The sequence below is a fragment of the Sitophilus oryzae genome, unplaced genomic scaffold, assembly GCF_002938485.1.
Source record: "Sitophilus oryzae breed Bouriz unplaced genomic scaffold, Soryzae_2.0 scaffold_1111_pilon_pilon, whole genome shotgun sequence".
Taxonomy (NCBI): domain Eukaryota; kingdom Metazoa; phylum Arthropoda; class Insecta; order Coleoptera; family Curculionidae; genus Sitophilus; species Sitophilus oryzae.
In genome coordinates, this window is record NW_022145740.1 from 3,554,091 (window position 1) to 3,842,448 (window position 288,358).

A 288,358-nucleotide genomic window follows, 5' to 3' on the forward strand; every position below is an offset into this window, starting at 1 on the left:
AGCACTCATTTTTCATTCTCTCACAAATACAAATCGTCAGACGCAGCTCTCCAAAACGATACAGCAACCCCTAAAATAAACGTTCCCTATGCGTTTATCATTCCCCAGGGAATCTGCTTGCTAGAGAAACCAATTCCGTGGACCCTTCCCCCACACCCTCTAATGATTCCGACATAAAACGGTATCGCGTTGCTTGGTCCACGATGGACGCGCGTCCTTTTCACGACATGACGCATCCCCCATAAAACATATTTAGTTGTCAACTTTTATCGCCGGCCTATTTGCCGGCCAAATTTCGTTCATAATAGAAACCATAAATATTGTCCTTGTAAAAGGTCGACGTGTGTACACTGGGGTGGGAAAGTAAATGACTGCGAACTTGCGAATGAGAAAACGTTAGGGTTGGTTGTATCTGAGTGGGTGGTGACGAAGCAGAGACTGGGTAGATAATACTGTATGATCGAAAAAAAAACGGCGCCCGCTTGGCTTGGAAACGTCGATCGATGATATTCCCCATATAATTTAATATATAAAATGACAGCGATCTTTATTTCATAGCCATCGCTGACGGCGTTCGTTTTTTTTCGATCATATTGTATTAATGTAAAACTACCTTTTTCTCGCGACTGTCCGCCTTACACCTCGAAGTGTCTATGCATTTCCTTCATGTTTTTTTTTATTTACATTTTTTAAATGATCATGGATAGAGCTAGTGAGCCTTACAATTGCACTATTTAATTTATGTTTCTAAAAATAATAGCTTTAGAGCTATTTTAATAATCCTTATTATGTAACAGGTATAGAGAAGCTAATAACAAGACAATTTGAAAAATAAACAGTACGTACTAAAGCTTAGTATACCGGATGCGTCTCAAAAATGGCTCACCAATAATAACTTTTTTATTTTTTCAGATAAAAAACCGAAATTTGGCTCACGTATTCAATGTTTTCCGTCACTTCCTGTTTCACCGACAATGACTACAACTTTTGATTTTTAAGTGACACCCTCGGTATTTTGTTACTTTATTCGATAGAAAATGACACTCTAAATAGTGTGACATATCATATGTCAACTTTTGACATTTTCCAATATGGTTTATTTGAAATTGCAACATGTGATTCATAACGACAATTTGACTCGAGATACCAAGTGTGTGGTACCAAATTATTTGTAAAAAAATGCTTTTTCTAAATATGGTGGCTAATGAGCCTCCCCGGTTCCATTTGAAAAAATTGAGATATGACATTAAGTAACGCAGTAAAACATTAGACGATCAAATCTATTTTTCCAAGGCTCCTTGATTAATAATTAGAGTTTTTAACACAGCCATGGCACTCCAGATTGAAATTTAAATTACAATTTTGTTTTAATTGAAAATATCAAAAGTTGATAGATACATTTCTTTGATATGTCATTCTATTCAGAGTGTCATTGAATAAAGTAAAAAAAATACCGAGGGTGCAAGTTAAAAATCAAAAGTTATAGTCATTTCCGGTGAAACAGGAGGTGGCCGAAATACTTTAATACGTAAGTCAATCCTAATCGTTTTTTTTCTGAAAAAAATAAAAAGTTATAGGAGTGAGCCACTTTTTGAGACGCACCCGCTATAACAATTAAAAAAAACAAGAAAATAGTTAATAATAGTTAAATAATAATTATTAAAATTAACAAAATTTGCTCCTAATTGCAAAAAATACTAATATTTAAAAAAGGTATTATAGTGCATACACATATGAAAATTTTAGTACCTACATACAATACATGACATTTACTACATAATACATTTATGATTTTATGATGAAAGTTTTCTATTGTCGATTTTCTTGATATACCCCTTTAATTTTTTTTAAATTTTTTACCTGAAATGAAATTAAAAGACAAGAATATAACAATTTTAAGATCACTAATACTCTTTAAGATTATTTTTATCCCTATAGGGATGATTTGAAGAAGAAATATGTCGTGCATATTATTGATGTCATTAAAAAAATAAAATTTTATTCCCGTACTTCTGGTTGTTACAATAATGAATTTTCATAGAATAAACTTTTATACCCTCTTCTACTCCCTTTAGATATACATTTCCTAAATTCGGTTGGTCCAACTACTAATTCAATCATGTTTTTTAAATGAACCTAATGTGCCAATTATTCTGTATAAGCCGGTGGTCACGAAGTTTTATGTAAATTTTTACTAACTTTACCCATTTATTCGATAAATTTCAAAGATCCTTTCTGCAGAATATCATACTTCTAGAGCAGATAGTAAGGAATGTCATACAACAAACTTTTCGATATAATTTTAGTCTCTAAGTCTAAGAAAATGAATTTCCTATAATAATTTTGCCTAGCTAAAGTTTAAAAGAACCTTTATGCTAATATTTTTGTATCTAAAGCCTGCGGTATGAGCTACCCCCTTAAACAACTAACACACTACTGCTAATAACTAATAAGACAGATATTTCTTTTCTACGTATTCGTTTTATATAAAGATATAACGATTGTCCTAACTAAAATTTATTATCTTATATAAAGCTAAGCCATTATAGCTTTTCCTCACTACAATTGCAAGACTACAACAACGATAGTAAAAATCTAGTAAACTAGTGGAGACGTTCAAATGTCCATTTGAAGTGACTGAAGTGCTCCAACCAATACAAGGTGAAAGAGGATATCCATGCTACAAGATCGATAATTCCTTATTCGGTAGTGTATCTTGGACATGGACTGCACATGTACTTGCATTTGCCAACAAAAGAAATATCTATCTGAATATATGTTTAGGTACAGAGTTCTTCAAAAACTTTTATACGAGAAAACTACACCAGCTATTAATAGGAAGAGAAATGCATTTTTTTAATTGAATGTAACGATTAGCATGAAGTTATCTTAGCGGATTGCGATAAATTGAAACGTAATTTTAATTTAGGTAACACATTAACTTTTCAAAATTTGAACATTGTGTCATTCGATTTCCGTTTTTATTTATATATTCCAACTTTCTCATAGCCTAAAAAGTTGTGAAAAATGTAATAATATTGTTTTCCGTCCAATTTTATTTAAATGCTAAACAGAAGAAAAAAAAAGAAACAAGAAAAAGAAGAAACAAAAAACCTATTTTGACGAAAATACATTTCATGATTATGTCAAACGTGTAAAGCTATTTTTTGCGCCGAAGAAAGGAGCAAGGAAACTTTTTCCTTTTTTTTCATTTGGCTTCGGCATCTGTCACTTTATACAAATTTAATCCTGTATGTGTCGCATGCGTTTTGTTTCGGTATCGGTATTTCCCTATTTTCCTGTTCGGCTTATCCCTTCCGGTTTATGACGGCATAACTTTTGGAATAACGCATTTCCATAAGCAATTTTTCGGTCCTTTTCGTTTTTGTAATATATTTCGTCAATTTCAATACCGTATTTATGAGGTCGCGGTAATGAGATGCCATCCATTTCTACCGAATGCAGAATTTCCATTTTTTTTGCCTAGATTTCTATATTAACGGCGCTAGTTTAGATTTTGTATCTTTTTATTTCAAGGACAGTTTTTTAGTATTTATTTTTTGTATATGCAAATCTAAATTTAAACATTTTCAATCCAGATATATAGGGTGGCCCATCCTAATGTGCACATCCTAAAAATAGTTTGGTTTGGTACAGGTTATACCAAAAAAAGTAATTCAAATCAAAGCCAAAAAAATTCTCAACCAAAACTCGCCTATTAAAATGACGAAGGATCTCAATGAATTAATCTATTTAGATGTGAAAAAATATAATATACCGCTTATATGAAAACATAAATTTGATGCTGGTAGTAAAAAGATGAAAGGTCGGATGACAAATCTGAAAACAAATTTTCAATCGTCAATTTTCTCTGAAACTATTATTATCGGAATTATAAATGTTTCTAACCGGCATATTAATGCACAACTACTAGTGGCTCATTAATGCATAACTTTCTTCTAATTTAGCCATCCTCATATCTCCTATAATTTTTGAGATCCGAGATGATAGTCGAATTTGAAGTACCCTGAAATACAATTAATATTTTGATAACTAATAAAAATTGAAGTTCATTCTTATACTCTCTAAGAAGGTTTTATAAAGGATATTTAGACAACAAATATAAATAACATACCGCGTGTTGCATCCTCGACATGAACATGGGAAATTTCATGCAAGTTTTAAAAATCATGAATAATTTTTTTCCATTTTATTTTACAGAAAAAATTATTTGAAATTTTTTAAAGAACTCCTTAAAATGAAGCAAATTGTTTGTTTGGAATAATTTATACGAACTCGTTTTTGAGTTATGAGAGATACAAAAATATTAAATTAGGCAAAATTTTAAAATAACCCGGTCCTGGCCAAACAAATATAACAATCACAAGTTATGTCACGATATGATAATGATTTTCTTCTACAGAGATCTATAAAAAAATTCTTTCTTTACAAGTAGTATATTTTTTTCCATGAGAGATTACAAAAATTACACTGCACCCTTTATAGAATCTTTAAAAAATCAAATATATTTCGTAGATAAGTAAACACACGGCTTCAAAAGAAGATTTATTAATTAAATACTAAACAATTCACATAATTAAGCATTTGTTAATTATTAAATTGAGAAAATTAATCCTTCATTCTTCACCACCGTCCAATAATGCTTAGCGTTCGGAATATTTAAATGACGCTTAAAAAATTAACTTTTTCAAAAGTCGCTAAACCATAGTACGATGATTTTCGACTATTTTTCCAAGTATTATGGTACTTTTTATTCATCTTTGTCTTATAACAGAATATTTAATTCATTTTCATTTATTATTTCTCGATGATCTTTATCAATACTCTTCTTTTATATTAAGTGTCTTTAATAACTGTTGGCCGGCCGTAGCGCAAGCAGTAGTGTGTCAATCTGCGGTACGAGAGGTTGTAATGTAGAGGTGCTTATTTATTTAAATAAAAAAAATTGGCGCCGGGAGGCACGTATAACCGCGCATACTAAAATATTTTAATAAAAAGTTGGTAGGCAGTTCTTTTAGTTTCAAAGTAAAGGAATTTTTACAATTTTTTTTATCTCAAAAACTGCGACTTTGACTGATTTTGATGTTATTACAAATTTTGTTGCAAATATTATTCGTAATCTTAAATTGAAAACCGCGTTTCGCTAGCTACTGTAATTTTGGAGTTACGATTTTTTAAAATGTTTAACCCCCTTAAACTTATTCATCAATTTTAAAAATTACATGGCGTTTCCTATGTTCAGGTCGGCAATGCAACAGACTGTATATCAAAACAATGCGTATTTTACAAAAGAGAATCCGTTGAAATTTGTTACGGCGCAATCGAATATGGCGCGATTTGCGGGCTTCTCCAATTATTATTCCGATGCCGTCGTCTCGTTTAATTTATTTAATTGTAACAATTTCTGTAACTAAGCCACGAGAAACATTTTATGTGCATTACGTGAGACGACGTGGGCAAAACCAACCGGCTCTTATTATTTTCGTTTGCATCTTGTTTAGTTCTGTTTTTTTTTCAGTTTCTTGAATTGTTTGTTCGATAGCGAAAAAGAAATATTGAACATTTCAAAATAAAATCGAGGAAAATATAATGGTTTTAACTTTTGAATTGGGTATTTTCGAGAGGAAAATATATGATTTTAGTTCTTCATAAAGGAATAAGATTTGCCTTACCTATTATTTGTTTCGAACAATGACCAACAATTTTTTGCAGAGAAAATAAATATATCTTACCCCATTCTTCCATTACCCCATTTACCCCATTCTTCCATTACTTCTCATTACATATACAGGGTGGTCCGAATTGTATTATTTATTGCCGATAAAAATAAGTAAAAAAGTTAGTATATACTTTTGTCCTATAATGTTTCGTTTTAGAGATTCAAAGTGTCGAAGTTATTCATTTTTTCAGTTTCATATTTATTTCGATTGTTTTTTGATATGACAAATTTGATATTAGGTGTAGTTTTGTTATTTGAGACAAAATATTTGGACATTAAATCCATCATTTACAGAGAACCTAGAACTTACTTTTTACTCATGCATATGTATAAAGATTATTTTCAATAGCCAGTTTGGTTTGGTTTGGGTTAGGATCGGGATATTTTTTTAAATGGAACCCCCTGCATATTATTGCATTTTTGGCTTCCTGTTATATCACTTTACCATAATCCTAAGATATGAGCAAATATATTTATATAATTTGAGACATATTAATAAATAAACAAAAAATATATATCTTTAGCCTTTCTTAAAACATTTAAAAAAAACTGAAAATATATATTTTTTATTTGTTTATTAATATCTATGGTACTATCGAAATGTATTTACTCATATTTTAGAATTATCTAAAGTAGCATAAAAGGCAGCCAAAAATATAATATACAAAGCGTTCCATTTAAAAAAAATCATCCCGATCCACTCCCATTTTTTTAAGCCACCCTGTAGAAGTAAAAATATTTTCCTGAAATACATCCTAGTACATAAAGGGAAATTAAAACAACTTTAGTTGCACGTCATCAATGACACCATGCGTCGCCTTATGGAGTTTGCTGGTGGTCGTATTATGATATGCAACCAAAGTTATTTTAATTTCCCTAATTCTAGAAGCTACAGATGCCCAACGCAGTATTGCCGAGCACTGTATATGATGGCTTTAAATTTAAAATGGATATTCTTAGGGGAAAATTACATAATTTTTTAGTTTTTGATATTTTACTTACTTCAACATTATTTCGCTTGTATAGGATACCAAATTCGAGGCTCATTATTTTGATCACGGAGACTAGGCAATATGAAGCTGATGCAAGTTGATTTTTTTTTTGAACAAAAATCCAAGTTGATTTTTTTTGAAGAAACAAATATTCACCATTTCATGTAATTTTTTATGACTACTTGAATAGATCTAGCAAAATAAATTTCACATTGCCATTGCTCCTCATTTGGTTCTACAAGGTACTACAATTCATCTTTGTAAGCTGCCATCAAAAACTTTCTTTATTCAATATTAATACGACTTTTTTCCAATACATACGTATAGATTATATTTATATTAAACATTTAGGAACAAATTTTGATTATTTTTAACATTCAATTGGATAAATTTATATAGAAAAATAGGTAATTTCCACTGCGTCTGTTATTTTATAAAAATATTTATGTTTACTTTGCTATTATTTCTTTTGTACAATCACAGTTTTTTGCATATAAAATGGAAAAATCCTGTTTATGTACTCCGTCCCCTTTATAAAACTTCCTTCAATCTTGTTTTCTTCGATTTATTTATTTTTTCAATCCAGCGTATTGTTTGTTTGGTGGTAAAAAAATTAAACGGAGGAAAATATACGGGTTATAACTTAGAATTGAAAATTTTAAAGAGAAAAATGTTATTTTTCTGTATATATTTTGCTAAAGAAATTTTATTTTCTCTTACTATACCAGGTGATGCATCGTCGCGTCGTTTGAAATATAGGAAATCCCATGCATAACTGTTCAAACATTGGCTCTCCTATGAATTTTACAGTGAAGTGGTAAATATATTTTTTAAAGGTTTCTGTATGGTAAATACACATGCCAAATTTGAACAACTTTGGACCAGCCGATTTTGATAATTGATTGCAACTATTTTTAAATTAAAACAGTAACAGGTAACAATCCAACACCAGTCAATGGTCAGGTAGGTTTACAAACTATGATTTTGTCATTGTTAAAAGTACCTAATTTAATTTTAATATTCAAGGGAAATTAACCCAAACATGTCAGATACACTGCCTAGGTGTAAAACTTGGAAAATAAGTTGGTTATAATAATGGATTTATAATTCGAAAACTCTCTATTTATTTATCTAGTAATGCTAAAACACTCTATTTGAATTGAATTGATTCATTGACAAGTAATGTAAATATTTACGATCCGGTAAAATTGTGATGGAAGAGGAGGCTTAGCTTGCCTGCGGCAGGTCAGTAGTAGATAGGCCGGCCGGCTGTTGTGTTGTGTTTTGTCATAGAGCTGATATTAGATTTGTCATAGAGCTGATATTTGGGGGTTGAAAGTCTTTTGACTATAAACGTTGCATGTACTGTAAGGCAACGGGTCGTTTGACCAGAAGAAAACCTCTTGTGACGTTTTGCTTGTGACGTTTTGGGCTTAAGAGTTTGAGGTCTCCCTTGTCTTCTCGATTGAGGTAGGGGTAGAGAGACTAGTGAGGTACCCCAATTAGCTTATTCGATTGGGATGCAAATCTGTTTAGCGACAGAATTGCGCCCGGGGGAAGCCCCTATACTATTTCAGGTGACACTAGCTAGTTGTTGAAGATGATTAACCAATATATAACCGAATGATATTTGAATTAGATGGAAAATATGGAATGGGATATATTGAATAGAATATATCAGTGGCTAGGGGGCGGAGTACCCCCGAGTGAGTCTTACTATTTAACTATCAATTTTATCCAGATCAGTAAATGTTTGTTTTGCTATTTTCATGTACAATGAGAGAGTGCTTCCCAATGACCAACTAAATGGATATTTGAGGTGAATTTGCATTGTGAGACCCGGTTCAGTAAGCCCCAAAAATAGCGATTTTACATAAGCTATTTCCCGCATAGTACCATTTTATCATGCTCACTTTTTCTTTGTGTGTATAACAATAAATAATTACTAGTACTGAATATTAAAATTTTATTAAAATTAAGTTACGTTTGAAAATGACACTAACAACTTAAGTTATGTCGGTTTTTGACTGGTGTTTGATTGTTACCTATTCAGTTTTAATTAAAAAATCTATTCAGTTTTTCTCAAATTACTCCAAATTTCCAAAATTGTTTAAACTTGGCATGTGTGTTTACCAAACGTAGAGCTTAAAAAAAATCTATTTACGACTTCGCTATAAAATCAATAGGGGAGCCAATATCTGAAGTTCACAATTTGTATGGGATAACCTATGTTTCCAACGACGATGCACCACTCGGTACCTACAGATGCTATCTAAGATTTTTTTTTCTAAAATAAATATAAACATCCATTTCAGTACTTTGGTTTCTTCTATCTTTTTTGCACTTTGTTTTGCTGTCATTGCAAAACTGCATTACTAAACGATGGAAAAGAAAATTAAGAGGAACAAAATAAAGTTTTTTGTCTTTTGCAATAGCTGGTGTCGATCGGGTCTGACAGTGGCGGATATAAAAAAAAACAACAACGCCTTATTGTACAAAAAGCCAAAACAGCTTCATCGACAAAGCATTCACAAAACAAAAAAGCACAAAAACAAATATACAAGTAATAAAAAAAACATGCTTGCTTCATCCACGTTACCGTAGATGGAGCTAAGAAGGCTTAAATGGAGAAAAATCTCCGAAACCGGTCATCGAATGGCTGTTCCCGTCAGTCTGATGAACTTGATAATAAGCATATATGTAGGGTTTTTTGCCCCCTTTTTCCGCTACTTGTATTTTTGTTCATTTATTATATATACCCTACCTAAGCCTTCTTAGCTCCATCTACGGTAACGTGGATGAAGCAAGCATGTTTGTCCAGTAGGCCGCTGGTTTTGAATTTTGGCGGTACGATCTGCGGTTGTCACGGCTACCGCTAGATGGCGTAGAGCGTCTAGCACTCTCACCATAGTAGTACTTATTGTACTCAAATGCTATTCTCTGCTTTTCGTTGGCCAGATCGAGGGTTACGGCAAAGTCGGCCTGACGATGGAGAAAAATCTCCGAAACCGGTCGTCGAATGGCTGTTCCCTTCGGTCTGATGAACTTAATGCTGAGAATAAGCATATATGTAGGGTTTTTTGGGCCCTTTTTCCGCTACTTGTATTTTTGTTCATTTAATAAAAAAAATGTCATACAATACTAATCAATTCAAAAAAATTTACGTCATATAATTACAAATAAAACATATATGGACATTGCAGAACACAGGCGTATCTAGAAAATTTTACAAAAGGAAAACTGTAAATGGATAAAATCATGTTATATATCACAAAATCAAGAGTTATAAAATATTGAATATTAAATACTAGACCTTTAACCAGTGTGTGAGATGATCAAAATTTTAAAATTCAAAATTGTTCATGATTAAACATCAACAAAAAAGTCGTTTACGTACCGCATATTGGGCTCTCTCCAGTAAGTATGATTTCAGAGCTTTGCGAAATGCGGGAAAGAATGAAAGTGACTTGGTATTCGAAGGCAAATGATTGTACATTTTCTTGGCATTGTACAGTATTGAGCCCTTAACTAGTTCTGAGCTCGGGTTTGGCAGATAAATATCGTGCTCCGCATTCCTAAGCGGATAGTTGTGAGCGGGCCTTTCCGGCATAGAGAATATATGCTTGCGGATTAAGCAAACGGATTCAAAAATGAATAAGGAAAGAAGAGTCAGTATTTTGAAATATTTAAAGAAATTCTGGCAGTGAGGTCTACTGTTTAGTCCCAATAAGTATCGAACTGCTCTCTTTTGAAGTTTGAAAATACGATCAAATTTTGTCGCGCAGCAAGTACCCCAGAAAATGGAAGGGCATAACGAAGATGCAACTCAAAAAGGGCATAATAGACCATAATAGACCATTCTAGAGATTGATGAGTTAAGTTCCTTAGAAACTGATCTTAGCGCAAAACAGGCAGAGCTTAGTTTCTTTGATAAGTCTTTCTTTGAGTTGTCTACAACAAGTCCTAAGAATCTCACAGAGTCCACGACGTCAATAATAGTGGTGTTATTAAGTACAAAAGGTTGTATAGTACTTTTATATGACAAAACATTAGTTTTTGAAAGGTTGAGGCATAGGAGATTAGAATCGCACCAAGATTTAATTGTGCATAAGTCACTGGATATAGTATAATACTATACGGCACTATATAATATAGTGCCGTAACATCTGGGCCGCTCCAAGTGAAACTAGTATCGTCCGCAAAGAGGCAGATTTTACCACTAATGTCTAGATTTACAATGTCGTTGATAAACACCAGAAATAAAATAGGGCCAAGTACTGAACCCTGAGGGACACCACATTCTATAGGCTTACAAGAAGACATAGACGTATCAATCCTCACAAGCTGCCTTCTGTTGCCAAGATACGACTTTGCCATTCGAGCTGCACTCCCCTGAATCTCCCATAGAGTGATGGTTATTCAGGCTATACATTATTAAAAAGGTCGAACATAGCATCATTTGTGCAACTGTTACATAGAAATCCAAATTGATGGGTAGAAAGTACTTTATATTTAAGGAGAAAAGATAGAAGCAATTGGGCGATAGTTCGAGGCTTGATCTTTATCTCCTCCTTTATGCAGAGGAATAATTATTGCTGTCAACCAAACCAAACCAAACCAAAAACTCCTTTTTGGAATGACTCATTAATTAAAGTAGTAAGATAGATTAATGTGCATTCCATAGAGGGGGCCAAGACACCCCTTAAAAGCCATAAATTGGGTTAAATATTCGGCTTTTCGGTTAAAAATGGCGCTGTTAAAAGCATATTATACATTACTTTTTATTTGTCTCCCCCCCTAAAAAAAATTCCTGTGTCCGCCTATGGGCTTTGATCATAAGATACGGTTACGCTTTTCGTATTATAATTTCGATTATTATTATTAGTTTGATGATTAAAAGGCTTACCTATTTATTAACTGGTATTAATTTGAAATATATCTTGCCGGAATTATCGAACAAAAGAGATATGATATATAGTCAAAAATATAAAATATGTAGAAGCAGTGGCGCATCCAGAGATTGAGTCTGGGAGGGGTAGTAGCAATGGCAATATTTAAATAAAGTAATTGATTTAAATTATTTTCGCCCAAAAGTATTGTGACTATGAAAAAAAAATAAATTTAGATTGTTGTGGATTTCTATTTTGATTGATATTAATTTAGTTTGTGACAATTTTTATCTTATATCAGATTTTCTTATTTATAAATTTCTTCCTGGGAGGGGTAATTACCCCTCCCGTATATGCGCCCCTGTGTAGAAGCCAGATTTTACATAGGATCTCACATCTTTTTGTGGGAGAACTGCTTTGGGACACTAAGGTCCATACTCATTATTCGCCCATTCGCTTTGTCGATACGATTTGTTTGGAAATTCGTCCATTCTGTTCGTGATGTTTATTTTGATGGTTCGCCCAAAACCGACATTTCGCCGAGCCGCCGGCCGCACTGACGAGCCAATTTGACGAACCTAACCAGCGAATGGTGGGGCTTTATACTTTTTACATTTTTTGTTTTTGATATGATATAAACTATCTTTTTATCCTTTATTTCAAGAACACTTTTGCTACAAATTCAAAAAAGCAATATTTTTTTTGATAATTTGTCAATCCATTTTTAAAGATGAATAATTTATCCATTCAATTTTCTATTAATTTCCCTTGAATCGTGATTCGCGACTTTTCTATTTAATATTTTCCAGTTTCGTATATCTATTGTTAGTTAGAATGCAAAAATGGAATATTGAACATTTACAAATAAAATTGTGGAAAATATACCGGTTTTAACGTTGAATTGAGTATTTTACAGAGAAAAATGTGTTTTGTATGCTTTGCTAAAGACGTTTCATTTACATTACTTTTACTTTATATATTTTATCATATAAGGTTTCCTTTACATTTTGTTACTTTTATTCTATTTTATATACTTCTCTTCTTTCTTCTTTGTTCTTTATTTATCCCATAGAGGAGTTTTTGAACATTTAAAAATAAGTAGAACGTAAAATTAAACGGGATAGATACACTGCCTAATATTCCCTTAAATAGGCCCCTCCTTCTTGTCCGGAAATACTGCGACCTGTAATAATATTGTGCTTGTATCCTTTCTATGTCTGCACCAAATGTCCTATCTCTGTGCCCTGTACTACCTTGGGTAGGTCCTCTTGGTAGGTCCTTGCTTTTTCAAATAGAAATTTTGGTTTAAGCAGTGACATAAGCCTGGCAGTGATATATTATCAGGTTTCAGGATCTTTATCGCAGTATCTGCAGTAAAGATTTTCTTGATATAGATTGAGCTTGTTCAGGTAGCCACTTCATTGCTCTATATGTCCTGTCAAGAGATTTGTCGTAATTCGCACTTTATTCCTACTGAGCATTAGATGCTCCTTTTCGGTTTTAGAATTAGGTAATTGAATGAAGGCCTTGCTATGTCTTTGTCTGTTACTCCAGTGCACGGTCTCTTTTTCCCTAGTCCAGAGTTTTTCTCTACTATGATTTATACATTTGTGTATTCCCAGTACTGGTTCTGGACTAACATAGTATTCCGAGTATCCTTGCCTTGCTAGTTCGTCGGCTTTTTTGTTGCTATAGACCGGCCAGAACAATTTAATTCCTAGTATTCCCAGACTAGTTTTGACCATACCTTTAAAGTCATGAGTGCCTTATGTGCTTCCTGACTGTCTGAGCAATAGTATATTGTTTTATTAGGAGTAAAGACGATATTTTTTGTAGCGGGGCTGTACGTTTGATATTACAGGCGAGCCACAAAAAGTCATTTTTACTCCGAATGCTATTCCTTACTATTACATGCTATTTTTGTCAAACGTTCATAAATAATATTTTAAACAATTTTACACGTGGCAAATAATATAAACATATTCAAATATAATATCTGGTAAGCAATTATATATATCGAGAAACTCCACTCTTAGAATTTGAGTCTTTATGTCAGTTTACTAATATATTTTCGTACTTTTGTGTTTAGGTGTAAATTCACTTTTATGCCTAGGCGTTAAAATTACGTTTTTTATATTGTCAATCACGTCGGAAGAATGCTTTACTTTATGCCTAAAATTCGGCGTAAAATTACTTTTATGCCTAAAAAATTAAAATGAATTTTTTATATTGCCAATTACGTCGCAGAAATTAATACTTTTGTGACGATTGAAAAAAAGGCTTTTATACGTACGTAGGTACAATAGAATTTTAATGTTTTTTTTTCTAGGTATTGCTTTGTCATTAAATAATTATATTTAGTCCGTTATTACTTTAAGTTACTGTATAATTTTTTAAATACAAAATAAAACAGTATAATTAATATTTTTTGTCATTTTCTTTATTTTAGGCATATCAAAACATCTAAAATTACCTCATGTAGGCATCACAATGCCAATTACGAAAAAGGTGTAATGAGATTCAGTAAACATTTTTTTTTAAACTACACATTATTTTATTTTTTTATTTTATTTCAAACTTTACAATGTCTAATTTAAGATCTAAAACAATCTTTTAATTAATCCGATATTTTTTACGATACTAAGAGATACTCTAAAAAGAAAACGGTATAATATTTCAGACGAAAATCTCCATATTAGGATCTCGTAAAAATCTGAATGAACGATGAGAGACTTCTTCAAAGAATATCTTTTCTTTTGTTCTTGTTAGACGAAGACATAAAATCTAACAAGCCACCTACATTTCCGTAATTGCCTCGATATATTTTCTCTCTTTTGTTTCATTTTATCTGTTTGCGACATTCTTTACCAAGAAAATATTTCCCATAGAATACCATTTTTTTCTTCAATGGTTGTCCTAATATAGAATAAGCATTATTAACATTAAGTCTTATGGATCGTTTGATCTGATTGTGAAATAAATAACTGTCAATTAATATTTGAAAATATCGGAAATTAATGTTTATTAGCAATGACTTAAATTTATAAATTTTAAAAATGTCTATCAACTAATCAACAAAGTATTGAAACTGTCATACTTTACTATGATACTTAACTCTAATATTTTATTTTATGGGATTCGATGACAAAATATTGATCATAGCAAATATTCAAAAATAGTAAGACACATTCTTTATTTTTTATCTTGTGACGGCAAGTATTTAGCCTTGGAAAGAACAGAAGATATACAGGGTGAATATTAAATAAGTAAATATATTTTCAGGGCTGGTTTAGATCTCGATTGTAAAATCGCTATTTTTGGGGCTTACTCAACCGGGTCTCACAATGCAAATTCACCTCAAATATCCATTTAGTTGGTCATTAGCAAGCACTCTCTCATTGTATATGAAAATAAGAAAACACACATTTACTGATCTGGATAAAATTGATAGTTAAATAGTAAGACTCACCCAGGGGTACTCCGCCCCCTAGCCACTAACATCACTGACATTCTATTCAATATATCACATTCCATATCTTCCATCTAATAATAAGTATTATTCGGATCTACTGGTTAATAATCTTCAACAACTAGCTAGTGTCACCTGAAATAGTATAGGGGCTTCCCTCGGACGCAACTCTGCCGCTAAATAGATTCGCATCCCAATCGAATAGGCTAATTGGGATACCTCGCTACCCCAACGCCGCATCGTGTCAATCGAGAAGACAAGGGAGAGCTCAAACTCTCAAGACCAACCTCGAAGGCAAGACGTCATAAGAGGTTTTCTTCTGGTCAAACGACCCGTTGCCTTACTGTACATGCAACGTTTATAGTCAAAAGACTCACAACCCCCAAATGTCAGCTCTATGACAAAAAACAACACAACAGCCGGCCGGTCCGTCTACTACTGATCTGCCGCCGACAAGCTAAACCTGTCCTCTTACAGCACTTACCTTGCCAATGAATCATACTATTTTCTCTAATCGACTTTCAAATAGAGTGTTTTAGCATTACTAGATAAATAAATAGAGAGTTTCCGAAGGAATGCATATTGTTTATTAGAATAGTGAATAAATAAAAGCATTATTATCACGAACTTATTTTCTGAGTTTTACACGATAAAGGAAACTTATTTCATCTTTACGGTTTTTCAAATTCAAATAAGTCCAAAATAACATACTTTGTTATTTAGTTAGTTGTTGTTGAAGTACCCAAAGCAAAAAAAAAATTGTGTAGCAAAATATGTGTAGCATGTCATGTCATTGTACTCAGAAGACTGAATTGTATCTCTTTATGTGTATCTCACAAATTATCAGCTAATTTGAAAATCTAAAAAAAGCAGATATCAAAAAATCTAAAAAAAGCAGATAGCCCTGATAAAGTGGCTATGAGAATGTGCAATTAGTTTTTTGATTTTCTAAAAAGTAACCACAGGAAAGAAATAAAATTTATTTTATTTTTTTGGCAAATTTATTTGGCATCTTGATGAACGTCCCAAGGCGCAACTCTCCCCCAATTTAACCATGTTCGTATCATTACGTTTACCGGGATACCAATGCTCGTACAACTAATTTGTAGCACCCTGTATAAAGTTCTGTTAATGGAACATGCTAATAATAATAATACTTAAGGCTCTAGTTCTGGATAGAGAAAATAGTCAGAAATTCCTGAATAATAAGTAGTTTAGTAAAAAATAAGATTGTATAAAAAGCGAATTAGATATTCAATTACCATATTATGCAGAAGAATTAATACCATTGTTATATTTTCTTTCATAATTATGTTTGATTTTTATTAACTCAGTAATATTTCACTTGTCATTCAAAGAGATAGTGTTTTTCAGAATATTTGTTTTGGTTAGTCTTTTGCAAATATTGCCACTATATATTTTCAAGGCAATTGACTTCGCTGACCAGCGTATTGCCTGTCATGTTAGAAAATCTAGTCGGAACCTTTATACAGCCAGATTGATTGATTGCATTTTTCGGATAAAACTCAATTTTCTCGTAAATATTGAGTCTTTGGTATGAGACAAAATAAGCAAACTTCGCAACTTTATTATTTTCTTTAGAACTAAAATATCTTATTGATTTACAGTAGATCCTTTCTATGGTGTGTTAAAAATTCGTTAAATTCAGGAGAGTTAAAACATTAACCATCTTTAACGTACCTAATCAATTTTCAGTATCATTACATTTTATTGTATGTATTTCCCTTTGGAAGGAACAGTTACATAGCACAGAGCCTATACGGGCCGAGGTTCAATAAATTAGAGACAAGCTGAAATTTGACACGAAGCTTCATGTTGTAGATCTTTAAACATCCTGAAACCCCAGCGATGAACCGTTGAGCCCGTCACCCAAAAACTACCCCTACAAGGGGTAACAAAATTTTTAGAATTTCAGTGGCGCAGGTGCGAATTCTTTAATTTAGGAAGATTGTTTTAATAACCCACCATTCTGTGTTTAACTTCAAATGAAAGCATTTTTGAGATAAATCTCGAGACCAGTGGTTAGTTACCAGTGGCAGAGATAATTTTTTTAAAAGTGCGTTTTTTTTACATTTTAAAAACATTGAATAAGAAAAATTGCAGTTTTACAAATAATTTCCCATGAAATAGGTATACTGAAAAATTTACACGTTTAATAACAAAATAAGAAAAACCTTAGCTCAAAACTAGGATAGCTTATCTTAAGGATAGTCCTCATTCACTTCCACATTTGTTGGGTTCATACATGTAATGCCATTGCATTGACCACATGCCATAGTGCAGGTGAGTCCCATTCGCTTACATGTAAATGCTTTTTTACAGCCTCCCGAAGAGCAATTGCAATTTTTCTGTGGTAGGAAATTTATTATCTTCAATTTTTTACTCGTGACTTTTTTTCCTAAAATTCGTAGTTTTAGAGTTATTGAAGAAAAAGTAAAAAAAGGGCCATTTTTACCCCTTGTAGGGGTGGTTTTGGGGTGACAGGCTCAACGGTTCAACGGGCTCAACGGTTTCAGGATGTTTAAAGATCTACAAAATGAACTTCCAGTCAAAACTGCAGCTAGTCTCTAATTTGTTGAAGGTCACCCATGTAAAACGATGTATCGGCCTTGAGCTAACATGTTAAAGTATGAAACCGTACAATTGCATAATAAAGAACATAACAAAGTTAACAAATAATATAATGAAATGAGAATAAAGTCTCGAACATTTTATCACAATTAAATCTATTACCATTCAATCACCATGTTTAAATCCTGATAAAACAGTAATATTCGCCTATTCTCACCAGACTTAATATTAAATTATGTCGGGGATTATGTCCCTGAACATCATATCATTAAAACCACTGATAAGTGAATGGTGGAATGTCAACACAAAAAAAACTAAATGCACTCATTCTTAAAATAATCTTTGGTATCCTAAATAAACCATTAGGAATGTTATTATAAAAATCACTGCTTCAATATTTCCCTCTCAAGCCAGAGAAAATACTTAATAATAAGTTTTTTATAGTTTTCTAGCATTGTTTCTAGCATTTTTTTGTAAGTGTAACAATTTGGAGACTAGATGTTTATGTCTTAGAATAGAGGTGTAAAGTCTTATAGTAGATTGTATACGTAGATGCTATTACGCATATCAAAACCAAGAACTTTATATGTCCTATTAATCAGGTAATTGGAATGATTATTACATTTAAACTTTTCTTTATCATATTATTAAAATCAACTCCCATATCTTTAACCTCCTTATACCTTACAATTTGCAACGTCCTTACCACAACCCTATAGTTTGCAACGTAGTTGTCTTTAATGGCTGCATTGATCTTCCGGGAAAAATAATCCACGCCACACTTTCTGTATTAACAAACATTTTGCTCTACAAAAACCAATCCAAAGCTAAGCCCTTGTTTCAAATCATTCCGAAGTATTTTACCATCATTAATATTAATAGGTTTAAAAATCATTATCAAACAACAGCCCCAAGCACACCATTAGACTCTCAAATAAGTTAAGTAGAAATAATAATTTAAAAAAATAATATTACTATCAATAACCAAGAGTACTCTAAAGAACAGAATATTACACATTCCAAAGAAGAACAAGATATATTACTTTCAAACATTTCTATTAGAATATAAAGTCAGCGGCACGATATATACTATAACGGAGGTATGTAAAAACAATATTACACGCATGCCTACCTGAAAAGATTCAGCAAAGAATTTAATAAAGTTCGTATAAAACTACTGCTGCATATATACCTCATCTCTATTTGAACGCAAGAAAACAAGAGAAATATGTTCCTTCGCCATGTACTATACCAAAGGAAATACACGTTTCGTAATTTCTTCATTGTTTTTCTCTTTATTCTTAATTTTGATATTATTATGCAAATATGAGATTTTATATTTTCTGAAATAAAGTGGATAAAATTATTATATTCAGGGTTTGTAAGTATTGAGCCACGGGTAGCGATTGTAAGCGCACCCTACCTTTAACTACATATACTCTACTTATAAATATTATGTTGACGAAAACACTTTAATACTTCAGTACCTAATTACTATTTGATCGTTGACATTCTGATAGAATTAAGAAAAAATAAATGGAAACCGTTAAAAAGTTGTTATAGAAGCGATTTATTATCATGAGGAAATATTAAAAATGTACATATATTCTATAATTTCTAAATAAATCAGTTATAAGAACTAAAAAAATCCTTATTACACATAACATGTTAATATCTCAGAGCAATTGTAATAATAATTCACATATTCTGTCGAAAGGAAAAAATAATTATTACGTGTGCACACGCTACGAAAATATGCATTTGTTATTATAGAAACGTATCCGTTTAATTACGATATGTAGCAAGAACTAATGCGTTCTAAGCAAGCAGCAGAGGTAATAAAGAAAAATCGTCAGAAAGCAAAATCTCCATAACCAATAAAATTCATTGTGCTAATTGCCATTACTATTAAAAAGATCATTTAATAGATAAATTCGGAATTTATATCTAGGAACGGTAAAAATGGTCATAAATACCGAACTAACTATATCAGTCAGTTTGCCATTTTGCGCTATTACAAAATGGAAAAAAGCGGATAATAATTTATCGAAGGATACGCTAAATTACAACTCGATAACGGGTGGAAACGATTTAATTGTCACCCGGACAATATTTTCCCTATTTCGACGTAAAATATTGCACGGAACCATATTCTGAAAGTGACAATGGTCGCAGTAATTAGAACAGTTTATATTTTTATCTGATCGAAGTATTGAAATATCTGTTCATTATTCGCAGAGATATTATTTTATATAAAATCTAGATATACAGGGTGAGTTTTTACTTAACATTTTCATAAAGTAAACCTTAAAACACTAATTAACATATTTATATTGAAACACAGTGACGGTTCATCAAGAAGTGCATATGTGTGTTAAATGTTGTCATTTTTTCATTAATTCTATTTGTTTCAAAAAGATTCGTCATAGACTTGAGCATAATGCACAAAAAATTGGGCGAATTTCTTTACGGCGTTTGCTCTTAAAAAAACTTTCAAAACTCTCATTTGATATATTTACATAACGTGCCAATTCGTCTTGTATTTCATAAGATGTATTCTAACTAAAGATAAGCAAAACTGCGATTGTTCAATCGCAATTAAAACTGCTATTGCGATTTTTAAATCGCAGCGACTGTAACATCGCAAAAAAGTCGCAAATCAAAGCTATAGAAATACTGGTTCCCTGAATTGAAACTCGCAAATAGAAGAAATCGCAATCGCAGATTCCTGTGAGATCCAATCGCAGTTTCCTATGAGAGCCAATCGCAGGTTGCGACTGCGATTGAATTGCTCATTGTTGAGTTGCACTTTGCGAGTCTTTGCTCATCTCTAATTATAACGCGTCCCCTATCGCTTCGTTCACTGTTCATCGAATTGTTAGATGTATTTGGTTAAACATTTGCCGTCCGCACCCTTTGTTCCCCTCAACACTGAAGCGAGTGAAACTTCTATCACAGTTTAAAGAATATAAATATATCAGTTGACCCACTCTTCGCCCGTATCAAAATTCCTCCCGCCGCTCCCCGCCTGTCTTGTAGACTTGGGTCAGTCTACATCCGTTGCTCGACGTGTACACAGCGTTCCAAATTTATGTTAGTTTTGTTTTCGGTCCTACGCATAGGGTAAACCAAAAATAGTGTTTTAGTTGTTTTGTTCGAATTGTGAATAAAATGTCTACTAGAAATATTTGTGCAGTGGATGGTTGTGAAAGTAGAATGACAGACAATATATAGTTCTTTAGGTGCCCAAAAGATGAAGGAAGGTATGTGTTTATATAGTATAGGATATTAAGTATATAATAATTGAAGTATTAGACATATTAAGTATATTATAATTATGGAAACCTAACTATGAATTAATTGTTTTAAAAATATACATATAAATTAAGAAAAGATTTTACTCGAAATATGCACAAAATATTTACTTTTAACAATTAGTTTATTATTTCAGTAGATATTTTAGAGTAGTAGTAGATACTTTACTATTATGTTTTGGATTTTGCAGTATTTACCGGTTTGCAAAGTATGCATATTAAATTATTTTTTAAGATATTTGCATTTTTTTAAATAGCATGTTTTACTTTTTAGATGTTTGTATTTAACTTTAACTACCTACTTGGAAAGAAAATACGTGCATATAACTCGTTCTGCTATTGACAAGTATTTTAGAGTTTTTACTAAATTTTATGTAACAGTAAATATAACAATTGACGAGCACATGGGAAAAACAATGAGTATCCAGAAAACCTGTTTAGGAAACCGTTTTTTTTTTAATTCAAATTACGCATGGACTTTTATATCCGAGTTTATATCGTTTTTCCCATTTTTAAATGCCTGTTTCTATGTGGCCGTTATCGATATTCCCGTTTATTTAGGTACCAAAAGGTGTAGTCCCCCTCCTTTGGTCATTATTTTTCCCGTGTACTCTTCAATTAGTTATAAATACTGTAATAAATTATATTTGCATATTTCTTAAGTTATAGCATGTTTTGCTTTTTAGCTGTTTGCATTTAACTTTTATTATCTACCTTTTTATCATAAAAAGTACTTGGATACAACTTGTCTTGTCATTGTCATTTTTTTTCAGTTTTTACTAAATTTTATCGAACAGTAAAATTTATTACACAATTACTACTAACAATCATAATTACTATTCATGATAATCATAAAATTTAGAAAAAAAATCAAAAAAATTGACAATGGCAACACAAGTTGTATGCAAAGGTACTTAAAACCTTACGATAAAATTTGGGCTTTCCGGGTAGGTAATTAAAGTAAAATGCAAACATCTATAAAGCAAAACATGCTATAATTTAAGAAATATGCAAATTATTATTATATATATTAAAAAAATTAACTTATTATATTTATTTAGTATACATTTTTCATATAGGGGGTTTCCATAATAATTATTAATAATAATTACCCTATTGACAATTCCATATTTCAAAGAATTGGGATAGAATAATATATCTAATATTTTAATATTAATGTATTCACCATAATATGTATAAGTAGAGTCTGAGTGGGTGCATCCACACTATCCTAAAAACGGCGTATCGGCGTAACGGCGTAACGACCTTGAATCGATTTCCAGTAATTCTATTAGCTGAAATTTTTGACAAATGAATTTGACAGATAAAATTTCTGACAGATGAATTTTTCAGCCAATAGAATTACTGGAAATTTATTCAAGGTCGTTACGCCGTTATGCCGATACGCCGTTTTTAGGATAGTGTCGATGCACCCTGATAAGGAAAATAACTTGTAGGTGTGGAGCCTGGAAAAGTGTTAGTATTTTTAGTTGATCCCTCGTATACGGCCAGCGTTCTGACTGATAAAATGGCACTTCCGCTGCACCCGGTAAACGTACAAATTTTTTGTCACCTCGAAGGGTCACGGGCCGCCTTTGAAGTCAAAATAACCATAGAATTTCTTAGAGTGAGCCAACTGGTATGTATTCTTTAAACTGTGCTTCTATTTAGGAACAATATTTAAAAAACACTAAATTTTAGTAGGTATAGGGCTTTTTTATGTTTTTAATAACATAAGTTCCTTCAAGTTGCACTCTTAGATCACCGATGAAATATAGCCCAAAACGAGTTTGCAGGGCGTAGAGGCGTGAAAAGTTTTTTCCAAGTTGTCCACGACCACAGAGTGGTGAACTTGTTGGCACAATACCTTTGTTGGCACAATATATTCCTTTGTTGGCACAATATATTCCTAATCGACAGTCATCTGTAAAACTGATTTGTGTGCATTTCTGTTAAATCAATCATTTTTCTAATATACAGTAATGGAAATGCAAGTTATAAAAAAAAAACTGACAGCTACAGTCCTGCAGTGAAACTACATTTTGTTAAAGTCACTTAGTATTTCCGAATAACTTATAGATAAGTATAAAACATTATACATGAAATATAATTGGAATTTTGTAGTTAATAATTTAAAGATGAAATAAAGATATAACAATTTACAAACATTGCATTGTAGCCAGCCTTATCTCTTAATAAGGAGATTAATGTCAACGCGACACACAGATCTATTATGTGTCTCTTTCTTGAGTCGTAACTCATCATACAGTCTCAAAGCTTTGACAAAAGCCAGTATCCGAGACGGTCTTAATGAGGTTAGTTGTGCATCTCCGATACTAGTGGTACCAAACTTCATCGCACAATTATTTGTCGTCTCAACGCACTCAGTGCTGAGGTGTTCTGTTGTTCCCTATTTTCCCCACAGAATGTGCATTCGCTGTTGTTTTTTAGATTCAGATTACTAAGGTGTTCGTTGGGGAGACAGTGTCGTGTTAAAAACCCCGTGACAGTCCCAATATTGTTCTTACTTAAATCAAGGAAATCTTTGATTTTTCTCGGTAGAAAGTTCCGAGAAATTTCTTCGAATTCCTTTGACCGTTGGAGGATTCCCATTCCCAGGTTACGGATGGATTCTTCCAGGTTCTTGAGTTCCTCTTTAAGTTGGTTTGCCCTTGGGAAGCAGAACGGGTCTGGTCCTCTTAGTGCAGTGATCCTTGCCTTCTATCCCTTGGTGGGCTGACACCTAGAGTAGGAGGACTTTATTATCTTTGCCTAATTTGTTCAGCTTCTCTAGGCATTCTTTGACCAACTTCGAATTAATGGTTACTCTGTTGATCGCTTTTAATGCTACTGGAATCTCGGATAAGATGGCTATTTTTTGTTTCCCTTATTTTCTTATCTGAGATAAGTTTTACACATATTTTGATAGCGTAGATTTCTCCCTGAAGGATGCTGGGGTAAGTGTGATACGCTTGAGTAAGTGTGAATGTGTTCGGAGTATTTAGTTTTCGGCCCAAATATTCCAATCCCTGTTCCTGTTTTATTTTTGGAAGACCATACCACGTTATGGTATGGTCTTTTACCTACCGACCTAACGTTTTTCTCTTTTAACCCTTCTTATTGCTCAATACTACCGTGAGGTGTTTCTCAAAGTGTACATTCTTGGTGTGTCATCTACTGGGAGTTGTAGGAATGGAATATTATTTTTTTCACAAGAAACTAGTGTTGCGTGTTAGCTCCCCAATAAAATGGAAATCAAAATTCGTGTTGTGACTTTTTTTTTGGTTCGTACAAGGAAATAAATTCGAGATTACTTACTTAGCATTGTGCGAATTGTTCATTTTTATTTTAAGACGCACTTTTTTAGCAATCAGCCTCTCTAACTTTTGTAAAGAATGTAAATCCCCGACAATAAGCCAGACTGCACCTAGAATAGACTCTAATGATTGTTAATGATAGGGCCGGGTAATATCATAGTATTTGTTGAACGGACCTGCAAAATAGTGTATCTATCACTTGGTTCTTTGTAGGAATTTGTCTATTGAACTGGCAATGTCCGGTTAGTATTTCCGTTGCAACCATTTATCCCAGTACTTTCTAAAGTAGGCTGGTATCTATCATTATTCCTTTCATCTCTGAGATAAAAACAATTGAGAAGTTGGGATGTGTATAGAAAATACCTCCATTTATTCGTTGAGATATTTGTTATACACGTGTTCGTATTGAAAACTGGATTTCTCCTGTCGATATCCCACTCCAGCTTCTAACCAATCCTTTATTCCAATTTTCTCGCAGATTAAACAAAGCGTTATCGGCGGAGCCGCTTTTCGGAAATCGCCAAACACGCAAATATTGCTGGCGCGGGCGCGCGAAAAGAAAAATGGCAGTTAATTAATAATTTAATTAAAACTCGAAATTAAACTCTTGTTTGTGTTTACTCTATCGTACGTACACACGTGCACGTCGCCGTTAGACGAACGGCGAGCTATCGACGTCGCTGCGCTACCGAACAAATATTTGTTTCTTTACGAAAAGTTGAATTAATTGAAATTTGATTCGCTCTCACATGGCATAACGAAAATAAATTAATATGCTAGATATGGCGATGAATATATTGAATATAGGCTCTAAGAAGTACTCTTGGAGAAAACGGGTGAACTATCTTGCTACCAGTTTATACAATTTCGATTTGAATTTCTCTTAGAGATTTTCAGGATAATGTCGTGACCTAGCTTTTGGGATTTCCCGCTAGGGACTCTACAGATACTAAGTACCCTTTTCAACCAATAAGTATTAGGCAAGTATTAGAAAGGAGTATATTAATTGAAAAATATTATCAACACCCAATAAGTTAAACTTGAAAATGTCAACTATTTTGTTTATGTGTACACAGCTTATACTTACATAGATATACAAGATAGAGCTTATATTTACATGGCAATACTACGTTAGCCTGGGTAGTAGGGTACGAGGATCAAAAGGGTAATGAATAGGCATAGGCATTAGATGAAATGGTCAAACAAGGCTCATCAATGTCATTCAAAGACCCAAAACCCTTCCGAAAATGGCCACAAGAAAGTGGTTGGCCAATAAATCTCTTGAATGGTAGATAAATTCACCAGGGCAGAGTCATAGTAGAACATTCTTCAAAATTAATGGCAGACCTAATAAGCAAAGACAGAAAAACATTCAAAGCTGTCTACTAGCCAGTACATTGTATGCACGTTGCACGATGAACTTAACCGTCAGTTACAGGCATCCGATTACGTCAACCCAATTGATATTTTTAGTTGTTTTAATTAATAATATTTATTTTATAGCATACCTAGTTCCTCGCCATGCATGTAACGTTGTCTCTTTGGTATACATCAAAATGGCTTACTGAAATTATATATCACATGATTTTTCCCGACTTGATATAAACCGTTGGCTTAAATTTTGGTCTTGATAATACTTCACCACTAAAATCTAAATGGATCTATATTCATTTGGTCAAAAATATTTAAACATTAATTACAGTACAAACTGTATAAAAGCTGTTTAAACAGTGTTTTGCTATTAAAAAATGTGTGCTAAATATTATCATTTTTATTTTTGTAAATATTTGTAAATATTCATTTAAATTAGTTATTATACACAAATTGGCTATTTACCTGCATAATCAACTATATCAATTTCATCGAGTCGTTTACGGAATAAAAAACAGTTAGATTTCGATGACTCACCGGTCATTTCCTGCAACCGTCTGGTCTGTTTTCTTCGTTTTTCTTCGGGCAGACAGACGCTTCTGATGACACACTTCTTGGTCGCCAGAGTGGTTCCGCTGGTCGGTCACATTATACGTTTGATTGTCTTAATCCGATCATTGAGTTAAAAAAATGCAAAAAACTAAAAACAGATAACATAATTATTGGCATAAGAAAAAAAAAACATTCTGTGATTAGTGCAATAGAAATAAAAACATTTTATACATAAGTATCAAATAAATCAAATTTAATGAACAAAAAGTGATGTAACGGGAACAGCTGTAAAGATTTTGTAGTTACCCGGTAGAGTCACTAGGTACAACGTCACTTAATTATCTTTCTACCATTTTCCAATCTCTCCAATTGAAAATAATCATTTCAATCAAATTCACTTTTAATTTACCTTAAGTTAAAACTGTATAAAAAAATATATGAAAATTATTCCCTCGATAAACCGACATTGTTTGAAGGTACCCATATCTATCTGGTCAATTTTTTTTGTTTTCGATGCACTCGAATTCTTTTATCTTTATTTTTATATAATTACGTGTTGTTTATGTATAGAAATTTGTCCGATTCATAACAGTGAAAGTTGTGCCTCTCATTTTAATTCATAAGAAAATTGTATTTTCTGACATTTTTTGAATGTCACTTGTCGAAATCTTTCCTGACTCGTTGGACAGACTGTAGTTCATGCTAGTTGTTTATGCAACCGGTATATTGGTTTGGAAGTTGTATAATAGGATGAAATATTTAATTTTACCAATAAAATTAAGCATTTACTAATTGATTTTTTTTATTAGTTATTAATAAAATGCTCAAAATTGTTTCTTCTATTAAAAAAAGATAATATCAAACAATCTTTGTACCTACTATTGACAAAGACCAAAGTGCCAACTGCCTTCAATTTTCCCTATAAAGTCTGTTCAAAGATTCAGGGAAGAATATCGTCAGACGACATCAAAATAAAGACAGAAAAGATGATTTCTTTCTTTGTTTCAGTGATATATAGAAGATATATCTTCTTCTTTGTTCTGCACAGAGCGTTGGCGACTCTGGCATGTACTTGTGATGTGTGTCATCAATGTTTCAAAAGTACACCTACCTACTGTATTGCCGAATCCCATCGGCACTATTTGAGAGGCTGTACTAGGCAAATGGTGGTTTGTCATTGTGTTCCTTGTAGTGGCGGCTCGCTGGTCGCTCTATTTAGATAAATAAATAGTTTTATTTATAAATAAATAAAGCGACCAGTACCTCTCGCACAGCAGGCGACACACTACAGCTGGAGCTATGGCGGGCCAAAGAAAAATACGATTTACCTGTGAATAAACATGACAGAGAGCAACTCTCGCTACCAGGTATTCCCTTGTTAGACAAACTTTATATTAACAAATTCATAATTTATTTTTTGACGTCCAGATTTTGTACGGATATCATAGCTCACTTGTCTGGAATTTCCAAAAACTTTAAGGAAACCCTAGTTATATATAAAAAGCAGCATGTGTTTATATATGTAGATTGCTTTATATGAATTTCTTGTCTGACCCAAAAATATACTTATCAAAATACAATGTATCGCAGCCCCTCTTACGAAACTTTATTAAAATCTTGTCTCAAAATTCATGACATACAACTCGACAATATATCTGCTCTTTATCTTTAACATAGCGTAAACTGTATTCACTGAAACGTTTAGACTTGTCTTTTGTACTGGTTCTATGTCGAACAATAAACAAATATGAAGTCAAGCCGTATTATTTATGACGCTTGATTTGAAATTAATGAAATCCGACAAATTGTCTTTCCTCGAGCTTTTGTATAACTACATATATTACAAATACGAACAGTTGGCTAATGTAATATCAAATCTTAAACAGAACCTGTTGCCAGATGTTTCCAACGTTATCGGTTTGTTACATTAACAGATTACAAGTTTGAATACTAATGAACCCGACAAACAACTATAATCTATAATGTAATAAAGTTTTTCAAGCAACAAAATGCTATATTAGGTACTTAATTAAAATTAATTTAGTATAAAGTTGTGAATCTCCGTAATTTCCTATAGGCATGTGTTGTACAGTCGTACAACATACCCAGGTTCGTTTAACAATGATGGTGTCAGAGTAGTTGGTGCCTATATAATACAGTTCGGAGTTGGAACCATAGAAGCTAGAACTTTTGGTCAAGGTTTACATTTTTAATTCTGCATATTTTGCTTTGGTGTTACAATAGCAAAACAAGATTTATTTGCTTTTGCTCTATGAGCAACACAAGATTGATGATAGAGAATACCATATATTAATTGAGCCCTATTATGTTCTTTAAATCTAGTTATTACTATTCTTCTAGTTTGACCAACATATTTTTGATTACAATCCTTACATGACGACGCATCCAGTGGAAGTGATTTAACTTTAGAATTGTCAAATATTTGCTGTAATTTACAATTAGTCCTATGTATGTATGTATGTATGTAAATATATCAAAAACATTCCAGGTAATTATTATTACAACTACTATATCTAGAAATTGCAATCTATACTTGTCCTCAATATCAAATTGAGGCGAATATAAGTACAATTAATGGAAGGAAAATTACAATTAACGGAAGGAAAACATTATGTAATATTGAAATTGAAATAAAGTCCTCTACGGTGTCAGACTGTGTGTCAGAATATAGATCACCCACATTCCACATACGACATACCTAAACTATCTTTTTAAAAATACAGAAACTTTTTATGCTCTACTTCTAACCTGGTCATGAATAAATTGACCAAAAATGGAATCAATAGATAACCCATGGCCGTATCTTGAATGGAATTCACGGAGGTTAAGAATACGGTAGAAAATCCATCTCAATTCAGAAGAAAAAAACATGCTGTTCCGAATTTAATAAACGAGTAGTATTAAAATGTAAATAGTGTCTTCATACTCCTAGTTCTACAGTTATCACACTCCAAACTTATGAGGTCAGTTAGCAGGCAATCACCCGCTGAGTTTTCTATTATTCGTGAGGCTATTCAGCTATTAGTTGAATTCTTTGAGCCAAATCTTCAAACTGTTCTTTACTATTTAGGCTGTTGTTTTCTAAAATATTCGCCAGGCCAGGGGAGAAAGATATTAGAACGGCGACCAAGACCTTATGTTTATATGATCCGTTAGAACGATCATCTATTATCAACGTTTATCCTTTCCGCTAGTGTCAGATTTTCCTCTCGTGTTCGCTCGGCATGAATGAGAATTAAAAACATATTATGGATAACTAATATATAGGGTGGTGGCATCGGCGTTAGGAACATACGAAATCCCATGCAAATTTTGAACTGTCCAAATATTGGATTTCCTTTTGATTTTACAACGAAGTTGTAATAATTTGTTTGGTTTTGAATTGTTACCTGTTCAATTTTAATTTTTAAAAAAATAGATTCAGTTTTTGTTAAATTAGTTAAAATTGGTCCAAAATTGTCCAAATTTGCTATCTGTATTCAATATACACAAACCTTTAAAAAAACTATTTATGACTTAGCTTTAAAATCAATAGGGGAGCCAATATTGTCCAAATTTGCATGGGATGTTTTCAACTCCCATGCACTACTTGTACTGGTATATAGTAGTTGTTAGTTATTTACGATTAGTGTTTTATAGCTGAATATTTTGGATCTAAAGAAATATATATTTTTTTAAATAAGTGGATCTCCTCAGTCTGAACATTTTTTTTTATCCCTGTAGAAAAATGAAACCATTCAAAGACTTTATGTCCTATCCAAATCAACTTTTTTTGTTAGTGTCAAACAGATACAGGGTCTAAATCCAGCACTTTGCTTTTCGAATCGATTTTAAAATTTTACATAACGAAGTAGTGTCTACTTACAAAGAGACAGGGAGAGAGAAAAAAAGTTTTAACTGCCTTAATAGGGTTGGAAGCCTTCGAGAAGGAGTTTTTGTTTAGGACCAGTTCGGTAATTTAGAGAAATTGGATTCTTTGAAATCGAAAACTTTGCTCTAGACAGACGAAAAGGCAAAGAGAGGCGAAAGCAGCCCCGACGAAATTAGGTTTGATTCAAATTTTTTACGACTATTTGATATGTCTGGTCGTCGTTTTTTTTCTCTCTTGATATTCGATCTCATTTTCTACCATTTTAGAAAAATTAAGATTAATTAATCATCTTGACGGTGTAAATTATTAATAGAGTTAAAAATTTAAATTTTAACCATTTTTGTTATATATTCTTCGTAATCGTACTTAGTAAAATATTTAAAATGGTGTTTACTGAAAGGCAAAAAAACGAATTATTGTTATTAACAACAGAAGCATAAAAAAATGTGTTGACCGAGACCTTAAATGATAGAAACTTTACAGAATGTTAGCTGTTAAAGTGACTGTCTCCTCAATGAACACCTCAGCAGATTGAAGCTAAGGAAAAGCGGCAAACAAAAATTCTATAGGGAAAATGGGGAAACAAACACCTCATCACTGAGTGCGCCGAGACGACAACCATGCCTGTCATAAACTTTGGTACGATTGATATTGGAGATGGAGAATTACCCTCTATAAAACCGTCCCAGATACTGGCTTCTGTCAAAGCCCTGGGACTCTATGATGAGTTATAACTCAAGATAGGAGGACACAATATATATGTAGGTCGCAGTGATTAACCCCCCTCCCACTCGTTCTTCATTCTACAACATATTCATTGTGTATATTCTTCTAAACCACAGAATTTTTGAGTTTAACATTATATATTTCTTACAAAATGAACGACTTGGCATGGTTGCCGACAACAGAACTGTCTAGGGCGGTTAAATTTTTGATGATTCTAACTTATATTTTATTCTTGGTAAGCTTTTAAAAATACGTATTTTTATGAATTGTCTTTTCTAAGCTTTTGCCATCTATCTTTGTTTTCTCAGTGAAAAAAGATTATCACTTTACATTTAATACTTACTAAACCTTTTATTTATATAACTCTAACTGATATTTGGAAAATAAACAACAAAAGACCCTCTAGAAAATTACAAACAAATTTCTAATAAATTATACCGTATTTATCAACATCACACAAGATTATCCCTACAGATTATTCCTGACATATATATCTCTTTTGGATATCATCCCCTTTTTTTTAACCCCCGGGATCAACTCCCAGAAATTAATTTTTACCATTATTTCCAACTCCCATTGCTCACGCGATCACTCATGTATCATGTATAATAAGAACATATCAATTATTTTCAAAGTTCGGAGAAAAAATCGACAGGGGGGTTAAAAAAACAAACAAAAGATAAAACCGTTATTGGTACCGTTATTTACCAATCAATAACATGACGATTGGCGTTTTTTAGCTGGTGACAAAGATAATGCATACTTTTACAATAAAATATGGTTTCTGAAAAGTTTTAAGGACTGGCGAAGGCAACACATAAAATATGGCCTGAAGACAGATGTTTCAGTGAAGTTCTTGAAAGCTTAACAATAGTCTTTATTAATATCTGTGAGATGTATATAAAATTGTATGTTATTACGAGGTCTAAAGGGTGTATGCCTGTAATTTGTGTCTTTAACTGACTTTTTTTTTGAAAATGGCTACATTCATATAAAATGAAACAGATGATACTAAAACTGACTTCTCCAAAAAATCCTATATGGGTATTTCGCCACTGCAAGAAAATCTACAAAATAAAATAGTTATTTTTTGTAAACACTTCTGCGTTAATCCAAACAGAAACAACTTGTCAGAAGTTAGGTTTACAGATATACAAATTTGCCTAACGAAAAAAAAAACTGCTTAACGGATTAGCTTTCGAAAAGCTTATCTCTTTCCGTCGTTCGCAAAAAAATACAAAGAAAAAAACTATTTAAAATATTTAAATTCAACTATTTGAAACACTTTAGTTTTTTAAAACAGATACGTCTACAAAAATTACAGACACGCGAGAGCAATAATTAATATAATATGTAGGTAATGTCTATTTCACAGCAAAAACTAACGCCGAAATATAATTTTATCTAAATTAGTAAAAAAATTCTCTTCTGAATTACTTCAGCTGTAAAACTGTAGGTATATTTTTAGAACATAAAATTCTTATCAATATAAAAATCACAAACAATACCAATAAACAAAATGTATTTTTAGAAAACTCTTTCCAATTTTTTTCTGAAAAATTTCTCTTTTCAATTTATTCAGCTTTAATATTTTCCTTCAAGTATATCATCATCATCATTTTCAGCTTACTCAACTATTTCCAATTAGGGCATAGCCTCGCGTGTTTAGGTAATCTATTTGTAGATGGGCCCATTGTTGTCTATTGTTAGCTGTGCGGGCCCAAGATATCGCTGCTAATTCTCTAATATTATGGTTCCATCGCAAGTTTGGTCTTCATCTAAATCTCTTAATTCCTCGTGGGTACCATGCTGTCATTTTTGTGGTCCATCTGCCGTTCGTCCTTCTTGCATTGCCACTTGAGGTATTTAATTCTAATTCTGATAATATCTTTTGCGTGAGTCTTTTGTCGTATCCACTCTATTCTTTTACGACCCTTCTTGGTTATTCCCAGCATATTTTTGTTCCATGGAGCGTTGTGCTGCCTGCACTTTTCTTATAATGTGCGCTTTGAGTGACCACGTTTCGCATGCATCGGACAAGACTGGTAGACATAGGACAAGATCGGTAGGCTCAAAAAAAGAAATTCTAAATTCTAGATTTGAATATGATTTAGTTTCTTTCATAATTACTTCATGCTAAATTGATTTTTCTGTTGATTTCTGGTAGTACATATCCTAAGGTGTGTATTAATTGTTCCAAATATATATATTCTTCTAGTATTTCCAGTGTTGTGTTATATATTAGATGTCGTTTCTATCTACTACTTTATTGTACATTACTTTAGTTTTTCTATAAATTCATTTTGAGACCTACATTACTGCTGGCTGTATTTAGTTCGTTAAATTGTGTTTGTAGCTCGTCAGGACTATTGGCGATTTGGACTATGTCATCAGCAAATCTTAGATGGTTAAGATATTTTCTATCTTTTTTTAATCCTTTATTGGTCCAGTTCAATTGACGGAAGATTTCTCATAGTGTTGCTATAAACATGTTCAAGTACATTCCTATCATACAGGGTGAGTTTCATACGATGTTCTCTATGGGTATCTCGGAAACTACTGGAGATAGAGACTCGGTTAAATGGGGAAAGAACGTTCATGGCTTACCAGATATTTCGAAAAAAACAAATTTCGGCTATTTTAAAAATTGTCCCTAATTCCATTATGAGATATTTTAGACAAAAAGTTTTCAGATAAAAGTTGTAGATAATTACATCCTTAATGAGATTGTGTCCTCCGTTTTTTTCTAAAGCCTGTCATTTTTGACATATAACACAAACATATGTTTTTTAAATGGAAACCATAGTTGGCTATGACTTCATAAAAAGCGCCGTTTTTAAGCTTTTTAGCGATATAAGCTATAATATGTTTTTTTTTTCAAAAAATTACAGAGTTATAGCCAATTCTTATCATTTTTAAACAATTTCACTTAGTTAGCAATGGGAACAAGTTCAATCGCCGTTGCTTTCAGAAATGTGAAGCTGTCACATCCAAACTATGTATATTAAAATAAACAAAAATTGTAAATATGAAATTTTCAAATGAGGAAATGAAGAAAAGCGTGTAGATACTCGGACATCAATACAGTGGTTCCAACATGACTTTTATTATGTCCCCCACATAATGAAAGAAATGTTAAAAATTATTTATATCATAATTATGCGAACTCAGGGATAGGAAGAGGTGGACCAATTGCATGGACCTCCTCGATCACCTGATCTATCCATTTTTTAGATTTTTTTATGCGGTATGGTTAACAAGGTTTACAAAAAAAATATGAATTAAGAAAGGCACTCGAAGTGGCGGTACGAAAGAAGTTTAATCATGTCGACCGATCCTTCTGTGAGAATAGGTAGTAATTTAATTTTAAAAAGATGCAACTCAAAACAATGACGGATTTTTTGAACATTTTCTAAAATAACTTAAATGTGTGTATGTAATGATATTATATTTTTAAGTTTTAGTTTATGTAATGTAAATTGTAAAGACCCGTTTAATAATATATTCTGACTTTTTATAAGTTATAGATCATAACAGAATAAGAATACCATGCAATCTAAGTGAAATTAGTCAAGAAAGATAAGAATTGGCTATAACTAAATTTATTTTTTCTAACATGTTTTGAAAATCGTTCTCTAAAAAACGTAACATTCACCGGTCAACGTATCCTCGAAAATATATGGCAAAGAAAAGTTGAACCGATAATCCTACACGCTTTTCTTCATTTAAAAAATTTATGTTTCAGATTTTTCTTGATTTTAATTTACAAAGTTTAGATGTGACACCTTCACATTTCTGAGAACAAAGACGATTAGACTTGTTTCCATGGCTACCTAAGTGAAATTGTTTAAAAATTATAAAAGTTGGCTATAACTCAATAATTTTTCGAAGAAGACATATTATAGCTTATATCGCTAAAAAGCTTAAAACTATGGTTTCCATTTAAAAAAACATGTATTTGTATCATATGTCAAAAATGACAGGCTTTAGAAAAAAACGGCAATCTCATTAAGGATGTAATTATCTACAACTTTTATCTGAAAACTTTTTGTCTAGAATAGCTTATAACGGAATTAGGGACAATTTTTAAAATAGCCGAAATTTGTTTTTTCGAAATATATAGTAAGCCATGAACTTTTCCAAAAATTTGAAAAGCGCGTATTTATGACCCCACAAAACTGCAATTCTTTCCCCATTTAACCGACTCTCTATCTCTAGTAGTTTCCGAGATACCCATAGAGAACATCGTAGGAAACTCACCCTGTATAAATAAATTTTACAATTTTCAGATACATAATTAATTGAATTAAAATACCGGATCACCACGTACTTTAAAAAAAGCAAAATTATTTCGATAACATATTTCTGTGTCAGCGCAAAAAAAACAGAAAAGACGGCTAAAGGAGAGACCACTTGACAGATATCTCAAAATCGAACCATGCATCGACTTCAAAAGGATTTCAACAAAAGGGCTGCTTTTTAAATGTATGTATGTATATAGGTGAAGGTTAAATGTTAAGTGAGCCTATATGCATTTACATTGCCGAGTATAAAATATTATCCCTTCAAATTCAAACAGTGTGGCACTAAAATTATACTGAAAATAAATTTAGTTTATAAACCTTCTTGTTAACAGAGACACACACGATTTATGTTCTACATATAAATTACATTAAGAAAATATATTATCGTTAACAATGTCATGTCAACTTTCATTTGGCTGCTATGAATAAATGTCAAAATAAATTGGTAGAATTTAATTTAAATACAAACTAATTTTAACTGCGCCGAAAAAATGTAAGAACATGATACCTAAATAATTTTCAATATAATTGGAAATTAGTCGTATTGAGGACAGTAATATTTTAATTAATTCTATCCCATTTACTGATAATATTTTGAATTGATTTCTGAAATGTCGTTATTTTACTTAAGTGTATCAATTTGTATTAACAAACTACACTCACCAGCACGAAAAACGGGCACCTTAAAATTTTCATGTATTTTAATGTTTTAAATATTGTGTTCTAGTGTGTTCTAATCGATTTTGATGATTTTTAAGCAATTTGTAGCTAAATTATTTGACTTTTTAGCATTTCTTTCTAAATTAAAAATGAAAGTTGTCATCTGTCAATCTTACGAAGGAAAACAAAATGTTGATATTTTGACGAATGTTCGAAATACCCTGTAGAGTATATTAAGAAAGCAAGGAATTTGAAAATAATTTTATTGTATAGGTGTATCTTTTCTCGATAGTTTGTTTTTTGATTCATCTCAATAGCTTAATTTTTTTTTAGATATTCGCTTTTGAAGAAGACACTAATATTTTTTCGTATTTTTTACATTAAGACCATGCCTTTGCTTTTGGTCCTATTCGACACACCTATAAAATAGTGTTTATGATTTATGTAATGTCACTGTATATGAAAAATCATATTATTATTGTTTAATGGGCAGTTACTCTAGCAGATATGGTTTTAAGTCCAAACGTTGATATATACCATGATCAATTGAAGCAGCAATAGCCGTTACTTCAGAACTTAAAATAATCTCTACTAAAGTACACGTCAATAAAAAATAATAATATGACTTTTCAATGACAGTTACATTACAAAAACACTAAACACTATTTTAGAGGACCCAAAATCAATGCTAAAATTTCTGTAAATTGTTTCTATCTTATTCAAAAGCAAAGATCTCCAATAAAAATAAAAATATTGAGATGGATAAAAAGGTTTTCTATTTTAATTTTTTGAATAAGCATCTCAAAATAAATAAAAAAATATAGATTATTTTACGTCCTCATGATGAATAAGCGACACAAGCTACCGCTTTGTCTACCCGCCCTGGGTCAACCAGGAGGGCTAGACGATCCTCTGAGAGTTGGTCTTAGCGGAGCAGAAGCACGGAGATACCTCCGACTGCTCCACGAAGGATTTGCTTCAGAGGAAGCAAAAGCGAAAACACTTCTCCGTAAAGGGTAGAGTAAAGAAACCAAGAAACAACCTGACTAATCTCCATCAAAGGGCAAGAGAGGGAGCGAGAACCTCTCGCCTCTTCTCCGGCAGGGAGAGAAAAAAGCCAGGATGGAAAGCCGTCCAACACCGGGAGGCAAGCATGGACGTATACCAGCTTTGCCGCTATTGCTGGACAAGTGAAAATGGCAGTGCTGCTAAAGGATTTCCCAGAGGTTGCTCTGACCACCGACCAGCAAACATCTCTAGAAGAGGCTATACTGGACGAAGTAATGGTGATAGAATCGCAACAAAACGATCTACAAAATGTGGGTCAGCTGCATTTTGCGGGGATACACTTTCGGGTGGGCATGATCCTCATAGATTGTGAATCTCAAGAATTGGCGAATTGGTTGGTAGAAATCGCACCTAAGCTTAAAAATTGACAGGGGCCGGAACTGGTTGCAGTGAAGGGAGAAAACATCCCTAAAGGAGCGACCATCATGGTCTTTCTGCCGAGGAGCAAGGGGAAAGACTCCACCTTTCCAGGGTCAGAACTTCAATGTAAGGACATCGAGTTGGCGAGTCATCAACTCGAGGGAGGAGGGTCAAAGTCAGATCCTCACAATAAAACACAAAGTGCATCAGGTATCTTTAGATTATCAACCTTTATCGGATTGTTTCATCTTCATCTACAAAAAGTCCGAAGAGATCACACCCACCCTCCCCGCGTACCACTACAGCGAAAGAAATTCTCGATCCGGGGAAATCGAAAAACATAATGAAAAGGTTGTGTTACACTGGCGAGGACCAAGGGAATAAATCTTTTTAATTTTGTCAACATTACGCCGAAAAAGCTGAATAGCATAAACTACAGGATCTCTTCGGACGGGGCTATCTCGTATAATTGAGGATTGAACTTCCTTACAGGTAAGTCGTTTAACCTCTAATAATATAATAATAAATATGAAACTATTTTACATGTAGGTCCTAACACAAGGGGACCCGCGAAGGCTACGATTCGGTTCGCAATCGCTATCCTGACTATATGGCTAGTCCGACCCTGGGTTACGTCAAACTGTACTGTACAATACTGTCACTAATTAACACATCTCCTGTAACTAAAAATCTCTTTCCTATTTCTATTTTACTCCATTCTAGTAAAAAAATCAGTTTTCAAAAACTAATTCAAAACTGCAGGTACCATTTTCCATCTGTCGCGACTACGTACGCCTTTGAATCGTTTAAGTTTCCTTAGTCTTTAAATTAATAATGGCGCAACGAGAGCATTCTGCTCGCTGGCTCTCTTCATTTCTCCTCTTTCTCTCGCTCACTCCCTTGAAGAAAAAATCACTCAACTTTTGCTTGTCCGGCTATTTCTTTTACGGAGATCGCTTAAGCGTCACTTAGTTATAATTAACTTCGTCGAAATTCGAAACTGCAACCGGGGAAAATGAGGAAAAAAGCTTAATGAATTGTTCTCCAGGCGCGTTCTCTAAATCTAGTTTCTATTTTCTGCTGAAATTAGTTCGTCAAACGACACTTAATTTAATTGAGCTATGTCACGTCTATTTATCATCAATGGCAAATCGTTTATGATAATTAATTTAACCTTTTTTGTTGCTAAACTACAAATTAAAACAATTATGTTTATAAAATAGTGTATGATCGAAAAAAAGACGACTTCAAAGTCAACTGTAGAATGATAAAATCGATCATAATTTTGTCGAGGTCAATTTCTAGGGATCATATATTAAAAATTGACATAATATTTCTCAAGAATTAACAGTAATTATGGATTGATTAAAAAAATAGAACGTTTCCAGATACAATAAACACCCAGATGCAAAAAAACGCAACGGAGAAAATTTTGGTCAAATTTAAAGTGTTATATTTTTGTTTTTAGCACTATTTTAGTGAATTTTTTAGCAAGCTGTATATAATTATATCAACTTTAATTCGTAAACTCAGTTTTTATGAACTTTAGTATTTGGCATATTATACAGGCATATTATACACATTATTATAACCGAGGGGTTGGTTTTTAACCTTTAGTTTAAAACACCCTAGGCAATAATTTCGTGTGTAAATTTTCATAAAATATAATTTCGCGGTCAGAACCATGTCTCCTGAGTATTTTGTTATTTGGATCATGCCAATACATGCCTTGATTAATTTTTGCAAAATGAACTTACCACCAACAATTTGCATGTTTTTCAATTATCCTTTCTCTTTGAAGTTATTTCTCAATATTACAAGGCGGCTTGGTGATTATTGTGAACTATATGCTAGTATGAACTGCCCATCATGTTCGACGTTTGGGAAATGCTTGGCAGGAGGGTTAGAAGTCGCGAAGCTGTAGCAGCTTCAATAAACGAACCTCTATTGGTTCTTATAGAAGAATGGGAAAGCGTAACGCAATATGATATTTGCAGCAGAGTATGAACGGATGTATACAGGCAGTTATAGCAGACAAGGGAGGCAATACAAAGTATTTTTTTAATTATCTTTTAATTTGTTTTTAATATCATTAGTTCTGTTATCGTTATTAATGTTTATTAAAACCAGGACTGTATCATTAGTCTTTAACGTTTTTTTTTTAAATTTAGTATAGATTATCTAATGCAGCGTAATAGTCACAAAAACCATCTCGTCGTATTACACTGAACCAAAAGTCGACATAAATATAATGAAAAAGTTCATTAATATAATGAATTAAATCATTAATTTTGAGCCGATGAACGATTTCATTGGCACAATGAAAAGTAATTCATTAACTCTATGAACTTTAAGTTCATTAAATCAATGAACAGTGTTCATTAATTTGAAGAACACATTCATTGGTACAATGAACAGATTTCATTAATATAATGTACCTAAATCCTTATATTAATGAACCGTATCATTAATACAATGAAATAATTTCATTGTATTAATGAACCGTTATCATAAATACAATGAAATCATTTCATAACCTATTTAGTTATACATTTAAAATTCGACACTATTAGTAACTCTTGTTACACCGTATAATCGATGATGAAGATCGCTGTCATTGATATGAAATGTCATTGATAGTCATTTCCAAGCCAACTACCTGAAATAATTCTACTATAAATAGATTTCCATTTGAACAAGCCCTTAGCTACAAAGGTAACAAAATTACTAATAGTGCCGACTTACGAGCACAGTAAATTTTTCCATTAGGGATTATTAATAAAAAACCAGTGCAATAAACTAATAATAATTTATTAAACTCGATATAGCATATACAAATTAAAAATTAAAAAAATCGAATTGACGAAGGGAATATTAATGTTATTATTAATTTTAGGGTAAATTATAATAAGAAAATTAATTTACCAGTCGATATCCTGAGGGATTTCTATAAAAAGACCATTTCTTCATTATATTAGCTGTATCCTGAGACTTGATAATGTCTAGACGAATTTGCAATAGGCTTTCCAAGTCGCATCAAGTGGGTCCGATGTTAAATTGTCGAATTTGAGGGCTTGAAGGCAGGTCTCAACATCTTCTTCCGGTTCTAAAAAACGTATATCAAAATAATTAAAATGCCAAATATTAAAAGAACATTCGAATTTACCATAATCAGTTCCATGCCTCGACTTGTTACTATGTTTTTCTTCTTTTTGTTTTTTATCTTCTGAAACATATTTGGAAACCGCTGTTTTAATGAATATCCACACCAGAGATCTCACACAGTGAAATTTGATTTGACAACACAACAAATTAACTACAATGCGATAGGACTTTTATTTAAAATATTTAAAATATTGGAGAGAACACTTACCGCTCTAATGAAACCTCAACCACACAGACGTTATTAAAGTGCCAAAGTAATCGATCAACATGGCGGACATTTAAGCCCTAATATTTTATTCATGATATTAATAACCGCGCACATTAATACAATGTAGTGTGTTCCTTGTATTAATAAAATTGTTCATTGTCACAATGTACAGCTCATTAATCAATGATTTAGTACATTAATATAATGAATATGTGTTTATTAAAGTTTCAGCACTAAAATAAAGAACGCGTTCATTGGGACAATAAACGCGTTCATTATATTAATGAAAATCTTACATTAGTTTAATAACCAGATTTTCATTATATTGATGAAATTAGATTCATAGTATTAATAAATCGGACATCGATCTATGATTAACAAATTATTATATTAATGAAAAAAATCATTGTCCCAATGAAACAAGAGTTAATAATCAATGTTCATTAATATTATGAACAATATTTTTTTCAGTGTAAAATATCAAAATCATCACATCAAAAAGTAATGATAATTGAAAAAATTGCAAATTGATCATGATCAGTTCATTTCGCTTTTAAAAACTTTTAAAAATTAACCAAAGCATGTATTGACATGAATAAAAAAATACTTTACTGTTTCGGCTTTGGAGCTTGGGACATTCCTTTTTAGTATCTATATATATAGTAAATTATCTGTGCATAATACTGTTACCTCCTGTAAAACTTTTAACAATTACTGTATTATTTTATTATGTAACTAGCCTCAAGTTGTACTTGGTAAAAAAAATAAAAAAAGTTAGGTTCCACCGAGATTTGAACTCGGATCGCTGGATTCAAAGTCCAGAGTGCTAACCATTACACCATGGAACCGTGTTGAAGAACTTTCCTTTCACCGGTATTTGAACACGAAGCATGTTAAATATTCTTCTAAATGCAAATTTCAGTTTAGATATTAAACATAAGTTTATTTAAATCATATCAAAATTAAATTATTTTAAATATCCGTAATATATCGTATATATAGCCTGCAATATTTCATTATTTCAGTTCGCAGTGGGCAGTCTGAATGGATAATAAACAGCATATCAAATTACCTTTATTTTGTCGTTAAAATACTATCGATATTAAAGTCATTTTTACGATTATTCAATATTTTGTTTACGGTCATGTGGGCACAAATATTCTAAATATGGAAACGGTGAAATTTTAGACAGGAAAACGTGCACTGCCCACAGTTTATAGCCAAACTTTACGCAATAGAGGAAAATAGAAATTCGGATTTACATTTTAGGTATACACCAGCGTTTTCATCCATGTAGGCTGGAAATTATTTAAATGTGGTAGGTATTTAATTATTATGATTGCATCGAAGTTTCTTATTGATATACAAAAGTTTTTTGAAATGGAAGTACCTAGGCATATTATTGTTATTTTAATCGAAAAGCCTTCTGTCTTTGTGCATAATTTTGTCATTAAGTTTAAGTAAGTAATTGTAGGTATCTACTTGCCAAAAATCTTTAGGTTAATACTTTCTCTATTAGTCTATTCTTTATTAATAATAAAATCGACACCTTGACATCTTTTAGATTTATTAATAGGTGTAAAATAATTGTACAATTTCAATTAGATACTACGTTTTCATATTCGTATTGAAATTAATTTGAATAACCCATTCTCCATTTTCATGGAAAGTTTTCAATCGATTTGAATTCGTTTTGAGATTTGACGTTTCATCTGTCATTTTTGACAATTTTTAACTGTCATGCTATCAGCTGATTGTTGTAGCTAATTTTTATTTTGTTCTTGATTTAAAAGAAACTTAAATTAATATCAACTATATCACGTTTATTAAATAACTTTTTTGTATACTGTTAGTGATTTTTTAGTTTTTTGATAGTATTTTTGAAATCATTTTTTATGTTTTTGCAAAGAAAATACAGAAAACAAACATGCTTTGCACATGTCTCAATTCGATCCCATTAAAATCCGAAGTTTAATGCTATTTTCTTTATCCAAAAAAATCCTATGGGTATTTCGCCACTGGAAGAAATTCTACAAAATAAAATAGTTATTTTTTTGTAAACATTTCTGCGTTAATCCAACGGAAACTAATTAACAGCAGTGGCTTACTAATAAACAAATTTACCTAACGGACACAAAATGCTTAACGTTTCGGAAAGTCTCTCTTTATGGTGAAATACCCATAGGATTTTTTTGGATACATGGATCCGCCACATAGGTATAGACATTTTTTGCTATTTTCTTTATCTCCGATCCTAGAAAAAGGCCAATCGATCTTGAAACTGAAAACGTGTCTGCACTTATACGCGTGTTATAGGTTCGCCAACATTGATTTAGGAGCTAGTATAGGCGACATTCCCCTAAAAGAAAAAATCAGCTAAAATATGAAACACTTAAATTTTAATCACTTTCGTATTGAGGGGCAAATAAATATTTATATTATTTATTTTTTGTTAAACTTATTTAGATATTTTAATTATGGTTTTCGAAAATTTAAAATATCTTTTGATCACATAATTTCCTATTGTTTGGCTAGCAGGTAGTTTGAAAGACACGCAGAAAGAGCTGGATCAATTCCACCTTTAATGTTATGATACCCTATTAAATATTTAGGGCGGTTTAGCTGGGTAGAGGTAGGCAGGTAGATAGATCTCAAAATAAACCTAATTGAGAAATCTATAAGTTTTAAAGCATTTAAGTAAGTACCTACAATCAAATAGACTATTCTCTGCTACAATGCTTACGTGAATGTGCACTAAATACTGCAGACTTAAAAAAAAAATTAAGTCTATGAAATGGTGCAATTTATATTTTAGCACCTACTGTAATAGTAGACCATAGTTGCTTTTCTGTAGATTCTTTAGATAAAATTACGTTAGAATTATTTTATCTGATAGTAACAACTTTTAGGTTATATTAAATATAAAATATTTTTCTCTTGCTAAAATAATAGTCTTTTCAGTAGATCGAAAATAACTCTTTAATTGGCAATAATTAACCATGACGGCCAATGGCCTGCTAAAAAAATAAAAGAATATATTTTTCTTAAACAAAAAAGTATAATAATATTTCCTTTATAAATAATCAGTCTTTGTTTCCATTAATCTAATTGTTTAAGCTTAGTTGTTTATGGCTTGTAGATTAGTAACGCTTTTATAGTGGCTGGTTTTATAATATCTTTCGTCATGGCTTGTTTTATATTCACAAAATTTACATCTAGTTATTTAGCCAATAGCACAGTAAATAATATATACAATTGCAAATGATAATGATGATAAACAAGAAGAAAAAGAAGCTTTAGAAGAAAATATTTATACCGGGTGCTTTTCAAGAGTAACTCACCTCTATAACTTTTTATTTTTTCAGCTAAAAAACGACATATAGTAGGCAGAGCTGCAACAAGTCGGTCTCAATAAGACTCATCAGACTCATCATCCTCATTTTCAGCTTATTCAACCATTTCCAATTATGGTGTAGCCTCCCTCACATACTCTCTTTGTAGTTGGGCCCATTGTTGTCCATACGGGCCCAAGATATCACTGCTAATTTCCTAAAATCATGGTCCCATCTCAGGTTCGGTCTTCTAGTTCTCTTAATTCCTCGTGGATACCATGCTGTAATTTTTGTGATCGATCTGTTGTCTGTTCTTCTTGCCAGATGTCCTACCCATTTCCATTTGAGGGATTTGACTCTGTGGATCACATCTATTACCTGGGTCTTTTATATCGTATCCACTATATTCTTTTACTGTCTCTCTCTGCCACCTAGTAGTTTAAAAATTAAGGCTGATGTTAAAACTTTATCATAAAAATATATAAAATTCTTACTAGAATCTAAGCCTTTTGTAAAAAGACTTAAATCTATTTAATGATTATAAGTCTTTTCTATAGAGATCAAAGTTTTAAGATTTAGAAATTAAAGATTTTTTAAAATTTAACTCTTTTTTAATAACGTTATTCTTTTTCGATTTTGACAAAAAAATTAAATCACAAATCATTTTGAATTTTTTTTTTCTGCGAGTGTGTAGCTCTGATGGTAGGTTAATGTATATGACATAAATCAGGACTACATAATCAGTATTAATTCACACATTTTCTGAGCCTGTTATTAAATTAATATTTATTTTATATAAAACAGTACACAAAAGTAAACAAAAACACGCATAAAATAAATTACGTTCTTATTATACTAACATATTATCATTTTATATAATTTAAAAGATAAATATGTATTTATTATACGTTATGAATTATAAAACAAAACATAGAGGATATAATGCCACATAACATGCTTTATATTCATCTATGTATCCATAAAACATTACGCGGTGGTATTATCAGGTTTCACTACAAACGATTTGAAATTAACTAAACAGGGCCCATCTGGTCTATTATATGAAAATATTAAATTTCCGGCATATTTAGCTTTATAATTTGGTATTTAAAGGTAGCGCTAGTTTTCATTGAGTTTGTTAAACATTATTAACTTTCATTCGAATATTCTATTATAATTCGGAACAAATATAGAATTTCTATGATACAATGGGTGATTTTATCATAATACAAAAATAAATTCACAAACAATTTTTTCATTAATATATTAGAGTTTTGGTTTTTTTTGAGGTTATCACAAAACAAAGAACACTAGTAGGTTCTCATCGGAAGATGTATTTTTTTTAGGAAAAATTGTTAAGAAGTGAAATTACTTTTATGTTTCAATGGGGTGGTAATCATACGCATGTATTTATGGTAGGCCTACTAATTATTATGATAGACTAACCATAGAGTTGTACACTGATTTGTTTGGATCTAGAATATACAAGAGAAATATAGACAAAGTCTTTGTTTATATACCGTTTTATTTGATTTATTAAATTAATATATACAAAATCCAGACACAAAATACCGATGAACTGGCTACTGTTCAAAATAGTAACTAGTAAAAGGCTTCCCAAACAATGAACATTAGACGTTCCATCTCGCACTGGATGCGCGTTTCATAACCATGTTAGGACATGATTGAAAATACGTCTTTATTCTTTAGAGTTTTTAATTATCTGCTGACGATGCTAACATGGTTAGAGAAACACATGTCTAGTGCTAAAAGAAAAGTGTTTTGGTGTGTTGTTGTGAATTAGTGTTTTATTTTCTTTTTAATGTCGCATTTCGATCAACATCAAATTGCGCATCTTCGCAACAAGTTTCCAATCCTTTTTTTACAATCCTTAGAGATTCCAATGATGAGGCTCGAATTTGGGATACCCTGTACATAAGATTTGTCTATTTAGATAATTATTTATCCAAAATAAATATAATGTCGTAAAACATTTTAATTTTAAAGCCCTTAACTTTTTTCGCTGGATGTATATCACGATAGTAAGATCCATGATCACTTATGGAGCAGTTTTCGTACACAAAACTCAAACAACGTACAGCAAGGCAAAATTTGGCGAGACTGAAATACGTACTCACAGGAGCCATAAGAACCTGCCGAACAGCAGCAATGGAGGTCATTCTAGGCACACTAATTGCACATTGTCACTGGCAGCTGGCAGTGATATGGTTATCGAAGGAAACAGTACTAAGAGAATTATCAGATCAGGAGCTTGGTTCTTTCTCAAACTTTGAGAAACATCTCACTGTTCAGCAATAAAAAGAAATAAGGAAAAGAGAAATGTTTGCTCAACTGTTAAAAGGCCATACCACGATACACATAAACACGGTATGTCCGCGCGCAGGCAGGCTGGCTCGACATCGAATTCGTGACGTCACCTGCGCTGCAAAACGAGTCGCGCTTATGAAGAATCCGCATAAATAACGCGCACTTCTTTAGAAAATACCGTTTTACATATGCAATTTTGAATATTTCTAAAATTTGTTATGACTTATTGAGAACATTATTTAAGTGACAAATCAAACATGATTCAAATAACTTAGCTACTACAAGCATGTCTGTACAATAATAATTACAATATAATTATTCAGGTGAATATAATTATAATAAAGGTGTAACCGATTTTCTTTCTACTGATTACCGATAAAATAACAAAATGTTTACAAGTAAATTATTATATTATCATAATACTTTTTTTGACACCGATTGCCTTTATTAGGTGTATTAGGTGTTTTTTACTAATTAAAATTTAAAATAAACAACAGGAAATTATAAAAAATTTATTTCAATTATTTTTTTAGAAGTGACATACTTAACACATAAATAGAGTATGAACGATACATGATTGTTTTTTTTATTATATATTGTGAAAATGATACAGTTTATTTTTTAGAGTTTAAAAATTTTCAAAACTAATTCTTCGGTTCAAGTCACTAACGTAAGTCACTCTAATGTAAGTTCGTGTCCTTGCTAAGCATAAAATTACTTCTTGTGGTATTGTTGCTTTTAAATCATTGGTTAGTTTTGCAATCGTTCTGTTGCATAAATTTGTAAACAAATGTTTGTCATCTGCCAAGGAAGTACCATGCATTTCTTTACACTCACACTCAAGTACACACGTGACACATTCACAATGTGTCACACGTAACACATTTTCGTTTGGGTACAGTAGATTTCCGCGAGAATTAAAATTCAGCCAACAATGTGATGCTCTTTTAACTTCTATATTTTTAGTTGCCACTCCCAAATCGTCGTATTTGCCTCTAAATTTATGAGCTACATATCCCGCAATGTATATTAAAGCGTCCTTGTTAACTCTGTCTTGAATTTCATTCCGAAAATATTTAATATCGGATCCTTTTCTGTCATAGTTTTTACATCCGGTCACAGCACAGTTTACCATTTTTAAATAAAGTCTGGGGTATACTTGTTATTAATAACAACAGCACAATAAATCCCTAATATTTTACAAACACGCGTCTCTTAAAGATAACACAAAATAATTCGATGTTAAATGCAAATATCGTTTGAACAAGCAACCAGACGCAGCGTTTAAAAAGATTATGTGTCGTATCTAGAGGTGGGTTGTGAAATCGCAGTCCGCTACTTTGTCACAGCTCCACCAACGTCGCAGTATGTGACTGCTCCAGTTCCAAGAAAATCGCAGTGACATTTCGGAGCAGTTTACAAGTTTAGGACATCTGCGCTCGTGAGTAGCAATAGGAGCAATAGCAGGCAATAGTGTAAATTCTGAAAATGCTCCTAGCCCCGTCGCCCGGTCAGACTGTTCCAGTCACAGTCGTCGCAGGTCGCAGTCGACTGGAGCATAGTATATTGAGTATATTCTGTGTACTGGAGCTGTTGGGAGTTTGGGAACGGGAAACGTAGCAGCGTTCGCTTTTTCTTTCATGAATCTAAATAAGATATTTATGTATTATATATTAATCACAAACAGATGTTTTTGACAAAGGTAATTTTTAACTTGTTAGTATGTTTATTTGTTAGTTAATTTTGTATCTGTGTTTTGTTGTATATCCTAAATCTTTTATTTGATCTTATACATTCATATAAGTTTTATTATTTATATCTATTTTTAAGGTCTGATGATGGCTAAATAGCCGAAACCGGTCACTAATAAAGATTTTTTTGACAGTTTCGACTTTGAATTGAATATAACATTAAGTTTTTACCATGGGCCACCACTCTGTGAAAATGAACAGACTCTTTAAGATATTTATAGCAAAGTGCTTGGTACTTAGAAACACTCAAATTCTTCTGAATAGACTAAAAAAATATAGCAACATCTATCAAACTAAGACATCAGTATAGTACCGTACAGCCGCGATTTTAAGAGCTCTAGGGGCCCGTAGTTCGGAAAAGTTCGAATCTTGTTCGCAAGGGCCCGGGAGGCTTGGGGCCCGTCGGTGACTTACCCCGATTGCACAGACGTTAAAATCGCCACTACTGATCGAAATAAAAAACGGCGTCCAGTTGGCTTGGAAATGACAATCGATAACATTCCCCATAAATTTTACATATAAAATGCCAGCAATCTTCATTTCATAGCTATCGCTGACGCCGTTTTTTTTCGATCATACGATATAAATAAATAAAAACTAGACGATGATGTTGCCTATCATAATCACACCTATAGTCCTGTACTTTTTTAGTAAATGCAACGAACGGTGCCGAACACCGAGTGCGATTTTTCGGAGCAATTAACCTATAAAACTACATTTTTAATTTATAGGTTAATTGCTCCGAAAAATCGCTGCTACTTGTCACAGTGCTTTTATTGGAGCAGTCGCAGAGCGTAGCAGCTCCACAAAAATCGCAGACTGGCCCACCTCTAGTCGTATCGGCCATCTGTATCGGCTTGCAGCGCAGATGACGTACGTGCGCGGAGTTGACTAAAGCCGGGTCCACATATGTAGCACCCTATTCTATCAGGATCATGTATCACGTATCAAGAGCTTGTATCGTAAGTATGGACGTTTATTTGGGCTCTGTCGACTGAATATGCATATCGTGCCAAAGTAAGCGTCCATACTTATAAAATTCATACGTATCAGCGTACAAGCGTGCGTATCAGTGTATGTGGACGGTACAACAAATCACCTTGTATCGTCGTATCATGTTCAAGTCTTGTCAGCGAACCCTCGATGCCCCTTTGATGATCGGAGAAAAACCGCCTCAAGAGGGGTCACGGCGTATCAAGTCAATTGTATCGTTATACTGTATCAAAACACGTCCAAATGACAGATCGTGATACGTGTATCCGATATGCAGTGTTAAGATACGCGCCAAAATTCGGATTGGCATGTATCAGATACGGTATCACAAAGGTGTACCATATGATCGCATTAATTCGGCGTCCAAACTAGCGATCATGATACATGTTGGTGCAACGCGGCGGAGATATGATACACCAAGAAGCTACATATGTGGACCCGGCCTAAAATGCGTCTTACTATCGGACATACCGTGTTTACGTGTATCGTGGGCCATACCATAATGTGGTAGACTGATGCTAAAACTAACCGAAAACTAACTAACTACTCCGAACCAATCGGTACCTACCCTATCATCCTTCGAGCAGAAACCTACGCTATCGAAAGATGCGTACAGCTTATCTTATATAGGAACTATAGGGAACTACTATAACATGAAATACCCATCTTATCTGACAGTCATGCAGCCTTAAAGCGGGCCTCTCACGATACTACGCCGCAGTACGATTATGTTGAGTACGACAAAATCGGACGACAATTGACAATATTGTATCGTGTGTGTGCACAACCGACCGAGTTGAATTGTATTGGATCGCAGTTCGAAATTTTTAGCTGCAGCAGTAAAGTCGTGTCGATTTTTGTAAAGATGTCTAAATGTTCTAAATATGTATGTAAAAGATGTCTAAATATTCCCAGCAATTTTTAACTAAGTTTTTTGAAATCTACCGAAGTTTTACGTGTCTTTCGAAAGTTAAAGCCCCAGAGTATCATGATCGTGTAGCAAGAAAACGGGCAATGTGTACTCTAGTTGCAAAATTCAAAGAAGTAGAGCCCATATTCGTATCTTTTCTTCTAATGAAGGGTGCAACTAAATTAAGTAACTCTAAATATGAGTCTTCGTCCATTCGTAGATAATTACGCCATTCATCTGGGTACAGCCGTAATTCTTCGAGTAAATTAATATGTGAATATGTGGATCTTTTTAGTAACCATTCCTTACACCACCACCTTCGATTATAATATCGTTTCTTACGTTTTTCAATTATTTGCACTGCACATACTGCAGCTGTTGCTAACAAAATATCTTCTTCGCTTTCCGACATTTTTGCTTGAACAACACTTTTAAACATTTTCCCCTATCTGCTAAAATAAAGTGGTGGGGGAAGGTTAGATCTGTTTTTATTTAAATGTTAATAACTCCGGACTGGATGATCAGAATCCAACAAACAAGGGCTCGTTTAAAAGAGCGTTTCTTACTCTATATTATACCAACAATTTCAACTGCTTCAAATAATAAAGGCATTTTGAAAAAGCAATTAAAATATAAAAAACGCTGCTAAGACTATCAAAATGTTTATCTAATAACAATTTGACGTTTATACTATTACGTCAAAAGCAACTTTTTTCCAAAGCCTGCCATGACTTCCCTGAATCATCGTTTCTTGTTCACTGTTATTAATATCTTAATTATTAGATATTAATACATCTGGTATTTCGTCGATTTTAAAATAAAGTGACTGTTTCTATCTTATTTTTTTGTTAGAATGGGCATAATCAAGAGGGCTACTGATATCATGTTGTAAAAATAAGGTAATTAAGGGCTTATTTTTTGGTATTTACTATAATTTTGTTAATATCTTCGATTTGAAAGAAGATATCAAGATGCGGTTTCACTGACTTTTTAAGCTTTTACTGCTCTTTACTATCAGCTAAAATTGCATATACTATCGTATTTAATTTTTAAAAAAAAACGGGCTATGTTTGTTATGTTGTAAAAGCGCCCCCTAGCGTCTACGTTCAAAACCTTATTATTATTATTTCTATGGTATAATATAGAGTAAGAAACGCTCTTTTAAACGAGCCCCTGTTTGTTGGATTCTCATCATCCAGTCCGCAGTTATTTACATTTAAATAAAAACAGATCTAACCTTCCCCCACCACTTTATTTTAGCAGATAGGGGAAAATGGTTCTAACAAAAAAAATCCAAAATTTACTGGAGATTATGAAGCTATTATTTATAGTACCCATTATCTAGGCAAAATTCTGTAAAAATTCTATTTTCTTATTTTCCATAGCAGTTGCGCCCTCTAGCGGCCGTTTTACAAACTTGAAAATAATTTCCAGCAATTTCTCATAGCCCCTTTAGTCATAAATATTTTTTTCCGTTTGCCCTACGGCTAATACTTTCCGAGATACAGCCGAGAGCTAGTTCTTAGTGGGACACCCGGTATATATATATATATATATATATATATATATATATATATATATATATATATATATATATATATATATATATATATATAAATGAACAGGTACTGTCGTAAAAAATTTAATCTTAATAGTGTTTAAGAATCTCACATTCACACACATTGAAAATTCCCGTATTATAGGTATTTAATACTTTTACCTACAGATCCTTACAGATATCCACTAATATAATTCAATTTATATCCTTTTCTTTGCACTGGATTCACCGTGAAAGCGATTCCGATAGAGCGTTGCGGGATTAAAGGCAGATTAAAAGTGGAAGTAGAAAAATACACGCCGGAACAAATTGCTTCTTTTCTTATTAAGAGGAATTAAATCGGTTTAGAGGCTCCCTTTTTACCATCGAACGACGTCGATTTTCGCACGGCTTTAGTTTTATGCCGGAATTAAAACAGTTTTTCGTCGGTATTTCAGCTTTATAGGCATAGTTTAATTTGGGAATGCTATTAAGCCGGATCATCCCTTCTCCATTGGGACGAACGAATTGATTTTAATCGAAGGCTATTTTTATTCCCTCTTATTATAAGATAGGAATTTTATGTTTTTAATGCATCTTAGTTTACAACACTTTACTGACTTCTTCTTATTCAAGGGATGTATAGTAGCAACGCACAGTGTCACATATAGAAACAAATCGCCAAAAGATGAGCCTCATGATAGAATTATCAAAAACTTTAATTGAAAAAGTTGTATATTTGTTAAAGATTGCATTAATAGTAATTTAATATTTTTCAATGAAAGTTAAGATTTATTATACGAAAACTGACTTTAGTGATGCCAAACCATGAATAAATTTTCCATTTATCGAGAAGATTAGAGTTGGGGGTTGGAACATTTGGTGTTACTAATAAAACACTAAATCACCAGAATACACCAAAACACTTTTACTTTTACACAGGACGCGCGTTTCGCTAACTAATATTAGCATCATCAGCACTTAGTCTTAGTCATCTGCTGATGATGCTAACATGGTTAGCGAAACGCGCATCATGTTAAAGTAAAAGTGTTTTGCGTATTAATGATGATTTAGTGTTTTATTTTGCTATCGAGAAGATATCATTCCTATACAATTTTTTATAATTAATTAAATTTAGTTATTAATTAACTTTAGTTATTTTCATTTTTTGAAATATTTTTTTTTTTTTTAATTTGATCAGAAATTGTAGAAAAGCAATGTCGAAACAATTTTATAAGTAGGATATAAAAAATACATTTTGATATCTAATATTTAGCAAACAAGTGTCCATGGTATACAGGAGTCACTGTACGAAGCCACGATGGCCGATTTACGTTATCAAAATAATATTACGATGCAACCTCAACAGATTCAAACAAACGAAGCTGTTGGAACACCATTGGTTTCGCCTTCTTATTCTTCAGACACAAACCACTCTTATACAAATATGTAAATGAAGTAATAAACTAAGCAAAAAAACATAATAATTAGGTAACAGGGTAAATGGTTAATTCAGGTAACAAATGGTGAAATTCGCCATATATCACCCAATCTCCATTAATTTCATGTATCCATTGCCTTTTTTGTTATTCTTTAAAAAACGTATATTAAAAGCGAATTCTCTAATAATATCAAGTTGTTCCAAACAAGCATCCATGGTGCTTGTTGCATATCAAACTACTAACTAAATCGTTTTCCATTGCCTTCTGTTTGAACACGATGAAAATATATAGCAAGCGATAAAGGCATAGCATTGCATAGCATAGCATCGCCCAACGCTTAATCGCTTTCTGTGTGAACGTACACTTACCTGAAAACAAGTTATTATGTAATTTTTTATCTATTTCACAGCAAAAATTAATGGCTAAACTCAAGTTAGATTATTGTTAAGATCAAAATAAGACACTAATTTACCACAATACACCAAAACAATTTATATTTATACACTAAACCAGCGTTTTGCTAACCCTTTAGTATCATCAGGAGATGATTAAATCTAAACTAAAAGTTAAAAAAAAAAGTTTAGTTTTAGTCATCTGCTGCTGACATGATGGTAACATAATTAGAGAAACACGCGTCTAGTGTATAAAATTGAAGTTTTTGGTATATTGTGGTGTTTTATTGCTGTTGTAACACCAAATATTTCAATCCCTAACTGTAATATTATTAAGATGTTCCTACATTATGTTTCGGCTTTTTTATGCAGGAGAAAACTTTTTTTAGTGTTAATATTTTGAGAAACATACATTAAAAATATTTACATTAAAATATGAAAACGCGTCTCTGTGATAATAATCATATGGTTTTCATACTTTGAGATGATGATGATGATTCATTTTCAATCGCTGTTTACTATTTGAAACTCGCAAATACAAGAAATCGCAATCGCAGATTCCTATGAGAGCCAATGGCAGGTTGTGATTGCGATTTTAAATTCGCTGCGATTGAATCGCAGTTCGCCATTTTATGCTCATTTCTAAGTTATAGTAATCAACGTAATCGTGTGGTTTTAAATTCGTTAAGTAATAATATAAGTAACGAGTACTCGAGTAACGAATAGTTACTTTTTGAACACCTCTAGTGGCTGTGTATGTAACGATCCAAAATTCGGATTATTGAGTTATGCGATCCAGATTACAAGGTACATAATGAGCTTGACGTCAATCCGGGAGAGTACGATATCCGGATTATCGAGTCTCTATTGGAATAACAATTTGTGCCTCTTGAAATGAAAATTCGGAAACATACTGTATACGTAGCTATTTATTTTATTTGACACATTTTTTATAGCAAAACTTCATCAGAAATATATGAAAAGAACTATTAGTTATAAACGACGCTCTATAACACTAGAAACGAAACAAGGAGAATAAAGGCTTCCACTCTCGTTCGATTTTATGAAATTTAATAAATGAGATTAATAAAAAATCCAATTTTCGGTTCTTAGAGCGCGCCATTAGGCGTCGCCGCTCCTACAAAAACCGACCTCCCTTTTGTTATAAACGTGGCGTTATGATACATTAGGGCCGAGATAAAATTATAAGATTAAACGAACTTACCTAAGTGAAGTTTGATCATAATTATATGACCGCCTCTTCCGAATAGATCACTATGTAGTTCACTCTCTCGCCGTAAGGTGGAGCCACGCATTTTAAAGCCAAACAAAAAATGTGTCGATCCAGACGCTCTCCCGGAATATATCACGCCGGACCGTCCTCAATTCATTACTTCAAAGTCGAAACTGTTGCGATAGAATAGATCACGGGTTCCGGGAGGGAGGGAGTGATCTATTCGGAAGAGGCGGTCATATAATTATGATCAAACTTCACTTAGGTAAGTTCGTTTAATCTTATAATTATATTTCCCGCCTCTTCCTCTTAGATCACTATGTAGATGTTCAAAGTAGAGCAACAGTTTTAGGTAGAATAAATAAAACCTATCACTAGAGCACTTTATTTATTCTGCAAACAAACAAACAAAAAAAATATATAATTTTTTAAAAACTTCCCTAGATTATACTTTTCTAGGCCAACTTACGCACTAAATGATTATACTTAATAACAAATTGTCCTGAATAGTAAATTTAAAAATTAAAATTGAAATTAAAAAAAAATATATATACATATATATATATTTATATTTAGCGATTGTAAATACTATATCTAGGAATTTATAAGGTTGTATTGCTTATAGCATAACAATTGCTTGCGCAAAATTATCAGGGGTCATTAGAGGCCTGTTATAAAATTTTGCAAACACTTGAGATGACTCGGACCACCCTGCTGTATTACGTATCGTATCGATGTTAATACCCCTGTTAATAGCTGCCGATGTGGAGGCGTGTCTGGTACTATGCGCCGTAAAAACAGATGTATCAATTCCACTCTTATTTAAGACCCAACGAATCCACCGACTGATAGACTGAGCGGTTGCTTCTTTATGGGGTTTTTTGTAAGTGAGGAAAAGCCGTGAAAGTTTACCCGTTTGCCTTAAAGCAGCGGTTCTGTTTAAGTAACACTTAAGGGTATTTGCGGCACATATTTTGGGTTTATTATGAAAAAAGGGCAAAATTAATAAAGGTTGGTATTTATTGGGAGCTGTTGTCTTAATTCTGGCTGGAACTTTTATTTCTATTTTTTCCTCCGATATTTGGATGTTTTGAACTTCTATTAGTGAAAATGTTTGTACTCTGTGTGCCGTTATCAGGGCCAATAACATCGATAATTTACGTGTCAACATTTCTAAACTAATTTTCTCATTAGGGTAACAAGTCTCTAAATAACCTAAAACTAATGTCGGATTCCATGTTACATGGTATTTGGGTAAAGGTGGTCGAAGTTTGGAAACACCCTTAAAAAATCTTTTAATTTGATAATCTTCACCGACTTGTGGTGATATTAGTAATGCAAGAGAAGAGCGTACAGTGTTTAATGAACTATAGGACATGCCCCGATTGAACAAAGTCGATAAAAACTGTAAAATGTCACTTATATTTAACGTAAAACAATTCACTTTTTTATGATTGCAAAAATCCCACCATAATTTTAACCCATTTCCATATTGTTTTATCGATGACTCTGTCAAAGATGATATTAACACCTCAATAGCCTCTTCTGGAACCTTTCTGACGATCATGCCCTGCCGGATAAGAGTCCTGCTTCCAGGGAAAGGTTGGTGTGTAGAGCATGGGGTGTCCTATCAATGGATAGTAATAATTGAGCATTAGGAGCGAAAATTAATGACTTTTTGATAAGTAGAGACTTAAATAACGGATACCAGGGTTGACTTGGCCAGCAGGGAACCACTACGATACCCTCAGCTTTATCTGTAATTATTTTTTGCAGCACTTTGGCAACGAGGGAAAAAGGTGGAAAAGCATAAAAATTATAATTTTCCCATGATACTGTAAATGCATCAATAATTTCAGCCTCGGGATCTTTAAGCCAAGAAGCAAATCTCCTACACTTTGCATTAATTCTGGAAGCAAATAAGTCAACTTCCGGCGTTCGGAAATTACGGCAAATATTTTTGAATGCATAATTTGCAATCGTAAATTCAGTTTCAGTATCTAGGCAACGAGATTCTTTATCAGCAATAAAATTTTCTTTTGACTTTATATAAGAAGCAAAGATAATTAAGTTGCGCTGTTCACACCAATCCCATATTTTTCTAGCAAGACTGTTAAGATGTGGGAACTGAATGCCACCCATTCTGTTTATGTACGAGATAGCCGTAGTATTGTCTATCCGCAATAAAATTTCACAATTAACAAGATCATTCGCAAAACATTTTAGCCCAAAAAATGCCGCTAAAAGCTCCAAATAATTTATATGATTACTTTTATCTTTTTTAGACCAAAAACCCCGAGACTTATCCCCATTACAATAAACGCCCCACCCCGTAAGGGAACTATCACTAAAAATTTCTAGTTTAAAGGTAAAACTATGAAAAGTATTTTTGCTAGAAAGGTGATCTTTCCACCACATAAGGTCAGTTAAAACACCAGAAGTAATTTTTATTCCATGGTTATAAGACCCATATGTCTTTTTTAGAGCTAAAAATTTTTCTCTTTCGCTATTTTTGGTATAAAGCCAACCATATTTGATAGCTGGGCAAGCCGCAATAAGTTTCCCGATCAATTTCGCAAACTCTCGAATGGTAAGTTTAACACTATTTTCTTCAACTCTATGAATCTGTTTCAGAATACTATTTTGTTTTCCTAAAGGCAACTTGACCGACATATCAACAGTATTATATAAAAAACCTAAGTATTTAATATTAGTACATGGAACAAAAACGCTCTTCTCCGAATTAATTATAAATCCTAAATCTAACAAAAATTGCTTTGTAACAGTTATATTTAATATACATTCTTCATAAGTACGGCCCATTAATAGAAAGTCATCAATATATAACACCGATAAAAAACCTCGTTCCCGTAAGTAACATAATACGGGTTTCAGCAGTTTGGTAAATAGATAAGGCGCTGTATTAAGGCCGAAAGGTAAACAAGTGTATTCATAAAGTTGCCCAGCAAACACAAATCTCAGATATTTACGATGTCGTTGATGTATAGGGATCAAGTGGTATGCATCCTTGAGGTCTAAAGATGCAAGAAACATATTTTTAGTTAAGAGTTTTGTGACCATTTTATGATCCTCTAGTTTAAAATGTTCGGTTTTAATAAACTTGTTTAAGTTTTTTAGATTTAAAATTAATCTAAATGATCCGTTGGGCTTGGGTGTTAAAAAAATATTTGAAACAAACTGATTGCTTTTGGCAATACATTTCTTTATGGCACCTAATAAAAGAAGGCGTTGAATTTCAGCATTTAGAAATTTTTCTTCTGTTAATGACCATTTTAATTCTTTGGGGGTAGATTTTTGGTAAGGTTTCTTATAAAAGGGGATTAAATAACCTTGAATCCATGACAGTAAAAGCTTATCTGAAGTGAGTGATTGCCAGGAATGTAAAAAATATTTAAGTCTGCCACATTTATAACGTACCTCTATGTCTGACCCCCCCTGGCTTGATTGCGTCGATAAAATGGAGGGTTCTCTCTCGGTGGGTGAACCATTTTCCGAACTGGCTTGTTGTTGTATGTCTGCCGTTTTTGGGTATATTTCGACCTGCCCCGATATCCCCTGAAATTTCCTCGAGGCAGGCTTTTCAAGTTTAAATGGTTGGTGGATTTGTTTGCAGTTGACCTGAACTTGAGATCGGATGAGAGTTTCTCCATTTCCCGCGCAGCTTTCACTCGTTCCCCCAAATTTTTGCCAAATAGCCAGCCGTCGACGGAGACATTGGTGAGCGTCGCTCTTAATTGTTTGTCTACATCTACTGACACTAGAGTTCTTCTGCAGGAAGATTCGTTATGGTGGATGTCTGATATCAAACGCCCAGCATCGCTAAGCCACTCAATTAGCATCTTGGTGGGTGCCCCCTCCCCCCCTTTTAGTAGCGCTGTTATTGCCTTTCCAATAGCTACCAATGCAGAGCCCACTTGATTTTGACGCTTAGCCATTCTTTCATCTCGCTGTTTATGTTGTTCCGTGAGAACAGAAAACACTTCCAGATTGAGCTTGGGGGCAGTAACAAGGCTCAAGTTATTGGGAGGGGAGTATTTTTTGGAAATGGTTCCTAGGACCTCGGGATCTAGTCCCTCTTGTAAAATATTTGACCAAACCTGAGCAAGCTCGTTGTTTAGGTTTTCAGAATCAGGTTGATTTGTTGAGCTATTTTTCCCAAGGAGAGCAAGGAGCTCCTCTGGTATCGAATCTTGGGGCTCGACACTATTGTTGTCCTCTGCAAGAAGAGAGGAAGGTGTCAAAAGTAGCCAAAAAAAAAATAACATTTTCTTATTTGTTCTGAAAGGGACAAAATTTGCCAACTCGTGACAATATCTATAAAACAGTGTCGTAATAAATTATGTATATTTTTATTGTTAATGCCAAAACTTGTTGACAATATCATCTTTTACTAGACTTTTTGGTTTACACATTGCCCTGTCACACTCGTGACAATATTCATAACGACGGTAATAATAATAGGGGCTCTAGTGTGTGTGGCAAAACTCGTTGCCGCTAGTCGAGAAAAAAAAAATATATGGCCCTGCGAACAAGAAAACTCAAAACTTAAACCACTGAAATGCCAAACTCGTGGCATTATTAGTCTATATTTATAAACTCTTGACATGGGTCAAGAGGACATGGGTAAAAAGAAAAAATAAAATACTTACGTTCTGTGTCAGACGGCTCATAATTTACAAGCCCAAAAGTATTTTGTTGAATATTCACTTGCTGGGAATCTTCATTATCTGAGGGATTTTCGGAAGTAACTGACACTGAAGGAGAACGCTCGCGAACTTTGCGTTTTTTCTGAAGGCACGAAACTTTATTTGATAGTTTTTTTAATTGTTTCAAAATTTCGGACATTTCTGACGAACTCGAATCCGAGTCATCGTCCGAGATAACTCGTTTTCGCGAATTATGCGCGCGTCTACTCATAGTACCGAAATCGACGTGGTTCCACCTACACGCAAAAGAATAATGAATTGAGGACGGTCCGGCGTGATATATTCCGGGAGAGCGTCTGGATCGACACATTTTTTGTTTGGCTTTAAAATGCGTGGCTCCACCTTACGGCGAGAGAGTGAACTACATAGTGATCTAAGAGGAAGAGGTGGGAAATTTATCTGCTTTTCCGAATATAGATAATATTTTGTTTCATACCGGGTGCGTCTCAAAAGTGGCTCACCCCTATAACTTTTTTATTTTTCCAGATAAAAACGAGATTTGATATGTTAGTATATGGTATAAATTAGGATTGATTGATGTATTCAATTGTTTTCGGTCACTTCATGTTTCACCGAAAATGACTACAACTTTTGATTGTTAAATGGTACCCTCTGTTATTTTTTCTACTTTAATCGATAGAAAATAACCTTTGAAAATAACACTCTGAATAGAATGACATGTCATATGTCAACTTTTGACATTTTTGCATATGGGTTATTTGAAATTTTAACATGCGGTTCATAAGTAAAATTTAACTCGAAATATACCAAGTGTGTTCTATCAAATTATTCGCAAAAAAATGCTTATTAAAAATATGCTAATGAGCCACCCTCGTTCCATTTGAAAAAATTGAGATATGATTAAAAATACGATTTGGTCTTGTTTTAACCGAACAGAACAAGACACTAAAAACATTAGACGATTAAATCTATTTTTCCAAGGCTCCTTGATTAAAACTTAGTGTTTTTAACATAGCCATGGTACTCTAGATTGAAATTTAAAATACGATTTTTTATTAAGCGAGAATGTCAAAAGTTGACATATGATACGTCATTCTATCCAGAATATCATTTTCTATCGAATAAAGTAAAAATATACTGGGGGTGCCATATAAAAATCAAATGTAGTAGTCATTTCCGGTGAAACAGGAAGTGATAAAAAACAACTGAATACGTCAATCAATCCCAATTTATGTCATATACTAACATACCAAATCTCGTTATATTATCTGGAAAAATAAAAAAGTTATAAGGGTGAGCCACTTTTGAGATGCACCTGGTATAACTCTAAAGAGCTTATGTACAAGTCGTCACTGTTCTCAATATAATCTGATTTTGATTGTATTATATTGATAAACAGACATTATTTTGTTACAGTTTGCAAGCACAACAATATGAACCATACTGCAACAAGGTCCTTAGTGGTTTGCTCAAGTAGTTGACCCAGTTTAGACCGAAGCAATTGGTAGGATGTCGACGGACGACGAAAGACAATTCCTCTGCCCCCGTCTAATTGACTATCTGGCAATAGTGGGAGCGAGAAACACACCCGCTTCTATTAAGCAGAGTGCGAGTCCCCACATACAGGTAAGCAATTAGCTGCAGCCGACCAGGGATAATTGTCCGGTATTTATTTAGAAAACATGCACCGGGAAATTAAATTTTCATCGCTCTACCCACATCTCGATGGGTCAAATAGCATATAATATTATTTCATTAGCTTATGCCATTAGGAGATATAAATGTATTGATATAAATATACTCACTAATATTTACCTCGTCAAAACAAAAGTATGAAAAATACTTAAAATCAGGTTTCAGTAAACATACATTTCTAATTCTCGTTTTTTAAATGCCTGTTCGATGTTCGAAAGTTTGTATTTTACCATAATTCCAAATATACTTTTGAACAAAAAGCGTTTTTATTTTGAATAAAAAGCAAGTCAAACATTAACTCATTAACACATTTAACATGAAAATACACAAAGAGACAAATAATGACAATTATAGCATTTGGGAATTATCACTTATCTCTAATGGAATGATAAAATCCAGCGTTATTACTATAAATTTAAAAATATAAATATTATAAAAATTGTGTTTTTACAGTGGTCCATTACAAGACATGGATGAAACATAGTGTTGTTCAAAATACAAAAAAAAATTCTGTTATAAACGCAAGAGCAAAGGAATTCTAGGCATAAATTTATAATATACTAGCTTACCGGGCAAACGTTGTTTTGCCATATAAATTATTCCTAGGATTATTCCTATTTTCCTATTTTATATTCCTATTTGCATGCTTCATAGACTATCGTAAGGCGTTCGACTGTGTTAATCATCAGAACATGATCAAAATTCTAAGAACAACCGGAGTTCAGTGTTCCCAACTCTCAAAAATTTATCTCCCTAAAAATCTAAAACGCTCGCATCAAAAATCCCCAAAATATCCCTAAAAACCTAAAAAAATATCCCGAAAAACCCTAAAAATATAAATAATAATAAATAAACAATTTGTTGTGTTTTAAGTGGTTGATCTTGAAACGTTTGATCACAGAAATATAGCCAACTGTTCGAAACTTTCCATTAAAGCAATCTCAAAACTTCTTAAATCCAAACAACTAAAATCCCCACAACTGTTATCCAAGATTCGGTGATTAAAATAAATAAATTATTTTGTTTTATCTATACTTTCCTATTAATTTTGAAAAATAGCAGTAGCGGTCTTATCTCCTCTTTGGTAGCGGTAAAATTCCATTGAAATTTTATCCTTAAAAATATCCCCAAAAAATTTTACTCCCTAAATAAATCCCCATATAGATTTTTTCTCCCCACATTTAGGAATAAAATCTCGGAGTTGGTAACACTGCCGGAGTTGACGAACAAGACCTACGTTTCATATCAGAACTTTATTGGCATCAAACGGCGGTAGTTGAGATGAAGCAGTCAACAGCGGAAGATAAAAAGCTGTACGCACACTGGAGCGATCACGGCCGCGCTCACGATCTCCAATGCGGCCGCGGCCAAACGTTGCTAAAGAATACATATGAGCCGTTTCACATTGGCGCGATCGAGTTTTGGAGACGAAGCGGCCTGGCGGTGTTCTATTCTGCGGTGGCAATCAGACCCAACTTGTCGAGTTTGATTGCGTGATCGCGACCTAAAACTGATAGGAGCTTTCCGTTATTTTGTGTGTTTTTTCTTGTTGCAATTTAGAAATGGAGTTAACAGAGCAGCTAATTAAGGCTGTAAAAATACACAAAATTCTATATGATTTATCCGATCCAAGTTACAAAAATAATAGAATTAAAAATAAAAAGTTTAAGACAAAATTGGAGTTGCAATTGGATTGGATAGTACATATGTATACATTTTTATTGTTTAAGTTTAAATATTGTAGGTAAATATTTAATTTCGGTATACATAATTCACATTTTTAATTTGTACCTATGTATACCTACAGGATAGCTCAGTACATATAGGTACGGCGGTGAACGTGAACGCGTTGGTGTGTGCTAGAATGATCGCTTATGTTATCGCTGCCCTGGGCCCGTATTCTGTAACTTTGAAAACGCTAAGCGCTTTTAGACGCTCAGCGTATATGATGTTAATTTTCGCTGAGCGCACACTTAATTAACGATTTCGGTATTCTCGTCTGACGCGCTTAGCGTCTTTACTGATTGCGCAGAGCGCTTTGAAAACGGTTGTCTTAAAGGATCGAACTGTCAGTGAAAATCGAAAAAATTGTGATTTTGTGCGTTATCTTGCTCTTTAGTGAAAATTACTACTTCTATAAATTTCTCAATAAGTAATTGATAATTTACGACTTGGCAGCTATAAATATTGTTCAAAACATCGAAAATACTGTGAAGAGTCTTTAACACTTCCCTCGTATAATAAGAATAATGACATATCCATAGAAAAGTAGCTTGACATAACTCAACAATAGGTTATGAAATTTACGTAACATTGATATTTTTCATTGTTGCATCCGTCAGTTATCAACTTTTGACTATTAGCTACTTAGAAATTGTGATGTTGCCAATATGTGCTCAACGCGTATCCAGAACACGATTCGCATGGCAACGAGAATACCAAAATCGACTGCCTTGCGTTTCGCTGATCGAATACCTACGCTCACCGCTTTGAAAGCGTAACGTTTTTATGTCAAAGTTACAGAATACGGGCCCTGATCGTGATCGTGATCGCGGCCGTGATCGCACCAGTGTGCGTGTAGCTTAAATCAGACGGGGTGTTCGGCAGGGTTGCGTCTTGTCTCCGCTCTTGTTTAACCTGTACTTGGAGACTATATTTAGAGAAGCACTGGCTCGAATCCAGGGCGGAATCAAGTTCAATGGAATCCCAATAAACAATATCAGATATGCCGATGATACGGTTATAATAGCCAACGATATACAAGAACTGCAAAGCATTATAGATTCCGTAGTCCACTATAGTGAGATGTTTGGATTGCATCTCAATGTCTCCAAGACCAAACTATTGGTCTTTTCTCCAATAAAGACTCCAATAAATGCACACCTGCGTGTCAAGGGACAAACAATCGAATAAGTGACCTCAATAAAGTATTTAGGAGGTAACATCAATAGTCAGTGCGACCCGAATAGAGAAATATATTCAAGAATTGAGCAAGCGAGAAAAATCTTCGTGAGAATGAAATCATTTTTTACAAGACGAGACCTCAGGCCTGACTCAGAACTTGAATGGCCAGATGCTACGTCTTCTCTGTGTTACTCTATGGATGTGAGAGCTGGACACTGGATTCACAGACCGAAAAGGGAATAGAAGCCTTCAAAATGTATGTATACAGACGGATGCGGCGAATCTCATGGGTACAAACGATCACCAACGATGAAGTACTCATCAGCAGAAACAAAAGCATGCAGAAACAAAAAGAGATACTGAACACCATCAAGGAAAGAAAAATGCAATACCTGGGTCATGTGATGAGAGGTGGTAGATACTACTGCGCGTAGGTTCTACTGCACCTCATAATAGAGGGCAAAGTGCAAGGGAAAAGATCAGTAGGAAGATGCCAGAACTCATGGCTAAACGATTTTATGAGATGGTTTGAACGCTCGTCTGCGGAAATCTTCCAGGCTGCAGTTTCCAGAGTCACAATTGCCATTTGGATCGCTAACCTTCGGCAGGAGAGGGCATGATAAGAAGAAGAAGGATTATTCCTAGTTACTTCATGCTGTTGACCGGGTCGGAAGTGACACAGGGATCAAGTCGAGGGGTAAACCGCTGCTCGAATCGTGTACACCAAATGGATTTTTTTCTCAAAAAATCCCAAATAATTCCAAAAAATTCAGAAAAATTCCAAAAAATTCCAAGTCCGTGTATACCAAATTCCATAGCGAATTACCCCTCGGATCAAGTGATAGTTGATCAGTTATCGACCGGGATTGCAAATTATTGAATTACTAATATCACTATTAAAAAATAGGGGTTGATGGTAGAAGGGTGAAAAATTAGGGTTGTATACAGGGTGGCGCCTCTCATAAGACGCGGAGGCACCAAAGAGAACGAACAAGAGAAAGTAGTTTATATCGAAATTAAATTTTGGCAGGATGTGTAGATTCATTGAAAGCATTTTATAAAAATATATGGAGTTATACAGGTTGTCCCCAAAAAAGTTCCACAACCCTATATATTAATTGATGTTTAGATTCTAGGAAAAAATAAAGGTGAGTTTTATTAAAGAAGCATATACCTAAAATTTAAGTATTTTGACATATTTCACATTTTGTGAAAATGAACAGTAAATTTTAAATTTCAATAACAGCTACCTAAATTTTAGTTGACCTGGTATAGCCTGATATTTAATTACGGTAACCATTGTGTGTTAAATCAAATTGAAATTTGACCCGAAAAGTTATACAGCGTGAGACAAAATTAATATGGAATATTAGTCACTTTTAAAAGCAAGTTACTCCTTTATTTTAAATGGAACACTCAGTATATTATTCCGGTTTTCAATGGGGAATTCATATATCATCAAAATACTATTAAGGTTGCCTACCACTCAGACAAAGGTTTTCTTAGATATTTTAATTTTTATGATTTTGCGTCAGTAGATCTTTATTATTCCAAAAAATCTAGGTGGCTGTGATATACCTTTTGTTAATTTAACAAAAATTAAAGGATGTATAGTAAAATACTCAACGGTAATAAAAAGATACACATTTAAAACATATTATGTTAATTATTACAGTATTAAAACAAGATAAAAACCTATAATTATGTGACAAAAATTAGCTAGATAAAATAAAATGCTCAAAATTCTTCCTTTCCTGATAACTGCAGAAAATGATTGTCTTTTTAAAAGACCTTTTCATTTTGAAAGGCATATTTGGAGTTCTACTTCGAAAAGCAGCTACAATAATTTCTCTAATGTTGTCGACAATAATTGGTCGAGTTTTGTAAACACTCTCTTTAACATATCCCAATAAAAAAACGGACTAGATAAAATCAGGAGCATTTAAGTATTCTATTAATTGGTGAATGCCCACTGAATTCACCAACTAGTAAAATCATATCAATTCTCTCTGATGTAGGATAAGTTTGCATTTTTGGCAAATTTCTGAGAATTTTATTTGTTTAAACTGACACAAAGTGATAACTAGTTGTTAAAGTTGGACTAATTCTAATTAGACAGCTATGTTGTGTGTGTGAAGCAACCATAGACATTATCAATGATCTACTACATTAAATCATATAAATGAAAATATCTAGGAAAATATTTGTTTGAGGGCTAGGCAACCTTAATAGTATTTTGAAGAGACATGAATTCCCCATTGAATAACGGAATAATATACTGGGTGTTCCATTTAAAATAAAAGGGTAATTTGCTTTTAAATCTGACCAATGTTTAGTATTAATTTTGTTTCACCCTATATAGCCTTTTGGATCAAGTTTTAATTTGATTTAAAGTACAATAGTTAATTTAACTACATATTAGGCTATACTGGGTAAATTTCGATTTACGTAGCTTTTATTGTAATTAAAAATTGTTCTTTATTTTTAGAAAATGTTAAATATGTCAAAAACCTTATATTTCAGTCATATACTGCTCTTATAAAACTTACCTTTGTTTTTATCCCACAATCCGAAAATCAATTAATATATAGTGTTTTGTGATTGTGGAATGAAACTACCCTTGATAATTTTAGCGGTCTGTATTTACTGAAATTACTAATATAAATAAGAAAAAACTAATCAAATTCAAAAATGGTCTTTCACGTTGCGCGTTTTCAAAGTTACTACACTTGTGGCTGCAATCTTCGCACGGTTGCCACTCGCTCGCTGGTTTCAATTGAAAGATCTGACATGTAGGGTGTTCCATTACAATAAATACAACTTTGAAATGTAACTTTTTGTGGGGACACCATGTAGAACTCTCTATATTTTTAAAAAGTGCTCTAAATTAACCTACATACGCTCACAAAATTTCATTTCAACTATCGTTCTCCTTGGAGCTTCCGTGTCGTATGAGAGGCGCCACCCTGTACAGGGTGTGTACAAGCCTTCTCTCGTGGGTATATTGCACACGTCAAAATAAGATTTATTAGAGAGTAAAAATTACTATAAATCCAAAATATTTTTAAACTAAAAGAGTGTCACCATCTTCACCATGGACGTGTATATGGGTTATCACTGGTTTCTTTTCCTAAAAATAGCATGTACGTCACTGACTTTTTTCTCTTGTCAGCGAAATAGCTTGTGGAAATAGTGTGAGCAGTTTAATTGGGATTAAAAGTTGGTCTCTTGATATTTTGTCGATTTCGTCTTCCATTGATGAGATAAACGCAATTTTATTAATTTGCCTTGATATAATCTAATAGCAACCTTTAAATTGTTTAAAGTTATTACGAAAGTTTTAAGCAAGTACTCATTGATTCCTCTTCAAAAAATATAAAAAAAATCTATAAATATTGGTATGCAGAAGCATAGTTCAGAGTTACAGGGTGTTTTGTTTTTTTAATGCCACATCATAAAAAAATGAAAATAAAAAAAATTGGATAAAAGGGTTGGACCATTTCAAAAAACCACAACAAAAAATACCATAACAAAAAATAGATTACAACCGATTCTCAGACCTACTGAATATAGATATAAAATTTCCTCAAAATCGGTGAAGACGTTTCGAAGGAGCATGGCAACTACAACTTAGACACGATAATTTTATATATTACAGAAAATTTACGGTTAATTCTTAACCTTTCGGCGGCTGCGCGGTATTTTTTACAAGAAAGGTCGCGCGCGGACTCCGCATGCTAAATTCCAGAGATCTTAAGCGATACTAGTAGTGTAAAGACATAAATTAATATGATAATCAAAATAAAAACTAATTAATAACTTGCTTCATTACAAATAGAAAACATAAACATAAAATAACATAAAACATGCAAAACACAAACTAATAAATATTATTCAGAAACAAAATAAATAATAACAATGAAAAAATAAATCTGTATAACAGATTATAGAACATTTGTATGTGCTCAAAACATACGAAATTGTGACACTGTACACAAGAGTAACGAATTGGCCTGTTTTTCCGCCATCATCACATTTCTGTGCCTATCTTCTGGTAATACTGTATTCAGTGCTTCAGAATCTGAAATTTATTTTTCTGTATCAGAATTTATTTCGGGCCCTTGCCTTTCTATAATATCCACTTCTCCTTCTTTCATGTCATCGTCATGTTCAGTAGGTAATTCGTGATCTTCGTTTCTATATTTGTAATATTACGGTATTACGTATTACTTGTCAAATTTCAGAGTTCTAAATGAACGGAAAATACTTACCATATAAAGTTTTGGTTTCCTTGAAAGTGTAGAAATCTCGGTAGAAATATACGTTTCTTTGTGGCATAAATGGCCGCATCTTTTTACGTTAACCTAGAAGTTTGATTTTTTCCCAGTTCCGATGGACTGATCTTAGTATATGGTTTTAATTTCAACTCAATATCTACCCGCATTCCCGGGATACAGGGTCTTATCTGGCAGACGGACACACGCACAACAACCGGGCGTCTCCTATATCAGGTATGTCTCAAAAGTGGCTCACCCATATAACTTTTGAATTTTTTTAGATAAAAAAACTGGATTTGGTATGTTAGTATATGACTTAAATTAGGATTGATTTGGCGTATTAAATTATTTTTGGTCACTTTCTTTTTCACCGGAAATGACTACAACTTTTGATTTTAAATAACACCCTCGGTATTTTTTTCCTTATTCGATAGAATATGACACTTTGAATAGAATGACATACCACATGTCAACTTTTGACATTTTCGCATATGGTTTATTTGAAATTGTAACATGCGGTTCATAACTTATCGATCGAGATATGATTAAAAATACGATTTGGATATCTTCTAACCGGCCAGGACCAGACACGAAAATCATTAAAGCGGCATCCCACGGCGCGTGTATCGGCAAGCAAAACTCGCCGATACACGAGTCGTGGGACCGGGCAGCTATGGGGCAGCTCGTCATTTTTGGCGCGGCTTGGACGTACCCGCTTTCTGTCGGTAAACTTGACGATACTCAAAAGAAGGCGAGCCTCTTTGAGCTCGGCTCGTGTTGTGTTCAATCCGATCCAACGATCCTCGAAACGAGTACGGAGGTTCGGTTCATATCAGTATCGTCTTGACTTTTGGTGCGAACGGTTGGCGGTATGACGGTAAAAAATAATCATTGAGTGGTCCAACGACATGGTGCTCGAGTTTTTATCTTTCTACAAAGGTGAACCGGCGATATGGAACCCACGGAACCCAGACCACAAATATAGGAACCTGGTCCATGATGCGTGGAAACGAATTGAAGAACAAATGTCCAACAAGTTTACGATGACGGAATTAAAAAAAGGGATAGCCTAATGGCTTCTTTTCGAAAGCTTTTACAGAAAGTGAAAGACACAACAAAAACTGGGTCTGGATCCCAGAATGTATTCAAACCTGATTGGTTTGCCTTTGAATTCATGTACCGGTTTTTGCATGGTGTTTATATGCCATATTATCTTTATTTTCAATAAAACCGTTTAACTTTTAAAAACATACCAACCAAATAGGTAATTTGTAACTACAAGTTAATAAGAACTGTTGTAAATTTTGCATACGTAAAATTCCAAAAACTCTTCACTTTTTTACATACAGAAGAATGACAGATACAAAAAATAAATAGAACTAGTTTTCGCCCCTCCCCTCAGTATGCTATATCAAATTGTATTGAATTTAAAGGTACAACCTATAAAAGTACTTACATATTGCGGCTTTTATACAAAGACACTCTCCACCAACGCCTTTTTTTTGCCGTTGTTGCTGGTTCAAAAAATTATCCAACATGATGTAATAAGCGGCTGCAACACAAACTGCATTTCGTCTTCGTCGATTATTCATGTTCATGTTGCAACACCACTGGTACGACTAAAAACTAAATTTGCCAAACCAACAGGAGCCTTCTTCACGACCTTTCACGCGTCGTGGGATCGCATCCACTTGCCAAGCCCAGATTAGCCAGCCAAGCCTAAACGAACTCAAGCCACGAGCCAGGATCGCCAATACACATGCCGTGGGATGCCGCTTTTAGACAGTCAAATCTATTTTCCAAGGCTCCTTGATTAAAAATTAGTATTTTTAACACAGCCTTGGCATCCTAGATTGAAATTTAAAATATACATTTATATAATTATACTCAAGGTGATCCCTTTTTGTCTTCCTTGAGCTGGCGGCTCGCTGCTGGTGGCTCTGTTAAGATAAATAAATATTTTAAATTAAATAAATAAAGCGACCGTACTCTGGCTGGGGATTAAACCTAATACCTCTACTGGGATCAATCCCCAGCCAGCACTGTCGCCTTTATTTATTTAAACTAAAATATATAGTGTGTCGACTGGTGTGCGAGAAGTCGCACACCAGTTAACAATCAAAAACTGCTGTAAAAAGTACCTTCTAAAAAAGCTTAAACCATCTTTACCAATAAGTGAAAAAAGCTACAACTCTTTTCTGTTTTAATTATTATAAATTATATAAAAAAAGCTGTTTCAAACCAAACCAAATAGATCATTTTTTATTTTGAATTGGAAAAATGTCAGTTAAGACTTTTTCTTTTTTTTTCAGATACACTTGATAAATAGTAATTACTACTGAACTACCAGCCGTGAAAATATTTGCATTTATTTAAGATCCACCATGTATAAGAGTTGTGATTCTTTGCCTATGATCTATGTCCTCTCTGAAGCTGACACGCTTATATATCGTCGGCTTTATGACGTAAAGGCGTATCTCGATTTTTGCTACTTTTCAGGAGAGCAATTTAAAGAAAATCACTTACTTTATTTGGTCAATAAATGTAAATTATTTAATTTTTTAATAGTGTTTTTGTATTAACACTTAAACGAAGACCTTGAAGAAACGTTCTGAAGATAAATTGAGCGTAAATTCTAATAAATAATTTATTTTTAGTTGTTTAATAGAGATAGGCCTTTTTGTCATAATAATAATAAATTTATTTCCGAACCAATAGTACAGAGATACGCCCATGTAAAATAAATTTTAAAATGATGGTAAAGTGTTCTTAATAAGAAAAAAATACAAAATTCTCATTATGGAATACATACAAGAAAATACAATACATACATACAAGAAAAAATGTGGAAATCACCAAAAAATCAGAAACAAATATTTTAAATGCTTTGATTCGCGTTGGATTAGATCAACTGAAAACAGAGACAATTTTCATTCCAGAAGCAAAGACAATAATAAATTAATATACTCTATCTGTCTTATTCTAATAATATTGTTTTTATATAAAATATTTTTTTAATTAATATATTTTTAGTAATTCTCTAATTTATGTATGTATGTATGTTTTAGTAATTATTTAGTTAATTGAGTTCAATGACAGGTTTATCACCAGTGCAAAAGAAGATATAGATATTGATATATTTTCGTAATATTATAGTTTTGGCCCTGAGTTTTGTTTAGAAATGTGATGTTGAAAAAATTAGCTAATCTGTAAACTTTCATGAATTATTATTACCGGTAACAGCTGGTTGGGCATAAATATCTGGCCTGTTTTTTTTATTGCATGAGCAATATAACGGATTTAGTAAAATTGCCCGAAAACAATTCACCAAAGGCGAATTGCCCGAGAACAATTGATCGAAAAGAATTAACCAAAAAGATATTTGCCCGATAGAAAAATCATCGAATTACAATTAACAGAAATAAAAATTACCCAAAATGTCGATTTTTTGTAAAATATTATTCTAATACAGGGCATTTAAACACACGGTCCATTTAATAAAATCCAAACTAAGCAAAAACAAAACATGATTCTTCATCCTTGCCTTTTTGATACAAATAACTGTGGAGTAACTGATAACAAATTCGACTTCCATTCTACGTGTTTATGCTGGACGATGATAGGCACAATAAATAAAATTTTCCAAAAATTGGCAGGGATGACAATGACAATGGCCTGACAATGATAATGGGATGAAAATTATTGTATTTCTCGGGCAACTTTTTAGTTCGCTAAAATGTTGTTAGGGAAATTATGATTTCGGGAAATTTTCCGTTAGGACAATTTTCGTTTCGTTGTTTTGCTTTCGGTCAATTTTCCTTCGGCCATTTATTCTCGGACAATTTTTTGGATACCCAATACAGCTATGTGGAGTCTAACTCATTCTAACAATGGTTTTTGGCAATAAAAAACAGACTCAAAATCACACTGTAAAAGAGAGCTGCTGCCATGATAGAAGTTTTATTTTGTCCCAAGCGACCATCAGAAAATAAATAGGCAGAATAGTGAAATTTTCTCTCGCATGCATTTTCGTAACTTAAAACAAAAGGACCTATCTTAAATTCCATCTTTCTTGTAGGTAGTAACAATTGGTATAACAATTGATATAACAAAGAACCCTATCTCAACATACGTGTCTTCGTCATAACGAAGAATTGTAGTATTTGAGATAGGGCAAATTTTTAAACGAATATAAAATGAAAAAGGTATAATATTGAGGTGCGCAAATTCGCTATGTTAAAATATGAACCAATCGGCATGTCATGACGTTGATGTCTCAAAATGGCTAAGAATCCAGATACGCCTTTTCATGTTATCAATATGTTAAAAAAAGGAAATGTTAGTGGTCAGTTAATGCTTGCACGTTTTTACTTTCAGTCTTCTCTCCTTAACACATTTCAATTTTTCTCGGTATACTTTATGGTCCATGTGTAATATATCTAATTTATGAAGAAAAGCTTTCTTGTCCGCCCTTTTATTTCTGCCAGAGAAATGTACAATGACTGATGGCCACGTATATTTATTTTCTTTTTCTGTCGTCTCGTCGGGAAGATATACGTGACAAGTAAAATATGTATGTTTAAATAATAACAAAATTTATTAGGCGTAATAGAAATCGTAAACGCTAAATGCAGTGACATATAAAGATGTTTAATCCAAAGGTTTAATCTACGACAATGTCATTATGACACATTTAACATTGTTATTTGGATGTCATTATGGCTTTCATAACAGCACGCAAATTTTAAAATAAGAAACAAGCAAGAAAAGTATATCAGTACAATTGATTTGGTTTGGAAATTTTTCTGATTTCTTTTTAGAAATGCAATTAAATGAACGTACTTACTAATATCTGTATTTTTCTTCACTGATACAACTGGACGTAGCATGGAATAATATACCCAAAGTGATGAAGCCTTCCTATGTTTTGAAAGATGTTCAAAATATGCCAGGAGAACCTTTTCGTTACTACTATTTTTGATTTCTTTCCCTTTACACCAATCTTCAAGTTTTACATAGGCTTGCTCGTACGTTTGTCTTGATTTTTCGGGAAGTAGGGAACCGACAACGTTTTGCGCAATGCCTTCAATATCCGAAGGGACACTTTCAGAATCAGAATCACCCATATTAATATTATTTTTTGCTTTTTGCTAAAACTGAACGTTTAACACAAAATTGAACATCAATAATTGAGTTGTCAAAGTCAAAATGGAAACAATCAACAGGCACGGTTACCACGGCGCGGCGCCGGCGTCGACTAATATGGGCACCTGATAATTTTGAATTTTAATTTTTATGAGGATATCTCTGATATTTTAAATTAAATCAAATCTCTTTGGATCGTCCCTCGTGTCGCGTCGTAGATTTAGTTTTGAATGATACACGTTCGATACGAACTCTTTAGTTATGATGTTCGTATCGAACATGTATCATTAATAACTATTAGTTAATTTATTTTTATTAAACCGAAAAAAACATAATTCCTTAAAAAATTCACAAATCAAATAGCTTTTCAATTAAATTATTTTTAAGTTTATCTGTTTTCAAGTTTTTATAATTACCAAATATTGAGATTAAGGGAGTGGTTAGACTGTAAAAAATGTAAAAAATATTCAATCAATATTTATTATGCAGAAGTATTGAATTCACACGAATGTGTGTTAATTTATACAAATTTGTTCCAATAAACTTACGAGAGAAGCAATCGAGATCTGTCTTACTGCATTTACAATTGCGTGACAGTCTTTTACTGGAATCGAAACCGGTGCCGAATTAAAAGTGGTTGGCAGTAGAATGAGATCCTTCCCTGGGTTTATCTCGTTTGGATTTCGTCTATGCTCATTGTATGTAGTTTGGTTGTATAACTCTGATAACTCAACTCTGCATTATTAAGTAAACTCGTATTGAGATATGTGAAGTTCATTTCGCTCTTAAAAAAATAACCAAGGCATGTATTGACATAATCCAAAAAACAAAATGCTCAGGAAATATCGTTCTATCCGTAAAATTATATTACTACACAAATTGGAAGTTTAATTTTAAAAGTTTGATACATTGCAGGATTGCAGTGTGCAATAAATGTACATAATCCGGTCTTTTATCTATCTTTTTACTTGATTTTCCTCGAAAAGGCATTATTATATGTCGATAATATTAACAACAGAGCTGCTGATGTCACGTAATCGGTATCTCTTACATCTATATACGAAATTTTATCCGTTTGCGAGTTCAAAAGGTTTTTCTCAAAAATTATATAACGTCTAGAAATCCGAAATCTTGCAATGTGAGACCCTTAGCATCCACAAATAGCATTAACAGCGTGTACGATGAGATTATACACGTAATGTACTGAACAAAAACAGGAGCAACACTGATTGTTGCTAACTGCATGAAAATAAAGCATTGTATTATACAGGGAGAGTCTTAAATAAGTGCAAATATTTTTAGGGGTAAAATATTTCGACCTCGGAAACATATATGTCTGTGTGTTTTATTTTGTGAAAATTTGGAAAGCAAAATAAAAACACTAAACCACCACAATACACCAAAACACTTTTACTTTTACACTGGATTATAAACTAAAATACAATCTACAATTGGAGCGTTTATATACTCGCTCAGTGGGTACAGAGTGGGCGTGGCAAGATATAGCCAACCGAGTCAGAACCCACCGAGCGTAACAGTTAGATCTCCACTACTAGAGTAGTAGGAACAAAGAACTTGAAGGAATTGGATCGTTGTCTCTGTTCATACTATCTTTACATTTATTAATTCTGATGCTTTCATATGCATCTAATTGCCTGTAATTTGAGACTTGTTTAAGTAATTTTAAGTTATTAAGATCTATGCAATGTTCTTTATCAACAATGTTCGGCAACGCAAGATTTATCAGGTCTACCATATCTAAATCTTGCGTTGCCGAACATATTGTTGATAAAGAACATTGCATAGATCCTAATAACTTAAAATTACCTAAACAGGTCTCAAATTACAGGCAATTAGTTGCATATGAAAGCATCAGAATTAATAAATGTAAAGATAGTATGAACAGAGACAACGGTCCAATTCCTTCAAGTTCTTTGTTCCTAGTACTCTAGTGGCGGAAATCTAACTGTTATGCTCGGTTGGCTAGATCTTGCCACGCCCACTCTGTGTCCACTGAGCGAGTATATAAACGCTCCAATTGTAGATTATATTTTAGTTTGTAATCATCTGCTAATGATGCTAACATGGTTAGCGAAACACGCGTCCAGTGTAAAAGTAAAAGTGTTTTGCTGTATTGTGGTGGTTTAGTGTTTTTATTTTGCTGTGTAACACCAAAGGTTCCAACCCTCAACTGTAAAATTTGGAATTCAAAAAATTGACTTTTTTTTAGTTTTAGTTAAAACATATAATTTCTTGATAATATGGAAAAATTACATTTAATTTGCAAGACAGAAAACCCTGAAAAGATTAAGTGGTCAAATTTTAAACAAAAAAAATATATTTTCTGAACTTATTTGAAACGGTAAAGAGAAAACATGATTCTTTTCTGGAGATCTACTAGTTCTGATAATATTTTCACTTATTTAAGACTCACCCTGTATAATTATTTTATAAACACAATTACATTTCTCTCTTTCTCGGGCTCTGTAACTTAACAAGATCTCACAGTGATTCTAAGAACTCTGATCTGTAAATATCGATTTAGACTCACTTTTGCCAATTGTTTGTAAATACTACTAAGATACATAAAAAATAAGAGACATAGAAAATAGAACATTCTAAGAGACATAGAAAATAGAACACTCACTAAAAACGATTTATTTTTAATAATTCCTTAATAGGAATTTTGATTGAGAAATGCTTAAAATTTAAATGCCATGAACAAAATATATTTTATTCCCTTTTAGGATTTTGATTATTGCCGTATGACGAGCATCTATATCTCAGCTGCCCGGGCAACCAACTATGTTGCCAAGTACTAGATGTTAATTGTCACTACATTTTATTCAAAGTGCAAAAACGTCAAATCATCTAGAATCATTTTTACTATTTTTTTTTTAATTCCAATATTATATTTTGTTTATAAAAATATAAAATATATTAGCAATAAATACTTTGATATAGTACAATAAGATCGAGAAAAAACAGCGTCAGCGATGGCTATGAAATGAAAATCGCTGTCATTTTATATGTAAAATTATATGGGGAATGTCATCGATGACTTTTTTCGATCATACAGTATTAGATTTTCATTTCCACTGAATTTTATTCAGAATGACTTAAACAAACCATCTAAAAATGAAAATCTCAAAGAATGCAAAAATGTTGATGAATTATCATGTATGAAAATGCGTTAATACTAACTCGTATCTAATAAATAATAAAAGTCAATGTATAAACAATGTTTAATCTTTTTATAATAATTTTTATTTGGGTTCAGATTGTTTAATAAGTCTTCTGGAATTTATCAAAGGGGTTTATCTAAGCGCCTTTTTTGTGCTAAAAACTTTTCTTTTTGAAAAATACTGTATGATCGAAAAAAAACGGCGTCTAGTTTGGCTTTCTAATTTGTAAATTCTTCTATTAATAAACGTCTAAGATAATATTCTATTAGATCTCCGAGATCTCAAAATCTGTCGCCAATCAAACACGTGTGGAATAGTGCTTGATGTAAATATTACGTGTGCGATTATATTTCAAATGCATAGAAAAAAATAAAAAAATGCCTAAATTAGTGGAGATATCTCTAAATAATTAAATAAAATATATTTACAAATTACCTACACTCTGTTTAATGTGTTGTGTCATATGCTAAATCTAAATCTGCGTCTATATAATTCTTTGACTAATTGAATTCTTGAAAAGGGGTTATACGTATATCTAAGGACAAATTTGATGTTTCAATTTACTCTTCCATACTGAGTAATTAAGGGATGAAAAATTAATTGCAGCTGAATTCAAATGTAATATCTGCGTATAGTATATCACCCCCATCGTACGAGATTATGGATATTAATCTATTTGAAAAAAACATTTCAGAGATTTTAGAATATCTCTTAATGTTAGATACCTTTGAGAATACCTATACTGTTTACATTAGATAGTTATATTTTTTTCTTAGTTTAGAGGGAGTCGCTCGAGGATAAGGAAATTGGAATTTGAGTCAATGAAGGATGAGAGACAATGGGATAAATAACATACGATATGCCGATGATACAGTTCTGGTTGCGTATAACATGCATGATAGTTGGTTAGTGTTGTAGAAGAATGTAGTCAAAATATGGAGGTTGAAAAAAAGAGAAAGAAAAAAGTTGAAAGAAAAAGAAAACAAAATTCATGGTTGTCACGAGAGAGGTGGATAAATTTAGAAACGCCACAGCTTAACGTATAAAGGAAAACTATTAGAATGAGTAAAAAAATGAAGTATCTGGGAGTTTGGCTTCACGAGGAATGGTCATCTGACAGGGAAATTAAGTGCAGAATTGAGCAAGCCCGAGACGCATTTGTAAAATTTAAAAAAGTCTTTGCCTGTAGCGATTTCGACCTTGATGTTCGATCGAGCTTTGTGGAATGCTACGTCTAGTCGGTACTCCTATACGGTGTGGAGAGTTGGACACGAAAAGCAAGTACTGTAAAGAAATTGGAAGCTTACGAAGTGTGGATATACAGTAGATTACTCAAGATACCATGAATGGCCAAGATAAGAAACGAGGATGTGCTCAGGCGTATCGTGATCGTGAACTTTTCAACACCATATAAAAAAGAAAGACTACATACCTAGATCACATCAGGCGTAACCATAAATACTAGTTTTTTCAGTTGATTATCGAGGGAAAGATTGAGGGCACAAGGAATATAAGACAGAGGACGGGCGTCCGTGATATAGAGACGTTGATTCCCACAGCCAGAGATAGGGTTAAGATGAGCAGAGAAAGAAGAAGAGAGTCATCGAGTGTTTGAGTGTCCCATTTGAAATTTATGCTCAAAACATGCTTGACAAACATACCGGAAATGTCACCATGTATATGCAAAATCTCTCGATATACCCGGTGCGTCTCAAAAGTGGCTCACCTCTATAACTTTTTTATTTTTGGCCGAGAGACCATACTAACAGGTATGATATAGGCTATTAGATCGGCAAAAAAACATTTTTTTTAATTTCATTCAAAATGAGTCATTTGGGTCATAAATGACCTAAATACAAAATATTTTCATGGTATCTGTCTGTCTGTCCGTCTGTAACACGATAACTCAAAAACCGCTAAACCGATTTTAACCAAATTTGCCACAAAAATACTGTGGCAGCCGAGAATCTCGTCATTAGTTTTTGGTGGGGGGGGGGGTATGGGAGGGGGTTAAAGCTTTAAAAAAATCGTAACTCCAAAATTACAGTAGCTAGCGAAACGCGGTTTTCAATTTAAGATTAGGAATAATATTTGCAGAGGTGCTCGGTGGCGATGGCGTAGAGGTACAGGCTCTCGTCTACCAATCTGAAGGTAGTATTCCCACACCCGGCATTTCATCAGCCGACTATTTTTATTAAAATAAAAATAGTTTGGGTACCTAGGTCGACTCAGCCTTAAATGAGTACTTCGGATTCACAATCCTGAGGTAATAACAGGCGGTTGAAGCGTAGTGCTAGTCACATTACCTTCCTTGTATACCGAACGGCTCTAGTATGGCAAGCTGTACCTTGCTACTCCCAAGGCGTTAACCGCTATATACGGGAGCTATTATTATAATAATATTTGCAACAAAATTTGTAATAACATCAAAATCAGTCAAAGTCGCAGTTTTTGAGATATTCCGTGTTTCCGTAGTCCGTTTTTGAGAAAATCCGTGTGGAGAACTCCCATCGGACGCGACCCTAGGTGGCGGATATGGGAAATAGCCGCGGACCAAAATTGGAAAGATTCCTTTACTTTGAAACTAAAAGAACTGCCTACCAACTTTTTATTAACATATTTTAGTATGGGCGGCTATACATGCCTCCCGGCGCCAATTTTTTTCAGATAAAAAACGAGATTTGGTGTATATGATATAAAATATTTTCATGTAATTGTATATGATATAAATAGGATTGATTGTCATATTCAATTGTTTTTGATAACTTCCTGTTAAGCTTCATTCAGAACCTCCCAATTAGTGGAATAAATTAGTGGTTTCAATTACACTTTATACTTTTAACATTGAAAATGTTTCTGTTATCCTATATAAGGGAGCCCAAATCGAATTAAAATGCTACATTTGCCACACCATGACGTCATATATACAAGGGTATAGGAAATCTCGGCGCAGCGGCGGCAGTCGGCCAGCGCGCGCAAGAACCATTACATCGCTAATTGTTTATTGATATATCTTTATTAGTTTAAAAGCAAAAAATATGGGGTTTGCTTTGATACCTTGTCAAGACATAAGCGAAACTTTTAAATTGTTTCTTTTTTTTATTTAGGCCTTCGTTTTTCGTTAAATGAAAGTTATATTAAAAAAAATATATTTTTAAACCAAATTTTGGCATGATTGATATGATTATTCATGTTTAAAGTTTTTTTTGGTCATAAGCGCTAATGGAAATGTTTTTTCGTAAATAATTATAAAAAATTACTCCCTACGAAGACTTTATTGTGTACTGGATCAAAAAATAAGTATTTGTTTTCTCTATACGGTGGTATTAATATATCGATTTTTGATGATAGTGCCCTTTTACCCGGTCTAATTTTGTACTACTTCTTTGGTCCCCATATCATGTACCCCATATCAGGGTCCCCATCTTTGGTCCCCATATCATGTACTGTACTTCCATCCCTGAAAAATTCAGCTTGTGACACCGAAGTGAGAGGTAACGTCAAAATAAGCTTTAATCTACCTACATCATAGGTAGGTGTAGGTACTTTAGGTATATTCTACCTAGACAGTAGCTGAACTAGCTGACAGTAGTAATTAATTTGTTATCCGATAAGTAGTTGTCATTATATAAGTTTAATCATCTTTTACCTCCTATAACGGTAGGTTTTGGATTTTTCCTGATTGGTTTCTTAAACAAAAATATACTGGGCATATAAATGTCTGTTACAGGTTAATTCCTTAAAGAAATATGTTACACACATATTATTTTAATAATAATAGTATAATAGTAATGGCTATATTATGTTTATATTATTATAACACATACATATGTATTGAATGTACTTATTTTAACCAATGCATTGTTTTGTTTTTTTAATCTCACAAATAAGAAATGTTTTATAGTTTTTATTATAAAAAACAGTGATTATACAATTTATTTACACCCCTTACACTGTTTTCTGTAAGGGGTGTAACCAGGAGTATATTTCGTAACCTCTTACGATATAAGAGGGCCACAAAGTGTTTTATTACTTAATGCTTAAAATTTAATAATATATTTGTACATAAAATTAAAATAGACTAGAAAGTTAATAATAATATATAATATTAAATATTATAATTAATATTGACGTAATTACTAAATAAGTACGAGATTTTTTTTCTAATTATTTTAGTGTATTTTTAGTCACCTAATTATAAAGGAGAGATATCCAACCATTGCATTATTTTACTCACAAATAAATGTTTTATGGTTTTTATTATAAAACAACAATTAATTTATTATACAACCCTTAACCCAAACACTCCAAGGAGGATATTTCGTGACCCCTTATTTAAAGTGGACAAGCTTTATTAGTCAATGTTTTATATATATATATATATATATATATATATATATATATATATATATATATATATATATATATATATATATATATATATATATATATATATATATATATATATATATATATATATATATATATATATATTTTATTTAATTTTTTCTTGGCTTTAGGTCAGGTAAAAATGAGTAAAACGGTTTTTTTATATTAAATATTTCATGACGTTTCGACCTGGTAGGGTCTTTATCAAAATTTATTACTTGAACGTAGATTGTTTACTTATTACAACTTATCATTTTCTTTCTGAAATCTTAGCGAAGAAAATATATCCAAATTGGTTTCCACACACATAACACAAAACTATCAATAAAGTCGTCACAATTTTTGCACAGAGACATACACATTTAATGGATTTTACAACACTGTGTTATATATATATATATATATATATATATATATATATATATATATATATATATATATATATATATATATATATATATAACATATGTTATATATATATATATATATATATATATATATATATATATATATATATATATATATATATATATATATATATATATATATATATATATATATATATATATAATTACCCAGCGTCTTTAATAAAAATCTAATGTAATTTTTCATAGAAATGATCTGACATAAAATGCAAATTTTATCAAAAAACTTTTTGATTATCTACAAGGAGTAAACCGCTGACCGTCTGTATACTAATGCCAAAGTAATGCCAAAAATACAAATTAAATACCAAAATTTCTCATATAATGCCCCACTAATGCCAAGCTGATTCCAATATAATACCACTAATACTACGAATAATATATAACACATTTGTTTCACGCATTAACCTGTAACAATGCTGGTAGGTACGTGCACAGATTTTTTCCTAGGTAACTTAAAAGTCGTTAAAAAGTCTAATTATATTTAAAGAAGATATAATTCCAACAAATTACATTATAAGGCCAATAATGCACAAGTAATACCATTAAAATTTTAGCGTTTTTAACTTGTGTAACATATTTCTTTAACGAATTAACCTGTAACAATAGTGGTAGGTACGCGCACAGATTTTTTCGCTAGGTAACTTATTAAGTCGTTAAACAGGCCTATAAAAGCTATAACAACATAGGTAACTAATATTTATAATTTAATTCGAGTTTTAATCTCAAATAATAAATGTTTTTACTGGTGTATTTCTGAAGTGTTCATTATTAAAAGTAGATATTCTTCAAGTTATGCGAAGTAATAAGTAATGTTTCCGGTGAGACCGCGTATATGTCACCGGTTTCTGGTTAGTATAAAGACTTTTTCTATAGAAATAGTTTTTTCTATATTGTCCTTTCAAAATAAGACTAATTTCTTCTTATTCTTTTAAATATTACAGTGTTTCTTTTTCCTAAAATGTTATACTTAATTTTCGCTTAAAATTAAAAAATCACAAATGGAGGAAAATATACGTTATTGAATAAAGTTTATACAAATCACTTTACCATAACAAAAAAGTAAAAACATGTCATGGCGGAAGATATTCAGGTGGCATTTCATTAAAATCGAGATTAAAATAATAAACTTGCGTAACATGTTATACACGAGATAGAAAGTTTCAGAATCGATTAATACGCAATACGCTACGCAGTCAACTTTTTTTTCAATATAGGAATAAGTCAAACTTATTCCTATGCGCGGATGAGCGTCTTCAAGACTCTTCCTTCGGCCAGGGTCATGACGCCGCCGAAGAGGAATCGGCCTACGTTTGGCTAAACAGGCTGGATACGGTGAAGTACGATATTGGCGAGTCTGAATATTTATAAAAATTTGCAAAGTAAAATATGTTGAAAAAATAATTAATCCATACGTATATAAAAGCTGAAAGGGTTTTTTGTTCCATCCATCCCGCCGAAACCGCTTTACCAATCTTGATGATTCTTTTTTTTAATGAAAAGTATGTGTAGATTTGTTATGAAGTATTTTTATAGTGCTTAATGGCTATTTCTTTGTGTAAAACGACTAAATACTAAAACATACCTGAAAAACACCTACACACAATACCTCCAGAAATAAATTATTTGTCATTGTCAGTGGTGTGTCAGTTAGATTATATATTACGTTTTTAGATATTTTAGAGTGAGTTCATGCCGCCAGCTTTACATACATAAATATTAGCACAAAGGTTCGTTTAAACGACATTAGTGAATTAGCTACACAAAGCGATTTTAGGAAATTCATCCTCTTAGAGAGTAAAATTATCTCGGAACAGTTTGTTGTATAAAAATTCCTTATTATTTGGTCTAGAAGAATGAAATCCTACAAAAAATTAGAAGAAATTTTGAAATTCATCAACCAAATGGGTAAAGTTAGTAAAAATTTATATAAAACTTGGTGACCTCTGGATTATACACATAAAAATGGGCACAAAGGTAAAGCGAATTTATGAAATTTATACCCTTAGGGAATAGAATAGGGAATGAAAGTTTGCTGTACGAAAATGCAATATTATAACATTACAAACCAGACAGTATAAAATTTTATACAAGGGTTTATTTAGTGACATCATAACGAAATATATCTTCCTCAATTATCCTTAAAGAATAAAAATAACCTATAAAGAGAGTATTAGTGCTCTTAATAAATTAAAAAAAGATGAAAAATAAAAAACATCTATGCTCACTAGCTCTCTATAAAGAAGTAAAAAATCATTTAAATCAATGCATGAACGATTCGAGGTGTAACGCGAACGTAGTCGCGAGAAAAAACTAGTAATTTATTAAATTATTTTATTTAACTCATTAATTTTCATTGAAAAGGAATTTTTGTAATTCGCCACTATATTAGTTAAAAACTAAGAAATTCATATCAAATTTAAGTTTTGCGATTTTGACTTATACTTTTTACAAAATCTGAACACATTTTAAAAGAAAAAAAGTTTTTGATAATATTTGTGTAGATTGACTACAAGTTGTATAACATAAATTTGTACGACCGGTCTACCTAGTGGTCTGCAGCATCGCCTTGTGGTGCAAACGTGGGCCTGTTAATCTGTGACGTGACGCACAACAGCCAAGAAAAACAGAAGCGTGGCTAAGAATTTAGTAATTTAAAAAAAAGTCTTTTAGATACAGTAATAGGTATTAAAAAGTTTTGTGTTTAAATGGGGTTTGCCTTTAACAGTTAAAAAATTATATCGTAAAGTGTAACTTTCCGTAAGAATTCTTTTTTTTGCTTGCTTGTTTTACGGATAGGTGCCATCGCATAATTATTATTGATAATGTTTTATTTAATTTTAACATTACTACTTTTTCAGTGAATCTTTAAATCTGTTGTTTTTTGTTAAGTTCGTTATTTAAACATATGTATGTAATACACTCATATTAACACTAATCATATTTTTACGTTTTTATTCATCATTTTCAATGCCCCCCCGGTTGCATCTTTGTAAAGGACTGTGAATTTTTAGTTTAAGATCATCCACAATGTCTAAAAAACACAATTAAAATTAACAAAATATCCTAGCAACAGCTTGCGGTAGTCTATTGTATCTATAGAGAAAGCATAATATTTAGATTATAAAACAATAAACTTTTGATTTTTAACTAAAATTTTTCTTGACGGGTGACAATCAAAAGCCAAAATGACATTCCTCGGAAATTTTGAAGTCTAATTAGTAAAAAAGTTAAAAGTTTGTTAACTAATTGAAGATTACTACTACTAATTATGACGTTCTGAATGCTTACATTAAAAATAGATAAACAAATTTCTATGCTAATTGAAACTACTAATTTATTCCACTGATTTCGAGGTTCTGAATGAAGCTTTAGGGTTATACAAATACAGTGAAGCTGTAGATTTTGGAATCCAAGACAATTTATAATAACTAAAAAACACTGAATTTACCAAGTTGTTTAAGTAGTGCGAAACATGCTTTAAAGAAAGACATTATTTGTGGAAAAAAGCAATAAAGAATGTATAACGCATTGGGGTGGTTTTTCTTGTGTCGTCAACATAGTATGATGAATTATATTTATTAGTTAACATATATCTTCTTGAACTCCCATAAACTTTAGAATTCGAATCTTACAAAACGTTTCAGTCAGATATATCAATGAGTATGAGTGTTATCAAATGTATATCAGGCCTGTAATCAAATCTGAGATTATTTACTAAGGATACTAGCATTGATGCATTTTATAATTAGTTGTTGCCAAAGTACCTAGTAGTTGTAAGTTGTCATATTGTGGTACTTTTCTTACTTGGATTGCTAAACAGCTTATTGCTTGATACAAAAACGGCTTCTTTAGATTGTTACACACCTATTATTTCTGTACTGTTTTTTTATATGTAGATGTTTTAATGGCAATCCGATGACAGTTTCTATAGAAAGAGAGCTTTTACAACTTATAGGTGCTCACATTCGACTTTATTTTTTTATGGCAGAAGGACGAACTTTCAAAATAAAAAATACTTTCTTTTATTATGATTGGTTTAAAAATATTCACTCTAATCTGATGACGTGTCTAACTATTGCGATTGTAAATTTTCACACTAAAATAACTAACTATATAGCCGCTCTTGATAAATTTCAACAGCTGAACACGGAGTATCCTATCAATTTATACCCTAATGTTAATTTATTGAGAACCTATGCGTATTTAAATTTTAGTAATATATTGTAAATGCACACGAACAGAAATTTATTTTGTTCATAATGAAAATAAATATTAGATCTTTATTTTTGTAGATGAGTACGGAACCTAAAGGCTTATAAAATTTCTTCCAATTGAGGCTCATAAAAACGCCATAATTTCTTTAAAGCTAAATTTTATTGATTTCTCTAGGTCACTGACACTCCGATATTAACCTTGGCGATGGCTTTACAGCATTATCTCCACATCTTGTTCTAAATGTTCCCTTGAATTCTCTTAGCCAATTTGCCATCCAAAATCTATTTAATCTCTGAACAATATGTTTTTCTTTGTGCAATATTTATTAATTTTAGGAGATTATATATTATACATATATTTCTTTTAAATTTGTATTCAACATATCGGGAACTATTAATCTAATGATTTATCTTTTGTCTATATACAAGTTTGCATTTTAAAGCAAACAGAGAGGGATGTGCAATTTTTCTTTAATATTAATATATAATATTTAATATTAATTAATTATTTTGGAATACTAGATATCAGAATTTTTTTTTGGTATACTAGCAAATTTGTTATATTTATATAAATAGAAAATCTAGGAACTAGTGGTGTTGCAGTCGGAAGGGTTTGACAAAGAAAAAAAATTCTTTGTCAAACCCTTCCGACTGCAACCCCACTAGTTCCTAGATTTTCTTTCTCACTAGTCAGTCGAGACTATTTTCTGCTTTATGTAAATATATAAATTCGTGTATAAAATTAGTCGTAAGTTAAATAAAATTGAAAAAATATATTATCCAGTAAACGCTTTTTGTAGCAGTTTCTATTTCGATGGCGCTGTTATTTACCTATATAGTCGTTATATCCTAAATGCAACAGCTACAACAACTTTAACATAACTCTACCAGGAAGGAAAGACTGGACAAAAGGTGTATCCATTTAATCTGAGGCAACCTGGAATATAGAGAGGGATCAAAAACATCGGAAGGCATAGGATTTGGAAAAGTAGGGCAGAAACAAGGAATATCTTTTCACGGTAAGCTTGTTTGAGAAAGTAACAATTTTCCAGGCAGAAATACCAGCAATCCACTATTATGTAGAAGACATAATAAGCAAAGCGACATAATGAGCACCCGAGCAAAGAACACACCATTTCTTGGCCATCTTTGCAGACAACTAAGCAGTGCTAAAGGCACTCAGTTCCACGGAGGTCAATTCTAGGTGAATGTAGGATTGTTTGGTTGCTCTATACGGTACTATTATATATTAGAGATAGCAATGCCCTTCAGCCAAATATCTAATATAAAACCACAAAGAAACTGCTAATGTTAAGGAATAAAGTACGGATTACAACATGTCTATTGACAGGACATATGGTTGTCAAGTGTTACATGAACAAGCTCAAACTCTTTTAAGAAAATATTTATTGCGGACTCTGCGATATAAAGGAGAGCACATAATATGTCACTGCAAGGCACTGGTTTGCAAGCGACATAGGGTTGCAGGGATTTGATAAATTATGATTTCCCATCTTTTTATGACCTGCAAAAATTGGTGCGGGCAAATTCCCATCTTTTTATGACCTGCAAAATTGGTACAAGGGCTATTATTTAATAGCCCTTGTAGAATGTAGAATGTTTAGGAGGGGAGTTAATCACCGCGATATATATAGATCTATTGTGTGTTCCCCTTTCTTGAGTTATAACGAGTTATAACTAATCATACAGTCTCAGGGCTTTAAGAAAAGCCAGTATCTGAGACGGCTCCACAGAGGCCAGCTCTCCATCCTCTACATCAGACATACCAAGGTTCATGGCACGAATGGTCGTCGTCTCGGCGCACTCAGTGATAAGGTGTTCTGGTGTTTCCCCATTTTCCCCACAAAATCTGCATTCGCCGTTGTTTCTCAGTTTCAGCCTACTGAGGTGTTCGTTGAGGAGACAGTGTCCTGTTAGAAACCCCGTGACAATCCGAAGATTGTTTTTACTTAAATCAAGGAAAACCTTTGATTTTTCTCGGTCATAAGTTCTAAGGAACTTTTTCGAGTGTCTTAGACCGTTGGAGGACACCCATTCTAAGTTACGGATGGAGTCTTTCAGATTCTTCAGTTCCGCTTTCAGTTGGTTTCCGTTTGGAAAACAGAACGGTTCTGGTCCAGTTAGTGGAGTGTTCGCTCCTTTTTCGTTGCCTTCTATCCCTTGGTGAGCAGGCACCCAGAGTAGGAGGACTTTATTCTCTTTGCCTAATTTGTTGAGCTTGTCTAGGCATTCTTTGACCAACTTCGAATTGATGGTTACTGAGTTGATCGCGTTAAGTGCTGCTTGACTATCGGATAGAATGGCAATTTCCTGTTTTCTATAGTTCCTATCTAAGATAAATTGTACGCATCTTTCGATAGCGCAAATTTCTGCCTGAACGATACTGGGGTAGGTGCCCATTGGTTCGGAGTATTCAGTTTTCGGCCCAAATACTCCTATCCCTGTCCCTGCTTTGGTTTTGGAAGCATCAGTATACCACGTGATGGTATGGTCTTTTATATGCTGAGTAAGCGTTCCTTCCTTCCAATCCTTTTTATTACCCAATACTACAGTGAGGTGTTTCTCAAAGTTGTAAATTCTTGGTATGTCAATAATAGCCCTTACATGTTGCAGCGTTTCCGGCATAGAGTAGCGCCGTAGAATTTTTGAATCTATATTATGTTAACCTATAATACGTTTTTTTATAAATTTTGTTTTATTTTATGAACTGCATTAAGTCTATTGACCTCAAATAGGGCCAAATAACGTTATATGCTTCTATGCTTATAATGCATTCTAGCGTCGTACATTTTGGAAATACATCAGGAATACTAATATAGTTGCGTGCTAATACAAGGTATTAAATACATACTGTAACATTTGATTAAAATGTATAGATGAATTTTTTCTGCAAACTTGTATATTACAAGTAAATTGTACCGTATGATCGAAAAAAGTCCACTTGGCGTGGAAGTGACGATCGTTGATATTCCCCATATCATCTATACTAATATATAAAATCCTTAAGTGACTGAGATACTGATTAATCACGATCCTGCTCAAACCACTCAACGTAAGAAACTTAATTTTGGAATACAGGTTGATTCTAGGGTGTAGTGGTTCGATAAGAAGGGATTTTTCGAAATTCCAGTTCCAAGAGGGTGAAACCACCCCTCAAATATTACAATATTTTTTATTTAAAAAACGGTCAAGTTTCCCAAAAAACGCTTACACACATACATTTTATTTTGTTTTTTTACATATTTTAAGATTTTTTAAAAATGTATACAGGGTGTTTCGAAAAATCTGGTCATTGATTAATCACTGCAGATTATAATTGATCCTGCTTAAAACGCTTGACGTAAAAAGCTGATTTTTGGAAAACAGATTGACTTTAGGGTGTAGAGGTTCGATAAGAAGGGATTTTTCGAAACTCGAATTCTCAGGGGGTGAAATAAGGGCCCTCAAATATTAAAATATTTGTTATTTAAAAACCGGTGAGTTTTTAGGAAAAAACTCTTAAACACGTATATTTTATTTTGTTGTTTTACATATTTTAAGATTTTTTTATAAATTTATACAGGGTGTTTCATAAAATATGACCATTGAGTAATCACGATTCTGCTTAAACTGCTTGACGTTTAAAGCTGATTTTTGGCAAACGGATTGACTGTGGGGTGTAGAGGTTCGATAAGGAGGGGTTTCTCGAACCTCAAATTCCAAGAGGGTGAAAACGCCCCTCAAATATTACAATATTTGTTATTTAAAAAACGGTTAGTCTTTCGGGAAAACGCTTGGACAAGCATAATTTATTTGTTTTTTTACATATTTTGAATTTTTTAAAAAATCATACAGGGTGTTCCAAAAAGTTAGGTAATTTCTTAACCACGATTCCGCTTAAACTGCTTGACGTAAAAACCTTATTTTTGGCAAACGGATTTTTCGAAAGTCAAATTCCAACGAGATGAAACTACCCCTCAAATATTACCAAGTTATATAATAATATCTCCATATTGTTTTTTCCCATGCTGACATAAATGTGAGAAAATTTTATCCAGTTTGTATGTTAATGGAAATTCTTGCTTTGCTTCATCATAACCATTACAAATGATTAATTCGACGCGAACGAAGTCGCTGGTACACGCTAGTTCTACATATAAAATGACAGCGATCTTCATTTCATAGCCATCGCTGACGCCATTTTTTTTTCGATCATATTGGATCTATTAAGACCTTTTCACCAACTATCTCAGTTTCACCAACTTTACAATATTTAAAACATCAAGAAAACTGAAAAGAATAAGATTTTCTTTATAGGCTTCGTGCATTTCAGTTAATTTTAAAAATTTTGACAGCAGTGCTCGTTGCGGTAGAAATCAGAACTTTCGGGCTCTGTACTTCACGCAGTCCCCGATACTGTTTAAGTTGATCGCAATGAAATAATCGTATTATGCGGGACTCTATTTGATCCAAGTTCACTTTGACCGTGTAACCAAACCAACCAAGCTTTAGTAAAGTTCTGTAAAAGAGTAATGAGGTAAATATTACGCCTCTTTAAGCCGGGATGACACGGTCCAAGTGTACTTGGATCAAATACAGTTGGACGCTGCGCATGTCTTACTTTTTTGCGTCACGCTGTTTGGATTGTGTCAACTGATTAAAAATCGGTTGATATGATTCAAGGGTCAACTAGGATTTAGTCTATATTCCTTAAATATTTTACTACTAGTTCTGTGACCAAAATTGTGCATACTTTATCTGTAATCTTTAGTATTTTTAACAGGCGCTGCAAATCAAACATTCTATCTATTTTATTTCGTCTGAATAAGGCGAACAAACTCACTCAGTAATAACGAGATATTTCTTATACTTTACTAAAATTACTTTCTATTTTGAGGTGAGACAAAAACAGAATTTACTGAAGTGGCAAAACGAATGTTGTGGAATAAAGACGCAAAAACATTCCCGCAACAAAAACAAGATGACTGAACTTTTAAGGTTTGACCTTTGCTTTGGAGGTGAACAGTTTTGTAAGACCGTATTCAATAATTTTTTTTTCAAAGAGAAAGTAAAATCTTTTTCTTTATAAAATTGATTTATTACTTTTTGTGACTTTTTTTTTATGCGTTTTTATAGCTTAACATATAGAGCTTAAATTACACATATAGTTGGGATTCTGTTTTCTATTTTCTTTTTGGGCAAATATTTATCGTATACTCTTAATCCATATTAGGACAGTTTTTGTGTGGACAATTTTTGATGACGAATATTCATTTTCTTTGGGGTCTTTATATACCTATAGGCCCCGCATGCTCGTTGTTTGTGGACAAATAATGCATAATTAAAAGAAATAATTGAAAAAATGTAAATTTGAAAAAAATGTTAATATAACATGTGAACAAAAATGTGTATTTCGTGGCAAATATTTAGCTTGTTTACCATAACAAATAATTTCTATTTCTATGTCCTTATATCTGCTCTGATTATATTCTTGAATCATTTATCAAATTTACAAATTAGAAGCATACGAAATGTTAATTTCTAAATAAATTTAGTTAGTTTATCACAATTTGCTTGGTATATTTGCATCTTCCATTTACGTTTGCATCTCCGTAAGTTTAATTCTCGCTTTAATATAAGTAATAAAGAGAATATTTTCTATGTTGACGCTTTCGACGCTTCCTAATTGTCTTTTGAGACGTATTTTGTTAATTTTAAGTTATTATTATCGTTAGTTGTCGTTTGTCGGTTGCTTTGCGCCTTCACGCCTTAGATTGAGACGCAATTAAATTTTACTCGAAGATCTCTCAATTATTCCAATGTTTTAAATAATAATCAGGCGACTTAAGGTTGTCGCCCACTAGACCGCTGCGCGACGCGGCGCTGGGAAGAGAATTTTTTCCGGCTGCGAAGGAACTGCGCCCACTATAGCGCGCTTTTGAAACGCGGCAACGCTATTTAGTTATAGTCGAAGTGTTTTTTACTTACTGTAGTTTAGTTTTTAAAGCAATGAGTTCAAGTACGGACGAAAGCGTATTTTTTGTGCTCTTCTAACAGAGGAAGAGGAAGAGGGGTGAGGAAAAGTTTGGACTCATACGATTAACAAAAAAAGAAGGAAGTTTGGAGAATTTTACCATCTTTTTCCAGATGTAATAAAAGACAAGATCATTTTTTTCAGTATTACAAAATATAAAGGAAACATTTTACGCACCCCTCAATTGAGGGTTTTAGAAGCAAAACACCGAGTATCTCTACTCATCATATTTTTTCAGAAGAGACATATTACTAATACTTATTTATTCTGATGTGTATATTAGTTATGAGGTGAAAAAACCCTGATCTTTTTTATATATTTAGGTAATTAGAATTTAAAAATTGGAGATTGTCACTTTTGTTAAAAAGTGGAGATTGCCGGTTTTACCTCTACACCCCTCAATTATATTAAATCTTTGATAGAACGGCATTTCGTCCATCTGTCTCTAGTGAGGGAAGACTTAAAAAAATATCATATTCCTTTATGAAAATCGATTTGCCTAATTTACCTTTAAAAATACAATTCTACCATTGATACGTATCACTAGTTCCTAGTCAAAAAGCCAACTAAAAAGACTCGAATGCAAAATTATTTCCCTTGTGAGTACGCACACTGCAACGCGCCAAAACGCGGGAGACGGAAAAAAGTTGCTAGAGAAGTCTTCCGACTTCTTGACGGAAATCCCGCGGCGCGCTTCTCCGCTGCGCGCTCTAATGTGCGTTGGTCCATTTAAGTACATGGCAAGCAGACAAAAGAAATTTCCACATGGCGCCGCGCCGCGTCGCGCTGCGGTCTAGTGGGCGACAACCTTTAACCGCCCCAAGATAGCCAATATTGTGGTTGAGTGGTCAGCGATATTTTTACTGTGGAGTTTTCAATGCATCCCTCAAGCCTATTTTTTAATGTAGTTTTTATGAAGGTCTTTTTTACCACGTTGATGTCCTGAGGAAGGAATAAATAAATTCCGAAAGATTGACAATTGTCAGTCGACACTACGGTCTGGTTATTATTATCTATACAATGATCTTTGTCAAAAATATGTTGAATGACAGTTGTGAATGACAGATAAATTGATTTATCTGCTCCTCCATATTTTAATTGAGCCAAATATTCTTCATCATCGAATTATTATTGATCTTCTAGTTTTTTAGTTTGCCCAACATATTTTTGATTACTATCCTTATTATTCTTATAGTCCGCTCGAGCTACCAAAATCCATGCGATTTTAGAAGGGGGCCTATTTTGTAATAATAATAATATCTCCCGTATATAGCGTTTAACGTCTTGGGAGTAGCAAGGTACAGCTTGTTATACTAGAGCCGTAAGGTATACAAAAAAGGTAATGTGGCTAGCACTACGCTTCAATCGCCTATATTACCTCAGGATTGTGAATCCCAAGTACTCATTTAAGGCCGAGTCGACTTAGGTACACAAAGTATTTTTAATTTAATAAAGATAGTCGGCTAATGAAATGCCGGCTGTGGGATTCGAACCCACGACCTTTGAATTGGTGGACGAGAGCTGTATCTATACGCTATCGGGTACCGGGTATATTTTTTATGATTCTAAATAATTTTTAAGGTGTTAACGTTGAAATTAAACGCGCAGGTCACTTCAAAAATGTTGGCATTTGATCGCTACATTAAATTATACCAGCAGAAAAAAAAACTAACTAACTCACTGGTCGTTTAGCTACTTACCGTTTCCGAGATACTTGTTTTTTTTTTTATTTTGGCAAAATTTCAACTTTAAATCGTTTTTACGGGTCCTTATAAAAATCCAGGAAACGAAAAATAGACCATGGGAGGCCGCCATCAGTCCTCTATCCGATGGTGCAAAAATAGCTTTTTAGAATTAAAGGGTTTGGTAGATACCTTAAGAAAAGTTGAAACAAAAAAAATTTCCGAAAATTATCTGGACCGAAATCGAGCTTTTTTCACTTATTCCGATATGAAAGACCCCTGGATCTGCATAGATCCACGCCCAAAAGAGCGTGTGTATCGATGAATATTAATTTTTAGGGGCCGGGCCTCTGAAACTAACAAATCATATTTAATAATATCTTAGGATTATATAACGTGATCAGAAAGGAAGCCAAAAATGCAGATATTCTGTAGGGCGTCCGAGTTAAACTCATTTTTGTTGTTTATAATATTTTATAAAAAAACTATTCAGGATGAGTTTACAAAACTGAAATTTAAGGTTAGTTTCTAAACTTCGTCTTATTATTATTTTTTAACTAATTAAAAGCCTGAGATACTAGGACCTTGCTAGAACTATCCGGCCTGCAAATAGGACACTCCTCTCGGCAAGATGAATATCAATGCTGAAACCGGATCCGCCTAAGCAGATTTGAGTCCGTTGTCCGAGTCTGAGTAAAGCTGCTAAAGGCTTGCTTAATCCCTGGCTTAACACGAGGACTACTTTGTTTACGCGGTACCCGAACCGCGGCCATATCATCACTGATATCAATAGATATGTCTTTCATCCTAGAGCCGTGCTAGAGCTTTGAAGAAAAAGATCCAGAGATATAAGATAATAAATAGATAATTATATACAGGGTGTCCCAATATTCCGTCGACATTGAATTACTACGTATTTTTGGAACCAAAATAAGTTATTTGCCCATAATTTACCTCTATACAAAAGTGCCCCAGTTCAGTATACTGGGTCCGGCATACATTCATTCGCCAACTAACAGAATCATATCAATTCTTTCTGATGTAGGATAAGTTTGCATTTTCGGCTAATTTCTGAGAATTTTTTTTGTTTTAACTGACACAAATTGATAACAAGTTGTTAAAGTTGGACTAATTAGACAGCTAAGTTGAAGTAACGTTAGACATATCACAGCCACCTAGATTTTATCAAATAATAAAGATCTTCTCAGATCAAATCATGTAAATGAAAATATCTAGGAAAATCTTTGTTTGAGGGGTACATGAAATCTCCATTGAATTGAAGACTCTATTTAAAATAAAAAATAATATGCTTTTAAAGGTGACCAATGTTCAATATTAATTTTGTCTCACCCTGTATAACTTTTTGGATGAAATTTTATTTTTTTAAAGTACAATAGTTAATTTAACTACATATTAGGCTATACTGGGTAAATTCCAATTTAGGTAGCTTTTATTGTAATTTAAAAATTGTTCTTTATTTCTAGAAAATGTTAAATATATGTCTAAAACCTTACATTTTAGTCATATACCTACTCTTATAAAATTCACCTTTATTTTTCTCCCAGAATCCAAAAATCAATTAATATATAGGGTGTTCCATTACAAAAAACACAACTTTGATATGTAACTTTTTTTGGGACTCCCGGAAGAACTCTCTATATTTTTAAAGAGTGTTCTGAATTAACCTACATATTCTCACAAAATTTCATTTCAATACAAACTATCGTTCTCCTTGGAGCCTCCGCGGTGTATGAGAGGCGCCACCCTGTACAAATAGCAGTTTTTAACGCAGTATTTGCAACACAAAAATATGTAATAATATATAATTTATATTATCATTTTTTATTGTTACAGCCTCCTGAGCTTCTTCGTCGATATCCGATACAGGACCACAAAGATTTTCCGATGCCGCTGGACATGGTCTACTTCTGCCAACCGGAAGGCTGTTCGTCCGTGGGACCGAAACGAACAGCTTTACGTGAGGCTTCATCTTTCGTTTTCACTCTCACCGATAAGGATTCGGGAAAGACGCGGTATGGCGTATGCGTCAACTTTTATCGATCGGTCGAGAAATCGACTGGATTGATTGGACTGACGAAAGCGCGGGCCAACACCGGCATGCGAAGGGATAGCTGGAGGAAAAGCATGGAGAAAAGCTCCGATTCGGCGTTTTCCAGGTAAATTAAGTTAACATTGAAAAAATGCAGCTTCCCACATTAAATTCCGGAAAATCAGCCCTCAATTTAAATTGTCCTTCATTTTTACTTATTTGCAATTAAGATATGTTTTACTAAGCTTGCTTATGATTAAATATGCAAATTCGTTCTTTTTATGCGATTTAATTACGATCTGATTAAATGGTATTTATAGTCCCGAAAAGGAAAGTAAATATTTAAATAAACTCTTTTATTTATGTCAGAAAGACTTCGAATGAGAAAACTGAGGTAAACAAAAGTATACAAAAAACTAAAGAAAATTTACTAGATCGCGAAGGGATTCAATATGACTGATTTAAATTTCAGTTTATTTAGTTGCGTTCTATTTTATTAATATGGTAAATTATCTCAATATCTGTGTTGGTGTTGTTTTACGTTCGTAAAATATGTAAGATGAAAAAATATAAATTAAAAATTTTGTCAGGTCAAATTACACCAAAAAATAAGAGTAAAGGTACATAAATTTACAAGCTGAAAATACGTGTAATTGTTCAAAACATAATTAAAAATAACATTTTAAAATTCCGAATCATTCCGGTGGAAAAAAAAAAATGCGAGGTCAAAGGTCAAAAATCTCGAAAAAAATTGTTTTTTTCGCGATTTTTAGGAAAACGGCAAGTTTTATCATAAAATTCTCTATAAAAATATATCAATACTTTTTTTCCTTAGAGCCACTGTTTCTGAGATATAACGAGTCGAGTTGTAATCGTCATAATATGCACACGTTTCCACGTTACCTATAAGCCTTTAAACAAGGCTATGAGGTAGTGTACTTAGCGCGTTTTAACGTGGTTTCTCCAGTAGGCCTATTCCACATGTCTATTGTGATTCTGTTTAATTGAAAACTATTGCAGAATAAAAGATATTAGTAAGGATTGGAAATTATAAAAGCGATGGAAATAAAAAAAATAAAAATTTACTAGTCCAATTCATAACCTTCAAATACATCTTGTTGTTCTTCGTGAATTTCTTTTCCTTCTTGATCTTCGTCTTGTTCGTTTACTTCATCCTGGATGAAAGTAAATTGGGTCAATAGTGATGCACCGCATATGTTTCTTCGTTGGTATCAAACGAATCCTCTACTATTGGTGATTCAATATCAGAACATAACCGGCCTTGACAATTTGTACATGCCAGAGAACAAAACAGTCCAGCCAGTTTTGCAAAGAGCCAAAATCATGTACTATTTTTACACGCAATAACTGGTTGTGCTACGACGACGTCTGCATTTTACAGGAGGGGTAAAACAACAGTCTTTAAAATGTTTGAAAAACAAGACTTAGTTCAATGTACTCAAAGATATTTAAACTCGGGAGATACAATGATCCATTCATAAAACGCTCTAAAGCTTCATCACACATTGGTTTGCGAAAATCAACGAGTGCAAGAGAGAATGGATAGAGAAGAGAGAAAACAAGACGAAGATCAATAAGAAGAAGAAGAAGAAGAAGATCAAAAAGAACAATAAGAATTATTTGAAGGCTATGAATCAGACTAGTAAATTTCTATTTTTCTTTATTTCCATCGCTTTTATAATTTCCAATCCATACTAATATCTTTTATTCTGCAATAGTTTTCAATTAAACAGAATCACAATAGACATGTGGAATAGGCCTACTGGAGAAACCACGTAAAAAAACGCGAAAGTACACTAACTCATAGGTGGCGTGGAAACGTGTGCATATTATGACGATTACAACTCTTTGACTCGTTATATCGCAGTAACTCCTTATAGCGGCTCTAAGGAAAAAAGTATTGGTATTACTGATACCAAAAATAACTAAGCTATGAAGATATAACCAGAAACTATGAAGATATAAAATGTCGTTTCGGGAGAGTTGAATATCCGGGAAAGTCGAGTTATTGAATGTTATTGCACCCAACAACGCCCTAATTACGCTCTCCTATATGCGTTAACATTTTTCCAGCAATTTTATTAACATTTGAAATTATCACAACACAACACGACGCGCGACGCCTAGTTCGAATTATTTTTCACTTATTTTTTACTACCCGAAACAGCGTTACATCACACAAACCTGGTACCTGAGTGTTTTAGTCTCAATAACTGCATTAACAAAAAACTAAAATACTTAAATATTATGACAAAACCATGATTTCAGTATTATTTTTTGTGATCAACATGAACTGTAACCGGGACGGCCATGGCCTAAAATAAAAGCAAAAATTTCTGATTTCTGCCGTATACAGCGGCGCGGTTGGAATCTTTTGAAATCAATTGAAATGTACCAAGCCTATATGGTTTCAACTTTAGTTTCAACAATTTAATGTCCTTCTTGGGATCTTAGCCGAACTGATTGTGTTTGGCCACGTCTCCGGTCATTCAAAACTGCTTCTGTTTGGAATAATTCATGTAGCAGGGTTTTAATCTTGAATATTTAAAACCTATAATGTTAATTTACCTCTCATAATATTTTCATATATACAGGGTGGCGCACCTCATTCGCCTCGGTTGATTATATGAAAACGGAAAGATGTAGAAACAAAATATATTATATGTGGGAAGGCAATGTGCATAGTTTAAAATTATTTTGAAATGTACAGGGTATGTCAGAAGTAAGATCCACACCAAAGTTATATTTTTTCTTATGGAACACCCAGTATTTTATGTCATATTTGGATCCTTGGACACAAAATAAGGCATTTATTGTAAGGGTTAAATATGTTTACAAGCTTTGGTTTGTGAGATATTTAAAGATATTTAAATATGCATGCTACAATAGAATAGATTATTAATACCCTGTACATTACTTTTCAGAATTAATTCTTGTGCTGAGTTTAAAGGTAGAGAAATAAACTTTACTGAAAAATGTTACTAGTTCCTTAAATTTATACAGGGGTACCAAAAACTGCTGATCAATTTTAAGGATTTATTTTATATAAAAACTTCGTTATTTCAAATAAAACACCTTGTATTTTTTTAAATAAATCGAAGCAGATTCAAATGCTCTTTTAAACTATATTAGGGTTGCCTGTACCTATCTAGCTTAGAATTTGAATAAAGAGCAATTTTTCAATAAAATGCCAACCAAGAGGGTTAGTATCGTCATGGCAAGTTTATAGTAAATAGTCAATACAATACTAGCTATTTTCAAAATCGAAATTGGTTTATAGACGTATTTAAATTTATACAAGTTTACTTTTATTTAAACGTCTGCTTCGATTTATTTAAAAAAATACAGGGTGTTTTTGGTTTGGACACTAAAAATTTGAAATAACGAAGTTTTTATATAAAATAAATCCTTAAAATAGATCAACAACTTTTGGTATCCCTGTATAAATTTAAGGAAGTTATAACATTTTTCAGTAATGTTAATTTCTCTACCGTTAAACTCAGCACAAGAATTAATTCTGAAAAGTAATGTACGGGTGTTAGTAATATAATTCTACAGTTAGTGTAATAATCTATTCTTTTGTAGCATGCATATTTAAATATCTTTAAATATCTCAAAAACCAAAGATTTTAAACATATTTAACCCTTATAATAAATGCCTTTTTTGGGCCCAAGAATCCCAAAATAAAATAAAATAGCGGGTGTTCCATAATAAAAAATATAACTTTGGTATGGATCGTAGTTCTGAAACACCCTGTATATTTCAAAGTAATTTTAAATTGTACACATTGCCTCCCCACATATACCCATAAAATATTTTGTTTCTTCATCTTTCCGTTTTCGTATAATCAACCGAAGCGAATGAGGTGCGCCATCCTGTATATACGAAAGCACATTTAAATCCTTTTTAGTGATTACAGGAGCAGTAATATCGGGCCAAGCGATTCGGAAAAAGATTATCCTCCGAGCAGAAGAGATTCGGAATCGACGGGACCCAATAATCTGCCACCTTCGAGACTTGCTGTCACCGGCAACGACTCTGAAAGCGGAGGAAGTCACTCGCCATCTCCTCGAGCGAGCAGAAGAAGACAGGTATTTAAAAATATTGTTTTAGTTTAAGGATTAATATACAATGGTGGCCCAATATTGCATGGACATAAAACTACTACGTATTTTTGGAATAAAAATAAGCTCATTGGACGCAATTTACCTCTACAAAAGTGCTTCCTTTGTTCGTTCTTCTTCTTGCGGTGCCGTGCCTGTCTTCAGGCGTTGGCGATCTCCATGACTATTTCGTGGAAGAGTTCTCTATCTTCTGCTGCATGAAACAGCCTCTCCACCCCCAGACCGGTCCAGTTCCGTATTTTTCTGAGCCATGCCAATTTCTTTCGACCTACCCATCTTCTACATTCGACTTTTTCTTGAATAATCAAACGAGGAATATAATATTTGGTGCCACGCATTATGTGTCTGAATTAGCTCACCTTTCTGGCCTTGATGGTGGTTAACAGTTCCCGATCTTTGTTTAGCTGTCCAAGAACTTCCTCGTTGCTTATATGTTCGGTCGAAGAAATTTTTAGAATTCTCCGGTAGCACCACATTTCAAAGGCTTTGTTCGTTAGGGGATATCAAACTTTAAAAAAATAAACACATTTTCTCATATATTTTATAACTGTTATTCCGAATTGAATAATATTTCGGGTGTCTATGTTTTGCTAAGTGCTTTAACATATGAATTTCACAAAAATCAGTACGGCAATGGTAAAAACTACCCCTACAGAAATTTTAGTATAAATATTTTTTAACTCGACGACCGATTTTTTCGAAAAATGGTTCTTCTAATATACATACCACATTTTTTGTCCCAGGCACTTATAGTAACTTTTACCCTCAAAATTTTATTCGAATCTAAAAGTTCGAATCGCTAAAAATGCTTGGAAGAAATTTATAATAAATCGAAAAAAAAAGAATTTAACCACCTGTAGCTACGAAGCAAAGCAGAATCGGACCCCCCTCTCTCTCTCTCTCTCTCTCTTTCAAGTTTTACTACGTTTTACAATAATAAAAAATATAACGAATTATTCACTTCCTAGATTTAAATATGTTACTGCAAAATCATTTATTTGATTTAATTATTTATTTGACAGTAGTTTTTTAAGTAAACTTTTAGACGGAGAGCTGGCTACATAAAAAACTTTATCATCGTTACATGGCTAATTTTTTGTGTGAAGTATCCTTTTATGCAGCCATTATGAAATGTCTGCCAGGGCGATCCCGGGGCTTAAAGCGGGGGCGGCCAATCGAAAGGGTGAAATTTTGACACTAAAAATATTATAAGGTGTTATAATATTATACACGTGTTATAATTGCGAAAATAGCTTTTATTTATTGTTAAGAAACGTGTAAAACTGTTGACAGATATTTTTTTCGTGGTTAAAATGCCGGCAGACAACCCGAAAGACGCATGAAATTTGACAAAAAAAAAATCATGGCATACATGCATGTCGATTGGTGGAATGTCATGTTTATTTATTTAAAAAGCCGTATGCAAAAGGACAACCAAAAAAATCTTGGCTCAATCAGCGGTATACAGTTATAAAAACGCGATATTACTCTATATGATGAATCTTGAGTAAGTGCAAATATTTTCAGACCTGGTAGATTTCGATAATAGAAACATATTTTCTTTTTACCGTTTTCCAAATATGTAAGTCCAAAATAACCGAGTTATTCAAATTTAAAAATTTAAAAAGAAATTGATTTATTTTTAAATAATTCTGTTTTTTTCTGTACTTGCATCAATTATTTTAGTGTTGTAGCCATAGAGTAAAGCCGTAAGCATGATAGGTTAAGAAATAATTATACCGTTGGCAAATTTGCGGTGAACAGGCAGTTCTAAAAAGTTTTCTAAGATATACAGGAAAATTTAAAAGTAATGCACGATTTTCTACATCTTTTTTTGCAAAAAAACTCATAGACGTGTTCCAGGGGTCGAAATATGTCACCCTTAAAAGTATTTTCACGTATTTAAGACTCACCCTGTATAAGCGTTTTCAGGAAACGCTGGCCACGTTATCAATTGAATCATAATACCTGTAAGTCTATATAAAAATTTTACGGTGCAGATATCGACTCAGAGGAAGACTCGTTTGTGAGGGCGGGGATCTGCAGTACGATGAGTCAGATACAAATAGTGAGACAGAATAGTAAATGTATGATATCTGTTTTGAAATAATAAAAAAATATATTTATAATATAATCGTGATGATTTATCTATACTTAAATGCAGAAGACAGCGAGCGTTCCCTGAAAGCGCTAGAGTAATATCGCGCTTTTTGTCTGCAGCTGATTTAGCCACGATATTTTTGTCTGCTCTTTTGCATACGGCTTTTAAAATAAATAAATACGACATTCCACCAATCGGCATGCATGTGTGACATTTTTTTTTCATTCTTCAAATTTCATTTTTTAATAATTTTTGAGATAATTTTTAAAATTTCATGCCTCTTTAGCGTTGTCTGTCGTTAACTTAATAATAAATAGAAGCTATTTTCGCAATTATTACAACTCGTGTACCTTATAATATTTTTAGTGTCCAAATTTCACCCTTTCGATTGGCCGCCCCCGCTTTAAGCACCGGGATCGCGCTGGCAGACATGATTTCATAATGGCTACACAAAAGGATACTTCACACAAAAAATTAGCCATGTAACGATGCTAAGGTTTTTTTATGTAGCCAGCTCTCTTAGACTATTTCACGAATAAGTGTTAACAATATTACTATTTGATTTTCTTGTTAAATGAACTATTTACAGAAAATATGTTATATATTTTACAAATATGCAATCGGTAGCATTTAATATCTCAAAAAAGCTATATTTGTACATATTTTTTTTAAACTTAAATCTAGATTATCACCAGACAACTTTTACAGTGACTTATTATTGAGCCAGGACTTTAATTGAAAAAGTTTAAACTACTTTTAGAGAGACAAGTTTTATCGTAGTCTCTCCTCTAAGGGATTCCAAGAATTTATTATTTGTAATCTGCTATATAGTTTAATCTCATTATCCAATTTAATTATATTCTTAAATGTTTATTCTGAAATTAATTAAATTAAAATCATGTTTTATTTTCTTAATTATTTCTTTTGGCTATTTAGTTTAAGAAAAAATAGATGTGCAGATATTATCTGTGATATTATATTGACATTATTATACATTCTACAGGTTTTAATATAATTATTGATGTATATTATAACAGTGTATTTTTATAACTCTGCTTGAAGACGTTTTTAATTTTCTAGAGTTTAATGTTTTTAAGTTTCTAGAAATAGAAAATATAAAGATTGGTTATTTTGGCTTGTTAATCTATTACAGCGGGATTTTTCGTTTAAAAATAAATAATAATTAATATTATAGTATCGCCCAGTGATTAGAAAATACTCCAATCAGGTTTTCTCTTTGAGGCTTTTGCTTTGGTCTTTTTTACAATTTTGTAAGCTTATTTAAGCCGGAAATATTTAAAAAATGGACATACTCAGACAGTGTGATTCAAGTACCTATTTCTGCTGTTTTCTATTCACGATGATTTTTAAAGAATGTCCATTAAAAAAATACTATGAAGCCCTTTTGAATATGACCATTTTTAGATTAGTTCTTGTGCATTTAAAACAAGCTTAATATAAAAAAAATATAAAACAGTCAAAACTTAATTTTAGTCAAAATTAGATGTTGGATATTTTGAAACTATTTCAAATATCAACGCCTTTATTTTATAATATAAGTAGATATAGTTTTTACAATATTCTTTTTGAGTAATATATATTTCCAGGTCGATATTTATACAGGTTGTTAATTTGTTTATTACTTGCGGCAAGAGCTTTATGGTTGAAATATGGCAACCTCGGCCCGCTCGTCGCTGACGACGCGACGCGACGGGACGGGTCGGCAGAAAAATCAATAATGCATGCGTTCCCAATAAGCAGTGTTGCCATTCTGTTCCTCTATAAGTAACTGTCGAGTTAACAACCTGTATATCGATTTTCTGTTTTAAAATGATTGTGTTTTCAGCTGCACCACAAATTTTATTCCATAAATTTATTAAAATAGTTAGACCAATTTTTATTGTAGATAGGCTGTCACGTTAATTGGCTGATAAAAAAAGATTGACAAATCATGTATGCTGATATCAAAAAACTAAAAATTATTTGATAAATATCCATTTTAGATATAAGAAATGTTTAACAAAACAGAGATAAAAACGGTGTTGACTTATGATATAATATACAGGAATAAGATATTAAGTATACAGGACACAGATATTAATTCAAAATTGTGAAATAGGTAGATATATAAATCTTAAAGCCGTGTTTCAGCTAGCCGCGTTTAGCAGAATGCTTGCTAATGCACGTGAACGCTGCTGCACGCTGCGAACACGTAGCTTATGACTAAATGCGTGTTTGTCTGCTCTCGAGCGTTCGCGATCTTTTTCCATCAAGTGTTGGTACCTCAAAGGGAACGCACGACGTGCATAGTTTGGTCGGGTCTCATTTACATTTGGGCGCTCGTCTGCGATTCTTATTTTTTACTGATCATTTTGACAATAAACGACGTGGTAATTGATTGGAATCGTGAAAAATATTTACAACTAATTGTTTACACAAAGAAAATATTTTATAATTTTAATTTTATTGTGGGTTCAGTGTGAATGACTATGTAGCTAGATTTAATATAATTCTTTTTTATTAATAAAGATTTTTTTAAAGATCGGAATTACAGGACTCTGCAATTAAAAATTACTACTTGTTATAATAATTATACCAAGTGTTTCTCAAAAGTGGCTCAACTCTATAACTTTTTTATTTTTTCAGATAAAAAACGGGTGGTAGGTATATGACAACTTTTGACATTTTTGCTTAAAAAATATTGTATTTTAAATCTCAATTCTAGAGTGCTCCCTGTATTAAAAACACTAATTTTTAATCAAGAAACCTTCGACAAATAGATTTGATGGTTTAATTGTTTTCATGTCTTGTCGTGGCAGGTAATATAGGCAAATAAATGTCAAAAGTTCACATAATATGATATGGCTTTCTATTCAGTGTTATTTTCTATCAAATAAAGTAAAAAAATACAATATAATAAAAAGTGGTAGTTATTTCCGGTTAAACAGGAAGTGACCGAAAACAACTGAATACGTCAATCAATACTGATTTATGTTATAATATATACTAACACACCAAATCTCGTTTTTTTATCTGAAAAAAATAAAAAAAGTTATAGGGGTGAGCCAATTTTGAGAAATACCCAGTATTTAGTATCATAAGTCATCACGTGGTAGGTTCTATTTAGAAATATTGTCAGTTGCCGGTTTATTAGAAATGCAACAAAAAATACAATTTTGACTTTTTTTGATTTTTTTTATTGTAGGATTAGTGGACTTGTTGAATATTTTATGAACACCTCAACTTATATACTCAATCTTTAATACTTAGTGTTAAAGTTTATGCAAATTGTTGCAAATTACAATGTGGTGATGAAATATACGTGAGCAAATAGGAATTCCACATAAAGGAGAACAGAGGCGATATTGTTTTAATATTATACATATTATATTCGCCAGTATTCTGTTCAGCGCTCAGTGCTGTCCGGCTAGCTTGGATGCAGCTTTATGTAAAAGCGACAGAGCGCAAGAAACCTACAGCATTCCTTTTAAGAAACAATAATACATTAGGGTAAAAATCACCCTTGTAGAACTATAGAAATATTAAGGGCTGGCAAAGGTTAGTCTTGGGTCGAGATTTCCGTATGTGAGAAGAGTACAATGCGTTTATAATGTACTGAACAAAGAGAGGACAGTAAACACGTTGCCAAACGTTTGAAATAAACCGAGAAACTGTGCCCATCGCTAAGAGACGTGGAAGGAAATATAGCAGATTTGTTGCAGTTGACCGGTCGACCCAATCAATACCTCTGTCAGTACTTAGAGTTCTAGGGAAATGTGTACGTCATGCGTTCAACTTCACCATTTAATTATGTCTCGTGATACTTAATTTGTTTATTTCTTAACGAGTCGTTGGAATTTTCCCTATAGCTTGAATTTTTTTAAGTGCAAGCTAGAAACACTTGCATTTTTGGTAAAAATAAGTGGAATTGAGTGGGTGTTCGATAGTGGTCGCGCTGTTAGAACTCTCAATTAAAAATCGATATCTCGAAATCTATTAGAAATAATAGATTGTAGTTTTTTCAAGAACTTTGTTAATATTTCTGCTGTATTTTCTTTGTTGCAGACAGTAGGTGAAAATCTTTATCAATAAAAAAATTACACGATTGCTGAAAATTGCTATGCTCTAAAAGTAAATGGATGGATTGTTTACAATTTTTGAATGGATAAAAACAACCTTATCGAATTTTTCTTATGTAAACATATTGTAAAATATCCGATCTTGAAAATAAAAAAAAGTTTCAATATCTAAAGTGGTTCTTGAGTTATGGCCTGTTATGTGTTAGAAAGTTGAGTTTTTAAATTATCGCGATTACTGACGTTTTCGCGTTATAAAAAAAATACACCATAGCGATATCCTTATAATTCCATTTTAGATGGTCAAAAACATGTCTAATGATTTTATCTAGTTATCTCTTGAAAAAAAAAGTTTTTTAAAAATAAGCGGTTTGCGATCGTGATTTTACTTTACTTGATGGGAAAGGCGTATCGGCAACGCCGCAACAGCACACCGTCGCGTGTCGCGTCGGTCGGTCGCATTTCTCTCACTCCGACTTAGTAAGATCCCTATGCGATTTACTTCCACACATGTAAATGCCGACCCAAAAGTAACAGTTGCCAGCACGGTATATATATATATATATATATATATATATATATATATATATATATATATATATATATATATATATATGTATACTATGCTATATATATATATATATATATATATATATATATATATATATATATATATATATATATATATATGTGTATGTGCTGACATTTTTCGCATATTTTATCAAACAATGGATTATTCTATATAGTATTATTTTTTTATTAAAAGTTATAAGTAGAAATAGTTAACATATTCATGAAGTCTATTCAAAGCGTTCTTATTTTCAGTTGTACCTCTAATGTTTTTGACTGATTTTTTTATTAATTTTCAGAGAATACGAAATCACTCTTTGACTTCGCTCTGCATCTTATCTCATCACCCATTTTTCACGATGTTCAGAGAGTGCCTCTACATTTTAAAGAAACTAATTGACGCTTGCAATGAGTCGTCAAACCCTAGGCGAGTAGGCGGATCGAAGCTGACTTGCAGGTAATTAATTAAGTTTATTTAAAGCGTATCGAATAAATTGCTAAGTGAACTGTGTTGACGAAGTTCTTATTTTTTATACCTTTTAACGATTTTAATAATTTAATTTAAGATTTTGTATCACATAGCAAGACTTTGTCCCCTTTTACCTTTAGTCACAAGTAAATTATGTTTTTTGACATTTTTTGTTGTCTATTGACATCTTTTCCTACTTCGAGATCAGTGGTGCAACTAGGGGGGGGGCTTAGCCCCCCTCCAGATGATTTATGCGGGTTGTATAAAATTGGTTTTAACCTCAAATCAATATTACCTTATAGTGACCTAAGCCATCCCAAGGCTCTAAAAGCCTGTGTCTAGTTGCGCCCCTGTTCGAGATAAAGCCAGATTGATTTTTATTTATAAAACTTCATCAAATGTAAAATGATAATTTCGTTTTGGTTAGAATCGAATAAAATTCCATTAAATTAATTTACTTAATGGATATACTGCAATCCCTAAAGACCACGAGATGGTTTAATTGGCCGATATAATCGTAAAAAGTTAGTGCGCATTTAGAATTAATATATCTATTTTTTTTATTATGATGTTAGTATTATTATGCAAACTAAAAAAGAAAATTGAAAGTTTTTTACATTATACATTAAGTTTTTTATTATATATTACTTTATCAGTCTACATTACACTGGAACTAGAATAGTTTTCAAAGTATATTAAAACTTCTTACTCATTTATTTCAGCATAACAGTCTAACAGATAGAACTACCCATTTATTAGACATATAATAAACAAAGTAACAATTGATAAGCTAAGATAATAGCTAACAATTAAATATACTACAGTCACACTTACATAACAGAAACTCGAAATTAAAGTTTTAAAATATTCTAAGAGAATCTAAAGAATAATATAAGAATAGAAAATAAAGTTATAGAAAATAAAAAAAAAAAAAATAAAGCCGGTTTGCGATCTACGAGCGGTACCTACTGCACAAGTGTCATATGAAAAAATGTTCAAATCAGTGGACAATTTATGTAGGTAGCTAGAAATTTCTTTATAGCTGGTTAGCAGTATTGTCTCGCAATTATTAAAATTCCTAACTAGTTTAAATAAAAACAGTAAACACAGGTAACATCGTCTTTGTGTTAAAATTTGACACTGGAACCTTTGTAATAATAAGTTGTTATAGTAGCCACGAGCAGGTTAAGTGCCATCGATTTAAAAAAAATAAAGATATTTTTTATTTAAGATATCTTCGTTCAACACCTTCGAGTGCACTGAAATATTCAGTATAGAAGGGGTTTCCGATTATACATCCGTACTGGAGCCTAAATCGTACATAAGCAAAATACCAAGTATTGAGAGAATGGATGGTATACAAATGCTTGCATGTTCTAAAAATAAATCCTAGCACGGACAGTGAAGATTTCTTGATAGTGCGCATATGTATGTTAAAACTTAGTTTACCATTGAAGTACACACCCAGGTCTTTAAATAAATCAATACGATTCAATGGTATAGACTGCAATGTGTACTGAAATACAATCTGATTTTTTTTTAGCGTGAAAGATAGAGCTTTATATTTATTTATGTTTACCGACAATTTATTTGTCAGACATCACTTTTACTGCATTCAGATCCTTTTACAACTCTATACAATCATTTGTTGTATCAACAGTCGTCAGCGTAAAGTAAAGCATTACTGCTCAGTTGAAGTGTGATATCGTTAATAAATAATAAAAACAATAAGGGGGCTACGTTGCTGTTTTGACGCACTACACTAGTAGCTTCGAATGAAGGAGATACATGTCCTCTATGCACTACAAAAAGAAAGCGATTAGAAATATAAAACTGGAAAAATAATCATTAAGGTTCTGAATTGTCAGAATCCAATAGTGGATAGCTTGTTGGGGAGGAACTGATGATCAATGCGATCAAAAACCTTGGAGAAATCTGTATATATGGTGTCACTCCGCTTACGGCTGTTTAGTGCCTTACTCGTGTGTTGTATAAAGCTTGCTAAATTAGTGATGGTAACTCTGGCGAAAAAAAACCGTGTTAGATATAATAAAATAATAATTAATATTATATTTATTAAAAAAGTTTGTAGTATATGGTAATTTCGTAATTCTCAATTAAATTTGCTCTACCGTTGTTGAATATTTGTATAGTTTTGTATAATATATTTTCGTATTTTTTTTATATTTCGTTTTTTTTTGTAATGAGTATATGAATTTTTTACTTAACATTATTTGTTCAGTATTTCTCTCTTCAGAAATTAAAATATAAAAATCAGTTATTTCCATGGGTCTACAGCAATCTGAATAGTGGACAACCAAAAACTAAAAATTATTGTCTGCTATTTATATATAATTTATGTTTATTTTTTTTTAATTGTTGAATATCAAAATTCAATTAATTACTTTCCTTATAATATTGTTATCTTTTACACATGATTACTATAGTAGAAGAAGAAGAGCAGTTTCACTCTCCCAAATATTTTCTGCTAGCCGACAAATATTGGCAGATTGTTGGAAGCATGCAGAGCGATTCAGCTTCAGTTGAGGCAGGGCTACTCTACAACTGAGGGGGTGCCTACTCGAGCGTATCATCGGAGAAACAAAAAACATCAATATTTCACGTTTGCGGCATGGAACGTCCGTACTCTAATGGACAAGATAAATTCAAATCGACCAGAGAGACGAACAGCACTGGTCTCACAGGAACTCCACCGACTAAATATAGATGTTGCCGCTCTTAGCGAAACTCGCTTCGCGGATGAGGGTAGTATCACTGGGGAGCATTACACCTTCTTTTGGAAAGGTCACCCCGCAACACACAGGAGAATTCATGGCGTTGGCATTGCAATCAAAAACGAAATCGCCACCAAATTAACAGAAGTGCCTATTGGTGTCTCCAAATGTCTTATGACCCTAAGGTACACCATATCAGATAAATCTTACGTCAACATTATTAGTGCCTACGCTCTAGTGATGTAAACTTTAGTTACTTATATAGACTCGTAACTACTAGTTACTTTTGGTAATAGGACTCGTTACTTTGGACTCGTTACTTTAGTTACTTTAGTTACTTGTTACTTTGGTACCTAGTATCGTTACTTTATAATCGTTGTTTTGTGTACAGGTTGGAAGACTTGGTCTTGACTTGGAACTTCGTTACTTATTGTGAGCGGCGATCTTCGTTGCGTGTTCGGTTTTACCTATGAGGGGCTTCTACTTACTTCTAGTGTAAGGGCTTAATAAAATAATTTCAATACTCGGTATTCAAGTACTGAATAATATGTTTTTAATAATACGTATAATATTTTTATAATGATATGTTATGACTATGTATTAATAAAATTAAAAATAAAAGAAAACCAAATCAAACAAAGAAAATATGTGTATAATATAAAGTATTTTTTTTCTCTGTCTCTTTGTATTTTATATTAATAATTATGCAAAAATTAAAGAGTAAAAATAAAAAAATGATATATTTTTGATAAAATTTAAAAATATTAAAAAAATGCCTATTCCCCTGTGACGGATTCATCTCTTCAAAACAGTCCTTTGGATTAACGCCCCAGCAGTGTTTACTAAAAATTACTATTTTTATTTTGTAGATTTTCTTACAGTGTAAGTGGCGAAATTATAACGTGAGTTTATTTTCCCAATAATATTTCTTTTAATTTCTTTTATTTTTCTTTTTTTTAATATCTATTCTTTTGAAGAGGAAAAATATTTGCTCTCCTTTTTCAGATGTTAACATTTTTTGTGAGTAACGTGAATCCATTTTTAATTAATAGGTATCTAAGACATATTAATCTAAATAAACAATTCTATTCTTCGCCCACCGATAAATCAAAAAATAAAATACACTCTACCCCTAAATAATATCTTATATTACTTATTTCAACTAAAATTGAAAAAACGTGCGGAATTACCTAAATAAAAAGCGACAACAAACGGCAAAGGGACAGACCGCCGCTACGTCGGCATGAGCCAATCATAATAATTGTAATAAAAATATCACACATTTGCCATCCAAAACACCGGCCGGCGTCAAATCAACACTTTAAACATAAACATATTGACAACAACTAGACCTACGTCGTAGCAAGGAATACTTCAGTATCAAATTTCGAGTCCTCGGTTCGTTCATTTCCAGGAATTACGATTACTGCTAGCGCAAAAGTAACGAATTAGTTTAGTAACGAGTAACTAAATTCAAACGGTAAGCGTTACTTCGAGTCCTCGTAAAGTAACTGTTACTTTGTAACGATTACTTAGAATTTTTACATCACTACTACGCTCCCACCCTAGACGCTAAAATTGAGGATAAGGATAAATTTTACCAAGCTCTACAAAATGCTCTCCAACGAATTCCAAAGCACGAACGAATCATTTTGCTAGGTGACTTTAATGCTCGTGTCGGTAGACAACAGGAAATATGGCCTGACGTATTGGAAAAACATGGAATAGGAAACGTAAATAGCAATGGTGAACGTTTATTAACAACATGCATAGAGTATAATCTATGCATCACCAATACGTGGTTCATGTTGAAGGACAAGTTTAAAGGTACCTGGAAACATCCCAAATCAGGTCACTGGCATCAATTGGACCACGTAATCGTTCGAAGGACGCATCTAAAAGATGTCAGACTTACAAAAGCCAGAAAGATGCCGAATGCGGCACTGACCATCGACTTTTAATTTCAAAAATGAAAATCCAGTTAAAACCCAAACATCCACACTGTAGAAAGCAAAACAACATAACCAGATTGAACGTACGGGGTCTAGAGACCAAAAATACCGCCGACGCCCTCCGGGAAGCCATCAAAGAATCACTTCCACCGCTAACTTCAGTCTTAATCTTGGAAGCTGAACAAGGCTGGACATAATTAAGGGATGCGATTCATAAAACTAGCGAAGCAGTACTGGGAAAGTCCACCAAAAAGAAACAACCAGACTGGTTTAATACAACGCGAATATAGTGTATATATTTAAGAACAAAGGAAGTGCATCAGACTGTGGAAATTACCGGGGAATTTCACTATTGGCTATCGGAGGAAAAATTCTTGCAAAAATTATGTCAAATCGCCTGCAACCACATATAGAAAAAATCCTTCCAGAATCGCAAACGGGTTTTCGCACCAACCGTGGCACCGTCGATTCCATATTTTCCATCCGCCAACTACAAGAAAAAGTAAAAGAGCAGCAGTCTAAACTTTATGTTGCATTCATCGATCTAACAAAAGCCTTCGACTCTGTGAACAGAGATGCACTTTGGGCAATTATGAAAAAGTTCGGTGTACCCAACAAATTTCTTACAGTCTGTAAAACCCTCCATCATAACAACCAGTCAAGAGTGTCACATCATGGATCACTGAGCGATCCCTTCCTGATAAGTACAGGAGTTAGGCAGGGATGTGTCTTAGCGCCTCTCCTATTCAACATATTCAGGGCAGCGCTCTCCATTATAGCGGACAGCAAACTGCAGGAGAGAGGATTGGGCATTAGATACAGATATGACGGCGGTCTGTTCAACATAAAAAGACTCAGGGCAAAAACACGTACAAAATTCATCAGAGAACTTCAGCACGCTGATGACTGCGCTCTAGTTGCAAACACGTTACAACAATTACAAGAAATGTTGAACACATATACCTGGGCATACGAGGCTCTGGGTCTTAAGCTAAACATCGACAAAACCAAAATCATGTGCACTCCCCCAGAAGATCATAACAATGCTATAAAAATCGGAGAAGAACTATTGGAATATGTAGCGGAATTTAATTACCTCGGCAGTCTGATTTCGGAAAGGCCAATATCGACTCTGAAATTCAGCACAGGATTAGCAGCGCCTCAAGAGCATTCTGGAAATTAAAAGACAGGGTTTTCTACAGACCGGGTTTCTCTTGAGTACAAAAACAAAACTTGCAGTGTACCGAGCAATTATAATCTCCACCATGTTATATGGGAGCGAAACCTGGATGCCGCGCCGTACCGCCGACACATGAACGCATTAAACAAGTTGCAACAGAGACACCTTAGACAACTCTTAAGAATCCGGTGGTTCCATCATGTCTCAAACGTATCGGTCCTTGAAAAAGCTAACTGCGAGAGTATTGGAGTCATGGTTACAAAATCCCGATTAAGATGGGCTGGTCACGTATGCAGAATGCAAGAAAACCGCATACCAAAATCTCTCCTTTACGGTGAGCTTGTAGACGGTAAGAGGAGACGGGTTGGACAACTCAAAAGGTACAAGGACATTTTCCACAAAAACTTAAAGGGGATTAACATGCAGAATCATTGGGAGGAAACAGTTCACAATGGAACTCAATGGAGAAGAATTGTAAACTCAGTTAACAGCGACAACCAAAAAGTAAAGAGGCAACAGAGCAATGAGATTTTTGAATGTCCGGAGTGCGGTAGGCAAATAACATCACGTATCGGGCTTTTCAGTCACAGAAAAGCTCATGAAAGAAAACGCCTTGCGTGACCATCTTTTGATGCGTGTCGAATACTGGTCAGCGAGTAATGGCAGTATGTATGTATTATTATTAAAAACTCATACCTACATCGAAAATATTAGCCATGAATTACACTACCGAAAAGAAAGTATTGATGACTAAATGGTATTATCAAGGAAATAGTTATCAAAAGGTGTCGGACATGTTTGCTGCTCTGTATCCGAATAGATCGATACCTGGAAAATCTATAATCGCAAGGAATATCCAGAGATTTGAGACTAAAGGTTCCCTATCCGTGTTTGCTCTTTCCATCATATCAAAATAAAACGCCTGCCGCCGTATTTCGTCCCCATCTCGTAGCTCTTGGTGCTTTTCATATTTGAAGGAATAGTATTTATGTCGTTTCAAAATTCGAAATGCTGTAGTGTGATCTATTCCTATTTCATCCTCAAGTTTCCTCGTGCTGATCTTTCCATCATTCTCTTCCACGCACAACAAAACTTCCAAGTCGGTATAATTCAAGCATCTTCTCTTTGTTCCTGCCTTGCAGTTATTTATTAGGGTACCTTTGGTCTCAAATCTATATATATTGTATTTATTTATTTTAACCGTTTTTTATATAATACCTACCTTTATTGATTATTGCTTTGTTCCTAGAATAGTTACGAACCAGTCAGCGAAAATAAGTTTTTATACTGATGTCTGAAAATCTGATTGTTTTGTATCTACATTTTGAACAACTTCCAAAAAAAAAATATATGGTTTATTCAAATTTTCCGCCAGGTTTAGTTCATGGTTCTGGTGCCCCCTTGGTTTGTGAAAAACAGGACGAATTTGAAAATTTTGCATTTTTCGACTCCTATCGATCTCAGTTATCTTATAACTTACCGAAAAGGCGAAAACTGAGTCCGATAGAGTTTTCATGTAGAACTCAGTGGCGTAACTAGGTTTTCGGAACAGTTATTCTTGAAATATGACCTAAACTTATGTTTTTTTATAATGGAATACGCTGTAAATTAATACAGCGTATTCCAATAAACATACTTTCGCACCAACCGCGGTACCGTTGATTCAATTTTCTCCGTCCGCCAACTACAGGAGAAAGTACAAGAGCAGCAGAGTAAACTTTATGTTGCATTTACACACACACACGCTTCGACCTAATAAAATCCTTCGATAACATAATTTAACTTCGTGTAAACAGGGATGCATTTTGGGTAATAATGCAAAAGTTCGGAGTACCCAACAAATTTATTACAGCGTGTAAAATCCTCTATAATAACAACAAGTCGAGAGTGTCACAGCATGGATCACTGACCGAACCCTTCCTGACAAACACAGGAGTTAGGCAAGGATGTGTCTTAGCTCCTCCCCTATTGAACATATTCATGGCAGCGCTCTCTATTATAGTGAACAGCAAACTGCAGGAAAGAGGAATGGATGTTAGATACAGGTATCACGGCGGTCTGTTCAACATTAAAAGACTTAGGGCAAAAACACGTATAAAATTCATCACAGAAATTCAATACGCTGATGACTGCGCTCTTGTTGCAAAAACATTACAGCAATTACAAGAAATGCTGAACACATACACCTGGGCATACGAGGCTTTGGGCCTTAAGCTGACCATCGAAAAAACTAAAATTACCAGGAAAATCATAACAGCGCTATAAAAATCAGAGAAGAACTACTGGAATATGTAGCGGAATTCAATTACCTTGGCAGTTTGATTTCGGAAAAAAATCAGCACAGAATTAGCAACGCCTCAAGAGCATTCTGGAAATTAAAAGACAATCATGACTTGAGCATAAAAACGACTTAGACGATTTGCAGTGTACCGAGCAATAATAATCCAAATCTATGTTATATGGAAGCGAAACCTGGGTGCCGTACCGCTGCGCCCGCACACGAATGCTTTAAACAAGTTGCAACAAAGACACCTTAGACAACTGTTAAGAATCAAATGGTACCACCATGTCTCAGACGTATCAGTCCTTGAAAAAGCTAGCTGTGAAAGCGCTGAAGTTATGATTAGTAAATCCCGTTTTAGATCGCTTAGTGGACAATTCAAAATATACAAGGATATTTTCCATGAAAATTGAAAGGAGATAAGCTTCAGTCAGTGGGAGGAAGCAGCGCACAATAGAACACAATGGGGAGCAATTGTACACGCAACGTAAAAAACTGCAACAAAGTAATGAGATTTTTGAATGTCTCGAGTGCGGAAGGGAGATAACATCACGTATCGGGTTCTTCTTCCAAGTATGCAGGATGCCAGAAAACCGCCTACCGAAATCTCTTCTTTACGGTGAGCTTGTAGAGGGTAAGAGGAAACCAGGTATACAATTCAAAATATACAAGGATATTTTCCATGAAAACTGAAAGGAGATAAGCATCAATCAGTGGGAGGAAGCAGCGCACAATAGAACACAATGGGGAACAATTGTAAACGCAACGTAAAAACGCAAAGATGCAAGTAATGAGATTTTTGAATGTCTCGAGTGCGGAAGAGAGATAACATCACGTATCGGGCTTTTCAGTCACAGAAAAGTACATGAAAGAAAACACCTTGCGTGATCATCTTCTGATGCGTGTCAAATACTCGTCAGCGTGTAATGACAGTAAGTAAGTAAGTAAGGGGGGGGTATGAGGTTTCTAAAAACATAATATTTCATCAATATTTTCATAAACCAGGTAAAATATGCATTATTTAACTGTTTAACATAGACGGCACGTTTAAATTTGGTATCCACTTATTATCCGATTTTGTTAAATAGAAAAATAAAAATTTAATATATTTTCTCAACTTGAAATCAAACCAATTATCTAACTTCGAAAATTTACTAATTTACAATTCGTTACAGAACTTTACTTACTATAAATTTTATTGATATTTGAAGTCTTCCAGACCCTATTTAATATTGAATAAGATGTCTAACGCCGATGACAACAAACCTCTTTTTTTCCAACTCAAATCCCGTTCACTAACCTTTGTTGACCCGAGCTTAAAGGGATCCAGCTGAAATTTGATTGATTAAGCGTGACCTCTGACATTTTGAATCTGCCCCTGTCACAACTCAAATTGATTTTTAATTATTCAAACGGATATAAATATAGTTAGGAAAAGTCTTGAAATGGAACCCCTTAAGCTTATACAGGATGAGTCTTAAATAAGGGTAAATATTTTCAGGGCTGGTCGATCTCGATAAAAGAAACATATTTTCTCTTTACCGTTTTTCAAATAAGTCTAAAATAATCGAGATATTATACTTTCAAAATTTAAAAACATTGATTTTTCACTTAAATTTTGAAAACCACTGGATTTCTGGGTTTTCTTTCTTGTGAATGAATCTGCTATCTATGTTGCCGTATTATAAAGATATTATGTTTCTTTAACAAAAATTAAAAAAAAAATCTAAATCCTTTTTAAAAAAAATGCAAATTAAAAAAAGGGATGCGAAAGAAACCTCATAGTCTTGTATCTGGGGTCGAAATACAGGGTGCTACAAATTCGAGGTACGAGCATTGGTATCTCGGTAACCGTAATAGATACGAAGATGGTTAAATTGGGGCAAAGTTGCGCTTTGGGATGTTCACCAAGATGCCATCAAAAAAGTTTTAAAAATTTCATGGATTGCTGAGTTTTTTCGAAAAAGCGGATTTTTTTGAAAACCAATTTTATTTTTTTCTGTCGTTGCTTTTTAGAAAATCAAAAAACTAATTGCACATTCTCATTGCCACTTTATTAGAGCTATCTGATAGTATTTTTATATTTTCAAATTAGCTGATAATTTGTGAGATACAGAGGCCAACTTAATTTTTATAATTCCGGACCTGCATTTTTTATTTCAGGTTATGAAAGAACTCGGTCTCCTGAGTACAATGATATGCCACACTTAATACTTTTTTTTTATTTTGGACATTTGAGCACAACTTATTTAAACTAATTTCAAGTCCGGCTCTGTTTTTTTTTTAAATATTTAATATTCATCGTTCCAATATTGATAAGCTTTCAAACTTAACAATGACGTGGGGAAAACATTGAATACGGAAAATCAAATGCAATCAAATAATAAAAAATAATATAAAATAAATAATATGTGTGTGGTGAAATCAATACATCTCAGCATTTACAATAAAGAGTACAAAATGCATTCGGAAGTATAAAAAGATCTGTTCCAAGAGCTATAAATAAAATCGAACGAAAAATAAATTTGTGCAATAGTTATATTGAATTATTAATTAGTGCTGACCAATATTGTTGCGATGAATATAATATAAGCAGATTAAATAATTTCAAAAACCAGAGTTGGTCTTGAAATTATTTGAAATAATAATTAAATAGTTTTGTTGTTGTTAAGGTACCCAAAACAAAAAAAAAAAACTATAAGTGTGGCATATCATTGTACTCAGGAGAACGAGTTCTTTCAGAACTTGATATAAAAAATGCAGGTCCGAATTTAAAAAATATAAGTAGGCCTCTGTATCTCACAAATTATCAGCCAATTTAAAACTCTAAAACTACTATCAGATAGCCTTAATAAAGTGGCTATGAGAATGTGGAATTAGTTTTTTGATTTTCTAAAATTAACGACAGGAAAAAATATAATTGATTTTCAAAAAATTCAGTTTTTTCGAAAAAACTCAGCAATCCTTGAAATTTTTATAACTTTTTTGATGGCATCTTGGTAAACACCCTAAAAGGCGCAACTTTGCCCCAATTTAATCATGTGCGTATTTATTACGGTTACCGAGATATCAATGCTCGTACCTCGAATTTGTAGCACCCTGTGTACTACCCCTAAAAATATTTGATACTTACTTAAGACTCACCCTTATAAGACCGTTTATATTATTAACTAAAACCTATTATTGCACTACACAGTACGACTAATCTGCGGTTTAATGATTTCAGTTCATAATAAAATAGTATTAATATAAATTAATAATTTTTTGTCATACGCTCCCAAAAACAGCTATTTTACGGACTCATTTCAGTCCGTAAAATGTTTCTTTTTCGGCCTAGGCCGTAAAGGTCGTCATGGCAACCTTTATGGACTAAAATGTCTAAATTCGTTATTTGGTTGTTTTATTTTGTCATTCGAAATTTGTCACAAAATCACATAAAATTATACATATATTTATAATTAAATTATTAAATACTAACAATATCAAAAGCTAAGTTATTTGTTTAAAGTAAGTACCTAGGTACCTATTTAAAAGAGGCTTTTAAATTAAAATATTCTTAAATTACAGTCACAAACATTCAAACCATCGTCAATTTGGTCGAAATATTCCATGCTGAGAGCAGTGTTAAGTGTTAAAGAAGATATTTATATTGACAAATTTCCAAAACTTATTGCTTTTTTGAAGAGGAATTCGGTTGGTTACGAGCCTAAAAAGTCTAAGGTTTTGTCCATAAAAGAGATCGGTGATTTTTTGGCCACGGCTAGTGATGAAAGTTATTTACTTACTAAGGTAAGTTTGCGATAATGATTTTTAAAATATATAGATGGTTTCTTATTCCATTGTATTTGATTTTTAAATTATTAAATACTAACAATATCAAAAGCTAAGTTATTTGGAAAAATAAAAATGAAATGAACAATTTTGTGCATTTTGAAAACTTGCATCTGCAATCGAAACGACTCCTCCATTGGCAGGTAAATTTACTTTCTGATGAGGTGGAGTAAATGCGAACGATGATGTACTTGGTAATACATCCGTGGAAGTGGTCGCGATTTTCTTTTCCCCCATTAGCAGTTTGCAAACTTTCTTCTTTTTCTCAATAGATTCTTCTATGTAACCTTCGGCCACTGTGGACGACCTAAATAATTATTGTTGTTTAGAACAAGATCGGAAAATATTAAAATTTTTACCTCCAACCTCCTAGGCGTTTCAGCGATGTAAAATCCACATCTGCATCTGCAGCAAGAGTAGCAGAACTACGTCGGAAACAATGACCTGTATATTCGTTTGGGTTCGACAACTTTAAAAATGCTGCTACAATCGATGGCATCTTCCCAAATGAATGAATGCCGACTCGTTGCACGGTGCATTTTCCTTTACGATAAGAGATGAAGACATAATCATGTGGTACATTTTTTGGCCTAAGACAAGCATATTTTCTATACAACTCAACTGGATTGACAACGTTCCCTTCGTTCACCACCGGAAACACTCTTTTGATATTAGTTTTTGTATCCGCAAGGGTAACTAAAAGGCAGCTGTTGTCTTTTTCTATGATGTCTTGCACTCGTAGGAGTACAATTCTTCTCTTCTACATGCTCCACAAAGGCCAATGACAAGAGCTACCTAAAAATCAAATACAATGGAATAAGAAACCATCTATATATTTTTAAAAATCATTATCGCAAACTTACCTTAGTAAGTAAATAAGTTTCATCACTAGCCGTGGCCAAAAATCACCGATCTCTTTTATGGACAAAACCTTAGACTTTTTAGGCTCGTAACCAACCGAATTCCTCTTCAAAAAAAGCAATAAGTTTTGGAAATTTGTCAATATAAATATCTTCTTTAACACTTAACACTGCTCTCAGCATGGAATATTTCGACCAAATTGACGATGGTTTGAATGTTTGTGACTGTAATTTAAGAATATTTTAATTTAAAAGCCTCTTTTAAATAGGTACCTAGGTACTTACTTTTTCGTGGAAATAATTTAGCAATACATCTTCATTTACAACGAATACGCCATTTTTGTCTTTCCATTCATTAAAAACATCATATTCTTTCTGGTAAATGGCACGAGACTTCACAGGAAGTAAATCCAACACGATTTCTTTGGCCTTATTAGCAATATGTTCGGGATTTTGGAACATTTTAAAATTGTTGATGAATTTGTGTGATTTTGTGACAAATTTCGAATGACATGTCAAAATGCGATGAAATAAACAAACTCGTTACTAAGATATGAATTTATAAGCCAACTTTTTCAAACATTATAATTTCAAATATGGAAAATTTGCAAATATGCGTTCTAAAAAACTGTAAAAAGCGTATGACAAAAAATAGTGTATGTAACACGTACCTAAATTATGTTTTTTAGGACTCATCTACTATTTCGGACTCGGCTAACGCCTCGTCCGCAAACAGTAATGATTCGTCCTAAAAAACATCATTTTAGGTACTAGTTACATAAATAGCTATTAAGAAAAAATCTTTTAATAAATAATATGAGATTATGTGTTATATATTATTAGATTTTTTTTAATAAAATATCCTGTATAATAATTTTGTTTTATAATATTTCTCTTGTTATGAGTTTTCTAAAAATATAGTATGATCTATACCGACTTTCATAAATACGGTAAAAATGCATTACTTAACTTTTTAACATAGGCGGCCGGCTTAGATTGTGAGAATTGGAAAGTATTATCAGTACAAATGACATTGAGAAACATTGGCTGGACATTAAGCAAGCCTTTAAAAACACTAATGAAAACCTTCTCACAGCTAATCGAATAAAAGCGAAAAACGAGTAGATGACTGAAGATATTTTAAAAATGATGGAACCACGAAGACAATTTAAAATCCAGAATAATATCAACGAATATAAATATATGCAAAAAAATGCAAATCGTAATGTGATAAGAACTGCAAAAGAGACTTGGTTGAAGGTGAGATGTATAAAGGCCGAATATCTCAGTTACCTCGGAGACAGTTTCTATCTTCACGAGAAAGTGAAAGAGATAGCTGGATTACACCATAATAAATCAATAAGCCTAATTAAAACTGAGGAAAATAAAATAATAACGGAAACTGAAGAACTATTGCAAACTTGGAGAAATTATACCATTAATTTTTTCAACGACGAAAGACCAGAAAACCCTGCAACTGAGTTTGCCATGCCATCAGGACCAAGCATATTGGAAAGTGAAATTATTCGTGCCATTAGATGAATGAAAAAAGACAAAACTCCAGGGCCTGATGATATGTATTCGGAAACGTTCCACTTAATTACTGAACAAAACTTAAGAACTATAGTACATCTTTTCAATAACATCCCTGAAGACTGGCTTCGTTCTACGTTTATCATGTTATCCAAGTCAAGTAACGCAATTTCGTGTAAAGAGTATCATCTTATTAGTCTCATGAGCCACTTCCTTAAGGTCTTTCTCCGGGTGCAGCACAGAAGACTACAAAAAATGTGAGGAAGTAAGTGATGATAGTCAATTTGGATTTAAGAACGGCTTAGGTACTAGAGAAGCCATATTCAGTCTTCAGATCAGAGAAAAGATCATGTGCTTATAGGCTATGAAAAGGCGTCCGATAATGTTAAATATAACCTCCTGATATCATACCTCAGAGACTTGGGACTTGATGGAAAAAATATAAGGCTGATCAGTAATTTGTATTGCAAGTAAAAATCTGAAATTCGTATACATAACGTGGGAGTAACATAAGGTTAACAATGAAGAAAGCCAAAGACTGGGTTTAAATATTAATACTAGAAAAACTAAATTGATGGTTGTTAGCAGAAACAACATTCCGAATACCAGAATTTACTTAAATGGAGAGGCCATTACACATGTCATAGGTCACTCAATTTAAATACTTGGGATGCATGGTTAACCAAACGTGGGATCGCGATCAGGAGATCAAATGCAGGATCGAACAAGCAATAACAACTTTTCTAAAAATTTGAAGGTTTCTCACAGATAGGAATGGAGAACAGAACCTAAAAAAATATTATTAATTTTGATAGACAATGGAAAATAGAGACACTTATTTCTTCTTCTTTTTTTTCTTCTTATTTCTTCTTTTTTTCGTACTTTGAATATTGCCGGAAATATAACGTTTTGAAAAAAATGGCCAAGCGTGCTGTATGATGTCACGCCACGCTCAGTATATTTACAGGGTTGTTCACCACATACGACATGGTGTATTGTAGCTAGAAGATTAGATTTTTACAAATTGTAAGTTTTGGGTTCGCTGAAGGACTATGAGAGCTACAATTTAAAAATATTTTTGCATGATACAGAGTGTCCCAAATAAATAAAAAATATGAAAGTTGTATTTTTTTAAGTGGAACACCCTGTGTATTATTACATTTTTAGTTCCTACGATTAAAATAAAGGTAAGTTTGATTAAGGTTTACCGCATTTTAATCTTACCGTTTTTGGAATATTTAGATTTTTGTCAAAATGCAGTAATAACTTTAATGCTTTATTTCTCTCGGCATATTTAAGTTTTTAAAACCAAGTATTGTACTGAAGTATTTCTATTTACTAAATTTTGTGTTAGAATAACTAAAAAATTATTTTAAATAATTACTTGCTTTAAACGGCAATAACTTGTTTAATTTAAATTGAACACCCTGTATATTTCATGAGAATCAGATACACAATTGAATTGTCTATCAAATTATATTATTCAATTTTTTACCGATCTCTTCAAGTTTTCGTAGAAAATGTATTTTCTTATAATTTAGACCTTAATTATCAATATACCCATGGAATATTTAACCACTGGATTCTACGTAAATGGCTCTAGAGAACTCAGTTTTCTCCTTTTCGATAAGTTAGAGGATAACCAAGGGAATGAAAAAAATCAAAATTTTCAAATTCGCCCTGTATTTCAGGAAATAGGAGGGCTAGAACAAAACTCTGTGTAGCATCTTTAGTTGCATAAAAAATTAGCAAAGTGATGTGATAACCTTATCTTTTTATTTCTACTCATAAACGAGAAAATGGACCACCCTGTACTCCTGTACTCTATACTATCTAAGAAAACACTAAACTTTGGTTCTATTATTCCCAACATATTAATTTAGGGTATACAACTTTTAATTTTAGACTGTGGCGACTGTGTTTATTAAGACGATCTAACAGTTTTAAGACGAACCAACATTAAAAAATGGTCTGTGTAATTCAGAACAGTCTGTATTATTAAAGAGAATTAAATTAATAAAAAATGCAATTACAAGTAGCAAAAATATTAATTTCCTGGAAATATATTGTAGATATTTTACGAAAATACAAAATTACCCTTTTATGATGGGAAAGTTTCAACAAAATAAATAACGAACTTCAGACGTACCTTAATAATTCAGTAAATTATTTGTTACGCAGAAAAAAGAGAAGGGTGAAATTTGATACGAACGATAAGAAATTAAATATTTATTTGAAGGCAGATTAATTTTATTAATACTCATTTTGTAAACTTTGCCCATACTTAGTAAAAGTTTGCCATTTTGTGGGTTTGTTTGGTTTGGTTGTTGTGGGAAGGTTAAAATTTTAATTTAAAGATAATAGACTTTCAAAACCTTTTAATTAAACTATTCCATAAATTATAGAATTTTTATATGTTACTCTCTAACCAGTGGGGCTGGTGAGTTAACGATATTTACAACCACCCATTTTGGCTCAGACCACTTCTTGTTCACCATTACTGGCGTTACTCTGATTTGGTTCAGCCCAAAGTTATTATATTAAACAGGTTGCTTCGTAACTTTGGACAAATCACAGTAATTATTAACAGCGCGATCACGTTAACTGCTGGGGCATTTAAAATAACTATTAAAAAAATGTTTAATAATATTAACAATTAAAAAAGTTAAATTGTTCTTCTATAAAATATTTATTTTATTTTTAACTAATTTTGCTGACATTTATCATTTTTAAGCAATATTTGTATTCGAAAAAAATAGTTTTAGCTTTTTACCATGTTAAAATATCGCAACCTAGTCGAAATAATTTGGACAGGACAAATGCGAGTAACAAAGTGGATAAGGAGGCAAAACCTTCAACTTGCACCTGATAAAACTGAAGCAGTTCTACTAACGACGAAGCGAAAAATAGCGAGACTATATTTTAATGTAGAGCAAACATTAGTTGATCCAAGAAGTGCCATTAAGTATCTTGGTGTATGGCTGGACTCAAAACTGACGTTCGGGGTACATATTGACAAAACTGTTGTTAAAGCGCAGAAGACGATATCGGCATTGACTAGTCTCATGCCGAATATCAGGGGTCCCAAACCCTCCAAAAGGCGTATTCTGGCAAGTGTGGTACATTCGCAATTACTGTATGCAGTACCGGCATGGCATACTATAACGCAGAATAAAAAACAACTGATCAGAGTTTGCTGTGCATACAGAACAATATCTGGTGAAGGTGCTTGCGTTGTAGCTGGAATTCCTCCAATAGAGCTTCTAATAAAAGAAAGACATGCAACTTACTGCGGGTTGCTAAGGCAAGAAGCTCGAAGTAAAGTGATTACTGAGTGGCAAAATAAATGGGAAAATGGAAAACATGGCAGATGGACATATAAACTTATCCCGAACATTGAAAGGTGGATTACTAGAGGCTACGGAGAAGTAGACTACTATATAACGCAAGCGTTGTCGGGTCATGGGTGCTTTGGTAAATATCTGTTTGTTCGAAAAAAAAAGACCACACCTCAGTGTATATATTGTCATGCCGAAGATGACGCAGAACATACTTTATTTGAATGCCTTAGATGGGATCAAATTAGAGGTCAATATTTGCAAGATACAAAAAAAGTAAAAACAAAAGTTTTCAACATAGGAAATGTAGCAAATAGCTTAGTTGGCGGGGAATATGCCTGGGACAAAGTTACAATGATTATAAGACATATTATGGAAAATAAATAGAAGTAGTCCCAGATGATGCAGTCTGATAGAAGATGATTAAGGACAACGGCCGGATTGAAGAAATGCGAAAGCGGATTCCAATGCGGTTCTGTGGCAGGGCAGAGGAGGTTTTTTTTAGCCGATAGGAATCCGGCACTACCCTTTCGGGGTGTCTTATGCAAGATTTTTTCCCTCCCCAACAAAAAAAAGTCGAAATAATTTATTATACATATACATCACTTAGCAAAAACAATACTGAACATTATGCGGGCTGCTATAGGTCGGAATGATCTCTATTGCTAAGGATAAATAATTTTAAAAAACTATCTAGTTCATCAATTATTACGTTAAGTACACTAAAACTTAAAAAAAAATATATTATCTCCACTAAAACTGTTCCATAATGCACTCAAATGCCAAAACAATGTAAAATTATTTGTAAACAAGCTGAAAACTGCCGAGTACCACACGATGACGCGCAATATGGCGGCTAATATCAAGTTACGAGGCAACCTGTTTAATTTAGTAATCTTCGGTTCAGCCTGTGGGTAAAATTATTGTATCGTAGTTTTGTGCTTGGAGCCAAGAAGTAAAAGTTGGGTGTCTAGGAGGACCAATTATTTTTAAACCTTCAAAAGTCTGCGATACTTGGTTTATCCGCTAAGAACAATGCAAATGTAACAATATACATGTTGTATAATGTTTGATATACTATAGGTGCTTCTTGCATGAAGTGGCAACCCCGCAATACTAAGAATAATTTAGACCAATAAAACAGGGCTAACGTAAAACTCACACAAAATTCGATGAAAATCTTTTCTGATTTCCTTAAAGGTCTCGCTTTCCATCGAAAGGGAATTACCCTCTATATAAAGAGATAATAATTACTACTCAGAAACTTAGTTCGTCCCTTTTTGCGTTCAATATTAATTATAAATACAGTTTTTTAGAATAAAATTTCAGCTAATTGATGTATAGCTAATTGATGTATATACTAAATTTATTTCAGAGATAGCGTATGGAGTGTTCTAACAGGCCAGGCTGGGGATGCAGCATCGTCAATAGTGCTTCATGACGTTAGAGAAATTGAGACGTGGATTTTGAAGCTTTTATCTGCCCCAGTTCCTATCCCTGGAAAAACTAAGTATTTATTATTATAGTCATTGCTCTAAGGAACAGAGATAAATAATATATTTTTAGGATTGAGGTAGAAGTTCTATCTCCTAGCGTATACGAGCCTCTTATTTTTGCCTTACCCAGTCACACTAGATTTAGTTTAGTCGACTTCCCGTTACATTTACCTTTAGAATTATTAGGTAAGTAATAGAATAGGTGTTTTTGAGTATTAAAAAAATATTAATTATCTGAAATAGAATATCTTCTTGAACAATGTTTAATATCTTACACACTGACTATGTAGTGGTGTAAAATTTCACATTAGACTGCTAGGTCTGCTAATAAAGTAAAAGTAAACATTTTCAAGCTTAAAGAATCACAACAGTATTTATTTAAAACAAAATCTCGTAATACAAAACTAAAGTGTCAAGACGAATCAATGTTAGGAAATAAATAAATAAATGCCGCAACTTGACATTTTTTACAGCAGAGCTACCACTTGAATCCCCAGCGCGAAATTTAAATTCCAGTTACGGCGGCAGCGAATATATCCATGGTTGGCAACAATGAATTTAAAAATCGCGCCCTTGTGCATTAATGGGTTATAAAATAAAAAAATAACTATAATTTAAATATTAATTTGTTACATTTTTTTATTAATGAAATATACCGGGTCTCTTTCATAAGGGGCTCACCTCTGTAATTTTGTTATTTTTTCAGACACAAAAACGAGATTTAGTATGTTAGTATATGACATAAATCAGGACTTCCTGTTTTAACAAAAATTATAACAACTTTTGACTTTTAAATGGTACTCACGGCATTTGTTTTACTATATTCTATAGAAAAGAATGACATCTCTTATCAACTTTTGTCATTTTCGCATAAGAAAAAAGTACTTTAATTTAAATCTAGTTAGAGTGCCCTGTTCATATCTACAATTTCACTCAAAATACCAAGTATGTGGAACCAAATTATACATAAGAAAACGTAACCTTTCTTGCATTTTAAAAATTAAGTTTTGATTAAAAATACGATTTGGGCATCTTTTAATCGGCTTGGAACAGACATCAAAAATATTAGGCAATCAAATCTATTTTTTCAAGGCTCCTTGATTAAAAATGAGTAGTTTGAACATAGCCATGGCACTCTAAATTGAAATTTAAATTATATTTTAAGCGAAAATGTCAAAAGTTGACATACGATATGTCATTCAATACAGAAAGTCATTTTCTATAAAATTAAGTAAAAAACTACAGGGAAACCATTTAAAAATCAAAAGTTCTTGTCATTTTCGGTGAAATAAGTGATCGAAACGAGTTGAGTACGTCAATCAATGCTGATTTATGTCGTATACTAATACAAGATCTCGGTTTTTTAACTAAAAAAATATAACAATTATAAGGGTGAGCCTGAATGAATGAATATCTATAAATAAAATAAATAATATAAAGATATTACAAAAATATATTATTATCCTAAAGTTTGATTTTCTTAGGTTTTAGGTTCAGGAAACGCTGACTAGGTTTTCATTTGATTTAAGTATCTTTATTTGGTTTTAAAGAAACAAACATTTCGGCTAACATTATAACCTTCATCAGTGTTATGTCATAACAAAAACAGTGTCGAATATTAATATCCAAAAAATTATATTTAATCACAGCACACATAATGTTCACTACGATTAATCGAACAATATAAATTTCTCAAATTATTAAACCACATAATATTTTATAAAGTTATTATTCTCAACACTAAATTTATTTACATTGTCTATGACCGAAATAGTCCTGACAGATAAAATAATACATTATTATCTCTAAGTCAAATACCCCCGGTATATTGTGCTCTAGTAGACCGATTTTAAAAAATTTGAAGCTATATTATTTGACTTCTTAATGTCTGTTTCTAAATTAAAAATGAAAGTTACCATCTGTCAATTATACGAGGGAAAAAAATATTGATATTTTGGAACACCCTGTGGAGTACGTTAACTAAGCAAGGAACTTAAAAATATACACTTTACCATCTAGGTGTATCTTTCCTCAATAGTTTGTTTTTTGATTCATCTTAATAGCTTTATTTTTTTTTGGAGATATTCGCTTTTGAAGAAGACACTAATGTTTTTTCGTATATAACTTTGTTAAAATATTCCACAGGGTGTTTTACACTTTGACCAAAATATCAACATTTTGTTTTCCCTCGTATAATTGACAGATCGAACTTCCATTTTTAATTTAGAAAGAGATACTAAAGAATTAAATAATTTAGCTACAAAATGCTTAAAAAATTGTCACAATCTGCCCACTAGAACACAATATATTAAACTTTAAAATACATAAAAAATTTAAGGTTTCCGTTTTTCGTACCGGTCGCGGTGATTGCATGCCAAATAAAATAAATTATTATTTTATATGACATAATGAACCTTATATTTTATATAAATATTATATATTTATATTTTTCAGGTGTTGAAACTTGTTTAAAAGTGCTGACGATAATACTTCTGGAAAATAAGGTTGTATTCCAATCGCGAGACTACAACGCCCTTTCCATGTCTGTGATGGCTTTTGTAACAATGATATATCCTTTAGAGTATATGTTTCCCGTCATTCCTTTGTTACCGACCTGTATGAGTTGTGCTGAGCAGGTAATTTAATTTACTTTGGTTTCAGAATAAAATAGATATTTGATTTTAATTTATGATTTTAATTTATGCTGTTAGGTTGTCCTGCAAAAATTATATATTTATATACGAATCTGAAAATATAGCGTATTTAAAAAACATGTACCATTTCTCGTGGGGAGAGTCCTTGCTTAAAAATCAGAATTAATTTATATCAATATATGTCCGATTATACTTTGTTTACTACGTATATGGAGTTAAAGACTTAATTTTTTTCCGATTTATTTATATTTTTCTTCCAAGTGCTTTTAGCGATTCCAATAAACTTTTAAGTGTAAAAATTACTATAAATTGTAAAATTACTCTAACTTATTTTAACGCTAAAAAATTATCGACAAATTTACCAGGCACGTGCATATGGGTTAACACTAGAATATTTTTCTAAATGAAACATGAGGCGCTACTGATTTTTTTTTCTCGTTACCAAAATTGTGTAGACCGTTTAATGCCGATTAAAAGCCGTCTCTTGATATTTTGTCGATTTCGATCTCCTTGATGAGACAAAAGCAACTTTATTAATCTGCCCTAAATCAAATCTAAAAAGATTAAAAAAAATAATGCCGTTAACTGGCCGTTAAGTGTTAAATAAGTACTTATATATCCCTCATAAAATATATTAAAACAAGGGCCCATTAGCATAGGTGCGGATAACGCATGGTCTTTTGTAATTATCTTTAATACTATTTTTTTCCATTTGCTGTATTAGCACTGAACATCGGTGTTAAAATGGTTGATTTCTGGTAGTAAAGTTCCCGAGCTGTGTATTAGTTGTCAAAAATATATGTATTCTTCTACTATTTCCAGTTTTGTGTTATTTATTAGAATGCCTTTGCTATCTACTAGTAGTATTATTTTAAGTACCATTTTTTTTTTCAATTTGCTGTAGTAGTACTAAACATCAGTGTTATAAATTTTCGAAAAATTTATTAATTATTATCATTCATCATTCATCATTCATCATTCATCATTCTCAGCTTATTCAACCATTTCCAATTATGGTGTAGCCTCCCTCATATATTTAGATACTCTCTTTGTAGATGGGTTCATTGTTGTCTATTGTTGGTTATGCGGTTATGCAAAAATTATCCCTGCTAATTTCCTAATATCATGGTCCCATCTCAGGTTTGGTGTTCTTATAGGTCTCTTAATTCCTCGTGGGTACCATGCTGTAATTTTTGTGGTCCATCTGCTGTCCATCCTTCTTGCCAGGTGTCCTGCCCATTGCCACTTGAGGTATTTGATTCTGTAAATGACATCTGTCTTTTGTGGTATTCACTCTATTCTTTTACGGTCTTTCTTGGTTATTCTCAGCATATTTCGTTCCATTGAGTGTTGTGCGACCTGCATTTTTTTATAATGTCCGTTTTAAGAGTTCAGGTTTTGCATGCATAGGTCAGGACTTGTAGTACACATTGGTAATAACAAAATAAATTAAACATCTCTCGAATGGTTTAAGTCAACTTGTGAGGGTGGATACCACGTTGTCTTCTAGCAAGCCGATAGAATGTGGAGTACCACGAGGCTCAGTACTAGGCCCTATTTTGTTTCTTCTTTTTATTAACGACATTGCTAACATAAACATCAGTGTTAAAATATGTCTTTTTGCGGACGATTTCCTTCACTTGGAGCAACAAGGACGTCACGGTACTTCATAGGATTATATCAAATGACTTAATCACCATTAAATCTTGGTGCGATTCGAACCTCCTGAGTCTCAACATTTCTAAAACTATAGCTTTGTCGTATAAAAACTCGCTGCAGCCTTTTGTACTCAACAACACCACCATTGACGTAGTAAAATCTGTAAAATTCTTAGGGCTTGTTGTAGACAATTCTCTGAAATGGGCATGCATATCGACGCTTAGTCGAAAAAATTAAGATCTGCCTGTTTTGCATTAAGATCTGTTTCTAAGGAGCTTAACTTGTCAGTGGCTAGAACTGTTTATTATGCACTTTTTGAGTCGCACCTCAGATATGCCCTTCCATTCTGGGGTACGTGTTGTGCGACTCAATTTGACCGCATTTTCTAGCTCCAAAAGAGAGCTGTTCGATATTCACTGGGACTAAAAGGCAGAACTCATTGCCAGGACTTTTTTAAAAAATTAAAAATATTAACTCTTCCTTCCTTATTTATATTTGAATCCGTTCGCCTAATACGTAAGCATGTATCAGCTTCTCAAGAAAGGCCATCTCACACTTCTCCACTCAGGAACGCGGAGCAAGATCTTTATGTACCTACCCCACGCTCAGAGTTAGTTAAAAGTTCAATATTATACAACTCGAAAAAAATTCACCATCACCTGCCATTTGAAATCAAATCCATAACATCATTTTCTTCATTTCGCAAAGCATTGAAATCTTATTTACTAAACAAGGCTTTCTACGCCGTAAATGACTTATATTTTGATAATCGAATTTGATCTTGTAAACACTGGTCTAATGTTTGCTATTGCTATATTTACCAATGACATCGAAATAAATTTATTTAGAGGTCATTGATATTTACCATAAACTAACTAAATATTTTTGAATGTTATTCTTATTTTTTTATTTTTATTCTTTGACATTGTAAACATTTATAAATGTTTATTTAAAACAATAAGACTGACAATGTTATTTGTATAATGTTTTGTATTGTCTTTTGTTTGTTTAGTTTACCTTTGTCTACAAATTGTAAATTTTTTTGACAATAAAGGCATTTATTTATTTATTGGTCGAATGTTTTCTTCTTTATATAAAGTGGCATTCTAGATTTGAATAGAAGACAGAATAAGATTGAGTTTCTTCCATAAGAACTCCATGCTAACTTAATTCTTCGGTTGATTTCTGCTAGTAGAGATCCCGAGCTGTGTATTAATTGTCCCAAATATACGTATTCCTCTACTATTTCCAGTTTTATGTTATTTATTAGAATGTCTTTTCTATCTACTAGTTCGTTGTACATAACTTTAGTTTTTGCTTAATGCATTTTGTGACCTACTTTATTGCTGGCTGTATTTAGTTGGTTAATTTGCGTTTGTAGTTAATAATAAATTGGATTAAATAAAAAAGATATTAATTTGATTTTTATTTCAATTTTGTTAATTCTGATTAACAAATTGCATTTAATTATTGCATTAGGTTTAACTCATCAAGAGATCGAAAAAGATAAATTATCAAGGTACAACTTTTAATCGGAATTAGACGGCCTACACACGATCTTTTGCTGGCACGAGAAGAAAAATTATTTCAGTGATAACCCATATGCACGGCCCTGGTAAATCTGTCAACTCTTTTTTAGTATTAAAATGAGTAGCACTTATAATAACTTATACCTTCAAAATTTCAGTCTAATGACTAAAAGCACTTGGAAGAAAATCATAATAATTCTAAAAAAATAAGAGTATAACCCCCTGTAGCTACAAAATAAAGCAGAATGTGGATAAAAAAAAACCTATGTGTATATAAAAAATAAATCTTATTTTTACGTGAGGAATCTTATCACATGTTATTTGAAACACGCTATATAATTAATTCTATAATATTTTATTGTAGTTTTAAAGGTTTGCAGTAAAAATATACCATTAATTATGAAGATATATACACCTATGACTGATTATAGTTTTAATGGCATGCCAGAAAATACTAAATTGATAATAAAAATAAATAAAAAAACAAAACATAGTAATTATGATACATTCTTTGTAATATATTTAGTGGATACGTTAATAAAAATATTTAACGACATATTAACATCTTGTTTTCAGCTACTGTTAGCGCCAACTCCGTTTGTTATTGGATTACCTGTTAGCTTTCTTATGTACAAGAAGAATTTTAAGTAAGTACATTAATGGGGGGGGGGCGAACAATTTTTTACCTTATTAATTATACTCTTTTAGAGTATCTATATTAATATTTAAGAATATATTATAAACCGTTTTTTATAATAAGTATTAGGTTAAGTAGACTTAAGGTGTATATGATAAAAAAATTGCTTTACACACTGTCATTTGATTGATTTTTATAAGGAGTTCAGCGTATCATTCGAAATAAGCTTACATCAATTAAATTTTATATTAATCTCAAAATTACATTTTAGATAATGTGTTACAAATAGGGCAGTCATTTTTACTATCGTCGCCAGAGTTGTTTGGTTCCAGATACAAGATTGGTTCCAGATACAAGCCTAATGTTCAAAATATATAACTAATTACTGTGACTAATTATTTATAGAATGCTGAAATTAAAGTTTATTAAGTTAGGAAAACACATTAAACAAACTAAATTAGATATGTGTTGATATTGTTATATACGACGAAAGCGCCCAGGTAATAGATGCCATCCACAGAGTCAGGAAATTAGCAAGGATAACATGGGCCCGCACAACCAACAATAGCCGACAATGGGCCCAACTACAAATAATATATATAAATATCTGATGGAGGCTACACTATAATTGGAAATGGTTGAATAATCTGAAAATGATGATGATGATTGCTAATATTTTAATAGCATGTCCATTTTTCATGATCGCTTCGTATTCAAAACATTTATAACAAGCTTATTTATCCGAAAAAAATATAAAATGGATGCTTTGCAACCACACATTGTAAAAGAATATAGTACTTGGTACAAATATATATAATATATAAAAGTACAATGTTCAGATATAATAGTGAACAAGATAAAGGAGTGGTGCTGTGCGCGGAACAAAAGAAAAATCTACAGAGCTTGGAAATAAGAGTTATAACGTGATAAACGATTCTTTATTGAGTAGGAACACCTTCCAAGTCTATTAAGAAATTTCCTATTTCATTCTTGTTTTTTTGTCATAATATTACAGGTTATGATTCAGGACGCTTTGTTCTGAAACAAATAATGTTACCCAAAGTAAAGAAAAATGTATACATTTTCTATAAAACATACTAGCCAATGAAAAAGAAATGCTTGGAAAATTTTTGAAATTATTTTATAATAAATAAATATTAAAATATATAATCTAATTTTTGGGCTCATTTTGATATGTATTAAGTCCAATTTAGAAACACGTAGTAAAAGTTTAGAGCCTCGACAGTTAAAAAAATATTTTATAGATTCAATTCTAATTAAAACAAGAAAAGTGGATGGGATGGAATACTTATTCTTTCGCATAGCCAACAATAGATAGCAACGGGCCCAACTACAAAGAAAGTATATAAATATATGAGTATAAAAATATACATAATTAGAAAGGGTTGAATAAGCTGAAAATGATGATGATGATGATGATAATTGCTAATATATTAAGGTCATTGTGTTCATGTCCATTATTTCAACAATTCATGCTACAAACGATAATATAAAATATATATAAAAAAGATAACGGAACCTAACTCATTCAGGTATTATAAGAATAACATATCAAAATGACTATATTGTATATATTATATTGCTATAATTTAATCGAGTTTGGCTTTGAGCAAAATTTTACATTTAGAAGTCAATATTACAAAATAAAACGTAATCATCATATACTACAGGAATCTACCGTACTGTTGTTCTTCACCCGTAACATACTCCAAAAAATACTAAAATATTTGCTTCTTAAAATATAATTTTAAAATTACCATGCAAATATCATCCACTCATAACGAAGAAAATACATTTTGGTGGCACTTCTCAAAAAATGCAAAACAATATGTCTAACAATAATAAAGGCCGAAACAGTCTACTTCCATTTTATTAAGGAAACGAAGAATAATTAAATGAATAGCTAGTAGATGGTGCCAGAGATAATTAATGTAAATTTAATTACATTTATCTGCGCGGCGCAAAAGAAAATGCTACAAAGCTTGAAAATAACAAGAGTTGAAACATGATAAGATATTCTTTATTTAGTCGGAACACCTTCCACGTCTACTAACTAATTCCATATTTCATTCTTGTTTGTTTGTCATAATATTGCAGGCTATGATTTACCACGCTCTGTTGTGAAACAAATGATTGTCACACAAAGTATAGAAAAACGTATGCATCTTTTAAAAAATAAATACTAGCCAATGAAAAAGAAAAGCTTGAAAAATTGTTGAAATTATTTTACAATAAATAGATATTTAAACTCCTTTGGTTACTTCAAAGGTTTCGGTCGAGAGTGTGTCATTTATTTTCGCTGTCTGGTTCCAATATAGTTGTTTTATGATCCGTGCAAGATTGCATATGGGTCCTTCTCATCTACCCCGATTTCCCGTAGTCGTTCCACAAGTATATCATGCTTGATATTATCGAATGCTCTTTGGTAATCAAGAAAACAAATAAAGACATCTAGATCTAGTAGTAGATCGTCTAGACAAAGTAGATCCTTATTATTTCTAAAATCTAGATAAACTCTATAAGATAAACTTTATAGATATATCAATTAATATACATACGATCCCGAAATTTAACTTCAATACAAACTACCATTCTCCTTGGAGCCTCCGCGCTATCCTGTATTAGTAATAATACATTGTTATAGTTCTTTATAAATTTGATTATCTAGTGTACTAATTATACCAGTCTTTTCTAATTAAAACATTTTGGAAATGATGCAATGAATTCCCTACTATTTGAATTGTACTAAATATCTTAGGAATAATTAATATAAGAAATTATACATTTTACAGATTGCCAGATGATGTATGTCTAGTTGATTTGGATTCCAACAAACTCCTTTCAAATATTGAAATTCCACCTTTGCCAGAACCGGAAGGTACAATATTAAAAAATCATTTAAAACAGGTAAGAAGTTATACTTTATTTCAGTAGGTATATTATAATTGTCGCTCCATTTTAGAAATAAAAAAACTGTATGTGAAATGCATTATAATATATCTAAATGCCTTTGATTTTAGACTTAAGTTGCCTATTTATAGTATACAGGGTGATCACCTTTTACGACTCTTACTATTGGGATCTTCTAAATAATAAGGAATACAAAATCTGTTAAATAGAAAGAAAGAATGCCGGGAAAGCTGTTTCCTCTTGTAATAAGTTTTAATAGTGATAGCTATAAGTTTTTACACACGTTTGACACCTTTTTAAAAAAGTGTCAAAAATTTACTAAGGTCACTAGATTTTCGTGTTTCTCCATCAATTTTTGATTTTCTTATGGACGCTTATTGGATTTCATACCTCGTTTCATACTGATAGCAAAAAATTAGTTAATTCAATTAATTGTAATAAACAAGTTGCCATGGAAGAACAAATGATGATTTGATATTTAATGAAACAAAGGCACTTCTGAGTTTCATTTTTTTTTGTTTTTAGTGATATTTCAGGGATTATCCGAGTTTACCCGAATTTCTTTTCAAGAATGGTGATAATAATATAAGCGCCCAACTTCTTTTCCATTTAACTTACTTTGTATTCCTTACAGTTTAGGAGATTCAAATAGTAGTACTCGTTAAACTGTCTACCCTGTATATAAATGTTCTAATTTCTAAAATTGGAGTAGCTTAATATTTAGTTTAAGACGCTTTGAAAAATGGTAATTTTTATGGGTTTTATCTAATTTAAATTTTTCTACCTTGTAAAGGCTATGCAGCTTATGGATCAAGTTGGCACTGGAGTAAATATTTTCACACATTTTTTGTTGTTATATTGAATATACATTGAATAGCTGCTTTTACTAAAATATAAAATATGGACATGTTAGATTTACACATATTATATTCCATTTTTCATTAATTTACTAATATACAGGTTATTAATTTGTTTATTACTCGCGGCAAGAGCTTTATGATTGAAATATGGCAACCTCAGCCCGCTCGTCGATAGACGACGCGACAGGACTAGTCGGCAGAAAACCCTATAAGTGCATGCGTTCTCAATAGGCAGTGTTACCATTCTGTTCTCCTATATAGTAACTGTCCAGTTAACAACTTGGTATATACTGTTTTCATTGATATACTTACTACATTGGCATAAAAATAAAACGTATGTTTATGATTATATTCCATATAATTCTTTTAATACAATAATCAGCACCATGTGAAAAACGCCTAAAGTTCGCCAGTATGCAAGGAATAGTAACGATTCTGTGATCTGCGATATATCTAATTTCTGCTATTGTTTATGTCGTATTATGCAGTGGGTATATATGATTTTAAAGCAAATATTGAAATATTACAAAAACTACTAGTTTTAGGTATATAACATTTAACATATACAGGTTATATGTTATATTTCACTAAAAATAAATAAAAATGGTGTTGCATGCACCGTGTATACTCAAAATTAATTTTATGTTACATTATAATTTTACAATGTCTTTGTAATTATTTTTATTCTGTAATGTATTCTGTAGTAATCTGGGTCTTCAAGAAACGCTAAGGACTAATAGCCTTGGCAATATTATATTTTATTATTTAAGGTTGCTTCTCACTATACCTTCAATATCCACTACTTTCCGTTTCCTTTACGTTTAATGAATGGGACCAGAGAGATGGGACAATGCACATTATCCGTCCCGTTTCCTTATCGTTTCCATGGTTACGTTTAATAGTGTGAATCAGAGAATAGGTACATTAAAGAAATGCTAACTTCATGTTAAAAAATGGAAACAGACGCCACCTGGTGTCGCCTGGCAGTACTAGCTAAATTGAGGGGAATTGGAGGGGCGGGGCTTAAAAGAGGGGAAATTTAAAAAAAAAAATTTTATAAGTATCACTGACTTACTGTTTAAAGTTAATAAACATATTTTTTATTACTTTAATATAATTTAATGTATTAAAAATATGTCTATTAACTTTACACAGCAAATCAATGATATTATTAAAGACTTACTATTTTCAGAGAAAATTCATAGTAAATAAATTACACATTAGTAAACAATATCATTTATTTTTTAGAACTGCGATTTATACTACAATAATATTGAAATATATATATTTTTTTAACAATGAAAAAGAATATCCCGGAACCTGAAAAAGAAAGATGAAAAATTAATGACTTAAATTAGTTCAAAATACATTTTGCAAATAACTAGTGAATTGGAAAGATAAACATACTATTAAAAAGACATTTTAGTAGTATGTTATCATCTATTTACTGATAATACATTACATAAGTATATAATAGGTAAATAACATGCATAAGGCACTATGATACAACTACCTGTATCATGATAACACACTAATATGACAAAAAATATATGCTAATTTAAATTCCTTTAATGATCTAATGAAACACTATCTAGCCTCAATGCATGCCATTCCAAAGGCAAAAAAAACTGTTATACCAAATAAATATAAGCTGAATAAAACATAAACCAAGCCAACGTGCATAAACAACCAAAAAATGCATCAAAAAACAATTTTATCACATCATACCCTTGGATATATTATGTATTTTATATATCGCACATCCCGTTCAAAAGTTTACTAACTCAAAATAGAGAATATAGAGAACATTGTCAGGAGAAGTAAAAAAAAATTTAAGTTAAGGCAATATGCTCCTTTTTGCATATTAATGGCCAAATAACATAATGTTGATTTAATAAAATTTTACTGGCATCCTTCTGAGGTATAAGTCAGATTAAAAGGGCATTGTTTTTGTAATAATGGTTTGTTTTGAAAAAAATTTTTGAAGACAATACAGTTTTGAACGGGCTGTGCGATATAAACAAGGATCTTACTATTATTTGAGGTTAGAAAGTATTTAAATAATATAAAACATAATCAAAATCATTTTTCATCATAAATTATAGAGGTACTTACGTGTTTTGATATTATTATCAGGAAATAATACGTTTAGTTAAACAGGTACGCTGCCAGGCAAGTTCTATCGGCGGGTCTTTGCAAAAGTTGAAATCTAAAAATACAAAAATACGTTTACATCTTAGTTGTATTTACGAATAAAGTATTTGTGTGTAATTTCTGACTTACCAGTTAACTGAATAATCGCATTAAATACATCCAAATGGTAATTTAATATTGTAAAAAAGCAAAATTGTTTTAAATCACTTGCCAGGACAGCCCGGCCAGCTTCTTTGTTGGCAAAATGGCCGCGGTATCATGATTTAAGCAATGTGAGTGACAAACAAAGCTAATGCCTGGCAGATGTTGCTTTCTTTGTCGTTGGTCCTGGCACGTTTAAATTTGACTGTTGCCTGTTTTCCCATACAAGTGACATCCCCGTGGTGTGAATGTAATCAAATTATAGGGAACAGATATGGGACGGAAACGGAATGTATAGTGAAAATCAATCTTAAATCCATAAAATATAATATTGCAAAGATTATTAGTCTTATATTATTAGTCTCTATATAGCCAATTTTTATATTCACATAATGAACTAAAAAATAATTGATATTTAATATTAAAAAAAAGATGTATGCATTATTTTATATTTTAGTAAACAAGCTAGATAAAAGTAACAATAGATTTAACGTAGGCCTATTTAATTTTGCAATCTAATTTTGTAATATTTTAAGTTTGTACAAACTGAAGCTTTAATGATAAAAATTGATTATATTGGTCGTAGTATATTGTGAGTAGGTATTTTACACAACAGTTATGTAGAAATTTTTGTGAAAATTAACATTATTTTGATCTCTTTTTTATTCAGTTTATTTGTAGAAAATCTTTGAGAGAGTTATTATTTTTCGTAAAGCTGCTACATACTGATTTTTAGTTTTTGCGTAGTGAAAATATTAAAAGTGCATTGACTTTTTTCGATGTAAAACTGTTTCATGAAATAAATGTTATTAATATTTGTGTATTATTTAGGCAATCTCTAGTTTATCCACGCCAAGCAGTAATAACGCTCAGCTCCAGCCATCACGGAGAGAAAGCCTTTCGACATCTCCGAATACACTGGGGTAAGTTATAATTTTATTGTTTCGGTGAGACTGCTTTGGATCCATTTTCAATTTGAATTACCGCTTACCCATTTTACTTCCTAGTCACGAACAGTATGCTAGAGATAGCTTTAATTTAGATAGCCAAACTGCGACATTTTTTTACATTAACTCAATATACGTTAATTTTACATTACCTTAATATAGGATACGACGTAAATAAAAATTTACGATCAATTCCAAAACGAAACATAAAACTCGATATTAACAAATCAGTAGAAATAAAATAGAAAAATAAAGTGAAATATTATAATGTTAATGTGAGACCTATGCACCTGTTTCATTTAACTAATCTATCAAATATAGGCTTCGTGCAGTATCCCAAATGAGATACACAATTATATCGTTTTGATATACTAGAATATTTCTCACTAAGTATAGGGGATGGACGATTCTGCGCCAGCCACAACGTGCTATGAGCTGGAAGTGACGTAAATCAACTAGGAACATGTAAAACAGGCTAACAAACAAGAATAAACAAGAAACAACACAAGAAAACAACCGCTAAAATTATTAAAACAGGTCTGTTTTTTTTCTCGTTTAAATCGGTTTATTTCTGTTTTAAAGCGGTTGTTTCTTATTCTTGTTTATTAGCCCTTGTGGCTGGCGCAGAATCGGCCATCTCCCTCTGCTTCACTATTGTTTTAATAGCAGTCATAGGTCACAGACGAGACACTTAACTTACATAAATATGATGTTACTAATGAAAAACTAACAGTTTTTCACTTCATTTTCTAACTATATCATTATTACTGCATCCTTTTGATCTAAATTGTTGGTTGATATTTGAAGTTTTCCTTTCATGTTTATTGATATTTCCATATGGTGGAAGGAATTGGCTAAAAACGGTTTCATTTTATATCTGCAACTAAAGTGACTATTTTCTTTGGGGAAATAACACGTTATTGAGTAGAATTGAGCAAAGACAGGCATGCCGTCAAAAATTTTTAGCTTTGTTTGGAATTGGATACATCTTCCATACTTTTCTGAATTCACTTCAGTGAATCATGCTGCTTTTTGCCAAGAGACATCGACGATAAATCAAGATTTTTTATAAACTCCTTAATTTTATCTGTGGCTGTAATTATATTAAGGTTGTAAACAAAAGGGGGTTGTGATAACAAAAGGGGTCGCGCTATATATAAATTTGGGAAACATTGATATAGTACGAGGTAAGGAGGTAGCGCGCTTATTGAATTATAATAATTAGTGTAGGAGAAATATAAATTCCATGATATATGACAGTAGAATGTTTGAATATAATGTACATACTAAAATTTGTTGATCAATTTAGAATTACCTCGGCGCCATCTAAAACACCTGATGTATCGCCGATTGTACCTAATCAACGTTTTTCATTGACGCCACAATCACCTTTACCACCCGCTACACCTAGAATATTTTCGCCGACAGTTCAGCAAGGATTCAATCCTTTCATATATGGCAACGATGTGGATTCCGTTGACGTAGCTACGCGAGTTGCAATGGTAAGTTAAGTGCATTATTTTCATAATATTACCATATAAAAAATAATTACCCTTTAAGATTTCGGTAGTTCAATCTCCTCCATCAACTAATGTGCCCCATGATTGTTAAACGACCTGTTCGGCCATCTTCTTTTAGAATCCATACTAACTATCATTATTTACAACATTCAAACACACAAAAGTTTGCAGCAACTTCAAAACGATTTAGTAGAATGTAGAATGTTTAGGAGCGGATTTAATCAGCGCAACCTTACAGATCTCTATTGTGTATTCCCCTTTCTTGAGTTATAACGAGTTATAATTCATCATACAGTCTCAGGGCTTTAGCAAAAGCCAGTGTCTGAGATGGCTCCACAGAGGCCAGCTCTCCATCCTCGACATCAGATGTACCAGAGTTCATGGCCCGAACGGTCGTCGTCTCGGCGCACTCAGTGATAGGGTGTTCTGGTGTTTCCCCATTTTCCCCACAGAATCTATATTCGCCATTGTTTCTCAGGTTCAGCCTACCGAGGTGTTCGTCGTGGAAGCAATGTCCTGTTAGAAACCCCGTGACAATCCTAAGATTGTTTTTACTTAAATCAAGGAAAATCTTTGATTTTTCCTGGTCGTAAGTTCTGAGGAACTTCTTCGAGCGTCTTAAATCCCGTTTGAGGACTCCCATTCTTTTTCCAGGTTCTTCAGTTCCGCTTTCAGTTGGTTTCCTCTTAGAAAACAGAACGGTGTTGGTCTAGTTAGTGGAGTCTTCGCTCCTTTTCTAGCTAGATCATTTACTGTTTCATTCTATCCCTTGTTGAGCGGGCACCCAGAGTAGGAAGACTGGTTAATAAATTGTTTTGCCTAATTTGTTCAGCTTCTCTAGGCATTCTTTGACCAACTTTGAATATAGATGGTTATTGAGTTGATCGCGTTTAGTGCTGCTTGACTATCGGATAAGATGGCTATTTCCTGTTTTCGATAGTTCCTATCTAAGATAAATTGTACGCATCTTTCGATAGCGCAGATTTCTGCTTGAAGGATGTTGGGTGCCTATTGATTTGGAGTATTTAATTTTCGGCCCAAATTTCTCCTATCCCTATCCCTATGTTTGGTTTTTGGAAGCATCAGTATACCACTTTATGGTATAGTTTTCTACATGCTGAACAAACGTTTCTCCCTTCCAATCCTTTTTACTACTCAGTACTATAGTGAGGTGTTTCTCAAAGTTGTAAATTCTTGGTATCTCATCCACTGGGAGTTGGAGAAGCGGAATTTTCTTTTTGAGGGTGTTCAAAGCCTCCTGAAAACTCTCCCAGTGCCGTCAATGACCATTCTAATGACTGTTGCATTGGCATAACTACCGACGATATGTGTTAGGTCTAGGATGACCTCCATTGCTGCTCTTGGGCATGTTCTCATGGCATATGTGATGCAGAGGCATACCAGTCTCTGTACTTTGCACAGGTTTTGCTTTGCTGTACGATGATCTAGTTTTGTGTAACCAACGACTTAGTTATTATAATGATCAATTTGTACTACATTATTAAAATAAAGACAATTTAAGTTTAAATACAATGTTTTATTAGTTGAACATAATTTAAATATATGAATTCGATTAACTGGTTTATCTTAATTAGTTTGAAAAGGCAAATATTTATATTTATATACAGTAAAATTATGTTGTTGCTTCGCTTATATCTTTGCTTTTATCGTTCACCATAGGTCCAGTGGCACAATGAATTACCGAATTCTTTATAGTATATATTATTCCTTTGAAATATTATGTATGTATCAATTAAAACGATATATATATATATATATATATATTATTCTATTAAAAATGAATTTAATGGAATCCTAAAGTAATTTTTTCATTAGAAAACTATTTTTTTCTAATGGCAAATAATAATTTCAGGTTCGTTTTTTCAACTCACAAAACCTTCTAGCCAACTTTACGGAACATACGAGAACACTACGATTATATCCTCGGCCAGTAGTCGCCTTTCAAATAAATAGCTTCTTGCGGTCAAGACCAAGAGCATCGCAATTTTTAAATAAATTTGCTAGAACGCAGGCGGTCGAATTTCTGGCAGAATGGTCCTTAACTCCGACTAATGTAGCTTTCCAAAGAGTTCATACTGGAGTGCTAGATCCTGCTTTAGTTGGAGATAAGGCCAAATGGTTTCTTCATACTTTAGAACCGATTAGATTCATTGTATGGGATGATGGGAGCTCATTAAATGGTAAGATATTGTTTTGTATAAAAACTTAATGTCGATATTACGGTATATCGAATAAAAAAGTCATTTGCCAAATGAAATGCCATCGATCATCATTTCGCAACAAACTCTGGCGCTATGTATTTTTTCATGCCTTTACACATCAAATCTCGTATATTTGTCCCAGTTTCAATGTTTTTTTTTCAAAATGTTTTAAATTATTATTTTTCTTAAAGTTTTAAATTTTAACATGAGCATTTTTAATTATCTTTTCGTAATTATATTATAATATAATATATAATAATTTATTTTTGTATAAGTGTTAAGTTATATTTTTAAAAAGTTTTTACTATATAAGCATAGTTTAATGATATAAGTGAGTAAGTTATACAGTATAAACTTTTTAAGTTATAGTAAATTAAACTGGTACAAATATTAGTACCGTGATATAAGAATATGATAATATATTTTAGCGAACCAGAATATTGACCAAAAAAGTTTGAAAAGGTAAATATTTATATTTATAGAGGGTGTCCCAATATTCCGTGGACATAGAACTACTACGTATTTTTGGAATCAAAATAAGTTCATTAGACACAATTTACCTCTATGGCAATCGCAGAATAATTTCCGATGCACGTGATCAACTTTGAGTGACAAGCGATGGCGACAGCGCTGCCAAGTTGTGATGGATTTATGAGATGAATCTTAATTTAAAAGTGACAAACAATATATTTATTATATAATTTTTTAAAGATTTTTACGGTTTATTATTAATTTAACAACTAACATTTTAGTAACTAATTGATTTATTTGTTTTAGAGCTTATTTTACTTATAACATATTGGCAAAAACTAGTCCATTATGAAGATTATTCTAAGCGTTATTATGGGTTATTTATTTATTTAATGATGTACATCTTACAACGCCATAAGTGGTAATAACAAGTAAGAGGGTGCTATTAATGCACAAACTAATAATCACAGAATTTAATAAAAACTAACGTAGAAATAACTTTGAAAGTGGTGTAATGTGTTTATTAATCAAAGTTACTTCTCTGACTGCAGTCAAGGGTAATAAAGGACCTTTATTGTCACGTTCTGTTCAAAATAGTTTATTAGGGAATTTCAGTTTCAATGTTTTTTTTTCAAAATGACTTGAAGTTTTAAATTTTAATATGAGCATTTAATTTTAATTATGTTTTCATAATTATATTATAATGTATAATATTTTTTTGTATAAGTGTTAAGTTATATTTTTAAAAAATTTATACTGTATAAGTGAGTAAGTTATACAGTATAAACTTTTTAAGTTATAGTAAATTAAACTGGTACAAATATTAGTACCGTGATATAAGAATATGATAATGTATTTTAGCGAACCAGAATATTGATCAAAAAAAGAAACAATTGTCAGATCATTATCAGGCTACTGTTGTTATCATCTCTACCAATTTCTGTAAAATTGTATTTATTATTGCTTGTCATCAGACGAGCATAATACGTAGAATGGCAATTGAACTTGTAGTCAGTTAACAGAAAAAAACAGAAACTCTGTTCCTCTGTAGTTATTTGTGTAAAAGACAAGGGTAAAGAAATAGTTTAATGTAAATTGTTGGTTGGTTTTGTTTGGGTTGGTTTTTAATAAATGGGCCGTGGTTAAATGCCCTGTAAGGCGCGATTATTACTGTAGTGCCATCACCAAGGTAAATATTATTAAATCGCCAACAACGAACACATATTCACACTGGTCGTAACGTCGTCATGGCAACGTCCATCACCCATTTACTTTATGTTTTCTGCTGAGACGGCGCGCGGCGCGATTTGACGTTGTAGGTAAGAACGCGCCTAATAGAGCAATCTTGTACCAAACATCTTCAACAACAACGACGATACTGGACTTCTTCGCACTAATGGGCCACCCTGTATGTACTTACTGCCATTACTCGCTGAAGAGTATTTGACAGGCATAAGAAGATGGTTACGCAAGGCATTTTCTTTCATGAGCATTTCTATGACTGAAAAGCTCGATACGTGATGTTATCCCTCTTTCGCAATCCTGGACATTCAAAAATCTCATTACTTTGTTGCCCCTTTATTTTTTGGTTGTCGTTGTTAACTGAATTTACAATTATTCTCCCCCATTGCTTTCTATTGTACGCTGCTCCCCCCCCACTAATTTTGCATGCTTTTTGTGAACTTTTAACGTATTCGTGGAAAATATCCTTGTACTTTTTGGATTGTCCACCCGGTTTCCTCTTACCGTCTGCATTTCGGGAGGCGGTTTTTTTGCATCCTGCATACATGTATCCAGCTCATCTTAAGCGGGATTTAGTAATCATGACTTCAGCGCTCTCGCAACTAGCTTTTTCAAGGACCGATTCGTTTGAGACATGATGGTACCATTTGATTCTTAACAGTGGTCTAAGATGCCTCTGCTGCAACTTATTTAATGCGTCCGTGTGCCCGGCGCCGCGCCGCACCGGCGGCGGCGGTACGGCACCCACCTTTCGCTTTCATATAACACGGTGGGGATTATTATTGTTATGATATTGGCTTTTTCTAAAATCAAACTGCAAGGTAATTGTATTCTGCTTCATATTCCTATTCTTACAGCATGCTGTTCTCCGATTTTTACAGCATTGTTGTAATCTTCCGGGGTATGGTACACATGATTTTAGATTTATCCATGTTTTTACGAAGCTTTTACTTATGGTCCATAGCCTCGTAATGCCCAGGTAAATTTGTTCAGCATTTCTTGTAATTGTTATAACGTTTTTTGCAACTAGAGCGCAGTTATCAGCGTATTGAAGTTCTGTGATGAATTTTGTACTGTAGCGTTTTTTATATCTTCTCTAATAAAATTAAATTACAATATTTAGTTACTAAACTATCTGGTGGTAGAAGGTGTCAATATCAATCATTTCATACCAAGTATCCGTTGTTTTTTAAATAGATTTTTATGGAAAATAATTTACACTTGCAGGGGCATTGCGGAGCATTCAAGCACAAGAAAGCCAACCTACGGACGAGAGCGGATCAGATTCGGAGGAAGGCGAAAGTACCAGTTCTAGTTACTCATCTTTAAGCGATTTTGTGTCCGAAATGGCTTCATCCGATTTGTCACCCGGGTATTTATCCTATCACGACCAAAGAAAGGCATCCGCACAAAGTATGACGTTTTCCTCAAACATTGATGCCGAAAGCATATATAAACCGCCTTCTGAACTTAAATATCCCGACGGAGAAGTTCCACTGCCTAGATCCGCTTCACCAGCATCTTCGTCCACTTCAAGTTCCGACTCCGACCTGAGTTCGCCTTCTTTCAACAGAGATTCTGAATTCGAGCTAAGAAAAGAGAAACACGAAAAAGTCGAACATAAGTTGGAAAGAGAAGACGCGTTGAGCAATGAAAATGAGTCGGATTCTAATTCTACGACCACACCGAAAACTATCGTCAGTAATAATAATCAGAAATCTGAAACGTCTTCGGTCGAAGGTGATAAGGCTGCGAGTACAAGAAGACCTAGAAAAAAATCGGTAAGTTATTAAACGTAATTTTTTTTAATAAAAATATCGCTTCGATATTCACACTGTTGTTTTTATTTCCTACTTTATAAGAAAATGTGAAGGATATTCTAAAGGTTTCCGCAATAGTGCGTCGGGTGTCTGTAGCTCCTATAATAAAAAAGTAAGGAATTTTGTTTAAGTGCAGACCTAAAGAATGTATTAGGATGTATTTTAGGAAAATATTTTAACCTCTACAGGGTGGCTCAAAAAAGTATGAGTGGATAGGGATATTTTTTTAAAATAAAACACCCTGTATATTATTGCATTTGTGGCTTCCATTTTGATCCTGAAATCAAAACTATATTAGGCATTTACTGTAGTGGATCTTACTTTGTCATAAAAATCGTGCTCTTTAACCATACAGGGTGTTAGGTTAGGTTAAAAAAGACTGAAAAAAATGTTTACTTACTTATTTATTAATATCTTTGAAACTATCAAAACATATTTAATACTCGTAATATATCTTAGGATTATGTAAAGAGATCAAAAAGGAAGCCAAAAATGCAATAATATACAGAGTTTTCCATTTAAAAGAATCATCCTTATCCACTCGCGCTTTTTTGAGCCATCCTGTAGAGGTTAAAATATTTTCCTGAAATACATCTTCATACATACTTTAGGTCTGCACTTAAACAAAATTCTTTACTTTTTTTATAGGAGCTACAAATGCCCGACGCACTATTGCCGGACTTTGTAGATCCTGTAAAAGTCCCTCACTTCACTTAGTTTTATACAATAGTATACACTCTATTTTTTCATTTATGTGCCCCAATAAAATGAAAGGGTATATATTCATATCTGATGTGAAAATATTTTGTATAATCAATAATAGACATAACTGTTCCTTCGTTCAAGGCCCCTCTACTTAAATAAATAAATATTTTTATTTAAATAAATAAAGCAGCCGTTGCTCATTCGCATTCGCAAGTGGTCTATGCTTTTTACCAGACCATCATATCCTATAGTATTTTTTGTCGCCGATCACGAATTTACTATCAGAATTACGCCATCATATCTCGTTTTTTTCTAACCTCAAAAACTTGGTGAAAATCCGTAAAAAATCAGGAAATTGTAGTAGGAATTTTTTTCCATGAATTACACTACAACCTAATGTAAATGGGCCTGATACACTGAAAACACCCATCAGAATTGAGCTAGCATGTGTCCATATTTTTTCTAACCCCAATAAAACACCACAAGTCATAATTTTCGCAAATCGCGCGGATTTTAACCCAAATCGGGATAGGGCGGACATGTAGAACATCTGGTAAAGACATGCTAGCTCAGTTCTGATGGGTGTTTTGAGTTTATCAGATCCATTTACATTAGGTTAGAGTGTTATACATGAGAAACATTTATTTTTTATTTTTTCCTTCTACATTTTCCTGAATTTTTACGGATTTTCACCAAGGTTTTGAGGTTAGAAAAAAAAGAGATGTGATGGCGTAATTCTGATAGCGGATTCGTGCTCAGCGTCGAAAATTACTATAGGATATGGTCTGGTAAAAAGCATAGACCACTTTTTTATTTTGTGTGGCTGTGTAATTATACTATTAAATTTCAATGCTAATAGGAGCAAGGGCTGCTTTATTTATTTAAATAAAAATATTTATTTATTTAATTAGAGGGGCCTTGAACGAAGAGAGAGTTATATCTATTAATGATTATAAAAAGTATTTTTACATCAGATATGAACATATACCCTTTCATTTTAATGGAACACTGGGTGTCCAAATTTTGTGTTTTGCAGGGTTTCTCGTTTATAAGTAGAGTTACAAAGTTGCGATTTTCAAATCACTGTACTACTATATCATGAAACTAAAGATGCTACACACAAATTTGTCCTAGTTCTTGAATTACATGGCAAAATTGAAAATGTTGCCTTTTTCATATAGTGTTTTTACGCAGAATTCAGTGGCGTAACTAAATTTTTGCTGCAAGCTGTCATTTGTGAAATATGATCCAAACTTGTGTTTTTATATACGATACCTTCTATATTATATTATTTTTATTTTATTTATCATGGTCATGACCTTTATAAACATATACTATAGGTACTATACTTATTTTCATAAATAAGATAAAAATGCATTATTTACATAACATAGGCGGCCGGATTAAAATAGGTAATCAAAATAATTGAATAATTTTTTCGAGGTCAGATTTTTGTTATTAGCCATTCTACGCTAGTTTCTGTGTAGAATTATTGTACAAGTACATTAAAGTATCAGTAACTCGTATTGATAGTATTTATTGATCTAATATAATACAATGGAAAGCAAAATTATCTGGTTAAATTAAATTAAATAAAATGATTATACACTTTTCTTATTGTTTATACAATAAGATAAACGGAGAAAAAAAACTTATCAATGGCTATGAAATGAAGATCTCGGTCATTTAATATGTAAAATTATATGTGGAATGTCATCGATATTCATTTCCAAACCAATTGGACGCCGTTTTTTTCGATCGTACGGTATAAAGCAGAATATATTATATTAAGTTTGAATCATAGTTCGAAAATGACAGTTCCCAGCAAAAAAATAGTTAGCCACTGGTTATCCACAACTTTTAGGTAAGTTTAAAGATAATTTTAATAAATATTAAAATAAAAATAGTTTGGGTACCTAGGTCGACTCAGCCTTAAATGAGTACTTGGGATTCACAATCCTGAGATAATAATAGGCGGTTGAAGCGTAGTGCTAGCCACATTACTTTCCTTTTATACCGAACGGCTCTAGCATGGCAAGCTGTACCTTGCTACTCCCAAGGCGTTAAACGCTATATACGGAAGCTATTATTAGGACTTGGGTGTTTACTTGGATAAGAAACTGACTTTTAACATACATATTGATGAAGTATCCCGTGGCGCTCTTAAATCTTTAGGATTTCTCCTGAGATCCACAGAAGGTTTCAATAGTCCATTATGTCTAACGGCATTATATACATGAGCCTTGTGAAATCAAAAATCAATTATGCCTCTCAAATTTGGTCACCAATTCACCAGGTCCATATACGGAGATTAGAAAACGTTCAGCGTAAATTCCTAAAATATCTCTCGTTCAAACTGGATGGTGTTTTCCCAGAGCGTGGTTATAACCACTTACAGCTGTTGCAAAGGTTTGATTTTTTATCTATTGAGCAAACTCATTTATCTTTCACTCTTTATCTTTCCTTTATAAACTTTGTAACGGTCATGCTGACTGCGCTTCGTTATTAGCTCGGCTGAACTTTTCAGCTCCGCTCGTTCGTACTAGAAATCAAAACACGTTCTACCTGTCAAACGTCAGGAATTGTTTAGCCAGTAAGGCACCCCTCTACCGGGCCTGTACTGATTTCAATGATGTTGAGAGCCTGGCATCTGTTGATATATTTGGCGACTCGCTGCGTCAATTCAGGAATGTTTTGGTCCGGCAAATGAAGAAGCCTAGCATTTTTTGATATTTTTTATTGTAGTTCGTTAGAATTAGAGTTTTACTTTCACTTTTAAATTTATACTAGGTGTTATTTTTTTAAGATTACATATAGGATTGTTATATTTTGCATTGTACTTTTATTGTTGATTTGTGCTTAGGTTAGCTTCATTTATTATGAATGTTGTGAATTTTTTAGTGTACACAATTGTCTTTAATTTGGGATTTCCTGTTAGACAATAAACTATTATTTATTATTTATTTATTATTATTATTATAAAAGTTAACCAAGATGCGAAAGGAGTCAAAAAATGCAATATTTTCAAATTCGCCCTGTTTTTCACAAGACTTACGGGTCTGGAACAAATCTGTATGGTAGTATTTTTAGTTTTGTAAAAAACGTAGCACAGTGATGTGAAAACTGCATCTTTGTAGGATCTCCATTCCAAAAAGACAAACCCCATAAAACACATTAAAAGGGGACACCCTGTACTTAGAATTATTTTATAGAAGAAATACCACGGTTCAATTTTAAAAATGAGTAGATATCGAACGGAAATACTACATAACAGAATCTCTTTTCATTAAAAAATATTTATATACATTTAATATCAATTAAACTTTTAGTTACGTAATCGAGATTTTTAAATTCATTGTTGCCAACCATGGACATATTCGGCGTCGAGCTGACTAAAAAAGCTTAAATAAATAATGTTATGATACTTTAAGCTTAAAAATGTTTAGAAGCAGAGCTTGCAGTCGAAAATTCATCTTTTTAGAACCTCTTTTAGTGCGAAGTGTACAATATAGCTTAATAGCCGTAAAAAAATCATCGCAACTATTGGAATATTTTGGACGGGAAAGCGATAGTAATAGCACTTGGTGTCCTTTAAGTGCTGTTAAGAAGGCGAGTTTTGTTGATGTAAATAATAACTGCTTATATATTTATAATTAATTTATTTTTGTCTCCTAAAACATTTTGATTAAAAGAAAATATATAAAAGTGGGCAACGCTGGTACCGGTCAAGCTTAATCACGTGACTAAGAGTTTATTTGGTATGAATTGTATTTTAATCTGGAAAATATAGCAATAATTTTTAATGCAAACAACATTGAAGCATATCGCTTTATATAATTATAAAAAAGACAGATTTTAAAAATTCGAAATTTCTGAGATCAATATTTGAAGGAATAAAAAGTGAATAATTCTCAATTTTAGGGACCTCCTGTTACTCCGGCACCACTTCAAAAACAACCTAGTGTCGGTAACGTTTTCTCCAAAACAGGCAGTGTTGGATCATCGGGAAGTCCTGGACCGCTTCATTCTGCCAGCAGCGGCAGCAGCGGGATTACACGACAAAGTTCACAAGGTTCTTTGTTTGAGAGGTTTGCATCAGAGGCTAAAGAATTAGTCAGAGAAACAACTCGACAAAGCAGTCAGGATGGAATTCTAGCGCAAATGGATAAGGTAATTATGAAAAATAAGCAAAAATCCATCGTATGCCTTTAGTTCAATTTTTATAATGAAACTCAAAGTTAGTTTTTGGACACAGCGCTCAACGTTTTAGGTTAAAGATATTTCGAGGTGTAATTTCTGTCTTTTTCTTTCTTTTAAAAAAAATTTGTTTTATTTCCTCGTACTTCAGATTATCAGGAATTAGCTGCTAATTTATGTTAAGAAAACCATCTACACATTTTACGCTTCTTGGATTCCATATGAAACATAAAAGCCTTCTTGGCACGGTCAAAGTGTACTTGGATCAAATTCACTTGGACGCCACTTGGATCGTATTAATCAACTATAAATCGTTTAGCAGTGTCCAAGTAAGATGCGTGCAGCGTCCAAGTGTATTAATCCAAGTATACGTGTCAACCAAGCTTAAACACATTTTGTGTGTAATATTCTATACTGCTGCATTAACAAAAAAATCTTGTCTGACGCGTAGAAAAATTTAAGTTCTTGTTTGTTAATATTTGTTAATATGACACTTTTATATAATGTAACGGTCGGGTTTACACTTGAACATTACTTTACAGGTGAAATTATACAAGATGTCAAAAAATAGTATATCGGTGAGTGGAAAATAAAACAAAAAACTCTTATGAATGTATTCCCTAAAATGCTTTCCGAAGAAGTTACAGCTCTCGAAACGTTAAATAAAAATAATATATTTTCTGTAGTTTTAAGAACATTGGTAAACCTGAGGTTTTTCCTGAAATTTGGGACTCTTGCACACATTTTAATGCTAAAGCGAATAGCAGTGTGTGAAAATTTTCTAACAGCCCTAAAATGATACTTTTCATTGGGGTAGTAATAATGGGGGTACTTTTTTTATCCTTATAGATACAGTAATTTCAACAAATGATATAAAAAGCTAGAACTTTTTTTAAATAAATGAATCTCCTGATTTCGCTAATGCTAAAATGGATGCATCGGGACCTTTAAAGGCAAATATCTTGAAAACCGTTCACTGTTTCGAACTAAACGAATAGCACCTTTTTACATAAAAAGTCCTAGCTGTAATTTTCATTTATTGACATTACTGTGTCTATAAGGATAAAGTACCACCAGTAGTACTCAGTACTCTCTACCCTAATGAAAAGTACCCTTTCAGAGCTGTTAGGGAATTTTACATTATTGCCATTCGCTTTGGCATTAAAATGTGTGTAAAAGTACCAAATTTCAAGAAAAACGATTTACCAATACTCTTAAAAATAAACAAAATATATTATTTTTATTTATCCTGAGGGCTGTGATATTTTCGGCAAGCATTTTAGGGCATATGTTCGTATGACTTTTTGTTTTATTTTTATCTCTAGAATCAGCCACCGAAGTCAGATACACTATTTTTAGCACCCTGTATGTTGCATGTAATAGCTCTAAAAGCTTAAAAATCTCATGGTTTGATTTATTATATTTGTCCACTTTTTAATTTCTGTTCTTTATTCTCTACTCATTAACTCTTAATTATTATTATTTCTCGGGGTAAAACTCAAAAAACAAAATATATATTTAGTACGATTTAAAATAAATAAGGTAGTATCTCCTTCCAGTTAAACAGGAAGTCTCAGGATGTGGACAATCTATGCAAAAATCTACACCTTGAAATATCCTTAAATATCGATATTTTTACCCGATATATTTTATTATTTACTATCGATACCTTTTTGTGTAAAAACATATAATATAAGTTATTATTCATTGCACCTCGCTTTTCATGGCATAAATAATTAATAAGTAAAGTTTTATAACAAAACGAAATTTTCTTTCTAGCTAAAAACGCAAGCTAAAGAAAAGCTTTCTGAGGCCGAAGAAAGTAAAATGTTTGCACCGTTTGACAAGGTTTGTTTAAAAAGAAATATTGTTTGGTTTTTAGTAACAGTAGCTTTTCCCCAAGGAAATTCAAGGGTAATTTAAAAAAATAAAAACAATAAAAATTCATATAAGGTAATGAAGGAAGCTTTGATACTGATTAATTAAATATGGCGTAATGCCCGTGCATATGGACATATTCATATGGACAAATTGGTAGTGGTCAGTCTTCCTCGTGTAGTATTTTGAATTTAAGCGATAGCTATATTGCAGAACTAGCATTGCTAGTTAAAGAAATGTTTTAAGGACAAATTGGAAGAAATTTAAAAGACTTTAAAACCAAATTTTAATTTTTATCTTAAATATTTCATTGATGGTGTTTAACTTACGGGAACTATCATTTCGCTTTTCTGGTCCACTACTTACCAAAAGCCTTCCTTAACTCTGTCATTCCTTTCTATTTTGTGCCACTTGAATCCAGTTTCTAGTCACTCTTCCTCTGCTTCTGCAGGGTCCGGCAATAGTGCGTCGGGCATCTGTAGCTCCTAGAATATAGGTACAACTTGGGACTTTTGTTTCAATGCAAACCTAAAGTATGTACGAGGATGTATTTCAGGAAGACTGTAACTTCTATAGAGGTGCCTAAAATGTGTGAGTGGATCGGCATGATTTCATTTAAATGGAACACCCTGTATATTATTGCATTTTTGGGTTTCTTTCGGATCATTTTACAGAATCCTAAAATATGAGTAAATGTATTTCGATAATTTCAGAGGTATTATTTATTATTATATTAGGTATTTACTTTAGATGGTTTATACTTGCTTTGCTATAAAAATCGCAATTCTGTATGATTTAAATACAGAATGTTCAAAATCTCTACGCCAGTCTTTCTAAAATATAAAATAATTTTACTTTGTTTTTTTTAAATGGAAAACACCCTGTATATTTTTTTATTAGATGGAGAGTTTAAAAATGAACATTTTGTATTTAAATATTTCAAAATGTTTAATGGTTTCGCAGATACATGCAGTATTACTTCAAATGGCTCTTTCATCGGTAAAATACGAGAGAAAAATAATTAATAGTTGATTCGCTTTGATAAAAATTTACTGTGAAAAATGCCACATGAAATATAAAACCGCGAATATCTGCTAAACTGTTAAATATTCTGAAATACTCTAAAGATAAAAAAGTTCATTTTTAATTCTCCTTCTATTGAAGAAATAATATATAGGGTGTACCATTGAAAAAAAAAATTATTTTGTATTTTAGAAAGTTAGGCGTAGAATTTTGAATATCCTGTATGATTTTCGATTATCATATTTACAGGCACGTAAGCTCAGACCATCTAAAATAAATACCTAATATAGTTTTGATATCAGGACATTTCTTGTATTTTTAATAATTTTTTTAAGAAAGGCTGAAAATATATATTTTTTATTTATTTATTAATATCTCTGAAACTATCGAATTATGTTTACTCATATCTTATGATTATGTAAAGTGATCTGAAAGGAAGCCAAAAATGTAATAATATACAGAGTGTTCCATTTAAAAAAAATCATCCCGATCCACTCACACTTTTTTGAGCCACCTTATAGAAGTTAAACTATTTTTCTAAAATATATCCTTGTAAATACTTTAGGTTTGTACTTAAACAAAATTCCCAAGTTTTTTATTCTAGGAGTTATAGATGACCGACGCACTACTGCCGATCCCTGTCCCGCCCTTCTTGGTCTCCATTTTCACAAATCCCTTTGGCTACCGTCCATCTGGCATTCTAACCATATATCCTGTCCAGTTCCATCCAAGTTGTAAGATAAATATCACTCCATGCCTTACTAAATTTAAAGAAGGCGCCTATTTTTCTAAAAGAGATGATTTTTAGAATTAGAAAGAAAAAAGTCCCAAAGTCTTAGTCTCATATAATGTATCATATTACATACATATCTGTATATGTTAAAAAGTATGTTACACGTGTTACGAGCATCATCAGCTCTAACCGGAAAGAACCTAAATAAGTAATAAATAATAAAAAAGTCGAAAAATTTTACAAAAACTTATTTGTTTTTGTAATGAAATATATCATACTAATAAAACTATACGCTACAGCCTAAATCACTTCGATCCAAAATTATTGAATCACATGCCGCCTGGCTATCTCAACATGACTTTAAATAATTTTAAGCTATGTATTAAATCTTATTTGGAAGTCAATCCGTTTTATTCTATAAATGAATTTTTGCTAATTGCCATATCTAACACAGTCTACGGGAACCAGGGTGTGTGTATTGGGCACGATGTCCTTACTAGTCCTCACTAAAATTTATTGTATTTTGTCTTCACTGAATTTTATTATAATTTGTATTGTATTTTACACTTGTCTGTATTTTATATTCTTGTTTATTTATTAACGAAGTAAAGCAATGTTAAATTATTATTATTAACTAACAGGTAATATACTAATAAAGTTTTTATTTGATATGATTTGATTTTGATTATAAAAATCTTTCTAGATACACATAATAGTCCGGACATAAAAGATCCGGCTGCATGACTATTACTCTCATCGTATTTTTAATCAAAACCTAATTTTTACTTATATTTATGAATAGGAGAATACACTTTTCACAGGGTGTCTTTCAAAAACTTGCCGCAAATAGGGGTTGCCACGGTTCAAAGTTTTTCCTAGGGACCCGGCTACAGTGCGTCGGGCATCTGTAGCTCATATATAAAAAAAATATATAAAACTTAGGAATTTTGTTTAAGTGCCAAGCTAAAGTATATACTGGGATGCATTTCAGGAAAATATTTTAACTTCTATAGGGTAGCTCAAAAAAGTATGAGTGTATGAGAGTATAAAAAGTATGAGTGAATCAGGGCTCTTTCAACGATAAACACCATCAGGCTGATATTGACACAAGATTCAACTTTTGAAATAATTTATATATTAAAAATGTTTATTTTTAATTCTCCATCTAACAAAGGAATAATATACGGGATGTTCCATAAATATTCGTAAAAATTAGGTTTTGATTAAAAGTACGATGGGCGTAACAATCATGCAGCCGGATTCTGTACTATAAGCTCTTAAAGTCGCATGCTGTACGCTAAGAATACAATATTTATTAGGTTACTTTTTACCTATTCTAAAGTTAGATTTAGTTACATTTTAAACCCAAAGTGTTAATTCCTTCTAGTTAACATCCCAAGCAAAAAAAGCAGCAGAAGAGGCAACGAAAAGTATGCACGAAGCGAGTAAAACGGCCCTTGAAGCCAGCAAGTCAGCTACCGCAATGAGCAAAAATACTTTTGACGATTTAACTTATGTCGGAAAATCTACATTCGGAGATTTAACGAAAAGTGCCAAAGAAGCTGTGACGATGAAAGGGTTATTGAGGGTATAACGTTTATATTTACCATAAATTGTACAATACATCCCATTTTGGTTACAGTTTACCGTTATCCCGTATAAAGAAAAGATAGAACTTTGCGGTATTTATCAACCTAAAATACTTTTCTGAGAAACTAAAGATGCCGTAAATAAAATGGTCTCATTGGTACCGATCATATAGATTGAATTTGAAAATTTTCCAGTGTTTAATTTCCAGTGGGATAGTAATTTTGTCTTTATATTTTTGTTATTGACCATATTGACCATTAATTTTTAAATGATATATATGAAAATGATGGTTTAGTTTAATAGACAACTACAAAAATCAAAATTTTCATATTGCATCTTACCTTATCAGTTTCGTAATTTTATTCTCACCATTTTGTGTCCTTATTTGTATATTTTAGTGTAATAATTTTATTTTTTTATGGATGAGTCTTAAATAGGTGCAAATATTTTCAAGGCTGGTAGATCTCGATAAAAGAAACAATATTTTCTTCTTTACCGTTTTTCAAATAAACTTACAAATCTCCTTTTTACTTCTTACCGATTAAGATAGAATTACTTGAGTATGGATCATTTATACAACCATGCTTAATGAAGGAAATAAAAAAAAACACTAAAATATACAAACAAAATAAATAATGACATCAAAGAATGTAGAAAGAAAAATGACACGACATAGATCAAAATTTGAGAAATTTCCATGGTTAATACTTCAATTAATCAATAAGAGGCATTATTATTTTGTATGAAATAATGAAGCTAAACAGTGAGAAGCGAGACTGGGCTTAGTTCTGGTCCTGCTTTTTGAGTGACCAAGACTGACCAGTGCAAGACTTTTGCAAGGCCAAGATCAAGACCAAGCAACTCTTGAGGTCTCACGTCATTTTCTCACGTATAACTAATATAAGAAATTACTTATTCGTTCAAAATTATTGTTTTTACAAATATTGTTCTCGAATTATTGCATGAAATTGTAAAGAAAGAAATTATGTAACAATAAGTTAAGACCCAGATGTTTCTCAAAAGTGGTTCATCCCTATAACTTTTTAATTTTTTTAGATAAAATAACGAAATTTGAGATTTACCATTGTGTACATATTCAATAATTGTTTTCAGTCACTTCCTGTTTCACCGGAAATAACTACAACTTTTGATTTTTAGATAACACATTCGGTATTTTTTTACTTTATTCATAGAGTGCCACGACTGCACGAAAGACACTAATTTTTAATCAAGGAAAGCTTTTAGCCTTAGAAAAATAGATTTTATCGTCTAATATTTTTCGTGTCTTGTCCTGGCCGGTTAGAAGATGCCCAAGTCGCATTTTTAATGATAACTCAATTTTTTCAATTGGAACGAGAGTCGCTCTTTAGCATATTTGGGAAAATTATTTTTACGAATAATTTGATACCACACACTTGGTAAGTATTTCGAGTCAAATTGTCGTTATGAATCGCACGTTACAATTTGAAACAAATCATATGCAAAAATGTCAAAAGTTGACATATGATGATGTCATGCTATTCGGAATGCAATTTTCTATCGAATAAAGTAAAAAAATAGCGACAGTACCATTTCAAAATTAAAAGTTGTAGTCGTTTCCGATGAAACGGGAAGTGACCGAAAACATGTCAATAGCCAATAAATCCTGATTTATGTCATGTGCTAATGAAAAAGTTATAGAGGTGAGCCACCTTTTAAAAACACCTGCTTTATTGAAAACTAAAAATTTACGTAAGACAAATATTCTAATAATTTTTTTCATTAAGGTTTATTTTCATTAAATAACTAAAAATACTATTGATTTAAAGATTTTCTATGTAGAAAGTATCTCTAGTAAAAATCTATTAATTAATTACAATGAAAATGCAAGACTTACAATACTCCTGCAGCAAGATCAACCTTAGAGCAAGACCGGACCCTGCAAGACCTGCAATACTAAGACCACGGAATATTAATCTTGGCCTTGCAGTTTGCTCATCATTACTGCAAAAACTAGACGTATAATATAGGTATTGGTATTTATGTCACTATTTATTTCAATAGATCAATACTTCGTATATTATTGAAAAGGTTATCAAAAGACAAATTTAATTTGGTATTTGAATGCCTATACTATAACATATCCTCTATAAAATACATTGATCAAAATCTTAAAAAATCGAAGTAGGTAGGTATTAAAAAAACTTTGCATTTCTGTATTTAGCAAACATTTGTGGAATCCATTTTTATTTTTTTTATCAGCTGTTAAACAATTGAGCTAAAATTGCATTCATTCAAACATTTCCCAAATCTAGAAACGCTATGACAATTTTATTTGAGACATCTTTGCTTTAACAATAAAAGTAGCTGGATTCAGACACTTAACTAATAAACAAGATAACTGCAACTAAAATGGATATTACTTACTAACACCTACGTTATTACTAACACCTACGTTTTACTTCTAGACTGACTCATTCAGCAAACCGGACTCTCGGCGAGAATCAACAAGTAGCACCACATCTATTGTTGCTCACTCAGCACTAGCTGGTGCTAGTAGGGACTTTTTCTCAAACATACAATCAGATCTCAATGGACTTGCATCAAGCACTACTAGTATGTTCACCGATTTCTTTGGAACTAAAAAGGATAATGTCAGGTAATGATAGAAAGTAATTTAAAGTTTACATTTTGGGCAGTTAAATCTGACTAATCACACCACTAATTGCACCTAATCTAACTAATCGCACTATAAATCAATTCAACCTCACAGTTATTGGTCAGAGGACTAGAGCTGTCCACAAAAACTGCATTGAACAAATCGAAAATTTATAAGCATGTTTCTGTTTAGAACAGTGATTATATTCTGAGCTATACAAGCGTTGAGGTATCAATGACACACAAATTCAAAGTAAATCAATGCAGGCGTCGGCGTCGTTGTAGTATATTTTTATGGCTGAATTTTTTCGTTTAAATAACCACAACTCCTATAAAAATTATGTAGTTGGATATTGAATTTTAGTATGTATAGGGACATCATTTTAAGTGTCTCACCCGCTTTAAAATTTTCCTATGTCCTATTTTAAGATAATAAAAATATATTTTAATGTAATTTTTCGTGAGGATGCCGACTTTTTATCTGAAATTTTTTTTAAAACGTCAAATGTCTTAACTTAACCGGTAGACAAATTTCGAAAATCTATAGTTTAGTATACTTTGCACTTACAGTTTTCTATATATAGTGTGTTTAGAAATGAAATGTTCCAGAATCGTTTTAAGAGTCTCACCCAATTTAAAATTTTCCTGTTTCCAATTTTAAAATAGTAAAAAAATATTTTAATGTAATTTTTCATTAGGATGCCGACTTTTTATCTGAAATTTTTTAAAACGTCAAATGTCTTAACTTAACCGGTAGACAAATTTCGAAAATCTATAGTTTAGTATACTTTGCACTTTTCGATATACAGTCTGTTTAAAAATGAAATGTTCCAGAATCATTTTAAGTGTCTTACCCAATTTAAAATTTTCCTCTTTCCTATTTTAAGATAGTAAAATAATATTTTATTATTTTTTAGTGTTTGAAACTACTCATTTTTATTTACTTACTGGTAAATTTAGTTTATATTAAAACAAAACCAAAAACATATGTAATTACAAAAAATATCAAAATATTTCACCTTATAATTAATTATAAAATTAATCACAAAGTATAACCTAATAATACAAAACTATTAACCAATATAAAATATAGTCTGTCCAACGGAAGGATCTCTGACAATGACAGTTGCGTCTGTCATTTTAACTCACAGGCAAATTGCATTTTGTATAAATTTTCTTATGTCGTCTGTCGAAATCTTTTCTGACTCCTTAGAGAGACTTTAATTTTGGTTTAATTTTGTACCTAATAAATAGATTTTAACTTTTTTAATTACCTTTGTTATTGAATTATTGTTTTTGAACGAAAGGAATTATTAAAAGCAATTTCTTTAAAAAACTATAATATGAATGTCTACAAACTTGGATCTCATATTTGCTAATATATGTGGTTCTAGGCAAGATCCAGTTCAACCCCAGAGACCAAAAGATACAAAAACTAGTCTTTTTGGGCCTTTTCAAAGAGGGCCCAAGGGCATTGTGGAAAAAAGTCCTTTAATAAAGCATGTTCCTAAACGTCAAGATGAGTTACAGAGAAAGCAGAGTATCGACAAGAGCACTACAAATAACGACAATCAAGCATTTCTTAAAGATGTATGTATATAACTTATATATTTTTATTTATTTTACATTTAATTATTATCTCTAGATTGTCTCAAATGTACTAGATGGTGAAGGAGTTGGATGGCTCAAATTAAATAGATTGAAAAAATTAATGGAAGAAGAGACTTATAGAAACTTCGTTTTAAGTAAAATTAATAAAACCCTAGATAAAAAAATCGCCCCTGATGATCACATCGACGATGTGGTATGTTGTTTCTTTATCTATAAGTAATTTACTACCTAAAAAATAATTTAAGTTTATAATAAATTATACACCCATGATGTTGGCTAATGTCTAATGATATTTTATATGAACGCTTCAGTGTCTGCCAAAACCTGTTTGGAAGGGTATGTTAAAAGTTTTGCAAGCAATTCAACATGGATTGGAGGTAACTTATAGTAACTATGGCTTGGGAGGAATGGCGTCTGTGTTCCAGATGCAAGAAATTGCTCATACCCACTATTGGACAAAAGATGTTAGTGATTCAGGACTATCAACTGATATTACTCAGGTATAGTATAGAATCGATCGAATAGTTGGTATCAAAAGCATTATATATAAAAGTAGATTAAAGCAAAATAGATCAAATAAATAACATGTATTAGAGAAATATCAACAGACAGAAAGAAATGTATAGATAAAAATTAAGAAGTATGAAATTATTGGACAGCCTTCCGGCTTCATCATTACGGGAGGAATCAGCAACGATGAACTAGCGATCCTGAAAGAAGAAAAAGGGAAGCAAACGAGGCACTAGGCACCATTGCAACCTGGTTAAGCAGTAGCTCACAATTCGCAAGCGTTACTACCAAAAAACTGCTGCGGAAGTACTTCAACATACCTCGCCGCTATCACCTTGGCCCAGAGAAAACAATAAACAAAAGATGTTATCATGGGGACTATAATAAAAAAGAAGAATGAAATTATTGGACAAACCCACAGAAAGATTAGCCATGAAACATGGCTAAAATACGACTACCCGTAGACATTTAGTGTTTCTGCCTTCCGGCTTCATCAATACGGGAGGAATCAGTAACGATGAACTAGCGATCCTGAAAAAAGAAAAAGGGAAGAAAACGAGGCACTAGGCACCATTTGCAACCTGGTTAAGCAGTAGCTCACAATTCGCAAGCGTTACGACCAAAAAACCGCTGCGGAGGTATTTCAACATACCTCGCCGCTATCACCTTGGCCCAGAGAGAACAATAAACAAAAGATGTTATCGTGGGGACTATAAAAAAAATGAAATTATTGGACAAACCTACCGTAAGATTAGCCATGAAACATGGCTAAAATACGACTACCCGTTGATACTTAGTATTTCTGCCTTCCGGCTTCATCAATACGGGAGGAATCAGCAACGATGAACTAGCGCTCCTGAAAGAAGAAAAAGGGAAGCAACATAAAAAATAAAAACATACAGTTTTTGGAGTGTGGATTAATCAGTGATACGCCTAAAATATGTTACTGATCCAATAGAACATGAGTATACTAGTATACGAGTAATTCTCTAAAATATTACTCGTGTACTAATACGAGCCCTAACAACTATATGTTGGAACAAGGTCTTTTTTGCAATAAAAATAGTAATTTGTTAAAACGACTCAATTTGTTTTGTTTATTATTCTAAATTCAAACATTACAATATGATCTAGACAATTTTACTATATTTTTATAACTTTGCAAACAAATCACTTTTGATAATAGCTTATTTTGCCAAAATCAAGCCAAATTTGCTGACAACTATATATTGGGACAGCACAACAAGAAATTTGTTTAATACGGAGTTAAATCATCTTTCGCCTTAACAATTGCCTGAACTCTTAATGGCATTGTATTTACCAAAGATTGGCACATTTGAGGAGAAAAATTATCCCAAATTTCCCGCAGTTTTGTCCGCAAATCAAAAATTGTTCGTTAAGGGTGGTTTCTTAAATATTGCTTCATTTTATGCCACACAGTTTCTATAACATTGAGGTCCGGACTACTTGCAGGATTGGATAGGGGGGGGGGGCTTTTATATTCTTATTATCGAACCAATTTTTAGTTGATTTTAATGAATGGCACGATGCTCCATCTTGTTGGAAAATATAGTCTTCCTTTGGAAACAATTCTTGAGCACTAGGCAAAAGGGAGGTCTCAAGTATATGTTGATATTTTTGGGCGTTAACAGTGCCATCTATAAAATTTAATTTATCCAAACATCTTGCTGACAGGCAACCCCGAACCATAATCCCCTTAGGAAATTTAACAACCCTCTTTAAGCAATCTTTATGAAAGGCTTCTGCTTTATTTCGTATTTTTAGACTCATCGCTAAATATGACCTTACTCCAATCATTTTGTGTCCACGATAATTTAGATTTTGCCCAATTGTAGCGATTTTTCTTTTGAATTTCTGTCAGTAGCGGTTTTTCCTAAATTGGCCTAAATAAGAATTTGTATCAATAATCTTCAGGTAATTGATTATCCACACAACCCCAGACCGCACTTATGGATATATTTTCGGCAACATTCTCTTGATATATTTAAACCAGTTACAGTATTCCATTTAACTGTTACTTCGCGAAGAGTGCTTCTTCTCGCAGACTTGCAATATTTTACTAAATTTTGTAAATCTCTCTGAGATACAACTTTTGGCTTTCCCGAACTTTTACCTCTAACGTCTACATTAACAGATTCGCCGTATTTTTTTAATATATTAAAGACCGTGGTTTTTAGAATACTTAAATCATCAGAAATATTTCGAATTGTTTTTCCCGTACTGTATTGAAGAATTATAATTTCGCGTAGTTTTTGATTTGTAGCTTTTCCACGGACCATTATTTTAAATTAAATTAACAAAATTGAAAATTAAAATTACTTACAGTAAACCTCACTACTCAAAGTATCGAGTCACTTACAAGCTGTTAATGCTGAAGTAAACTGTTTGCGACATTTGTGACGTTTATAGCAAAGCCGCTTATGATGATATTAATTATTTAAAAATACTTGTCCCAATATTTAGTTGTCAGCAAATTTGTCCTTTTATGAACAAAATCCGCTACTGTAAATATGGATTGATTTACAAATTCATAAAAATATTGTCAAGTTGTTTAGGATATATGGCTATGTTTATATTTAAAAAATTAAACATATATTTTTCAGTCATTTTGAAAAACCAGGGCAATCATTCCAAAATATGACCTTGTCCCAACATATAGTTGTTAGGGCTCGTATAACCTTCATATTGTAATTCTATTCTAAATATCTCCCTGATATTCTCTCAGAAGTAGATGGGAATAAGGGAAAATTCCCGCTGGGCCGGTGGGACGATGGGTCCCGATTAGAGCTCAAAAAAAGATTGGGTTAATGAAAATTAAATGTTTAAGCTTCTAACTAAAGTTAGGTAAGATTCTTAGTGACTGCATAACCAACTAATCAATTTGCATCAATATAACCGTCAGTTGCTATTAAACAAAACACCAATTTTAAAACAACTGTTGTTAGATGTCCTTCTCTGTAACACTTTATGATTTTAATAAACATTTGTTGTTTCGTTTGAGAATTTTGTTTTAGCACTATTCTTTTATTAACACTTTTAGACATCAAGTCCAAAATCGCCTCAAAGCCCGCGATATTCCGTGCAATCATCGGAGTGGGAAAATGAGAGCAGAAAATCCTCACAAGCAGGTATAGTCTTACTAAACTAATAAAATTTCAATGCAACTATTCTAGGGCTTTAAATTACAGAACCACCTGAAGTACGATTAATCCAGGGCGACGATTCGGACAAAGAACAAAGTACAACTGATATTTTTAAAGATATGATTACTCAAAAAAAGAATTTACTGCTCAGTAAATTGACATCATTTGATTCCGATGTAAGTAAAAGTTTTATAGATATATGAAGAATAAAATTAAAACTTTTGGGGATGTAGGCTGAAGGTACGTTGCATGGATCAGGTGGTACAATTTCTCCCGGCTCAATTACAACAGGCCCGGCATGTGGACTAAATAGAGGTGGGGGTCAATCATCCTTTAGATCGACTGTTTCCGATACTGAAGTTGAAACTTTGCAAGTAAGTTTTTTAACTACATTATTGTATTTATATTACTGATTTTAGATTACTGATTTATTTTACTGATTTTTAAGAATATCATATTATTTCAGTGCGAAAGGGTTTAAAACATTTTTTTTTAAATTCAGAGGGAAGAATATTCGTGAATTGTTTACTTTTCTGGGATAAATAAATGTTAATATAGGTACTATTATGTATCTAAACTTCTTTATAGATTGAGACAGTTCAAGATTTTGGCTTATTTCAGTTCAAGTATTTTGGGAACGGAAATTTAACGGAAAATCTACTGAGCTAAAAAGAAATAATATTCCATTTAAAATATACAACTTTGGTTTGAAAATATGTTTGAATCACCCGGTATGTTGGCAAAAATATTATCGAAATGTGCGCTAGCATTGCCCCCATATTATGTAAAAAAATTGAAATGAAATTCATTAACCAAAAACCTAATATAGAGCTTTTTCGGAAACCCGAATCACCCTGTAGCAACCTCTAAAATTTTGTGTTGTCATTAACCGACCAAAGTATTAAAGAAGTACTCATTGATTTCTCATCAAAAAGTTCCTGTAAGCATAAATGCGAAATGCATAGTTTTAAAATTACAGAATTTTAGAACTTTTAAGAAATAGGTCTTTTTTCAATTATCTTAAATCCCATTATTTTTTTATATTTGCTGTAGGTAGCCTTGAAATCAGTACATATTATAAAATTTAATAAAAAAAATTATTAATTCTATTTTTATTTTAGTTTTATTTATTGTGTTTAATAAAATAATTTTATTAAGCACAATTATTGCGTTTGTATCATCAAAAAGATCGAAATCCACAAAATATTAATGTACAATTTTAATCTGCATTAAACGTCCTATACAATTTTGTAATTATAACAAGGACAAGCCCGTGGTGCACATGTTTTTCATAGAAAAGTATTCCAGTGATAATCCATACGCACGTCCCTGGAGAACCTGTCGACACTTTTTATCATTAAAATATGTAGCCCTTATAGTAAATTTTACCCTCAAAATTTTATTCGAATCGCTAAGAGCTCTTGGAAGAAAATTACAATTAAAAAATGAAAATTTGAACCCCCTCTAGCTAGGAAACAAAGCAGAATCGGACTTATGTTGATATAGAAATATATCTTATTTTTAAATGAGGAACAGCACATGTTTTTTAAACACCCTGTATAATCATAAATGGTAAAGTAGATTCATCATGATATCGTGTCCGACAAACATATCATTTGATTCTACTGTCTGTTTTTTGTTGTCTGAGTCAGTGCATTACCATATACGATGTCGCATGTCGAAATGATGAAAAATATTCCGATTTTTACCATAGTATGATTGTACTAAAAATGTATTTTTTAATGTTTTATGATTATACTTATAGAGTGAAAGAGAAATACAACCTAAACTAATATATTAATATGTTAAATACAGTTTCCAAAACTACCGAAGCAACGGAATGCAAGTGTGTGGTCTAGCAAATCATCCTTAAGTACTGGATTTAGATATCACGGTGGCCATATTATAAATACTGTACAGTCTCCATCACCTGAAGCTACAAGAACGTACCTGTTCGAAGGTTTAGTTGGCAAAGAAAGATCAAACTTATGGGACCAAATGCAGTTTTGGGAAGACGCTTTTCTCGATGCTGTATCACAAGAAAGAGACATGATTGGAATGGACCAGGTATTGGATATTTATTTTTTAAGAGAAACTTATTAATAAAATTTACTTCTTTAAATTTCTCTACTATAACGGATGACAACGATTTTTGTATTAATATATTATAGTATAGTCGGTAGTGACTACTGCATTTCTCCTCTCTCCTAAATACTGAAGTTTCCGCCTTTTTATTGTTTTAATTACTACCTCACAAACAACATACCTAGCTTAATGTTTTTGTAACCCAAACAATCATCGTAAAGAAGATATTTCGGTAGGCGGTTTTCTTGCATACGTGACCAGCCCATGTTAAGCGGGATTTAGTAATCATGACTTCAGCACTCTTACAGCTAGCTTTTTCAAGGACCGATACGTTAGAGACCAGGTGTCTCAAGTGTCTCTGTTCCAACTTGTTTAATGCGTTCATGTGCTGGCGGTACGGCACACAGGTTTTGCTTCCATATAACTTAGTGGGAATTATTATGGATCGGTATACTGCAGGTTTCATTTTTGTGCTCAAGTCATGATTGTAGAAAACCCTCTCTTTTAATTTCCAGAATGCTCTTGAGGCGCTGCTAATTCTGTGCTGAATTTCAGAGTCGATGTTGGCCTTTTCCGAAATCAAACTGCCGAAGTACTTGAATTCCGCTACATATTCCAATAGTTCTCCTCCGATTTTTATAGTATTTTTATGATTTTCCGGGGGAGTTTAAATTATTTCAGTTTTATTTATGGTCAGATGAAGGCCTAAAGCCTCGTATGCCCAGGTATAATTGTGTTCCGCATTTCTTGTAATTGCTGTAACGTTTTTGCAACTAGAGCGCAGTCATCAGCATATTCAGTAGTGCTGAGATTAATTTTATACGTATTTTTACCCTGCGTCTTTTTGGGCTCAACAGACCACCGTCCATCGCATCTCTATCCAATCCTTTTTCCTGCAGTCCAATCCTTTTTTCTGCAGTTTGTTGTCCACTATAATAGAGAGCGCTGCCATGAATATGATAAATTGGAGAGGCGCTAAGAGACAACACAGCCTAACTTCTGTGTTTGTTAATAAGGAATCCATCAGTGATCCTTGATGTGTCACTCTAGACTTATTGTTATAAAGGCTTTTACATACTGTAAGACATTTGTTGGCTACTCAGAACTTTTGCAACATTGCCGAAAGTGCATCTCTGTTTGCAGAGTTGAAGGCTTTTGTTAGGTCGACGAATGCAACATAAAGTTTACTCTGCTGCTCCTTTACTCTTTCATGGCTGTAATGCTCTTTCCAGCGATTTCTGATTTGCTCTTCCTTTTTTTTCGGTGGAAGTGATTCTTTGATGGTTTCCCGAAGAGCGTCGGTGGTAACGTTGTTCCCTAGACTCCGTACGTTCAATCTGGTCCTGTAGTTTTGATTTATACAGTGTGGATGTTTGGGACGGACTTTTCAAACAATATGTTTATCATATACGTTATTTTAAATGTATGTGAAATAATAAGTAATCAATAATAACGCAACAACAAAAAAAACATGAAATTGAAGATTGCGTTTTTAATGTCTTCCAATCAGTCTCGTACATTCAATTTTTTGAACCGGGGTAGAAACTATAGTAGCGCCCCCTCTCTCCAGCGTTTGAAATAAATTACCTAAAAAACTTTCTTCTAATCTTTCTTTCTTATTGATAATTATCTAATTAGGGTGCAAGGGAGATGATGGAAAGATACAAAGGTCTGAGCGATACGGAACGCAAACGACTCGAACATGAAGAAGATAGGTTATTAGCAACAATTCTTTATAATTTAACTGCTGTACTAGTTATGCTGAGTTGCAACAAAGAAGAAATTAAGAGAAAAATTAGAAGACTACTTGGAAAAAGTCATATTGGTTTAGTATACAGTCAAGAAGTGAATATGTTGCTTGATCAAGTTCATAATTTGGTAAGTACTTTATGCAGTGTAGGTAGTAGTAGTATATATCATAAAAAATAGCCAAACATACATAGATAAATAGCAGGTACACTGTTACAATAATTACTGGTATACCCAAGACAGCACGTTGAAGAGATAATATGTTAATTAAAAACAAATAAAATACATGTGTGAAATAAATTCACAATCTCAGTTTGCATGTTACTACATCGTTCACAATATTATAATATACTGGTACTAATAAATTATTTCTGTTCTAGAATGGAAACGATATCGACTTAAAGCCTTTGGGATCACGCTCGCTTCACCGTCAAAGTTTTACTGTTCATCAAGGTGTCGATTGTACTGGTGACCTACGGTTCATGGAAGTCAGAGATGATGGCTTGGTGATACGGTCCGTAACGGGAGTTATAATAGAACGATGGTGGTTTGAAAGACTGGTTAATATGACTTACAGCCCTAAAAATAAAGTGTTATGTTTGTGGAAAAGGACAGGTGGACAAACGCAAGTTCATAAATACTACACCAAGAAGGTAAATTTAATAGCAAATATTTGGATAATTTTAAGAGCAAATTTTTTGGTATCATTTTCTTCTGAAAAACTTACAAGTAGGCAACACGGTATGTGTAAATTATACCGTGTGTTTTTACCTGTACGAGCTTACCCCTATAACTTTTATATTTCCTTAAGATAAAAAAAGAGATTTGTATGTTAGTACATGAAAAATCGGGATTGATTGACCTACTCAACTATTTTTGGTCACTTTCTATTTCCTGGGAAATATGTATTTTTTTTTTAGATAATACCCTCGATATTTATATTTACTTTATTTGATAGAAAATTGCATTCTGGATTGAATGACACGTCATAATATGTCGACTTTTGATATTTTCAATTAAAAAAATGGTTTTTTAAATTTCAATCTGTGTTTAAAAAAAGAGCTGTTAAAACCACTAATTTTTAATCAAGGAGCCTTGAAACACTAGAATTGATCGTCTAATGGCTTTCGGGTCTTTTCCTAGCCTGTTAAATGATGACCAAATCATATTTTTAATCAAAATTTAGTTTTTTGAAATGGAACGAGGGTTGCTTACAAGCATATTTTTTGGAAATTACATTTTTTTTGCAAATGTTATAAGTTGATACACGATATTTATGTCATTTCATTCAGAATAAAATTTTCTATCAAATAAATTAAAAGAAAATACCAATGGTACCATTTAAAAATCGAAAGATGTAGCAGTTTTTGACGAAATAGGAAATGATCGAAAGTAATTGAAAACGTTAATTAATCCTGATTTTTGTCATATACCGGGTGCGTCTCAAAAGTGGCTCACCCCTATAATTTTTGTATGTTTTTAGATAAAAAAAAGAGATTTGGTGTGTTAGTATATGACATAAATTAGGATTTATATGTATATTCAATTGTTTTCTGTCACTTCCTGTTTCGCCGGAAATATCTACAACTTTTGATTTTTAAACGACCAACTCGGTATTTTTACTTTATTTGATAGAAAATAATACTCTGAATAGAATGACATATCATAGTATGTCAATTTTTGACCTTTTGGTATATGATTTATTTGAAATTGTAACATGCGGTTTATAACGACAATTTGACTCGAAATACCAAGTGTGTGGTACCAGATCAATCGTAAAAAATGATAAGTTTCCAAATATGCTAATGAGCCACCCTTGTTCCATTTGAGAAATTGAGATATGATTAAAAAAAAAAGATTTGATCATTTTTTAACTAACCAGAACAAGACACGAAAAACTTTAGGTGATCAAATCTATTTTTTCAAGGCTCCATGATTAAAAATTAGTGTTTTTAACACAGCCATGGCTCTCTAGATTGAAATTTAAAATATTTTTTTAAGCGAAAATGTCAAAAGTTTACATATGATATGTTCATTCTATTCTGAATATCATTTTCTATCGAATAAAATAAAAATATACAAGGGTGTCATTTAAAAATAAAAAGTTGTACTCATTTCCGGTAAAACAGGAAATGATAAAAAACAAATGAACACGACAATCAATCCTAATTTATGTCATATACTAACATACGAAATCTCATTTTTTTATATAAAAAAAATAAAAAAGTTATAGGGGTGAGCCACTTTTGAGACTCACCCGGGAAACTAACATACTTAATCTAGTTTTTTATATCAAAAAATAGGATAAGCAACTTTTGAAAAACACGGTATGTTTATTTATTCTGTGTCTGACCCTTTCCTAAGAAATTCATCAGGGTGTGTGTATTATGTTTAATTCTATAGTCTCAAACTGAGATTAAGTATATTTCATATACTAAATGTCAAAGCTATTATTTACGCTGTATTTACGAAATGTAATTCTTTAAAGTTCCGTTTGATGGTCAATTGCAGTTTTTCTTCAGCCTGGACTGGTCTATACAAAAATATATATTTAAAAACCAGTTTTCTTAGCGAACGTTTTTGCGTTAAAAATTGTATATTATTTTTAGTGCAAGCAAGTTTATTATTGCATCAAGGATGCAATTGAACGTAGTGGTGCTATACAGAGCGTTCCAGAATTGGGAGGAGAGTTTCCAGTTCAAGATATGACAACTGGAGAAGGAGGACTGTTACAAGTTTGCATGGAAGGGGTGGGATTGTTATTCGCAAATAGCAAGGTAAAACAATATTTTTCTTTAGTAGAGGCTTAAAGTTGTAAGGAATACTAATAGAACTAGAATTACAACACTATTGGTGTGCTAGAACATTTAAAAATCAGCCTTCAATCGCCTGAAAATGTACATAAAAGCACACCAAAAGTGCATTAAAATTTACATCAATTTTTACTTTCTTATATATAGAGTTTATGAAAATAAACATTTAAGAGACTATGCTCTACTAAAATGGTGTTTATAGAAGTTTGACGAAGTTAATTATTACATGTGATAATAGAATTACACAAGATTTTCCTTAGATAAGTTACAAACATGTAAAATAAAATTACACAGTCTTTATAGACATTTTTATAGTGTCTAGTTGATATGTGGAAGTAATCCTATCAGATTTGTTGTGAGAATACATTTTACTAATTAAATATTGATTTTTAACGTTCTTTTGCTTGATTAAATAATATTTAATTTATTGAATTTAATATAATGCCCTGAAAATTTTTTATACCGCTTGATTTCTAATACCTGCTGTTTATATTTTGTAAACTTGTTGTGGATGATTTGAATAGCTACCTACTTTAGTTGCTTACTCTTAAGCAATACTACTTAAAGCAATTGAATTTATCTTATATTATATATATTCTATTATTTCTTATTTATATATTATATATGACATTTTAAATTATAACAGCTAGATTATTATACATTTATTATTTATTTAATGGTAGAAAAACTAAAACGTAAAAGTTACACATAAAAACACCATTTTAGTTTTGTTGTATAATTTTATTTCAGTGTTGTTCTCTGCCCTGCGATGTGCATTTATTTTGTGCAAGGACCACTCAAAACTTTCTTCTATACTGCGCCACTCTTTAGAATCGTCATCTCTCATTTAATTTTACTCATTAATTCAATAATGACAAAATAGCTTCCTAAGTAATACATTGTGTCATTACTTGATATGTTTGTATCAAATATTTTGTCGACTTGTAACATGTTCTATTGGCATCACTTGGCATGGCAGTTTCCTTCTCAATCAGTTTTATTTTATTAGTTTTTTCTTTCTATTTCAACATAAGTTATTTGGTTATAAATATATAGAAACTTTTTCATCAAATTGTAGTTTTCAGTATACCACTTAATAAGTTTTATTTTTACTTACTAAATATTACATTACTCTCTTGTTATTTAAAATAAGTTAAGTGTAGATCTGTATCCAAAAAAATAATATTTTCATTTTTTAGATATTATTTTATTACAGTATTTAGATATTAAACATGTAACTTTCAGTACACTGACTGATCAATAATTTTTAATAGTAATTATGTCTGTATTGCATGCTGCTCAATGTGCCAATTTTTCTTCTTAACTTAAATTTTTACATTCTGTATATTCTTATATGCTTATCGATGTCTTTTTATTCTCTTTGTTATTTCTGAGAAATGAGTGGTCATATTTTAAGACATATTACCGAAAAAATCTTTCTTCTAGTAGTAGTTAGGGGTTTTGCAAAGTCATACAAATATTGTATTCATAAACTCTATTAATAATATTTTGTGTACGAATAATAATAACAGATCTATATAATTAATGATTTATTATATAATGATTTAATTTAAAATTAAATGCCTTTTACTTCAAAATTAATGTATTATGAATTAACAATGCAAAACCTGGAAACTGCTCAAGAAAGTTTTCGAAAGCTTAGCGGGAACTTTTGAGATGGTCCATTTTTGCCAAAAAATACTAATTGTTGATTATTTTTTTCGTTCATCTGTCCACGTCGACACGCTGCTTGCAGGATTTTGAGGTATAAAAAATGGTCTCTATTAAATTTGGTCGTTAGTTTTTAGCCATAGTTTTTGTTTAGTTAGTCGCTTTCCCTGTAGATCTCCGCTATTCAGCACTACTAGAGTGCCAACATCTCTATTATTAATACGTTTAAACTGCATTGTTAGAGAGCTTCAGCACTGGTTAAACACTGCTGTCGATACGCTAGGTTAGAACGCGCACAAATACAATATTGCACTGTTGGCTTGATTATCGTAGCGTATCTAAATTTAGCTGTTCTACAGCACAAGGAATTTAGAAATGATGGACAATTAACGAAGCTTTAGACATTTTCTCGTATGTTGACCGTGACTCTAAAACGTACTAAAATTTAAAAATAGTATTAAAATTAAATTATCGCGATAATTGTAGACAATGTAGCAGCTTTTTGCGAGTTACCCTCGCATGGCAACTAACACAAATTTTATTTAATTGCACCATGTGTTTCACCAAATATACGATATGACACACACTATTTACACTAACACCCTATTAACCGAATCTAGGTTTTTCTTAAACCATCTCTAAAGTTGCCTAGAGCTTTTAGCATGTTCGCCAGATTCAATGCATGCGGATGCATTTTATTGTTACACATCAGTAAGTAGTTGCTTCTATCTTTATTCTAGCCTTCGCAGATAAATGTACAGATTATTTGTTTGATGTTGAAACTTACGATACTTAGTATGAATAGACATGAAAAAATTTTATACATAGCATTTTATGAAACTTAAACATAATACATTAAAACTAATAACAATTTTTAATTTATATCTGACATTAAACTCATAAATGGTTTTAATTGATGACTTAAGAGATGACCAAATTGATGAGTAAAAAGATTTGATCAAATTTTTGTATTCAAACTGTTCACTGCTTATTCTTTAACTAATTGGAAAATTCTAATCAAAAAAGTAATCTATACATTTTAGAAACTACTAACAAACCATTTCATTCTATTTTATTTTAACAATGAATATACTTCTTGAACAGACTAATCTTGAACAGAAAGTAATTACTCATTTCGGTTAAATAATTTAAGTTACATTTTAAAACAATGGATACAAGAAGTATATTTGTTTAAATAATAAATTAATGAGAAAATTTCTTCTCAAGGAGTGTCTTCGTCTTGGTTTATTATTTTTTATATTTATCTTTGATAGTAACATCTTCATGACGTTGTTGAATATTGAAATGTTTAAGTGACCTTTTCTATTCCGAGAAATAATTGAAATTAAGATAATAATAATTGACTTTAAGATATACCAATTTGGACAGCTTTGGAAAGCTATATGATTATATTGAATTATGCTATAAATCAAAGATGGTAAATTGATTATTTCCTTCGATAAAGTTTAAAATAAATTATTCATACAAATGTAAAATATAAACTAAACTTAATGTTTAGATACTTTTAATAGATATGTTACACTCAAAAGTCGAATTCGGGCGATGCCCGAAAAAAATACGCAAATCTAGTTTTGAGCAAGGAATATTTCCCAATCCCGAAAAACGAACTAACCAATGAATTAACACCCTCCAAATAATCACGCTAATCAACTCGCCAAATAACTAAACCAATCCAACTAAAAAGAGTGAAACCAATGCAATCAAATCACACTATAAGCAAAAAAAAAATCGAATAAAATTAATTTTTCGGGTTTGGAATTCCTTGCGCAAAACTAGATTTGCGTATTTTTCTCGGGCATTGCCCGAATTCGACTATTGAGCGTAATAGATATACTGAATATCTATTATTTGTAGACCAGGTTTCGTATAGATCCATTTTGATTGTGTTTTATTACCAATATTATTAGTTTTAAAAAATATATATACCTATGTAGCGGATTCATCTCTCCAAAAAATCCTATATGGGTATTTCGCCACAGCAAGAAAATCTACAAAATAAAATAGTTATTTTTTCTTTACACGCTTCTGCGTTAATCTCAAACGGAAATTACTTCTCAGAAGTTAGGTTCATATATATACAAATTTGCCTAACCAACACAAAAATGCCTAACGTTTCGGAAAGTTTATCTCTTTCCGTCGTCGCGCGTCGACAGGAAAAAAAAAATACTAAGAATAAAGAAATAAAAAACTATTTAAAATATTTAAATTCGACTATTTCAGAACACTTTAGTTTAATAATAAAAATAAATGTATTAAATAAATGAATAATAAAATAAATGTTCTTAAATGAATAATAAAATAAATAGATGCTTTCTACCTGTTCTATCGTTCGCACTGTGTTGAACCGCGATTAGGTCGTTGATAAGAATTATCCCGACTTAAGCTTGATTTTCATGCATCCGTTGTCCGACGATACGATGATACGGTATTAATTTTATTGGCTGAATTTAAAGATTTCGATTTGTTAACCGTTTCTAACCAATCAAAGTCTTTAAACTCAACCAATAAAATTAATATCGTATCAACGTATCGTCGGACAACGGATGCATGAAAATCAAGCTTTAGTCGCTAAAACCGGCTTTAAGCTGAAAAAAGCTTGAAAAAAAATTATGTATTGTAATAAATAATAAAAATAAATATATTGCTCAAGCAACTTGGGGCTTTTTGGTTTTACCTTATTAAGTAATTGTTATCAGGTAGTAATTGTTAATTTTGAAGTTTAACTTGATATAATGTCATTTTAACAGCACGGTTTTTGTAGACGTATCTGTTAAAAAAAATAAAGTGTTTTCGAGTAGTTGAATTTAAATATTTTAAATGGTGCTTTTCTTTATTCTTTGTATTTTTTTGCTTCCGACGACGGAAAGAGATAAACTTTCCGAAACGTTAAGCATTTTTTTGTTCGTTAGGCAAATTTGTATATCTGTAAACCTAACTTCTGTAAAATAGTTTCCGTTTGGGATTAACGCAGAAGTGTTTACAAAAAATAACTATTTTATTTTGTAGATTTTCTTGTAGTGGCGAAATACCCATATAGGATTTTTTGGGGAGATTATCAGTTTTTTTAAAACACGTTTTTTAAATTAAAATATAATACTATAAAACTCTCTTGACTGGTTGTACACCACCTTTTAAACAATAATACTATTAAAAAAATATGTATTCTAATAGTCATTTTGTAAAAAAAGATTGATGCCTGTTGTTCAAAAACATTTCTTTTTCTTTCCAATATGGACGTATTTTTAAAAATTACCTTTGGTTGGAAATATGTGAAAAATATATAAAAATTATACCACGGCCAATTATACTAATATCGAAAAGTAATTGTAACACGGACGTTGAGAAGTTATATTTCTCATGTATATGTAAATTCTCAACTAATATAAAATTTTATTTTCTAGTTTTTTGTCAGGCTCTCGCATATTCGGAAATGCTATACTCAAAAGGGAAGCATATTTATCATAGAGGAATTTAGTAAGTAGATTGTAACAGTTCAGTGTTTTGATCAAAATCCTTAAAATATGCCATTTATAAGCTAAAAATTTTAATTTTGTATATTTATTTTGGTTTTTTTTTTTTTCGTCATATGCTTAGGTTAGTCATACGTAAGTTAAGATATTATTGATCATAATTTTAACTCAATATAATTTAGCTTAATATTAAAATAGTTCTAGTCAATTCGTCGAAACATTTTAATTCGATTCGTTTGATATTCAATGATTATTGAAAGAAAAACATTGTTATTTTTAAATATAATATACAGGGTGAGTCTTAAATAAGTGCATATATTTTAATTTCAATACGATTCTGAGTTTTTTGTGAAAATTTGGAATTTAAAAAAAAAATGGATTTTTATTTAGTTTTTAGTTAAAAAATGTTGCTATATTATCAAGAAATTATACTTGATAATATAGCAACATATGTAGTAGATTAAATTTACAAGAAAGAAAACCTAGAAAAGATCCAGTGGTTCTTAAAATTTAACCAAAAAATCATGTTTTTTGGAAATTTTCAAAATAAAATAACTCGGTTATTTTGGACTTATTTGGAAAGCAGTAAAGAGCAAATATGTTTCTTTTATCGAGATCTACCAGCCCTAAAAATATTTGCACTTATTTAAGACTCAACATGTATGAAGATATAAAAGTAAAATTTGATTATGAAATTCGAGGTAGAAATTTTTATTAATTTAGTTTATAATTTGATAAATTAATTAATCTTTTTTGTAGATCCAAAAACACGACAAGTTATCCAGAGGAAGTACAAATCACCAATGGTAAGATATAATATGTGTATATATATATAATATATATATATATATATATATATATATATATATATATATATATATATATATATATATATATATATATATATATATATATATATATATATATATATATATATATATATATATATATATATATATATATATATATATATATATATATATATATATATATATATATATATATAGAATATACATATTATATATATAATATATATATATATACAGAAATAGCATATTGTTATGGTTTGGTTATTACTCTGCCCCAGTATCATCCATAGGTCCTCACATGCCTTTTTCATGAATTAAATATTTGGTTTCTTTTATCCGGTATAAACATTCTTTAAATAATTACATTCAACAATTTACAATTTATGTTACCTACTATTTGAAAACTATTTATTTTTTTATTCTAAAATTTTAAAACATCCATTTTTATTATTAATAGTCATAACATATTATTTTTATTATTAATAGTCAAATGAATAATTTACTCGTTTATGAATATATTGTTTGCACGCACATTATAGATATTATATTATATTTTCATTATAAAACATTTTTTTTCACTTTTTATATTATTTCATTGTTATTCTTGAGATAGAATATACGATCTAGAAGGAATTTTTAGAAAATATGTTTCTATGATGTTTATATAAGTTTCCATACAGGGTGTTATTGTTTTTAAAATTTCGAAATCAGGTGTACCTATTGGTTACCTATTGGCCTACCAGTTTGAGTATTTAACAAATATTTTTGCCAACTAATTTTATTTATTACACAACTATCTGTGCTGAAAGATATTTGAAAAAGACATATGGTGGTATATTATTACTTTTGGCACAACATGTAAGCTAACTTATTGTTATTTTGTTGTTAATACCTAATTATACTAGTAACTGAATTTATATAAAAATAAAACAAAATACACGACACTCATAACAAGTAATATATCTGCTACAGGCATAACCTGGGCTTATTTTCAGATATTTAAATTTTGTTATTAGATTTTATTTTTATTATTCACATTTATGTGCTTTGACGAGTAATTTTTTTCTGATTTCTCTAATAATATTAGAATTTGTTATAGTAATATAGATATTTAAATATATCATATTAATTTGTATTCTCAATTAAAATAATTGATTATTTATTTTAGTCGAATTTATTCAAACCACCACGTGTGCCAATATTTTATGGTATTTATCACCTATATTTTTATCATTCATTAAATTTTATTTTATTGCAGATTCCTTTTTCTTTATTCATTGCATGCTACTCTTATTGAATGTTGTAGGCTAGCGAGATGTTGCGTTGTTTCCACAGGATTTTCGCAGAAAATTTAGCAGAATACCTAAATAATTTACCTTCAGGAGCATGATATTATTTAGTTTTGATGTAAGCTTTTTTACTTTTTTTTAATTTTAAATATATTCTCATACCGCTTTTCTTTTGGTTATTATGTAGCAATCAGTTTCATAAAAACACTATAATTATAACATTTATTTTTGGTTGTACCAACTTAACCAAACATAACCTAACAAAACTATATAATTTTAAGTTAATGTGATCATATTTTGCCATTCCAACATATTTTTGGAATTATTAGCTCTTCAAACAATATACTGTTTTGTGTCAATTTATTGACAAAAAATAATATTAGAGAATAATTAACGTTGACGTTTTTTAAATTTTAGAAATAAATATTACTATTGTATTATTACAAAATATCATTATGGATTAAGATTTTAATGAGTACTAGAGTGATTACATAATTCTATTTTTTATGAATAGCACTTTTAAAGACATGAAATAAGCGATTGCGAAAAAAATACATTTTTTTGGGTACCTATATAGGTATAATGTTGGGTACAGATATTTAATTTTTTTCAATTACTAACACAAACTGATTTTATTATAAATAATATATTATTCTATGAGAGTACGATAAGTGATGTTAATAATAAATAAGTCAATAATACCATTGTGGTATTATTATTATTAACTTCTATTAAAGATCCTAAATAATAAAGAAGTCTTTCATTTTTTTTAATTAAAATACTGAAACGCCATTTCTGTCTTAATTCTAACAAATACGTCAATAATAAGAGTACATTTTCCGCTTGTATCAAAAACTTAGATTTAATGTTTCTTTATAATATTAGTACTATTTCTTGTAATATATAGAAGTTTTAGTGTATTTATTTATTAATAATGATTTATAATTGACGGAAGAAATATAAGGTACGTAATAATTTTCTTCCTAACCAGGAGTAGTCTAAATGTGCTGAAAAATGATAGCATATTTTGTTTAAATACAATTTAAACAAGTAAACTAACATATTTTATGTCTACTATTATTTTATAGTCTGCGGTGGAAATAAAGGTCGCTATCTTTTGATGTCTAAAATTATATAGAAAATGTCATTGATTGCCATTTGCAAGAGAATATGACTTATTTTGGATTATACAGTACTTTCCTGGTTAATATTAAAACTAAATAATTTTTATAGATATTTGCTTTTGAGATATGAAATGATGATTAGAAACATGTCATGTTTTTTTCTATATGTAACCTAAGAAACACCAATACCGTAGTTAAACTTCAAATTTTAATATATTTCGTATTATAAAAAAAATCCGCGATTTGGAATTGACCATCTATGACATTTTACTCTGATGCCTTTATTTTTCAATAATATGACATTTTATATCTTTAAGTCATCATAACTATTTGGCTAACAGTTATGGCAGTTGATTTTTTGTAAAAAATATACATAAGGTTAAACGAATTATCATAATTAACAAACTCAGAACAAAGATTATTATAGGTTCATATGAAATATATTTTGTAAAACCGACTTAATAGTTTTTTTTTCTAATACATGATGTTATTAAAACATCAGCTATTAGTTTATATTAATATTTGGTGCTATAAAAAGTAAGTTATCCATATTCTGATTTGTAAAGAGTGTATGACACATAGAAAATAAGAAAAAAATGAAAATAACTAGTGATCTAACTAAAATATTCATAGTAGGATTTTTGTTTTACATTACAGGCAGATCAGATCTGTTATTCGGTTCTCTGCGTATTTTCGTACATCGCCGCCGGCAAAGAGGGAAAGGAAAAATTTACCATGCCTCCTCAACCACAACCCACTCATAGAATACCCTCCACCACTCAAGCCCACGGCGTTATTTCCAGCGTTAGAGTTCCGACTAGCACTCAAGGAAGGCATGAAGAAACTGCATCCCAGCTGTCAGCTCTAACCCGCAGTCCGAAATCGCAGCTATTGGCCAGCACCCAGGCTGGCCATCCTCCTCCCACAAGTCCTGAACCGGGATCGATAACACCCATCGGTGGTCCTCCCACTTATCCTCCACCAGCATTACCAGCGGGTGTAGCGCCCCCTGCACAACCGCCCACTCCAAAAACATTAACGTCGCAATTGTCGATGCCCACTTCCCTGAAACCACCTCCTGTTCCTAGCAGGACATCGTTACCTTACCGCCAGGGCTCGCTGGTTTTACCACTGGGACAACCCCCACCACCGCCGCCGCGCAACAAGTGACGTCATACACGCAACAAGCGTTATTCCATTCCTTTTATTTATGCGAAACAGTGTGTCGGTCCCTCTTGTCTTCCGTGGGTGTAGGCTAGTGTAGAAAATAAATAAATGTTTTTTTATTAGATAGTAATATTATTATATTTGTATAAAAATAACAGTAAATTAGAATATAATTAAGCATTTTTATATAATATTAAAGATGACGAAGAATCTTATTTATATGTGCTGCCTGTAGTATTTTGACGTGATAATGGAGGTTTTAAAGTTTTCTGAGGAACCACTTTTTTCCACCACTAAAAAAAATAATTGGTTGGTTAGGGGCTCTATCATAACTACAATGTTACCTCTAATATAATAATAATTTAATATTATGATAGATGTATTGCAACAAAATATCTGTCATAATATAAAAAATACAGGTATTTAAAAATTAGCAAACAATAAAAAATAGGTCTTGACCCGACTTTCATATCATTGAAGAGTATGTTTGATAACTAACTAAGGAATGATTTAAATATTTTTTATATTTACACATTAAAGATGGCGGCTACGTCATTCAATCAATTTAGAAAAAAAATGATAGTTTTGTTTTCTTGTCAACTTTGAATTTTTGCTAGTTTTTTATCTTCAATTTATATTACTTCATATTTACTTTATAATTATTTATGGTTATTCAAAGTGTAATATACCTGGTAAGATATTATGTCATGTCATGAATATCGGAGACATTGTTATAAACTGTAGAAAGAGAGGTTAAAAAATGTTATTTTACAGCGTGCTATCATTCTCAGGCTAAAAACATAAAACATATGGGAATATTTTTTTATCATTATTTAATTCTAAGAGCACTAAAATACTCAATTAACAAATTTAGAGTTAACCAATTATGGTTTTTCTCTCGCATTTATTACCACTTGCTTGGAGTAATTGGGATTGGAGATTTATTTATTTAATTTTTATAATTACATTAATTTAATTTATTTCACTTCCGAACGAAAAATATCCAAATTATTTCCACCATACCACACCCTTTGTTGTTATAGTATATTTGCTATTATTAAATTACCTGGTTTTACCTAGCCAGAGCTGGTAAAAGGAATATCAAAGGTTTTTAGTAGTTGAAATTTGTGTAAGACACTTTGGTGTTGTTAAAAATAAGTTGTATATAAAGTACCCTGTTATGCACTAGAGAACTTTCTAAACTCATTCATAAACTTTTTTCCTTCTATGACAATTTAGAAAAAGTGTAGATTAATAAATTTATATAAAAATAAATGAGTATTTACTACGTGTATGTCGGCAATTTATCAACCGATGCAATCGATCGGCATGTAACATATTTAGGTCAATTTTGTGTTTATACCTATAGTTCTAATCATTCTAAAGACTGCACATTTAATTGCTAATAACGAAATGACGATAAAATATATAATATTTATATCTTGTTGGTATGTTTATTCTTGAAAAATAAGCATGTGTACAGGGTGTCCCATTTTAGTTGAAATCATACGGTATCTCCATTATTAGTAAAGATAGGAGGATGCGGTTTGCACAAACCTGTCCCACTTTTTTGTCAAACGGAAGACGCTGTCAACAAAATTTTCATAGCCCTCTTCGTTTCTGAGCTACAGGGTCTTTTCGAAAATTTTGCAATTTGGGACAGCCCCCGTATCTCCGTTATTATGGATGATATGGAGAAGGTAAAAACTGATTCTTGTTGAACTTTTTACGTAAAATACAGTGACTTAGTCTGTTTTTCTACGAAAAAAATATTTTTGAAGATATGAACTAAAGTCATGTTTTTTCAAATGGAACACCCTGTATTTATAAATCATATGATCCGCGCTGCTATAAGCTTCTCAAAAATATATCTCACTCTATATTTATTTTCACTATTTACTGCAATATATCATTTTCTTATTAGTAGGCTGTGATAAATAACAAAAAATCAAAATGGTATTTACTAAAATAGTCATACAAATATTAAAATTTTATTTGGAATTGATATATTTTACTTTTGAACTGTTACCCCTGAATATCTGACTATATTTTTCTTTTTTTATAATGGAATTTATTATAACGAGATGGGTTTGCAAATATCTAAAAGCTTGCATCATTAAAGCATTTTCCAGGGGTTCGACATTGTGTTAGTTGCCACGATATCTTTCATATTTCAAAAATCCCCAAAATCAGACATCAAGAACGGACAACTCCAGGAATAAGGGAGGCCATCATATGGGTCCATAGGTTTCATTCTTTGATTTGAGAAATAATAATTTAATAAAATTCTAATATTTTCGTTGTAAGTTAAGTTGTGAGGGGGAGCTCCATCTTGCTGAAAGTATATTTCAGGTAAATTAGCTAGAGGAATATTATTTAAAAGTCCCGATACGATAGCTTCCAATATTTACGAACAGCGGTAGATAATTAAGTTTCCCTAATATATACAGAATTAATTAGTGGCTCTCAAAATAAAACAAGAGACAGAGAGCAGTATACTTTTAATAATTCGTTAGTTTCTTTTATTATCAATCATGGCCTACTAATAAATTTGATCTTTTAATATATTTTTTTAAATATTGCACTAAATAGTGAAAATAAATATAGAGTGATATATATTTTTGAGAAGCTTATGGCAAGCCAGATCATATAATTTATAAATATACAGCGTGTTCCATTTAAGAAAACATAACTTTAGTTCATATCTTTAAAAATATTTTTTTCGTAGAATATCAGACTACACCACTGTATTCTACGTAAACAGTTCTACAATAAACAGTTTTAACCTTCTCGATACCTTTAACAATAACAGAGATACAGGGGGTGTCCCAAATTGCAAAATTTTCAAAAAGACCCTGTAACTCAGAAACAAAGAGGGCTATGCAAATTTTGTTTACGGCATCTTTCGTTTGACAAAAAAGTGGCACAGGTTTGTTCAAACTGCACCCTTCTATCTTTACTAATAACGGAGATACCGTATGATTTCAACCAAAATGGGACACCCTGTACTTAGCTACTGAATGAATAATCTAAAATATATATATTTTTGGAAAACACCACTGCGTAGAATCCCGACAGAAATTAGCTTATCAGTGGATTTTTGCTCCTAAAACAAATTTGCATAACGTAAAACGATAATAATCTTTTACGAACCGTTGACGCTCACTTTTTTTTTTATTTTTTCGCTTCTGACAACAAATGGAACAACATCCTGAAGGGCTAAACTTTTTTTGCCAGTTGGTAAATTTGTTATACGAATAAGGCGCGATTGTCACTATAACGTAGCATCACTGGCACCGCCGCGCTGCACCGCTCCCTCTCGACATAAAACGCGACGGCAACGTTACGGGTTATGTACAGTACGTATGTCCGATCTGTAGCTACGCGGTATCCGTGAGAGGGGAAACGATATTCTCTCGATGTTTTTCGTAAAAAATTAGACGACGCGTCCCATCAATAAAAATTCGACAAATTTGCGGTGACGTACTCGTCAAGTCGACGTATAAAATATATTGCTGTTTATTTAAATGTTTTTTGTCCGCATTCCTTTCATAGACACAGATCCAGCAGATGTACTGTAAATATGTTCATTGTTGGCCATTTAAGAATATTTACTGCGGTGGCCGCAGCTGCGGCGCGGCGGCGCGGCGTCGCGGCGTTACGTTATAGTGAGAATCACGCCTAAAATGCCGCTAACAAGATCACGCTGATATTAGTTTATATCTATGAACTTTTTTTTTATTTTTGGAGATTTATTTATTTTCCTTTTAGTTTCCGAATAACCACGCTTTTCGAACCAATTCTACCTACCTTTAAACATCTTTTTTTCTAGCGAATTATAAAAAAATATTTATTCTATTTTTATTATTCATTCTAAAAACCGAATACTACTAATGAATTAAAATAGATTTTTTTTTATTTATTGATTTATTTGCTGTATATATATTTATTGTATAATTAATATATATTAATTAATAATTATTATATATATATTATATATATATATATATATATATATATATATATATATATATATATATATATATATATATATATATATATATATATATATATATATATATATATATATATATATATATATTCTATTTAATATTTGAATAAATTCAAAAACTACGAAAAATATAACAAATCACGATTATAAAATTCCAACAAACATTGTATATCTCGTATATTTACTTGGTATTGTTTATGTCACATAATACATATTCTATATGGCATCAAAGTATCATCGTCTTGTCTATAATCTAACAATACCCCGCTTATCCCAAAGAAAAAATCTAATTTTGCACATCATTAGGCTGATTTGAGTTTAGCAAGTTTCTCCTAATTAATCAACTTCAACAAAAATTAAGTAAACATTTAAATTTCAATTATTTTTTTGTCCGAAGTCTTTGTCAATAGAATTCTCTAATTTTATTATTTTACAATATAAAAAACGGAAGATACATCTACAATGAGCAAACAAGATCTCAGAAATCAACAGAAAAGTTCCGCAAAAGTAAAAAAGAGCGCCTCCCTAAATAACATATTTGTGGTCACATATTAGTAATCAGATTTAAATATATTTCTCTAGATTTGAGTAATGCCTCAATGAAATTGTATAGCGTTATTTCTTTAAGGAAAAATATTATAATAAATGTCGTAGTTGTGAGTACGTGACATTTCGGCATATCTATTAAATTTTTTTAGTCATAATATCAGGTCTATATTTTATATTTAATGGCTGTATTAAACTTTGACTTAATTATGATAACATCTTAATATTTTTATATTGAATTGATTTGATACTTTTTTGTAACCTTAATATCTTCATGTTTGTAATACAATTTTATTATAAATAAGAAAGGATATTTGCTATATTGAATTATCTATTATTATGCTGGAAGTACACACTCGCCGAGGCGACCCGAGACGTGACAAAAAAGGACGGTCCTAACCAATAACAATGTACAAATCGTTAATTTTTTGTGGCGCCTCGAGTCGCCTCGCCGAGTGTGTACTTGCACCATTAAATAATACTAACTGTGTATAGAAAAATGAAAAAAAAAATCTTATATACATATGATATATTTTAACACTTTGTTGTTTTCAATAAGAAAATGTATTCTATTTATATTTATATAAAATAAGTCAATAAATGAGAACCTCTTTTTATAAATATTGTTGATCTATGTTGTCCTTTTTCTCATTGCTAATTTAATACGGATTTCGGTCAAGTGAAATTATAAGGTAAAAAGGGACTAAAAGGTTTACTTTTAGCTGACGTAAAAGCAATATACTATATTAATAACCAGCTTCTATAATGGTATTGTAGTTCTGTAATTTATTTATTATTCAAATATGGTAATAAAGAATTTTTATGCTATACACCAACAATATGCCTTAACATTAAAAAAGTAATCCATTTTAATTTTAATAAGTAGATATTTTAAAAAGTATAATATGTTAAAGTATCAAAACAATTTTTTAGTTATTTTGTGTGACAGAGATTTTGTGAAAATAAAAATAAATGTTTAAAGAAAGATAGGGTCTATATTTTACAAATTCCCTTTTTAGTATAAACAATTGGTGCGTGTCAAAAGTGGCTCACCCCCTATAACTTTTTTATTTTTTCAGATAAAAAAAAACGAGATTTGATTCTTTCTTCTTCGCTCACTTCCTGCTTTACCGGAACTTCGGATTTTTAAATGGCACCCTCGGTATTTTTTTACTTTATTCAATAGAAAATGACACTTTAAATAGAATGACATATCGTCCCATTGCTGCCAAAAGTCACTAACTTACTTTTTATTACTTCCGAGAAAAATGCGTCTAAAGATGAATTGCATTGCATAAAGATGTTATAGTTAGTAACTATTCGGTATTAAAATAAAACATAAATAGCCAGAAATCGTAGTTAATGACTTTTGCAATCGATTCTCCGCTTCAAAACATAGTTAGTGATTGAATTTGGTTGTTCGAAAAAATGTTAGTTAGTGACTTTTGGCGGGACGATATCTTATGTCAACTTTTGACATTTTCGCTTAAAACAAAACTGTATTTTAAAATGTCAATCTAGAGTGCCAGGGTTGTGTTAAAAACACCAATTTTTAATCAAGGAGCCTTGGAAAAATAGGTTTGATCGTCTAATGTTTTTCGTGTCTTTTCCTGACCGGTTAAAAGATGCCCAAATCGTATTTTTAATTATATCTCAATATTTTAAATGGAACAAAGGTGGCTCATTATCATATTTGGAAAAAGTATTTTTTTACGAATAATTTGGTACCACACGCTTGATATTTTGAATCAAATTGTCGTTATGAACCGCATGTCGCAATTTCAAACAAACCATATTCGAAAATGTCAAAAGTTGACATATGATATGTCATTCTATTGAGAATGTAATTTTCTATCAAATGAAGTAAAAAATACCGAGAGTTGCAATCATTTCTTGTGAAAGAGGAAGTGGCCGAAAACAATTAAATACGCCAATCAGTCCTAATCTATACTAATATATATAAAATCCTTAAGTGACTGACATACTGATTAATCACGATCCTGCTCAAACCACTCAACGTAAGAAGCTCAATTTTGGCATACAGGTTAATTCTAGGGTGTAGAGGTTCGATAAGAAGAGATTTTTCGAAATTCCAGTTCCAAGAGGGTGAAACCACCCCTCAAATATTACCATATTTTTTATTTAAAAAACGGTCAAGTTTCCGAAAAAACGCTTAAACACGTATATTTTATTTTGTTTTTTTACATATTTTAAGATTTTTTAAAAATGTATACAGGGTGTTTCGAAAAATCTTGTCATTAATTAATCACGATCCTGCTTAAAGCGTTTGACGTAAAAAGCTGATTTTTGGAAAAGAGATTGACTTTAAGGTGTAGAGGTTCGATAAGAAGGGATTTTTCGAAACTCGAATTCTAAGGGGGTGAAACTATCCCTCAAATATTAAAATATTATTTATTTAAAAACCGGTGAGTTTTTCAGAAAAAAAACTATTATACACACAGTATATTTTATTTTGTTGTTTTACATATTTTAAGATTTTTTATAAATTTATACAGGGTGTTTCATAAAATATGACCATTGTGTATTCACGATTCTGCTTAAACTGCTTGACGTTTAAAGCTAATTTTTGGCAAACGGATTTTTCGAAAGTCAAATTTCAACGACGTTTAAAACTACTTTTCAAATATTTTTCGAAAGTCAACTATATAGTATATATATATGATACTATATATATATATATATATATATATATATATATATATATATATATATATATATATATATATAATATCCATATTTTTCGCCATATTGTTTTTTCTCATGCATGGCAAACGGATTGACTGTGAGGTGTAGAGGTTCGATAAGGAGGGGTTTCTCGAATCTCAAATTCCAAGAGGGTGAAAACGCCCCTCAAATATTCAATATTTGTTATTTAAAAAACGGTTAATCTTTCGGGAAAACGCTTGGACAGGCATAATTTATTTTGTTTTTTTACATATTTTGAAATTTTTAAAAAAATCATACAGGGTGTAGTAGTTAGGCTTTCGCGACCATCGTTTGAAGAATTTTGGTTTTTCGGGTTATTAGGCCGTCGTCGGTTAGAATTGCTCCTAACGTTGTCTTTGGCTGGTCTTAAGAAGTCCCTTATTTTCCGGGTAGGTTTGTATATGGTTTTGATGTTATGCTTCTTGAGAACTTTACCAATCCTATCGGTGACCTGGGAAACATATGGAAGGAAGGCCTTATTAATGATGTTTTCCTGTTCATTGACGTCAGGTCTCCTCTGCCTTGGGGCCAGCGCCGCCGCCGCCTTTATTTCTCTGTCATTATAGCCATTGGCAAGAAAGGCTTTATTTAAATGGCGTATCTGTGCTAATGAACACATCCAAGAGGAACTAAGACAAAGGAGAACCATTATCCTCTGAAGCGATCTACCGTATACCTTGTTCCTGCGGTAGCGTATATATTGGAATTACCAAACGCTCAGTAGAAACGAGACTTACGGAACACAAGAGAAACTGCAGATTAGGGTAAACAGAGAAGTCAGCCGTAGCAGAACATGCTCTAAGAGATGGTGACCACAAAATCCAATTCAAAGACACCCAAAGTCATTGCCACAACATCTGGATATCATCCTCGTCTGGTCAGAGAAGCTGTTGAAATTCACAAACATCCAAATAATTTCAACAGGAAGGAAGAAACGTTCTACCTTAACAGAATTTGGCATCCAGCTATATCTAGGACCAAAGTAGCAGCACAGAGAAGTAGACCAGTTCCGGAAGAACTACCACCCGAACAAGCCACGCCCCCTCCGCCGACGGACAAATACGCGCTACGCCGACGCGGAGGCATCAGCAGAGACAACTACGAGACGATCAAGCGCATATGGGAATTAGGCCTGCCGGATCTCTGGACAGATCAAACTTCTTTGGAAAATTAGCATCTGTAGTGAGAGGGCGCTGTTTCGCAAATTTAAATGACCCGGTACATATTTTACTGCTTTTATTTCCGCATCCGTTTTAGTCCCCGCCTCCCGCTAGTCGCGCTCTACGCGACGCCGCGGCAGCCATTGCTCATATCACAGGCTCATATTCTCATATCAAATATCGATTGTCGATTTGATTTTTCGCTTGCGAATTTCCAAATTATTTGAGTTGTATTAGCAATATTATGTGTGTTTAAGTGATCACTAATATCCTATATATTGCGCGAATTACCCAGAGGTATCTATTAACCACTATAATTAGTGAATTTCAACGCAATTAGTTAATTTTTATTTGAAGACCAACATGGGAACAAGGCCTATATTTCGCTCAAGAAAAATGTTGTATTGATAGATCTATGGAGGAAATAACAAAGATGAGTCCAGAATTTAGCCAAAATGCATAATTTTCCAAAAATACTGAAAAGTAAGTACATATTTTAAAACATATGTTTAGTATTGCAACAAAACTGATAAAATTTTCTTCTCCCGGTGATGGGAGAAGCCATGACAAAAAAGTCAAAGATAATTCTACTACGAAAATACAATATTCTTTGCTTGAGGCTAGCCGGCTTAGCTTGTTTAAAAATGCTATATTAAAAACACATTTGTGAATTTTATTTGTAGATGGACATTTGCTGTTTATAAACTTTCGAGTCAGATATTAGCTTTCTTTGAGGATCAGCTATATTTTAATAATTGAGGAGTAAGAAAATTAATAATGTTTTGTATTTGTAGACCAAAAATATGACAAGAATCTTTGAAAATATAACACAATGCCTGCCTTTTGTAATTATGTTGTTTTGTGATGATAGTAAAATTTGGTTGATATAAAACTGAAACATAACTATTCCTGCTCTATGAATGACTCTGTGATAACGTTACCCAGGATTTAACTAATTCAGGTGAGCAGTTAAGCCCTAGGCTCTAGTATATATTTTTTCAAGTTATTTAAAATACAGGGTTGTAAATTAGCTTCATATCTTTCTTCATATCTTCTTCTTTTTTCAAGTGTTATATAGTTTCACTTCCATGTTTTTATAAAATATGCAGGGAATATTACACTAAATTTTAAAATAATATTTTATATGTCAAATAATACCAATGTTTTTAAAAATTTGGCCATTTTTAAAGATTAACTTTTCTATACATTTAAAAATCACATAATTGTAAATTCACATTTTCTTTTAATTCAACGTATGTATAAACTGTCCTCACATTTGATTTATACAAAGGTACTTTAATTTCAAAATATTTATTGATATTTTGCAGCTCCATCAGCACAATAAATCATGTTATGTAATTTTGTAGAGAAAAAATACATTATTTTATTTTCTAATGGGACTAATAACAAAATTGAACATTGCAGCATAATCAGGTTTCGCTAGACAAGAGAAATATATGACCATGAAAGTGTATAGAAGATAGGCCTGAAAATAATAATGTTACGGATTCCGTGGGTCCACTAATTTAAACTCACGATAAAATACTTAACGAATTTATTTTCTCACTTTATACACAATTACTAACTTATAACACACAACAAACTAACTATTTATAAGATTCCTTCACCAAATTGTCCGATTTTCAATTTCCACGCGGTATATTCAAATTTCAAAAACTGTCTCAGTTGTCGATGGCTCCGGCTTATATACTCTATTGACTGCTTCTCGAAATTTCCAATTCTCGGAAAGCGTACTTCTTCATACCAGACAATTCTATTGTCTGATTCCCTTACTTCTCGACTTGACTAAAAGATGGCGTCTGAAAAGTCTTTAATTTCTGGCGGATACGTTGCGGTTGTGCAACCAGTAAATACATTTTTAATTTCTGGCGGATAGGCCATTTTTCTTGACATTGCCCCCTTTCTCAAATTTGATCGTCCTGATCAAGGTTTCCTGTCTGATATCTCTTCAATCGATCCAGATGAACTACTTTCATCTTACTTCTAGGGCTGCGTTGAATCCGGTACACAACATCATTTATCCTCTTGATGACTGTATAAGGACCTTCCCATGCTGGAGTTAACTTTGGGGACCTCCCTTTCTTTGCGCTGTGGGTTATATAACCATACCATATCGTCCTGTTGAAATCCCGTAGAATTAGCTCTGAGGTCGTAACGAGCTTTCATCCGGTCACTGGCTAGCGTAATCTTACTTCTCACGGCCTTATGAATTCCCAATAACCTTTCCTTCAGTTCATCCGCGTAGTCCTCTACGTTCGTGGGTGCTGTCGTCTGGTGATCGTTCGTGGTGCTGATAGATGCAGTGATCCGAACACCAAGTCACAAGGCAACCGTAATTTTCGACCAAATAAAATCTTCGATGGTGAAAGTCCGGTGGTGTTGTGAACTGCACTTCTATATGCCATTAGGAATAGTGGTATATGCTGATCCCAATCTCTTTGATGTTCATCCACCATTTTCGAGAGATGTTCTTCAATGGTCTTATTGAATCCTCTGACCATCCCATCAGACTGCGGATGTAAAAAGCTGTTTGTCCTAGTCTTGTGAATACCAAGCAGATCACACATCTTCTGGAACAGTCTTGACTCTCTGAGTTCCTTCCTTGGTCAGTGTGAAGCTCTAAAGGAATTCCAAATCTACTGAAGACATTATGACTAATACTTCAGCTACAGTCGATGCTTCTTGGTTTGGAATGGCAAAAACTTCTGGCCATTTACTGAAATAATCCATCGCCACTAAAACGTACTTGTTGCCCTTGTGCGTTTCAGGGAATGGGCCTGCAATGTCAACAGCGATTCTTTCGAATGGCAGTCCAACGTTATATTGTTTCATTTTTCCCCTAGATCGAGTGCTTGGTCCTTGGCTGGCTGCACAAATTTTACATTGTCGACACCATTTCTTGACATCTTCGCAATAATCCACCCAGTAAAAGCGATCTCTCAGCTTGCTCAAGGTCTTGTTTACCCCAAGATGGGCTCCAGTTTTACCACCGTGAATTTCTTCCAATACCTGGGTAACTTTCTTCCTTGGTACCAGTAACTGAGTTGTTACTGTGCTGCCATCCGCACTTTCCCATGTGCGCTTTAACAATCCATTCTCAATAACCAGTGAATTCCACTGAGCCCAGAGAGCTTTGAAAACGAGCCCTCTGTCCGCAATATCCTGCCACGGTGGTCTCTCGCCGTTACCTTCCTTGAGCCGTAGTATTGCTCCGATGTCTGGATCTTCCATTTGATCTTTCCTCAATTGTGTCGTCGTCCACTGTTCATCGGTTCCAAGTTTAAAACTCCTTATCATGACAGTGCCTTCACGTTGTTCCGTTTTACAGCAGTGCTTACAATCGGTTTGACAGGGTCTTCTGGATAAACCGTCTGCGTTACCATGCATTTTTCCAGCACGATGTTGGATGGTAAAGTGATACTGTTGGAGCTTCTCGAGCCATCGTGCTATTTGACCTTCAGGTTGTTTCATCTCCATAAGCCACTTGAGAGCCGCATGATCTGTCCTAATTAAAAATTCTTGGCCGTACAGATATTTATGAAAATGATCAACTGCCTTCACAATTGCTAGCAGCTCCTTCCGGGTAACGCAGTAATTCCTTTCTGGTTTGGATAGAACTCGACTGTAATATTCTATCACTCGTTCTTCGCCATCTTGCACTTGTGATAGCACTGCACCTATGCCGATATTGCTGGCGTCGGTATCCAGGATATACCTCCCTTGTTGTTGCGGGTAGGCTAGAATAGGACTTGAACATAAAGCCGCCTTAAGTCTTCCAAAGGCTACATCACAATCGGTGTTCCATTCGTAGCCGACTTCATCACCTGTAAGTCTATGTAAGGGTGCAGCTATATTGGCAAATCCCTTGACAAATCTTCTGTAATAGGTGCATAAACCCAGAAAACTTCTAAGTTCATGTTTGTCGCGAGGTTTAGGCCAATCCTTGATCGCAGCGATTTTCTTCTGGTCGGTGTAAATTCCGTCTGCCGAGACTACATGACCCAAGAATTCCACTTGTCGCTGGAATAAGCTACACTTCTTCGGGTTCAAGTACAGGTGAGCATTCCGTATGCGGCCAAAGACTTCTTCTAAATTCGCAAATGCTCCTCAAAAGTTCTTCCCATAACCAATACATCGTCGAGGTAAACCAAGCACGTTTTCCAAGTTAATCCTCTTAACACCACCTCCATGAGACGTTCGAAAGTGGCTGGAGCATTGCATAATCCAAACGGCATGACCTTGAATTGGTATAGTCCGTTTCCTGTAGAAAAAGCCGTCTTTTCTTTGTCTTCCTCGTCCAGACCAACTTGCCAGTATCCACTCTTTAAGTCGAGAGTGGAGAACCAGCACGAACCTGCCAGTGTGGTTAACGTGTCGTCTATACGTGGCAGTGGGTAGCTGTCCTTCTTAGTGACGTCATTGAGCTTCCGATAGTCCACGCAGAATCGTGTACTACCATCTTTCTTCGTCACCAAAACAACAGGAGATGACCATGGACTCGATGATTCTTCGATAACTCCATCTTCTAGCATCTTATCTACCATTGTCTCCATTTCTTGTTGTTTTGAAAGGGGCACCCTTCTAGGACGTTGTCGAATTGGCTGAGCATGACCAGTATTAATCCGGTGCTTCACAAAATCTGTTCTTCCACTGTTGTTCTTCTCAAAAATACTGCCATGCTTAAGCAGGAACTGCTTGGCCTTCTGTTTCTCCTCAGGTGTTAAGTGATCACATGCTGTTCTAGATGTTTTAGTGTTTCTTTGGATGCCATTTGTGTAACAGCTGACGACACTTCATCACATCGGGTGACACTTCTTACAGGTTCGCAGATGGCTATCTTGTCACCTTTTTGAATCTTGACACAATTCGGGAAAACATTCGCAATTCTGATCGGTATATTCTTGTCGGTGTTCACCAATGACTTTCCTACTAAGTACCTATCTTGTTTCTTGTCGCCACTTTTTACCAGTCCAACACAGCACCCAGCGATTTTCTCCACTTTACCGAATACGATCTTCTCGGTATTACCAGGTATCACCACAGTTTCCGCTGATCTTACATCCATTCTGCCTGGTCCCTCGTCTGGAGATAACATGAACTCTTCATATCCAATATTTAAGATATTTCTCTGGTGATCGAACGAAAATCCATGTTGACGAATCATATCCATGCCCAAGATGAAGTCATCTTCAATATCTGCCACTAAGACGCTATGCTGAAACTTCAAATTTCCTAACTTCAGTTCGACGATAGCCTTTCCCCGTGCAACGGCCATTTCCCCCGTAACTGTACGTAAACACACTCTTCTTCCCAGAGACATCAGCTTCAATCCTTGCACTGAGTTAGCCCGCACCAACGATACCATAGCGCCAGTATCCACAGTCATTCGAATTCCCTTTCCATTGACTTTCCCGTCGATCACCAAGCTGTCAGCGGTTGTTCCTAGACTCCTAATGGAAAAAATCCTGGGGGCTCTGTTCTCCCCAGTCAATACTCGCCCCTTAGTATTGACTGATTTTAGTTTTCCTGGTGCCTACGTTCTCTGGATGCTGAACGGGATCGCATGAACGCGGCAATCCCGTTTGATGTGGCCATTCCTGCCACATCTATAGCACCTTATGTCCTGGGATCTTCTCTGGTTCTCTGTCTGGTTATTGTTAACTCCCTTGTTTATTAGTAGCTCACATAGTTTGTCGAATTTTCTGCACATCTCCTCGAAACTTCTGTGGGTACTCTCGGGCTGTTCCTCGACTGTTACTGATCTTATTTTCGGTCTAGGGATGGCGCTAAAAGCAGCTTCTATTTCCAGCGCCCTGACCAGTGCTTCGCTGCTGGTAGAAAATCGTGATATTTGTAGCGCCCTCTGTAATTCGTTGTCCCTCAATCCGCTGATAAAACACTGGGCGGCGAGTTCCTCCCTAAACCCTTCCGGTGCTTCTGGATATGCCAGGTGTACCAACCGACGTAAGTCTGCTTCAAATTCCTGCAGACTCTCTCCGGACCTCTGCATGCGTGTCTTGATCTGGGCCTGGTAAAGTTGACGTCGATGTTGGTCGCCATATCTTCGGTCCAATGCAGTAACCAAGGTTTCGTACTCCTGCTGTTGGGCTGCAGGAATAGTTTGTAGCAATTCCAGGGCAGGGCCACGCAGCGCGATGACGAGTGCCGCTGCTTTCTCCTGGTCAGTCCATCCATTGGCAGCAGCCGCTGCTTCAAACTGGCGGTGGCATCGTCCATGTCGTTTGTCCATCGTAGGTCGGGGGCCTTAAGGTTCGCAGTTCCCGGAACGCCAGGTGTCCTTACTTGTACCTTGGTCTTCTGTAGGTCCATCTCCAACCTTTCTATCTTCTGCTGAAGGCGCTCCTCCAGATCTTCTACGGCTTCTTGGAAGTGGTTCTGCTGTTCCTGGCAACGTACTTCCAACATTGCTTGTTGCTGTTCCCCCAAGCTTTTCTGAAGTCGAATTTCTTGATTTTCTAAAGTTTTCTTAAGACGGTCCTGATCTTCTTGTCTTTCTTTCTGGCGGCGCGTTTTCTATATCTTCTAAAATTTCCCTCCATTCATTCTTCTGACGAATTTCTAAATTGCCTAAAATTTTCTCAAGCCGGTCCTGTTCTTCTTCTTTGTCTTGTTGTCGTTGAATTTTCAAATCTTGGAAAAATTTTTTCAAGCCGGTCCTGTTCTTCCTGTTTATCTTTGTTGTTGTTGGAATTTCAAATCTCCGAAAATCTTCTCAAGCCGGTCCTGTTCTTCTTGTTTTTCTTTTGTCGTTGTAATTTTCCTCTTCTTTATCTTTTGCTTTCTTTTCTAGTCGGGCTCGCTCTTCTTCCTCGTTCTTTACGGAGTCTTTCTTGTTCTTCTGCCTTCTCTCTTTCTAGTCGGCTCGCTCTTCTTCTCGTTCTTTACGGAGTCTTTCTTGTTCTTCTGCCTTCTCTCTTCTCATATTCTCCATAAAATCACCCAATAATTTGCTTACTTCCTCCATTTTCTTCGCTTGTTCCCTTGTACCAACCATAAAAAAATACTCTAATTCGGTCTAAAAATCTTCCAATCCACTTAATTTCTGCTTAAAATCCTCTTGAATCGCACTTCCGACACCAATTGTTACGGATTCCGTGGGTCCACTAATTTAAACTCACGATAAAATACTTAACGAATTTATTTTCTCACTTTATACACAATTACTAACTTATAACACACAACAAACTAACTATTTATAAGATTCCTTCACCAAATTGTCCGATTTTCAATTTCCACGCGGTATATTCAAATTTCAAAAACTGTCTCAGTTGTCGATGGCTCCGGCTTATATACTCTATTGACTGCTTCTCGAAATTTCCCCAATTCTCGGAAAGCGTACTTCTTCATACCAGACAATTCTATTGTCTGATTCCCTTACTTCTCGACTTGACTAAAAGATGGCGTCTGAAAAAGTCTTTTAATTTCTGGCGGATACGTTGCGGTTGTGCAGGCAACCAGTAATACATTTTTAATTTCTGGCGGATAGGCCATTTTTCTTGACAATAATATTCACTGTTAAAATAAAATAAAAGTGGTTCAAGTTATAAAAGAACTAACCAGTGTAGAAAATTCACTTTCAAAAAGAAAACATAAAAATGGTTGTAAGTAAAGAAGCTTATATTCTATTATTTCTTTATATAAACTATTTTGTTTTATTTATAACATCCTAGTTTAAATAAAATATTTCCTATTACTACTTTGGTAAATAATTTTAAGTAATCGGGTCTAATCAATTTTAAAATAGTTAGAAAATAAATTTGTTATATTCGAACATATATTTTTTTATATTTTATATTTAATTTAATAGGTAATTGTTTATATTAACTTTTACACATGTATTTATAATCTCTTAGTTATAAGTATTTATAAAAAGATCGTGTTGCAGATAGAGGTGATAAGCAATATGTAAAATTTGTAGGTACAGTTAAAGTGGAATGAACTGATATTTTTATAGAAACAGAACAAAACTACTAAAGGGAAACGAGGTGAAGAGCTGTATGACAGATGAATCCGTCACTTGTCTTGTGGAAAACATGCTTTTCTTATGGTTAAGAAGTGGTATATCATCTTCATGTTCTTTCATAATTGAAGCACCATCATTGTGTATCATGTAGAAAAACTGCCGACATTCATAGGTAATCCCAAAGCGTAATATAAAATAATTTACATCCTATATTCCCTATATTTGTAGGAAATGTCAGTCACAAAATCTGAAATATAGGGTAAAGGAGCCTCACTGCAACTTCTGATAAGACTATCAGAGAGGATAATATACAATCAGAGAGGGTAAAACATAAAGAACGGACTATCTGGTAAACTATTTTTTTTTGTCTTCCAATATTGGTTTTCACATATTGGAAAAAATTCATTTATTAATTTACCTTTGTTTTAGTGATTTCAAGATAGTGAAAATTCACACAAGAATATCTATATACTTATTTACCTTATGAGTCTATACCCAACAGAAAAATAAAAGTGCTAGTAGATAGTGGGATAAATTTAAAGGATAATATAATATTAACTCAAAAATTAGGTAAGGAACTAACAGCGCTTTCAGATTAATACCATCGAAGGTGTAATCTTGCTATACAGGGTTATTCACCTCATTCGACACGGAGTATTGTAGCCAAAGATTTTGAATTTTTCCAAATTATAAAAGATTTGGGTTTGTTTAAGGACTATTAGAGCTACAATTTAAACGTACTTTTGTAAGATACAGATTGTTCCGAATAAATAAAAAATACCAATGTTGTATTTTTTTAAATGGAACACTCTCTATATTATGAAATTTTTAGTTTCTCCAATTAAAATAAAGATAACTTTGATTAAGGTTTATCTCACCTAAAAATGCAGTAACAATTTTAATGCTTTATTTCTCTAGGGGTATTTAAGTTTTTAAAACCAAATATTGTACTGAAGTTTTTCTGTTTTCTAAATTTTGTGTTGCAATAATAAAAATAATACTATCTTATACAGAGTGTCTAAAAATTTTATTTTATATTAAAATTTATTTTAAATAATTACTAGCTTTAAACGGCAATAACTTGTTTAATTTAAATGGAACACCCTGTATATTTTACGTGAATCAGATGCACAATTTAATTGTATTATATAACGTTTTACCTATATCTTCAAATTCTCATAGAAAATGCATTTTCTTATAATATTGACATTTTAGACTGTACCGATGCTAAAAACGATAATATTGCTAGCCCATTTGTTTACAAAGAGATAACTATTTAAATCTTTGCAAAAGAGTGTACCATTAATTAAATATACCACCATTATTTCCGCCCAAATATTAATTAATCACATTTAATTGTGTTAGTTAATAAATTATTATAAATAAATGTAGATTTGAATCAGAAATCAATATATTAAAAAGTTATGAATATGAACGTCTCTGTTATTATAAATAAGCATTTATCAAAAAATGACATAAAATTTAGGTGTTACTTTTACCACATTGTCTAATACACATACAAAATTCAGTTTTTTTTAGTACTGGAGCAATTATTAATCAACGCAAATAGTCAATTAATGTATGTAGTTCGAATACTGAGATCATATTAATTAGTCCTCTTTTACATCTACTTAACTAGTGTTTGATATTTTTATTTATTTGGGACACTGTAGTACTTGTTGCAAATAATTATAAATAGTCCTACAACAAATCCAAAACTTACAATTTGTAAAAATCTAATCGTTTGGCTACAGTACATTACTCCGTGTCTAATGAGCTGAATAACCGTGAATTAATTAAACCAACATTTATAAGAACGAACAATAAATTTTATAGAATTAATCTCAAATACTAAAATACCAAATAAATCTATTATATTTAGTATTGTAGAAAATGCTGATGTTCATACAACCATCTGTTCCAACGCACTATGATTCTCTGAAATAATGCTACAATCCAAAATTCGATATTTTTCATTGGACTTAGATTGGATGTAGGACGTAGATTATAATATTTTTTCAAGAAGTACTAATAGAAGTATTTAAGTATAAAAATATCCTTGGTGTAGCATATAAAATATCGGTATTCTTAATAGATGGTTATTTTCTTTTAATATGATATTTAGTCAACATTAACAACTATCAAACTAAAAATTTCAAATTTTCAATGTTTATGTTTGTTTATATATTAAACCAACAGGAATAAATTTTTAATTTGTCATGAAAACAGCTCACATTACAGAACACATTACAGATCAAAACATATCACAATTACATAAAAAAATGACATAACCAGTATTATATTTTCTAGGTGAACTATGTTCTAAAACAAATTGCAGCACCATCAGGGTTAACATAAACATATGTCATCAAACAAATATACACTCTTCAGTTTTTAGAGCAACATGACCAAGAAGCAATTGTAGGATAGTATTGAAAAGGAATATGCACTCCTAAGGAAAATGACATGGGGTAATATATCCCAGTAATTTCAATAAACAACAAATTAATATGCTGAAATAAAACATCTATTAGTTTCAAGTTTCATTGTCTTTATTTAATGTTGATTTTTTGTACAAAATTTCAACATTAAATATAATATTAATTAAAGAAGATATTTTATTTCATAATATGTCTTTGTCTTCCACTTTCAAATAAAAAAATGTATTCCTCATATGGTCTTATACGAGAATTCATATATGGCATACTGCAATTAATTATGTGTAATTTTTATTAGTACAGTCTGACATTCTTCTAGCTCTTCTAGCATATACATACATAAAGAAGAAATACATATTTTGTAACCCTTTTAATTTTCAATTTTTTTAAGACTTTAAGGAATATATTTTATTTTACTATAATTAGGTATGCACCTAATAAACACCTTAAAAACCTAAACATGGAAACCTTAGAAAGAATGTTCTTTTTAATTTTTAAGGTGTCCGATCGATTTTAAGGGTAATCCAATCGGAAATTGAAAGAAAGTACGGTAAATCTGATCATAAAAACTAAATAATTTTGTGAAACAGTTTAATCGCATAATACCCCAGACACCATAAAAACTAAAACATGCCAAATCCGGATGTATGGAAACCCTAATTCATTCACATCTAATAATACTTTTTTTTTCAAGGATGGACACAGGATAAAAATTTGTCAATGTATTGAAAAGTTTTCTTTGGAAGGAGTTTCGGATGCGGCCACGTTGTTTCGCCGTGCTGAATGTTTGTGTTTCCACGTGGACCCTAACGTGCGTTAAGCATATGGCACGTAAAGCTTTTTCCCTGATGTCATGGTTTTTTCATATGAAAAAAGGCGGATATTCCATTTTTTACTGTTTTTTTACTGCAACATTTGTATCTCAAATGTTTGTTTTATTTCCTTGTACCATTTATTTATTATTATGTTTATTTAAAATTATCATTTTATTGTAACATATTTGAATATTATTTTTTTATCTCTTAATAAATAATTTAATTCTGATATTAGTCTTTTATTTGGTAATTATAATATATATATATATATATATATATATATATATATATATATATATATATATATATATATATATATATATATATATATATAGCCAGCTCTCCAGATTCAACGGGTCCGTCATTGGATTTTTATAAAATATATAGTTATTAGAGAACCAGTTATACACATTGACTTGGGCATCTCGTAGTTATCTCTGGCATCAGTCTAGTGTGAGCAGTCGGAGCAAACACACCTCTGAAGATGCTAGCCACTCGTGCTAGTGAAATGTTAGTAAGCAATTTTAACCGACGACGGTCTAATAACCCGAAAACCCAAAATTCTTCAAATCATACAGGGTGTTCCAAAAAATCCGTTTGCCAAAAATAAGCTTTTTACGTCAAGCAGAATCGTGGTTAATCAATTACGTTTGGTAATTCCAACGAGATGAAACTACCCCTCAAATATTACCAAGTTATATATATATAATATCCATATTGTTTTTGGTTTGGTTGATACTGTACCTGGGTACCAATATCCTCTGGTTGTGTGCTAGGAAGTAAATTTTCATGCATATTTTCATCGATAGGTTTGTAACTTCTGAATAACGATCTAGGTAAAGCATTTAGCTCATTTGCTAGCTCAAAATTAGAATTATTAGAGTTAAGCAACACGCATTTTCATTTGAAGGACATCGTCCGGAAATTAATGCAACAAAATTTGATCATAGACTCTTGAAAAAAAAATAGGTGACCCGAAGTTTTTATTTTTGGCGAGCGGCCCCCCTTTTCGGATTTACAGCCTCCTGAATTTTGCCACTAAAAAGAGTTTTTTTTTAATATCTCAGGGCCCTGTTGGACGAATCACTAAATTTGGTTCACGTTGTTTTACCATAACATTTTTTGATACTATTAACTTTTTTTATTTTCATCAGTGGCGTCCCTACGGTATATAAACTAAATATTATTTAAGAAAAAAATGGTACGACACTGTTTTTTTAAAATCTACATTAAATTCGAAACAAATTTGATCTCTTGATTTTTTTTTTTCGTACGACGCACCGTTTTCGTGTAAAAAAATAAAAACCATTTTCATACATGACCAAATCGCTAAAATTTTAATGTAAATTTTCATAGCAAAATTTAAAAAACGGTAATTTAGGTTTTTTGACATTTTGGTTCGCATTTAGGTAATAAAAACAAGATTATGGAAAATAAAAAATTATTTGAAAAATAAGTTTGCCGTTTTAAAAATTTTGCCATTGAAATTTACGGTAAAATTTTAGCGATTTAGTCATATATGAAAACGGTTTTTATTTTTTTAAACGAAAACGGTGCGTCGTACGAAAAAAAGTCAAGAAATATCGTGGTTAGGTGATGTGTGAGGTTTGTCTCCATAATTCCCTGTCTTGTGCTTCATGTACAAGCGTGTGCAGTGGCTTGTGGGTGATCTTTGATAGTTGGTCTATCCATCGGGAGGGCGAGCATCTTGGTCTTCTTTCCGGAACCTTGCCCTGTATAATGAGTTTTTCCATATAGTCAGTATCCCTCCTCATAACGTGACCGAAATATTTAAGTATACGTGACCCTATAGAAGTATTTGAATGTTGAAGAAATATAGTTGTTCCAAATTTAATGTAGATTTTAAAAATAATTTTTAATTAAAAAAAAAACAGTGGCGTACCATTTTTTTCTTTAATAATATTTAGTTTAAATACCGCCACTGATAAAACCGCCAAAATAAAAAAAAAGTTAATAGCATCAAAAAATGTAATTTTATGGTAAAACAACGTGTACCAAATTTAGTGATTTTCGTCCAACAGGGCCCTGAGATATTAAAAAAGAACTCTTTTAGGGGCGAAATTCAGGGGGCAGTAAATCCAAAAAGGGGGGCCACTCGCCAAAAATAAAAAATACGGGTCACATATTTTTTTTTTCAAGAATTTATGACCAAATTTTGTTGCATTAATTTCCGGACACCCTGTATATTTCAAACCATAAATCAACGAGAATATTCGTATAATTTAAGATAATTACTGTAAACCACTAAAAATGCGAATTGTTGGTTAGGTTCAACATTTTTTCTCTTCTTAAATAAATTTAAGAGTTAACATTATCAGGCATTTGTATAAAAGTGTGTATTTTGAATGTATTCCACAAAATTTGCAGGATATCGAAGAAACAAAAAATGTACTTTCGGCTACTTGAAGGAATTACTGAATGCAAATGGTCTCGACAACAAAACTGTGATTGAATATATTGAGTTTACATCAATATGTATGAAACAAAATTGTTTTCAATTTAATAACAACTTTTTTGAACAGCGGGAAGGTTTGGTTTGGTTGTACAGCAATGGGTAATCCATCTGTCTTTTAGCTAATTTGTTCATGAGCAGGTTTCAAGTGGAGGCTAAGAATCAGTTTGAGTCGAGGTTTGAGTATTTTCCAAGAGTATGGTTTAGGTATGTGGATGATATTTTTGCTGTTTTTGACACACATTCAGACACCATAGATAATTTTATTTCTAAGTTAAATAATCGTTTTACTCCATTAAATTTAAACATGAAATTGAGAACAACGACAGATTACCATTTCTAGATGTATTAGTTATTAGAAATACTAATAATTGCCTGGAATTTGATATCTATAGGAAAAATGCCACTACACGCAGATATATTCCTAATGAATCATATCATAGTATTGAACATAAAATGGCTAGTTTAAATTTCTTAGTTCATAGATTACTTAGTTTTCCACTTTCCAACGAAAGATATGAAATAGAAAGAGATTACATTAGGAATGTAGCTGAGTGTAATGGATATTCTCCTTCACTAGTTGATAAAATAATTAGAAAACGTAGGTATAGGTTAATGATTTCTGAAAATTCGACTTTTCAAGTGGAGAAAGATACGTCAAAATATTTTTCAATACCGTTTGATAGACAGTTATCCCGTGGTCTAAAAGGAATTTTTAAGAATGTCAATTATAAACTTGTGTATAGTGCTAATAATAAATTACAACAATTATTAGGTAATCCAAAGAATAAAACACCTCTACTGGAAAGGTCGGGTATTTTAGAAATTTCTTGTAAAGATTGTAATCAGAAATATGTTGGGCAAACTAGAGAAGATCAATATTAACTAGATTTAAAGAACACTTAGTTCAGATAAGATATGGTAGACCTGATAAATCTTGCGTTGCCGAACATATTGTTGATAAAGAACATTGTATAGATCTTAATAACTTAAAATTACTTAAACAAGTCTCAAATTACAGGCAATTAGATGCATATGAAAGCATCAGAATTAATAAATGTAAAGATAGTATGAACAGAGACAACGGTCCAATTCCTTCAAGTTCTTTGTTCCTACTACTCTAGTGGCGGAAATCTAACTGTTACGCTCGGTGGGTTCTGACTCGGTTGGATAGATCTTGCCACGCCCACTCTGTGCCCACTGAGCGAGTATATAAACGCTCCAGTTGTAGATTGTATTTTAGTTTATAATCATCTGCTGATGATGCTAACATGGTTAGCGAAACGCGCGTCCAGTGTAAAAGTAAAAATGTTTTGGTGTATTGTGGTGATTTAGTGTTTTATTTTGCTGTGTAAAACCAAAGGTTCCAACCCTCAACTGTAATAGTGCTAGTTAGCATTGATATTTTTATAATACTTGATACACATCTAATGAGATTACCCATCAGAATTGAAATAGCACGTAACACCTTTATTAAAATGAAGCAATTCTTTTTTTGCAAAACTTTAAGTAACCACCTTAAAATACGAATGCTACATCTTTACAATAATGCTCTATGGTATAGAAGCTGCCACTCTAACAAAACAAATGCTTAAAAAGATAGATGCCTTCGAGATGTGGCTTTACAGAAGGGTACTCCGGATATCATACGTTGACAGAATTACCAATGAAGAAGTCTTACGAAGAGTCTTTTACAAAAGATCTAGAATTGTCCCAAGAGGTGAAAATCAGAAAACTCCAATATATGGGCCACGTAATAAGAGATACAAGATACAAGCTTCTACAACTAATTATCCAGGGTAAAATAATAGGGAAGAGAAGCATAGGAAGAAGACGGATGTCGTGGCTTCGAAATCTCAGAGAATGGTTTAACTGTACATCAAACGACCTGTTCAGGACAGGAGTCAACAAAATAAAATTAGTCATGATGGTCGCCAACCTTCGCAAAAAGTCGGCACCCTTCAGAAGAAGAAGATACACATCTTCTATGCATCAAAATGTCTTTTTTAATGTACAAACAATTTTATTTATCTCAACCAGTGGCGTCCATTCAGATTTTGCATTGAATATTTTGGAAGGAAAAAATGGTACCCTACTAGGTAATGTGTTCCAACCTTACCTTATGTTAAACTTTACGTAGGAATAAGCTACCGGGTGCGTTTCAAAAGTTCTCACATCTATCACATCACCATGCTTTCAACACTCAAATACTACAACAGTGCAAAGCGTCCATATTTTCAACACCTAAATATTACTAAATTATTACATTACTAACAGCACTCACACATTACTCACAGTGCAAAGCGTCCATGCTTTCCACACATTCATTTCTAACACGTGCCATTCATATTCTGATATCTACATTAACTAATTATAATTAATATTTTTATCATCATTTTTTTTAATATTTCTGCAATACATACCAAAACTTAAGTAGACAATGACTACTAAACAAAACTAGTTCAACACATATACAAACAACACGCCATCTCAGTAGTGCATCTTATCTATTAATAATTTGCGTTTTAAAATTAGTTAGTTGAAATCCCCTGCATAAAACCACAGATAAAATAAACTCTCAATTTTTTGCATTTTGAATAAGAGAAATTGAGAAAAATAGAAACAAACATAACAAATGCAACTGTCTTCTTCAGGATCATTCATTTATTCGTATATGTAACGAATAATATTACTATTTACAAGTAATAATTAATAAGTTCAGTTAGAATGTTTAATTTTTCTAATACTTTAATAAAATAAAAAACATAACGCTTGCTGAGAATGACCCAATAACAAAATATGGCATGTATGACATAATGACTACTTTAGTCAAAACAACAAAACAAAACTATTTTAACTTGCAAGAAATAAGTAAACAAAACAACAGCAGCCTTGCGAACAAAAGCGACAATAGGTTTGTTCCCACAAGCATCATAGACAGTCCTTGACAATCCGGATTCGGCGCAATAGACTCGGAAGCGTTCCTACAAAGATTTCTGATTGATTCAAAACTTGCGGTACTGTGTTCCTACAGGATTTGTGGATAGATTGCAAACTGTCAATACAGTTTGCGGATCTTTTACCAGTAATATGTCCGGATCATGCGCACTCATTATTTATACCATTTTTTATTTAGTTCAAAACATTTGAGGTTGAAAATAACAATCTAAAAATAACCTCTGCAAAATCAAAATAGCATAATATTAAATATTTAATTTAAAACAATGAGTGACTTTGAATCATCTGATGATGCCGATACAGATCCTTCAACGTTATCTGACATGGATTCTGATTCAGACATAGAAGATCTTGTGGAAGAAAGGATAAGGCCCAAAAATCAAAATTTTTTTGAAAACATAATTCCCCAGTTCAATAGAGGTGAATTTATTGAACATTTCAGAGTAAGCCCCGCCGTAGCAAATCTAATAAGATTTTTAACAAGTGAATACTATGCATCACAAACAGGGCCTTATGGAAAATTAACTCCATTGCAGCACACATATATTTTTTTGTGGTATGCAGGCCACCAGACATCAAGTTATCGCGATGTAGCAGATAGATTTTGCATAACTATTAGTGCTTTATTTAGAGTTATCAAAAGGATGACATATTTTTTGAGCAACCTTTCTGCCGAAGTTATAACTTGGCCAAATGCCGAAGAAAAACTGGAAATAGAGCACTTTTTCAATGAAAAAAACGGCTTCCCAGGAATTATAGGTATCATCGATAGAACTCATATAAAAATCGATAAACCTGAAGAAGATCCCGAATCTTATATAACCGTAAAGGGTATTATTCCATTCAGGTATGAAAATGTCTAATTAAATTAAAGCACAGATAACACATAATCCAGATGGCCATTGCTTACGGAACAGCATGTTTTCGATGAGACAGTTCCCGATTAATGACACAGAGGGCGCCTATAGCCAAATCTAATAATATTTTTAAAACGAACGAATTTGGAGCCACACCACGGCCACGCGATGTGAAGCGACGTAGCCGGTTGTTCACATTTATAAGCAAATTCCCGGTCAAACCCAGGGAAAATGTATATTCGGACTTTAATACTAGACAATTGCATATGAAAATACTAGTCGCAGTGTATGTTTGAAAGTCAGAATTTCTAGATGCATATGTATGCTATTTATAGCCATGAAATTTATAATTTAGATTTTATTTTTATTATTTGTCTCTTAATATTCATTAGCTGAAAATAAGGGTAAAGGTTATCTATATAGTAATAAATAAAATTTGGCACATAGGTTCCTTAAGTGATGTAAATGAGCACTAAGAAGGGATTTTTTGAAAATTCGACCGCTAAGGGGGTGAAATTAGGGATGAAAAGCTGCATAAAAATTTGTTAAAATCTGGTTTAAGAGTATGAAATTTTTCACGAGTGCTCCTTGACTGACGTAATTGAACACTAAGGGGCAATTTTTGGAAATTCGCTCGTTAAGGGGGTGATATGGGGGGTACTTTTGTATACAAAAAAAAGCATGTCCTAGGACTACGAAATTTTGCACAGAGGTGCCTTAAGTAGCGTAACTTAACAGTTCGATTATACAAAGCGATTTTAGGAAATTCTTCTACTAAGGGGTGAAACTGGGGGTGAAATTTTGCATACTTTTTTAAAATTAGTCCGAGGAGTTTGAAATTTGGAAATTGTTAATTAAGTGACGAAAGTGAGTACTCAGAAGCAAATTTTGGACATTCATCCCCTAAGAAATAAGGGATGAAAATTGGTATAAAAATTTGTTAAAATCGGTTTTAGAAGTATGAAATTCTGCGTAGACGTTCCTTATGTAACTTAATTTAGCACTAAGAGGCAATTTTAGGAAATTTTCCCTCTAAGGGGGTGAAATGAAGGGTGAACGTTCTGAAAAAAATCTGTCCTAGAAGTATGAAAATTTGCACAGAGGTTCATCAAGTGATGAAAGTTATACTCAGAAGCGAATTTTGGGCATTCATCCCTTAAGAAATAAGGGATGAAAATATGTACAAAAATTTGTTAAAATCGGTTTTAGAAGTATAAAATTGTTCGCAGACGTTCCTTATATAAGGTAATTTAGCACTAAGAAGCAATTTTTCGAAATTTTCCCTCTAAGGGGGTGAAATGAGGGGTGAACTTTCTGAAAAAAATCTGTCCTAGAAGTATGAAAATTTGCACAGAGGTTCCTCAAGTGATGAAAGTGAGTACTCAGAAGCGAATTTTAGGCATTCGCCCCATAAGAATTAAGGGATGAAAATTTGTACAAAAATTCATTAAAATCGGTTTTGGAAGTATGAAATTTTGCGCAGACGTTCCTTATGTAACGTAATTTAGCACTCAGGAACAATTTTTGGAAATTCGCCCTCTAACGGGGTGAAATGAGGTGTGGACGTTCTGAAAAAAAAATTGCTTGTTATTGCTAAATTACGTTACATAAGGAACAAACAGAATTTCATACTTCTAAACCCGATTTTAACAAATGTTTGTACAAATTTTCATCCCTTATTTCAAGTGCAACTATATAAAAATTATACAGGGTGGCGCCTCTCATACGACTCGGAGGCTCCAAGGAGAACGACCAGTTCGTATTGAAATGAAATTTTGTGAGCATATGTAAGTTAATTCTGCGCACGTTTTAAAAATATAGAGAGTTCTACAGGGTGTCCCCAAAAAAAGTTACACATCAAATTTGTGTTTTTTTTGTAACGGAATACCCCCTTTATTAACTAATTTTTAGATTCTAAGAGAAAAATAAAGGTGTGTTTTATTAGGGAAGTATATGACTGAAATGTAAGGTTTTAGACTTACTTAAGATTTTGAAGAACAATTTTTAAATTTCAAGAAAAACTACCTAAATTGGAATTTACTCTATTGCACTTTAAATCAAATTAAAACCTGACCCATAAAGTTATACAGGGTGGGGCAAAATTAATGTTGAACATTGGTATAACCTGTATAACTCCTTTAATACCCACCCTGTATAAATCCTTTAGTTTAATTGAATCACCCAGAATATTATTCCGATATTCAATGGGAAATTCATGTCACTTCCAAATACTATTAAGGTTGCCGGCCTACCCCTCAAACAAAGATTTTCCTAGATATTTTCATTTCTATGATTTAGTGTGAATAGATCTTTATTATTTGATAAAATCTAGGGTGGCTGTGATATGTCTGACGTTACTTCAACATAGTTGTCAAATTAGTTCAACTTTAGCAACTAGTTATCATTTTGGGTCAGTTCGTCAGTTGAAACAAAAAAAAATCTAAGAAATTTTCCGAAAATAGAAACTTATCCTACATCAGAGAGAACTGATATGATTCTATTAGTTAGCTCCTGATTTTATCTAGTCTGGGCTTTTTTATTTGATTAACATATATCAAATAAAAAAGCCCAGACTAGACAGTGTTAACAAAACTCGACCAAACCAAACTATTGTCTGAAACTGCATTTTTTTACTTACTAAATATGAATTTTACTTTGTTTTGTTGATCTTTGAAAGGTGTATAAAGTCGAATCATTTTAGATTGGACATTTAAATTTTATGGGATTTTCGGGATCCCGGAATTTAATATCGGGATTTCGGAGATAAACATACACGCCGCCGGGATCCTGGGAGTTCGGGATTTCAGGAAACTCTAGTCGTGAGATTAATGATGTACAGATGCATGTCATGTTGATTTGGAAGTGACAATCGATAAGATTTATCATATAATTTTACATACCTATTAAACGACAGCGATCTTCATTTCCAAGCCCACTCCCATGCCTTTTTTTTCTATCGTACGGTATATTCACTAACTGCATTACCTACTTATAATTTATAACAGTTTATATTCACTGATTCATTTATAATTTGTATCCACTTAATATTACTTGATTTATCCATCGTAAACTTTGCATAGATATAGAAATATAACGATGGACAACTCTTAATGTGTTAAATTATACCCTACGATCGAAAAAAAAACGGCGTCCGATTGGTTTGGAAATGACGATCGATGACATTCCCCATATAATTTTACATATCAAATGACAGCGATCTTCATTTCATAGCCATCGCTGACGCCGTTTTTTTTTCGATCATACGGTATATGGTAAAAGCCATCGATCACCATTTCTAAGGTAACTTAACGCCGTATTTTTACATACAAAATGTGCAAAAAAATTCTATATGAATGAACTCACAATTTTCTATCCACTTTGTACATAAATTAGGATCTCTTGACGCATGAAACTTAAACACATGTACACCTGATTTCCGAGAAATCTCACAATTGTAAAATTGACACTTATTACCAGATATTTTAATAATAATTATCACTAATCACACAGTTGTAATCAAAGACAGTCAAAGGTATATAGTATATTACCATCACAGATTACCATATATTACCCGGCTTTTAAAATATCCATTAAAAACAAAAAACAGTAACGACATATCTAAATATTCTATCCTTGTCGCATATGGTTCGTTCCTGTATTATTCTGTGATAAGGGAAGGAATAGAGATTTTCTGTGATAAGTGGTAAAGCTAGGTTTTCATATGTACAAATTTGGCAAACTTTCCAGGAAATTCGGTCATATTTTTATTATAAAATTATTTATCATAAACAAATTTATTGTAAAAAAAAAATTTGAACGTATATTCAAATTTTAAACGTTTCAATTAATAAATAACGTAAATCACTTTTAAATTAAATTTAAGAAAAAAAAATCAAAATTAATAAAACGTAAATCACTATAACAAATCATTATTTTAATTTCAAATTTATATTTCGAAGTTATATTACAAGTTATTTACTGTTGTCTTATACAGAGTATATCAAGACAAATGCGAAACTTTAAGGGGTGTATTCTTTGTTATTTGTCAACATTTTTAAAATAAGCTGAAGAGGTTGAAATAAACTATTTCTAATATTCGTTAATTTGACAAAAAACTGGAGCAACGGTATGGAAAAAATGGTTAGATTTGTATATTTAGAACGTTTTTATGACTTGCAATTTTTCCATTAAATTCATTATTTGAAGTTAAAAATAAAATGTAAATCATTATGTATTGGGACCAAAAAAATATTTTAGCAAAGAAGCTGTTCGCCTTAAAAACAGTTTTATTTTCTACTACTGTAAAATATTTTTACAAACGACATATAAAGATAATTGATTGACAAACATGTTTTAAGCTACCCTTCCTAAATCTTCCTTAAAATAAAAAGATTAACAGATGGGAATACATATTATACCGTATGATCAAAAAAAAACGGCGTCCAGTTGGCTGGGAAATGGCAATCGATGACATTTCCCATATAAATTTACATTTAAAATGACAGCGATCTTCATTTCATAGCCATCGCTGACGCCGTTTTTTCGATCATATGGTATATCAATAAAGTATTATTAGAAAAGCTCACTAGATTGTTTTCTAGTAAAAAAGACCTTATTTTGTCACAACAGGTGACATTTTTTTGTTTTAAATCAAGTAGGTTTTAAAAAAACTACAATAGGTAAAAAAGTTTCTAAACAAATAGAATATCCAAATTAATTTATTTCCAATGACAATAATGTGTAAGTTTGTAATTAAAGTTAGTTAATAAGAATAATAGGTGTAGTATATTTCAACATCATTCACTGGTTTTAAAAACATCAAAAAATATGCATGTGTTTTCATAGTATAAATATGAATTGTTCCTTACGTTAGTTCTTATTGATATAAAAGCAAAAAAGTATAAAAATTAAAAGCTGCAATTTTATTAAAAATATGTTATTCTAACACATATTTTTTTAACTGTAATGTTCTAAATTGATCAAAATATAAATGTTATTTTTTTCCTAGGAAAAATAAAACTTCATAACTTAATTTTCATAAATAAATTTATTTCTATTAAATTTTATAGAGCAATTTGTATTACAGTTTTATTTCACATATTTTGTAATACTGCTTCGGTGCAGTGCCCCATTGCTATCTGTGAGTTCATTTAAATTATGACGACATTACTGATCTAGAAGATAAAAATGTACCTAAGTACTTAATATTATAATCAAAATGGCTAATTTTGTAAATTATTACCTATAATGGTTAGATGAGTTATGAATGTAAACTTCTTTATGCTGGTTTCTTGAAGTTAGGTGATATTAATTATCTTCGCATCATCATGGGGCTCTAATCAACTGTAGAGTATTCGTCAATCAACCTGAAATATGTAATATAATTTACTTTATATTTACGAAAAATTATCATTTTCTTTTTATGAAAATTTTGAGTTTAAATTTAAATGTGATTAGAATAAATATACATCAGTATTTAACATTTTATCATAGGTAATATTCTATATATTACCTGTGATTTTATGCTAAAATGTTTAGTTTTGTGAAAATATTACTTACCTATAATATTTAAACGAGTTCCTGAATGTACAATTTGTTTATCACGATGTCAAGTTCTAAATCTTGTATTGGTTGTCTAAAACTGTTTGATTTTGCTTAGTTATATTGTATCCTATATTTTATTAAACAAACTCAAAATAATGTTTATAATTACCTTCATCAGCCTTCATATCATTAAAGTTATTATTATCACTTATCATTATCAGTCATTATGTAGTTATTTGTTCATTTGTTGCTCTGTTTGTTGTTGTTTGTTTTCAAAGATCATTTTTGAGGTTAATGTCATATGAAACTTTTCGTAATTAGGCAACTGGTAAATGACGTGTGACGATAAATTAATAAAATAATAATGAACGTATTAAGTTAAATATTTATATATTAATTTAACTAGATATGTTAAATTAATTTCATGTTTATAAATTACATAATTTTTAATTTGGTATACCTTTAATTTTATATATTCATAATGAAATGAAATATATTTCGATATAACGTTTGGCAACCACGCAACTGAAGTGCAAGCGACATCTGTGCAAAAGAAGCAAAACCTCCCAAAAAAGTGAGAAAAGAAATCTAAAAATTTCAGATTATTCAAACGTCACTCCAATATTTTTCCAAATTGGAGTGAAATTAGGGTGACAATTTTTAACACGTAAGGAGCCATCTGGATTATGTGTTATCTGTGATTAAAGGTAATATATGTATAAATTTTGTTCTACTTCAGGCTCAACTTGTGTGTGACCACAAACTGAGAATCAGGGATATTTTTGTAGGATATCCGGGCTCCGTGCATGACACAAGGGTTTTTCGATCATCACCATTATGTGAATCTTTAGCTGACAAATGCCAAGATGCTCATTTATTGGGGTCAGCGCCTATCCGCTCTCAAGAAACTTACTAACTCCTTTTCCAGATAGAGGACTTTTAACAATGCAACAAATCAATTACATCAGGCATTCATCTATCAGAATCAGAATTGAGCATTGTAATGGACTGTTGAAAAAGCTTATTATTTATTAGAGCATTATTTTATATTATAAACCTAATGAAACAGTCCTAATGAAGCAGTCGTAATTAAATAGATCAATAGTAAAAAAAGTGTTCAGTCCGCCAGTAGCCAGTCAAGTAAATAAAATAGAATAAAAGTAGTGCTTTAAAAGTGAAAGTTCCAGAACAGTAAGTGTTTGACCATTGTAAAAATTGACCTTTGATTTTTTTTGGAAATTTTGTGGAACTTAATAAACTTGTAAACAGTGAACTCTTGTGTTTTAAATAAAGAAAAATTAAAAAACTATAAAGAAAAATAATCTAATTGCTCAAACTTAACAGAAAACTTTATAACTTAAATTTATTATGTGAAATTCTGCATTTTATTTATTTAATTGTTTTTTTTTTAAATATTTTTGAAATATTTTTTTTTAAATATATTTTTAATTTATTAAAAAGAATAAAATACTCTATAATCAAGAGAACTATGGAATAATAAATAAATAAAACCCTTTCGAGACAACAGCCAAGAAGTAAATAAATAAAACCCTTTCGAGATAACAGCCAAGAAATATATTTAAATATACCCTTTCCAGACAAAAAATAAATAAATAAATCCCTTTCGAGAAACAACCAGAACATCATTATTTTATATTATAAACCTGCATATGTATATAAAAGATATATAAAATAAAAGAAAAGAAAATACAGGTACGTATTCAAGATATTGAACTGGAACTGCGAACCCTGATTGAGAGAGAAGTTTTGACCTACGTAGCTTAAGCGGTAAGTACGTCAGGATCATTACAATATGTAAATACAGAATAATAAAAAAGTATAATTCGAATGGACCAGTGACGGCTGGTGAGGGAGCAGTGCAGAGCCCCCAAACAGAAAGGGGATTTTTTTTTCTTTTTTTGTTTTTTTTTGAGGTGTAATCTCTCCTTAAGCTGCCTGGAGGACACTACCCACTAAACGTCACCCCCTCGCTCCTGCCACGTCTACCTGGACGCATCTCCTCAAGTAGACGCCGGACTGTTCTTTTTTTGTCACTACCCCTGCTCTTCGCTGTATTTTGCCTCTAGTATATTTTGGGCCAGTTTTGAGATGGCTTCAAAGTTTTCTCTTCTTTCTGTTACCGATTTTAAGAAGGTATCTGCGGAGATGTTGCCACCAATCGTCATGCGTGCCTCACATCTTTCCTGTTCCCATCTTGGACAAGCAAACATTGTGTGTTCTGGAGTATCATTGGGTTCAGCACAGTATCGGCATTCTGCGACTTCCCTCTTTCCAATTTTACACCGGTAACTCCCAAAATTTCCGTGGCCACTCAATATTTGAGTAAGATAGAAGTTTACCTCTCCATGCTTTCTTTTAATCCACATATTTATATTTGGGATGAGCTTATATGTCCATCTTCCTTTTTGTGATACTTCCCATTCTGCCTGCCACTGCTGCACTGTGCGGTTTCTCTCCATCTCTCTGCTTGCCCTGGTTTGTACTTCACCCTTGAGAAAGAGTCGTTCTCTTTCTCTTGAGAGAAGATGCAAGGGCACCAGACCCGATATCATCAAGGCTGCCTCAGTTGAAGTTGTCCGATACGCCGAGCAGACCCTCAAAGCCATGTCTCTCTGTGCACCTTCAAGTCTTTTTTTATTTACCTGCATATTGGTTGCTTCGTTCCACACAGGTGCTCCATACATAATAATATCCTGGCACGCATATGCTAACACTCTTCTCTTTGCTGGTGTTGGGCCCCAAACGTTTGGCAGTATTGCGGACAACGCTTTAGCAGTTCGTTGTGATTTCAGACACACAACTCCTTGATGTGCAGGCCCATCGTGAGTGCACGGTCTATGTGGAATCCAAGATAGTTGACTTGCTTTACTGGATTTATTATTATATCCTTAAAATTAAGCCTTATATGGTCAACTTTTCTCTTGCGGCTCAGTAAAATCGCCTCTGTTTTTTCCACAGCTATTTCGAGTCTGTGCTCACGCATCCATCTGGCTATGATTTTTAGTGTATCATCGACAGTCTGCATTAGGTCGAGGTCGTTTATTTTTTTTGTTTCTTTTGGTTTTTTTTGTTATTATCACAGCAAGATCATCGACGTAACAGATCAACTCTGTCCCACCTGGTACAGTAAGCTCCATGACACTGTCGTAGAATATGTTCCACAGAGTTGGCCCCAGCACCGAGCCCTGTGGGACGCCACCGAATACCTCTCTTTCATCTTCTCTATTGAGAACTATAAATGTATTATCAAGATAGCTTCTTATTATGTTCATCAAATATCCACTTATGCCCCATCTTCTAAGTTCTTTAATAATTATTTCCCATGACGCGCAATTAAATGCATTTTTAACGTCGACTAAAATCAAAGCATTATGCCAAGTGGCTTTTCTTTTCACGATATCCGATATTTTCTTCATTGCATGTGTGGTAGATTTCCCCTTTACAAATCCATACTGGTTTGGATGCATACCATTTCGTTTCTTCCTAATTTCTTCCAAGAGTCGCGTATTGATGAGTTTCTCATAGACTTTCCCGATTACATCAATGAGGCAAATCGGACGATATTTTGGTGGATCATTTAGGTGCTTCCGGGGTTTCTCTATTAGGGTTAATTTGGATCTCTTCCATTCTTTAGGGAATTCATTTCTCTGAAGACAGTTATTGAAAAATGTTCTAAAATATTCTACATTGTCCAATATTAGCGTTTTTATCACATTTGGTGGCAAATTATCACAGCCCGGAGATTTGTTAATTTTTATATCTTTGGCAGCATTATATCTGAATCACAAAAAATATCACATTCTCTTATCACAGTTTGTATATTATTTGGTTGAGTCCAGGTTTGTCTCTCATATACAAATAGAGCCTTAAACTGTTTGATTTTTTCTTCTGGGTCCATTTGAACTGGGTGGCATTTTTTTCAGCTGGGATCTTATTATCTTGTATGATTGACCGTAAACATTTTCTTGTAAGTCATCGCACAGTTTTTCCCATGAACTTATTTTTGCAATTCTCATCTTTTGAAACAGATCCTGCTTTGCTTCTTTGTAGGTACGTTTATAGAGCTCTTGAAGATCATCGTTTCTTGTTTCTCGTTGAAACCTGAAGAATGGGGATGTGTACCGGAGGGTATTGACATTATAATCAAACTTGAATTAATATTCAAGTTCACTCAATTCGCTCCGTTTGGGGCTCTACAGCGCTCCCTCACCAGCCGCCACTGAAATGGACTGTTATTTATTCTAATGAATCGGTGAAATTGTTAGTAATATTTACAAAGAGTGTGAAATTGCAAAAAATATATTTTTTCACATACATACATAATATTGTCAAGACTTAAATAGATGTCAACTTGGGTTTAGATCAAATTGGGGAAAAAACACAAATAATATAATCCTAGTAAATAAAATATAATTCGAGTAAACCAATTTGATATAGGCCCAAGAGATCGGTTACCTGCATGACATCGACCCAGATATGTTTTTAAATAACATTGATAATTAAACAATTAAAATACAACAATCTCGGGTCGATAGTCAAACGCAGGCTACCAAAGTTCGATTGCCTCATGGTCATAGCCGGGTGAATGTAATTAGATGAAAACAGATTGAACGACGTAACCGGCGATGACCACGAGGGATAGAAAATATAAAAATGTATGCTGAAGAGAGTCGAGAAGTTAGTCCATCGATGTGAGTCGTATTATACAGTTAGTAATTCGCGTCATCAGTCCGTTAGCAGAAGACAGCGCAGACTGAAAATGTTCCTGTAAGTACTTAGTTAACTAAACCATTAAGTCTTGGCATTCCCCAAAATTGTATTATACTGTGAACTTTATGTTAAATAAATGTGTATTTTATTCAATGGTTGTTTTGATTGAGAGAGAGAACCTGGTATAGCGACCCTAGCAAACAACCCCCAGCTATGTCGCGACATATGGTGGAGGCGCCGGTCTCTTTTTTAATCAAAGCAACCTTTTTGAATGCAAAATTTTAATTACTTTCTTTAACACCACGACATGTGTTGGAGGCGCCAGTCTCTTTTTTAGTCAAAGTAGCCTTTTTTAATGCAAATTACGGGTAAACCCCACACACATCCGCAACATGTAGTGGAGGCAAAGTTCTTTTATTTTTTTAATTTCAAATATTTTTTTTTTTTCAATACGTCCCCACCATCAAGACATGTGGTGGAAATGTCGTTTTTATCTGTTGCAAAACAACCTTTTAAAGAAATTTGTTTTTAATTAATTATTTCTATATTTTTCGCCACCACAACATGTGATGAAGGCATGTATTTTAATTTTTTTTTATATTTTGGGAATGCCAAGAATGTCCTAGTTTTAACTTATTGAAATTATTTAAATATATTTAGTTTTTTGCTTTTTAACATAGTTTCTTTATTTTGATTAATATTATCCAATATGCAAGATTTTTGTTTTCGTAAAATATACGAAATGATTTTAAATTTTAGTATATTTAAGTTGATAAATATTTAAATAACCTATATCTACTATTATAGTATGAATATTTTATTTTATAGTTTTTATTAAGTATCTCATAATAATTTAATAACCTATATATTATTTGAATATTATTTATTACATTTATTTATAAAGTCAAGTGCTGGAAAATGCTGACGACTGTAGTTTTCACCCTGACCTACACATCATGTTTTATTTTGAAATATGAGTACATTCTCATCCACATTTGTTTATTATTTTTCTAACGTTTAAATTTCATTGAAATGCCAATGGCTTTGTCTATATTTAAATATTTCTTGATATATTTCAATGTCATAAACTCTCTAACTAATTATTTTTAAACAAGCTAAACTTTTTTATTTTAAAATTTTTCATGATGGAATTTCAAAGACTTCCAGTTCTGCCTAAATTTGTTGAACCCCCTACATTTGACCCTAGGTACGATTGCCCAGTGTCTTTTATTTCTAACTACGATAAAATTACTGATAGAAATGGTTGGGATTGTGCATATAAAATTCGATATTTGCAGTGTTACCTGAAACACGCATCTGTCTTTTGGTTTGAAAAATACGCGAAAAATAAAAATAATTTACATAAAACTTGGCCGGATTTGAAAAGAGATTTTATTTTAAATTTTGGCGGTGATATAGCAATAAGAAAACTAAAATCCAAATTGCGCTCACGTAAGCAGGATGCAAACGAGGACATTAAACATTATTATTTTGACTTACTTTCAATGTTTCAAGAAATATATGATGAGATTAATTTTGATCAGTTCAGAGACTATTTTGAGAATGGTTTGCATCCATCTTATGACAAATATTATTATATGTTGTCAAGCCGTGATATGGATTTTAGCGCGTTAAAAAGTATTGTTTTCAAGTTGAGTGATCTAAAAGACAGAAGTTCAGATTATAACACGTTGGCACGTTCGTCCCATTTCTACGAAGGTGGTACAAATTTAAATAATTCAGCTAGTAAAAATAATTATAAACATAATGATTACTATAATTATAATTCAGACGATTTAAAAAGGAATAAAAGACAGCTAGAGTATGATTATTCGTATAAAAATCATAGGGTGGCAAATTTTAAAAATTTTAATGGCAGAACAAGATTTGAAAATAATGAAAAACATTATGACAGGGTTCATAGATATGACAATCAGGCTGAAGCAGCCCAAACTGAGTGTAGACATTATACAGACAAATATAATTATAATTTGAACTATGAATGTAGTGAAGAGAATGCAATTGAGGACAACCAGACCACTAATTTTGAACAAAACCCACCCCTGTTTGAGAGACAAACAGCTGATATGGATGGTATATTTATTGTGTCGGAGGAGCATGCTGTAGAGGAATGCACAAATAATGTTGCGAGTTATTTTAAAGAGGATGATTTGGATTCCCTCAATTTAGAAAGTGCACGGATAGAGGAAGATTGTGATGCCCTCCCCCGTGGCAATGGGATACGCACAGGCAGAGGAAGTGAATGATACCCTCCCTGTAGCAATAGAGTTCGCACAGGTAGAGGAAGATAATGCCCTCCCTGTTGCAAGTGAAGTTATGCCGGCTGAGGATGAGTGGAATAACCTCCCTGGCAATGTCGAGGAAGACGAAAAAGATAAATGGGATCCTTCCTGTTTTGAATATGAAAAGTGCTCCCCAAATATACCGATAATTTGTCCGTCCGACACAGAAGAGAAAGATATAACTCCGACACATGAAGTCACATATTTAAGAAGTAAAAGGACACGCCTATTGGGCCACCCTTTAAGGAACCGACAGTTTGACTATTTTGACCGGAAAACAAACGTTCCAAGAGAAAAAACTCGTGATGAATTTAGACCCCAGCAAGCCATTTCTTGCACAACTAGGACACTGGATATGATGACCAAAGGCCAAACGCCAAGATGGCGAAGGATATCATTATCCACCCTAGCCACCCTCCCTGGACTCGATGCTTATGAGTCATATTTAAAGTCGAAGTTTGAATCTTGAAGCCAAGTACGATGGACCACGATAAAGGATACTGATTAATTAATATAGCATTTAAGAATATTTTTACTTTTATATTATATTATTAAAAAAAAACAAGAGACTGATAGAAACTAATCTATTTTTGAGTATTTTTAGGTGACATATTATTTGTTTTCTAACATTGAGCAAAAATAAGGATAAAAAAAAGGAAGGAAAGAAATACTTTCAAGGTAAGCTGAGGTAAAGTATACTCAAACCTACTACATTTACAGCTCCTGGGGAAAGATTGTAAGATTGGGTAGCTATGTTGGTCTTAAAGAACTGCTCGGATTATATTTATTAGTTGATTTGTTGTTATTTTTATTCCTAGTATCAACGTCACGTGACTATTTTGGCCTAGGATGCCCATTATTTTTTTAAAAAGCCGTGATTGTTTTAGAGGTACTAGTTGAATTTGATTATTTTTTTTCCCGAGTCAGAAACAAATATTATTTATAATTTATGTTAGTAATAAAAAAGAAAAATAAACTGCGATAGTTTTGTCAATATGTATGTATGTTGTTCTGTTTTGTAGACTGTTTATTGTATATGTTTCCATGTTGACAAAACACGTTATTAGAAGCCACGCGACTTTTCCCAAAAAATCTTTCACCACTTAGGACATAAAGGACATGTAATGTAGTAGGCAGAATTAAAAAGATACGTAACGATTTTTGTTTCTCAAGAAAGAATTTGATGAATTTCGCCATATATATATATAATTTTTTCCTTCGTCCTAAATGAAAGGAAAATGTGAACGTTATAATAAATACTTACTTTTCTATTTTTGCTGAAGTACAAATAGTTGGAGGTTATTTTTAAATATAAATAATAATACAAAGTGCTTAGCTCGACTAATTAAATAGCAATAAGTAAAGTCATATTTTAAATCTTTATTTTTTTTATAAATATAAGGAACTTAAGGAAATAATTAGAACTATCAATTTTTAATATATATTTTTTTTGAGCAAATGCATATTCAGAAATATTTAAGACAAAAATAAATTGTAGATATTTCATAGGTAATTAAGGAAGAATGGTTCCATTAACGTAATTGTTATTCTGTTTTAGATATTAGAGATATGAATAAAATATAGTACTTACTCTTTAATCCTTCATGAATCTTTGTATCACACCTGCCGATACCACAATCAACACTAAGAAGTCGGAGGAAGAAATGAGTTGCTGTCTGGAAACACGTACCAACCACACCAGTGAGATGAAACTTTCCAGCATCACAAGCTCTGTTCAGTTGAGTAAATGTTAAACACGCCGCTCGCCTTTTTGCCTCGAATTCCGATGGATTGGAGATGTATGGAAATTTTTGATACGGATATGGAAGCAATAACCAGCCTGGAGAAAAAACTAATTTGGATGGTTGAAGTAACAAGCCACTGAACCCATAATACCGCAGAGAAGCCAGAAAACCAAGAAATATTAACAAGTAAATTTTGTTTGGCTCGAATGAAAACAGTACACTAATGAAGAAAAGAAAAAATAATGGTCCAGTATTCCGCTTATTCCAGCAATTTCAAAAGGCCGTCGCCCGTTTGACACTGAAACAAAGCGCGCGGACGAACAGAAGTATGCGATAGATAAGAAGGCAACCAGTCAAACAAAGGCAAAGGCAGTGTTGGTGTGTGCATTACTTAACTGATATGAGCTACGGTTAAAATCTATGGTTGAAATGGACGCAACAGAAGGCAACGTACAAGGACGACGCACTTCTTCAATACGGGTGGTATCGAGTAGGACCCTTATTATTGTACAGGACTAAAGAGTGAACGATAAAAATAATTTTTTTTTATATTTTATTTTCATGATTTTCATTTCTATTTTAATCTTTACAGAATATTTTTTTTATCGCTGGGGACCAGCTCTCCAAGCCCGGGGGATATGTCAAGACTTAAATAGATGTCAACTTGGGTTTAGATCAAATTGGGGAAAAAACACAAATAATATAATCCTAGTAAATAAAATATAATTCGAGTAAACCAATTTGATATAGGCCCAAGAGATCGGTTACCTGCATGACATCGACCCAGATATGTTTTTAAATAACATTGATAATTAAACAATTAAAATACAACAATCTCGGGTCGATAATCAAACGCAGGCTACCAAAGTTCGATTTCCTCATGGTCATAGCCGGGTGAATGTAATTAGATGAAAACAGATTGAACGACGTAACCGGCGATGACCACGAGGGATAGGAAATATAAAAATGTATGCTAAAGAGAGGCGAGCGGGTCAGTCGGTCGATGTGAGTCGCATTATTACGGTCAGTAATTCGCGTTATCAGTCCGTTAGTAGAAGACAGCGCAGACTGAAGATGTTCCTGTAAGTACTTAGTTAAGTATACCGTTAAGTCTTGGCATTCCCCAAAATTGTATTATACTGTGAACTTTATGTTAAATAAATGTGTATTTTATTCAATGGTTGTTTTGATTGAGAGAGAGAACCTGGTATAGCGACCCTAGCAAACAACCCCCGCTAGGTCGCGACAATATGTAGGTACATATCCAAGTATTTCAAAGTGTTTATTTTAAGTCAAAAAATATCCTTTATTTCTCCAAGTGGTAACCAACTCAAGGCGGACCTCAAGAACTTGGAAGATTCCATCCGCAACCTGGAATGGAAATCTTGCAATGGTCTAAGACACTCGAAGAAGTTTCTGAGGGCTTATGATCAAGAAAAATCACAGATCTTCCTGGGTCTGAGTAAGAACAATCTTCGGATTGTCACGGGGTTTTTAACAGGACACTGTCTCCTCAATGAACACCTCAGTAGATTGAAACTAAGAACGAAAGAAACGGCGAATGCAGATTCTGTGGGGAAGATGGTGAAACACCAGTACACCTCATCACTGAGTGCGCCGAGACGACAACCATTCGTGCCATGAATTTTGGTACGACTGATATTGGAGATGGAGCACTACCCTCTATAAAACCGTCCCAGATACTGGCTTTTGTCAAAGCCCTGGGACTGTATGATGAGTTATGATTCAAGAAAGGGGGACACAATGGATCTGTAAGGTCGAAGTGATTAACCCCCCTCCCACTCATTCTAAATTCTAATTCTAAATCCTTTATTTCACAGTCTATGTATTAGACATACGTGTAATATAACAAAATAACAATATTAACAATAAACTTATGCTAAATAATCTCTTAGAACAAAAACAACACAAATTCTATTATCAACAACTTATTTTTAACAAAAAAAATCACAGTCCTTTACAAAGATGCAACCGGGGGAGCATTGAAAATGATGAATAAAAACGTAAAAATATGATTAGTGTTAATATGAGTGTATTACATACATATGTTTAAATAACGAACTTAACAAAAAACAACAGATTTAAAGATTCACTGAATAAGTAGTAATGTTAACATTAAATAAAACATTATCAATAATAATTATGCGATCGCACCTATCCGTAAAACTAACAAGCAAAAAAAACAAAATAACATACAAAACATCAGGTTAACATGATGACAGATCATGATCGATGACAGATAAAGAATTCTTACGGAAAGTTACACATTACGATATAATTTTTTAACTGTTAAAGGCAAACCCCATTTAAACACAAAACTTTTTAATACCTACTACTGTATCTAAAAGATTTTTTTTTTAAATTACTAAATTCTTAGCCACGCTTCTGTTTTTCTTGGCTGTTGTGCGTCACGTCACAGATTAACAGGCCCACGTTTGCAACACAAGGCGATGCTGCAGACCACTAGGTAGACCGGTCGTAGAAATTTATGTTATACAATTTGTAGTCAATCTACACAAATATTATCAAAAGCTTTTTTTCTTTTAAAATGTGTTCAGATTTTGTAAAAAGTATATGTCAAAATCGCAAAACTTAAAATTGATATGAGTTTCTTAGTTTTTAACTAATATAGTGGCGAATTACAAAAATTCCTTTTCAATGAAAATTAATCAGTTAAATAAAATAATTTAATAAATTACTAGCTTTTTCCCGCGACTACGTTCGCGTTACACCTCGAATCGTTCATGCATTGATTAAATGATTTTTTACTAATTTATTGAGAGCTAGTTAGCATAGATGTTTTTTATTTTTCATCTCCTTTTTATTTATTAAGAGCACTAATACTCTCTTTATAGTTTATTTTTTATTCTTTGAATGATAATTGAGGAAGATATATTTCGTTATGATGTCACTAAATAAACCCTGGTATAAAATTTTATACTGTCTGGTTTATAATGTTATAGTATTGCATTTTCGTACAGCAAACTTCCATTCCCTTTTCTACTCCCTAAGTGTATAAATTTCATAAATTTGCTTTATCTTTGTGCCAATTTTTATGTGTATAATCCAGAGGTCACCAAGTTTTATATAAATTTTTACTAACTTTACCCATTTGGTTGATGAATTTCAAAAATTTCTTCTAATTATTTTTGTAGGATTTCATTTTTCTAGACCAAATAGTAAGGAATTTTCATACAGCAAACTGTTCCGACATAATTTTACTCTCTAAGAGGATGAATTTCCTAAAATCGCTTTGTGTAGCTAATTCACTAATGGCGTTTAAACGAACCTTTGTGCTAATATTTATGTATCTAAACCTGGCGGTATGAACTCACTCCTAAAATATCTAAAAACTTAAAATATAATCTAACTGACACACCACTGACAATGACAAATAATTTATTTCTGGAGGTATTGTGTGTAGGTGTTTTCAGGTATGTTTTAGTATTTAGTCGTTTTACACAAAGAAATAGCCATTAAGCACTATAAAAATACTTCATAACAAATCTACACATATATACATTTCATTCAAAAAAAGAATCATCAAGATTGGTGAAGCGGTTTCGGCGGGATGGATGCAACAAAAAAAACCTTTGAGGTTTTATATATGTATGGATTAATTATTTTTCCAACATATTTTACTTTGCAAATTTTTATAAATATTCAGACTCGCCAATATCGTAGTCCACAGTGTCCAGCCTGTTTAGCCAAACGTAGGCCGATTCCTCTTCGGAGGCGTGCGGCGTCGCGTCGTGACCCTGGCTGATGGAGGAGTCTGAAGACGCTCATCCGCGCAGAGGAGCAAGTTGACTGCGTAGCGTATTGCGTATTAATCGATTCTGAAACTTTTTATCTCATTTATAACATATTACGCAAGTTTATTATCTTAATCTCGATTTTAATAGATAAATATGTGAAATGCCACCTGAGTATCTTCCGCCATGACATGTTTTTACTTTTTTGTTATGGTAAAATGATTTTTATAAACTTTATTCAATAAAGTATATTTTCCTCCATTTGGTGATTTTTTAATTTTAAGCGAAAATTAAGTATAACATTTTAGGAAAAAGAAACACTGTAATATTTAAAAGAATAAGAAGAAATTAGTCTTATTTTGAAAGAAAAATATAGAAAAAACTCTTTCTATAGAAAAGTCTTTATACTAACCAGAATCCGGTGACATATACGCGGTCTCACCGGAAACATTACTTATTACTTCGCATAACTTGAAGAATATCTACTTTTAATAATGAACACTTCAGAAATACACCAGTAAAAACATTTATTATTTGAGATTAAAACTCGAATTAAATTATAAATATTAGTTACCTATGTTGTTATAGCTTTTATAGGCCTGTTTAACGACTTAATAAGTTACCTAGCGAAAAAATCTGTGCGCGTACCTACCACTATTGTTACAGGTTAATTCGTTAAAGAAATATGTTACACAAGTTAAAAACGCTAAAATTTTAATGGTATTACTTGTGCATTATTGGCCTTATAATGTAATTTGTTGGAATTATATCTTCTTTAAATATAATTAGACTTTTTAACGACTTTTAAGTTACCTAGGAAAAAATCTGTGCACGTACCTACCAGTATTGTTACAGGTTAATTCGTGAAACAAATGTGTTACATATATTATTCGTGGTATTAGTGGTATTATATTGGAATCAGCTTGGCATTAGTGGGGCATTATATGAGAAATTTTGGTACTTAATTTGTATTTTTGGCATTACTTTGGCATTAGTATACAGAAATTTGTCAGCGGTTTACTCCTTGTAGATAATCAAAAAGTTTTAGATAAAATTTGCTTTTTATGTCAGATCATTTCTATGAAAAATTATATTAGATTTTTATTAAAGACGCTGGGTAATTAAAACATTGACTAATAAAGCTTGTCCACTTTAAATAAGGGGTCACGAAATATCCTCCTTGGAGTGTTTGGGTTAAGGGGTGTATAATAAATTAATCCTTGTTTTATAATAAAAACCATAAAATATTTATTTGTGAGTAAAATAATGCAATGGTTGGATATCTCTCCTTTATAATTAGGTGACTAAAAATACACTAAAATAATTAGAAAAAAAATCTTGTAATTATTTAGTAATTACATCAATATTAATTAATTGACTTTCTAGTCTATTTTATTTTATGTACAAATATATTATTAAATTTTGATCTAAGCATTAAGTAATAAAACACTTTGTGCCCTCTTATATCGTAAGAGGTTACGAAATATCTTCCTGGTTACACCTCTTACAGAAAACAGTGTAAGGGGTGCAAATAAATTGTATAATCACTGTTTTTTATAATAAAAATTATATATATAACATTTCTTATTTGTGAGATTAAAAAAACAAAACAATGCATTGGTTAAAATAAGTACATTCAATACATGTATTGTGTTAGACATTTATATGCCCAGTATATTTTTGTTTAACAAACCAATCAGGAAAAAAACCAAAACCTACCGTTATAGGAGGTATAAGATGATTAAACTTATATAATGACAACTACTTATCAGATAACAAATTAATTACTACTGTTAGCTACTGTCTAGGTAGAATATACCTAGAGTACCTACATCTACCTATGATGTAGGTAGATTAAAGCTTATTTTGACTTTACGTCTCACTTCGGTGTCACAAGCCGAATTTTTCAGGGATGGAAGTACAGTACATGATATGGGGACCCTTATTCCGAAAGTAGTACAAAATTAGACCGGGTAAAAGGGCACTATCATCAAAAATCGATATATTAATACCACCGTATAGAGAAAACAAACAGCGATGTAATGGTTTTTGCGCGCGCTGGCCGACTGCCGCCGCTGCGCCGAGATTTCCTATACCCTTGTATATATGACGTCATGGTGTGGCAAATGTAGCATTTTAATTCGATTTGGGCTCCCTTATATAGGATAACAGAAACAATTTCAATGTTAAAAAATGTTTTTTTGGAATGCAAGATATTAATACATAATGAAATAATTTAACTAATAAATCTCTACTTAACCGATTCTAACAACAAATTAGTATTTTAACAAAGAACTTAACCTATAGGTATTCTATAAAAAAACACCCAAAAAAAGAGACATCAATTTTGATTTCTTGAAATATAACTTTTCTTTTAACAAAAGATTTCTTTCTTTCATTACTTTTACCTTTTCCATGAAAATATCTGCTTTTTCCCTTTCAATCATCAGTCGTCTTTCATAATATTCTCTCCTATCTTTCTTCATGCTTGCTAATATTGTGTTTCTGTTGACCACTGGAGTTGTTCTGCTAGGTTTGTTTTCCTGTTCATGGTTCTTCGAAGGTTTCTTAGGTGTTTCGGGGGTCGTTTTTGAGGTGGAAGCTTCTTGTCGGATAAGGTGTGTTTCGTCATCCATAGGAATTTTTTCCACTGTAGTGCTAGACAACAGTATTGCAGGCTTAACATTTCTTTCGCCTTTAAATATTTCATCCATGTCTTCTGCGTATTCAAAAAACTTTCTTCACTGCCCAGTTTTATTTATGTTTTCAACATATCTTTTATAGGATCTCTCTAAGACCCTCCATCGATTTTCACAGTGTCCTGTAGTTATATTTGTTTTTAGAACTTTGTTTAGTTCACGTGCCAAAATTTCCCACAATTTTTTTAATGTTTTTATTTGAAAGGTTCCTACTTTTGGCTTATATTTTTTGTAAAAGTCCAAAAACAATTTGGTGTGGTTCTGTGACCAGTTAAACAGAGTGGACATTGTTGTTTCTTCCACAGCCTCAGGTGGTATTATATTTGTCTGATTCGATGGTGTACTTTGAATAATGATGTACTCGCCTTGAAAGATTAACCGATTTTTATGTTTTTAATACATCTACATATTATAATAGACGCAAATTGAGTTTAATTATCAACTTAAGATAGATTTTCTCTTATATATATTTACCAAGTTCTCCGAGACAGTCATCCTCCATCGTTATTGTATTATTTGAGGTATCGACCTAATTGGTAATTATTGGGAAAACTGGAAATCGTTCGATTTTCACCAAAATTGGTGTATACACCCTATTTTGAGGTCCTAGATACGAATCTGAACTTTTTTTCTGGCGGTCTGTTACCGTTTTTCAGAAAACGAAAAATTATTTCAACATCGAATTTTTCTTGATTTCTCATAGATTTAAGGTTTTCTAGCAAATATTTTGTTAGGTATTTAATAAACAACGATATTTTTGCTACGTTCTGTTACTTTTTTAACCAATTCTATGCCTAGATGTAAATTTTTATTCTCTCCTGTGGTGTAAATTATCGGCAGTGTAAACATGTGATCTGTGGTCAACATGGTATCTGGTGTTAACTGTTCCTACAAACTCTGCTACAAGCTGGTTTCGAATCGATCAGAAACGGACTTGCGTGGTGCATTAGTTCGAAACCTGTCGATTATTTGTCAGTAATTTTTTGTGGGAACAAACCTAACATTTATCACTTCGCCTGAATAAATACCGATCAATATTTTTTTCTTGAAAACTTTCTTGTATTGCTATTTGTTATGCAATTAAAAAAACTTATTTAGAATTAAAATTTAAACGGTGTGGCTATTATTTTAAACCAACCATTCTGTACCAATGTATTTACCAGTAATAAACAGATCATTAAAACTTATTCAGACAATTTCAGACTATAAAAATTTAATTAAACTTAAATCTATATGAAATAATGCAGAAAATACTTGTAAAACAATCACTGTAATATTTCCCTTCGTAACTTAATACAGGCTATCTGTTTGGGCTCTAAAACTGCTAAATGTTCCAACTGCTTAATATAAACGCTGCAATGCTCAATCTAAATGCGGCAATGCTTCTGTGATTTGCGACATGACGCCATGACTCATTTTCTTTAAAAATTTACTTTATTATACTCAACTGATTAACTGAAATATTAACTTTTCGTACTCTTCCAAAGCCTCAAACAGGCAATCAATAATTTCGATTTGTAAACCTAATTAGAATCTGTGTACTTATCTTATTCAAATGCATCCTCTCCAAGTTTCACCATGTCACTCAAAAGCTTATTGTGGTGTAAGCTCTATCCCACTTCTGATTTTAGCAAATAAATTATAAAAACACAGAACCTTTCGGATACACTACAATTCAACACATTTAATCAACTATAAATCATAAATAATACGTCAGGAAACTTTAATAAACACAAACAGCATTGAAACGAGCGTGCTGAAGTGTCTCATCACACTGCGCGACCGAGAGCGGTCCTTGCTTATCTTCCCAAAAAGAAATCAATTTTGTTTATATAATCATATTTCTAACACTAGAGTGTTGTAATTCGAGTTAAAAACATTCATTTTTAATGAAGGAGCTTTGGAAAAAATATTTGATTTTCTAATGTTTTAATGTCTAGACCTGGCCGATTAAAATCTGTCCAAATCGTATTTTGAATCATATCTCAACTTTTTGAAATGAAACTACGGTGGCTCATTAACATATTTGGAAGAAGCATTTTTTACGAATAATTTGGTACCACACACTTGCTATTTCGAGCCAAATTGTCGTTATGAATCGCATATTGCAATTTCAAATAAACCAAATTCGAAAATGTCAAAAGTTGACATATTATATGTCATTTTATCCAGAATGTCTTTTCTTCCCCAAATGAACTTCCCCAAAAAATGTCGGAGCATGCACGTTTTTATGAGGACGTAATTGACGAATTTGCAAAGTGATTGAAGAATCGAATTACATATGTAATGAAGTCCGTATATTTTTTTTTGTTCGATCTGTTAAATGCTAGGTGTGAACATAAATCGAGCACGGCAGGAAAGCGCGGCGCAAAATTATTTCGCTGGTACACTGAGGAGCCAGGGTTCGAAGCTGCCTTGAGACATAAGTTTTTTATTTTTTTTTTCGTTAATATTCTGATTGTAAAATATTTAAATATTTGTTTCTGTGATCACCAACAGAACGGATAACGTTTGTGGATTTATGAACCATACTGTATATAAGTAGAATTTGATATGTTCATTTGTTTTGAAGATGGTAACAAATAATTCTTAGATAGACTTAGTATGGTTTATTTTTATTTTTAGAACGATTATGATAGTCTAAAACCGGGGAAAATATTTTTAATGCTAAAAATTATTTGTTGATAAAATTATTGTGTTAAATATTTCGTCGATTTGCATGGATACGTTGAAGTTTTTTTTGGTACAAACAGCAGATGGTTTTTGTAGAATCGACGAGTAAAACCGTTTTTTTGTAGTGAAATAACTCTCGAACACTCAGAAATGCTTTTTTAAAAATTTATTTATTACAAAAAAATTGGTTTTAGTACATGTGTATGCTATGATGGTTGACAATCAACTCCTTAATTAAAATGAATTAGAATAAAAAGTAAAAAGTATATGTCAGCTTAATTGTCTTGGTGGGAACGGCTGTCTCTCTTCTTCTTATTGAAGGATAGGAATCTTCTGATATATTTAGTGTAAGGAATTTTGATGGGTCGTAGAACGATGGTAGCCGAACGTGAGGTTTGTGGTTCCCGACGGGAAAGATTATTTAAGGGATGGGGGAGCGTGATTAAGTATAAATCGTGGTCCTAGAGATTTGATTTTAAATAAGTATAAACCCTATTTCTGATTTCTGAGCATAAATAGTTAAAAACCGAGCGTTTAATTTTTTTTTAATACTTGACCGTGAATAATTAGTGTGACCGAATTCCGGGCTGCTGTAGGCGATTCCGCAACCAGACCGATTTGTTTTGATCCGACGTCGATTTTCTTCAGACAACAAGACCGATTCCTTTTTGTTCCGACGCCAATTTTCTTCAGAAAAAAAAAGGAAATCGCATTCTTTCTTTTTTATAACCGCCAGATACCCCATCAGAATTCTAGTAATGGCAAATTTTAGTTTCAGCACAGTAAAGTTTCTATTTTATTTTTATGGTATAAAATTTCTTTACAGATGAGATTTCTTTACAGATTGTTATTAACTGATTTAATTTCTTTTGGTATATAGGTATTTGACCTATAACTGGATGATCTGATTTAAGTTATTTTTGTTCGATTTTGCGATATTTCATGTTTTAATATTTTTTTATATTTGAATTTGAGTACTTTGAACTTGAAAATATTGGATTCATATTTAATTTATTTAAATAAACCTCGTTATGGAATATATTCGACTTTAACTGGCTTTTACCCCATTTCCCTGGATTCTACACTGTAGAAAAGCTACCCGTACTGGCAGTAGTGGTCTCTCAAACACTATAAATTTTGAGGGTGGCGCCCGAGAAACTAAAGACCGACTGCTCGGCGTTAGTAATAGCTCTCTAGGAAAAAAGACTGTTACACATTATCAATAGGTAAGTTTCTAAAAACTGCTTCCCTATCTTAAAATTTAACCGCACGCCTCTGAGGATCCTGTATAAGAAGCAAACTCTAACCTATTCCATAAAGCGATAACAAAAATTGGCAAATTTTATTCTCGTCGGCCGATTTCCGTGATAATTAAGCAAATCTGACTTCGAAAATACCGCGCCGCTTTGCATGTTAATGCCTCAAAACTATTCTCTTATTTGCATATAGACAGTCTTAACCGTTAGAATGCCATTACGGCTTAGAAACTCGACGAAGTCAATTAACTTCAATCATTTTAATGCAGATCTTGGGCCAATATGAGATAGGCAGCTTTCCAGCGCGTTTTCGTGGCCATGTCAAGTAGTACGAAGGGCTTGAATTATTCAGGTCGGCGCAAATCTTTAGAACAAAGCTAATTGTTTTGTTATAAATCTATTGCGAGCGAGGGTTTATTGTTTCGGAATGTAATTTTCTTTATTTAAACTGGTTTGTTTATTTTTTTAATTATTTTAACTCTTTATAAAACTTTACGATAAAGTTGCCCAAGTAGCATTCTCACGACTTGCGACCACATGTTTACTAAACACAACGTTGGATTAGTTACAAAAAATAGTTAGCTCCGTACCTTGGATATTAAAATAAATGTAAACGTCGTTGTAACATTGTGCCGACGTTGAACTAGTACTACAACAAAGTAAAAGCCTCGGCGACGTCGAATAAACGTTGTTTTGTAACCTTTTTTGCTTAAGTGATCTTTAGGTGATTCGGACAACGTAGTAACAATTTTGGGCAATAAAGAGTTTTCCGACGTCAATTTCAGGACCTACTCCAACGTTATGCAAACGGCGTCTGTTTTACTAATTCCAACGTTATTTAGATTTCCTTATTCTTACGTTGATAGGACGTTGAGCCACTACCTTAAATCTTAAATTAAATAACATAACCTTAAATCTTAAATTTTCACTTCATTGTTCTCTTTTTATTTTTATAAAAAAAACTTAATTAAAATGGGACGTAAAAAAGACACATATAAAACTAAATTTAAATATACATTGACATATTACCGATATTTTATCTACTCCTTCGTTTATTTAGAATATAGAGGGTGGCACAAGCTAGACTTTAGGATGACTAAATTAGGCAATCTTGCGACTAGTATACTAGCTGTTAAGGCTGAACTGCGACTTTATTAGTTCAGTATGCGACTACTCGAACTACTCCATTTTAATCTCCAAAACAACAAAGTGAAAGCCGCCATGTTGTTGAATAAGAAAATGTTTCGTTCCTAAAATAGCAATTCCTCGTTTTTTAATACATTAACTTAAAATATTTGACCCTAAACAACACGCGGAAACATTTTTTTTCGATTGCGAATAAATTATTCTCATTTTACTAAAAAAAATTTCGAGAAATTTTTTAAAACTTCTTTAATTTTAAGGCCCATTAGTATTTTTCAAAGTAGAAACAATACATTTATCAATAAAGTTGTTTGCGTTTAACTTTTTTGCCTGGAGTAACGAGTTACAGAGTCGGTTAAAGTGTTTCAATAATTATGATCTTCAAACATCCTCCACACTTAAATACTTTTGTTTTGTTTTCCTTTACTGCCATCTGACATATGTCTCTAACTAAATCATAAAAATAATATTTTTACTATAATTATCCCAATTTAGGATAAAACGCGACTTAGACGCCATATTATTATAGTTTTGTATTTCTGTGAATTAGGATTTTAAACAACGTTGCAGTTTGTACTAAATTAGGCTGCTAGCCAACGTAGGTATACAACGTCGTTTCGACCCAAAAATTATTCTCCAAACTAGTGCAGACTAGGGTTGGCACGAGGTTGTGCCGACGTTGCGCCCCGAGGTTTGGTCGCGGGACACAACGTTGTCCCGACGTCCAAATGTTGCTTGGGTACGAACAGGGTATTATACAGCAAATGTGATTAGAATATACTGAAAAATTAAAAACTGTAATAATATATAGGGTCATCCATTTGGAATAACCAACTCAACATGTAATTCCGCGGTGTATCGGAAAATACAATAATAGAATCTTGTGAATATTTTAACCGAATGGTTATTGATGCATTCCTAAATTTTTCAGACATCATATATGGCATTCCCAACATGATTGAATTGCCAAATTTTCAGACGTCTCCAGTTGAGCTGAGCAAAAGTGCGATTTTCCAATCGCAGTTAAAACTGCGATCGTAATTTATAAATCGCTGTGACTGTAACCTGCGATTGCGATTTTAATACTTTTAAATTGGTACGCTGCGCGCTGCAAAGATAATATAACAAAATATAGTAAATAAATGGCTGAAAAAAGTATCCAATATTAACAGAGGTTTCTTACCATAATCTATGTCTTCTAGTTAATAAAGAATAAAATAGATAATATTATTATAATTTGAATCTAAAATACTGTGCTTATGAATATGTTTTTAATTCAATTCACAAATGTTGCTGTTAATTCACCTACTCTATAACAGACAAAATAATATAGATATATTACACTTTATACAAAATAAATTATAAAAAACTCTAAAAATAATAAATCATTATAAATAATTAAATATTAGAACAAATCCGACCCTGGAAAAAAGGAATGAGGCTCTCTCAACAATCGTATTATTTAAATCTACACAATCTGAATTATACCTGAGAGTAACTATGATTAGTCATAACTGTACTACTACAACAATTTTTTAACATTTTTAATCCTTATAATATACTTATTATAAATCTAATGGCGCGTTCTCACGACTCTAGTACTTGGCAAGTATTTTTTATAAGCCTACAGGGTCTGGCGGGAGTTCGGCGTAGTTCCGATAATAAATAACTTAAAAATTCTGTAGAGATGCCCGAAGTACCGTATATACCCTGTATACCAATTACAAATATTTGTCAAGTAGACGAGTCTTGAGAATGCGCCTTAATACTATATTCAAATATTATTTTATTTTTTATTTATATAAAAAATAATATAATATATTAAAATATATAATTATCATAATTTAAACTAATGAATTATATATATTGTGCTACACATAAGCGTATTTTCCAACGATTCATAAGAATGACGGGGCCGGACGCATATTTGTATGTTGCACACACACAGATTGTTCATTCGGGATTAGTCGGGTCTGCTGCCATTCGGCGGTATGTAAGTTATACTCGGGAGAGCACTTCCTTTGATAAACCGAGTGCAACATACAGAAACATTGTAACATATGACTTTAGGCTTAACATATTTCTAGATGACTTTGTTTTAAATTATTAGTTGTAGCTCTCGGTCTAACGTTGAAATGGCAGCGGTAAATACGTTTAAAAATATTTCTTGGGGCTTTGGAAGCAAGTGGAAATGTTCGTTTTATTCTCCAAGTTTTTTTGGTAAGTAATTGGAACTTATCAAGCCATTTCTGTCAGAGAAAAAAATCGTTACTAAACTTGATGTGCAACTTTACTGTTATTTAAGCCTTTTCCTCTTTTTAGGTAAATTCAGGGGTAGATTTAAATAAAAAAATAATTCCTTCTTTACTCATTATACATAAAAAAGTAACTAATTATATGATTATTGTTTAGTGTTCAGGTGCGATTCGACCAGGGATTTGACAGATCAACTAAAAATTATTTTTTCTTCATATCGATATCTAAATCAATTTGCATTAAAAATATATCTAAAAAACTTTTTGTGATTCCAAAAAAGCCTGAACCATAGGACTAAACATTTAATTTCACATTTGTGTCAACGGGGAGTTTTGCATACTATGATTATAAGAGCAGTAAGAATGTAAATAATACATCAAAAAACGTATTGATTAGTGAAAATATTAAAAAAATGATGCTACATCAAAGCGTACTAGAGCTCCCTTTATCCAGGAATACTATAAGAAGGAAACAAACTTTATACACTCTTGGAGAAATGAAACGGAACACTCGATTTTAAAAAACGATAATAAAAAACACTAATCGAAGCGTCTATGGTCCTAGCTATAAAGCACTTGTAAAAATTAAGTTTATGTTTAGGTAATGTTGGGCGATAGATATCGATCTTCTAGAGTATCGGTGTAAACAACGTCAATGATCGCGATACGGTTCTAAGCCGAACGATGCCGCGTAAACAGCATACAATATCGCAAATCCGTCTAGTGAATAGCATCCGTGATTCCAAATTTTAACTGATTTAACTCCTCTTATAAACAGCAGACGATATCGCGAAATTTGTTGATTGGTTGCTTGTAATCAGCATTCAAGATCGCAAAATTCGCAAGTGCAAGATGTCTACCAAAGAATATAGTACTAAATAATATTTTGCAAAAAAAAATCAATTTACCCCCAAACCAAGTGTTGCGGTTGGGGTCACCTTAAAATGATAGCTCGAAGGACCATAGATAATTCTTTATTTTACTTGTAAATTTAACAACAAATTTTTACTTTTAACTGAAAAAATGTCTTTCTTGCTGAGGTTCGCAGCCATCTTCTTTTTCAAGCGTCGCAAGCGAAATCGACCCTTGTCGACCGACTACGGTAGCGCCCTCTCTTCGAAACCTCTTGAATCCCGAGGCGATTCATATTACAGAAATCATAAAATCCGAACATACCGGCCACCTTAAAAGTTTCGAACTTTTAATCGACTGGCATTAAACAAACTTTAGCAATAGACCGCTTAACTATGCGACCGTTCGGCACTTTCACAGAAACGACGCGCACAAGTCCATCGGATCCTGGATGAATGTCGACTATTCGGCCTCTCGTCCATTGTAAAGGTGGTGATGACTCTTCCTTCAGGATGACCAAACGCCCAATATTTAGATTATTTTGTTGACTGGTCTTCCATTTGGATCTGGTTTGTAATGTAGACAAATACTCTCGTGACCATCTTTGCCAAAAGTGTTGATGAATTTGTTTCAACCTTTGGTAATGATTCAAACGTGAAACATTTGCTTCAATGATGTTGGTTTCAGGTATGGCCAATAAAGAGTCTCCAATAAGAAAGTGACTTGGGGTAAGCAAGGAGAAATCTAGGGGATCATTGGATATTTGGGTAAGGGGTCTAGAATTCAGACATGCTTCAACTTCAACCAATAATGTGTACATATCTTCAAAAGTTAAATATGCTTGAGATAATATGCGTTTTATATGATACTTGGCTGATTTGATCGCGGCCTCCCAAATACCTCCCATATGCGGCGAATTTGACGGAATGAAATGCCATGAAATTTTATCCTGTCCCAAGAAATTCAAAATTTCTTCATTAACTGACTTATCAGAAAGGAAACTATATAATTGTTGCAACTCTCTAGCTGCACCTCGAAAATTTGTTCCATTGTCTGAATAGATGTCAGAAGGTTTACCTCTTCGTGATATAAACCGTTTTAAAGAATTTATAAAAGCATCAGTTGAGAGATCACGCACTAGTTCAATATGAACTGCCTTTGTTGATAGGCAAATAAATAAACATATATAAGCTTTTACATTTTTTGCTTTTCTAGAAGTACTATTTTTAATATATAAAGGACCTGCGTAATCTACACCGCACTTATAAAATGGTCTTAATGTTGAAAAACGATCGGAAGGTAAATCTCCCATTATTTGAGTTACAGACTTTGGTTTAGCTCTAAAGCATTTAATACATTTCCGCAAGATGCGCTTGACGGCAACTTTCCCTGATAATGGCCAATATTCTAAACGAATTGTAGCTAGAAGTGCTTGAGTACCCATATGTAAATATCGTAAATGAGTGTGTAATATTAACAGTTCTGTGAAGGTGTGCTTTGTAGGTAATATTGTCGGATGCTTCTGATTATAACTTAAATGCGAATGTTTTAATCTTCCGCCGACTCTAATAATACCATCTTCATCTAAAAATGGATTCAAATTCAACAGCTTGCTAGAATTGGACAGTTTAATTTTAGAAGTAAGATTTTTTATATCGTCAGCAAACTCTTGAAATTGTACAATCTTAATTAGAATAGTCATAGCTTTGTTTAACTCATTTACTCTAAGAGGACCTGAAATTTTATTATCTTTACATAAAGCGTTGTTTTTAAAACGTAAAACATATGCAATTACGCGTTTAAGCTTTGTTAGGGAAGAAAATTTAGTAAAGATATTAGATATCTCAGCAGTATTTGAAACTAAAGCTACAGTTCTTTTCATTTCTGGTACATTACTATCTCTGTAGTCAGGAGTTCTGCTTGAGAACGGCTTGGCATTATCATTTAAAAAATTAGGACCGCACCACCATAATTTTTTATCTTTTAAAATGTTTGGATTTGTGCCTCGCGAAATAATATCAGCAGGATTTAATTCTGACTTTACATGATACCATTTATCTTTTGACGTTAATTCGGTAATTTCCGCAATTCGATTGGCGACGAATGTTTTTAAATAACATGGTTCTGTCGATATCCATGATAATACAATGCTGGAATCAGTAAAAAGAAATGTTTTTTCTATGTTTACCGTTAAAGATCTAAGAACTCGTTTTGTTAACTTAGCCAGAAGTAAAGCTCCACACAATTCCAATTTAGGTAAAGTTATTCGTTTGAGTGGTGCTACTTTTGATTTTGCACACAATAATCTCACTGTACATTCTCCGAAATTAGTTAATGATCGTAGGTAGATACAACAGCCATATGCACTCTCGGAGGCGTCACAAAAACCGTGAAGTTCAACATAATTTGAAGAATTACATAATACATGTCTAGGCACTGAAATATCATTTAATGAATTTAATTGTTTACTAAAATCTTGCCAGATTTCAGCTATGTCTGATGGAATTGGATCGTCCCAATTTATCTCACATTGCCACAAATTTTGCATAATAATCTTAGCTTTTATAGTAGCTGGGCCAATCAATCCCAGAGGATCATATATTTGTGATATTAATGATAAAATTTGCCTTTTAGTAATATTTGTTTTATTATAGTTCACGTTTACTGAGTATCGTAGTATATCTGTTTTTGAATCCCAAATTAAACCTAGTAACTTAAAATCTGTTTTATCTGAAAATAAATGAGTAGAATTAGAATTTATATCTTCAACAAAGGCTCGTGAATTTGATGACCATTTTCGTAATTCAAATCCACCGGACTTTAAAATCTCATATATCTCGTTTTTTAATTTAAGTGCATCCTTTACCGTATTAGTACCGGTTAGTAAGTCATCTACGTAAAAATCTTTAAGTATCTTATTGCAAGCTTCAGGATATCTATGTTGATTTTGATATGCTAATTCATGGAGACATCGAATGGCTAAAAATGATGCTGGAGCTGTACCGTAAGTTAAAGTATTTAACGTATAAGATTGAACAGGTTCATTATCATTTTCACGCCAAAGAATTCTTTGTAGATTCCTATGCTCAGGATGTACTAAAACCATGCGATACATTTTCGCGATGTCACCAGTAAATACTATAGGATACGTTCTAAACCGAATTACTATATCAAATAAATCATCCTGTATAGTTGGGCCTACATGCAAACAATTATTCAATGATATTCCTGTATTTGTAATCGCACTACCATCGAAAACTACTCTTAATTTTGTGGTACTGCTGTCTTCCTTTCTAACAGCATGATGAGGTAAATAAAAACAATGATCAATATTATCTGAATCTGTGTTTACTAGTGTCATATGCTCCATATCTAAATATTCTTTTAAAAATTCATTATAAAGTGTTTTATATGTTTGATCCTTTTCAAATTTCAATTCGATTTGATTTAATCTTTTTAAAGCGATGGCCTTAGAATCCCCAAGTTTATTAACTGAATCATTATGTGGTAGCTTGACAATAAATCTACCATCTTCGTTACGTGTGGTAGTTTCTTTAAAGTATGATTCACAATATTGTTCTTCAAGGGAAAAATGTTTTTTAAATGGTACTTCTTCTATTTCCCAGAATCGTGTCAATTGTTTATTTAAAGATAAATTACATATTTGTTTATTTACTTGTTTATTGTGAATGATACCTGACAATATCCAACCTAACTTAGTTTTTCTTAATGTAGGCTGTTTTGTACCTAAACTTATTGATTCGCCCATTATTAAGTCATAAAATATTGAAGCGCCTATAAGAATATCTATATTATTTGGAATATTAAATTTTGGATCAGCCAGTTGTATATTATCTGGAATTTTAATATGACTTATATCAAATTTTATTTGAGGTATCTCTTCAGTAATCTGAGAAATTATGAAAAAACTTAAATTAGTTGTAAATGAACCGTACATTGACTTTATTGTAGAATTTACTGCTTTTGAAATATTAGTATTATTTTTACCAATACAAGATATTGAAATGTTAGTATGATTTTGATCTAACTGTAATTTTTCTGCTAATGACTTTGTAATAAAATTACTTTGGCTACCTGAGTCTAAAAGAGCACGACAGGTATGCAAATTTCCAAATTTATCTTTTATATATATAACAGCTGTCGATAACATGACATAATTTGATAAAGAATGAGCAGCAGTAGAAGATAAATTTAATGAAGATTGATTCTCACTATTATCTTTTTCATTTTCAGAAACTTCAGTTGGTATTTTATTATTACATGCGCAATGAGAACAGGAAGTTACATTTGTTTTGTTACTCGAATAGTCATGTAATAACGTATGATGTTTTAGGTTACATTTAAAACATGTTCTAAGAGATTGACACTGATCTGTAGCGTGATTTGGTTTTAAACAGTTTGCACATAATTTTAATTTTTTAATTTCTTTATGTTTATTCTCTAAATTAAGTTTAAAAAATGATTGACATCTATAAATAGGATGAGGTTGATTACAATAATAGCATGAAAAACTGGAGTTTTGAGTTGTGGCAAAAGAATGACTCTTATTATCATGGCCTTTTCTGTATGAAATAGATATATCTGATTTTGTTTTGTTTACATTTATTGTTTCTAATATCATACATCTTTGCTTTAGAAAATCCGTTAAGTTGACCATAGTAGGCAAATTGTTACTCTTTAATGAACATTCCCACTCTTTTCTTGTGTTATAATCGAGTTTAGATGTTAATAAATAAATTAAGAGTGTATCCCATTGATCTGTGGGTTGTCCTAGTGAATGTAAGGCTCTAATATTTTTCAAAAACGTGTCTAATAAATTTCTTAAATCTTTACAAGATTCTTTCTGAACTGGAGATATTTCAAATAAAGTTTTAATGTAATTATGAATTATTAATCTTTGATTTTCATAACGTTCTTGTAACAATTTCCAAGCTATTGAATAATTGCTACTAGTTACCTCTAAAGAACTTATAATCTGAGCTGCGTCTTCTCGAAGACAAGATTTCAGATAATGAAATTTTTGAATCGCATCTAATGATACATTATTATCTATTAAGGAATTAAAAGTATCCTTAAAATTAATCCAATTCTCATAACCTCCGCTAAAAATAGGAAAATTTATAGGATGTAGCTTTATGTTACTTACTGGATTTTGAGGTGTATGTAATATTTGTGAATTAATATTAGCATCAACGCATGCATTTTTACCTGTAGAAATAGCTTTGTAAAATACATTTTCTATTTCTTCTCTAACTTCTGTTTCTTCTTCATCTAATAGCTCTAATTCGGACTGAACTTGATCGAACTCTACAAACGCGGACTCTACTTTTTCCAACCTAGTTTTTACTTCTAGAACATCCTGCATGTTAGACATAAAACTTTGAAACCGAGTGGCTATGCCTCTCAACTGACCTCGCCTAGTTCTTAACCTTCTGAGATCTATTGCTTCAGCCATTTCAAATCTTACCTATTGCAATATAAATTATAATATTTAACACAATTCTATAGCTTCTTCTGTTGCAGTATATTCTTTTTACTAAATTTATAGCAATGTTATCTTATTATCAATTTGTTTTTTCAATTACACTCACAATAAATCGTTAAGTTACTAAATATTATTTCTGTGGTACCTTAAACTTAAAAAATACCCTTAAATTAAATTATACAATATGATTCTTTTGTTAAATATGTAATGAAGCCGTTGATAAAATATCTCGTAGTAGTGAGACCCTTAAGAGAATATCCCGTAGTAGTGGGACTCTTAATAAAATCTCCCGTATTAAAACTCTTAAGAAAATAACCTTGATCAATTATTTATGACAAATCTACGTATACCGATCTGTATAACTATATAACTTTATCGTCTTTAGTCTTTATTAACTTGAAAAACTACTGAATTTACTATGAATATATTATAAACATTATTAGTCGAGCACAGCATGCATGAATAGGAAAATAAGGAAATAGATAGGGACAGACTCACTTCTTGCGTTTTGTTGCTAGCCGGCCACCATGGATGTTCTTCCAGTTCGTGACAAAAGGCTCGTTTCTAGCCCGGCAATATCCAGTTTTTAAAATGATCAAAATGGCACTTATCCGCTCGTAGGACCAAAATGTTGCGGTTGGGGTCACCTTAAAATGATAGCTCGAAGGACCATAGATAATTCTTTATTTTACTTGTAAATTTAACAACAAATTTTTACTTTTAACTGAAAAAATGTCTTTCTTGCTGAGGTTCGCAGCCATCTTCTTTTTCAAGCGTCGCAAGCGAAATCGACCCTTGTCGACCGACTACGGTAGCGCCCTCTCTTCGAAACCTCTTGAATCCCGAGGCGATTCATATTACAGAAATCATAAAATCCGAACACCACGAGTATGATAAGTTAATAGATAAAGAAATTATTAGAACACGTTTCGTTAAAAAGGAAGAAATTGAGGTAAGTTACAGAAATTAACAAGAGTCTCAAAACTCAAAACAAATTAACAATTTAAAAAATAACAGATCGTAAATCGAAACCAAAAAATGGCTGAAATGAACAGTGGCGTAGCTAGGTAACCAAGGGCTCTGGGGCAAACTAAAAAATGGGGCCCAAAATATGAAATGTACAAATATTTTAAAAATGCTAAGCTACTTAAGCACTTTTTTATGCACTGCAGGGCAAGTAATAAAAATATTAAACAGTAACAACATACATTACAATTAATGCTTGGTGTAGGTTTGGTTAATAAATCGAAATAGAGAAGATTCAAGGGTTTATTATATAAAGGTCGGTCCTATTAACTGACTAAATAACAATAATTATATTTACAAGTTTTTCCTAGCTTTAGTTTTCGCAAAAGTATCAATGACTTCGTTTAAATCCAGGCTTGATGCGGTTTTGTTTTCAATTACTATTAGCAATAAATAATGTCGGAGTCGAGTTTGGCCCATATTATTTCTTAAACAGGAATTGTAAAGAATAATAACATTGCTGTAAATACTTGTTAGGTCGCATTCTAGCAGTCCATATTTGCTCATTATTTCCTTACATAATTGGTGAACAGTCCATGCTTGAGTTAGTTGAAGTAAAACTAGGTGGTAAATATTAGTAAATTGAAGTGAAAAACTAGGGCCTATTATATCTGAATATTTTCTTTAGAATTTGTCACACTTTTGTAATAAAGTTGCTTCATCAACATGTAATAAAAATGTTGGTGTTAGAAAATCGGATATATGACAGACTACACTCATATTCTCATACCAATAAAACGTGTATCTAATTGAGATATTACTGTGTCTACTACATTATTGGAAACCTCAATTTTAAATATTTTTTCTCGGTTTCGAAATCGGTAATCAGCAGCTAATTCATCAAAATGTTTTTTAACTTTTCTTTTCCTTTTTTCTTGAAAATGGGTATCAATAGCATATTTTCTTACCGTCACTGGCTTTGCAACCTGTCATATTTATTTTGAAAATGGGAGAAATTTCCAAAAGTTTAGTTCGATCGACAGTTCTGGTAAGGATTCGAGGGCCCCCTGAGCTTGAGGGCCCCGGGGCACTGCCCCGCCTAGCCCCTAGGTAGCTACGCCACTGGAAATGAATAAAGTTACTGAATATTTTAAATTTGCAGGACATTTTACCCAATGTTTAGAGAATGGACCATCTTTACTTCGAAAATTTAAAATAAAAACTACACTTTGTATAGTAATAATAATCTAGTGACCATGACTCTCTAGTAGTTTCCGAGATACCCCTAAAGACCATGGTAGAAAACTCACCCTGTATACACAATAATGTATTGAATGGCAAACCAAAGAACCATAACATTTTCACTCTTCAGTTCACTGTTATCCGGGTGACTAGTAAATTAATATAGAGTTTAACATGATTTATCTTTGACACTAATTTTATATCGTAATTTGCTAGACTGTTAGACTTTTTTGGAGATATACTATATTAATAATATAACATATACCTAATTTAGACTTTTTTTAATGTTTTGGATATTATATTGAAACCTTTATGCAAAGTTCAATCAACTTAAATATATAATTTTTTAATGCATTAAAAGGAACTTTAGAATAAGAGGTTATATTATTATAATTTGCATAAAATGTTAACTATTAAACTATAATTTGCATGATGGAAAACTTTGACTAAACGAAATTACTCCCTAAGAATATATAACAGAAATTTCCCGTTAAAATGCAAAATACTTTATCGTAAAACTAAAACTGTCTTAATTAGAACAAAGAGAAATTATAAAATTTAGGAGACTTTTATAAAAGAATGAGCCATTTAAAAGAAACGTGAGCAATTTAATGTAAGCCATTAGTAAATCATTTGGAATTCTGGGCATTTCCCTCTTAATCACGGTTATTTAAAATAAAAGTGAAATTCGTGAAAAATGTAAATTAAATTGAAGTATTCGAGCACAAGTTAATAATTAATCCAGCTTTTGTTGACAACTTCGACTGTGCATTTTTTTAAACCTCGAATCTCTTATGCATTTCCATTATGGTTAGAATTTAAAAAACCCTATACTTACATACACTCTATAATAAAAACAGAGGCATTATCAATTGCCGGTTACCGCGATTTGAACGTGGATATAACATGCGGAAAGAATTTATATTAAGCTGAAAATTCATAATCTAATCAAGCATCTGCACTCATGTATCTGCTCCGCAGTGTTTGGACAGGTCGCTTATTCAATCATGTAACATATTTTTTTACTCAATTTTTAACTGCCGTCCCTGTAATGAATGATGAGCAAAACTGGCCTCGGTCCTGATCATGTACAATGTACATTGTACATATAAAAAGCAAAAACCAAGACTTCCGTTTTATTTGGAAAAGCAAGATCAGTATAAGACTTTTGCAGTCTTGTATTTTTTATTTAAATTTAACTTTTCATAGATAATAATTATTCGAAAAAATAACGAAATAACAAAATTTTTATTCACATACACTTCTATACTATTTTAAAGTGAGAATATTAATTAGAATTATTAAAAAGGTTTCTCCGAAATTATTGCCAGGGAATATGTAATTTATGGTAGTCGCCAACAACATTAAATTAATTAATTATAACAAAACAAGTACAAAACCTTCTTTGTCGAAACATATCGAATAATACCGTTTTTGTTAAGTCACTCATGCTTTAATGAACCATTCGTATACAGGGTGATTCACGGTAATGGCACATTAGACGTTTATGGAGAACCGGTAATGGATTTTTTTTGAATTTGGATTTTTGCATAAAGGAGCTTGCTCCGTTGGTCTGAATTATTTTCTGCATTACAGTGTTCCCGCTTCGTATTAAAAGTGGTAGCGTCTTTGTTATTTTAAATGGAACACCTGGTTTGTTATTTTTTGAAACTACTTTCATATCTGATAATTTTTCAATTATACTAATCTATAACAATCTCTAATAGATTTCCAAATAAAAAATAAAACATGTGTACAAAGACAAAAACATGATCTTGAATAAACATCGATTAAATCATAAATTCGGCATATCCAAAGCTGGAATTTAGTTGAGAGGTCGACATAATCCATCTGTCTAAATCAACCGATTGGATATCAAACAGGGAGATCAAAAAAAATATTTCTGTTTGTTATAAAATCGCTCAAATCATTGTTATTATAAATTCAAGCCCATGTATTTATTATAAAATTAGAAACACAAATAATTTTTTTTTCAACGAGATATCATGTTCCTATACCTAAAACATCTGGTTTCTTCAGTATAGCTATTTAAAAGATAATAACTATATTATAGTTGTTTCGTGTAAAGAAAATCTTTACAATGACGAATATTCAAGCTTTATAAGTATAAGTTAGAGTTTACTTGCTTATTTCTATAATTGTCATGGAAACGAAATTTTTGAAACGAGATTATAATAATAAAATCATTAATTTTTAAATAGCTTTACTTAAGAAACCGGAAGGTTTAGGTATAGAATGTAGAATGAGTGAGAAGGGGGTTAATCACCGCGACCTTACAGATCTGTTATGTCCCCCTTTCTTGAGTTATAACTTATCATACAGTCTATAACTCATCATATATGGTGATTTTCCTGTTGTTGGGGGAACAGAGTATTTCCCATCCCCCTCTGGGGGGGACAACAGATTTTCTTCTTCCGAGGAGTAGACATCTACCTTCTACGAAGAATCTACCTGGCTTTTACACCCTTGTACGGTTGGAGTTTGGCCCTCCGTGCCCTTCAAGCTGTCAAGCAACTGTGCAAACCTATAGGAAACTTTCCTTTCACGTCAAACGAACCGATCAAATCAATAATTAGTTTTCCAACACTTTTTTTCCAAGTGATCCCTCTAATAATATACATTATTATTGTTTTAGTAACATTAAATTATTAACGCTACCAAACATAAAACTACCTTGTCTCCCCTATTATCCTCATTTTCGTACACCGTATTTTGCACAACATAAGACTAAAAAGTCAATAAAGGAATTGTTTTCGAGTCTCTCAGTTCCTCTTCTACATGTAAAGTGGTTAGAGGTGAAAAGTTCGTAAGTAAGTTAAAGCCGGGCGGCCTGTAAAAAACGTAAAACTTTCAAATTATATTTTTGCTGACTCGAAGTTTCGGAGCTTTTAATATTACGGACACGTTATCATTCTTCGCTTGTGAAGACAGAATTTAGAAAAGCTTCTTTCCTTTACTGAGCGAGGAATACAGATACATTATTTTGTATGGATGTCAATATAGTGTATTATTATTTTTAAAATAAGTAAGGTTTGTCTCCAATTTTTTAGAATTTTCAGGTATTTTTCTGTATTTTTTTTGTGGATTTATCGGAATAGTATTGAGATAGCTATTGGGATAAAGTCCCAATACTATTCTATACACTTCAAACAAAAGTGTGGCAAATATAAAAAAAATGTGGGGTTAGTTTGAGGTTTATATCTAGAAATGGTAGTATAAAGGGTAGAGAGAAAGAAAAAGGTGCTTAAAATTAACTTTAAGGTTCTAACCCCCTTCAATAAAAGAAAACTTTAATTACGTCGATATAGAAATATTGTTTTCAAAATATTTATACTTCATTCGTATAAGAACAATTAGAATAAAAAAATACAACACTAAATCACTAAATCACCACAATACACCAAAACACTTTTACTTTTACACTGGACGCGCGATTCGCTAACCATATTTGCATCATCAACAGATGATGCAAACGCGCGTCCAATGAAAAAGTAAAAGTGTTTTGGTGTATTGTGGTGATTTAGTGTTGTATTTTGCTGTGTAACGCCAAAGGTTCCAAACCCCAACTGTAATAATTAGAATGCTAAATGCTATCAACCAAAATACAGATATTTTTCAGTCGGTCTTATCGACAGATTATACTCTGTTTCGAAATGACTGAGTAACCCTAGCACTTTTCGCTGTGCTAATTTATTCATAATACAGTATTGTTTTTACAAGAGGAAACACTTTTTTATTATTGGCAATTTGAGAACCACTGGATTTTTTCTGGATTTTCTTTCTTGTAAATTTAATCTACTACCTATGTTGTCATATTACTAACAAAATTTTTGTTTCGATTCTTTAAATAATGTACATAAGCTTGAATTTAAAGTAACAATGATTTGAACAATTTCATATAATCGGAAATATCTATTTTGTCTGATCTCCCTGTACGATATCCTATTGGTTGATTTAGACAGATCGGATTTGTCAACTTTCCTTTACCTTTTCCCTATACCGGATGTAAAAATAACTACAATAACAAAGTTACTATCACTTTTAGTATGAAGCGGCAACACTGTAGTACTGAAAATAATTTGGCGAGACGGAACAGGTGTATAATACAAAAATTCAAATTTAAAAAAAAATAATCTGTTCTCTATAAACGTGTAACGTACCATATGGCCGTGAATTATCCTGTATATAATTTTCAAAAGAAAATTAAGTAGGCCTCCTACGTTATGCTATGAAAATTTTATTTTAATCTGTATTATGAATTAAAACTGATATTTTATCTTAAAAAATCATTTATTAAAAAAATAACAACATAAAAAACCTTAAAAATAAAGCTCGGTTGGATCAGTGTGTGCGTGTCTGGGATAATCAGCTCCTTAAGAATTTAATATCTTTATGCCGTTAGTTTCTTCAAATTTCATATCCGGATCACCCCATCCCCATGAGTGATTGTAGTTTATTTTTAAATTTTTGTTGGCTATTACGTTATTATTGTTGTCTTTAATTAAGCCATGCCAGGTACCATCTCCATTTTTAAGAATTGTTTTTAAAATTAGATCATCACTTGCAATTTTTAGTTCTGTGGCCCAGCCAATTTTAGCCATTAAATCCAAAAATCCAGCACTAAGGTTAGATCCGTAGCTTCCCAGTTCACCAGCCCTATAATCCCACGGGAATGAGTGGTGAAAATTATGCCATCCTTCGCCTAGACCAATTATGCCCAGTGTTAAATTTTCTACTGCTTTAATATGCCTATAAAAATTTTTCTATTAATTTTCAGTTATATCAATATTGAGGTTACACCTACATAAACAGAAATATATTTGGTAGTTTCGGAGACTGCTAATGCAGTTTTTTATTAATGCATTTACGTACTTCTGGTTATATTGCTTTTCGATGGTCTAGTTCAGAAATGCTGAAAGTGCAAAATTGTATGTTTTGAGTTTTATGAAATTTAAAGTTTATAAGTTCACCAAAATCCAAGTGGTACTTTACACAAATGGAAGATGGCTGTGACACCAAAAGATTTGTATACTTTAGTGTATACTGGTGTGCGTAAGAAAATTTATACCGAAAATATTCGTTATGAGTTTAACTCAGTTTTGCAGGAAAATGCACTCACAACATTTCCGTTTTAGACCATCGTTATAGTTCGGTTGAGCTACCAAAATCCGTGTGTTTTTAGAAGGGGACCTTTTATTATGATTCTAAATAACTTTTAAGGTGGTAACGTTGAAATTAAGCGTGAAAGTCATACTGAAAATTTTGACATTATGGTCGCTACATTAAAATTCTACCAGCAGAAAAAAATAATACAGATAAGATGATAAGATGTTTCCTCTCGGACACGGCAATAAGCTAAACGATCAGTGAGACCTCTACGGATAGAGCTAGTAGAGCTTTACATTCGTCCCATTTAAATTGTGTTTCAAAAATGCATAGTTTCCCAGATATTTAATTTGAAAAATTTCGATTGTCGATCTTCTGGATATACCACTTTGAATAAAATCCAAAATTTTTATTTATTAACTTTGTCCACTTTTCTCACCTGATACGGTTAGAAGACGTTATGTAAGAATTCTAAATGCAATTTGACTCCATACACTTGACCTTTTTATGTTGTATTTAAAAGAAAATAAAAAAAATTGCCGAAAATGAAGAAATCGATTTTTATTTTTTTCACACCCTGTTACACTTTTTAACAAACTGCCACGCCCAAAAATCTTTCAAATCGGAATAAGTGAAAAAAGCTCGATTTTGGCCGGGAAATTTTAGGAAATTTTTGAAACATAATTTAAATGGGGCGGTTATAGAGGACCACTAGCTCTATCCGTAGAGGTTTCATTTGGGTTTTTTGATTTTGGTAAAATTTCAACTTTGAATCGTTGTCTATGACTCCTTATGAAAATCTAAGAAACGAAACATACGCCATGGGAGGACGCCATCAGTCGTTTATTCGACGTTGCATAATTGGTTTCTTAGAAATAAAGGGTTCGGTAGATACTAGATAGATAGATACCCTAAAAAAAGTTGAAAAAGCAAAATTTCCAAAAAAAATTCCGGCCAAATTCGAGCTTTTTTCACTTATTGGTGGATGATTGGATCGATGCATATTGATTATATATGTCAATATCTATTGACAGATAATGGAGAGTAGTTTTTCACAGTATTTAATAGCTTATAGAAGATATGTAGATGATGTTTGCATCATGTGGGGTGGCAGTGAACGGCAGCTGGTGGATTTCCTTTCTTATGTCAATACCTTACATAATAGAATTTCTTTCAGTTTGGAAAAAGAAAATGAAGGCAAATTACCGTTCTTGGATTTATTACTTATGAGAAATAATAATAAAATAGAGTTTGAAATTTTTAGAAAACCCTCCTCCACAGATAACGTTATTCAGCATATTTCTAACTCCCCATATTCCCATCGATTCGCAGCGTTTAATTCTTTGTTCTATAGATTATGTAACTTGCCACTATCCAGAGAAGCGTTTAATAAAGAGCTCAACATTATAAGACAAATTGCTTTAAACAACGGGTTTCCGCTAGGAACTATTAACAAGATTTACTATAAGTTTGTAAATAGGAACAAGATGTCTTATAATGTCATACATTCGAAAAATTTACAGAGAGGCCCGTATAAAGTTTTAACATTTTTTGGTAATATTTCACTCCAATTGGCAAAATATATTAAAAATCTTAATTTATCTATTTCCTTTAAAACTATTAATACATTAAAAGCAAATTTGGTTAGAAATAAAGACAAAACGAAGAGGCTCTCTAAATCGGGAGTTTATTCTTTGAATTGTGGCGACTGTCAAGTCGTCTATGTGGGGCAATCAGGTAGAAAGATTTCCACCCGAATACAGGAACATCTGAGCCTTGTCAATAAGTACAGAAATTCGGATATAACTGAGACTAAATCGGCTTTTGCGAACCACTTATTAGCCACAGGTCACGATTTTTCCATCTTAGAAAACGTTAGTGTTCTGCACGAATGCCAAAAAAGTAAAAAACTTGATTTATTGGAGAAAATGGAAATAACTAGAGCTAAAAATAGTCCGGTTCTTGTGTGCGTGAATGACATTTATAATTTCGAACCAACATTAATTTTCAATAATCTGAAAGATTAATTCGGCCGTGTATTATTGTTGAGTTCTGAATCTTTATTTTAGTAGTATGGTAGCTTGGTGGCTTTGCTCTCTGGTTCCCACCCGGGAGGCTAGAGTTCAAATCCCGCTGGGTTATTCTATTTTTTATTTTTTATTTTATTTTTGATTTTGTTTGATTTTTTGTTTCTGTTTGTTTTTTATTGACAAATATTTGCCGGCCATTTCAGCCTCGTCTCAGTGTTGTTTTAAATGTAAAATGTGAACGTGCATTTGGATTAATTTTAATTGTATTTGTAAGTTATGATGACCTTTTTATTATTTGCTATTTATTTAGGTTCTTTCTTGTTAGGTCTGATGATGCTCGTATATGAGCGAAACACGTGTAACAGTTTAACGTTGTATAACCGTTGAGACCGAGACTTTGAGTCTTTTTTCTACTTTTTTAATTTGAACCAGGTCTCTTTGAGAAAAATGGATGCATTCTTTAAATTGCATATTGATTAGTTAAATTTTTTAGCATATGTAGTTTGTCAAAAAGTACATACAGGATAAAAAAAAAAGCGATTTTTTAATCAAAATTGTTTGAAGCGAAATTTTGCTTAATGTCGACGTTAACACCTTAAAAATTATTTAGAATCCTAACAAAAAGTTCCCCTAGAAGAACTCACGGGAATTAATATCTCGAGCGGACTATTATGAATATATTTTACAAATTTCGTTGAAGCTCTTATGTAGGTTCTTTTAACACTACAAATATATTTTGTTTTTTGGAAGGTGTTACAAGCACTTATTTGTTAATAAATCTCATGAATTGCTATACAAGGTGATTCACGACCATGATACGGAAAATGTTATGGAGAACCGATGGTAGGATTTTGGTTGAGCAGGTGTCCTTATGTAAAAATACATATTTAAAAAAAAATCATATTACTTGTTCTCCATAAACGTTTAGCGTATCATCGCCGTGAATCGCCCTATTATTAGAAATGTCTAGTCCATGAAATATAATTTCTATAAATAGTGATATTGTTAACAAACTTTATAGGTTACATTTATTGAAAAAATCATGGGTATTTTACCTCTGAAAGATATATAAAAATAACCAACAGAAACCATCTCTGCCAGAGAGTTTTTACTTCTAAAGAAATTTCCCTAACCAACACATTTTCCACCGTCGCGCATCGCACAGTGTTTCGACTGATTATTTCCCTCATCGTGAAATGGACCAATCAGCTAATCTATTTTTTCGAATAAATTTTGTTTAGATAAGTGATTAAATCCCAAGACCAGTTTAACCGCGATTATTTTTTCGGCTTCCTTTTGGGTTTTATTTTTGTCGTTTATCACTAATTCTGAGAGATTTTGGCAACAGTTCATTTAAAAACATTGATTTACAACTCATATGTATGACTTAATAACGATTTTAATTGGTAAAAACCCCTTGGTAAAGACCTCCTCGATGCATTGTTGGATGCGTAACCAAGGTAGCAGAAGTACAAACATTACTTTCGAGACGTCATTTTGAAACGTCTATAAATTTTATTTACCGCTGTAGTGAAAATGAATTCACGGTTTAGCAAAATGTTAAATTTTATAGTTAATAAAATTCTTATAGTTATTTGCTTCATCCTAAGTCATTCGCTTCATTCTAAGTCATTCAGGAAATAATCTAGCCGTATATCACTCAACCTATAAATTTAATTGATTAAACTACCCAACTAATTTTTTGCATGATTTAGCTTTTTAGAAAATAGTTTCATGTACAATAATTTTAGAATAAAAACTTTTATTAAATTATTGTGCATTCAACTATTTTCCAAGCAAAATCACGCGTAAAATATATTTGAATAGTTTAATCGACTTAATTTATAGATCTCGTGATATAATATATGATTAAAAGTCATTAGGGAAATTTTGACAGCTTTTATCAAAAAATTACAAATAAATCTTCAATAGTTTTGATTTTATTACTTTTCCTGTTTAAAGTTAATTAACCGACGAATAATACATCATCTGACGTTGCAGTCCGTGGTATAATATTCGTAACTAAAAGTATCGCAGTGTATTTTTTACTGTGATTAGTATATTTTAGTTATGAATTTAGAGGTTAAAGATAAGGCCCTTGGAGTTTTTTAAGGGCCCATACAAAGTACCAGGTAGGTACCTAACTAACTAACTACTTATTACAATATTTTTCCCAAAGTTATACGATAAGTGGTTTCTGAGATACAGCCGGCATCCATTCTTAGTTTGCCACTCGATACATGCTCATCAGGCTCAACAGAATATGTTAGGAATTAGTTTATGTTAAGCAGTTGAAATATTTAGTGTAAGTAGGATATTATAAAATTAGATACATAATATAGGTAATTTGGTTTGAACTTAAAGAATACATGTCAAAATTAATTTAATGTTACGTTGAGCACATCTGTCAAAAGTGACCGCTCGGATAATACAAACCATGCAGTTATATTTAGCAAATATTTATGGTTTAGTATGAAAAATATATTAAAATCTATAAGCAATAAAATAATTTTAGTAAAAAAACTATATCAATTTTGTCCGGTTAACTTGTACTGATCGAAACACTGTGCGTCATTAGAGATTTTGGGTTGCACAAAGTGGCATTTTACATAAAAAAAACTTTTATTTTTTAGTAATATTTATTACACAATTATTATTATATTAATCACTATATTTTTTGTTGAAAAATTCCTAAGAAGTCATATTTACGGATTAGTAGACCAAAATTATGGAATAAATGCTGATCCTATGTAACTGCCGCAGGGTTTACCTTAATAATTCGTATTATTTACTTACTTATTATACGGTTTTGACCCAAACATATGAGCAACGCTATTTATACACCATGTTCCATTTACAGAAAAAATATATTTAGTAATAGCCATGACAAATGAAATCCAGACAGTTTCACCCAAGTAACAACTGACCAACATAGGTACTACTAGAGTACCCAAGAAAATCAATTTCCTATAATGCCTAGAATCAAAAAATCAATAAATAACGTTATTTAATTAATGTTTATTATATAACGTTACTAATTAAATAACACTAACAAATTAGTCCATGTTAATGGTATCAGCGAAGTGGTGTTTACAAAAAAATGTGTTATATTTTGGATATTTTTTTTTTCTAGTGGCAAAAAACAGAATTTTTTTAAAAAACTGAAAGGATCGATGGAGAAAAAAATTATAATTAAGTTGATATAAATAATGGAACACCCGTTCTTATTTATGAATCCGCGTACTACACCCTGAAAACAGTACTTATCCACATGCAGGCTAAACAGTAAATTCAGTAAACGCTAAACAATGGCGAAGAGAGTCTGGGAGCGACTAGAAATCAAGATACATGTAGAGAGGACAGAGGTAATGTTGTCACCAAAGCCGATAAATCCTGAGAAACAGATACATGACATACCTATGATTGAAAAGGCAAGTGGGAAAGTATCGCATTAAATTGCTAAATAAATCAATATAACAGACAAAATATAAATCACTGCCCGTAGCCTCTGACCACCCTTAAAGTCAGGGACTGATAAGATTCACAAAGGTTAGAATATCCACTTGGAATATAAAGAACATCATATAGATATTATCGAGTTAGCAAATTCTGGGAAGAAAGTGAAAAGAATGAAATAGAATATTATAGATTCTACTACTTTGGAGAAGATATAGTATGTGTATTCCATGCCCTTGGTATTCCAAACAATAAAATAATTTCGGACTGTCAATGTCTTTATTTACTACAAGTGTTATCAGGTGTCAATGATAATATACAGGGTGAGTCTTAAATAAGCGTGTATAAGTATTCAGAACAGCAAATAAACTAATGTTTATAACTTTGGACTAATGTTTATAGTTAATTATTTAATCATATACTAATGCTAATGAATAAATTATATTGTAGTCTACCGGGTGCGTCTCTAAAGTGGCTCACCCCTATATCTTTTTTCATTTTTTCAGATAAAAAACTATATTTAGTATATATGACGAGGGATTGATTGACGTATTTTATTGTTTTTTTTGTCACTTCCTGTTTCACCGGAAATTATTACAACTTTTATTCGATAGAAAATGACACTCTGAATAGAATGACATATCATATGTCAAGTTTTGACATTTTCACTTAAAAACAAATTGTATTTTAAATTTCAATCTAGAGTGCCATGGTGGTGTTAAAAATACTAACTTTTAATCAAGGAACCTTGGAAAAATAGATTTGACCGTCTAAGGTTTTTCGTGTCTTGTCCTGACCGGTTAAAAGAGGCCCAAATCGTATTTTTAATCATATCTCAATTTTTCAAATGGAACAAGGGTGGCGCATTACCATATTTGGAAAAAAACATATTTTAACGAATAACTTGATACCACGCTTGGTATTTTGAGTCAAATTGTCGTTATGAACCGCATGTTACAATTTCAAATAAACCATATGCAAAAATGTTAAAAGTTGACATGTGATTTGGCATTTTATTCAGAGTGTCATATTCTGTCGAATAAATTAAAAAAAATACTTGGTTAGTCTGTCGAATAAATTAAAAAAATAATGGTGTCATTTAAAAATCAAAAGTTGTAGTCATTTCCGGTGAAATAGGAAAACTCCCCAAACCAATTGAATACGTCATTTAATCCTAATTTATGTCATATACTAACATATCAAATCTCGTTTTGTTATCTGAAAAAATAAAAAAGTTATAGGGGTGAGCCACTTTTGAGACGCACCCGGTATAGCAAAATTATTTATTTTTCTTAATAGGTCACCATCTTTACTTTTTATTACTTATACTACTGTTGCCATTAAATACTTACCTTCTTTGGAATTGGACCACAGGGTCTGCTAACACATCAGACATATCAATTGTTTTTCCTTTTTCAATAACATCCTTATGCTTTTTGCATAACAACCATCCGACATGGGAAAAGAAAAATCCTCTACTTGCATTGTGTGGATCAGCATTAGTTTCAGTATATTTGTGATGTACTCTATGATCACGGGCCTTGCAAATTTACAATACATTAGTTAATAAAACAGCAGTAAGGTTTCTTTAATAATAAAACATTGTGTGAATGTATTAAAATGGACAAATGTGGGCAAAAATATTATATGAGAAAAATATTTCATGACAAAAATATGAACTTAATTATATGAGGTAATAGGTAACTCTGAGGTATGAGGTCAGTCTTCAGTCCATGCTATTTTTTATTTAAAATGTCAAAATTAATATTTAGTTTTCTCGAAATTGACAAATATATTGTCTGCAGAAATGAGAGGAATTAAATACAGTAGAACATCAATAATAGTCCGGACACTCTCTAGAACGTGCACTCTAGTAATCTGGCTATTATTCGGACATTTTTAAACATTTGCCCCTGAAAACCGAGCGCAAAAAAATCACGTGAAATCTCAGAATTCTCCAATCTAGACAAGCAGAATCGTTTGCTTTTTGTTTATGAACTGAGTCTATTTTCTGCAAAGGATTCTAGAGCGGGTTAAATGTAATAGTTCCAATCAAACGAGCACATAAAATTCTTACTCTCGCCGAAATAATCTAAAATTTTAGAGTATCTTGATTCTGGGAAAAAAGCTTGCCAATTTGCGGTACAGATTATGGTTTCAAAATCTGCAGTTTTTGACATGAACAAAAGAGATATAATAAGGACTTTTATATCAAAATAATTTCAAAGGCCGGGTAGGAATATCATTATCGATAACGTATTATTTTAAAAGCAAATAAAAACAGTTTAGAATAGAAGAATAAGAGAATAAAGAATAGCTATAGAACATCAAATTGGCGACCCGTGACAGTGACACTTGTGTCTATCATTTTAAATCACAAGTAAATTATGTTTTCTGCATTTTTTGGATATTATCTGTCGGAATCTTCCCTGAATCGTTGAACAAACTATACTATTATACAACTGGTTTATACAAAAACGAAATGATTACGCACTTATTTCATCAGAAATTTCACAAACGAAAACAGAATTTTTAGCAAGTTATGAATTGCGCTAGATAAACTGATGTGAACACTGGCACGAAACACGTTTTTTTGACGATATGTGGCCAGAAATGTTATTGCTTTCTAGTGATGTCACCGCGAGATTCCGTTTCAGGAAAAAAATTAGATCAGTTTTAAATATGACAATATGCAAAGAACCAGTATACAACCCAAGATGAGTTGATCAAGATGAAAAATTAGATCCATATTAAAAGATCGAAAGACCGATTAACTGTTTATGCCGTGCTGCAACGTAGCGATGAATCAGATTTTTATGGGAAATTAATATTTATCTACAATTTAGATTAATAATATAATAGTTATTTATGATATAAGTGCTAAAAGTGGTATTTTGTCCCATCCCTTCGAACGGATGTGGTATTTTCTAAAAGAAGTAAATTTAGTAGCTTCAGTAATCCGGGCACATCGATAATCCGGGCGCATGCCGGTTTAAATTTATGTTGAAGCAATTGTGTGTTTGATATAATATATTAAATAAAAGAGCACAGCCAATACCTATAACGCAACGGGAGTACCACAAGGCACAACTTTAGGACCGATATTGTTTTTAATATATATCAACGGAATGAAAGATGTGGCCACAAGTGGCAGTATAATTGCATATGCAGACGATACCGCTATAGTTTTTACAGGAAATTCATGGGATGAGACTTATGAAGCAGCAGAACAAGGTCTATGTAAAATACGGGAATATCTTGATGGCGGACTATTAACATTAAATATTAAAAAAATAAGTTTCATAACCTTCACTCTTACAAGTGTTGATCGACCCCAAAAAAATTATTTGTTGGTTCATTCTCAAAATTGTCTAGTTAATAATATATGCCAAAATTGACCAAAAATAAATAGAATTTCTTATGCTAAATACCTCGGAATAAATGTAGATCAGCACTTGAGATGTAAGGAACATATTGATTTAGTCAAGAAAAAAATAAGAAGTATGTTTCATAAGTTTTATCAATTAAGGGTATTTTTGGAAAAGAATCTTTTGATTACTCTGTATTATTGCCTTGTGGAATCTATTCTCAGATATTGTATTATTGTTTGGGGATCAAGCTTTAATAACATTATAAAAAGTCTTGAAGTTTGCCAGAAAAAAATACTAAAAATAATCTTAAAAAGGAACAATGGATATCCAACCGAAAATCTATTTTTAGAGGCTGAGGTATTAGATTTGAGATGTCTATATGCTCATTCTATTGTGATGTACCTTTATAATAAACCCGAATTACGGAGTGTACAAAATCATAACAACCTCAGAAGAGCGGTAAGTAGTAAAACTCTCAGCGTTCCATGTTTTCACAGATCTCACGTACAAAGAACAGTACTTTATTTTGCACCTAAGTTGTTTAATGTAATTCCATATAACGTACGTATAATTAACCAGCAGAAAAAATTTAAGATTCTTACAAAAAAATACATAACTGATAATAAAAGTGCGGTACACAAAATACTCGCATTGAACTAAAAATAAGTTTTAAAATTCATGTAACATATAATATATACATAAAATGTACATCCCGCTGACCTCTCTCATCCCCGCCAATTGCAGCTCATTGTTTGGGATACTTGTGCTTGTTTTATATTTGTTTCAGTGCAAGAAATTTATGCACACTGGGTTTTTGAGTTTTTTTTTGTTTCGATTGTTGTAGTTTCAGTTTGCGTATTTATTGTTTTTTTCTTTCTGTTGCACCTATGATTCATTTCTTTCATATAGTTATTAGTTATTTGTTAGAGTGTCTAGAACACACAGCAATTTAATTTGCTAGGTGCTATGAAACTATAAATATGAAACTATAAATGTAAATGTAATGTAACACTGTATTTTATCACAAAAATAAAGGATACATGTTTCATTTAAAAAAAAAAAAATACGGCCAGCACAATAATATACTGAAAATACGTACTGAAGAAAGAAAGAAGAGCAAGTAGTATTTTCTCAGGCGCATGAAATTTAGCGTCGTATTAAGTGGTTATGTAATGAGCACATCTCATTTTCTTTCACCGACTTACAAGATCGCCATATTAATTTAATACTAGGCATAAAAGGTATTGACAGAAGACTTTGTACTCTGTGACCTTTCTCTTACGGGTATAAATATAACCTTCCGAATTTTTGTGAACAGCGAAGTGGGAATGTATCAACTACCTAGTATTCTATGAAATATACATACCCAGATATAAATATCATTCTGCAAAGCAGCAGATTGCCATAGCATCAAAAATATTCTTAAAGGTAAGTTTGCTTTATATGATCTGTGCGTCCATAATCGATGGGCACCTGCGGTTACTCCATTTATAGCAAAAAAGGCATAGACAATATCTAAATAAACAATAAATTAAACAATTTTAATAATAAGTTATACTATATAAATAAAAAATAAAAGCACAAATAAACTAATGAAAAAATCAGTCATGATTTTACAGCTACTACAGCATGGTACATGGTACTACAGCTTTATAAGATGACAACGCAAATCAAAATGTATTTTACAATATGATTAGAGTTTTCAATATTTTACGGCATTACTCACAAAGATTAAATTATTATTAACACATTTTTATATACATATTTATTTTAAAAACATTGAGAATACTCTAGTTATGAATCTCCAAAGTATGTCCAGTGAGATGAGCACGTCCAACGTGCGAGTTACAGTTGCTGTGTGTCAAAGTAATTAAAAATTATGTTGTATTTTCTAATATTTTTGTCGTCATATATCTTTCCTTGATATTCCCTGATATCTTGGACAGACTTTAAAACAGAAATTGCACACAAAAAATTATTTGATTACAATTACTTTGTATAGAGTTCATTCAGATAATTATACCAATATACACTCAGATGCAAAAAAACGCAACGGAGAAATTTTTGGTTTAAATTTAAAGTGTTATATTTTTCTTATTTTTAGCCCTATTTTTATGATTTTTTTAGCAAGCTGTATATAATTACATCAACCTTAATTCGTAAACTCAGTTTTTTATAAACTTCAGTATTGTGCATATTATACAGGGTTAATCGATGGGTTGTTTTTTACCCTAACTTTAAAACACCCTGTGCAGTAATTTCGTTTGTGAATTTTCCTAAAATATATTTTTGCGGTCAGAACCATGTCTCCTGAGCATTTTGTTTTTTGGATCATGTCAAAACATGTCATGGTTAATTTTTAAGGGCGAAATGAACTTGCCATCAACAATTTGCAATTTTTTCAATTATCATTTCTTTTTGAAGTTGGTTTTCAATATGACAAGGCGTGAACTATAAACCACTATGAATTGATCATCATATTCGACGTTTGAGAAATGCTTGGCAGGAGGGTAGGTCGCGAAGCGCTACCAGCTTCATTAAATAAACTTCGCTTAGTCCTTAAAGAAGAATGAGGAAACATATCGCAATATTATTTTATATTTTTACAAATTTTTTTTCTGTTTGTATATTTGATTATTACAGATGTTATCTTTAATATCATTAGTTCTGTTATCGTTGTTAATGTTTATTAAAACCACGACTGTATCTTTAGTATTTAACGTTTATTTTAATTTAGTATGCAGTATCTAATGCAGCGTAATACGACGTTATGATAATAGTCACCAAAACCATCCCGTCATATTAAAAAATTACATCAAAAAGTAATGATAATTGAAAAAATTATAAATTGATCGTAATCAGTTCATTTCGCTCTTAAAAATTAACCAAGGCATGTATTGACATGATCCAAAAACCAAAATGCTCAGGAGTCATGGTTCTGACCGTAAAATTATATCTTAGGAAAATTCACACACGAAATTACAGCACAGGGTGTTTTAAAGCTAAGGTAAAAAACTACCCCTCGATTACCCCTGTATAATATTCCAAATACTAAAGTTTATAAAAAACTTAGTTTACGAATTAAAGTTGATATAATTACGTACAGCTTGCTAAAAAATTCATGAAAACAGGGCTAAAAATAACAGAAATATAACACTTTAAAATTGACCAAAAATTTCTCCGTTGCGTTTTTTTTTTCATCTGAGTGTATATCACAGTTTTATGAGATTACAGTTGGATGTTGGAACTTTTGGTGTTACGAGAGAAAAATAACACACTAATTGTACCAACACCAAAAAAAATATTGTATTTCTTTAATTATTGTGTAAAAAGATGTTTCTCTTATTATGTAGTCCTTCCCCTAGGAGATGAGAAAACTTGCCGCTAGTGGGGGCACTTTAAATGGGTCCAAAGATCATCTCGCTCAGGGCCTATTTTTCATCTGGTCGGGCAGGTCGGGCTCTAAGGCCGAAGCAAAAATTCGGGCCCTCTTTTCCAATAAAATTCAAAAATTCTATTGTTAGTTTGGATTAAGAAAATAAAACGTTATTTTTAGATTGAGGAATCGCCGATGCCGGTATCTTTGATATAAATTTATAAATAATTTAAAAAAATGCATTAATTATATCAATCTAAAGCTTATTTTATTTAATTCTATTTTCCTTATCAGAGGTAGGTAACTGTTTTTTTTTCTCTGCTATGTAAATTTACATTTGAAATTATGAATATTTTACAACGTTTAACGGGCCCCCCAGACCATCAGATGGTAAAATAGGCCCTGATCTCGTAGTCGTGATCACGGAATATACACCAAGATATATAACGATGCTCAATGCTCATGCACAAAGGTATAGACATTATAACATTAATTTAACATTTTAACTAATCATGATGTCATAAGCTAAATAAATAAATAAGATTGTACACTAACCAGAGCCACCATATTAAGATAAATTCCTAATCAACATTTTAATAAGAGTAATATAAACATGCAAAATGCAAATGTACGAAGTGTGTAAATTGATTTATACAAAGGCAAATTGATTTATTTATACTTACTAAATACTACAGCTTTCCATCCTACTTGACCAGTAAATATAAGATATAGTCCATATAGAAACAACGAATGCAAAATCACATATATTATTACATTTGTCCACATGATTTCTAGTTTATAATTATATGCGTTTGGAGACAAATGACTTGCTTTGTTCGCATTGCTTTTATCTTTTAGCTCATCACATCTATGACATCCTTCTGTTTTGGAAGGTATTTTAGAGCTGTCGTCGATATGAGAACAAGACATGCTGAACAAGAATAAGATAGATGTTAAAATTTTATTGGTAATCACTGAGATTGGTAAATGAATAATAATATAAATTATATTATGTATTACATTAGTGTATTACATTATAAATAGTGTATTACATTATAAATTACATTAGTGCATGCAGAAGATCAAAAAGTCAAACTATTTTAAAACTTATATTAATAAAACTATAGTTATAGTAAACTAGATTAATTATAGATATTATGTTTCGTAAATGATATAAGTTTGCAGTAGGTAAAATAGTCAAATAAACTTGCTCAAAACGATTCTATTAATAGAACCTTAATCAAGACAATATTCTTTAATTCATTTATAGTTAATAATTATTTTTATTTACCATGCATTTATGATGCCAAGAAATACCCAGAAATCCGCTAAAACAAAATCACTTTCAAGCGTTCAAATATAAAACATTCAAAAAAATATAAAATAAAAATATGAAAAAAATTCAGACTGTCGAGATGTCTTATAAACGGAAAATACCATTTAATAACCAGCTTAAAATGATAAAATAACCAGCTTAAAATGATGAAATCTAACAAAACAGCAGTTATATGACAAGAAATATTTTTATTTAAATTATAGTTAATTAGTTATAATTAACTATAATGTTGTTTTGTAAATAATGCAAATACAAAAACCCCGATAAAATTTTTGCACACAGGTCCGTGAGTCTGTTGCTACGCCACTGCTCTTACTAATTCTTTTAAATACTATCAATTTGGTTAGCATTTTCAATTGAATAAAACATAAAAAACAGAATATACTTGAAAAGGATTGCAATTTCAAGCAACGAAGACGAATTGATAATCATAAAATAACGTACCTGGAGTGCAGCTGAAATCAATTTTAATACTTGAAATTTACTAGCTGTTACTTTAATATTTGCAATGTGATTGATCAAAATAGACTAGACGGGCTTTATATACCTATAAGGCAAATTTGACATATACAATATACGAAAATGAAAAAAACAGTTTTTTATTTATAGTCAGGATATTATAAATATATAATATATTATAATATATTTTTATTGCAAAACAATGGACTTGCAAGACAATGGACAATCTGAAAATATTCCATGGACATAGAACTACTACGTATTTTTGAAATCAAAATAAGTTCATTGGACACAATTTACCTCTATAAAAAAGTGCTTTGTCCGCTAGAGGATAAAAAAATTATTAAATACTGGATGGAACATTTTATGAAAAAAAAACTGTCGTCGGTAGAGTTGGAAAATATTTATACTAAAATTTATGTAGGGGGGGGGGGGGTAGTTTTCACCCTTCTCGTACGTTTTTTGGATTTTAGTAAAAGTCAAATGTTAGGCAAAACATAGACACCCAGAATCTGATTCAAATCGGAATTACGGTACTTAATATATCTGAAAAAATGTGTTTTTTTTAAGTTTTATGCCCTCTGACGCCTCTGACACTTTTGTATTGAAGTAAATTGTGTCCAATGAACTTATTTTGACTGTATAATAAAATTTGTTTCGTAGAGGGTGATTGCGCAAAAGCTATCGAAAAACTATATCAGATTTCCTATAATTGGGATTTTTACTACTTCTTTGTAGAAACTGAATGCAATAGTGCTACATTTTAAAAATATTTTTATAATTATATAGGATAACTCAGATATATTTTTACACCAAAGTTGTAGTTTTTCAAATGGAATGGTAAATATTTGTTTCGTTTGCTGACTTTGTCTATTAAATTCCAAAAATTCGGACCATTCCATTCCAAAAATTCGGACATAATTAATAAGATGTGGTTTTTGAAATATAACTAGTTAAGTAGTTCTTAAATTTTCTGCATGCATATTTAAGAAAATATTTACCTAATACAAAATAGTGAATAAACATCTTGTTAAGGTAGAACCTTTTCTGAGGGGAGGTTTCATTTCGACAATAATAAATACAATATTTTAGTATAAATTCTTAAATAATATCTATATGAGTATCAAATTAATTTATTTCATTGTCCAACCCTTAGGCACGCTAAAAAAAGTAAAACACAAAGCTTAGAAATAACATAGGGCAGATATCAATTTATAAGTTCTATGGCATATGAGATACATTATTTTTGTTTTAAATAGTATTTTTATTGTATACTCTGCTGGCAAGCGAACCCTTGGGCCGGCGTTTACGTGTTTAGGAGTGAATCGCTATGGCAATCTAGTAAGTCGGAGAGAGCAAAAATATTAGTATTTATTACATAACCACTTAATCTGACGCTAGATTCCATGCGCTTGGGAAAATACTTGCCCTCTGTCTTTATTCAGTAAGCACATCTTATTTTGCTAAGCGTGTTGACCGTACTCTTCGTACACAGGAAAATCGGCACCTAAGACCCAAATGGCATTTCCCTATATGCCATATTTGACATTCTGCTAAGTATAAATTTATGCATTTCGGTTATTGTCCTAAGGATCCATTCTTTTAATTTTTTTTAAATATTCAATTCTTCTGAGACATCAGAGGGATATCTACCATTTCTGAACTATATTTATATTTGATATAATTGATATTTGCTTGCTGAGCCTCAAGCCACAACACCATATTGTAAATGGCTCTGAACTAAAGCAAAATACACATTTCTTAGTAATTCTATAGGAATTATACTTTTTAAAAACTTAAATATTACAATATGTGATCCTAATTTTTAGTCAAAAACTGAATATAATAATTCCATTTCATGTGATTATCAAATATTAATCCAAGATACTTAAATTTGTTTGTTGAGCTTATTGTCACTAGCTTATTATTATAAGTTATATCTAAATTGAATTTTTGAAGAGTATTTGAATAGCAGGCAAAAGGCAAAAAGAAAAAAGTTTTCTAGTTAAAGTTAACAGTAAGAAGATTATTATTAAAGACATTGTATACCATTTTCATAGATTTTTCTACTTTGGCTTTCAATTGATTCCAACACGTTGATCTGAAGAAGAGTGCTGTATCATCAGCATAACTCAAAATCTGCGCATCGAATTTCAAATTTAGTAACTCATTAGTGTATATGTTGCGGTTAAAGTCCAATGTCCGGTTGCAGTAATGTCGACATTACCCCGGTTAATCTCGAGAATAACACAAAACAAAACAACCAAACCGAAACATTAACCTGTTAATGTCGAAATATCGGACATCGAACCTTAACCGTAACATATATACAGACAGGGCCCAGTACAGGGTGAGTCAAGAATAGAATAAAGTCCATTATCTCAATTGTTTCATGGTTTAAAAAAAATCAAAGATAAAAGTTATAGAGACGGTTAAGATACACATTTTAAAATGATTATAGAGTATACAGGGTGCTCCAAAAAAGTGTGGCGAATATGACATATGTTTTTTTTAAATGCAACACCTTATTCTTTATTTTATTTTTAGATTCTGCGTAAAATTCCTTAACTTTTTTTATATATAATAATATAAAAGAAGAAAAAGATTAAACGGCTCAGCCCTCAACAACTAGTAACCGTATACACCAGTGTACACCAGTGCAGACACACTGATGTAACTGCCTTCAGGCTTCATCAGTAGTAGTAGATGTTAACTGGTTTAAAGAGTTATAACTTTTCATCCGTACCTGTATAAAACTACTGAGTGAAAAAATGTACATACATCTCCATGATTTTTGACGTAAAAATGTCTCTTGCTATAAATCGCAATGCACCACATTTTAAGATATTTAGAATGGAAATAGTCAATACATATCATTATTGACAAAAAAATAAACACGTTGAGTAGATAATTATTTGACTGAAATAATAAATTTGGGAACTTTTTATTTTTTTAAATTAATCATAAATTTTTCTGCCAAAAAAATATGATAAAACAGTTGTGAACTTTTAAAATCTGTTGAACTTTTGCCACAAAAATATTTCAAATTTATGATTTCAGTCTGATAACTATTTGGTCAACATGTTTAGTTTATGTCAATGGTGACAAGTATTGATAATTTTGATTCCAAATATCTCGAGAACCATTACCCGTAACGATTTTTACCAAGACACATTTTTTACGTAAAAAACGTCGTAAATGTACGTTTTTAACAATAGTTTTATACAGGTACAGACGAAAAATTATTAGTCTTCAAACCAGTTAAAAAATATGTAGGTGGCGCCCTCTACAAGTAGGAGTCATATTGACATCAAAATCAAATTTCTTATGTCAAAAAACTTCCAGACACCAATTTTCATCCAAATATTGACGATACTTAGAAAGAGAAATTATTTGGAAAAAATCGAAATAAAAATGAAATGTTTATACCCTGTATCTCCGAAAGTAAGCATTTAAGGACATACAATTGTACGAACTTTTTTACTTATTTTTATCTGCAGAATATGCTGCCGAAGTTTCCGGAATACAGTTCGGACCACCCTGTATACATATAAACCGGGTGAGTCTCAAAAGTGGCTCACCCCTATAACTTTTTTATTTTTTCAAATAAAAAACCAGATTTGTTATGTTAATATATGACATAAATTAGGATTAATTGACGTATTTAATTGTTTCCGGTCACTTCGAGTTTCACCAGAAAATAACTATAACTTTTGATCTTTAAAGTGCACCGTCGGTATTTTTCTAATTTATTCGATAGAAAAAGACATTCTTAATAGAATTACATATCATATATCAACTTTTGACATGGTTTATTTGAAATTGTAACATGCGGTTCATAACGATAATTTGACTCGAAATACCAAGTGTGTGGTACCAAATTATTCGTAAAAAAATATGCTAATGAGCCGCCCTCGTTTTATTTAAGCAAATAAAAGTTATTAAATTAATCAAATCTATTTTCCAAGGCTTTTTGATTAAAATTTAGGGTTTTTAACACACAGCACTGTAGATCGAAATTTAAAATACCATTTTTTTAAGCGAAAATTTCAAAAGTTGACATATGATACGTCATTTTATTCAGACTGTCAATTATCGAATAAAGTAAAAAAATACCGGACAACGGCCCAGCTACGTCGAAACACCGATTCCCATTAGAACAACGAAGTTAAGCGACGTAAGGCGATACTAGTGGATGGACCGGTGACCAGTTCGAAACTCTGTATCGTGCTGTTGTCCAATAAAGCCAAAAGTGTAAAATTTACTGACACATACTGCTCAATCACGCCGGTTCGAGGCCGGATGAGATCGGATATCTCGTGAGTAAGAGTCGATTTAGACACTTGCCAAGTCAGTAGGCCATTGATCATAATATGGCCGAGGACCGCGGTTCGGATTCCGCGTAAACAAAGTTGGCCCCGTCTAGATTAGCCCTGGCAGCAAAAAGGAGACGTTAACTTTAAATCTTTACTTTATTTTACTTTAAAAATATACCGAGGCTGCCATTTAAAAAAAAAGTTGTAGTCATTTCCGGTGAAACAGACAGTGACCGAAAACAATTGAATACGTTAATCAATCCTAATTTATGTCATATACCTACTAACATACAAAATCTCGTTTTTTATCTAAAAATAAAAATAAAAAAGTTATAGGTGTTTTTCAGACGCACCCGTATAATCGGTTTCAAAACGCCTTTTGCCCGTTGTCCGATGTTCTTCCGCACCCCTCGTTTGGTCCACTGTCTGTCTCTAAGACACTAATGATCATATTTATTCCTTCCATCCAGGCTTACTTTGGTCTTCCTCTCCTTCTACGGTATGGGGACGAAGACGCTGGCAAAATGTAGTATGCTAGTGAATTAAGTTTCTAATCATACAAGGTTCAACGAAAACATTTAAAAATATAAAATGTTTAAAATATAAGCAGCCTACATTAGGCGTCGTCGTACAGATTGAATCATGAATGGCACTCTTCTAAATCGCTGATATTAGAAATCACTGTTACAATCATCGCCATAGACTGCATTAATACCACAACATCCATGGAACAACACACTTGGATTGACAATCGGGATTACATTTGCTTTTAAATTATTGATATTATGAAACAGTATTAAAAAAGTCGTGATCATATCACTGTTTTAATGACTGACACTAAAAGAACACTGTATCAGTTAATAAAACGATGAAAAATGTATGGTATCGCTCATCTATTACAAATTAATAAAAATATTGCCGATGCCTATGCTTTCCAGTTAAGTATATATAAAATGCTACCGTATGATCGAGAAAAAACGGCGTCCAGTTGGCTTGGAAATGAACATCGTTGACATTCCCCATATAATTTTACATATAAAATGACAGCGATCTTCATTTCATAGCCATCGCTGACGCCGTTTTTATTCGATCATACGGTATATATCTATCAATGCTATGTATCTATATCTGCTGTAAATAACATGCCTGTTTTTTGAAGGTTTCTCTTGCTATGGACCAGTTTGGGCATTCGAACATTGTATGCTTTACATCATCTTTTTTCTGGCAATAGCGGCAGTTGCTAGTGGTGGATTTTTTTCGTTCATAAAGATATTTGTTAAAACAACCATGCCCAGACAGCGTTTGAGTCAGCAAGTAGTCCGCGTCGCCGTAGGGTCTTTCTATCCATGCTGCTATGTTTGGGATGAGATGATATGTCCAGCGTCCATATTTACCATTTTCCCATTCTTCTTGCCATTTCCTCATTAGTTTTGTATTAGCAATAGTGTTTGGGGTGCCCAAATACCGTTCGCGCCGCTTTTCTATTAACAGCTTGATTGGAGGTATTCCCGCAATAACACCAACTCCTTGGGTCGAGATTGTTCTATACGCGCTGCATATTCTTATCGACAGGACCCTTTGAAGACTACTTAGTTTGGTCATGAGAATTTTATTTTTGGTCGCTTCATGCCAGGCTGGTGCCCCATACAATATTTGTGAGTATATATTATATATATATATATATATATATATATATATATATATATATATATATATATATATATATATATATATATATATATATATATATAAAATAATAATATAAAAATATAAAAATAAATATATATATATATATAAATAAATAATATAAAATATATATATATATATATATATATATATATATATATATATATATATATATATATATATATATATATATATATATATATATATATATATATATATATATATATATATATATATATATATATATATATATATATACTTTCTTTCTTTCTTTCTTGTTTATATAATTTTCTATATATCAGTTATACATATGAAAATAAAAACAAAGTAAAAATTATTACCACCAAGTGAAATTTTATAATTCAATGAACCTACTTCAAATTATAAATATTAATGAATTGCGGAAATTTTAAGGCCAAGCGTCAATATACTTTTTTAACAAACAGACAATGTAGGTATGTTATTTTCACTTTTTAAAAACAAACTAAAAACAAATTAATAATTAAAAATTATTTATTTATTTTTTAAATTTGGTTCACTTAATTTTATATTCCATATTTTTTATTCAATTCATAATTTTTGGAATAGTATGTAAAATAGCACGACAAAAGACCAATGCCCCAACTAAGTCTACGTAAGTGCTAATGCTGGGAGAAACAAGTATTCATTCAGGACAACGGCGAGGCCTAGCTACGTCGAAACACCGGTTCCCGTTAGATCACCGAAGTTAAGCGACGGAAGGCGATACTAGTGGATAGACGTGTGACGGTCTGGAAACTCTGTCGTGCTGTTGTTCCATGGCAAGAGTGTAAAAATCTATTGTCACACACTGTTCATACACGCCGGTTTGAGGCCGGAAGAGATCGGGTATCTCGTGAGTAAGAGTCGATTTAGACACTTGCCAAGTTGGTAGGCCATTGACCATGATATGGCCGAGGACCGTGGTTCTAGCAGCAAAAATGAGGCGTTAGCTTGAAATTTACTAGTATTCATACAAAACTATTTTTAAAATACGCGGCAACTACTCTTAACTTCATTTTTGTAAAAATGTTTCTGATCCGGTGAAACTAAAAGTCTAAAACCACTAAAGTCTTCATGTAAACTGACTTGTTCATCATAATTTAAATTTGACAAGAATCGCATTACAGGAGAAATAGATGATCAGTGCAGAAAAAAAGTAAAGCAAATAATTCAACAGTCGCTAATCTAAGAATGTATTTATCCAAATTTTGTTTCTGTAGACATGAAATTTTGATAATTATTACTTTTTGTCATGGCAACTATGATGTTACAGCGTAATTCTTTTTATTACAATTATTGGGAAAATAAAAAAAAATTGGAATAAATCTTAAACTATTAAAAATAGATATATATACAGGGTGTTTCAAAACAAATGCGAAAAACCTCAGGGGGTGATTCCTTGTTAAAAATAAAGGTTAGTTTGCTTTATAAATGTTGGGTCAAAAGTAAACCATTAGGGAGATATCGCGGAACAAAGATGGCGGAAAAATAATGTTTTTATTTTTTATCTTGAAAACGAAAAGGTAAAAAAACTAGTGTAGGTGTGGTTGTGTGAGTGTGGGAGTGTGCGTGTCTGCACTGGTGTATACGGTTACGAGTTGTTGAGGGCTAAGCCGTTTAATCTTTTTGTTCTTTTTTATACATTTCCCTCCCTATTTCTTCCTTGTTCATATTGGTACCACGGCTAAGGGTATTGCGGCGGGTTGCTGTTGGCTACCTCCGCGGCTGTTCTGGACGAAGCCCACAATCCTGGGCGACTCTGGTTCTTGGCTGCAAATTGGTGTTTTAGGCTCCCGTTTGCTCCTTTTACTTTCCATCATTTATTTTCGTTGATTCATCAATTTTTTTTCCATCTCCTGGGTTGCACACGGTGCCTGTTTGCATCGTTTGCTTCCTGGTTTTTTGTGTTTTTCCTGGACCGGTTTCTTCGCTTCCTGATTCCTTACCGTACCGATGAAGTCTGAAGGCAGTTACATCAGTGTGCACTAGTGTAGGTGTGGTTGTGTGAGTGTGCGTGTGTACACTGGTGTACACGGTTACGAGTTGTTGAGGGCTGAGCCGTTTAATCTTTTTCTTCTTTAATAATAAATGTAGTACTCTTATTTTACATGCTAACATAATATTATATTTATTTAAAAGAAAATGTCATTTACGAAAAATATTCTCGCAAATATGGGACTTCTGAAGCCAGAGTTGAATTGTGATTTGATAAAACTTTCATCTCTAATTGGAAAATCTTAGGGGATAAAGTTCCTAACACGGCTTCTTCAAAATTCAATTACGTCATTTAAGGAAACTTTTTACAAAATTTTATATTTCTAGAGCATATACTAATTTCTAATTTCACTATCAGATTGGATTGGTCAGTCACTTAAAGAGCATTTTGTGCTCCTGGAAACAATTTTAATATTTTTTTGTACTAAATATTACCAAAAAAATTTCCAAAAATCGATATTAGTACTCAGTCATTTAAGGAAACTCTAGATAATTAATTAACTAATAAAATATCCTACTCCTAGAACTGATTTTAACAAATTTTTGAACAAACATGCATGCCTAATTTCAACCTGGCGATGAATTTCCAAAAATCGATATATAGTACTTCGTTTAACATACCTTTGTTATTACATTTGAGGTTTGAGGGTTGGAACCTTTGGTGTTAAACAGCAAAATAACGCACAATTTTTTAAAAGTATAATTTTCGTATAAATCTAATAACTTTTATGCCGTAATAAACGAAAAAAAGACTTTTTAACCTGAAGTGTTAATCTAGAATTCGATACTATTGTGAAGACAGATATGCACTTAGAGTTTAATTAGTTTCCATTATTAAAAGAAGTTTTTAGTTAGCCTGGAGCATTTCAATATAATAGAATACAAGATTCGAACTGGAAGAAACTTTCAACAGCAAATATAAAGTTCAGAAACGCCAACGGCCATTGACCGATATTGAGGATGCACACTATTGGTTCCGCCGCTAAGAGATCGTAAATGCAAGTATTTCTTGGTAAGTTTCTTGTACTTTGTCCAAGGGTGGATAAAAATGTGATATTGATAGTAATTGGCATTATTCATTGATTTTCTTACAGTTTAAACCAATTTCTTTTGTTTATTATAATCTAGAACAAATAATATTATTAAATTATCCCTTCTAGAATAACGCTCTATGTGATTGATTTCTTTTGAAGTTCCGAACGTACTCTTTTGTACTAAAGTTTATTTTGGTTTGATATTGAATTTTGTTTAGTATAGTTTAATATTATTCTTTTCAATTGTTTAATATTCAATAGTAGAGAAAAAAATGAGATTTGGTATGTTAGTATATAACATAAATTAGGATTGATTGACGTTTGAAAAGTGCCATTTAAAAATCAAAAGTTGTAGTCATTTCCGGTGAAACAGGAAGAAGTGACTTCCTGTTTCACCGGAAATGACTACAACTTTTGATTTTTAAATGACACTCTTGGTAGTCTTGGTATTTTTTTACTTTACACGATAGATAATGACATTTTGACTAAAATTACATATCATATGTCAACTTTTGTTAGTTGTATAGCCGCCCGTACTAAAATATGTTAATAAAAAGTTGGTAGGCAGTTCTTTTAGTTTCAAAGGAAAGGAATTTTTCCAATTTTTTTTTCTCAAAAACTGCGACTTTGACTGATTTTGATGTTATAGCAAATTTTGTTGTAAATATTATTCCTAATCTTAAATTGAAAACCGCGTTTCGCTAGCTACTGTAATTTTGGAGTTACAATTTTTTTTAAATTTTTAACTCCCTCCCATACCCCTTTAACAACCCCTGACCCCCACCAAAAACTAATTGCCAGATTTTCGGGTGCCACAGTGATTTTGTACCAAATTTGGTTAAAATCGGTTTAACGGTTTTTGAGTTATCGTGTTACAGCCGGACAGACGGACAGACAGACTTACAGACTCCATGAAAATATTTTGTACTTAGGTCTTTTATGACCCAAATAAAATAACTCATTTTGAGTGAAATTAAAAAAAAAATTGCCGATTTTAATAGCCTACCATACCTGTTGGTATGGTCGGCTAAAAATAGTATTTTAAATATCAATCTAGAGTGCCATGTCTGTATTAAAAACACTAATTTTGAATCAAGGAGCCTTGGAAAAATAGATCTGATGGTCTAATGTTTTTCGTGTCTTGTCTTGGCCGGTTAAAAAATGCCCAAATGCCCCGTATTTTTAATCATATCTCAATATTTTCAAATGGTCGTTCCGTGTGTGGCTCATGAGCATATTTGGAAAAAACATTTTTTTGCGAATAATTTGGTACCACACATTTGATATTTCGAGTCAAATTGTCGTTATATTTATGACCATGGCACTCTAAATTGAAATTGAAAATGCTGTTATTTATAATTGAATACGTCAAAAGTTGACTTATGATATGTCATTCTATTCAGAGTGTCATTTTCTATCGAATAAAATAAAAAAGTACCGAGGGTGCCATTTAAAAATCAAAAGTTGTAATCATTTCCATTGAAACAGGAAGTGACCCAAAATAATTGAATACGTCAATCAATTCTAATTTATGTCATATACTAACAAACCAAATCTCGTTTTTTTTATCTGAAAAAATAAAAAAGTTATAGAGGTGAGACTCTTTTGAGACGCACCCGGTATATACTTTATATATTACTATACTTTTTTTACTATTAAACCAATACTTAACCTTTAACCGCTATTCGCGCCATAATGGAACATGACCGCTAACGTGCGGTCCTTATTCTATTTTTATATACATGGTGAGTCTTAAATAAGTGCAAATTGTGCAAATATTTTCAGGTTAGTATATTTCGACCCAGAAACACGCTTATGAGGTTTACTTCAGATTTTTCTTAATTTAGAATGCATTGTATGTACTTAGAATGTATTGTATGTATGACAACAAAGTTAGTAAATTAAATTTAGAAGAAAGAAACCCTTAAAAACTCGGTCACCAGCGGGTTCATGTCAAATACAGTATTAAAGCAGGGTTGCTGTCTATCCCTAACGCTCTTCAAAATCTCTTTAGAAAAGACGCTGCTACAATGGAAACGGGAATGTAGCCATATGGGTATCTCGTTAAACGACAACACCTTTTGTAGATCAAGTTTTACAGACGACCAAGTAGCAGTGGCGCATCCAGAGAGTGAGTCTGGGAGGGGTAGTGGCAATATATAAATAAGGTAATAGATTTAAATTAAATTTTCGCTTAAAGATATTGTGACTATGGAAAAAAAATAACTTAGATTGCTCTGGATTTCTATTTTGATTGATATTATTAATTTATTTTGTGACAATTTTAATTAGTACCAGATTTTCTTATTTATAAATTTCTTCTTGGGAGGGGTAATTACCCCCATTACCCCTCCCGCCCCTGCCAAGTAGTACTGGCGCAAGACTCAGACGATTTCGAGTATATGACCAGAAAGCTAATCGAAGAATACAGCAAATGGGGATTGGGAGTAAACTTAGATAAGATGAAATATATGTGCGTCGGCGGACTCCAAGAAAACCTCCCCCTTAAAAACGGTCAAAATATTAACTGTGGTAAGTTTTAGTTATATTTTTTTTTACACAGTTGTAGTTTGATAATATCGTATTGTAGGCTTTGAAAAAGGTTAAAACTGAACCGAAACGTTAGTTATATAATAAACACTTCCTAAACCCAGAAAAAGTTTAATATTGACCAAAAGCCAAGAACCCTATAAATAAAAAATTTATATATATATATATATAAACTATATATATATATATATATGCAGGTTATAATTATATATATATATATATATATATATATATATATATATATATATATATATATATATATATATATATATATATATATATATATACTAGAGTATATATATATATATATATATATATATATATATATATAATTATATATATATATATATATATATATATATATATATATATATATATAATTATATATATAAGAGGCAATTATATATATATATATATATATATATATATATATATATACATATTAGCATATATATATATATTGGCTATATATATATTGGCTGGTTATATATATATATATATATATATATATATATATATATATATATATATACATATATATTATTATATATATATAATATATATATATATATAGCATATATATATATATATATATAAGGTTGTTGTTATATATATATATATATATATATATATATATATATATATAATATATATATATATATATATATAGATTTATTAAACCGCTTATACGATCCCAAAACTACGTTGCTTATTGGGCTCAGACCCGATTTCGACATTTCAGGCCCGGGGTCGGGTCTGAGTACGATTTTAGTGGTTATCGTCTAGAACGGTTTCCCACTTCCCCTGACCTAATTTCAGCTGGGCCTGAAAAAATGGTTTTATGTTTTTTATATACGATTGGGGGTACACCGGTATTGTCACGGGCGGCGCCACCTTCGACATTAGTATAAGTGTATAAGCCGATTTAGACCCAAGAACCGGCAACACGGTAAAGCAAACTATTAAAGGGAAACGAAGATATAGCCGTGTTATATTTGGTAGAAAACAAAATGGCTCATACTCTAATTAGAATATTAAGAAATTCAGGCGAAAAAAATGAAAATAAGTATTCTTTTAAAATTATTCCTATTAGTTTCATTTAAAAATATCAATAATTTACGGTCTAATCTTTTTTTTGAATTGCTGTCATCACCGGATTTGTAGAAGTAACTAAACTTTTATTGTCGAAGCCGGTCGTTCGGCTAATAAATACTAGAAACAAAATTATTTCTATATAAAGAGTACCTACAAATTTACTTCGATGCTATGATTTCGTTGTAGAAGTACCTAATTTTTTTTTCATCTAAATCGATCAGCGATCGTCGCGTCGTGTCAATAGGAGTGTAGGAGTGTAGGAGTAACTACAAAATTATTTCGATGCTGTGATTTCGCTGTAGAAGTATCTAAAATTTTTTCGTCTAAATCGACAGTTGTGTCAAAAAAATGTACGAGTACCTAGAAATTTATTTCGATACTATGACTTCGTTGTAGAAGTATTTAAAAATTAATAATTATTTTCATTTAAATCGATCGTCGTATACCGGGTGCGTCTCAAAAGTAGCTCACCCCTACAACTTTTTTTTATTTTGTCAGATAAAAAATCGAGTTTTGGTATGTTAGTATATGACATAAATTAGGATTGATTGACGTATTCAATTGTTTTGAGTACCAAATTGTGGTTCCAAATTATTCGCAGAAAAATGCTTTTTCCAAATATGCTAACGAGCCACCTTTGTTCCGTTTCAAAAAATTGAGATATGATTAAAAATTCGATTTTGATATCTTATAACGGGCCCGGACAAGACACGAAAATCATTAGACTATCAAATCTATTTTTCCAAGGCTCCTTGATTAAAAATTAGTGTTTTAACACATCCATGGCACTCATGATAGAAATTTAAAACACTATTTTTTAAGCGAAAATGTCAATAGTTGACATATGATATATTATTCTATTCAGAGTGTCATTTTCTATCGAATAATGTAAAAACATACCGATGGTGTCATTTAATAATCAAAAGTTGTAGTCATTTCCGGTGAAACTGGAAGTGACCAAAAACAATTGAATACATCAATCAATTCCAATTTATGTCATATACTAACATACCAAATCTCGTTTTTTTATTGAAAAAAAAATAAATAAAAAAGATATAGCGGTGGACCACTTTTGAGACGCATCCGCCAATAGAATTACTGGAAATCTATTCAAGGCCGTTACGTCGTTACGCCGATACGCCGATACGCCGATACGCCGATACGCCCTTTTTAGGATAGTGTGGATGCACCCTCAAGAGAATGACATATTATAATATGGCAATTTTTTTACATTTTCGCATATGGTTTATTTGAAATTGTAACATGCGGTTCATAATGACAATTTGACTCGAAATACCATGTGTGTGGTGCCAAATTATTCGTAAAAAATGCTTTTTCCAAATATGCTAACGAGCCACCTTTGTTCCGTTTGAAAAAATTGAGATATGATTAAAAACACCATTTGGGCATCTTATAAGAGCGGGCCCGGACAAGACACGAAAATCATTAGATTATCAAATCTATTTTTCCAAGGCTCCTTGATTAAAAATTAGTGTTTTTAACACAGCCATGGCACTCTAGATTGAAATTTAAAATACAATTTTTTTAAAGCGAGAATGTTAAAAGTTGACATATGATATGTCATTCGATTCAGGAGGTCATTTTCATCAAATAATGCAAAACATACCGGGGGTGTCATTTGAAAATCAAAGTTGCAGTCATTTCCCGGTAAAACAGGAAGTAGACCAAAAACAATTGAATACGTCAATAATTCCTAATTTATGTCATATACTTACATACCAAATCTCGTTTTTTTATCTAAAAAAATTAAAAAGTTATAGCGGTGAGCCACTTTTGAGACGCACCCGGTATAAAATGACAGCAATCTTCATTTCATGCCACCGCTGACGCCGTTTTTTTTCGATTATATGGTAGTTAATCAGTACAATAATTAATTTTATTACATTGCTACGTTCACTAAGATCTACAATAGTAATTTTAGTGTACCAAAAAATGTTGATTGCTACAGTAATACGTTGTATATTCAGTTTACGGTTGGATGCTATCTACCAACACCATATAAATATGACAAACACGTTCTATGGTTGCAGGTTGCATCTCTATAATATGTTCTATCTTCTATCTATGTTTACTTACTATGTATTCGAAAACTTAATTTAAGTAATATATGGTAGTATAATATTGTAAATATTAATATTCATTAATGGCAATATGAATGAGAATAGTGCTTTCTTTTAATCACAATTCTAATAAATTGAACTTGAAAGTATGTGTTTCCCAGAAAAGGAGGTGGTTCCCAGACTATACAAATAGGGAATTCCCAGAAGTTCATGCTTTTAAACCTACACTTTTTTTACTACTCTACTGCTATACGAATTTTATTTAAATTTATATGATTACATTACACTTTGAAACATTTTGTTTACAGTTTCATCCAAACTCAACTCGCCAGATTAGACTTATTATTTATATTTTGTGACGGGGATTCGTTACAATTATTTTGTTGGGTGTCGAACCATAAACTTTATGATAAAACTCGAAGAATTTCAACAAAACACTTTTATTAATAAACTTCACGTTTCCGTGACAAATCAAATCATATGTTAACATTGAAAATGTTTCTGTTATCCTATATAAGGGCTTCCAAATCGAATGAATGCTACATTTGCCACAACACGTCATATATACAAGGGTAGAAATCTTCGGCAGCGGCGGCAGTCGGCCAGCGCGCGCAAAAACCATACATCGCTAATTGTTTATTGATATATCTTTATTAGTTTAAAAGCAAAAAATATGGGGTTTGCTTTGTTACCTTGTCAAGACATAAGCGAAACTTTTAAATTGTTTCTTTTTTTCATTTAGGCCTTCGTTTTTCGTTAAATGAAAGTTATATTAAAAAAAATCTATTTTTAAACCAAATTTTCGCATGATTGAAATGAGTTATTCATGTTTAAAGTTTTTTTCGGTCATAAGCGCTAATGGAAATGTTTTTTTGTAAATAATTATAAAAAATTACTCCCTACGAAGACTTTATTTTGTACTGGTCCAAAAAATAAGTATTTGTTTTCTCTATACGGTGGTATTAATATATGGATTTTTGATGATAGTGCCCTTTTTCCCGGTCTAATTTTGAACTACTTTTGGAATAAGGGTCACCATATCACGTACTTGTACTTCGTTCCCTGAAAAATTCAGCTTGTGACACCGAAGTGGGATGCATATATAAAAGATCAACGGTTGTTTTTTTTGTTACATCCATCCCGCCGAAACCGCCTCACCAATCTTGATGATTCTTTTTTTAAATGAAAGGTATATATGTCTAGATTTGTTAAGAAGTATTATTATATCGTTTAATCGGTATTTCTTTATGTGAAACGAATAAATATTAAAACATACCTGAAAAACACCTACACAAAATACCTCCAGAAATCAATTATTTGTCATTGTCAGTGGTGTGTCAGTTAGATTATATATCAAGTTTTAAGATATTTTAGGGGTCAGTTCATACCACCAGCTTTAGATTCATCAATATTAGCACAAAGGTTCGTTTAAAGGACATTAGTGATTAGTGAATTAGTTATGCAAAGCGATTTTAGAAAATTCATCCTCTTAGAGTGTAAAATTATGTCGAACGATTTATTGTATGAAAATCATTTACCATCTGGTCTAGAAGAATGAAATTCTACAGAAAGGAGAATAAGAAGAGATTTTTGAAATGCATCAACCAAATGGGTAAAGTTAGTAAAAAATTATATAAACCTTCGTGACATCTGGATTATACACATAAAAATTTGCACAAAGGATCATTTAAAAAATATGAGTTAATTATTTGGACATAGGGATTTATGAAATTCATACTAAGGGTATGAATTGGGAATAGGGTAGAATAGGGAATGAAAGTTTGCTGTACGAAAATGCATTACTAAAACATCTAGAAGTATAACATATTATACCAGGGTTTATTTAGTGACATCAATAATATGAACGAAATATTTATTTTTCAAATCATCCTTCTAGAAATAAAAAATAGCATATAAAGAGAGTATTAGTGCTCTGGAAAAATAAAATAAAATCAGGGGAGTATATCAAGAAAAGCGAAAATTAAAAACTTTATATATCAAAGCTATTTATTTTAGTAATACAGTTTATAGGGGACCATAGGTAGGGTTCTATCCATAGAGGGTAAATGTCATTTCAGTATTTATTATTTTCGAGAAATTTTCTTTTTTCAGATTTTGCAAAATCTCGACTTTGGTTCGAGTTCTAAAACACCTTATATATAATTATTAAGAAATATAAAACCGCCACAGAAGAGCGCCATAAACCCTCTATCCAAACATACATAATTAGTTTCAGTCAATGGAAGTGGTTAGAAAAATTTGAAAAAGAGTTTTAAAAAGCAAGATTTCAAAATCATTTTGGGGCCAAAATTGAACTTCTTTGAAATACTTTGACTTCGATAACTTCTAGAATTATTAAGATTATTTATTTCAGACGGGTCTAATTAAAAGTTTTATTTTTGATATACAAAGTGTGTCCTAAATTCATATACTGGGGGATGAAAAAACGGTTTTTAAATTTTCGGATTTTTTTACATACATAATCCATATCCATACATATAAAAGCTCAAAGGTTTTTTTTGTTATATCCATCCCGCCGAAACCGCTTCACCAATCTTGATTCTTTTTTTAAATGAAAAGTATGTATGTATAGATTTGTTATGAAGTATTTTTATATTGTTTAATGGCTATTTCTTTGTGTAAAACGACTAAATACTAAAATATACCTGAAAAACACCTATACAAAATACCTCCAGAAATAAATTATTTATTTGTCATTGTCAGTGGTGTGTCAGTTAGATTATATATCAAGTTTTTAGATATTTAGGGGTCAGTTAATACCGCCAGCTTTAGAAACATAAATATTAGCACAAAGGTTCGTTTAAATGGCATTAGTGATTAGTGAATTAGCTACGCAAAGCGATTTTAGGAAATTCATCCTCTTAGAGTGTAAAATTATGTCGAACAATTTGTTGTATGAAAATTTCTTACTATCTGGTCTAGAAGAATGAAATTCTACAGAAAGAATTAGAAGAGATTATTGAAATTCATCAACCAAATGGGTAAAGTTAGTAAAAATTTATATAAACCTTCGTGACCTCTGGATTATACACATAAAAATTTGCACAAAGGATCATTTAAAAGACATGAGTTAATTATTTGGACATAGCGAATTTATGAAATTCATACCCATAGGGAGTAGAATACGGAATGAAAGTTTGTTGTACGAAAATGCACTATTATTACTGTCCTCCATTCATGCAGTTGTGCAGCTCTGAACTGTTCAAGAACGCGTTACTCTCACTCCATTCAATTGAGTCATAAAGTTAAGAAATGTTCCGCGCCATATGGACACCCATATCCTAGGCTATCGCGCTCAGCTCCTTTCAGAACCGTTCTGAGTAGCCCAGGGCGTAAAGCTCTGGAACTTGAAATTTGGAGGACAGCATATAACATCTAGAAGTATAAAATTTTATACAAGGGTTTATTTAGTGACATCAATAATATGAACGAAATATTTCTGAAGTGTTCAATATTAAATGTAGATATTCTTCAAGTTATGCGAAGTAACAAGTAATGTTTCCGGTGAGACCGAGTATTATGTCACCGGATTCTGGTTAGTATAAAGACTTTTTTCTATAGAAAGAGTTCTTTCTATATTTTTCTTTCAAAATAAGACTAATTTCTTCTTATTCTTTTAAATATTACAGTGTTTCTTTTCCTAAAATGTTATACTTAATTTTCACTTAAAATTAAAAACTTACAAATGGAGAAAAATATAAGTTATTGAATAAAGTTTATACAAATCACTTTACCATAACAAAAAAGTAACAACATGTCATGGCGGAAGATATTCAGGTGGTATTTCACACATTTATCTATTAATATCGAGATTAAAATAATAAACTTGCGTAACATGTTATACATGAAATAGAAAGTTTCAGAATCGATTAATACGCAATACGCTACGCAGCCAACTTGTTCCTATGCGCGGATGAGCGTCTTCAAGACTCTTCCATCGGCCAGGGTCACGACGCGACGCCGCTGAAGAGGAATCGGCCTACGTTTGGTTAAACAGGCTGGACACGGTGGACTACGATATTGGCGAGTCTGAATATTTATAAAAAATTGCAAAGTAAAATATGCTGGAAAAATAATTAATAATTTATTAAATTATTTTATTTAACTGATTGCCTGCTAGGGCTAGACACAAGTGGTCAGGGTTACGACACCGTGCGCCGCCGAAGAGGAATCGGCCTGTTTGGTTAAACAGGCTGGACACGTGGACTACGATATTGGCTAGTCTGAATATTTATAAAAAATTGCAAAATAAAATATGTTGGAAAAATAATTAATAATTTATTAAATTATTTTATTTAACTGATTAATTTTCATTGAAAAGGCATTTTTGCAATTCGCCACTATATTAGATAAAAACTAAAAAACTCATATCAAATTTAAGTTTTGCGATTTTGACCTATACTTTTAACAAAATCTGAACACATTTTAAAAAAGTTTTTGATAATAGTTGTGTAGATTGACTACAAGTTGTATAACATAAATTTCTACGACCGGTCTACCAAGTGGTCTGCAGCATTGCCTTGTGGTGCAAACGTGGGCCTGTTAATCTGTGACGTGACGCCAAACCAAACATTCAAGAAAAACAGAAGCGTGGCTAATAATTTAGTAATTTAAAAAAAATGTATTTTAGATACAGTAGTAGGTATTAAAAAGTTTTGTGTTTAAATGGGGTTTGCCTTTAACAGTTAAAAAATTATATCGTAAAGTGTAACTTTCCGTATAAGGATTCTTTATCTGTCATCGATCATGATCTGTCATCATGTTAAACTGATGTTTTGTATGTTATTTTGTTTTTTTGCTTGTTTGTTTTACGGATAGGTGGCGATCGCATAATTATTATTGATTATTGATAATGTTTTATTTAATGTTAACATTACTACTTTTTCAGTGAATGTTTAAATCTGTTGTTTTTTTGTTAATTTCGTTATTTAAACATATGTATGTAATACACCTATTAACACTAATCATATTTTTACGTTTTTATTCATCATTTTCTAATGCCCCCGGTTGCATCTTTGTAAAGGACTGTGAATTTTTTTCTACCTACTGTCCTCGCTCTTTTTATAATGGACTCCGTCCAAGCGGTCCTGGAGAGGGGCCCTATAATAATATGTTCTCTGTTACAATTTTTAAATAAAATTGTAGAAACAATCTTAAAAATACTTACTACCTATTTGATTTTTTTTCGTCTGAATCTCTTAATATTCTAAATGAATACACTTTACTTATTAGATAAGCAATAAGTACACATATACATATATGATTCCAAAAACGGCGTCAAATTACCTTTGAAAGACAATCAACGATCGTCGTCAAAAATTCACGAGTATCTAAAGTTTTTTCATCTAAATCAATCAATGTGTCAAAAAATTGTACGAGTACCTAAAATGTTGCCTCAGAAAGAGTTCGTCGTATCAAAGAATTGTACGAGTACCTAGAAATTTATTTCAGTACTATGATTTCTGTTGTAGTAGTACCTAATTTTTTTCGTTTAAATCGGTCGTCGTATTTGTGTTTAGACATTAGCCCCATTATAAAATTACTTAGGTGCATCCACACTATTTTAAACGATCGTGAATGGTGTGATGACACCTTGAATCGATTTCGAGTAATTCTATTGGCTGAAATTTTTGACAGATGAATTTGACAGATAAAAAATTTATGACAGATGAATTTTTCAGCCAATAGAATTACTGAAATCTATTCAGGTCGTTACGCCATTACGCCGATATGCCGTTTTTAGGATAGTGTGGATGCACCCTCAATAGAATGACATATCATAATATGTCAATTTTTGATATTTTCGCATATGGTTATACATATACAGAAGTACCTAAAGTATTTTTTCATCTAAATCGATCATCGTGTCGAAAAATTGTACGAGTGGGTACCCAGAAATTTATTTCGGTACTATTATAATACGTTACAGAAGTACCTAAAGATTTTTTTCATCCAAATCGATCGATGGGTTAAAAATTGTACGAGTACCTAGAAATTTACGTAGAAGTACCTAAAAATGTTTTTCGTCTCAGAAAACAGATCGTTGTATCAAGAATTGTATGAGTAGCTAGAAATTTATTTTAGTAATATGATTTCGTTGTAGTAGTACTCCCCAAATTTTTTTTCGTTTGAATCAGTCGTCGTAGTTGCGTTTTTTGACATTATTCGATACGTAATTATATTCTAGTGTATTCAATACGTAGTGGGTCGGCGTAACGATTTGAATGATTTGCAATTCTATTAGCGAAATTCTTTTGGACAGTAGATGAATTCTGACATATAAAATTTTTGACAGATGACTTTTCAGCTAATAGAATTACTGGAAATCTATTAAAGGTCATTACGCCGTTACGTCGATACGCCGTTTTTGTGGGATAGTGTGATGCACCTCAATAGAATGACATCATAATATGTCAATTTTTGACATTTTTTGTATATGGTTATACATATACAGAAGTACCAAAGTTTTTCATCTAATCGATCATCGTGTCGAAAAATTGTACGAGTACCCAAAATTTATTTCGGTACTATGATTTTCGTTGTAGTAGTACCTAAAGTTTTTTTTCGTCTAAATTGACGTCGTTTCAAAGAATTGTACGAGTAGCTAAAAAATTTATTTTCGTGCTATGATTACGCGCAGTAGAAGTACTTAAAGATTTTTTTCATCTAAATCGATCGACGGGTCAAAGAATTGTACGAGCATGATTTATTTCTGGTGGTATGATTTCTCATTGTCGAAGTAATTACATCAAAATACTACGATCATCGTATATAAGGCGATAGTGACTGTACGATAAGGCCGTTTTGTATGATATTTCTCCCCACAGGAAAAAAAGTTTAAACAAAGGGATTGTATGATCGAAAAAAGCGGCGTCCAGATGGCTTGGAAATGACGATCGATGACATCCACCATATAATTTTACATATAAAATGACAGCAATTTTCATTTCATAGCCATCGCTGACGCCGTTTTTTTTTCGATCATAAATATGAGAGAATTCAGTTATATAAAACTCGAAGAATTTCAACAAAACACTTTTATTAATAAACTTCACGTTTCCGTGACAAATCAAATCATATGTTTTTTCTACCTACTGTCCCTCGCTCTTTTTTATAATGGACTCGTCCAAGGGGTCCGAGAGGGGCCCTATAATAATAATAGTTCTCTGTTACAATTTTTAAATAAAACTTGTAGAAACAATCTTAAAAATACTTACTACCTATTTTTGATTTTTTCGTCTGAATCTCTTAATATTCTAAATGAATACACTTTACTTTATTAGATAAGTAATAAGTACACATGGCATATATATGATTCCAAAAAACGGCGTCAAATTACCTTTGAAATGATAATCGTCAGAATCGATCGTCGTGTCAAAAAATTGTACGAGTATCTAAAGTTTTTTTCATCTAAATCGATCACCGTGTCAAAAAATTGTACGAGTACCTAAAAATGTTTTTCGCCTCAGAAAAGAGTTCGTCGTATCAAAGAATTGTACGAGTACCTAGAAATTTATTTCGGTACTATGATTTCGTTGTAGTAGTACCTAAATTTTTTTTCGTTTAAATCGGTCGTCGTATTTGTGTTTAGACATTATTCGATATGTACCATATTCTGGTGCATCCAATACTATTTAAAACGACGTGTCGAGGTGACGACTGAATCGATTTCGAGCAATCTCTATTGGCTGAAATTTTTGACAGATGAATTTGACAGATAAAATTTTATGACAGATGAATTTTTCAGCCAATAGAATTACTGGAAATCTATTCAAGGTCGTTACGCCACACATTGACAGTTTAAGCTTTAGGATAGTGTGGATGCAATTCTCTAATAGAATGACATATCATAATATGTCAATTTTTGATATTTTCGCATATGGTTATAATATATACAGAAGTACCTAAAGTATTTTTTTCATCTAAATCGATCGTGTCGAAAATTGCGCGAGTGTACCAGAAATTTGTTTTCGGTACTATTATAATACGTTACAGAAGTACCTAAAGATTTTTTTCATCCAAATCGATCGATGGGTTAAAAATTGTACGAGTACCTAGAAATTTATGTAGAAGTACCTAAAAATGTTTTTCGTCTCAGAAAACAGATCGTTGTATCAAAGAATTGTATGAGTAGCTAGAAATTTATTTTGGTACTATGATTTCGTTGTAGTAGTACCTAAATTTTTTTCGTTTAAATCAGTCGTCGTAGTTGTGTTTTGACATTATTCGATACAAAATTATATTTGAGGGTGTGAGTCCACTCTATCCTGTGTCTATGTATTTATGTACGAAAGATTTGGATGATTTCCGTGCAATCATTAGCTGAAATTCTGACAGATGAATTTGACATATAAAATTTTTTTGACAGATGAATTTTTTCAGCCAATAGAATTACTGGAAATCTATTAAAAGGTCATTACGCCGTTACGTCGATACGCCGTTTTAGGATAGTGTGGATGCACCCTCAATAGAATGACATCATAATATGTCATGGACATTTTTGTATATGGTTATATATATACAGTAGCATTCTAAAGTTTTTTTTCATCTTAATCGATCATCGTGTCAAAAAATTGTACGAGTATCTAAAGTTTTTTTCATCTAAATTGATCACCGTGTCAAAAAATTGCATCATAGAAGTACCTAAAAATGTTTTTCGCCTCAGAAAACAGATCATCGTATCAAAGAATTGTACGAGTACCTAGAAATTTATTTCGGTACTATGATTTCGTTGTAGTAGTACCTAAAGTTTTTTTTATCTAAATCGATCGACGGGTCAAAGAATTGTACGAGTACCTAAAGATTTATTTCGGTGGTATGGTTTCATTGTCGAAGTAATTACATCAAAGTAATTACGATCATCGTATATATGATAGTGACTGTACGATAAGGCCGTTTTGTATGATATTTCTCCCAACAGGAAAAAGTTTAAACAAAAAGGTACCGTATGATCGAAAAAAAGCGGCGTCCAGTTGGCTTGGAAATGACGATCGATGACATTCACCATATAATTTTACATATAAAATGACAGCAATTTTCATTTCATAGCCATCGCTGACGCCGTTTTTTTTCGATCATAAATATGATAGAATTCAGTTATTTCACAATAATAATTTTATTGCATTATTTCGTTCAGTGAGATCTAAAATAGTAATTTCAGTGAAACAAAAATTTTGACGGCTACACATATTCTGTAAACTGTGGCTACACACTCCAGTGATACGTTGTATATTCAGTTTACGGCTGGATGCTATCTACCAACACCATGTAAATATGACAAACACGTTTTATGGTTGCATCTCTATAATATGTTCTATCTTCTATGTTTACTTTGTATTCGAAAATTTAATTAGTGTAATATTTGATAATATGATATTCTTATTATTCATTGATTGCAATATGAATGAAAATAGTGATTTGTTTTAATCACAGTTCTAATAATCTTAACTTGAAAATATGGGGTTCCCAGAAAAGTAGGTGGTTCCCAGCCTCTACAAATAGGGAATTTCCAGAAATTGATGCTTTTAAACCTACACTTTTTTCCTACTTTACTGCTACATGAATTTTATCAGACGCAGAAAATTTTCATTTTTTGTCTGAATTTCTTAATATTCTAAATGAGCATCTTTTTTCTACCCGTCTTGCCCATAGTGCAAATTTTTAAATTGCCGCCCTCATATCTGTATGTAATAAAAAAATAAGTTAAAATAATTCTTTACAACAAAATAGAAAAAAGGTTAATGATAAATACACACATACCCTATGATTCCAAAACACGGCGTCAAATTACCTTAGAAATGACAGTCGTCGGAGTCGATCGTCGTGTCAAAAAATTGTACGAGTACCTAAATATTTATATCGATGGTACGATATCGTTGTAGAAGTAACTAATTTTTTTTGTCGAATCGATCGTCGTGTCAAAAAATTGTACGAGTATCTAAAAATTTATTTCGATGCTATGATTTCATTGTAGAAGTAGCTAAACTTTTTTTCTTTTAAAGTATAAAGATAATAAACGGGGTTCCATCATCACTTAGTAAACACTTACAAAATCTACTAAATGAAATTGATAATGCATTGTAACTTGATTATGCTTATTACAAAGAAATTTCAGATAAAAACACTTTCGTACAGATGCATTTATTAGACAGAATATATCTAATACTAACAATAAGTACAATAATATTCACTATAGCAGAAATGCACCGTTTTTACTTCTGTACTGTGATCAATTACCGCGTCAAAAGGTCCGTTCGTCTAATTCTAATATAAATATTTGAGAATTAAAAGCGGCAACGTCGTGGGTCTGGCGAAAACGAATAAACCTCTAGTTTTTATATAAATGGGACAAATTAAACGGTCCAGCATCAGGCCTGAAGGCATCGCTTGAACATTTTCGTCCGATACTTCGGCCCGACGGTACCATTTCAACGTACCGGGTCTGACCTTCCGTCGATTTAATAAATATATATAAAGAGTATATATATCTTTGGTGTGTTAAGCTTTTCTGGAGTTTAGGAAGTGTTTATTATATAACTAACGTTTCGGTTCAGTTTAACGCTTATATATATATATATATATATATATATATATATATATATGTTCTCTGTTATATATATATATATATATATATATATATATATATATATATATATATATATATATATATATGTTATATCCATATTTAACCTTCAAATGACCTTATTTACTCTTTATACTTATTTATTGTTATTCATTGTTTATTCCAAAATTAAACGTATAAGTTCGTTCTAATATAACTCATAAACAATCATATTATGTTTCTTGAGAATCTTTCCAACTACGATGTTCCCATGGTCTCTTCAGTAAACAAGTCGCAGTTCCATGATGGGAAGCGAAGACTCAGCAACTTT

The 288,358-nt window shown here is 32.2% G+C and overlaps 4 protein-coding genes, 4 long non-coding RNA genes and 1 other non-coding gene across 18 annotated transcripts; 4 read left to right on the forward strand and 5 right to left on the reverse strand.

Annotated features, from left to right (window-relative positions):
- Window positions 1-41,395: 41,395 nt before the first annotated feature.
- Trnaq-uug lies at window positions 41,396-41,467 on the reverse strand. Its single transcript has one exon. It is a non-coding gene; the product is annotated as a tRNA-Gln (tRNA).
- A 19,179-nt stretch (window positions 41,468-60,646) lies between these two features.
- Window positions 60,647-182,329, forward strand: LOC115882167 (MAP kinase-activating death domain protein). Of its 10 annotated transcripts, XM_030900085.1 has the most exons (33): window positions 60,647-60,852; window positions 95,034-95,356; window positions 99,162-99,342; window positions 106,422-106,579; window positions 125,677-125,811; window positions 125,868-125,983; window positions 128,252-128,433; window positions 132,216-132,286; window positions 135,090-135,204; window positions 136,001-136,033; window positions 139,194-139,285; window positions 140,619-140,811; window positions 142,703-143,030; window positions 145,992-146,545; window positions 151,211-151,459; window positions 153,266-153,334; window positions 156,508-156,708; window positions 159,158-159,348; window positions 160,742-160,937; window positions 160,993-161,151; window positions 161,270-161,458; window positions 164,530-164,617; window positions 164,678-164,808; window positions 164,866-165,006; window positions 166,448-166,699; window positions 168,356-168,595; window positions 168,847-169,119; window positions 171,076-171,243; window positions 173,036-173,044; window positions 176,373-176,445; window positions 177,201-177,247; window positions 178,557-178,657; window positions 180,321-180,450. In XM_030900085.1, exons 1-32 carry the CDS (start codon window positions 60,736-60,738, stop codon window positions 178,638-178,640), a joined length of 5,358 nt encoding a protein of 1,785 aa, XP_030755945.1. In that variant the 5' UTR covers window positions 60,647-60,735; the 3' UTR covers window positions 178,641-178,657; window positions 180,321-180,450. The 10 variants fall into 10 exon arrangements, with proteins under 10 accessions (XP_030755945.1, XP_030755911.1, XP_030755953.1 ...); XM_030900051.1 differs by lacking the exon at window positions 178,557-178,657 and having other exon boundaries at window positions 180,321-182,329; XM_030900093.1 differs by lacking the exon at window positions 173,036-173,044.
- A 7,079-nt stretch (window positions 182,330-189,408) lies between these two features.
- Window positions 189,409-190,775, forward strand: LOC115882232. The gene is made up of 4 exons (XR_004050167.1): window positions 189,409-189,572; window positions 189,633-189,758; window positions 190,070-190,236; window positions 190,701-190,775. It is a non-coding gene; the product is annotated as an uncharacterized LOC115882232 (long non-coding RNA).
- Window positions 190,776-196,824: 6,049 nt separating this feature from the next.
- LOC115882228 lies at window positions 196,825-200,425 on the forward strand. Its single transcript, XR_004050166.1, has 6 exons — window positions 196,825-196,918; window positions 197,236-197,452; window positions 197,509-197,629; window positions 197,710-197,850; window positions 199,591-199,751; window positions 200,413-200,425. It is a non-coding gene; the product is annotated as an uncharacterized LOC115882228 (long non-coding RNA).
- Window positions 200,426-206,230: 5,805 nt separating this feature from the next.
- LOC115881603 lies at window positions 206,231-206,827 on the forward strand. Its single transcript, XM_030899154.1, has one exon. It carries the CDS (start codon window positions 206,231-206,233, stop codon window positions 206,825-206,827), a length of 597 nt encoding a protein of 198 aa, XP_030755014.1.
- Window positions 206,828-211,521: 4,694 nt separating this feature from the next.
- LOC115882242 lies at window positions 211,522-212,153 on the reverse strand. Its single transcript, XR_004050169.1, has 2 exons — window positions 212,064-212,153; window positions 211,522-211,995 (listed from the first exon to the last, which is right to left on the reverse strand). It is a non-coding gene; the product is annotated as an uncharacterized LOC115882242 (long non-coding RNA).
- Window positions 212,152-212,761, reverse strand: LOC115882239. The gene is made up of 3 exons (XR_004050168.1): window positions 212,535-212,761; window positions 212,381-212,462; window positions 212,152-212,187 (listed from the first exon to the last, which is right to left on the reverse strand). It is a non-coding gene; the product is annotated as an uncharacterized LOC115882239 (long non-coding RNA).
- Window positions 212,762-235,875: 23,114 nt separating this feature from the next.
- Window positions 235,876-241,906, reverse strand: LOC115882245. The gene is made up of 2 exons (XM_030900183.1): window positions 241,803-241,906; window positions 235,876-241,286 (listed from the first exon to the last, which is right to left on the reverse strand). Exon 2 carries the CDS (start codon window positions 241,272-241,274, stop codon window positions 236,148-236,150), a length of 5,127 nt encoding a protein of 1,708 aa, XP_030756043.1. The 5' UTR covers window positions 241,275-241,286; window positions 241,803-241,906; the 3' UTR covers window positions 235,876-236,147.
- A 5,904-nt stretch (window positions 241,907-247,810) lies between these two features.
- LOC115882254 (stearoyl-CoA desaturase 5-like) lies at window positions 247,811-262,767 on the reverse strand. Its single transcript, XM_030900195.1, has 6 exons — window positions 262,653-262,767; window positions 261,556-261,803; window positions 258,863-259,011; window positions 255,478-255,665; window positions 253,466-253,645; window positions 247,811-248,282 (listed from the first exon to the last, which is right to left on the reverse strand). The coding sequence occupies exons 2-6, from the start codon at window positions 261,800-261,802 to the stop codon at window positions 247,907-247,909; spliced, it is 1,140 nt and encodes a 379-aa protein (XP_030756055.1). The 5' UTR covers window position 261,803; window positions 262,653-262,767; the 3' UTR covers window positions 247,811-247,906.
- Between the last annotated feature and the right edge of the window lie 25,591 nt (window positions 262,768-288,358).

Bases quoted from the DNA above. Each gene is read 5' to 3' on its own strand.
- LOC115882167 (XM_030900051.1), top strand. From the start codon at position 60,736: ATGTCGACGGACGACGAAAGACAATTCCTCTGCCCCCGTCTAATTGAC. The intron at 95,357-99,161 runs GTAAATTAAGTT...AATCCTTTTTAG, and splicing joins TCCGATTCGGCGTTTTCCAG to TGATTACAGGAGCAGTAATA. The intron at 128,434-132,215 runs GTAATTTAATTT...TCTTGTTTTCAG, and splicing joins GTATGAGTTGTGCTGAGCAG to CTACTGTTAGCGCCAACTCC.
- LOC115881603 (XM_030899154.1), top strand. From the start codon at position 206,231: ATGAGTGACTTTGAATCATCTGATGATGCCGATACAGATCCTTCAACG.
- LOC115882245 (XM_030900183.1), bottom strand. From the start codon at position 241,274: ATGGCTGAAGCAATAGATCTCAGAAGGTTAAGAACTAGGCGAGGTCAG.
- LOC115882254 (XM_030900195.1), bottom strand. From the start codon at position 261,802: ATGTCTTGTTCTCATATCGACGACAGCTCTAAAATACCTTCCAAAACA. The intron at 255,666-258,862 runs GTATGTATATTT...TAAATTTGCAAG, and splicing joins AGAATGATATTTATATCTGG to GCCCGTGATCATAGAGTACA. The intron at 253,646-255,477 runs GTAAGTATTTAA...TTTTGATTCTAG, and splicing joins GTGGTCCAATTCCAAAGAAG to GCATTATAGGAAATTGATTT.